Here is a 279,754-nt window from a genome sequence, read left to right as displayed (position 1 = left end):
CTTGTTTGTGTGTATGTGACTGTGTTTATCTATTCTTTTGATGTTGGATAGTTGGGTTGTTTCCACCTTTTGGCTATTGTGAATAAGGCTGTAAGGAACACGTATCTGAGTGTGTCTGCTTCAAGTCTCTTGGGTAGATACCTAGGAGTAAAATCGCTGGGTCATATGGTCTTTATTCTTCTTCCCCGCCACTGTGTGGATGACCAGGCTGATAGGAAGGGATGCACCTACTGCAGTGATGGGGCATGGCCTGAGGTCTCCCAGGAGCTCACTTTTCAGCTTCTAAGCACACTAGCGGGTGGGATGCAGGCAGGGCATGCTGCTTGGCCGGGTGTCCTCAATGCCTGGTTTATAAATGCTTCCTAATTACCTCTTCCTTTCCTCTCTCCTTCCCAACAGACCGTGAAAATCAGTCTATGCTAATCACGTAAGTGTCTCTCTGTCTATATACATATAATTAGGGTGGTGTCTCATGCTGTAATTAAGCCTTCTTGTAATTAATTGGCAGTGCTTGGTGGAAGCCCTGCAGGCAGCAAGCGGTCTTTGCAAGACCAGCAAATGATGGTGGGGAGCTCCAGGTCCCCAAGCTCTGCCACCTGCCTGCTGTCCAGGTGGGGGGTGGTGGGGATGTGGCTGTGGGCAGCCCGTGCCTTTCTGCCTCACATCTCCACCTTGTTTCCACCTGCAGTGGAGAATCTGGTGCTGGCAAGACGGAGAATACGAAGAAGGTCATCCAGTACTTTGCCAACATTGGAGGAACTGGCAAACAGTCCTCCGATGGGAAGGTACAGGCGGCTGGGTACACCTGGGTCTGCAGCCCACTCCCTCACATCCCTCCCCAGCCCTCTCCTGTATTCAGGCTCGCCCAGCAGAGCTTGCTTGATCCACTCTCTGAGTTAGGCCCACTTCACAGATGGTGAAATAGAGGCTTAGAGTCGTGGCTCCAGTGGGGTCACACGGGGAGAAGGTGGCCAGGCAGACGTTGCTTTTCTCCCAGGCTGCATCTGCCCCTAGAAGGGCTGCCCACAAGCTACTTCTGCTGATGCAACTTTCCTGGCCTCGGGCAACAAGCATGAGCCGGGGCCTGATGCACCCAGAAAGGGACCGGAGAAAACGGGGGCTTCTGGGGAAGACCAGAGAGGCCCAGGGAGAGGCTCAGGGTCAGCCCACAGCAAAGGGAGGTGACAAAGACTGAGGAGTGAGGCTGAGGCTGGGCACAGGGCCTCTTGCAGGGGAATGAAACTGTTTTGGAAATAGAGGTTATAGTTGAACAACAGTGGAATATGGTCCATGACATGGACCTGAACACACAGAAATAATGAAAATGTCAAGCACATACATACACATACATATCGAGGGCAGATATATATGAGACCTGGTGGGGTAGTGGTTATGCCTTGAGCTGCTAACCAGGAGATTAGCTGTTCAAAACCACCTGTCGCTCTATGGGGGAAAGATGAGGCTTTCTACTCCTGTAAAGAGTTGCTCTCTCAGGAACCTACAGGGGCAGTTCGACCCTTTCCTATAGGGTTGCCATGAGACAGATTGACTCAGTGGCAGTGAGTTTGGTGTTTGATGATAGATAGATAGATAGATAGATAGATAGATAGATAGATAGATAGATAGATAGATAGATAGATATTTAAGGATCCTTGGTGGGTTACCCATTGGGCTGCTAAGTGCAAGGTCAGTGGTGCAAACCCACCAGCCGCTCCTCAGGAGAAAGATGAGGCTGTGTGCTCTTGTAAAGGTTTTGCAGCCTCAGAACCCCCCAAGGGCCATTCTACTCTGTCCTATAGGTTGCTATGAGTCAGTAGCAGCTCTATGGTAGTGAATGATACATGTTTTTACACACATGTAGAGTTGTGTGTATGTGTGGTGAAAACATACATAATAAACCCTCTCCAATTCCACAGCTCGCCCCCAACACCCACCCACACAGACACACACACACACACACACACAATTCAATGATGTGGGTGCAATTCTTCATGTTGGCAACCCAGACCCTCCTCCTTTCTTTCTTAGTGTTGGACATATTTTATCCCAATAATATGTTAAAAGCTGATCTTCATCAGTTTGCCCCACTCAGTCTCATGATTCATAGAAAAGGTAAGGTTGAGGGTCTGTCAGTGTCCCCAGATCCCCCAATGCTGGGGAGCCCCAGAAGGACAGACATAGCTAGGCAACAGCTGCCCTCCCCAGATGCCCATCCCCACAGGCCCTTCTCCTGCTAGGCTCCCTGGTGGAGGGGCCACGTTTGACTGCTCACCCCACTTTTTATTTCTTTCTGGGTCAGGGGTCCCTGGAGGATCAAATCATCCAGGCCAACCCTGTGCTGGAGGCCTTTGGGAACGCCAAGACCACCAGGAACAACAACTCTTCCCGCTTCGTAAGTGTGAGCCGCCAAGGCAGCTGGACCTACCACCCCTCTATCCCGGTTCTGGGACAGGAACCCGAAGCTGATCCAGATCCAAATCCAAACACTCAGAGATGAAGAGCAAAGTCCTGGTGTCTCCTCCCAGAGAGCTCTAAAGAGGACCAGTCAGGGTCTCGAGGGCCTGTATGGCAGCATTTACACAGAGGGGTGTTAGCTTAGAGAGCCAGCGAGGAAGGGGATGGTGGGGTGGAGCTGTCCAACAGGAGGTAGCAAGGAGAGTCAGAGATCTACAATCTCAAGAAGCCTGGGCCACTTTGAGGAGCAGGGGCAGAGACAGTGCTGAAACGGGAGTCCCAGAGGGGACTCTGTTCTGCCCCAGTCTCCTGCCAGACACCCCATGGGTAGAGCGCAGCCAGTTGACAAGGGGGTCTGGAGGATGGTGGAAAGGAGACACAGGTGGACAGTGGGGAACCGAGCTGAAGGTACACAGGTCCAGGCCCAGGTGAGAGAAAGACATGAGCCAGCTGCGGTCCAGTCAATCACATGTGTGCTAGAGTTGAACTGCTGACCAGAAGGCTCTCAGAACTATATTGCCAGGCCTTTCTCTTGAGGCAGTTCTGGGTGGATTTGAACCACCAACCTTTTGGTCAGCAGCCTATCACATTAACTATTTCCCCATACCCAGGGCCACTGGGTGGACACGTTGTTGTGTTGTATGTCATCGCAGGGACAAAGTAGAGTGGCCCAATCGTGTTTCCAGGTCATTTCTCTTGCTTAGCAGGTGGTAGGTTTGAACCAGGAAGTTAGAATTTGGAGTAGGGAAGAGATATTGTGGGGATTCTGGCAGATCAGCCAAGCTGGGGTGGCATTTGTGGGGGGGCACCACATCCAACAGTCTCCAAGAGCAGTTGGTGGTTTTGAACTGCATTGGGCTATCAACTACAAGGTCAGCAGTTCGAGCCACCAGCTGCTCCTTGGAAGAAAGATGAGGCTTTCTATGTACATAAAGAGTGGCAGTCTCTCAGAGAGACACAGGGGCAGTTCTCCTAAGTCCTGAGAGTGGCTGAGTCAGAAGTGGCTTGATGGCAGTCAGTGAGTTTTTAAAATTTTTTAGATTTGAATCACCAACCTTGCCCTCAGCAGCTAAGTGCTTAACCATGGCACTGAGGTTCTTGTTTCCAAGGGAGAGAAATGGAACATTTCTTTCTAAGGAGATCCCACCCAACCCTAGTTTGGCTGGTCTTCCAGAATCCCAATGCCTCATCGCTACTCCAGATTCCAAAGGGTCCCAGCCACCTGCTGAGCATGCTTCTCCCCTGAGAATGCCCCCAATCTACAGGCGACTTCACCGACTCTAGGTTTAGTTCTGAGGCCTGTCTGCCACTGTGTCAGGGAAATTCATGGTTCACCCACAGCTATAGCTAGCCCAGATCTATCCCCCATCACCTCCTCAGAATCCATGAACAAATCACAGCCAAAGCTGGCCACAGAGCGCTTGCTCTAAAGTGACCCTAGACCCTGCTCACACCCCTCTTCTGCGCCCAGGGCAAGTTCATCCGGATCCACTTTGGGACGACTGGCAAGCTGGCTGGAGCTGACATAGAGAGCTGTAAGTCAGGGTGCTTGGGGAGAAGTCATCTAGGTAGGGCCGGCGATATCATGCAGGTGCATCAGCCATATGAAAATGCAGGTTCCCTTTTTCAAAGGGCATTAAGCATGTCAGGGCCAGTTATTGTGATGTTTGATAAGTTTTTTGAGTTGTTGAAAATGTAGCCCCCACCCAATTCACAATAAGAGTCACCATGGTATCCAGGAGCCATGGGAGGGGGATTAAACCAAACCCAGGGCCCCCTGTGCACATGCCTGCTCCCCACCACCTCCCTCTCCCAGGGTGGAAGGAAGGGGGCCTCCATGACTGGCGATGCCCTGCACTTGGGTGGGGTGGGGGCTGGGTGGAGCTACATTCAGGGGTGTCTCTGTTTGTTCCCTCTCAGACCTCTTAGAGAAATCCCGGGTCATCTCACAGCAGTCAGCTGAGCGGGGCTACCACATCTTCTACCAGATTCTCTCGAACAAGAAGCCGGAGCTCATCGGTAACCACGTGTGCGCCCGCCCTGCCCCTTGGCTCGCTGGTCCCCGAAGAGGAGGAGGGTCTCTGGGAACCACGAGGGCGATATGCACCGGTTGGGGAAGCTTTCTCTTGTGGGGCAGAACACATTGGACTGTGGGAGGGGATTAGAGGCGCCTGTGGCTCATGAGGGGATGTGTGTGTAGCAGTGGCAGGCCCATGGTCCCTGGGCCTGATGCTCAGGGGGCAGCTGGGGCCAGTCCACCACCACAGGGAGCTCTGCCAGTGCTCTGCTAGGTGCTGACAGGTGGATGTTGACTCACAGCTGTCAGGACCGAGTAGCACTGCCTCCCAGGTGACCTCGGCTGTGTTGTATGAAAGCTGCTTACTAGGTCTTTCTCCACAGGGTCACTGTGTAAGCCCCAACCACCAACCTCTGGCACTTAACCATCTGCACCACCAGGACTACCGTTCTTGCCTGTGAAGTAGTACCAGGCTCTCCTCTGAGTAGACACAGTGCACACGGGGTGCCCAGATCGACCAGCCATGTGCACACGGCCGCTTGACTGGGTGTCCTTGTGCAGGGTCCACTATGCTCCAGCATCCATGGCAGACCTGCCCGAGATGGGAAACAGGAAAGGGAAGAAAGACTCCGTCTTGCCCACATACCTCCTAACCCAGCCCAAGACTGGGCCCTGGGATCCTGGATCCCTGGGCCTCCTTTGGTTGGACACAGGGTGCTGGCTAATTCAGGAGTAACCTTCTGAAATGGGGGAACTTCACGTACAAATTCAGGTTTCTTGCTTCTGTGTTTCGGAGTAGCAGAAATCTGGTTACTCTGGGTGTGGCCTCCTCCGTGGTACTGACCAGGGCAGCTTTCTCATTAGTCAGGCATATGAACGCTCCTGGTCACCACACTCCCCGCCAAGCCCTGTGGCCTCTCTGAAACCACAACACGGTGGCTGCCGCCTCTCATCTTCCTTCTTGACTCTGGGTGACTTCTCTCCATTGGTTGTTGCTGTCAGTTGCCCTCTAGTAAATCCTGACCCATGGTGGCCCAGGTGTGCACCAAACTGATGTACAGGGCACAGACTGCCTGGTCTGCCTTCCGAGAGGCCGAGGGAGATGTCTGTGGTGGGGGGCGTTGTTAGGTGTCATTAAGTCAGCTCCTACTCCCAGCAGCCCCATGTAACAGCAACGGCCCAGCACCAGTCCCCTGATCCTTATATTGGAGCCCATTGTTGCTGCCAAAGAGTCCATTCATCTTATAGAGGCCCTTCCTCTTTCTCACTGCCACTCTACAAAGCCCGAGAACCTTCTCCAGGGTCTGTCCTGACAACATGTCCGATGTGTTTGAGACAGTCTCAGAGGCCATCCTTGCCCTAAGGAGCACTGGGGCTGCCCTTCTTCCAAGACCAATTTGTTTTTTATTTTGGCAGTCCATGGTACTTTCAAGATTCTTCTCCAGCACCATAATTCACGTGCATGGATTTTTCTTCTGTCTTCCTTATTCAGTGTCCACCTTTCACAAGCCTATGAGGTGATTGAAAGTACCATAGCTTGCGTCAGGCGCACCTCAGTCCTCAAAGTAACATCCTTGCTTTTCAATGCAATCCTTTGGTTGATCTCGACTGCTGCTTCCATGAGTATTGCTTGTGGATCCGAGCCAGACAAAATCCTTGACGATTTCCATCTTTTTTGCATTTATCATGGGCGGTGAGTCTTATCAGGGAGATGAGGGGAGGATATGTCTTGTGCCCATGACTCTTTCAAAAGTGAAAAAACAAGAAAGGCCCACAAAGCCACCCATCTCAAGAGCTGTCGGCATGAGCGTGCTTCCTTGCGCACAGGGACGACATTCCTGTGGGAGCCAAGTGTGAGTGGCTGTCTTGCCTTTCATGGGAGAGGAGAATTCATGCATTCCAGAAATATCCTACTGGGTGCCTATCGGATGCCAGCTACTGGGCCAAGTGACAGAGAGCACCGCCCAGTTCTTGGGGTCTTCTTGCCCCTCTTGTTCCTTGTGTGACCACGTCTGAGTCCCACTGCTACTCCAAGTTCCATTTCTGGTTGCCTTTGCCCCTGTAACCCCATGCGCCCCACCCTCATGCCTGGCACCAGAGTCACTTAGAAATGCTGGTAACAAGGAAGGAGTGGCAGCCCGCCTACACCCAGGTTGCTATGCTGTTCATCTTCTCTTGGCAGAGAGTCTACTGCTGGTCTCCAACCCCAAGGAGTACAACTGGGTGAGCCAGGGCGTCACCGTGGTGGACAACATGGACGATGGGGAGGAGCTGCAGATCACAGACGTAAGTGGTGGGGTTGGGGGGAAGTAGTGGCCAGTGACAGAAAGGTGGTGGCCCTGAGCCACAGCCACCAGCTTTGGCGCCCCCTCAGAGCATCCTGGATTCTTCCTCAGAGCTCTCTGGGGCTGTTGTGGTGGTTAGGTGCCGCAGAGCTGGTTCTGGTTCATAGCAACCCCAAGTACGAGAGAATGAAGTACTGACCCAGCACCATGATCATGTTCACTGCTGTTTGAGCCCATGGCTACAGCCACTGCGCAAATCCAGCTCGCTGAAGGTCTTCCTCTTTTTCTGCTGGCCTTCCGCTTCACCAAGAATGATGCCTTTTCCCAGAGCCTGGTCCTGCCTGATGATGTGTCCAAAGGATGGTTGAGCTGCTGTTTATCCCAAGCCCATTGTCACGAGCAGGGTCTCCACACGATGCTTCCTCCTCCCACCCCAGTTAGAAGTGGCCCTCCAGTCTCCTCAGCATCCAGGGCCACCCTGTCCCTCCTCTGACAACACAGAGCCCTTCAGACCTAGATCTACTCTCCTAGGCTGTTGCCTCCTCTTAGACAACAGACTTGATTGCTGAATCCTCTGTGATTCCCTCCAGCCCCGTTCATAAAGCCTTAGTAACACCGGTCGAAACTTGACACACCATTTTTATTTGACCCCTGTCCTTTTCATTGCCCTCAAGTCAGGTCGGACTCATGGGGCCCCTACAGGACAGAGTAGAACTGCCTCTGTGGGTTTCTGAGGCTGCAACTCTTTCCAAGAACGCAAAGCCTCATCTTTCTCCCGCGGAGCAGCCGGTGGGTTCGCACCACCAACCTTGTGGTTAGCAGCCCAACACCACTGTGCCTTGTGACCACCCTCTTCTGCAGAATATTTTCGTAAATAGCATGGATATTTTGCGGAGCATCTGGGTTGGACTCCGTGGAGGGAAGCAAGCCTCCCCTGCTCAGGGTGGGGTTGGGGGGGGGGGGGAGGTGACATCCGGAGTCCATGCCCCGAGTGGCAGCCATGACCTCTGCTCTGTGGACCAGCAGCCAGGAGTCTTTCATTGTCCCTGTCTGCCTCATTGCCTCCAAGGTCGCCTTTGATGTGCTGGGGTTCACTGCTGAAGAGAAGATTGGCGTCTATAAGCTGACTGGGGGCATCATGCACTTCGGGAACATGAAGTTCAAGCAGAAGCCCCGAGAGGAGCAGGCAGAAGTGGACACCACTGAGGGTAGGTCTGGCTGCTCAGAGGTGAGGCAGCCGCATGCAGGGCTGCCCTGGGCTCCGGTGTCTGTGCACATCCCAGGGAAGTGTCGTGTGTTCTCAGGCTGACGGGGAGCTGTACACCAAGGGCGCTACGTGGCTGTGCAGACAGCAGAACTCACTGAGATGGTGATGATGCAGACATGATTTTGGTTTCTGAATTAGTCTCTAAGGGCGGCCATGACAAAACGCCACAAAATGGGTGGCTTTAAAAAACAGATGTCTGCAGTGGTTACACGTTAGGCTGCAATCTGAAAGGTCAGCAGTTCAAAACCACTAGGTACTCCGTGGGAGAAAGACTGGGTTCCTGTAAAGAGTTATAATCTCAGAAACCCACAGGAGCAGGTCTACCCTGTCCTGTCCTGTAGGGTCGCTGTGAGTTGGCATCAAATTTCACCCCCTTTGTTTGCTCTCTTGTAAAACACCATTCAGTAGGGATCAGAGTTAGGGCCCATCCTACTCCAGTATAATAATCTCCTCTGACTTAACTCATAAAAGAAAAACCTTATTCCCAAACAAGGTCACACTCTCCGGCACAGGCGTTAGGACCTCACAGTATGTTTTGGGAGGGACATACCTCCATCCATACAGTTTCTACACCCTGACCTTGAGCGAGCGTGGAAGACACCTCAGACCCCCATTTCCTTGTTGGCAAAAATGGGGTGTCCTCCAGCCTCATCACCCCTTAGTTACAACAGATGGGGTGGGTCCCTCTTGGGGGGGGTGATGCCATCTCCCTGTCCCTCATCTGCGCCTCCCCCTCCCTGCTCAGTGGCCGACAAAGTCGCCCATCTCATGGGCCTCAATTCCGGGGAGCTCCAGAAGGGCATCACCCGGCCCCGGGTCAAAGTGGGCAACGAGTTTGTGCAGAAGGGCCAGAACATGGAGCAGTGCAACAACTCCATCGGGGCCCTGGGCAAGGCCGTCTATGACAAGATGTTCAAGTGGCTGGTGGTCAGGATCAACAAGACCCTGGACACCAAGATGCAGAGACAGTTCTTCATCGGGGTGCTGGACATCGCCGGCTTCGAGATCTTCGAGGTGAGCCCGTTCTCAGCCGTGGTCTCTGCCTCTGGGAGGCCGTTCTTCCTTTGAAAACTGATTTTCAGTACAGCTTTCCTGTTTCTCACTTCACACCGGTGGCAGGCTGACCACAGCTGGTCTCTAGGTCTCTGACTTTGGGAGTCCAGAAGACCCGGCTTCCTTGCTGAGGGCAGCAGCTTAGGAATGATGGTGGGAACCAGTGGTGTTGCTGGAGCCAGGCTAGAGCGCCAGCTCACAGGAGCTGGTTGTCAGAATTTCAGGAAGGTGGTTAGACAGGGGTGTGGTATTGATAGCTTGCAGTTAGCCGAGGTGTGAGTATTTACACCGTGGAAATTGGCACACACGACACATATGAATGTTGAGGGTGTCTTCGTTTGTTTTAGAGAAAACTGGTTTGCCCATAAAAAATAAGTCTCAGATCTCTTCATAAGACTGGTGGTGGGTCAGGAAGAGTTTACCTTTGTAATTTGCCACCTGATCGAGAGAAAAATGCGACTTTCTACTTTTGTAAAGATTTATAGTCTGGACACCGGCAGGGGGACATCTTGGAGATGAGCCCTGGAGGGTCGCTGTGAATTGGAATCGACTCAAGGGCAGTGAGTCGGAAGTTTGGACTTTAGCAAAAGTCTTGAATTAAGAGGTCAGGAGCCTGGTTCTGGACTCAGATTGGTTATCAATGAGCTTGTAGTCTCAGTAAAGTGGCTGCCCTTCTCAGAACCTCAGTTGACACAACTGTCAAATAAACAGTCTGGAAGAGAGGCTTTTTAAAGGTTCATTCAGCTCCACTGAGCTGTTCAGCCACAACTTCCAGTAGCCACGGGCAGATGTTTCCAAAAAGCCTCTTTTCTTTCGGGCTCTCCACGATGGAGCTCGCATTGAAGACAATCGGATTGGTTTCTTTCTCAGGTAGAAGGAGCTTCGGAGGAAGTTCCCAGACTATCACCCCTTGGGCCCTGGGCAGGGGTGAGGGAGGGGCAGAAGAAGAGCACCCTAAAGCCCACAGCCCCAGGTAGTGGAATAGACAGCCAGGCTTGGTGTCCCAGCTCAGCTCCTTCCAGGCTGAGTGCCTCTGTTTCCCTGTCTGTAAGTGGTGACAATCACCACTTTTGCCCGGACAGGCTTCCAAGGGGATCCGGAGACATGTGCAGCACAGGGCCAGGCACACAGCACGTGCCCCACACCGGCCACCAAGGTGGTTACAGCCACACTCCCCTCTCACTCACTGACCTCCGAGACCTCAGCTTGGAGGATCATTGGGGGAATGTTTCCTCTGAGTTTAAGAACAAAACGAAAACGGCTTCTCATACATCTTGACCAACGAGGACGAGAAAAACTAGAGGCAGAGTGACATTGCCACACAGTGACGATGACAGACAGAAGTCAGACCGCGGGGCAGGTTCTCACGGCACCTATCACATCCTCATGGTCCTAGGCAATGGTTCCTCCCACAAGGACTTCTGCTAGCCACCTGGTGCTGAGTCCCAGCGACCCCACGTCCCTATGGTGTGCGTAAGGGGAGGGTCCAGAGAATGGCCTCTCCCAGGTCAGATTCAGGGAGTACACTGAGGAGTGGGTAGGGAGGCACATGGCACAGGAGGGCCTTCCCTGGCAGCGCCCTTCTCCTAAGAGCCCCCGAGTCTGTGCTGACTGGCCTCCTCTGGCTTCCCGCCACAGTTCAACAGCTTCGAGCAGCTGTGCATCAACTTCACCAATGAGAAGTTGCAGCAGTTCTTCAACCACCACATGTTCGTGCTGGAGCAGGAGGAGTACAAGAGGGAGGGCATCGATTGGGTCTTCATCGACTTTGGCCTGGACCTGCAGGCCTGCATCGACCTCCTGGAAAAGGTAACCTGCTTCTCCAGGGGGAGTGGGAGGAGCCCTGACCTGGACACACCTAGGGGCAGATTGCACTGGGGCCTTGGGGGCCAGCGGCACCTGGCTTCCAGACAGTGAGTAGCGTGGCTGGCAAGCTCCTGTGGTCTTGCCTCTCGCGTCCCTTCTGTAAAATGGGGACAAGCACCGCTGCAGCAGCCATTGCTATCTGAGCTGGACCACATCACATGCGTCCTCATTGGGACGGGGGAGGGGGGCACTTTATTGAACAGGCATGCCCTGCTCTTGATTGTGCTTTGCTTCTCCGTGGCCCAGTGGGGATCGAACCCACCAGCCGCTCTACAGGAGAAAGATGAAGCTCTCTGCATCCGTAAAGATTCACCATCTCAGAAGCCCCCAGAGGCAGCTCTACTCTGTCCCACGGGGTCACTGTGAGATGGAATCTGCTTGGTGGCAGTGGGTTGGTTTTGGTTTTATTTTCTTCACGTGATCACACTTTCCAGAGATTACACTTTTCACAATCGGATGTCCGTGGCTACCCTGCGTGGGGCAAGCCTCTCAGCACGGTGGGCACAGCAGTGTGTACTCACCCTCTGTCTCTGTGTCCCATCACCCCTTCTCGTGCTGACCCTGCACACGCCCTAGGCCATAGTAGCATGTAAGACCCCAGTACATGCGGAAACATAGCCTTTATAGGCCCGGGGGAACCAAAAACATCCAAGTGGCTCACTTCCCAGTGACATGGAGCCTTACTGCAGTGGCTGGGATCTCAGGGCAGCCTGTATCCATTTCACAGTTGGGGGATCCAGAGGCACAGAGAAGGGAAGCCACTTGTCCATGCTCACACAGCCTGTGAGTGACAAACCCAGGTCATCCAATGGTTTTGCTTATATGCATGCCTTGTGGGACGCTTCAGCAGACGGCCGAGTTCGAGGCTCTCTGCCCGATTTGATGTAAAAGGAGACCACCAGTGGGAGAGCTGAGAAAACATGAACAAAACCTGTTTGTAGTGTTGTGGCCATGTTCATTTCCTGGCAGTCCTTGGTGTGTGGTGGCTAGGAGCCCCCAAACCAAACTCAGTACCACTGAGTCGAGGCTGACACCTAATGACCCTGTAGGACAGGGTAGAACCGCCCCTGTCACTTTTCACGGGTGGCTGGTGGTTCCAAATGCTGGCCTGATGATGAACAGCCTAGCTCTACCCCCCCCCCCCGCCCCACCCAGGGCTCCTGTTGGCTAGGAGAGTGGCTAACATTTGGAGAAGCTGGTGAGGGCATGTGGGAATTCTCGGTGCTATTTGTGTAACATTTTTGCCAGCCTGAAACTATCTCAAGAGGGAAAATTAACAACGAAAAGAAAGGAAGGGTGTACCTTATCTCCAAGAGACGGCCTTGGGCCAGTCACAGGAGAATGGGTCATGGAGGCAGAATAGGGCCACCATTTGGGGACACTGAGGGTCCTCCCCTTGTCCCTGGGAACACAGTCTCCCAATCCAGCCACGTGCACAATGCCTCAGTGCATGCACGAGCGTATACACACACACACACACACACACACACACACACACACACAAGTTAGCAAGGAGCCCTGGCCTAGTGGTTATGTGTTGGGCTGCTATCTGCAAGGTCAGCAGTTTTAAAACCACTAACGGCTCCTCAGAAGAAAAAGGGGGGCTTTCTACTCCCATAAAGCACGGTAGTCTTAGAAACCCACAGGGGTGGTTCTGCCTTGCCCTGTCGGGTCTCCATGGGTCGTCCTTGAGTTTTTTGGTTCAGTTAGTGGAGCCTAAAATCTCCTTATGGGCCTCTGTGGTTAAGCTCAACCTTCTCCCAGAAGTCTCCCTTTTCAGATTCAGCTCCTCCATGAGTGGGGGTATCTGAGTCCCTAACTTCATTGACCAACTCCCCTGTTTGTTCTAAGAAGAGGCCTGACTCCCCTGTGGGGTTGGGAGCCAGACTGTCTTCAAGCAGCTCCACTTTTCATCTGGGATTAGCCCGAGGCAAGCTCTTGGGCTCCTCAGGCCTCAGCTTCCCTTTGGGTACTGATAGAGCTGGGAGTGGGGGGCACTTGACAAAGCCTAACTCCTCCTAAGTCCAGGGGGCTGTGACGCTTGCAGCAGAGCCAGGCACCACTCTCGGAGGTCTGGGCCAGGCAGTGGGTGTGCTGCTCCCCTGCAGCCAATGCAGCACCCCGAGGTCTCTTTGGGGTCCTGCACCTCCTCTGACATCACCCTTCCTTCCCTCCTAGCCCATGGGCATCTTCTCCATCTTGGAGGAACAGTGTGTCTTCCCCAAAGCCACGGATGCCACATTCAAGGCGGCCTTGTATGACAACCACCTGGGCAAGTCCAACAACTTCCTCAAACCCAAAGGCGGCAAGGGCAAGGGGCCCGAGGCCCACTTCGAGCTCGTCCACTATGCAGGCACCGTAAGTACCAACCTCCATGGCTCTCTGTGGCCCCGACTGCTGTCTATCCACTGCTGCCACCGAGACTCATCCTGACATGTCTTTGTAGAAGCTTCTTGCTTCCAAGTTAGCACTGTGACCGTACCACTGGGGCACAGCCAAGGAAGCTATTGGAGAGCAGTTGGTGGTCTGTGCTTCAGGGCCACGTCTCCCCACTGACAGTTGAACCCCAGCCCTGGCCAGAAGTGACACCCCTGGCATAAAAGGGGGAACAAGTGTATGAGCCCATTCATTATTCCCTGATGGAAGCATGCAACTCTCTGACAGCTTGTGGCCTCCAGACCCACAAGGTGACATCCGTGGAATGACTTTTTTTCACTCATGAAAGATTTAATGTTTCAGGAAGAGGGAAATTCAGTACAACAAAGACTCAGGCTCTAATGAAATGACGGATAAGGGAGGTGCCTGGCTTCCTTGGAATTTCAACAGTGGCGTGCACACGTACATCCCTGTTTCCACGGCATGTGTTTAGTTGTCTGTGGGTTTAGCTTCAGGACGCAATAGCCTAGGGTCAGAGCTGAGGAAAGCTACTGGGGCATCTGGGCACCAGGGCAAGACTGTGATATTCTCAGCCATAGCAATACCAGTTACTCACAGAACAGATCTTACTGATACCCTGAGCAAACGACAAGTCTAATTGCAGTTTCACACCACCACCCGCCCCGCCCCTCCCCTCCCGACCCTGAAATGAAATGAGCTCTGTGTTTGTAGCAGTGGAATAGTGCAGATAAGATGGGGGACCCCATTCCCAAGAAGGCCCTAAACCAGGGTTAGGGGACCTTATTTCTGCCAAGGGCCATTTGGAGATTTATATCGTTATTTGTCATGGGCTATACTGATCAAACCTATAGTTGACTGACCCCTAATGTGACAGTTGGAGCTGCTTCTCTTTGGTGAGGTGTGTGGTGTTAGCTGGTATCGGTGATTTTGAGGGCCAGATGCACCCCCCCTCCCACTCTAAAATAAGGTACAGGGATGTGACATGTCTGCTTAGGAGATGGGATGCTCAGAGGTGTCAGCGACCGACTCGCTGCCTCCGTTCTTAGTGCCGAGAGAGAAGGGCCTGACTGGCTCCTCCCTTCTTGTCCCTCCACATGACAAAATGAGCAACAGGAATGTGTGGCTACCCAGTTAGTTACCTGGGCATAGGTAGATCCCAGTTCTGGATGGGCAGTGGCCTACAGTGTTGTGAGCAGAGGGGTGGGCTCCTTGCCTGGACAGAAGATACCCCTCAAGGAATCCCTTATGTATCTCAGGCGTCCACAGGCTGGACACCTACAGCAAGAGCAGCACCTGGGAGGCCTGCACACTTTCACAGAGGAAGATCTAAGGGTCAACAGGGTCCAGAAAATGCAGACAGGTCGCAGGCCATGAGAGAGGAGCCTACTTGATAAGCCACGCCCAGAGATGAGGTAGACCGGGCAGGGCAGACAAAAGTGCAGACCAGAAGAGCCATGTGCAGGGTCGGCACAGCCTGTCGACAGAGAATGGGGTTCAGGGATATCCTAGGACACCTGGAAATTCATCATGATAAGAATTGAAACTGTAGAAAGGAAATGTTTTGAAAATGATGATGGCAACATATGCACTAATGTGATTGATACCATTGAAGTATGGATTGTTGTAAGAGCTGCAAGAGCCCCCAATAAAATGATTTTCTAAAATTAATTTTTTTATAAAAGAATGCTTCTGCAAAACAGTGATTTTTAAATAACAGAATTAAAGTAAATAAATATATACATAAAAAGAAAAAAATAATTGAAACCACAGGAGATGGGGCTCAAGTCCAAGGAGGCCAGAGCAGAGTAGAGCTGCAGAGACGGGCAGAGCTGTGGGACTGGAAAGGGGAAGTCAGGTCCCGACGTTCACCCCCTTGTGTCTGCTCCCCTCCAGGTGGGCTACAACATTACAGGCTGGCTGGAGAAGAACAAAGACCCCCTGAATGAAACCGTGGTGGGTTTGTTCCAGAAATCGACCTTGGGGCTCCTGGGCCTTCTCTTCAAAGAGGAAGAGGCACCAGGTATGCCTGCCCCTGGTGTGTCCAGTCTGCCTCTGCCCGTGCTCATGAGCGGCCCAAACGGAAAGAAAGACAACCCAACCTTGCTCATCCTTGAGAGCAGAGTGGGCATTTGCCCCTACAGACCACTTCTCCAGAGCTTCTGCCTCAATAGTCAACTCCTCTCCTTTCTACTCAATGTCAACAGGCACCTGGGACTAGTGGGCTTCCATGGAAAATGTTGGGGGAAAGTAACTAACCTGCAGAAGTCTAGCAGCAGAAATGTAATTGATGTGCACATGCATGTGCATATACATGCCCTGCCTAGTTCCAGAAGGAATTAAGATAACTTGAACTGACATCCACAAAGTCGTCTTCAACAAGGACGCTAGGAGTGCCAGGAAGAAATAAATGTCTAGTTGTGAGAGGAGAGAGGGGACTGGGCTTTTAGCAGCAAGGCCACAGGCTAGTGGAGGAGCTAGACGAGGTGGGCCATGGAGGATACTGTCATAGAGGGGTCTCGATACATCCCGGGAGCTTCCAATAGCAGAATTGGTCACTGGGTCCATATCACCTCTAGATGGAGGAAAAGTGACACCAAAAATTACTTTTCTGCTCTGGGATCTGTGTCTGATCCCTGCCTCCTGCCCACAGGAGCTGGCTCTGAGTGGGAGACTCTCCATGGGGATACAGCTCAGTGGGCATTGCTAGTACACCAGCTGCCATTGAATCAGTGTGTGTGTGTGTGTGTGTGTGTGTGTGTGTGTGTGTGTGTGTTTGTGTGTGTGGTGTGGACAACTGTGCTCCATAGGTTGTTGATGAATGATTTTGGGGGAAGTGGAGCGCCGTGCCTTCCTTCCAAAGTGCCTGTGGGTGGACACGAGCCACCAGCCTTCCAGTGAGCAGCCGAGCACACTAACCATTGGCGTCACTGTATGGCTCCTTGGCTGGGGGCCACTGTCCCCACCAACACGCCCGCTCTCCAGCTGCTCTTGGCTCTTCTTCCACAGACAGTGGGAGTGGCTCATCCCTGAGGGACAGCCTTGAGACAGGCTAGATCACAAAACACCGCACTCTTCCTGAGGAGCTAAGCACCCCCTTAGGAGCCCTGGTGGTATAATGGTTACTTGTTGGGCTGCTAACTGCAAGGTCAGAAGTTTGAAACTACCAGCCTCTCCTCGGGAGAAAGATGGGGCTTTCTGCTCCTATAGAATTACAGTCTCAGAAACTCACAGGGAACAGTTCTGCCCTGTCCCATAGGGTTGCTTCGAGTCAGCATCGACTTGATGGCAGTGAAAGAAGCACCCCCTTTGACAATGATGTCACAGTCAACCTATTCGCCCACCCCCTGGGCAGACCTCATTTTCCCTGCATGAGGGTCTTACCTCATCTGGTCCCCAGAAAGACCTCTTTAGAACAAGAGAGCACCGGTCCTTTGGCACAGAGCTCACTGGGGCTACCTTCCCTGCCCTTGTCTTCCTCAGCTGGCACTAAGAAGCAAAAGAGAGGGTCCTCCTTCATGACGGTCTCCAACTTCTACAGGGTGAGTCAGACAGTCCAGGAGGCCACCAGGACTCCAGGGCTCTCAACGGTTCCGCTTGATTGGGTGGGGCCTGGCCGGGTAGTGTAGTGGGTTACCCTGAGGGAGAAAGATAAGGCTGTCTGTTTCTGTAAAGATTGACAGCCTTGGGGACCCATTGGGACAGCTCTACTCTGTCCTGGAGGATCCCTAGGGGTTGGAACTAAGTTGACAGCATGAGAATGATGGGTCCCACCTGACCACATTGTTTTTCACACTGGAACCCAGAGGGCGAAGAAACTTGCCTCGTGTAGCATATCAAGAAATCAATGCCTAAGATTTAGGGTCCCGGGTTGACTGGCAGGTCTTGGGGACTTGTCAAAACCTGCAGAGATTTGAACCTTACTGGAAAAGTGTCGCAAAAACTGCAGCCAATGGGGAGGTGACAAGAAGAGAGTTGTCAGTTCTTTCCCAGAGTGGGGCTGGCCCAAGCAGGCCCACAGAGCAGGATGGACCCTCCGTTAGGAAGACCCACTGGAGAGGTCAACACTGGGTGGGATTCACCCACACAGGCACTGTGGTCCCTTGTGGTAATGAGGTGCCACAGTGAGCCAGCCCTGAGCCCCACTTCTGATAAACCATGTGGCCTGGGGGAGGTGATTGGACATTGAGAGAAGGCTACTCAATAGAACATCCTGTGAAAATATTCTATTGTGTGTCATCCAATATGGCAGCTGTGCCCTTGAAAAGTGGCATATGTCCTTGAAGGCCACACCGAACTGAATTTTCGATGCCAGTTAACTCATCACAGGTTAAATAAATGGCCTCTTCTACGCGTGGACGCTCACACGGCACCCACACGGAGCTCCACTCACTTCTCCTTCATCCTGTTCCTCCCTCCTCTCCCTACCTCCAGGAGCAGCTGAACAAGCTGATGACCACTCTCCACAGCACCTCCCCCCACTTTGTCCGCTGTATTGTCCCCAATGAGTTCAAGCAATCAGGTGTGTACAAGGCAGGGGCGGGTCCCCCGGCCAGTGCGAAGTCCAGAGATGAGGGGGACAAAGTGGGGCCCTGTGAGACACCCAAAAATAGTGCTCTGCTTGCTTTGTCAAGCCGAGGGGTGCCTGCCCAGCCTGAAGCCCCCACTCCGAAGGTCCTTTGGGTTTAGATTGAATCGGGTCAGATCTGGGGCCCCATTGGAGGAGTCTGGTGTAGATGACATGGCTGGTTGGTTCAGTCCTGGAAGTGAGTCCTGTACCCTCACTTTTGGCAGGCGTGGTGGATGCCCACCTGATCATGCACCAGCTGGCTTGTAACGGTGTCCTGGAGGGCATCCGTATCTGCAGGAAGGGCTTCCCCAACAGGCTGCAGTACCCCGAGTTCAAACAGAGGTGAGTGTGGCCTTCCTGGGGCTTAGAGGACCCTTTTCCATCTTCTAGGGGACCGACGAGGTGATAGAAGGGGCCCTGGGGGTGCCATGGTTAAAGTGCTTGGCTGTCAACCCAACGACCAGCCTGATCCAAAGCCACTAGGCTCCAGGAGAGAAAAATATGGTGGTCTGTTTCCATAAGATTCCAGTCTAGGAAACCCTATGGGGCAATTCTATTCTGCCCTACTGGGTTGCTAAAAGTTGGAATCCACTTGTGGGCAGTAGGTGTGGGTTTGGGACGGGATTAGTTGATAAGTAGAGTCCAACTGTGGCAGACACTAAGGGCCTCCTCTCAGGACCACCCCACGACACTCCTTTACCTACTACTTACTGCCACGGGGTCAATTCAGCCTCACAGACCCTCTATATGGGGTTTCCAGGGCTGAACATCTTAACAGAAGCAGATAAGTTCAACTTTCTCTCTTGAAGCAGAGGCTGGTTGTGAACCACTGACCTTGCAGTTAGCAGTACAAGGACACCGATTAGTACACAGTAACCCAACTTTCCACAGTCAGAGCCTCTATTTCTTTGCCTGAGGACTTTCTTTGGCTGCTGGAGCCTGCTTTGCTCCCAACCTAACAGGCTCTAAACCAAACCAAACTCAGTGCCATCGAGTCATTAGTGACCCCCTGTGGGTTTCTGAGACTCTATTGATGGCAGTAGAAAGCTCAGTCTTCCTTCCGAAGAGCTGTGGGTGGCTTCAAACTGCTGACCATGCGGATCACAGTCCAACTTGTAACCACTGAGCCACCAGGGCTCCTACCTAGCAACCGTGCAGTGTCCAAAATGAATCCCTCCCCAGGGGTAGCCCTCAACCAATGACAGAGGAGAGTGGGCGTATAAATACTGCACCTTCCCTCCATGCTGATGGGCCTGTGCTGGTAAAACAGCAGGCTCTCTAGGTTTGGGGAAGTTTTGTCTGGTTTTCCTTTGTTTTCCCAACTTTTATTAACTTTTGTTGTGGTGGAGAATATACTTAGCGAGTCATGCACCCAATCAGTGGCATTAATTACAATGAGTTAGGCAATCATACTCACCCCCCTTTTCTGAGTTACCCCTCCCTCATTAACATAAAATCACTGCCCTCCCCCTAGGGTTCCTATTGAATCCTTCAAGTGGCTGTTGGCAATTTGACCCAAGATAGATCTTAAAAGAGTATAAGGGCCAGGGCAGATCATTTTTACTAGCTCAGCTAAAAGATTGCTTCCCTTTTAAAAGACTTTGGGGTTTGTTTGCTTTTTAAGATGACCTCAGGGCAGAAGTTTCATGGGTTCCTCTACTGCCCGCAACCCCCACGGCTCCTGAAAGTCTAAAGTCTGTGAAGATTTCAAATCCTGTTCTGCATTTTCTTCTTTTTGATCAGGCTTCTTCTGTGGAAGCTTTGATCAAGATGTTCACTGATAGTAGCTGGTACCATGCGGTTCTTCTGCTCTCAGGGCAAAGGAGGCAGTGGTTCTTGGAGGCTGTTAGCCACACGGTCCATCTCTTCCTGTTCTGCCTCTCCTTCTCCCACTGGTGCTCCAGAAACCAATGTATGCCATAGATGGCTGTTTGCAAGCTTTCTGGGTTGTCCCAGGCTCCACTCAATGGAATAGGAGGTAGAACAGAAGCACTAAACATGTTATTAGATCAGTTCAGTGGGATGTCCCATGAAACCATGACCTGAAATCTCCAGAACAAGGAACCCAATTCCATGAGCTATTTGGTTATCCGTACCGGCCTCAGGAGCCGCTCCTGTTTTCGTGTGTGCCGTTGCTGCAAATGCCTGTCTCATAGGCCGACTCATGTGGTGAATGGGCTTCAAGTGCTGCTGGCTTGGCTGTGGTGTTCTCTTCAGGCCACCTCTCTCTCTCTCCAGGTACCAAGTGCTGAATCCCAACGTGATCCCCCAGGGCTTCGTGGACAACAAGAAAGCCTCAGAGCTGCTGCTTGGGTCCATCGACCTGGACGTGAATGAATACAAAATCGGACATACCAAGGTAGGGTCTTTCAGTGAGTGCCCTCTCCTTGCACCCTCCCAGCCTGGGCCTGGAAAGGTGGCTTCAGGTCGTGACTCTCAGTCAACCCATGACCAGCTGCCAGTCTTGGGCCAGTCTCGCTACTGTTCTGAGTCTTGGATCCCACCTCTGAGAAATTGGAGATCATGTCAAGTGCTTTGGGTTTGGGGTGATGAGCTGTGGGACACGTGGGAGAACCAGTTGAGTGTTCCTCAGTACCATTGTTTTTGGTTTTCACGGCCATACAGCTAGCTCACAGCGAGCCCGTGCACAGCAGAACCAGATGTTGCCAGCCCTGAGCCATTTCTGGGATAATCTGTGAATATGGTCGTTGGGATCCATAGGGCTCTCGCTGACTGGTTGTCAGAAGTAGATCACCAGACCTTCCTTCCTGCCCATCACAGTCTAGAGGCTCCATTGAAACCGATTCAGCATTATCTCGGTCGGCAAGCTTCCACAAGGGACAGGTGGGGGCTGCACAGGAGGTGCATTAATTGGGAATTGAACCCAGTTTTCCTGCCTGGAAGACGAGGACTCTTCCACTGAGCCACCACTGCCCTTAGTGTTGTGTGAGTCCTGAATGTCTCAAAAAGCCCTTTGGAATGGAGGGTCTGATCCAGCACGGCAGGCACTATGGAGAGAAGCTAATCAGATGAAGTCACCCTCAGCCCAGCCCAGCCACACAGCTGGGCCATGAGTCAGAGTTGACTTGCACAGAGGGTCGGCCCAGCTGCTCTCTGCTCCTGGCCCCACCGAGTCCCATTGACACGGTGAGGGCAGTGGTACAGGTGCCCACCCACAGCTGTACCCCAGTGTTACAGCCAGGCAGACACAGGGGCTTTGTAGGCCTTGCCCTTATGTAGCCATGAGCAAGTCTCTTGGCCCTCTGAGCCTCGTGTATGAGCCAGATAGACACAGTCTCCACGGCCCATTTCAGGTGATCCTCATGAAAGCCCCCAGCCCATGAGCACAGCCAGCTCATCTGGCTCCTCAGCAAGCATTTACTGCATATCTGCCACCCACCAGGTTTCTAGGCTTGGGATCCAACAGTGGCCAGGAATCCCCAGGCCCCTGGAGCTTGCTCCATGCTATTCCACATGGCCTCCCTCAACATGCTGCCTGTGGCTGAGGGGACACTTCAGGCTTCACAAGGGAGTCATAGAGACCTTGAGCTGGAAATAACCTCAGAGACCAGCTGGCCCCTCCTGACCCACCCATCTTTTGACTTATGAGCAATGTAGGGGAGTCCAGAGAGAGAGCGGCAACACACCCAGTTTCATGGAGTGAAGCAGGACACAACTTAGGACCAGTACATCTGGCATCAGCCCAAGGTGCTCAGACAGGGCCAGGCTGACCTGGCAGCAGGAGCAGGACAGCGAACAGGCTGGTTCTGCCAGTGAGTAGTGTCCCTACCCCTCCACTGGCTCAGGTGGTCTCCTCACCCATCACATGTCCCCTCGAGCTCCTCAAACACCAAAGCTATCCCCAGTGAATTTGAGCCCCCAAGAACCCATTAAATCAAAGCTGTATTTATCACCGAGGACTTCTATAGCCAAGTGCCAAGGACTTGCAGGCTTATAAAACCACTGCTGTGGACTTGATCCCGGCTCACAGCAACCCGTGGAACACATGACGGCTGGTTTTCCAGAAGCAGATCCCAGGCCTTTCTTCTGAGGTGCCTCTGGGTGGATTTGAACAGCCAACCTCTCAGCTGGTAGTCAAGTGATTAATGACTGCCACCACCCACGGTGCAGCCTTGGAAACCCACTGGGGCAGTTCTACCCTGTCCTAGAGCGTCCCGTAAGTCAGAAGGGACTGTGGCAGTAAAGGTCCCCTTTAATTCCTATAGCAACCCTCTGGGTGAGGGGCCAGCAGCCCACTTCACAGCTGAGAAGCCGAGGCTCAGGATACTGCCCTGCTAGTCAGGGCAGAGCCAGGACTTTCCACTGGGGGCTCCCACGTGCTCAGGAGGAAGCCTCCCTGAAACATCTACTGCAGACACATCTGAACCTTCAAGGACCCTTCTGGCCCACCGGTTGTTTCATTTGTAGCTAGCTCCTCCCTGCCCCCGGCCCCCATGGCTAGTCTGGGGTGAGAGCTGGGCTTTCTTAGCTGGTGGTGTCTCACCCACGCCCCCCCACACACCAGGTGTTCTTCCGAGCGGGTATCCTGGCCAAGCTTGAGGATATGCGAGATGACCGCCTGGCCAAGATCATGACGATGCTGCAGTGTCGGCTCCGAGGCTTCCTCATGAGGATCGAGTTCAAGAAGATGCTGGAGAGAAGGTAGCCCTCGCTCAGGCCCCCAGGGGAGGGCCACTGGAGCCACCCCACCCCCAACACACACACGTCAGCTCCATATGCTACCTGGTAAGAGGGGATGAGAGGTGGCCAGCAATGTCTTCACTAGGACACTGTTCAAGGAGCAACCCATAATAACCGCTTGTCCTTACAGAAGGAGACCTGGTTAAGGAGCTCGGCTGCTAACTAAAAGGTCGGCAGTTTGAAGCCACCAGCCACTCCCTGGGAGAAAGACGGCACGTGACCGGGCAGGGTTTCCTTCTGGTGTGCATAGGGACCCCACGGGTCAGAACCGACTCGATGACACCTAACAACAGCAGCCTTAGCAACCCACAGTGGGCAGCTCTACTCTGTCCGACAGGGTCACCGTGGCTCAGGACCACTGGGTGGCAGCGGTTTACTTTGTTGTTTGTTTGTTTGTTTGTTTCTTTGTCAACTCCAGTGGCTTTCATAGCCACCTCCCTCCTTGAGAGTTAGAATGGCACTATGAGAGGAGAACGGAAGGTTGAAGCCCCTATTTTACAGAGGAGTAGACTGAGGTCAGAGGGGTCGAGGGACTGGGCCAGGTTCTTGCAGGAGACCTGGTTTCGAATCAGCCTGTGCCCCAGATAAGCAGCCACTCGCTGAGCCAAGTAGAGGCCGTGTGTTCCTGTGACGCTGACTTCTAAACAGAGATGGTTGATGTTGAGGGGCGGAGTTAAGGCGATTCTCCATGTGACAGAGCAGAGCTGCCTCAGAGGCAAGGTTTTATAAGCTGTCATCTACACAGCGGTGAACCGCAAGGTCGTTCTCCCACAGAGCAGCTGGTGGATCAGAGCTGCCGAGAGCTTTCATTTAGCATCTGAGCACTTCACTGTTGCACCACCAGGAATCCTGGTGACTAGGATCCAAAAATTCTCACTCCAAATACCTGCCACATGCCCAGGATGGCAGTGAAGAAGGAGCTCGGTCCTTCCCAGCCGGGGGTCTCCTTCCTGGAGCTTGTTAGTACCACCATCCCTCCATACTCCTCCTGAAGCAGCCGCTCCCCACAGCCCTGGTGATGACTGATCCCTGAGTGTGAGTGTCTTTCAGAACCACTGAGCCCAGATGTGTCACACAGTGTGATCAGACACTATTTCCCCTGGGCATCTGGTGTATGTCACACTCCAGGATGCTTTTCTAGGTTCACCAGGTCACAGCATGCAGGTATCAGGAGAAACCTCAGGCTTCTTCATGGCTGAGTAATAGTCCCTTGTGAGGATGGACCACTTGCTGCCCCTCTGTTCACCCCCGTGGGGCCGTCGGGTTGTGTCTGCCTTGTGGCTGTTGTAAGCACTGCTGTGATGACTGACCTCTGATGGACACTGCCCTGAGTTGATCTGTTCCAGTCTGTGGGGTGTCCAGCGAGCAGTGGGATTGCTGGGTCAATGCCTTCCTTCGTCGTAATCCACGCAACCCTGGGTTCTTTTCACAGAATTGGCCTGAAGGTTATCCAGCGCAATGTCCGCAAGTTCCTGCAGCTGCGTTTCTGGGGCTGGTGGAAGCTCTACAACAAGGTGAGGGCCGGGTGGCCCGGCCAGCTTGACTGGCTGCCGCTGCCTGAGAGTGGCGAGGCAGGGGCTTACTCCTGGGCGGAGGCATCCCTTGAGGGTAGGAGCCCACAAGAGTCACTAGGAGTCATCAGAAAATGATGCTTTAGAGACAAGATATAGGAGTCTAGCCTCCACCCAGACAGGCTAATTCCTCCTTAAAGCCAGCCAGGCGGTGTTTTCCCCACCTTCGATCTCATCCCTCAACATCAAATGCACTTAAGATGGAAAAAGCTCCCCATCCCACCCCACCCCATGGCCCCTTGCACCTGGCACAATGGGGGATTTCACCTCCTCTACTGAGTCATCAAGGTGCAGAGCCCTTAGAAACTGGGGATCAGCCCTTTGCTGTCCAGGTGCTGAGACAGTGATGAGGTCAGTGTGAGTCAGAGGTGGCGGGGTGGCCTAGCACTGGAAGCCAGGAGTCACTTAGTGCACGCAGGTCAGACTAGGCCTGGCCTGGCCTCCTGCTCTGGGGCCATCATTAACAGGACAAGGCTCCTGGGTGGTGAAATAATTTACACATGACTACAAACCTAAAGGTTGACAGTTCAAACCCACCCAGTAGTGTCCTCCTGGGAAATGAATCCATTGACTTAATAACCATCAAGAGCCTGTCTTGCCCGCCGCCTCTGCTGGGGGATCCACGGGGGCCCAGCAGTGGCAAGAGGGAGACCTCAGAGGGACCAGTGGTCCAGCAGGACAAAGAGATGAGGACGATGGGCCTAATTCTTCTGAGACTCGGAGGCAAGTGAGAGGTACCAGACGCACTCAGTGGGCCAGAGAGACACTGCTCTGAAGATGCCTCAGAGGTGGGGCAGCAGGAGCCCAGGGCAGAGGTAGGACGTGGCCTTGAGCCAGGGCAGAAGCCATGGACTCATAGTCTAAAGAGAGAAAAAGAAGAGGAAGGGAGGGGAAGGGAGGAGCGGATCCGTAAGGTAAGAAGGGAGGCAATCAAAGGCAGAAGTAGAGCCAGGCAGCCTGGTGGGCACACACTGACGGCAGCAGATGGAAGCCTTGGGCACCTAGATGCTGAGGACAACTACCCTCTCCAGGAGCACCCTGAGAATTGGTCCTGAGTAAGAGTGGCCTTCTCCATGGTACATAGGGATGGATGCTCTCTGGGAAAACTTGACCAGTTGGCACTTGTGTCCAGGATTCCAGTCACCGCCACTCCCCTATCCCCTAACACACACACACACACCAGCTGCAACCCCACCTCCTGGTTCCTGGACAGGAAGCCCCGCTCCTAATCCAGTGAGGGTCTTGCCTGTCGCCTAGGTCAAGCCGCTCCTGAATGTAGCTCGGCAAGAGGAGGAGATGAAGGCCAAGGAGGAAGAACTGAGGAATGCCATGTCCAAGACGCAGGACCTGATGAACAGGGTCAAGGAGCTGGAGGAGAAAACGGCCACTCTCAGCCAGGAAAAGAACGACCTCACCATCCAGCTGCAGGCTGTACGTGGGCTGGGAAGCTGGGGGAGCACAGAAGCGGGGTGAGGGGGAGGGAGGGAGAGGTAAGCTCTTCTGAGAACCCTGTCTGCCCCAACCACGGGGAAATTCCCCAGCCTTCTCTTCCCATTCATTGCAACATCACCCATGACCCAACTTCCAGAAAGTCTCCACCAAATTCTTATTTCCCCACAGCAGCCAGAGATAACCAGAGCTGCCGGCGGGAATGGCAAGGGGGAGACAAAGGGAGGCAGTGGCAGGAGCGCCCTCTGAAGTCAGAGCCTTGCTCTGCAAAGGCCTCCCTGAAACCAAACCACACTCACTGCTGTGGGGTCAATTCTGACTCGTGGCAACCCTATTGGAAAGGTGGGCTTCTGAGACTGTAGCTCTTGACAGGAGTAGAAAGCCTCATCTTTCTCCCGCAGAGCTGCTGGTGGTTGTGAACGGCTGAACTTGCAGTTAGCAGCCCAAACATGTAACCACTAGTCCACCGGGACTCCTTGTAGGAGAGGAAGAACATAGGAAATTGATTGAGGAGGGGCTCTTGCATGGGCTCACTAAATGCCCCCACGGCTACATCCCACGATGGAAACTTGTGGTTTGGACTATAACTTTCTTCTTCCTTCTCTGATTTGGGCCTCACGACCATCCCATAAACACGCACTCTCCGTGTGTCTCACCGGCAGGAAGACACTCAGCTTGCAGACCCTCGGACTCGGTCACTAGCTCATCAGCAGAAAGCTCCCAACTCCAGTCCCTAGCCAGTCCTTTCTGCTTGCCCAACTGTCTCCTGAAGGTGGTGAGGGCATCCAACTCTCCAACTGTCCTTCCACTTTCCCCAAAGCTGCCCCGAACTTCCCTTCTCAGTAGCCTCCCAACACCTCTGAGGCAGATGTTGCTGGAGCCAGTATCTCCACTTCGTACTCGGGGAGGCGGATGCTGAGCCAGACACAACAGAAACCAAAGTGCTGTACTCCCCTGCCAAGCCACCTTCCTTTCCCGCCTGGCAATGGCCGTGGTCCCCTCATTTTGCAGACAAATCACAGGTTTTCAGTAAAGTTGGCACTTGTCCAGGGACCATGCCAGCAGTGCTTTTCTACCTCACCAACCCCGTTTCGGAGACACCCCACTGGAGAGAGTGTCCGCTGTCCCAGTGACTTTCCACACGAACACTGCTCCCAGTTACGCTGACTGAACACCTTCCTGCCTTGCTGCGCAGGTTGATGGAAGGAGGAGACTGGATGCTAATGGTGCCTTCACACAAAAGTGCTATACCATGCAAGGTGTCACGGGGGCGGGTGTAACACCCTGCAAAGGCGGACTCAGCAGGGACCAGCAGATGGAGTGGTTCATCCAGGGCCAGCAGGTGGGGTGGCAGAGCCCAAACTGACCCAGCTGCCCTGCCTGAGCACCCTGACTTCTGCATCACAGCCTCCAAAACCTTACTACACACTGGCTGCCTTGGAAATGGCCCATTCAGATGCAGAAAGGCTCTGCTTTCCAACCTTTCTGCCTCCCAGGGATGCTGCACTGTCTAGTCACCAGCTCTGAGCAGCTCTGAGACTTTCTGGACTCCACAAAGAGCTCAGAGACCATCCGGCCACACGGGGCCCATCTGCTCGGGGTCCATAAGACCAGGCTTGTCTGACATCTTGGTGGTAGTTGGGGACCGTTGTAGGAGCCTGGTGCAGGAGTTTGCTCACCCTGCCCTTACCCCCTCCTCTCGCTCCCTGACTCTGATGGTGCTGTCTAGTAAGCTTCAGACTGTTAACCACAGGTTGGCAGTTCAAACTCACCAGTCGCTCTGTGGGAGAAAGATGAGGCTATCTGGCCCCATAAAGATTTACAGCCTCAGAAACCCTATATATAGGATATCTATGGGTCGGAACGGACTCACTGGCCATGGGTTTGGGTTGGGTTGAAGGCCCCTGACCTCGGCTCGATCTCCACCAGGAACAAGAGAACCTGATGGATGCAGAGGAGCGCCTGACGCAGATGATGAAGACCAAGATGGAGCTGGAGGGCCAGATCGCCGACATGCGGGAGCGGCTGGAGGAGGAGGAGGGCACTGCGGCCTCGCTGAGCGCCACGAAGCGCAGGATAGAGGGGGAGCTGAGCGACCTGAAGCGGGACCTGGAGGGCCTGGAGACCACACTGGCCAAGACGGAGAAGGAGAAGCAGGTGAGGCCCGCCACGGTCCCCAGCACAGACCCTGAAGACAGCCGCAACTCCTGAAGCCAGTAGAGCGCACTGCCCAGGGGAGAGCCAGGAGCGGCTCTTTCCCGCAAAGGCTTGCAGTGCAATTAAGAGTGCAGTTCCTGGTCGCACCAACCACACCTCAGAGCTCAAGAGCCACACACAGCCAGCACACATAGGCCTTTTCCATAGGGGCAGAGTTAAGGGAACAAAAAGGTGATCCCATCATGAGGACGCCCAGACACTGGCCCCTGGCAAACAGGACTGGTCTCAGGCCTTGCCGGATCTCCCCGTGCTCCAGATTGCCACCCCCCTCTACTGCCAACTCCTGTGCCCACCTCCAGCTGTGCTGTCTGGGCCAGTCTGTGTCCACCCTTCCTCTCTGGGGCCCCTCATAGAATGGTATTCCCTGTAGCACCCTAACTATCATCCTATCTTTCCCAATGCCCTGTGGCACCCCCAGGGGGAGCTGTGGCTCCTAGCACTTTCCGACTAACTTTTGGCGCCATGGGTGGTGAGGATGCTCCACAGACAAAGGTCAACTCTGCCCAAATTTGGGCTTCCCTGGCTTTGAGATGTAGGTTCTGGTCCAAAATTCTGGGTGGGACTGAGTGTCCAGCATCACTACTGCTGCTCATCTGAGGGCCAGGCTCTGAGGAGCAGGGGCCAGCACTGGTGGTCCTTGCCGTTCCCCTCTGCCCCTAAGACCTGACTCAGTTGCTCTGCAGTGCGCTCTAGGTACTGAGCAGGGGCCTACCCTCATCCCCTCCCCACGGGACTGCTTCCAGCTGGAACCCCTCCCACCTCCCTCCTCTACCCTGGTTTCTAGGCTCTGGACCACAAGGTCCGCACGCTGACCGCTGACCTCTCCCTCCGAGAAGACTCCATCGCCAAACTCCAGAAGGAGAAGCGGGCTCTGGAGGAGCTACACCAGGTACAGGGAGACTGGGGACCTGGTTTGAAGCCCAGCTCTGCTAATCCTTAGCTAGGGGACTCCAAGGATGCCAGCAACTGTCCCTAAATCCCAATCCCCTGTCTGTGAAGGCTGCGTGGCCACCTGTGGCTGCCTTTATTACTGGCTTGTGATAAGCAGGGCAACCATGCAAATCCCCACCCCCCATACTAGGGCTGTTTTGAGAGTGGAACCGACCGCTAATGAGGATGCCAACAGCGTGGTCCCGTGCAGTATTGTCACTAGAGTTGGTGTCATCCAGTGGGGTCTCTCATGATGTCACACCCCACCCCCACCAACTGCCTCCCACATCAGGCCATACAGAATCCATAGTTAATCACAGAGCACTATGTAATTTGTTTGAGTGTAACATTTCTTAGGCTCTAATGAAGCCAAACCACATTGTCCTGTGAGATCTGTAGACACTGGATGGAAGACACAGTGTGATTAGGAGCTGAGCAAGCCTTTTTAGACTTTTCTTTCTCCTTTTTTTCTTAAATGCTTTTACTGACATATAATCCACATATCATACACTTCCATAGTTCAGTCCTATTAAAAAGAGTTGTACAATCCGCACTACAATCAGCCCTGAAGCATTTCCTTCCTTCTTGTAATCATTGCTGTTAGCTTCCATTGTCTTCCACCCTTCCCTCCCATCCCCCCTCATATGCCCCCCCCCCAATTAACCTAGTTACTATCGCTATAGATTCACCTACACAGGATTTCATCTACTGGAAAACATTACATTTTTTAAAAGCCAAAAACAAAACACAACACAACAAGGACAAGAACAAAATAAACCAGAGAAAAACCTCGATCAGATTTTTCTTTCTTCCTCAAAGACGTTATTGATGTAGGCCCACAAATACTGATTACCAGGGCAAGGGTGTTAAGACACCAGAGCATCTAAGAAAACCAGCGACTGCAAAAACTCGGCAGCACAGGTGTGTGTGTGCTCCTCACCCTTGCTGACGAAGCCCCGTGATGGGAAGCATCACTGTCATGGAGGGCTGAGGACAGCTCTGCCCCCAGCACAGTGGAAGTCCCAAAACTCCACACAGATTCTAATAGCCTTCAGAGAGGCCCTGGTGGCACGCTGGTTAAAGCATTTAGCTGCCAACCCCCGAAAGGGCACCCACCAGCCCTGCTGAAGAAAGGTGTGGTAATGGGCTTCATAAAGTTTGACAGCCTTGGCTGGATTTTAAATCAAGTCATTCTGTCTGTATTATTATTACTATTTACCCAAACCACAATAAAAAGTGTAAAAAAGAAAAGATTTGCAGCCTTGGAAGCCCACAGGGGCAGTTCTACTCTGTCTCAGGATCACCATGAGTTGGAATCGACTCAATGGCCACAGGTTCTGTTTAACCTTGTAGGTATTTTGAGACATGTCAGCTGGGTTTACGAAAAATGAGTTTGTTGTGATCCCAAGCAGGGATATATTTACACAAAACAACAAATTTCAGTCTTGGGGACTCACGGGGAAGTTCTACCCTGTCCTATAGGGTCTCTATGTGTCAGCATCCACCTGATGGCAGTAAAATAAATAAATGAAAATAAGATCTGTCCCGGCCGAAACAGCACAAAGATGTTATAGACCATCATTTTGGTGTCACCCCCACCCCCTGAAAGTATTACCTGGTGGGGGCCCTCCACCTAATGATGTCCCTGGTCCCTAGCAAACAGGGAGGTAGGTTCAGAGTTCCAAGGATAAAGTGGGGTGAGGATGTAGGAGTACTTTGTAAGCACTAAAGTCCCAGAGACCTTGATGCATCACGGCAACAATAGATCACAAGATCCTGAGGTCATGGGGAGACTCCCACACCCACACTTTCTGGGGTCTATTGTTATGTTATGAGTTCAGTCTCCTGATAGGAGAGCAAACTTGCCCCTGAGGGCCACCTGCTGATGGCAAGTGCTCCAAGCCACCTAGCTCCCTTGAGCACCCAAGTAGAAGCAGAAGTCCCCTTAGTGGAAATCTCTTTCCCTCCCCATGTCCTGGGACCACAGAGGACCAGGTCTGTTCCGGTCCAATTCCCCATGGGCCACACGCACACCTCTTTCTTTACAGAAAACCCTGGACGACCTTCAAGCTGAGGAGGACAAGGTGAACCACCTGACCAAGAGCAATAGCAAGCTCAACACCCAGATCCACGAGGTGAGGTCCAGGTGCTGGGGCCGCTTCCCACCACTCCCACTGCTCTGGGAGCAAGGGGACCCCAGGTCTTAGTCCTCAGACAGGGTGTGGGCATCAGACTGGCCCAGCCCCCAGGGCAGCCAACCTTTTGGGTGCCCTGACCAAGGAGCTATACTGTGTCCGCTCCGTAGTGCAGCAGGCCTCACATTCTCCTCTGTCGACGTCTCTCCACAGCTGGAAGACAACTGGGAGCAGGAAAAGAAGATCCGGGCAGAGGTGGAGAAGGCGCGACGGAAAGCCGAGAGCGACCTGAAAATGACCATCGATAACCTCAACGAGATGGAGCGGTCCAAGCTGGACCTGGAGGAGGTGGTGAAAAAGTATGTCTGTGTGGTCGTCGCTTTTTGTTTCCTGGGGAGTCGGTCTCTGGGTGGTGCAGATGGTTATCATGTGCTTGGCTATTGGCCAAAAGGTTTGAGTCTACCCAGAGGTGCCTCGGCAGAAGGCCCTGGGGATCTATTTCCAACATCTCTGCCATTGAAAGCCCAGGTGAGCGGTTCTCCTGTGATGTGCGTGGAATCACTATGAGTCAGGATAGGCTTGACAGCAGCCGGCTGTTGCTGAGTGCTCTCAGCATAGGGATAGGAGGAGTGGGCACCTTCCTGTCTGCAGAGAAATCCCAGCCTCACACCGTGCACTTCAGGTGCTGGCTTGGAGACTAGTAGAGCCGCCCTGGGAGCCCTAAGGATGAGGCAATGAGTCTGTTCCAGAGGCAAGTAGCTTCCTGGAACCAGGAGCTCAACAAGGATGAAGCATTTGTCAGTATCACTCTGGTCCCAGCAACTCCACTCCTAGGTATATCTCCTTGAGAATTAAAAGCAAGAAGCTGGTGGAGTACCCCTGTTCATTATAACTTACTGCCATCGAGTCAACTCTGACTGATAACAGCTCCATGTGGAGCTCCATGTGGAGCCGCTGGAATCGAGTCTTTGGTGAAATGCTTCTGGGGGGAGCTGTCCCCCATGATGTCAAAGCATCCCTGGAATTCTAAGACCAAGTGTGCAAGCTGAGTGGAGTGGCAATTTCCATCCATTTCTTCACTGACATGTCTCAAGAGCCCAGAACAAACTCGGGCCCGTGCGTGAATGAGTTTAGGGGGTGAATGAATGCATGCGTGCATGAATTTATGAAAAGGTGGGGTGCAAATTCCAGGGTCTGACTCCTCTGTCGGAGGTGAGGCGTGAGGAGTGGGCTCAGCAGGTGCATACCCCTTCAGAGGCAATCCGGGCTCCCCACCCTCCAGCTTACTGGCTGAACCTCAGAGGTCTGCTCAGGAGACCAAACTTTCTCTTGCAGGAGAGACTTGGAAATCAACTCTGTCAACTCCAAGTATGAGGACGAGCAGTCTCTGAATTCCACCCTGCAGCGGAAGCTCAAGGAGCATCAGGTGTGCCCCCCCCCCCCCAGGAGAGTGCAAGAAGCCCAAGCCCGCCTCTGGAATTCTGTGCCCTGAGCCTTTTGCCTAGGGGGCACAGGGGGTGCAGTGGTTAAGGACCCAGCTGTTTTAAGTGGTTAAAGGTCAGCAGTTTCAATAAACCCACCAGTCGCTCTGCAGGAGAAAGAGGTGGCAGTCTGCTTCCATAAAGATGTTATCCCTGGATACCTTATAGGGCCATTCTACTGGGTCCTACCGAGTCACTGGGAATCTGCATGGACTCTGTTGTGCATATCAAGGGAGCCAAATCTAAAGTCCCTGCCATGGCCCCAAGGCCTCCACAGTCCAGGTCCTGAACCTCACCTCCTGCCCTGCCCCACCCTGTCTTTGTTGGGCTCCTCTCTGCCATATGTCCTCTGTGTCACTTCTCTCTGGGACTATAGTGGCCTTCGTAGGCTTAGCCCACATTCCTCCTCTCCATGCCGGAAGGCTAAGTGGGCAGCTTCCTAATGCCTCTCCCTCTGTCTGCCTGTGTCTGCTAGGCCCGCATTGAGGAGCTGGAGGAGGAGCTGGAAGCTGAGCGGGCAATGAGAGCCAAGGTAACACTTCATCCCTCACAGTCCAAGCAGCCATTGCCAGGGAGACCCCACACAAAGGCCGACCCTGCCACTCAGGGCACCTGCAGGGAGAAGGGCAGTAGAGGGCTTCTTCATGAAAGGGTCACTTTGGTTCTTGAGCACCTACTATGTGCTGCTGGGCATGCCCATTAAGACATAAGACAGAGATGCTGCAGATGGAGCCAGCCAAGGGAGAAGAGCTGGTGTCTCGGGGGTGGGGGGGGGGATGAGATCGAGCTGGACATTCCAGCTGTAGGAGAGAAAGCAGCCCATACCTGCACAGGTACAGAGGAGTCAGAGCAGGAAAAGCAAAGAGAGGTGGATCTGGAGGGCTGGGTGGAATCCTAGAGTGGGTGGAAGCCAGTGGACGCTAGAGGGAGACAGTTCACACTGGTGCAGGGATGTGATTCCAGCTTCAGCCCCAACTGCGCCCGGTACTTAGGAGGGCATTAACACCCACCCAGGACTGGGAGAAAGAGGGTCAGTGGGTGGGCAGGCAGGCAGACATGGGCCACCGAAGCACAGGGAGCACTGCCCCCGTCGAGACAATGCAGGAAGCATTGACTAGAGAAAGGGTTCCCAGACAACATAATGAGCGTGATGTTCCCTTCCAACCACATGCCAGGTGGAGAAGCAACGCAGTGACTTGTCCCGGGACCTAGAAGACCTCAGCGACCGCCTGGAGGAGGCTGGTGGAGCCACGTCTGCTCAGGTATCCCTCCTGAGGGGCTAGGACCCCCAACTGGCCTGTGGAGTGAGGCCTGACCATATGCAGGCACCTAAGCCCAGGTCTTCACTGTGGTTCCGCTTTGTTCTGAGCTCAGTGGGGTTCATAGATCCCAAGGCCGTGGGTGCACTGCTGAGTCCACCCCTGTCCCTGTGCCATGCCCAGATCGAGCAGAACCGCAAGCGGGAGGCAGAGCTGCTGAAGCTGCGGCGGGAGCTAGAGGAGGCGGCCCTGCAGAGCGAGGCCACGGCCTCCACACTGCGCAAAAAGCACACGGACTCCATGGCCGAGCTGACGGAGCACGTGGAGAGCCTGCAGAGGGTCAAGTCCAAACTCGAGAAGGACAAGCAGGTGATGAAGGCTGAGATCGATGACCTCAACGCCAGCGTGGAGACCATGCAGAAGTCTAAGGTGCGGGGCCCTTGGGAGGCTGTTCTAGATGGGGTGGGGGGAGCCTGGATGACTCGTAGCCCTCTCTCCCACTGGATGTATACCCTGACTGCACCTCAGTTCCCTCACCTGTAAAATGGGAGTGATGCCTTCTTCACAGCACCTTTCTGGGAGCTGGAACAGCCCCTGGTGCATAAGTAACATGGAATGAACGTTAGCTCTCATGCCTCTTAGGATGTGACTAGGAACATGTCCTCAAGGGGCTTGAGGCCACTATCAGAGATGCCTCGATTGCCACAGCTCAGCAGCCTGGAGGCCACGCACACTGGAGGAGCAGAATGGGGGCCAGGAGCCAGGCTCATGGAGAGCCAGGAGGGCCCGGCCCCCTGGTGCCCATATTGGGTTCTTTTTCCCCCTCTGAGCAGATGAACGCTGAGGCCCATGTCCGGAAGCTGGAGGACAGCTTGTCGGAAGCCAATGCCAAAGTGGCCGAGCTGGAGAGAAACCAAGCAGAAGTCAACGCCATCAGGACCCGTCTTCAAGGTGCACTTGCCCCACCCCCCTTGTCTGTGCCCCGTGCCCCTCCCTCCTCGCCAACTGCAGACCCTTGAGGTAGAAAGCAGGGAAAAGAGTTAGGGTCCCCCCCACACAGACCCTACTGCAGCCCTCCTGAGGAAGAGTGTGGGGAAAGGAGTTAGGGTCCCACAAGGAAAACCCTGAGCTCTCGTCACCAACACCACCCCCCCCCCCCGAGTGCCTGAGGAGTGGTTACGTGGTGCTAACAAGTTCACACACTCAGCTGCTAACCGAGAGGCTGGAGGTTCAAGGCAACCAGAGAAAAGAAAGAACGAACTGACAGCCTCCCTATGAAAAATCAGTCACTGGAATCGCTGTGGAGCACAGTTCTCGGACAGACGTGGGTCATCATGAATCAGAGTCCACTCGGTGGCCACTGGTTACAACTGGTTGCGTTTGTGACATGATGTGTTCCCATGGTAATGTGGGGCCCTCTTCAGTGCAACTCCATGTCAAGTCCCTCCACCGTCCTGTGAGGTCAGCAGGAGGGTCATTCGTGATGGAAAAACACAGCCTTCTGGCATTTGAAAACGTAACTTGTATACCGCTACACAGTGAGCACATGTCCGAGACTGATGTGTCAGAGAATTAGTAACAACAACGATGACGACGACTCCACTCCCATCGGGTCAATGCTGAATCACGGGTAGACAAGGTAGAACTGCTTCCTTTGCATTTCCTAGGCTGTCAACCTTTATAGCAGCAGAAAACCTCATCTTTCTCCCACAGGATGGCTGGTGGGTTCGAACTGCTGACCTTGCGGTTCACAGCCCGACACATAACCCACTATTCCACCTGGGGTCCTGGTTAATTAGCAAAGCTGCCTGCAAATAATATTGTAAGGGGAGGAGATTTACATGGTTGTTGGGGTATAAAGGCTAAATTGTAATGACTGTTGAGTTAGACGTAGAGCCAGTTCATGTCCCAAAGTAGCTTTTGGTTTTTGATGTTTTGTTTTGTTTTTCCTACTGAATAAGCCCTTTGCTTCTCTGGGACAAAAATACTTTATTGTTTATCAGTCAGTACACAAGCTGAGGAGCCTGGTGGCCTAATGGGTTATGAGTTGAGCTCCTAACCACAAAGTGGGTGTTTTAAACCCACCAGCTGCCCCACAGGAGAAAGATGAGGCTTTCTGCTCACCTAGAATTTACAGCCTTGGAAACTCACAGGGGCAGTTCTACTCTGTTCTATAGGGTGGCTCCATGGCAGTAACCGTGTGTAGTTTTTCAATGTTCAAGCCAACATCTAACTTCATCAAGGCTGAACCCCGGATGGGTAAACAGTCCTACAAAGGCTTGTTCCTCTATAGAATTAAATATGCCTCAGATGGGCCTGGTGGCGCTGTCAGGTTAGCGCTGGGAAGCTAACCCCAAGGTTGGTGGTCACCCCCACCTTCCCCCCGTCTGAAAGAAAGACACAGCTATCTGCTCCCATACAGATTTGCAGACTGAGAAACCTTGTACAGGGTCCCTGTGAGTTGGAATCGACTTGATGGCAGCAGGAGCAGATGAGCCTCTCAGGCCAGGTTCCAGTGGACACTGAGAGAACTTACAGTCAGCCACGTTTGAGCACTCGTACAAATCAGCACTCCAAGATCGAAATGCTCGCTACCTTGATGGAGGCGTAGGCTGTATCTACCCACTGCTGTCCAGTTGAGTCCACAGGCAGACCCACTACCATCCAGTGGTTTTTGACATGGTGACCCACTAAGACAGAGTCACCTCTCTCCCACAGGGTGGCTGGTGGGTTCACACGCACAGGGCTTCCAAGGCAGTCATCTCTAGAGAAACGGCTGCCACAGCTTTCTCCCATGGAGCAGCTGGCAGCTTGAGTCACCAACCTTTCGGTTAGTAGCCCAATGTACCACCCACTGTGACTACCACACTACGGATTGTAGCTGATCGAGCATAATAGTGCCAATTATGATCTCTGAACTTCACTATGTCAATTGTAACACAAGGAAACACATTCGCTCAAATATTTAAAAAAATCAATACCCCCAATTGGTGGATTAGAGCAGTGGGGCCCAGTGAGAGAAAGAGACTTGCCCAAGGCTACAAAACTAATGGCTCACAGCCTAGGGCTGGAAACTCTTCATCTTCCTCTTTGCTAGGGAATCTCCTCCCAGCCTCTGGCTCTAACATTTCACAAAGGATGTCAGGACTAGCACATACTCTCCCAGCCCCACTGTTTTCTCCAAACACCTCTGATGAACTTCCTAATGGTGATGGGTAGGGGATCGGACAGGGGAGTCCTTCACAATCTGCAAGCCACCTGGATGTGGGCGACCTGCCCTTGCTTCCCTCCTGGGCTCACTCCATGTGGATGGCCAGTTTGGTGCCTCTCTGTGCTTCCCAGCTGGCCAATTCAGTTGACCCAGCCGCCATTTGGAGGGACTGAGGGTCTGGATGGGGAGCCAACATTTCTTCCACTTCCTTCCCGCCAGCTGAAAACAGTGAAGTAAGCCGGGAATATGAGGAATCCCAGAGCCGTCTTAACCAGACCCTGAGGATAAAGACATCCCTAACATCCCAAGTGGACGATTACAAGCGGCAGTTGGACGAAGAGTCGAAGGTGGGTTTGGGGCAGTGGTTCTCAACCTTGCTAATGCCACGACCCTTTAATACAGTTCCTCATGCTATGCTGACCCCCCCCCCAACCATAAAATTATTTTCGTAGCTACTTCATAACTGTCATCTTGCTACTGTTATGAATTAGGCGACCCCTGTGAAAGAGTAGTTCAACCCCCCAAAGGGGTCGCGACCCACAGGTTGAGAACCGCTGGTTTAGGGAAGCTGGGAGAGACTGAGCTGCATCCTTTAAGAATGTTATAAGGTGAAGGGGGGACGTGGAAATCACTTATAGATAACAAGTCAAACCTCAGCAACAGAGTCTTAGGACGCTGTGTGTACGACCATGAGATTATGTGTACTGTAGACAGCACAGGAGCCCTGGTGACAGAGTGGTTTAGAGTTGGGCTGCGATTCCCCAAGGTCAGCAGTTTGAAACCACCAGCCGCTCTGCAGAAGAAAAATCCTCTTCACCCTGGCTCACCATTGATTAGGTGTTATGTCTATCCAAACAATGACCCTCCGGGTCAACGGCCATGGAAAAGCCTCTCCCCCAGGGCTCTGACGGGCTCCTCCTCACAGTCTCGCAGTGCTGCCATGGTGAGTCTCGCCAACACCAAGCATGACCTGGACCTGCTGAAGGAGCAGCTGGAGGAGGAGCAGGGCGGGAAGTCGGAGCTGCAACGCCTAGTGTCCAAGCTCAACACGGAGGTGACCACCTGGAGGACCAAATACGAGACCGATGCCATCCAGAGGACTGAGGAGCTGGAGGAGACCAAGTGAGCATGGCATAGTGTGGAGCAGGGTGGGAGGGCAGGCAGGTGGTGGTGGGCATCTAAACACTACCCGGTCACTGCTGAGGCCAGGCCAGAAGAAGCAGGATCGAGTCTTCCTAGCACCCATCCCTGTGTGATGTTCCTGCTTTCTGTATGTCTCCCTGGCTGGAAGAAATGTTTGATGAGGGCAGGGCTTTAATTGGTTTTATTCACTGCATTACTTGGCACAGAAAAGGATCAACAATACCTGCTGAGTGAATGGATGGATGGATGGATGGATGGATGGATGGATGGATGGATGGATGGATGGATGGTGTTTATTTTCTTCTACACATTCTCCATTTTGTCTGAGTCTGTTCCAAAATGACCCCAGAGCACCGCCACCATGCTCGGTGGTAGGGAGGCAGTGACTCCAGGCTCCATGTTCTCCTGACCGTCCCTCCGTCCCTCTTCTTCAGGAGGAAGCTAGCTGCCAGGCTCCAGGAGGCAGAAGAAGCAGCTGAAGCCGCCCAAGCCAGGGCTGCCTCCCTTGAGAAAAATAAGCAGCGACTCCAGGCAGAAGTAGAAGACCTCACCATCGACTTAGAGAAGGTCAGGACCCAACAGCTCGTAGGCCTTGTGTGTACCAGGGCTAGAGGAGAGACTGCCACCTCTGGGGTGCACAGGATGGGTATCCACCAGCCTGCAGGCATGGGCTCCTGGAGAAACATGTTCAAGAATGGTTCTGAGCGCTTAAAGCTCAGCCCCCACAGGCATATGCTCCCCAGTCTTGGTCTGGAGAGTGTTGGTAGTCACAGGAGTTCCTGGGAGGGGGAGGAAAGGAAGGGGGCTTGCAGGAGAGCCAGGCAGGGGATGCGAGCGAAACAGAAACAACAACTATAGAGACCCTCTCCGCTCTGCTCAGGCCAATGCTGCAGCTGCCGCTCTGGACAAGAAGCAGAGGGTCTTTGACAAGATGCTGGCCGAGTGGCAGCAGAAGTGCGAGGAGCTGCAGGTGGAGGTGGACAGCTCACAGAAGGAGTGCCGCATGTACATGACTGAGAGCTTCAAGATCAAGACCGCCTATGAGGAGTCCCTAGAGCACCTAGAGTCGGTGAAGAAGGAAAACAAGACCCTGCAGGGTGAGTCTGGGGAAAGAAGGATTCATCTAGAGCAGGGATTCCCAAAGTGGGCCATATTGTCCCCTGGGGGGTGAGGGCTGCTCAAACAATCCAGCAAAAGCAGATACCTACACTTTATCATGGATGATGGACCAAAGGACAAAGGCTTTTTTTTCATTGCCAGTGGGTGCTGAGTAATAAATACACATTACCTGGAAACAGGGGAGTAGGCCAAATAAGTTTGGGAACCTATGATGTAGAGGTCCAGTTTGCTATGGGCAAAGCAAAGCAATTGCATCTCTCGGATAACCCTGGTTGTAGCCTGAGATTGATACCTGCTCTGAGAGTTGGCAAGGGTCTGGGAGTTCCTCTGGGTGAGCAACAGAGTAGTGGAGGAAGGAGACCAGAAGGTTCTTTGTCTTCCCAATAGTGTTCTTGTGTGCTTGGGTTTTTGTTTGTTTGTTTGTTTGTTTGTTTATTGTTGTCTTTTCATTGAGATCAGCATGGGTTTTTTGTTTTTTAATTTTCTACGGTCATTTGGATGAATTTGTAGAGAAAATTGGTTGTCTGATCAACAAGCCCCACAATGAACAATGCTTTTCCTGCTTCTTCCCTGTGTTTCTTGTTTACATTCATTCATCTTTCCTACCCATCTCTGCCTTCTGAGCTTGACTCCTAGGAAAAATGCTGATCCTTTGAGCTCATGTGGGTGGTTCCTCTGAGGAGTGGAGGCCTCCCTGGTGTTGTTTACGGTTCCCCTTCTATCACTTGGCTGAAAGCTTAGGCATGGGACTGAGTTCCGTTCCAAGCTTCAAGGGTGACTAAGGGTCATAGTCTCAGAAGTTCTACCAGCCTCTATCTGACCAATTATCTTGTTTCTGTTTTGATGATTTTTATTTATTTTAATAAATCATTTTATCGGGGGCTCTGACATACAACAATCCATACATCCATTATATCAAGTGGACATGTACCAATATTGCCATCAACAATTTCAAAACATTATCTTTCTTCTTGAGATTTTGAGTTTTAGTCCACATTTTCCCCCAACTCTATCTAGAACCTCCAACTATGATCCCTCGCAGAATGGTCACCGGTGTTTCTGGGCACCATCTAGTTCTTCTGGTCTCCAGGTTGTGGAGGTAGGGCTTCATGTGGTCCCATTACTTCTTCAGACGACTTGTTTCCTGGTGTCTTGGATTTCCTTCACTCTTCTTTCTTCCATGTCGGGGAGACCAATAGATGCACCTTCATTGTGCGGTTGGTTTTGAGGCCCAGGACTCTCTGAAAAAAGGAAGGCCTTAGAGTTTAGAAAAGTGCTAGGCACAGGCCCTACAGCTGCTTAGTGCTTCTTCCCTCTTCTCTAGCCTGACCCTTTATCTATAAAAAGAGGAGCTTGAATCCAATGTTCTCCAAGGTCTACACCTTGGAAGTCTCCAAGTCTGTGGTTTAGAGTTAAGAGATATAAGACTGGGAGGGTCTTAGCCCTGCTGAGGTACATCTGGGCCACGTGCCTGGAAAAGTGGTAGCCCTTGTGTGCCTTATTAACCAAAATGTTTCTTCCTCAGAGGAGATAAAGGACCTAATTGATCAGCTGGGTGAGGGAGGACGAAGTGTGCATGAGTTGCAGAAGTTGAAGAAAAAACTGGAGATTGAGAAGGAAGAGCTCCAGGTGGCCCTGGAGGAAGCAGAGTCTTCCCTGGAGGTAATCACACAGCTGTCATCTTCCGGCTTGGACCCATGGGCAGGGACCATGAACCTCCTTGGCCAGAAAGACTGATGTTTCTATTCTTGACAGGTTGAAGAGAGTAAAGTGATCCGAATTCAACTGGAACTGGCTCAGGTGAAAGCCGACATCGACCGGAGAATCCATGAGAAAGAGGAAGAATTTGAAGCTACAAGGTCTGGTGGCTGATGGGATAGGGGGCTGACTTTCAAATAGCTTGATGGAGGAGAGTCAGGAAACCTGGGCGCCTATCATCTACTGATCATGTGACCTTGGCAATTTAGGCAAGTCTCTCCGAACCTCAGTGTTCACATCTGTAAAATGGGAATAATTATAGCCCGTACACTGATGTGGCACTCTATGGTCCACAAACACTTTGAGGTTCAGTATTTCAGTGAGTTGTCACAGAACCCCATGACAAAGGGGAAAGATGGCCACTTCCTCAAGGCTTCGCCAGAAGGGGATGAACATTCCGTGAGATTGCAGAGAGGAAACCACATGGTAGCCAGCAAGGCAATATGGATAGATTACCACTGATGTCAACCAACTCTTAGAAAACATCCCACACAGCACGGACAAGAGTTGGTTTGTTGCTGTGCTAACTAGGGCTGGATTTAGAGATTTATTTTTAATTCCCTGACCAGTGATGCTGGTTTGCATGTTGCCGGGGAATTTTGGACTCGTTCCTAGGTTTAGTGTACAGAAGTGTGATTTGTTGTGATTCTGAGCAGACCGACACATTGGAGACTATCCATACTGGCGCACTGCCTAACCTGCCTGCTGGCAGCAGATGACCCTCCTGAAATCCTGTCGAATCTTCATTTTACAACGTTCCCCTCAAACCGTTCTTCTAAGAGGGCTATTGGCAGAGCCTCTGAGAGGGCCAGCTTGGTGACTCTGGAGACAAGAGCCAACCCTGGCCTCCAGTCTACATTTCTAGCTACACCAATATGTGGGGTAGGGAGGCAGTTTCTTTGTTCTGTAACAGCTTTATCGAGATATAAATATATTACAATATGCAACTCGTGTATTTTACAAGGACAATTCAGCTGGGTTTTGTACATGCAACTATGTACCATAATCAGTATTGGAACATTCTCATCACCCCCAAGAGTAGTCTCTTCTCCCCATTTCTTCTGTCTCCCCCAGCCCTGGCAATCACTAATTTACTTCTATCTCTATGGATCTGTGCATTCTGGGCATCTCATTGAAACAGAATCATGTGTTGCTGTTGTTCTGACTCACACCAACCCTGTGTACAACAGCAAATCACTGCCCAGTCCTGTGCCATCCTCACAGCGGTTGTTAGAGTTGAGCCCATGGTTGCAGCCACTGTGTCCATCCACGGGGGGAGGGATAGGCTGGCCTCTGGGACTCCACATCATGTCTTCGAGGTTCATCCACCGTGTTCTTGCTCTTCGTGATTGAGTCACGTTCCATCCTGTGGCTATGGCACGTTTGCAGTATCAATTCACCACTTGATGTGCATGTGGGTCGTTTCCACTGTGGAGCTAGTATGGATAGGGCTGCCAGGCGCATTCATGTACAAGTTTTTGTGTGGACCTGTTTTCATTTCTCTTGGCTATAGTCCTAGGAGTGGAATTTCTTCATCATTTGGTAATTCTTTGTTCAACTTTTTGAGAAGCTGCTAGACTGTTTCCCGAAGTGTTTGCGCCATTACATTCTCGCCAGCTGCATGGGAAGCTTCCAACTTTGCCACCTCCAGTCTCCCCACCTCTTCTCCAACACTTTTTATCTACTTTTTTTTAAAAAAAACATTAGCTGTCCTAGTGGGTGTGATGTTCCTGATGGTTAATGATGCTAACCATCTCAAACATGCCTGGGAGCTGTCTTTGAAGACTTGTCTGTTCAAGTCCTTTGCCCATTGCTTGCATCAAATTCTTTATCTTATTTTTTTTACTGTTTAGTTATAAGAGGTGGATTTTTTTAATGTGTTCTGGATGCTAGACCCTTCTCCAATTAATGATTTGGAAATATTTTCTCTCATTCTTTGAGCTGTATCTTTGTTTTCTTCATGGTGTCCTTTGAGGCACAAAAGTTTCACATTTTGGTGAAATCCAATTTTTTTTCTTTGATTGTTTGTAATGTGAGGTGTTATATCTAATAGTTGGGCAAACCATTGCCTCACCCAATGTCACAAAGATTTATTAGTAGACCAGAACTATGAAGGCTTATTTGTGTGCTCCCAACTCTATTATACGGATCTGTATGCCTGTTCTTATGCTCATACGCACTGTCTCAGTGACTGTGGTTTGAGTGAACTTTGGAATTGGGACATGCTAGTCCTTTAATCTTGCCTTTTAAAAAATGTTTGTTTGGGAAATTCTAATTTCTTGTATTATGAATCGGGGGCTCAGCTTGTCAGTGTCTGTGATGAGGTTCACTGGGTTTTTGATGGGGAATGTGTATCATTTGTAGATCAACTGGAGGAATGTTGCCATCATAGTCATGTTGAGTTTTCCAGTTCATGAGCATGGGATATCTTTCCATTCATTCAAATCTTCTTTCATTTCTTTCAACATCGATGTGCCTGTATTCATTTTCCAAGTGAAGGTGAAGCACAGGCTTATTCATTTTTGTGGTTGTCATGATATCATTTCCTGAACACATCTCAAGGCACTACCAGCCCATCAATGTGCCTGCATGTGGCTGGTGGGCCTTCAGAGTTGAGCTGAGGGGAACACAGGACTGGGGATTTTTGGAAGGACAGAAACTTTACTGTGCAAAATATTGATTTGCCACAATTCAGCAAGTGTTAGTTGAACACCTAAATTATCTCTGCTGGTCCTTCTCTATAAAGGGAGGTTAACAGCAGCACATAGAACGGTTTTGTTGAGATGTTTTATTATATTGATTCAATGAAGTATCATATAATGATATGAAAATCATATATAATTATCCTATATTTAACACTTTCCATTCATAGCTGTTATTTTGAAGAGAGGGTTGAGTCAAAGCCCCCATTATACACGTACCATGGAGAACACAGGGGCCTAAGCCCCAGGCTTTGAATCCTGGCTCTAGTGTGGGTGCCATGGGTAATCTTTGGCACATGTTGTAGCACCTGGAGCCTCTGCTTCCTTGTAGGACTGGTCTTCATGCTAGATGAACTGGCATCACATACAAGGCATGGGAAACATTCAAAAAGTGTGACCTGCCCTGCATGACCTGCATGCGATTTCCCCACCCCACTCCTTGAAGGGCTTCCTTTCTGTTTGTTTCATTTCATAACGTGGTGGCTGTGTCCACACTGAGGCCCTAGGAGGCCCCTACATAGGGAGCTTCATCACAAACGGTATGGCAGGCCCAGCTATCATGTCTTCTCTGCCCCGACTTATAGGAAGAACCACCAGCGGGCCATCGAGTCCTTGCAGGCCAGCCTGGAGGCAGAGGCCAAGGGCCGGGCAGAAGCGCTCCGGCTCAAGAAGAAGATGGAAACAGACCTGAATGAGATGGAAATCCAGCTGGACCATGCCAACAAGAACAACAGCGAGCTGGTGAAGACGCTGAAAAGGCTGCAGCAGCAGATCAAGGTAAACCACCTGCGGGGAGGAGGCACTAATCAGAGAGCAAGCAGTCCAGAGCCTGCAGGCCGGTGCGCAGGGGCTGGTTTCATAAGTGTCTTCAATACTGAGACCCGTGGAAAGGGAAGAGAACTCAAGCTCCAGGTGCTGAGTCCCAGGGGGAAGGGGAGCACCCAGCATGAGTCCTTCCCCTGCTCACCTGGAAGGAGGAAGAAAAGGAGAAACAGGAAGCTAGGCCTGTCACGATTTTTTTAACCATTTAAAAATTATTTTAAATTTAAAATATTGGGCTGCTAACTGCAAGGTTAGCAGTTCAAAACCACCAGCTACTTCAAGGGAAAAAGATGAAGCTTTCTTGGAAACTCACAGGGGCACAGCTATAGATGGGTCACTATGAGTTGCAGCGAAGAGTTGAGTGAATGTATTTTAAATTATTTGAGACATCTGAAATAGAGAATGTAGCTAACACCCTTGTAGCCACTACTCACCCTAAGAAAAAGACACACATGCAGCTGAAGTGTCCTTTATGGCCCCCACGGTGCTGCACTGCATGTTAAGCCTAGCTAGAGCCACACAGTCGGCATACGGTCACAGGCAGCCAGGCCTACCCAGACAGTGCTGTTGGTGCTCGGGGTCCTAGAGTGCACAGAATAGATGAGCATGCCTGCAGCTAGACAGTAAGCCACAACGAGATGGAACTGTAGCGTTAAAGCTGGTGAGCCGTGCTCGAGAGAAGTAAGAGGGCCGGGGAAGGGTGCCGGTGAGTGATTGTCAGGATGAGGGTCCCACCAGAAATGCCAGGTCCTATGTCATTCTCATGGTGACCACCTTGCACAAGTCCTCTGGACTCCAGGGCCCTGGCCTCGCAAGGCCAGAGCAGTCTGTGAGGCCTTCCGCCAAGGTCCCTGCAGAGCCTGGCCTGCCAAGGTCAGTGTACCCTGGGGCCTGGCCCACCCGGCGATCTGCTCAACCTCCTGCCTCCCTGCCCCCAGGACCTGCAGGTCCAGATGGACGAGGATGCCCGGCAGCACGAGGAGCTGAGGGAGCAGTACAACCTTCAGGAGCGGCGCCTGAGCCTGCTGCAGACGGAGCTGGAGGAGGTGCGCTCAAGCCTGGAGGGCAGCGAGAGGTCCCGCAAGCTGCTGGAGCAGGAGGTGGTGGAGCTCACGGAGCGGCACAACGAGGTCAACATTCAGGTAGGATGCCCACGCACAGGGTCGGGGCGGGCACAGCCTCAGGACTGACTCACCTGCAGGGATTTTCCCTTGTTCATTTTGTTTTGTCTTGTTTTCATTTCAACTTTATTTTCCTTAATTTCATTCCATTTTGTTTAACCTTACTTTAATTCTATTCATGTTAAATTATATTCATTAAAAATTTATCCATTTTGTTTTCATTTTATTTATGATCTTTCATTATATTTATTTTGTTTTTCTTGAGATTATTTGTTTTAATGTTATTCATTTTTAAAATGATTTTCTTTTCCTCATTTCATTTCAATTTATGTTGTTTCAATTTTATTTCTTGTTTCCATTTTGTTGTTTTGTTTTAATTCTATTCATTTTAATTTTTTTCCTATTCATTTTTAAATTGCATTCATTCTTTTATTCACTCCTGTCTTAATTTTATTTCTTTATTTTATTTTATTCATTTTGTTTTCAACCTATTCATTTTGTCCAGATTTTTATTTGTTTTGTTTTAACTGTATTAATTTTCTCTTTTTAACTGCATTTCTTTGGTTTTCATTGTATTTATTTTGTTGTTGTTGAGAATATACACAACAAAGCACATACCAACTGTTTCAGTATGTGCCACTCAGTGACAAGAAGGACATTCTTCGAGCCATGCAACTGTTCTCATCTATCTTTCCTGAGTTGTTCCTCCCCCATGAACATAATCTCCTGCCCCCTGAGCCTCCTACCTGATCTTTCAGGTTACTGTTGTCAACTGTGTTCCATATTGATAGTTCTTAAAGGAGCATAATGCTCAAGACAGACTTTTTTTTTTAAACTAGTTAAGCTAAACTGTTTCTTGGATTTCAGATGACTGCAGGAGATAATTTTGGTTTAAGGCCTAAAGATGATCTCAAGGTTCATCCAGCCTCCATGGCTTCGGAAAGTCTGGATTCCATAAGAGTTGGAAATTCTGCTCCCCCCACAAAGTATCAGGCCCTTCCCTGGTGATTCTGATCCAGGGAGGCTATGGTAGAGGTCCAGAAATCGGAATTTTTATACAGCCCACTGGGGAGTCTGAGGAGTTGGCCAATTGTGGGACCCAGGGTAGCTGCTAAAACAACTTTAGAACTGGACAGGAAAGGGACGATTTCATACTCTGACACTGGTTTCACAAAGGACAACCTGTGGCCCAGACAGTGGAGCGGCTGATCCATGGACAACATCTGGGACCTATTGTCTGCCGTCAACAATGACATTTGGATTTTTTTTACCACTTCTGTGCAGTCCCCCACCAGCCTGATTTCCAAAACCCTTTCTTACTTAGTGACTTATGGTATGTGAGAGATGGGGATTACAAACCCATGTTATAGATAAGAAAAACCAGAGCCCAGAGAGTATGGGATTGATCTGAGTAGGTGGAAGTGCCAGAGCTTGAACCTAGGATTCTCCAGCCCTGACCACCCACCTCAGGCCTAAACGGTGTTATTCCTGGGCCACTCCTGGTACCAGTCTGCTCTAACCCCAGAGAGAGATGCAGGCGAGAGAGCCTCACCCCAAGCAGAGGGCCTGGGGCCAGTCACACTGAAATGTGTCTGAGAGAGAGGCTCACAGAGCTGCCCGTTTCCTCCTCCAGAACCAAAGCCTCCTTGTGGTCAAGCGCAAGCTGGAGTCCGACGTCCAGCGCATCTCCAACGAGCACGAGGAGCTCATCAGTGAGTTCCGCTCCACCGACGAGAGGGCCAAGAAAGCCATGACAGATGTGAGTGTGGGCCTCTGTTCCTGGGGGCAAGGGGCTGGCCACACCGGGCTCAGGATGCCACCTTCTCACAGTGGCCTGCTGGATGGGATGAGGGTCCTTGCTCTGGGAGACCCCAAAGGCTTTTCTGAGAAACCAAACACGAGCAAGACCGGACTGGTGACGAGTTCTATGCCATCAAGAAGAGATTAGCATGTGAGACGGGATGGCATCAAAGGCACCATTTAGCTGGACCCCTGGGTAGCTTCCTGACAAGGATAAGCCTTCAGTTCACCCTGAGGGAGGGTCTAGTGAATGAGGGATGGAAGGAGGATGGAAGTCAGGGCCTAAAAGTTCAGACAGCAAAGATGAGCCAGTGAGTGCTCTCACACCAACCTCCCTTTGGGTCCTCACATCAGCGTGGGGTGGTCCAAACCAAAATCCCTTTGTAATGACCCTTAGTGATATTCACCCCCACTTTCAGTGCCAGGCTCCTCCCACTGATTGCAATTCTTCAAGGTCAGGAACTTGGTTGGCCTCATGTAGAGCTGCATCCTGTGAGGGGAGACATGTGCCTGGCACACAGCAGCCTGGCATACTCAGAGGGTAGGGATGACCCACGTAAGACTGCACAGGGGCTGGATGAGAACAGGGGTCTTTCAACTCTAGGTCCTGGGCTTTTCCCACCCTCTAGGCGGTGTCCCTCAGGGGCATGGCAGCAGAAAGCTGGCCTGCAGTGGAGGAGCTGGTGGGAGGCCATGGAACTGGGAGGTCAGGTTGTGAGGTGCATAGCAGCATGGGGCAGTCACCCCTATAAGACCCCAGCAGGGTCAACTGAGGACTACCCGAGTCAATTGCGTGTTTTCCCTAAAACTAGGGAGGCAGGGCCCCTCCCCCCTCACTGACCCTGGGTTAGGATTCGTTTGCTTCAAATATCAGAAATGGAGTCCCTCACCATTCTGGAGGGAAGGAGTTCCAATTCATCAAGCCAGCCAGGCCATGTGGGAGAAAGCCGAGGCTATCTGCTCCCGTAAAGATTTAGTCTTGGAAACCCAAAGGGACAGCTTGTTCTACTCCGTCCTATAAGGTCACTGTGAGTCGGCATCGACTCGAGGGCAGTGGGTGAGTTTGACTCGAGGGCAGTGGGTGAGTTTGAGAGCAAGGCCCTGCTCCAGCTGAAGGTTCTAGGGGAGGGTCCTGTCTTCTCTCTTCCAGCTTCTGGTGGCCTAGGGCTCTTTGGCTTGTGGCAGTACCACTCCCATCAGTGCCTCTCTCTTCACGTGGCCATCTTGCCCGTGTGCCTGCCTCTCTCCCCCCTGTGTGTGTCTCCCTCTGGAGGCCCCGGTCATGTGGGAGTAGGGCTTGCCCTACTCCAGTCTGTCCTCACACTAATTCCATCTTCAGAGCCTCTATTTCAAAACAAGGCCCCAATCACAGGTCCAGGAGGTCAGGGCTGGGACAGATGGGTACAGAGGGAAACCCAGATCAACCCATCACAGAAAACAGACTGCAACTTGAACCTCTTCCTCCCACAGGCCGCGCGCATGGCGGAGGAGCTCCGGCAAGAGCAGGACCACTGCATGCACCTGGAGAAGATTAAGAAGAACTACGAGGCCAACATCAAGGACTTGCAGGCCAAGATGGAGGAGGCCGAGCAGCTGGCCCTGAAAGGCGGCAAGCGCACCATCATGAAGCTGGAGTCCAGGGTGAGGGCGGGGCTGAGAGAGGAGACAGGGAAAGACTCCGGGAGAAAGTGACTAACTGACGAGGGTCTGTACAAGGCAGGGCCTGTCCAGGGCTCTGCTCACTCACTCCCTGGCAAGAAGTGGACCCTTTTGCCACTTCACCCTCCTCCAAGGTCACTGTGCTTGCAAGTTCAAAAGCACCAGCTTGCTCAGCTGTGCCCCCCCCCCTTCCTCCTTCAGATTAAAGAGTTGGAGACAGAGCTGGACGGCGAGCAGAAACAGCACATGGAGACGGTGAAGACACTGCGCAAGAATGAGCGCCGCCTCAAGGAGCTGGTCTTCCAGACAGAAGAAGACCACAAGACCAACCAGCGCATGCAGGAGCTGGTGGAGAAGCTGCAGAGCAAGCTCAAGATCTACAAGCGGCAGATCGACGAGGCGGTGAGTGCCCGCCACATGGGATTGGGCCCCTGCATTGTGCTTCCCAGGCCAGCTGCTAACGGCATGGGATCAACTGCAGGAAGAGAAGCCAAGTGTTGGCTAAGCTATGGCTCCTGGGAGTGTGGCACCCATGGCACTCTGTCGGTGCTGTGTGCATGTGGAATGTGGGACTACACACTCCACACTGGCAACGAGCACATGCAGAGAACACGCTCTCCCCTGAGAACTCCCACATGAACTGAAGTCACACCCCCGGGGTCTGTGCTAAACCTTGGAGGAGGTCTTTGCTGCCCCTGTCTTGGTTCACTGACTCTCCTGGTCCATTGCCCAGCCAACTCCTCCTCCTTGGTTGTACCATTTACCAAGGACGGTCGCTGCTGTGGCCCTGACAACTCTGGGGCAGGTAAGTCGATATTATTAAGCCATTTCACGGATGAGAAAGCCAAGTGGGGAGCCGATATGCTAAGGTAGTGATGTCAAAGTTAGATTGTTAATCATTGGCGGTTTCAAGTCTCAAGCCTACCTCCGAAGGCCCACCTACGACTCCCCAGGACATAAATAGTTGACTCTGTCATTTGCTGCTGGTTCTGAGGCCATCATATTGAATCCATAGTCTACTTAAGCACCCAACACCCATCCCAAAGGGCTCCATAAAGGTCAGGCTCACTGTAAAATATTGCTCTAGCCAAAATTACACAACAATAACAACTTATTCTCATTCTCTGAAGTGGTTCTGGTCTCTTAAGTCACCTTGAACACTGAGCCAGGAGATACTATACCACTGCTCCTAGAGGAAACACAAGATATGGTTCCTACAAACCTCTGGTCACAACGTTTTCATCCACCCATCAAGTGTTTGGTGTGTGTTTTGTTTAAAGACATCTTATATCATGCAAGAGACTTTTAAAAGTTTATAAGAAACTTCCATTATTTTTTCATTCCATCTTTCTACAAGCTTTTTGAAGCCTCTTCTGTTGATTTGCTAATACCGAACCCACGGCCAACAATTCTAAAATGCAAGGCTGAATGCGGCTTAGATAACACATGGATTTTCTCCATAAAGTAAATTACAGCTTTTCTTGGACTTAGGAATGATAGACAGCACTTCGGCATAATACTTGGGTCACTTTAAGCAGTAAAGTCGCCCACAGGAGCACACAAATGTGAAAAGTGTGACACTAACTAGACACAAGAAGGACACTTGTTTACAGCGTGAAAACTCAAATGGGAAGACAATGTCTCCACTGGGAATGCACATGTCCAGAGCATAAATTTCACCACCCTGCACACGCCCACAAATGATGCAGAGGCACCAGATATTGATTTCAGGGTTATCGTACATTTCAGCTAGTAAGTGAATCTATAAATATAAAATTCATAAATAACAGAAGTAGACTTAATTTGAGGGGATGGGACATGTGTAGTAGGGGTTAGAAGAAACACTGACTCCTAGCCTTCCATATAAGACACCACCAGGCCTAACCACAAAGCGAAGGTGGGCACAGCAGCAGAAACCCAGTTCATGGAGAAATATCGGTGTCAAGGCCCCAAAGAATCAGTTAAAAGTCTTGAAAACAGGTGTTCGTGGGGAGAGGGAAGAGGCCACCTCCTCCCCCAAGTCTTCTGTGTTTTATTTTATTTTGTGTTTTGAATGTCATTGCTTGCTTAGGGATCCAGATGCTGCTCGGTCCTGTGCCATCCTCATAAGCAGGGCTCTGCTTGAGCCTATCCTTACATTGAGAATCTTTCTCTTGCTCCCTGTCCCTCCACTTCACCAAACATGATGTTCTTTGCCAGGGACTCGTCCCTCCTGGTCCCAAAGTCCATGAGACAGAGTCTCATCACCTCACTTCTAAGGAAACATTCTGGATGCACTTCTTCCAGTACCGATTGGTTCGTCCTACTTTTGGGGGGGTGTGGAGGGTGGGATACAGACTTTAATTTTTCAGAGGTGTTTGAGTTTACAGATAAAGTGTGCAGCAAGTACAAACAGTTGCCACAGATCGCTGTCTCCTCCCTAGTCACGGGTCCTCCGACGGCCTGTGTTTAGCAGCAAGCCTGGTTGGACTCTGTACGAAGTTCGTGTATAACCTACTTCCCGCCATTCCCTTCTCACAGGAGGAGCAAGCCAACCAGACCCTGGCACGGTACCGGAAGACAGTGCACGAGCTGGATGATGCCGAGGAGCGTGCAGGCATGGCAGAGACAGCTCTGAACAAGCTGCGCACCAGACACCGTGTGGCCGGCAAAGGCATCACCTCTGTGGAGATCATCCAGGTGTCCAAGACTGGCTCCTCCAAGACCCTCTCTGAGGAGTGAGCCCCCCCGTCCTCCACCACAGCTGGTAGGTGGGAGCTCTGCTCTTGTGGCCCTCTCTCCAAGCTTGCCTTCCCTGCACTTGCTTTGTTCCTTTCGGATTCTCTGGCCTGCCCCATGCCCTGCCCTCCTGCAGAGGGAATCCCAGTCCTTCCCTCGTTGATTCAGGGCAACACACCACACCCTCTGTGGATTCAGAGTCCTTAGGAGTGATTCTGTCCACCCACACCCTGGGAGATGGTGGCCGTCATATTCTCCCAACCTACTAGGAGCTCTCTGAAAGCAGGTCCTGTGTCTGACATTGCTTGACACCCCCACGCTCAAGTCGGTCTGGCAGAGAGGTGGCCAGAACATGCTCGGTTTCATTGGAGAACCCCAGGGACATGGGGGAGGTTCTAAGGAGTGCATGTACTCGCTTCCATGCCCTTCACAATATCGTGATTCATTGAGGATTCCATTAACCCCATTGGATGTAGGTTTCTAACATTGTTCATTGCCAAGAATTGGCTCTGACTCATGGCAAGCTTATGTATAACAGAACAGAATGTTCCCTGGTGCTGCTCCAGCTTCCTGATTGCTGGTGTGTTTGGAAGTCACCATGTCCGTCTATTTCATTGAGGATTTCTCTTGCTTCTGCTGGTCCTCTGCTTTCACCCAGAGTGATGTGTTTCTCTAGCAATTGGTTTTTCCTGATAACACATCCAAAGTCTTGCCATCCGAGCTCCTAAGGAGCATTTTGGCTGTATTTCTTTGAAGGCTGATCATAATAATAGCAGGCATAGTGGTTATGCATTGGGCTGCTAACTGCAAGGTCAGCAGTTCAAAACCACTTTCTCCTCGGGAGAAAGAAAGGACTAGAAAGTCCCTTAAAGAGTTACAGTCTCAGAAGCTCACAGGGGCAGGTCTCCCTGTTCCTCTAGGGTTGGCATCGACTCGATGGCGGTGAGTTTGGTATCTTTTGATTCTATCATCCAAATGCATCATCAGTATTTTACTAAAGCATGGATGAAAGAATAGATTGGAAATGATGAAGAAGAAAGGAAGTGGATTCTTCCCCAGGCAGAGGTGAGAAGGGATTTCCAGTCACATGCAAAAGTGCAGAGGCAGGAGGCACACAGGGTCCAGCGTGGGTGCAGCACGGGGCCTCTGAATGAAGCAGGATAGCAGGCGAAGCTGCAGAGAGGCAAGATGCTCCGCTAGGTGCATGAGTCCCATCCTTCTCCTAAAGAAATCCTGTTAAAATCGATCCATGGGTATGATGGGCTCTGTTTTTCTCTCTTGGGAAGATGCTCTCATTACAAGAGCCAAGTGAGCTTCTTTGACCCTCATGAGGTGCAACAGGTGGACTCCTGGCGAGCACCGCCTCCCAGCAGGTCACTCTCTGGTCTGTGTACATGTCAGCCTACTTGGGCATGTCAAGCCCAAACAAGGGGCCTCAAAACCCTCACAGCGGCACGCAGGTAGAGCCAGGTATGACTTACCGATGTTCATTATGAAGACCAAGTCTGTGTGGAAGCGGCACAGGCATCCTGGGGAGCAAAGATGTTAGGAAACCTCAGTTCTTGAGTGGTTGCACAACTGGAAGCGTGCAGTCACCGCCACTGGACTGCACACGCAGAAATGGTTGTATTGGCATACAATCTGTTGTGTGTAGCTTCGCCACAATAAACATTTAAGAATGAAAGAAAAGAAATCTCCGCTCCCGTGCCACGTGGATTCCCTTGTTTTCTTTCCCTCACTGTCTCCCTCCTTCCCAGGCGAGCTCGGTCTCGGCAGCAGCCCATTGACAAGAAGAGATGGAGATGGAAAACCGGCCGGTTGCGAGAATGCTGGCTCTGCCAAGGCAAGTGCGAGACAGTGAGAGACAAGCACCACAAGAAGGAAGACAGCTCGGAGCCGAGATGAGTTTGGGGGTGTAATCGCCCAGCTGGAAATTCACAGGGCTTTACAAGGGGGCTGCACGCTGTGAGTGCCCTTGGAAGGCAGTGGCAATGGGTCTGTTGAAGCTGAGATCCTACATGTTCATGTCAAGGACGGAATATGTAATGTGTGTGACCTGGCTGTGTCCCCACCCCACCCCACCCCACCCCGCGCCTACACCCCTATGGACAGCCATAATGTCCTGTCCCTGGGGAAGGAAAATAAAAGTAACATGAAAAAAACAGAGCTGACCTGAGATTGAGTTTGTTTTTCGCTACACAGTTACATTTTCCTGAGATTTCCAAATCCAAAAACGATTTTAATCAGGGCAACACACCCGTGTTCCTTTGTATCCTTGTGTGGGCCCTTATTCACAGTGCACGTTTTTATTGAAACTATGAGAACAGCATGGCCTTGGTGAGGTTCTTTCCCATGTTCAAAAGCATCTGTGTTGGTTTCCTTGTCTGCTGTAACAAAATATGGAGCATCGCCGTCTCCTGTTTCTGGACGCTGGGTTCGCAGGGCCATGTTCTCTCTGAAGTGTCTAGAGCAGTGTTTCCCAAAGTGGGTGATACTGCCCCCTGGGGGTTCACTGGAACACTCCAAAATTCAACTCACTGCCATTGAGTCGATTCTGACGCACAGAGACCAGAGGACAGGGTAGAACTGCCCCTGTGGGTTTCCAAGACAGAAACTCTTTATGGGCTTAGAAAGCCTCATCTGTTTCCCACGGAGCTGCTGGCAGTTTCAAACTACTGGCCTTGGGGTTAGCAGCTCCACTTGTAACCACTACACCTCCAGCACTCCTGGAATGGGCCAGGAGGGCTGCAAAGGCAGACACCTACACTTCATCCTGGGTTGTGGGCACAAGCCCTGATGGCATCATAATGGTTGCACGCCAGGCTGATAACCTCAAAGCCAACATTTTGAAACTATCAGTTGCGATGAGGGAGAAAGACGAGGCTTTCTACTCCTGTAAAGAGTTGCAGTCTTGGAAACCCACAGGGACAGTTCCACCCTGTCCAATGAGTCAGAAATGACTTGAGGGCAGTGAGTTGAGATGGGCTTCACACGGAACTTTTTAATTGTCAGGGAGTCCTTTTCTCTAAAAAGGAGGGGGACGGCCAAGTAAGTCTGGGAACCTGTGCTCTAGGGCAGCGGTTCTCAACCTTCCTGATGCTGCGATCCTTTCATACAGTTCCTCGTGTTGTGGTGACCTCCAATAGTAACATTATTTTTGTTGCTATTTCATAACTATAATTTTGCTACTGTTATGAATTAGGTGACCCCTGTGAAAGGGTTATTTGACAACCCCCAAGGGGTCGCGACCCACAGGTTGAGAACTGCTATTCTAGGGGAGGCTCTCTCTTGTCACTCCTGTCTTCTGTCCTAGGCATTCCTTGGGATTCTTTGCTTTGTCAATAACATCTTCTCTTCCCCTGTATGTCTCTCTGTGCTTCTTCTCTCTTGTAAGGGCACTACTCAGACAGGATTAGCATCCACCCTTCTCCTGCAAGACCTCAGGATAACTTAACTGCTATCCATCTTCCAAAGTCCTGTTTCCAAAGAAAGGCACATTCACAGGGACCAGGTCTCTTTGGAGGGCACCAATTAATCCATAACAAGGTCTCTCAGAGAAGTGAAGGAAAATGACCAAATCACAGACTTTTCGGTCAGAAGGGATGCTAACACGCATGGCCCACCTGCTCTACCTCAGTGTCTCCCAGAATACTCAGACCTGAGCACACACCAGGCCGCGATGCATGTTTGTTCATGGGTGTAACCGAGACTCTGACAGAGCCAGGCCTGAAATGAGCACACAATAAAGGTGTGTAGTGCGCAGGAATATGCTACCCCCCGAGGTGACCCTTCCTGGCTGGGACGAGTGCTTCCATAAACTCAGCTGAGTCCAGCCCCCTCGTGGTAAGGGCCCGCTGGCCCGGGTTTTGATACCCAGGGCTCAGGAAAACTCCTTCATGAAAGACCATTGTCACGGTCCCTCCATGGAGATCTCTTCTCCAGGATGAATATTCCTGGGGTCCTCAACCCTCATTAGTGTGACGGCGTTTCCACTGCCACCTTTGAAGCGCTCTCCAACCCTGCTCCTCTCCTCATTTTCCTGTGCTGAGCAGTGTCTGGGTGGGTGGGAATAAATAGTGCAGTCAGTGGGGATGCCTTGCCAGCTCACAAGCCTCCAAGCTCCTTCCCTGGCTCTCTTAACATGGCCTGACTCCCCTGGCCCTTTGAAAACACCCTGGTGGGATACTGGTTATGCCTTAGGCTGCTGACCTTCAGGCCAGCTGTTCGAATCTGCCAATTATTCCACAGGAGAAAGATGAGGCTGTCTGCTCCCAGGAAGATTTACAGCCTCAGAAACATAGGATTGCTAGGAGTCAGAATCCACTCATGGGCTGTGGGACCTTTCCCAACACAGTGGCTGACAGCGATGGTTGGGCGAGGGATACTAATCTCTCTCTGTTGGATCCTTTTCCATCTTCCCATGGGGCTACAGCACCCTGGTGAGGGCCCTCACCTCAGCCCTGGCTCTGGAGGCAGCTCCCAAGGAAAGCCCGTTTTGTTCCTGCTGTGCCACTGGACCAAATGTAGAAACACTGACCCCTGGTGGCAGGATCTGCAACTGCTGCGGGTGTGAATTTCCCAAATCACACTCTTGAATGACGTTAGAATTTTAGGTCTGGATAGCTCATTTAGAGGACATCTAAGACTGACTCCCAGCCTGTCTGGAATCCCCCCGACCCCCATAAAACTATTGAACAAATGGTAATCCAACATCTACTCAAACCCTTCCAGGGATGAGAACCTTTAAAATAGATCTATTTTATATTGCTCAGCAATAGATCGCCAGGCCTTTCTTCTGAGGCACCTCAGCACACTCCAACCTGCAACCTTTTGCTTAACCGTGGAGCAGGTTGGCAGTTGGCAGTTGTACCACCTAGGCACTCTGAAGAGAACCTTACTACTGGAAAAGGGCAGCCCTTTCCAGGTTTGATGCCACCTCACACTGAACCAGAGTAGGCCCCCCAGTACTTCCCTCCTCTTTTGGGTCTAGCCTTCGCTTCTGTAATTTATTTCTTTATTATTATTTTTTTGTGTGTGTGTGTGTGTGTGTGTATGTGTACTACTAACTAAGGGCCAGGCAGTGTTTATTTGGTTGAACAGAGGGTCCTTGTGAATTGAACTTGGTAATTTTGGCTTGAGAGTTTTTTCAATCTATAGTCAAGTTTTAATAAGCTTTGCTTCACTCCTGATGTAGCATTCATCTTCATATAGTCTAGATTATCTGATTATTTGCTCAGAGTAAAGATCACATAAATATTGTAAAAGGAGACAATATTGATGTACAATTTTCCTCCTTATGAATTACTCAGTGTTCCCTTGTTCTGATAAAACAGCTAGCTCTCGGGCCACATGCAGTTCCACATGAGTACAATGGAGTGTTTGGAATTCCGATTCTTTTCAATGCTATCCATAGCTTGTGTTACCCACACAGTGGAATAACTTTGCATAGTCAATAGACCACAAGTGAACACCTGCCTGGTATTCTCTGCTTTCATCCAAGATCTATGTGATACAGCAGTGCTATCCCTTGGGCCACGCCCTCTCCTTTGGCTTGAATTTCTGGAAGCTCCCTATTCATATACTGCTGCAACCAAAAACTTACATACATGTGATATTAATTATATTGTTTGAGAATTTCTGTATTCTGTGGGGGGCCTTTATTTTGAATGGTGCTTCTGTAATTTAAAGACAGCAAATCTAATCACAACAGCCTGCAACCAGGCAGATATGGGTCCCCCTTCCCCAGCAGGGCAACTTCACGTACCCAACCTTCTGTTTCCCAGGCAATTAGATGAGGAATCATAACGGCATCTGCCTCCCAGGTATGGGAAGCTGAAACTCAATAGCTGCCACAGAGACTGTTGAGCATGACAGTAAGATCCTGGCGTTTCTGTGAGCAGTTTGTGGGACATCAACTCTCAGGCCTCCCTCCAGAGCTTGGCTGGGCCTGACCAGCCAACAATAGGCCTCGCCAAGGAAATGTGAGGGGCTTTGCACTGAGCCTGAAGACCTCATGCTGGGAGGACTTCAGAGCAGCCCTGAGCTTTCCCAGGGGCAGACGGGCTCAATGACTGGCCTACAGAATCCAGTTTAGGGCAGAACCAGAGATTCCTTGTCAGGGGAAGCCAGCCCCTAACACATCATTACGGGTCTGGTAGGCGCAACTGTACAGCGATAATAAACAAAGATCATAGTAAAGTTACAGAGAGCATGAGAGATAGAAGTATTGAAATAAATGGAGTCAGACACGATTCATGGTAGCAGGTTCACCTCAGCCCCGCTTGATGGTCCACGTGGAGGGAGAGAGTTTAAGGCTAGCCCAGGCATTTTATCTTCTCTAGGGACATGCAAGCCCCCTAATTACAGGTGAGGATATACGTCACAGGAAGGGGCTGTGCTATAGGTAATGCAGTAATGGGAGGGGGTGGTCTAGGGGCATACACTCAATAGGGAGAGGAGGGATTGGGGGGTATACCTGTGACAAGATGGGCGGATCCTAGGTTTAGGATGACAGCTTAACCTTGACCTGTTCTCTGGATCTCCATAGGAACCATTGTCAGTAGGGTGTAAACCCCACCTACAGGAACCAAATAGATGACTGCAGGCATCCATTATCTTTAACAGCAGGGAGTGGGGTCACTGCAGTCTGGCAACTGATCGCCCTCAGGGAGGATGCCTGTGAGCATCTGACCTCCCCCCACACCTTATAGCATGGGGGGGGAGAGATGAGGTTTCTTTCTTTTTTGTTTTTAATCATTGTATTGGGGGCTCTTACAGCTCTTATCACTCATCACAATCCATACATACACCCATGCGTAAAGCACTTTTTTTTTATTTTGGGGGTGTTTTAATGATTTTGACTCAAGATCTAGAATCTCAGCTTCTGGAAGAACCACTTGTGTTTGCCTGTCTTGTACCTCTCCTCAAATTTGACCTTGGCCTCCCAACGGGCCTTGCGTGTAAGAGCAGGGTCTCTTCCTTGTTGACGATAGTTTTGTCCAAGGGGATGTCCACGGAGCACCTCGTGGGCATGAGATAATTATAATTGTACAACTTCACAAAAGACTTGATCTCTGACCTCTTGGCAATTTTCGTCTTGCCCATGGCAGCTGTCACTTTGCGGGGACATCAGTGGATTCCAGCCACCAGGGCGTGGCTGTAGGGGCGGTCAGAGGTACGACTGTCAATGTTTTCCATGATGACGGCTTTGCGTCCCGAATAGCCTCCTGCCAGGACCAGCACCACCTTCCCGGGTTTCATGAACTTGCCCATTTCAACAACAGGCTCTCAGGCCAACAGAAAGGAAGTGTCAAGCACATTTATATATTTGTTGCCATCATCATTTTCAAAACATTTTCTCTCTACTTGAGCCCTTGGTAACAGCACCTCATTTTTACCCCCTAAGATGAGGTTTCTGACAACGCACTTACTTTTTAAAAAAATCATTTTATTGGGGGCTCATAGAATTCTTATCACAATCCATACATAAATCCATTGGGTCAAGCACATCTGTACATTTGTTGCCATCATCATTCCCAAAACTTTTGCCTTCTACTTGAACCCTTAATATCGGCTCCTTATTTTCCCCCTTCCCTTCCCACTTCCCCCTCCCTCATGAACCCTTCATAATTCATAAATTATTATTAATTTGTCATATGTTACACTATCCAACATCTCCCCCCCACCCATTTCTCTGCTGTCCATCCTCCAGGGAGGCGGCTATACTTAGATTCTTGTAATCGATTCCCCCTTTCCACCCCACATTCCCTCTACCCTCCAGGCATCGCTACTCTCACCACTGATCCTGAAGGGGTCATCTGTCTTGAATTCCGTTTCCAATGTATATCTTCTGGTCTAGCCAGATTTGTAAGGTAGAATGGGGATCATGATAGTGGAGGGGAGGAAGCATTTAAGAACTAGAGGAAAGTTATATGTTTCATTGTTGCTACCCTACACCCTGACTGGTTCATCTCCTCCCCACATCCTTCAGTAAGGGTGTGTCCAGTTGTCTACCAATAGGCTTTCAGTCTCCACTCTGCATTCACCCTCATTTACAATGATGATTTTTTTGTTCTTTGATGCTTGATACCTGATCCCCTCAACAACTTATGGTCACACATATTGGTGGGCTTCTTCCATGTGGGCTTTGTTGCTTCTGAGCTAGATGCTAGATGGCCACTTGTTTATCTTCAAGCCTTTAAGACCCCACACACTATATCTTTTGATAGCCGGGTCCCAACAGCTTTCTTCACCACATTTACTTATGCACCCATTTGTCTTCAGCGATCGTGCCGGGAAGGTGTGCATCATGGAATGCCAATTCAACAGAACAACATGTTCTTGCATTGAGTAAGTATTTGAGTGGAGGCCCAATGTCCATCTGCTGCCTTAATACTAAATCTATAAATATATGCACGTAGATCTATTTCCCCACCATCCTATATAAATATATTTACATATGTACATACCTGTATTTAGACCTCTATAAATACCCTTTGTCACCTAGTTCTTTCCTCCATTTCCTTTTACGTTCCTCTAGTCCCACTATCATGCTCAACCTTCATTTGGGTTTCAGTAATTTCTCTCGGTTACACTGCTCTTGCTGAATCTCTACCAGGCCTCTCACACCCTCCTTGCCACTAAATTTGGATCACTTGTTGCTCCCCTGTCCCTGGGTTGGTCAACACCACCTCCTTACCCCCGCCTCCCCCTCTCCCAAGTCCCCCCAGAACCATTGGTCCCGTTGTTTTCTCCCCCAGACTATTCATCCAGTCTATCTTATCTAGATAGATCTGTATAGATAATAATATGCACCAAAACTCAAGGCATACCAAGACAGGCAACAAATGAGAACACAGTGATGACGACAAAAAAAGAAAAGAAAAACAATGACCCATAAAAGAATGAATTAATTAAAAGAAAAAAATTTTTAAAAGAAAGAAAAACCTCTAAATAGATCAAGGTCTGATTTTTGAACTCAAGGAGTACCCTCCAGTTAGATCCAATGGGGTGCCACACTCTGGCCCCAGAGTCTATCATTTGCACTCCCTTGGGAGCTCCCTGCTCTGCTCCCACAGTTTCTCTGCCGCACGCCTTTAGTAATTTGCCTCAGTGTCATGGGGTCAGTCCAGATCAGTCCTGACACTGAGTCTGCAGTGTTGTCCCCCTTAGGGCCCTGGGCCAGCAAGAGATAGCATGTCTCATAGTGGGGTCAGCCATATGGTCTACTCTGTGCATTGGCTATTCAGAGCAAGGATATTGTCCCCCAGGCCTGGTGGGCCACGATGTGCTCCACTCTCTCTTCCTCCCCATTCATTTGCTCCCGTGTCAAAGCACTTACTTATAAGAAATTGGTCACAACCAAGACACTGGCATCATATTCTGCAGAACAAATATGCTGAAGATGATGTACAAGGTTTTGCTAAGTGTTTTGAGCCAGCTTTGTAAGGCTACTAAATTTTGCCTCATCATTATTCGCTCTTTCGTCCACAGGTGACAGTGCTGGGTCTTGTAGGGAACTCAGCAGATATATGCAACATCCACTTAATGATAAGAGAAAACTAAAAAGATCGTAAGTAATCACCAGGCCAACATCCAAGAGAAAAGAGAAGGTAATTTGTGTGTCAATGCTTCTCTGTGGTTTGGCAGTTATGATGGAACTTGGCAGTTATGCAATGGAATAGTATACAGCATGCAAAATGCAAGATCACAGGCTGTTGGGGGCAAAGTGTTGTGGATCCAGTGTTGGTGGTGGTATCATAGGGCTCTGGCAGGTCCCACTGTGGCTCACCAGCAGAAAGGTGAAGACAGAGAGAGGGTAGGTTCCCAGGACCCTCCTTCTGAGAAGGCCACGCCCACAAGGAGCCACCATCAGGTTGTCATCTGATTGACAGGTAAACTCCACCCCTACACTTTTTTATGTTCAAGTTGACATAAAATTATGTAACTCTCACATAGTATTTCCTCATTTTTGTGTTTTGAAATCACATAATCACTTCCAGGATGAGATCATTTCACTGGTAAGATCTGCTATGAGCAGCCAATCAGTTGAAGGGGGCTTTCCTCTGAGGAATGGCCTACGTATGATATATAGAGGTGTTCTGGCAAAGCTCCCCGGATCTATGCATCCTACATCTGGGTCATCATCATCTGACCTCCGTATCTTGGGACTTGACCTGCTATATGGCCTGACAGACTTGGAATTTGTTGGTGCAACAATGAACGCAAGAGTGACATTTGTGACAATGGTGAAGGCCTGGGCAGTTTTTGTTCTGTTGTACACAGTAGGGTCACTGTGAATCAGAACCAATTCAACAGTACCTAATATCAACAACATAGCCTGTGAGCCAGCAAGTCATGGTTCATCAGCCACCACATTATGCAAGTCAGGAGAAGTCTCTAGTCTGATATCTGACTCATAAATTTGGGACTTGTCAACCACTGAGCCACTACGTATATACCAACACATATTCATACACCTTACAGGTTTTGTTTCTCCAGAGAACCCAGACTAAAACAGGACCACTTTTCTCTGTTCATTTGCTGATTACAGGGCAGGTGGCTGAGAAGCTGAACAGTATTTCTCACCACCTCTTGGGGCTTCAGAGATGACAGTTGAAGTTCAGGGGCCTCTGAGTGTTAGGGTCCGTGATAGTTAAGTTTCTTGTGTCAACAGGGCTCCCATAGGAACATGTGGGTGGAGTTTCATCCATCAATCAGGTCACAGCTTGATTGGAGGGTGACTGAGATAAATGACTCTTTGAGGCCAAACCCTCCCTCTCTCTAACTGCTGTCACCTGCCTGTTGACAAGCCACATGGAGCCACGCTGAGACCTATGAGAGCCCTGGAGATGCTTCCACTGCGCTGGATCCACAAGACTTTACATCCTCTGTCCTGTCAGCGTCCTGCATTTTGCGTCATTGCCTGTGCTGCATGAAGCATATGAAGCTTCCATAGGAGGTTCAGAAAATGCCAAATATGCAATGTTTACAATAGAACCAAAATACCTGACAAGGATTATTGTGTTGGTGAATGTTGGTATGTATAATTTCATCACGCACATGAAAAAACAAACAAACAAAACGAAGACTATTGCCATTGGGTCAATTCTGACTCATAGCAACCCTGTCTAAGGCATTCAAAAATATAAATGTTTACGGGCATGGAACAATAATCCAATCTCCCATATCAGGTTTCTGAAAGGGTTTACTACATCTGCTGAATCTCCCATTCCAGTGTTTTGACAGCTAATTTATCTCATTCTGGTTATGGTTCCAAGCACCCACATTCTGCAAATCCCAGTCTGTCCCTGTTGTGCTTCAGCAGCCACAACTGAGTTGCTGCTTCCTATGGTAAAGATGTTCCCACTATGACTGAACCAAGAAATGGGTATCATCCTTGGTGAACCACAACATAGACTAAGCACCATGGGAATATTGGCTGCTGACCTTGCTAGCAGCATGGCATTACCTAAGGGCAACACCAGCACTTAATATAGAGCCCTGGATGAATGAACTGAGTCCTGCCTCAAAGCTGCCTGCACTCTGGGACTGAGGACTGGGGTACCTGGGTGGCACATGAAGCAGAGAGTGGCCACCCTGGAGTTGTGGAAGGTCATTAGATCTTGAGGGGAACCCCAGCATGGTGGGTGTCCAAGGAAAGGGGACCCAGAATCACCATATATTTGGTTCCTCAATGCCCCCTCACAGAGATATGACGGGTTTTGAACTGTTGGGCAGGATCTACACTTAAAAGAATTGATTCAAGAAGTTTCCTCCTAGCAGGAATCCCCATGCTTAGGGTAAGCAGAGCTCAAATGAATGGGAGATCAAACTGTGTAGGGCAACAAATCATGGGATGCAGCTCACACTGGAACTGAATAGACTCCTCATGCCGACAGTGTCCAGAGGGCTGTGTCACTGGGAAAATTGATGATGTTATTGGTATAATCGACTTATGAGAGAGTACCCCCCAAAAATAATCAAAAATGGAAAAAAGCTCTGCTGGACAATAAAACAAAACAGAAAAAGGTATGCATTTTTCATGCTAGGTGAGTATTAAGCAACTCGCTCTCAGTTAGTGTGCCAGTGGCGTTGTCTGGGAAGGTTCTTTCTGGTCACAATGGATTTTTTCATAAAAGTAGTTTTGCTCGAACCTCATTTTTTGTGATGTCCGATTTAAGAGAACAGCGTATGGCTATGAAAGGTTGTTTCCTGCTCAGGAAAAATGCCACAGAAACTGTGATGTTGAACACGGCTTACAAGGACAGCTCTATGGGAACAACTCAAGTGTACAAGTGGTTTTCTCATTTCAAAAAAGGTGAAATGTCGATTGATAACAACCTCATTCTTGACTCCCATCAATTTCCCGAATGGACAAACATACTGTACTTTGAAAGAACAGCTCCGAAGTGATCCAGAATTTTTTCCAGGGTCACTAATGGGGATGAGACATGGTGCTATTCTTACAACCCTGAAAGCAAACATCAATCAAGCCACCAGTGGAAGATGTCATCATCAGCTCACCCCAAAAAAAAAAGCTCAAGTGAAATAAAAGATCAAAGCATGCTCTGGTCTAGCTGGATTTGTAAGGTAGAATTGGGATCATGATAGTCGTTGGGGGAGGGGGAGCATTAAAGAACTAGAGGAAAGTTGTATGTTTCATCATTGCTACACTGCACCATGACTGGCTCATCTCCTCCCTGAGACCCTTTAGTAAAGGGATGTCCAGTTGCCTACAGATGGGCTTTGGGTCCCCAATCTGCATTCCCCGTCATTCACAATGATAATTGTTTTTTTGTTCTTTGATGCTTGATGCCTGATCCCTTTGACACCTCATGATCACACGGGCTGGTGGGTTTCTTCCATGTGGGCTTTGTTGCTTCTGAGCTAGATGGCCGCTTGTTTACCTTCAAGCCTTTAAGACTCCAGGTGCTATATCTTTTGATAGCCGGGCACCATCAGCTTTCTTCACCACGTTGCTTATGTACCCATTTGTCTTCAGCAATCATATTGGGAAGGTGAGCACAATAGGAACTGGAAACCCAGGGAATCCAGGACAGATGATCCCTTCAGGAACAGTGGTAAGAATGGCCATACCGGGAGGGTGGGGGGAAGGTGGGGTAGAAAGGGGGAACAAATTATAAGGATCTACAGATAACCTTCTCCCTGGGGGACGGACAACATAGACGTGGGGGAAGGGAGACTTCAGACAGTGTAAGATATGACAAAATAATAAAAATTTATAAATTATCAAGGGTTCACGAGGGAGGGGGGAGCAGGGAGGGAAGGGAAAAATGAGAAGCTGATACCAAGGACTCAAGTAGAAAGCAAATATTTTGAGAATGATGAAGGAAATAAATGTACAAATGTGCTTGACACACAATGGATGGATGTATAGATTGTGATAAGAGCCCCCAATAAAATGATTTTTTTTTAAGATCAAGGCAATGCTCATTTGTTTTTTTGATGTGAGGGGGATAGTGCATTTGCAGTTCATTCCACCCACTCAGACTGTTAATCAAGCTGTCTATTTAAAGGTTCTGGAAGGATTGCGTAACAATATGCTACAAAAAAAGGACTGATTTGTGGCAGATGAAGGACTGGTTTTGTCACCATGACATCCATATCAATGATGGCAGTTTTGGCAAAACACCGCATGTCTCTCTTGCCCCATGCACCGGACTCACCTGACCTTGCTCTGGGCGACTTCTTTTTGTTTCAGTGAATGCAGAGGGACATGAAAGGACAGCGATTTGATGACATAGAAGAAGTGAAGAAAAAATGAGAGAGGTGCTGTCATCCATCTAAACAGATGAGTTTGAAAAATGCTTCGAAAAATGGAGTCACAGATTTGACAAATGTATTAAGTGTAATGTAGAGTATTTTGAAGGTGGTAAGATTGTTTTGCAAAAAAAAAATTAAATACATAATTGGGGGGTTGGGAAATGCTGGGTTTGGGGTGGTACCCCCTCATATGCCCCAAGGGAATAATTAACAATGTTTTACTTTTTTGTTTCTATGGGTTTTTGTTTCCCTGCCTTTAGGTTGTTTGTTTTTGTTTGTGTGCGTGTGTTTTGTGTTTTTGTTTAATTGTTGCTGATTGGTTTGTTGCAGTTGTTGTAATTGGTCTATGGTTTTGATGTTGTCATAATACAACTGCCAGAGTAAACTTAAGTCATGTATATCCCATGGACAAGCAGATGGATTCTGGGCACCCACTTAACTCTAGCCCCACTCCAAGAACAATTCTGATAACTGGCCCTACTGATACTCACCTTTATGAAATGCTCACTGAAGATAAAGGTGCTACAGCCAAATGTGACTAAGGAAAAAGTTGGTGATGCCCCCTATCAATTGGAATAGTGTCTGGGGTCTTAAAGACTTGTATTCAAACAAGCAGTCATCTAAACAAGGAGTCAACTAAGTCCACGTTGGAAGAAGCACACCAGCTTGTGTGATCCAAAAGCAACAGTAACAAAATTGAAATATGACAAAGGGAAAAGTATCAGAGTCTAAATGGCAAGCACACAATTTGTAGAAAATTATAGAGGACAGTGGGAGCCCAAACCAATCTTCAGAGAATCTAGTCAGATTAAGTTGCTGGCAGGTCCCCTCTAGCAAGAGGCTAGGGTCTCAAACATCCTTACCGTCAGATAGAGATCATTGTAATCTTGATTGTGCTGGATTGAACTTGACACTTGGTCAATTGACATCCCTCATGACCCAACCTGATTTTGTTCTAGGTGCAAGTAACTCTTGCTTGTTACATGACAAAAATCTTCTTCCCTGGTGATTTAATATTGATGGTGGCCCTTTCTTCCTTACTCTATTTATATTTTATCTTTAAATTATTACTATTCTATCCTTACCACTTGATTTTGTTTTTCAGTGTTTATGTTGGGTTTTCTAGTTTGTGAAGCACACAGAGTGAATGTATAGAGATAATTAATGATACAAGGGTTTATAGAGGATGTAGGGGTGGTGAGTGAGGGGATTTCAAGAGAAAACAATGAATTCAGGAGGAAACACTAGAACTGATTGTGATTACACAACTCATTTTAAAAGTGATTTAAACAAGGGAAAATGTTCTAAAATTGATTGCAGTAATGACTGTACAATTATTCTTGATATGATTGAACTATTAAATTGAATATGTGGATTATGTCCCAATAAAATTTGTTTTTGTATTTTTGAAGAGAGAGAAAGAAATGGATATCATCTATGCCACCTAGCTAGTGCAAGCTGGCTCCAGCACCTCACTCATTTAGATCTTATAAATGAAGCCATAAGAAATAATCAATCTAAAAGAAGACAAGAAAGCAAAGAAAAAGAATAAAACACAGAATAGGCAGAACAAACCAGAAGCAGCTAATGAGATGTTAGAGTTAAACCCAAAGATAGCAGTAATTGCTTTAAATAGAATGGTCTTGATATTCTGGCTGAAACACAAATATATATTTTATTTATAAAAATAAAATATAATCATATGTTATTGACAAACAACACATACATAAAAACATAAAGTTACAGAAAAGTTGGAAGCAAAAGGAAAAGAAAAATAGGCAAACGCTAACTGAGAGAGGCTGGTGTAGCTCTATTAATATCAGAGAAATAAATATTAAGTCCAAAAGCATTATAAATATCCATGTGTTGCTGTGGGTTCTTAACCATAAAGTCAGCAGTACAAACCCACAAGCTGGCCAATGAAAGAAGATGAAGCTGTCTGCTCACATAAAGATTTACAGTCTCAGAAGAATTCTTTGGGGGTCGCTATGAGTCAGAATCAAAGTGATAGAAGTGGGGAGATATATGATTGGCTGCTAACCAGAATTAGTTAACGGTTTGAACACACCAGGGGCTCCATGAGAGAAATTCTGGCAGTCTGCGTCTGTAAAGATTGATGGCTTTGGAAATCTCATGGGCGTTTCTACTCTGTTCTATAAAGCCACTATACAAAGGACTTCAGAAGGTTTTTTTAAAGTTCACAGAAATGTTTCATCATATTTTCATTACATTTTTCCATGAGAGTTTTGACGCCCACCCGACACTGCACACATGCACCATGTAGCCTCAAAATGCATAAAGGAAAAATGATAAAACTAAAGAAGCATCAGATAAATCCATTTGGGAGATATTAACACATTTTAATAATAACTTCAAGAATTTGCAATAATGTGCTAATTCAAGCTAAAATAAATCAGTAATTAACTAGAAAGTGTGCAGTCTAGCTAGAAATTAATCACAAACAAAATGTAATTTTAAAATCTCCCATGTTTGGGCATTTTGAAATATACTCAATAAATAACTAATCCATTTAAAAAAATATATGCACACACAGCATGTTAATTAGTAGGGCTGAACATGATAGTGGAACAAGAGGAAAGTAAAAGGAAATAGAGGAAAGAACTAGGAAGCAAAGGGCATTTATAAAGGTCTAAATTCAGGTATGTACATATGTAAATATATTTATATGTGATGATGGGGAACTAGATCCATATGCATATATTTATAGGCCTAGTATTCAGGCAGCAGATGGACATTGGGCCTCCAATCAAGTACTTACTCAATGCAAGAACACTTTGTTCTATTAACCTGGCATTCTATGATGCTCACCTTCCTGACATGATCTCTGAAGACAAATGGGTGCATAAGCAATGTGGTGAAGAAAGCTAACAGTGCCTGGCTATCAAAAGATATAGTGTCTTGGATCTCAAAGGCTTGAAGATAAACAAGCAGTCATCTAGCTGAGAAGCGACAAAGTCCACATGGAAGAAGCACACCAGCCTGTGTGATCACGAGGTTTTGATAGGATCAGGTTTCAGGCATCAAAGAACAAACAAATCACATCATTGTGAATGTGGGGGAATGCGGAGTGGAGACCCAAAGCCCATCTGTTGGCAACTGGACATCCCCTTACAGAAGGGTCGCAGTGAGGAGACAAGCCAGTCAGGTGTAGTATAGCACCGATGAAACAGAACTTTGCTCTAGTTCTTTAATTCTTCCTCTCCTCCCCTCCCCCACTATCATGATCCCAATTCTACCTTACAAATCCAGCTAGACCAGAGGATGTACACTGGTACAGATCAGAGCTGGAAACACAGGGAAGCCAGGACAGATAAACCCCTCAGGACCAATAATGAGAGATACCAGGACAGGAAGGGAAAGGTGGGGGACAAGGGGGAACTGATTGCAATGATCTACATAGAACCCTCTCCCTGGGGAATGGACAACAGAAAAGTGAGTGAAGGGAGACATCAGTCAGTGTAAGACATGAAAAAATAATAATCATTTATAAATTATCAAGGATTCATGAGGGAGGGAGGGGAAAAATGAGGAGCTGATACCAAGGGCTCAAGTAGAAAGCAAATGTTTTGAGAATGACGACAGTAACAAATATGAAAGAGCGTGGATGTAGTGGAGACCCAAAACCCACCTGTAAGATAATTGGACATTCGGGGAGGGCCAAAAGGAAGTGGTGATAAATCCAGGGTGTGGTAGAGCACTGATGAAACACACAACTAACCTCTAGTTCTTTAATATTTCCTCCCCCTACCATTATGGTTTCAGTTCTACCTCATTAACCTTGTTAGATTGCATCTGCTCATCGGTAAAATTAAGACCATTTGATGCATGAAAGCCAACAACATAGGTCACCCCCCAGAAAAAGTAACGGGAATTACAGTTTCCTGAGGGTATGGGAAGAGAGGTGGGGGAGTGGGGGGCAGCTGAATGTAATGATGACTGTAGAGCTGCACTTGAGGGGAGCAGACAACAGAATTGAAGGTGAATGGATATATTAGATAGTGTAAGATATGGCAAAAATACATACATAAACAAACAAACAAATAAAACAATAACAAGGTTCCAGGTGGGGAGGAGCGGAGGTCAAGAAGAAGGAGAACGTTTTAAAACTGATTGTGGTAACCAGGGTACAGTACTGCTTGATGCAATGGAACTATGGAATGTTACGATGTCTGTATAACCCCCGATAAAAGGATTAAACATTTAAAAGTAAAAATTTTAAAAATAAAAATGATTTATAGCCAGGGAAACGCAAAGGGTGGTTCTACCCTGCCCTCTGGGGTCGACAGGAGTCAGATTCAAATGGATGACCAGGAGGATTAAAACCCCACTGCCACTGAGTGCAGGCCTACTCACAGCGAGCCTACTACAGAGGCTTTCTAAGACTGCACATCTTTGGGGGACCAGATAGCCTCATCTTGCTCTTGTAGAGCAGCTAGTGGGTTTGAGCTGCTGACCTTATAGGGATTAGATCAACACCTAACCCACAGACAGCACCAGGGGAGCTTATGACTCAACAATTCCACTCATAGGTCTCAAAAATCTGAAAAGCAGTCAACAGACACCTCCCCAGCAATGTTCATTGCAGCTCTTTCCACAATAGCCAAAGGTGGGAGCAACCTAAATGTGCATCACAGATGGATGGCTTAAACACAAAACAAAACCAGACGGATGGCTAAACAAAACGGGTTTGCACGTAAGACAGAACACTGCTCAGCCATACAGAGAAATGAAGTCCACACGATGGACCTAGAAAACATGCGCAGTGAAATAAGTGAATCACAAAAGGATAAATAGTGAGTGACCCCACTTCCAGCAATACCTGTAACGGGCAAATGTGAACAGCAGTTGCTAGAAGGAGGAAGGAGGGCAGACAGGAGAGTCATTATTTGGAAGCAGTGAGTGTGGTGATATCCGTGGCCAGGACTACTGACGGGGGATGCACTACATGATCAATAGAATCGATGTCAGGGAACTGTGCATGAGAAATATGTTGAACTGGCACATTTGTATCATCTGTATTTTTTACCATTATTTAAAAAAACAACTTGAGAAGTACAACTAAATCAGTGCCTAGAGCAGCGGTTCTCAACCTGTGGGTTGAGACCCCTTTGGGGGTCAAACTGCCCTTTCACAGGGGTTGCCCGATTCATAACAGTAGCAAAATAACAGTTGTGAAGTAGCAGCAACCAAAAAAATTTTATGGTTGGGTGGGTCACCACCACATGAGGAACAATTGTATGAAAGGGTCGTGGCATCAGGAAGGTTGAGAACCACTGGCCTAGAGGGTAATTTGTCTAAATGCTTATTTTACAAATGGAAAAAAAAAAACGGGCTGAAAATGAGGAATGTGAGTAGCTGTATCAGGAAGACAGAGAGGAGAGGAAAGGGCCGCAAAATAAACCGAAGGAAAGGAGGACAAATAAAGTAACAAAGATCAGAAGTGAACGAAATAGAAAAGAAAGATGTGCGAGAAGATCCCAAAGGTGAAGTTTATAGTTTATAGAAGATACCAAAGGTACAGTTTATAGAAATGTTGCTGCTGCTGGTAGGTGCCACCAGGTTCCAACAGAAGGAGCCACTGCCCAGCCCTGTGCTCACCTCACAGTCGTCATTGGCACCCACTGCTGCAGCCACTGTGCCCATCTGTCGCCTGGATGGTCTCCCTCCTTCTCACTGCCCTCCCACAATCAAAGAAATGATGAAAAAAATCAAGAAGCCTCTGAGGAGAATAAGAAGTTTTAAATTTGTTTTTCAAAGGACCGAGAAGGCACAAATATCTCATGTATGTATTTTTAAAAAGGGGACATCCTACAGATGCTGCAATCCTTGAAAAGACGGCAATATACTTAAACAGATATATGCCAACACGTTTGAAAATTGAGATGAAATGGGACAAGTCCCCAGAACAACATGATTAATGAAAGCAAACACAGAAGAAATAGAACATGTAAATGGTCTCACGCTGTTGAGGAAATTGAAACATTAATTTAGAACTTTCTCAGAAAGGAAGCTCCAGAGCCAGATGGCTTCACCAAGCATTTAGGGAAAGAAAACTAATAATCAGACGTAGACAAGCAATTCGTGAGATTAAAGAGGGGCTACTCCCGAACTCATTTCAAAACCTTGAAACTACAATCCAACACCTAGGAGAATAGAGCAATACAACTTTGAACATAAATGTAGCAAATCCTAAACAAAATATTAGCAAACCGGTTCCCGGATTTTCCGTCATGACCATGTGCTTGTTCCAGAAAAGCAAGGCTGACTTAGCATGATGAAATCACTCTGTCATCCATCGCATGGACAGAATCAAGAAGACACATCATAGAGTCATCTGAATTAATGCGTAAAACAGACTTGAAGCAAGTTAGCATTCGTTCGTGGTTATTTTTTAAAGTTAACAAACTAACGAGCTTTCTTCATACGATAAGAGACATAGTAAAACACACCTACTTAGCGTTGTCCTTAGGGATGAAAGTTGAGAGCTGTGAGGCTAGGAGCAAGACAGGATGTTCACCGTCACCAGCCATGTGTGGCACCATACTGAAGGTCCTAGTTGGTGCACTAAAGCAAAAGATAAAAAAGTCTTAAGTCAAATATCAAGGGCTGGCAACAAGTCAATGAATTTATCAATCACAATCAATATGGCTGTGTCCACAGAAACCCAACAGAGTGGGCAGGTTAAGCATTGAAATTAACAAGTAAATTTAGCAATTCAAAAATCAAGGGTGTCTCTTTAAAACAGATAGTCCTGGTGCCCAGATCTCAGATTCTAACACGATTCCCCAATTAAAGGAAGCAGAGTGCCTTGGAGCAAAGGCTGATTCTAGGTCTGAGATGGTTTGGTGGCAGAGTTTTTGCCTTCCAAGTGAAATACCCAGGTTCCATTCCCACGAATGCACTGTGGGCTGGGCCACCAGCACCTGTCGTTGGTAGAGTTTGTGTCTGCTTTGATGCTGACTGTGTTTGCACTTGGCGGTTGTTTTTGCTAGTTGTTATGGCGTCTGTTCCAGCTCATAGCAGCCCATGTACAACAGAGCGAAACACCACCTGGTCCTGCACCATCCTCACCATCGTGCTTACGTTTGAGCCAGCGGTGGGATTCAAACAATGTAATAACCAGTTCACTGTCCTAGTAACTGTTTTAATTACAAAACTATACATATTGCAAAGTAGTTGATTACATCATACAGTTAATACTTAAATAAGAATAAAAGGGGTACACAAAACTAGATGGTAAGAGTTTTAAAATATGAAGGAAAAATATTAAATAATACCTGACCAAAAATACAACTGTTATTTAAGGTATTTCCATATTGTTTCTTGATCGGCGTCATCACTTGCAGTAGTCTTTGCTTTTATTGAGTACATTGACAGAGTGATTTGTCCTTAATCGTATTTTCATTGTAAAAGGATCCCATTCCTTCAGAGCAGCGGACCTCAGCCTGTAGGTTGTTTAGGGGTCAAACGACCCTTTCACAGGGGTCGCCTGATTCATAACAGTAGCAAAATGACAGTTATGAAATAACAATGAAAATAATTTTATGACTGGGGGTCACCACTACATGAGGAACTGGATTAAAGGGTCCCGACATTAGGAAGGCTGGGAACCACTGCTTTAGAGGCAGGCCAAATAGACAATCATTGTGTATGATGTATTAGACACAGGCGACTTTTCTGAACATATTACGTTCATCTTTAAAAACCTTCCTCCTTCTGCTGAAATTGCAACAATGTTCTGACAATATTTTTAGCCCTTTGAACACTTTGGGGAATTGCGTAATTCACCCACGATCTCTTGTGGGAATTTGGGGGATAACAGAGCTGAAACAAGTGACAGTGCGTCAACCTCTGGTTGTTTGGCCTTTTTCTTTCTGTTCTATGTTTGTTCTACAAGGGAATAAAAATGTAGTATTTCATCAAAAGCAAACAAGTTTTATGAAATGGATACATAAATATTACATGCATAATTCCATCTAATTATTTTTATACCTATGGATGGAATGAACATTGCTATGGGCATTTAGAATATGCTGTTGCACTGATAAATGTTAAAAAAAAGAGTACAGAATGTAAATTTGTGATTTCCAGTGGCCCACCTTAGAGAGAACCCTGATTACAAGTGACATTTTAACAACCAGTTTGTGCCAAACTCAACAAAAATTAGGTATTAATTCTGCCAAACTGGTGGAAACCGGCTGAAACCTAACACTGGTTTGAGCCCATTAGCCTCCTACCCTAGGGAAGAAAGGCCTGAGGCCACAGCCCAGAAAACTCTATGAGGTAGTTTTACTCTGTATCACTTGGGGTCGCCATGACTCAGAATCAACTCAAAGACAACAGGTTAGTTGGTAGGGTTTCTTTGGGTTTGGGAGGGAGGTGATTTTACCAGGCTGACTAAACAGGTTTCTGTGGAATCTATAGACTGAAACAGACTAGGAAGACAGGTCTGTTCATGAACTTTCAAAATCTTTAATAAGAAGAAGTTTGAACAGTGGTTGTCTGTGGGTGGCGAGAGGAGACTGACTGAAAGAGGAGCCCGTGAGCTTTCTGGGGCAATGGAAATATTCTGTTTCACTTAGGGTGGTGATTACGTAGAATGCCTACATTTATCAGGGCTCATTGTGCACGTCCCTGGAAGAAAGCTGTGGCCGTGGCCGCCTGTTTCAGGAAGGATTTTCCAGTCTTGGAAACTTGATGGGCACAATTCTTTGTTCCGTTGAGCCACTGTTGCTCAGCATCGACTTATGGCAACCTAGTAGGTTTGGTTTTTTTACTGTGCAATTAAGATCTGTACATTTTGCTGTATGTAAATTTGACCTCATTGTTTGAAAAATAGGGGAAATTGATGAAAGGATAGTGAGACTGGTACCATATTCTGAAGTCTACAATCAATGTTGCTGAATCGCACATATAGAAATTGTTGAGATGGTGTATGTTTTTTTTTGTTTTTTTTTTCTTCTGGTGTATGTTTTGCCATGTATGTTTTCATCACAACTAAAAACAAAAGAATCTGTAAGCACTCTTTCTATACTGTATCCTTCCAACAGCTCCAAGTGGTGGGGACTCAACCTTATTTTACAGATCGGTGTCAAAGGTTGACGTCTCCAAAGTCAAACAGCTGGCAAGCTGCAGAGTCAGACGGCTCGACCTCCAAAATAAACGGATTCTCCTAACTAACCACTACCACATCCTGACTTTTTAATTGAAAATAATCTGACGTCAAATAATAAGGAAAATGGGTTAGAAATTTAAAATATGAGCAGTGGCCCTGGCCCCCAGGCCACTTGTAGACTAGAGCCTACAGACTTCACTTATTAAATTAGGAAGCAGTACATGGAATCTGGAAGTGTGCTAAAGAACCCCGATAGTATCGTAGATTATGCATTGGGCTGCTAACCACAAGATCAGCAGTTTGAACCCGCCTGCTGCTCAGTGGGAGAACGATAAGACTCTCTGGTCCTGTAAAGACTGACAACCTCAGCAACCCTAAGGATAGTTCTACTCTCACCTACAGGGTCACTGTGAGTCAGATTTGACTTCATGGCAGAGAGTTTGGTTTGGTTTAGTTAGTGTGCTTGCTTGTATGGTTAAGATAGTGTTTGTAACAGTATGCTTTTTATAGACCATTTTAGACTACTTTTTGCCCCTAGAAAGCGCCCTGGTGGGACATGGCACAACAGCAACAAATGTACAAATGTGCTTGACACACTGGATGGATGTATGGATTGTGATAAGAGTTGTATGAGCCCCCAATAAAATGATAAAAAAAAGAAGAAAGAAATTGGAATGGAGGCAGATTGAATTCATTGTTGTTGAATTGGAGGCTCAGGGAAGAGCCAGTCTTCTTATCCTCCAAACCCACATTCCAGTTACTAAATCAAAGCTCTTCTGAATAGAAGGACATCTTTAGGCTTCTGCAAGCCTGTCATCTTTCTAGTCTGACCCCACCTTTCAATTCCCACCTGGGGGTCATCTGTGCCCTTTGGAACCCCAGCTGGTTCTTTCATTCATTCACACGTTTACTCAACAAATATTAACCAGTTTCTTCCAAGTTCAAGGCACTGTACATTTCCTCATATTCAAAAGTATGTGTGAACTCGTCTTGTTTACATTCTTTAAGGACATAGGGATCTTACTCTAGCTTCTGCACATAATACACAGAGCTTTGAATCAGTTCTCCCCAGTTCAGTTATGGTTTAGGAAGCCCTGAATTTATAAATATGGGTATACCAAAGCAGTTATGAGAACAGCGATAATTACCAGTTGATGCCCTGCTTAATCTCCTACTTAGAAAAAAAGGAAACAAGAGTAGCATGTATGTTGCATAGCAACCAAGTCTCTTGCATTGCAAAGTGAGAAATAACTGTGCCTGCTCAAAGATAGCCATGACTGAGCTATTTTGAATGTGTGATGAACTCCACAGTCTAGCAATAATCCACTCTCATGCATCAGGACCCTGTATGGGCTTCCTTGGCTTCTTCTAAGTCTCCTATTCAGGGCTTTGACCCGTAATTTTTTCAGTTCTGATTATCACTCAACTTCACTCAATATTTAAGATTCTGGGTCTGTTCTGATTTTGCTTTGGCTGCCATGAACTAGTTCAAACTGGTTCAAAGTCCTGGAAATACTTGACAATTGGCATTTAATTATTAAATATTTGATGGCTTGAATCCTGACAGAAATTCAGTTTGATCATACTCTAATTTCACTTCAACCAACAAAGCAAACAAAATCATTCCATGGTAGTGTGCAACTCCTTCACCCCCCTACCCCTCACCCTCCACCCACTCGCCATTACCTTTTGCCTCTCCTAGAACTAACTTTTTTTTAAGGCAAAGGCTTCACTTTGGATACTAAATCAGTTTTATTGCACATTGTTGTTTTGTTGTTGTTAACCGCAGTCAAGTAAGCCACTGAGCCATGGCAAATCCGTGCACAATTGGATTTGACAGATACGATCCATAGTGTTTTCATTACCTGACTTTTGGAAATAAATGACCAACTAGACTAGTGGTTCTCAACTTGTGGGTTGCGACCCCTTTAGAGGCTGAATGACCCTTTCACAGGGATCACCCAATTCATAACAGTAGCTAAATGACAGTGATGAAGTAGCAACAAAGATAATTTTATGGTTGGGGGTCACCACAGCATGAGGAACTGTATTAAAGTGTCGCAGCATTAGGAAGGTTGAGAACCACAGGACTAGAACTTTCTTCCTAGTCCATCCTAGCCTGCCAGTTCTGTTAAATTTTTTATAGCAGAAGTGGGGAATATCTGACCCAAGGGCCATAAAAGGCCTACAAAATCATCAGTACTGGCTAACATCATATGCCATCACATTAGAGGTGACTTAATTATGTCTGTTCAAATACAGCAGGCTAAATTTTTAGTTGATAATTTTGTATGGCCCATGAATCAGGTTATACATATCCAAATGACGCTTAGCAGGAAAAAAGTTCCCCGCGCCTCTTTTACAGCATCATAGCGAACACATAAGCCCCCACTGAGAGGTGGATGGTAGCTGCCCTTAAGGTACATTGGTTAGAAAGTGAACCCGGGTTTCCGGCATAGATGGGAAGGATTCTACCGCTGAACCATAGAGAAGCTAATAGTAAGAATAACTTTCTCCTTGGGACTCTAACAGCCCTTAAGCCCATGTGACGACAAAATGAGTAAAGTTCTGGACTGGCATCAAAAGCCAGCTCTGCCACTGATGGATGAAAAAACCTTTCTCAAGCCTTAAAATGCCCTGGTCCTGTTTCCTCAGTTACTTAATAAGGTGGCTTAATGTACAGGGCTCTTTTCAGTCTGGAATGACTCATAAAACATGACATGAAAGCATCAAATAGTTAGCTTTGCTTAGGCTAAAATGCTGATTTAGAAGGTAGAACCACAGGTTAACATTAAATGTGTCTCACTGTCCTTTTGGTGGACTAAGTTCTTTTCTGGTCACTTATCATGTGGCATCTGGTATTGCTCACTTGCATGTGATTTTACTCCTCTCCAGGTTGTCACTCAACTCACTGCCATCAAGTCGATTCTGGCTCATAGTGACTCTATAGGCCAAGGCAGAACCGCCCCAGTGGATTTCTGAGACACTTTAATGTAGTAAAAAAACCCTTATTTTCTTACCACAGAATGGCTAGTGATTTCAAACGTCTGACCTCAAAGTTAGCAGCCCAGTGCCTAACCACTAGGCAACCAGGGCTCCTCTCTCCAGATTATTGCAAGGGGAAGAGGAGAGGGAAGCAAAACTCATTGCCGTCAAGTTGATTCCAGCTCATGTGTTTAGGGAAGTAGATGACCAGATCTTTCTGCCAAGGCACTACTGAGTGGGATCAAATCACCAACCTTTGCATACGTCGTTGACGCAACCCATTTGCAACACCCAAGGATCTCCCAAAGACTACAAGCTTCTTAAAAGAAGGAACTCCTTTGTATAGGAAGTTCAATCTACATCTTACTGTTGGTATTTTGACTCTGGGTACCAACTCTACCAACAGCACCTTGGTGGTGTAACAGTTAAGCATTTGGTTACTAACCAAAGGACTGGCAATGTGAACCTGCTCCTCAGCCCTGAGGAAGAAAAATTTGGGGTTCTGTTCTTGTAAAGATTACAGACTAACAGACCCTCTGGAGTAGCTGGACTCTCACATGGGGTTGCTATCGTCAACATTTACACATAACAACCAACTCTATTAAGTCCTTGGTGGTGCAAACAGTTTGTGCTTGGCTAGTAAACATTGGCAGCTTGAGTCCACCCAACAGCATTGAAGAAAAAAGACAGTGATATGCTCCTGAAAAGATTATCAGCCAAGAAAACCCTTAGGATTGAGGTTCTACTGAGGAGAATGGAGTCACCGTGAGAGAAGACTCAACAGCAAAAGATTTGTTTTTACCAACTCTACCTAAGTTGGGGGTTGCCTGGTGCAACTTACAAGCCACGCGGAAGCCTTGCTTTCCATGGGCACTGACCTTCCTTTGTCAGCGTGCTGTGTATTGGTGAGGTGATTAATTTTATGATCTTTCCGTTTCCTCCCTCTCTGTCCTAGTTCCCCTGCCATCAAAGACTTACTCATCATGGATAAAGTAAAACCAATTCTTTCCAGTTCAATAATGCTTCATGAATACTTGAATTCACCTCAAACAGAGTGTGACTCTGAAATGTTGGGTTCAAAGTCAAGCAGTTGGGTTCAAGCACAGAACCCATCCCCTCAAACCCATTGCCGTCAAGTGGATTCCAACTCATAGCAACCCTAGAGGACAGAGTAGAATTGCCCCAGTTTCCAAGGCTGTAAATCCTTACGGACTTGACAGGAATGCATCATTCTCCCTAGAAGTAGTTAGTGGATTTGAACTGCTATTTCTTATTTAGCAATCCAATATTTAGTCCACTGAGCCACCAGGGCTCCCTAGTAGCAATACACCAAAAAACTCAATGCCGTCATTGATTGCCACCAACTCATAACAGCTCTATAGAACAGAGTGGAATTGCCCCTGTGAGTTTCCATGGCTGCAATTCTCTATGGGGGAAGAAAGTCTCATCTTTCTCCTATAGAGCTGTTGGTAGGTTTGAACTACTGACCTTGAGGTTAGCAGCCCAACGCATAACCCACTACATCACCTGGGCTTCTTGGTGGGAATAAGGGTGTCATGTTAGTAGGGTCCCTGATGATGAAAGGTTTGTGCTCAACTAGTAAAGGGAGTGGAAATTCACCCAGCAGTGCCACGGAAGGAAGGTCTGACCACTAGCTTCTGCAAAGATAGAAGCCACGAAAACCCTACGGAGTAGTTCTACTGTCACACATGGGCTCTCTCAGGAGGGAGTCGACAGCAGGTGTTGGTTTTCGGTAAGACACCTGCTGTGGAGCCCAGCGCGGGGGGTGGGGGGGGGGTGGGGGGGGGGTTGCTGTGCCAGCATTTGAATGGGTTCAGAAGCAGCCTAGTTGGAAGTAGGGTTTAGGGCATTTTTTTAGAAAGGCCATGACACGGTAAACATACTGATGTCACGTACTCTTTTAGGGTTGCTAATTAACTGTTTTAGGCACCCTTGGGTGAGAAGTGGTTCTGAACGAAGGTCGACCTGGTTCCAGAAGGTCTCCGAAGCTCTCCTCAGAGGGGGCATGGAGGAGCGGAGGCCGGCGGTCCGGGCCGAGGGCACCGCACTGTGCCCCGGGGTTGGCACAAGGGCAAGGTCGCCAGTCTCCAACTGGTGCTCTCTGAAGTGACAAAAAGGCGTAATTCCTCGTCAGGTCCGAAAAGCTCGAGATCCTCCAATGCTTAGGAATCCGCCTCTGACGAAAGCGCGTGTGAAACCCGACGACCTGACATGCTGACGAGGTTTTGTGAGCAAAGTCCTGACAAGCTTCTGCAATATTCGAGGCACCGCGACAAAGGAAGGGCTCCCGCGCACCCGGCCGCCACACCCAGCCAGCGCCCGGGACCGCGCGCCCGGGCTATGCGCATGCGTGCGCGCAGACCACCCGCGCGGCCGCACTGCGCAGGCGCCGTGGTCACTTCCGGGACCTGTCAGCCTCTCCCTCCTGATCTTCCGTCGCCGCCCGCGCCCGCCGGAGCCTGTTCGCGTCGACTGACCAGAGTCCGCGAATTCTCCGCTCCGAGCCGGCCCGGTCCGCCCGATCCCAGGTAAGGGATCCCAGGCAAGCTGCTGGCTCCGGCCGGTTCCACTGCGCGGGCCCCACGCCCTGCGATGGCCCGCGGGGACGGCGAAGCGGGGGCGTAGGCCGCGGGGCCCTGAGGCTGAGGGGCAGGCCGAGCCCCCCGGGGCCTCCTTCCTGATGGGGGTGGGGATCTTCGTTCCCCAGGGTCGCCCGAAGCCTTTGGGGGTCCCCACGCGAATAGATCGCTTCTCGATTTCCGAGCTCCAGGCCGCCTCCAGTGCAAGTGTGAACAGCTTCTCCTGCGCCCCCATACCCTTATGTGCATCTCTATGCCGGGCATTTATCGTTGTAAAATCGGCAGAAATGCGGTAATCTGTCACAAACCGAGACCCAAAGTCACTGCTGTCCAGTCGATTCCGACTCACAGCGACCTGATGGGCCAGAGGAGTAGACCTGAACGCCCCCCATGGGGTTTCCGAAGCTGACCACATCTTTCCCTTGCTGAGCGGGGGCTGGTGGAGTCAAACCGCTGACCTCTTGATTAGCAGGCCAGCGCTTTAACCACTGCTCTAGTAGGGCCCCCAGGGCCCCCCCTCTGCAAAGTGGGCACTGGGACCATTCATTTTCTCTAGGTCTAAAATGCATCACTGCACACAGTTGGCACCCATGACACCTGTCCAGGGCCACCCTCAGTCTGTCAGTAGTTGGGGGACCTACCTAAACTTTAGAAAGGTCTACCCACCCCCTTCTTTGAACATTTTCCTCTTCAATGCCCCCTTCCCTAATGTCACAATTGCACACTCCTTTTGCAAACTTGCTGTCAACCCAAAAGTTGATAGTTCTGATCCACCAAGCACTACCCTGGAAGAAAGACGTGATTGCTAAAGATTACAGCCAAGAAAAACCCTATGCAGTCGTTCAGCTCTATAACATGAATCGGAATCCACCCTGAGGTTTAGTAGTGTCATCCTTTTTTGGGGGGGAGGGGAGGGTGTTCTGCATTTGTCTGTCACATGAGGTTGCTGTGAATCCCACTTGCTTAGGGAAATCTTTTATGTAGCAGTTTGCACATTCCAACCATTAGTGGATTGCTGCCTTCTAAACCTCTTTGTTTATTGGCTGCCCACTGCCCCTCGGAAGATTGCTCTGTGTGTGTGTGTGTGTGTTTCCTCTTCTGCAAAAGGAAGAGGATTACAATGGCTAATTCCTGGAGTTTTTGCTGAGGATCAAATGAGTTTATTTGCATAAACTGTTTGGAGTCACTCCTGGCTCATAACAGGTGCTCAGTAACTATTAGCTATTATGCTCCAGAGAGACCCATGCCTTCCTCACCCTGCTCACCCTCAGACTTAAGGACCAGAAAGGTACCAAGTTTTATTTTTTTATTTCTGGCCCAACGTGGCACCTGCACCTTTGAATGTGAATGTGATTCGTCTTTGTTAGCTGGCATGGAGAAGGCCTGACGCCCAGGGACCCAGAGTACAGCCAAACAAAACGCCGACCAATCAGGCACCACCCCTGTGATCCACTGCTGATCTAACTATTGTGATCTGTAAGGTTGTCACTGGCTGATTTTCAGAAGTAGATCACCAGGCCTTTTTTTTTTTTGGCCGTCTTAGACTGGAGGCTGTTGAAACCTGTTGAGCACAATATTCTCACTGCCAGCGAGTTGATTCTGACTCATAGCCACCCTTATAGGACAGGATGGAACTGACTTGTAGTCACCTTATAGGACAATGTGGAACTGCTCCTGTCCATTTCTGAGACTGGAAATCTTGACAGAAGTAGAAAGCCTCATTTTTCTCCGAGGAGCAGATGGTGGGGTAGAGCATCTGACGACTTCAAGTTGCAGCTCAACAAGTAAACCACCCTGCCACCAGGGCTCCTCACTCTGATGGCTTGGGATTGAAAGCCATCTGTTCACACTGTGGCTTTGAAACATGAAAGCAGGGCTGGTCTCTCTTTATTTTAATGCATTGCCTAAGCTTCCAAAGTTATCTTGGTTCTTCCCTCTGTAATTCTTTCTAGCCTTTAGGTTGCAGGTGACGGTTATTAGTTGCTGTTGAGTTGATTCCAACCCATGGTGACCCAGCATGTGCAGAGTTGACCTGCTCCCTAGGGGCTGTGACTTTTCTGGGTATGTTCTAACCACCAACCTTTTGGCATGTGCAGGTCAGCACTTAAACGTTTGCCAATCTGCTCCTGTAAAGATTAGAGCCTAGAAAACAGTATGGGTCGGTTGGGTTCTGTCAGTTGGAGTCTCTCTCGGTTGAAATGGTCTCTGTGACAAAGCAAAGGATAGTGGTCAGGCAGATGTTTTTATCCCCATCAAGGAGTGGAGTTGAAGGAGCCCTGGTGGCGTGTAATTGGCTGCACACTGAGCTGCTAACTGCTGTCAGTGGCTCAAACCCACCCCCTGCTCCCCAGGAGGAGGTGAGGCTGTCTGGGCCCATAAAGATCTGCAGCTGTGTCAAATGCAGTGCCTGCACCCCACCCCCCTGCCCCCATGGCTGCCACAGGGACACTAACTCATGGGCCCTGTTCCTCTCTGATGAGCCTCAGAGATAAATTTTGTTCCAAACATTAAGAGAGCGATTTACTGCTCCGGAAACCCAATGGGGGTAGTTCAACTCTGACCTATAGGGTCATTATGAGTCAGAATTAGCCTGGTGGCACTAGTTTGGGTTTTTGGAAGAAGTGGAGTTAACTATTTGGTGGCCTCCAACTACAAAGGAGTTGTGGTAGTTCATCTATGGCTCACAATAGCAGGCGAGGCCACCTGGGATGGGGTGGGTGGCACTATTTGGACCCAGTTATCTAATGGCGTGCGGAAACATTGGTGCTGCATCCAGATGTTTAAAATGGCCTGCCGGTGAGGCGGTGCCCGAAGTGAGAACCTGGCCCCAGCAACACCGGGGAGGGTGGGGTGACCTGTAGGAGGGTTGGGCTGTGAGAGCAATTAGAACAGCAGGTGAGTCAGCCTTAAAGACGGATCCTAAACCAAGAACGAGACTCCATAGTCTGAGTACTTTGAATGCAGCTCCCGGAAGAGGAAGACTAAGAATGTCAAGCTGCTCCAGAAGTTTCCGGGTTCAGAGGGTACTAACTCCTGCGTGCTCTCGAGGTGGTGGGTCTAGCAAAGAGAAGAAACTGACTTACTGAGCATCTGTTTGAGGACTAGGCTCTCTACGACTTGCTTTCACGTCTGTGGGCTCATTTAACCATCCTATAGGGTTGCTATGAGTCGAAACTGACTCAATGGCTGTTAGTTCTTTACCAACAGCCATGTGCAGTTAGTGCAGGCTCCGTCCTAGATACTGAGTCACTTGCTCAGGGTCTCAAAGCAAGAGTTTTCATTTTTGACAAATGTAGGATGCACACCCAGGTCCCCTGGGTTCCAGAGCCCAAGCGAGGCAGACATCTGAAACGTTTGTGTGCTACCAGTGGGGATCAAAGCTTGTTTTGTCTTCCTCTGTGCTGGCCCAGCAACAGGTCATCAGTAAGCAACTGCTCTGCCTCAACGCCAGCACTGTTTTGCCTTCCTCAGTTTTTTCTCTATCCCCTTAAAGCAAAGGTTTTCAGAGTTCATGTCAACATTAACCACATTTTGCATGTTATCAGAATAGAGTCTCTCTTGGTGTCAATGTCAAGCTCCTTGCGGACTATTAAGGATCCCTGGTGCCGTAGTGGAGTAGAGGACTACACGTTTCGCTGCTAACATTAAGGTCAGCAGTTCAGAACCACCAGCTGCTCTGGAGATAGATGAGTGAGGCTTTCTACTCCCCTAAAGAGTTATAGTCTCAGTAGTGTAAGATATGAAGAGAATAATAATTTACAATTTATCATGGGTCCATGAGGGTGGTAGAGTGGGGGAAGGAGGGAAAAAAGGGTTGCTAATACCAAGGGCTTAAGAAGAAAGAAAAAGTTTTGAAAATGATAATGGCAGCATATGTAAAAATATGTTTGATACAATTGATGTATGAATTGTTATAAGAGCTGTAAGAGCCCCCAATAAAATGATTTGCAAATAAAAATTTTAAAAAGCAATCTTAGAGCTACTAATATCAAGTATAAATTGAGTCAGAGTATGCGTATGTGCTTGTGATATGCATACATTTACCCATGTAAATATGTGTATGAGATGTATAAAATATGTATTGTTTTGCTACTCAGTCCACTAAAGTTAATTTTTTTTAATTTCAAAATAAAAAGAATTCTTTTAAAAAAAAAAAGAGTTACAGTTTCAGAAACCCACAGGGACAGTCTACTCTCTCCTAGAGGGTCCTCATGAGTTAGGATTGACTCCGAAGTGGATTTGATAGGGTTTTTTAAGTTGAGTGGCACTGTTGGATAAACTTTAGGCTGCTAACCACAAGTTGGGCAGTTCAAAACGATCAGCCACTCCCGTGGAGAAAGATGAGGCTGTCTGCGTCTGTGAAGATTTACCACCTTGGAAACCCTGTGTAAGGGCCCTGTGAGAGTTGGAATGGACTGGCTGGCAGTGGCTTTGGTGTTTGGGGTAGATCCAAAGGACAGCATTTGCCCAGGGTGTCAGCGCCAGGCAGAGAGGAAGTGGGAGGAGCACTGGTCTCTTGTCAGGATGCCCGTCAATGTCACGAAACAAAATACGTGCAGATTATGGAATTGAAGACCGATTTGCTCTGTAAAACTTTGACCCAAATCCTAATAAATATTTTAAAAATCAGAGGATGATTGAGACTGGTGTTCTTATGGATTTGCTAAGTTGGGTGGCTACGAGCTCTCTACTGGGTAGGTTATAAATTTGACAAACATGTCGTGGGTTACAGATTTAAAATAGCCACATGATTATAAAGGAAGTACATACTCTAGTGCATATCCAAATACGGAACTTGAAGGATGTAACAAAATTAGAGTTGCAGATTGAGAAGCAATTCTGCCCTAGCATGGATGCATTTAAAACTCAGTTGATGAATGAGAAAGCATTGATGTAAAACTTCTTTTTCCACTAGACAAGAACAATGTGCTTTCATTGTGTATAAATCTTCACAGTGCCTCGTTAACTTGCAGACTGGTTTGATTCTACTTGACAGATTAACTGTCTACAGGCTCTAAAATGTGGCTTGTGAACCAGATGGGTTTTAATTAAGGTGATCTTTGTGACACCCCAAGTTGTTTGGAGTGTCGTCATGGTGATAGGGACGGTCTAGGCAGTTTTGACTTTTAAGGACCCTGTGTGTGACAGAGCAGAACTGCCCGCAGCTTTCATTGGCTGTCATCTCTGTAGAATCAGATTGCGGGTCTTTCTCTCCAGGAGCCAAGCCCGTTGTGACCAAGCAGCGAGGGTAAGCCCCTGATGGCAGACACAGAGAACCGTGCAGGGAGCGTTTAGAAGTTCTAGTTTTCAAAAGCCAGTTCAACAGTCTGATTTTTCTTTTCAATGCTATCTCCAATTAGAGGCTTTCTCTTTTATGAGTTGCGATTTGCTTTCCACAATTTGTAAAAGGGAAAAGGGACTGACCTAACCGTCTGACCGCCCAGAACGTGCCACACGGACATTTCTGTGCCAGCGCAGCACGCCAGCTGTTGGATTGCAGGGCGTGCTTGTCTCCGTTGACCTCAGGGCTCCCTTACAATTGGCCAGCCGTCTGCTTTCCCAGCCAACCCTGCAGTGTTCCCGCCTCGCCTTTGGAGCGCCCCTTCCACTCCGGTCCTGGGTGCGGCAGAGCCCCTGTCTCGCATTTCAGTCCCTGTCCTAGGTTACGTTGAAAGAGCATTGGAACTGCACAGTGTAGTGCCTCTTGGCAACGATCACCTAAGGCAGCAGCTCCCAACCTCTGGGTCACGACCCCTTTGGGGGTCAAACGACCCTTTCACAGGGGTCGCCCGATTCATCACAGTAGCGAAATGGCAGTTGTGAAGTAGCAATGACAATACTACTATGGGAGGAGGGGCTCACCACCACATGAGCTGTATTAAAGGGTCGTGGCGTTAGGAAGGTTGAGAACCATTCTAAGATTGGGAGGGCTGCAGGAGGGGCAGCCTGAAAACTTCCCTCCTCATTTCAGCGAATAGAAGTCCTGCTGGTGTAGTGGGTTGGTTTCTCATTGGGCTGCTAACCACAAGGTCAGCAGTTCAAAGCCACCAGATGAAGCTTTCTACTCTCAAAGCATTATAACCTCAGGAACCCACAGGGGACGTTCTCCCCTGTCCTACAGGGTGACTAGGAGTCGGAACCAACGTGATCACTGCAGTGAGATTTCAGAGACTAGAAGCCAAGTGCTCACGGCCAACCAAAGGGTTGGGGTTCAAACGCACCTGCACTTCGGACCTGCAGGAGAAAAGACCTGGCTGCCTGTTCCCATAAAGATGACGGCTCCGGAAAGCCTCCTCTCAGTCAACGTGGGGTTGCTGGACTCCGTAACTGCATTTCAGATGACGGTCATTTCCTCAGTGGATGCCGAGCTGGCATCTGCAAAACTAAGAACTTGATCTGCTTTGGAATCTGCTTGTGTGTTTCAGATGCCTGCTTTTTCCACTTAGTTAACAATAAAAAAGCTTGAAGCATAGTTCCCTAAACTTATTTGGCCTACCATCGTCTTCTCAAGAAAAAAAAAATTTGTCACATACACACTGTCCCTCCAATGAAAAACTTTTGTCCCATTAGCCCATCATCCAGGATCAAGGAAGTGTAAGTATCGGCTTTGGCAACCCCCTTGGATCAGTCCATTGCCCTCCAGGGGGCACTATTGCCCACTTTGGGAAACACTGGTTTAAAGCATAGTAACCAACACCTGCGTACGCCCCCTGGTTCACTACTTATTAATGCTTTGCCACATTTGCTTCTTAAGGTTGAATATTTGTCCTGAATGACCGACATTCGCGGAAGTCCTCACAAGGCTTTGAAATACATCATCTCTGTCTCCTAGGAAGGAAGACACTCTTCGCCCTAGCTACAATGCATTAGCCTATCTAAGAAAATGAGAATAATTTCAGATTATCTATAATGTGTAATCCAAACTCCTATTTCCTCTATTGTGTAAAAAAGATGTCTTTTTTTTTAAAACGCTTTGAGAGTAGAAAGGGTTGGTTGTCCGTCATTTGAAATACTTTGTCTGTTGTTCATTGCAGCGCTCTGCCCTTTGAGAACACTGAGAGTAATGTCCCTGCATCAGTTCTTACTAGAGCCAATCACCTGTCATGCCTGGAACAGGGATCGAACCCGTAAGTAGACATCTATTTTGTTCTTTTTTTTTTTTTTGGCATCATGGGATACTTCGCAGTTAGGCTCTTTCAGGAATCACAGATTTCAGGGTCATGTCGTCAAAAGTCCATAAAGTCAACCGGCACAGATTCAAGAGGGAGCTCAGTCAGTCCTTGACAGGCAGGTTGAGGAACTGAGACCCAGAGTGATGAAAAGACCTTTCCATTGGTTCCACACCAAGTGAATGTCAGGCCCTGCTAGCCCCCACCTCTCCTGGCTCCTTGTCCAGTCCTTGTCTATAGCCCCACTTGGAGGACAGCTGGGGCAGAGGCAGCTCTCCCTGCCCGTTGGCCCCTATCCTAAGGAGCGCAGTTGTGCCCGCTTTTATGTCAAGTAGTCAGAATACGCAGACCTGGAGACCAGCTGTGACCCGATGGAGTATCCTGCAGTCTTCCCAGTACTTTGTGTGTGTCCCTTATATTTCCATATGAGATTTGGAATCAGCTGGTTGGTTTCTGCAAAGAAGCCAGCTGGGATTTTGAGAGAGATGTGTTGCATCTGTAATTGTTGTTGGTTGTTTTTATAAAGCCATTCTGATGGGTTCCGTTTTATTTTTAAATATACCTTGAATATGTGAACAAATTACAGTTGTTTGTTAAAAGACCCCACTGCCATTGAGTCGATTCCAACTCGTAATGACCTTATCGGAGAGAGTGGGGCTGCTCGAAAGGATTTCTAAGGCAGTAAATCTTTCAGAAAGCAGACTGCCTCATCTTTCTCCCATGAGCAGCTGCTGGGTTGGAATCACTGACCTTTCAGTTAGCAGCTTAACACATAACCTGCTATACTGCCAAGGAGCCCTTGGCAGTAAAAAGCTAGACCGGAACCTCTCTGCTGGGTGTGGGAACATGTTTCCTGGCTAACTGAGAATCGAGAGCTCCTGATTGGCTGAGTTGCTGATACCTTTTTTTCTCTACTTTTGCATCTAAAACTAGGTCTTTGGGATCCAGGTCCGTCTCATAGAAGTACAAGTTATCATAGTCCTCTTTTAATGTACTCTGTAATTTCAATGTATGAAGGCAAATGTTTTGTTAATATTACAATTTGGAATTTATAATGTTCTCCAGGTTAGATTTGAATTTTGCGTTTGAAAATCTTAGATGCATCTGTGTGTTAGGAAAATTTACCTATGCAGATAACTGAATTCTTCACATTTTTAATTGGTCATGGAGAGCTTGCTCTTAAAAGCAGGATTTTGTTATATGATCTATATTGCCTTACTGTGAAAGAGAACTTGGATATGTATTTTATCAACAGAATCAAGTTTTCCTGATAAAAGGTGGTGAGGCCCAGATTAGAGTCTATGAGCTCTTTCAACATTTTAGAAAGTCTATCCAAAATTCAATATTTACCTCCACTAATAATATTGCAGAGATGAATAAAAAATGTCTTTTAAAAATAGATCTTTAAACGAAAGGGGAAGTGGGGAATCCTTTGCCTGCAAGCTAAGTCTGTCTGATCTTTTTTCAGATTAAAGCTGTCTCCATAGGGTTTTCAAAGGCTGGCTTTCTAAAAGTCCATTACCAGGCCTTTCTTCCAAGGTGCCTCAGAATGGACTCTCATATATGGGTTAAAATGATAGCAGCTAAGTATAGTAACATTATGTATTTCTTTTGTTAAACTTTTAATTGACAGTTGTGTGTGTCTCTAGAAAAACCCATTTTAAATCATTTTGCTAGCCTACAAACCGTTTTTAAATGTGGGTTTCTGGTAAGGATAAAAATAATCAAAGGAATTCTTCCAGGGTGAACGTTAGGACCCACTTTGCGAGGACTGTTTTCTTACATCATCTTCCCACGCCAGCAGTCAGCTCTCTCCTCTTTGAGGACAGTTTCAGGATCGAATGTTAACGGTTATGTTGGCTTCTTCCTCCAGAGATCGCCCTCAGCCCCAATAATCATGAAGTTCACATCTACAAGAAGAATGGGAGCCAGTGGGTGAAAGCTCATGAGCTCAAGGAGCACAATGGGCACATCACAGGTAAAGGACGACGCCTGGGAACGCCAGCTCCTCTTTCTAAACGGAACCCTCTTGTTGCAGTACTGGAGCCAGTCAAGTAAATCTGCGGTGGTCCCTTTTGCCCTGCCACCCTGACTGAGTCTTCTCCAGAAGGTTTGAGCAGCTCCCACCGTCAGGAGCTCCATTTTTCACACTGATATCTTACCCGTGAGGACTAAAGCACTAGGAGAGGAGATGCAATGTGAATCCACAAACGAGACAGCATGACAGCTGGGTGGAAGTGCCAGGCAAGAGAACACAGTATGTCCCTCAGGGAAGACATTTCAAAATACAGAAGGACAACCAGTAACTTAACACACACCCATGTTCCTGTCACCCGAAATTAATAGCTCCTCGGCTTTTTTCCTCTATACTAGGAAACATAAGACACCAAAGATGGTAGCAAATGAGGATGAAGCTCCCCTCCCACCACCTAGTCTTCCCCCTTCCTCCCCAGTTGGCAGATCTGGTGTAGCATTATCCTGGTTCATTTGTAAGTTTTTCCATCTGTGCCTTGGCTGTGCAACAGTTAAGCATTCAGCAGCTAGCCAAAGGATCGGTAGTTCCTACCCAGCCAGCTAGATCTTGACGATCTATTTCCGGAAAGATTCCAGCCTAGTGAGGCAGTTAGTTCTCCTCTGTCCCCTGGGGTTGCTGTGAGTTGAAGTTCACCAGACGCCACCTGATACCAACATGTGTTTGTAAACAATCCTGAGGACTATTGACTTCTGTTCTTAAGTGCTACATACATGTCGCCACATTATGCATCTTCCGCCTGCCCTGCCTCCACTGGAGAACATTGGTGTGATTTCTAGCTTGATAATCACAGCGGGGGCCGAGTTATGCATCCCTGTACAGCTCTCTCTGTGCTAATGTGGACATGTTTGTGTGGCACTGGCCAGGAAGTGCGGGTGTGCCCAGCCGCAGCCGGCCCGCTCCCTTCGTCACTCCACTTCCCCTCGTCCCTCTTACTTGATAAGGCCAGGCGGGTTGATTTTTGCCTGTGTGACCAGTGCAGGCTGAGCTTACTGTCCACGTGGGGTCAGCCAGGTGGATATTCTCCCGAGGCTTCCCTGTTCACCCCCTTGTGACCACTGTTCACTTCAGCTCCTGTCTTCTCCTGGTTGGTGTCCAGAGGAGGAGTCGAGCTTAAGGCACAAAGGCAGAGTCCTGGACGTGATAGCTCCTGCTGTTGATGAAACCTACCGGTGACCAGGTGGAGAGAGTTGGCAGGCAGAGCAGTGCCACATTTTATTCCGCAAGTGTCGGGTGAAGAGGGCAGAGTACCGTAAACGTGGACACCTTTTTATAGTGGTTTCCTGAATCTGGTGAACCAGATTCCAAGAGTTTAATGCTTGGTCAGAGTAGTACTTCTAGTGTTTTTAAAAACCCATACTCACTCTTTGATCCGCTCAGACAGGACTTTTGTCCTTTGTTCTAACTGCTGTAGTTCCCTTCTCATCCTCTTTTCTAGCCAGATTGACTCAGCCACTTGCTCTGAACAATTTGGCCGAACACCCCTGTAGCTCCCGAAACACCTGTTGTCACTGCTGTCTTGGGTTTCCCCGCCTCTTAGAGTGGCATTTGCATGTGGTAGGCAGCAAAGGGAATAATTGTTCAAATGATTATAGGCTAGTTGCTGATGTTTTGGACTCTACGCCTGCCTCTCAACCCCTCAAATTCTCCCTCACTTTAAAAGATGGCCTCCCCCTAAAGCAGAGAATAACTGAAAGCGCGTTGGCCTTCTGTGCCCCAATAGGTGCCATCTTGGCAGCCCCCAGCAAACACTCGCCACTGACCCTGCTTGTTTCACCCACAGAGTGTGTGTGATCCCAGGGTGTACTGGAGCCGAGTCTGCTACTGGGCCAGCCCTAGGGACACAGTGGCTGTTAATGGGCCTCTTGTCTTCCCATGCCCTCACTTCCACCAGGCTGGGGCTGTTCCCCTTAAGGGCCTTTGCCCGTGTGCTTTATGGCCGAAGCACACGACTGCTCCTGTTTTGAATGGGAATTTGACATTGGGAAATACCATTGAATGAGGAACGGCCAAGATGAAAGACCAAAGAAATCACCAAAAATGTCAAATTCTTAGATCTTTGTTTCCCCCCGACTTGCATTCTCTATTGGAGTCCCAGGCCCTTTATGCTGGGTCTTTTTGCTTGACTGCTCACACCGCAGTTTTTCACGTCTGGGAAAGGAAAACTTGTTCTTGAAGAATCTAAATATAACTCAGTCATGGCAGGAGACCAAGGATCAGACATATTTCCTCAGACAAGGTAGTGACTACAGGAGCGGGAAAATGACCACACACAGCTTTCTAGAACAGTCCTTACTACCAAGAGAAGGAGGATGACAAACACCAAAGTGACGGCATAGTATCGTGTCCTGGGTTGTTTGGGGTTTTAGTTGATTGCTTTGTGTTGAGCATTTGGTTGGGGAACATCTTACACCTCCCACCATGTCCAGATTCCACTGCATAGAGGCACGACAGTGGCCTGTCGGTGGTGGCGGCTGGGACTGGAGAAGGAGGTACCAAGCCCACTGGGCCCACTGGGCGGGTCATGGTGCTGGCGCTGATACCACATCTCCCCTGCAGGCATCGACTGGGCACCCAAGAGCGACCGCATTGTTACCTGCGGGGCAGACCGCAATGCCTACGTCTGGAGTCAGAAGGACGGTGTCTGGAAGCCCACCCTGGTGATCCTGAGGATCAACCGGGCAGCCACGTTCGTGAAGTGGTCCCCTCTAGAGAACAAGTTCGCTGTGGGGAGCGGAGCACGCCTCATTTCGGTCTGTTACTTCGAGTCTGAAAATGACTGGTGAGCCACATTGGAATGTGCTTTTCCCTCTCAATGCTATAGAATTACTGTTTGCGCTGCTGTGTCTGGGGTCAGGCCCACGGTGAGACTTCCTGAGGCGCTCGCTGTGTGAAAACCTAACTGAACACTAGTTCATCTCCCCCCCCCCCGGGGGGGGTTGGATCACCTCCTCTCCCCCTAACTGTGCACCCTGCCCTCCCAGTGCACTCTGAGCCGGGACTTAGGTCACACTCGTTGATTCAAGTTCCAGCCAATTTCTGCTTTGATCTGCTAACCCGTTTGCTCTGTAAGCTGGCATTCTAGAATGCGCCAGCTGTTCAGTGGGAGAAGTAAGGGTCTGCTGCTGTAAAGATGTACAGTCTTGGAAACCCTATGCAGGGGCTCTGAGTCGGAATCAACTGGCTGGCAGTGAGCTTGGTGGAGGATGTGAGGTCAGGTGGTCCCCAGCTCCAAAACATGGGTGAAAGTGCAACTGAGAGAGAATGGAAACTTCCCAATAACATTGGAAGCCCCCGTGTATTTCAGTTAAAACCAGCCAGGCTTATGCAGATTTGCTTTTTAAACATTTATTAGTAACGTGTCCAACATACAAGGTTGTGGCACTGCTTTGCCGATGTCATCGTTTTTATTTATGAAATACTGTTAAGAAGAGGCAGCATAATGAAAGCTTTATACATGAGGTGTTCCACTTGACACTAGACCTGGTTTAGGACAGTCATCCGAGTAGAATCTGGTCCCAAGTCAGGGCCGCCCGTGCTTTCAAACAGCCTCTCCGAGCCGGAAAGTCCGCCATCCAGGCTGTTGATTATGGTGTTTGCTGTTCTTTTCATTGCCTCTGTTGCACTGGGACATTTCAGAAAATTGTCCTCTTTTAAGAATGGTTTCTAAGATAACGATTTCTATTAAAAAAATCATCTCACCTCCAACAACAGGCATTTGCTTCATCTGAGGTCTCTGAACTCGAGTCTCTGGACTCAAGTCTCTGGACTTGACTGGTTTTTAAAAAAGCAGTTTGGGGTCAGTGTTGGAATTCGTTAACACAAACAATGACTGTTTAGAGACATAAAAAATCCGCCTCTTGGTGGCGCTAGAGACTTCACTAGAGGCGAATTCCCACCAAGAGACGCTCCTTTCTCAGCTATGATTCCGCGCGGGGGGGGGGGGGGGGGGGGGGGCGGTTGTGGCATTGCGAGACTATTGAAGTCTGAACAATTTCAACAACTAAAGGTAACCCAAATGAACTCACCAGTCACTAAATACACTAAAAATTCAAGCCACTTCAAGCCTCGGTTTTTCATCTAAGGCTAAAGCTGCATGTAATCCAAAACTCCGTGGGCAGTGCTAGAATCTGTACAAAGTTCCGAGACGAAGTCTCGCCAGCCTCTCTTCTAAGTAGCATTCCAGCTGTACTTTTCCCAAGGCAAACTTGTTCCTTCTTCGGACATTGCACAGTCCATTCGTCAAAGGCACCTGTTCTTCTAGACTCATTCGTTGTCCAGCTGAGGAGCCCCCAGGAGCTGAGAAGTCGAGAACCCACCAGTGGGATGCGACGGTGGAACTCAGAGAGGGTGACTGGCTGGGCCTGTCTTTGAGCAGTATACTTCTCACGGGGACCATCAGTGCAGGTCGTCTGGGGACTGTCGCCTGATGTGCAGCTGTATGCAGACGGCTTCTCTCCTCTCCTAGGTGGGTGAGCAAGCATATTAAGAAGCCGATCCGCTCCACGGTCCTCAGCCTGGACTGGCATCCTAACAACGTTCTGCTGGCAGCAGGCTCCTGCGACTTCAAGTGCAGGTGGGAGCTGCGGGGATACTGGGCTAGACAGGGACGCAAAGTGGAAATGACTAAGAAAGTAGCTGGACCAGGGGGGAGGAGGGGGCCATCACGGAGCTGTGGGGCCCGGGGAGTGTTCCTTAGGTGGACTGGTAATTCAGAGTGGAGGGTTGGTCTGCATGTGTGTGTGCTCGCCCACGTTCTGGCCCCCGCCCTCTTTCTCCTTTCTTCCCACGTGACAGAATTACTTCTCTCCGACAGTCCCAGGCTGCAGACACTTCAGAGATCAGAGTGAAATAGAGATCAGCAGAGCAGGCTAAGCCCAGTGCTGCTGCTGCTTTGTCCTGAAAGCTCTAGTTGTGGTTGATGGAGTCTCCGCTCCCACAACACCCTCTACTTCTGAGGCTGGGTTTTAATTCACTTCAATAGCCACACAGAACTCAAAGGCAATGCTGACAACAATGGGACTTACTCAGGAATTTTTTTTTTTACATTTTATTAGGGGCTCGTACAACTCTTATCACAATCCATACATATACATACATCAATTGTATAAAGCTCATCCGTACATTCTTTTCCCTATTCATTTTCAAAGCATTTGCTCTCCACTTAAGCCCTTTGCATCAGGTCCTCTCCCCCCCCCCCCCTCCCTTACTCAGGAATTTAACAGGCTACAATTCTGGCAAGAAATACTCAGGATACAGTTCAGTTGGGACAGGCAGGCCTCTCTGGTCCTTAGCCTCCTGGCCTGGACCCGCCCTGCTCAGGCAGTTTTGCAAAGCTATGAGGGGGCTGCTGATACCACTCAGCTAGAAGCTTCAGCCTGAAGGCACCCGGTTCTGGCTCTGTGGGTCAGCAAACCCAGCTTCCCAAATTAAGTGGCCAGAGACACCCCCTCTACAAACCTGCCTCCCACCCTGAAGCACTTGGCTTGATTTGCTCTGTGGGCTGTGAAGTCTACTGCTCTGGCTCCTGGTTCTCCTATTGCCACTCCTGTGGTATCAAATTTGCCTCCTGGGTCCAAGAGCTTCTGTATTCTTGCATCGCCTGGCCCAAAGGACAGGCTCTGCTCAGACTCTTCCCTTCCTGGCCATGAGATGCCCCCTCCCTGCTTCTGACATGCCTTCTTTCAGACTCAGCCATGTGCCCAGTCTCTCACTGCTGAATCCTGTGGTTCAGTCAGTATCTTCTCCCACCTTCTTACCCAGATCCCTCGGGAAAGTGAAGGGCGTGGTGGGGGGGTGACGAAGCCTCGGCGAGCCGTGTTAAGTAATTCCCCACTTTGCAGTGACACGGAGGAAATGCAGGCACTCAGCTCCAGGCTTCCGAGAGCTGGTCCTGGTCAGGCACATAGGCCTTCATTCCCTCCACCGAAAGGGAAGCAGGGATGGGGTACTGGGCATTGAGTTTGTGGTGTCGTGGGGGGTTGGCGCCTCGCTCCCTTCAGTGGGTTATGTGAAGAATTTCCAGTAAACCTGCCTAGGCCTAGGAATAACCAGGGAGTTTTGGGGTTGTTTTTTGTTTAACAAAGCAAGGTGTGAGAGTGTGGCCATAGGGATGGGGTGCAGTAGAGTTAAGGGTTCTTGGGAAACAATTGGTTCTCCTCCTCAAAGCCAGACTCACTGTGGGAAGAAGTCAGTGGTAATTCTGCTCAACTCTGGTAGAAAAATTACATTGTAACAGTTCAGACAGAGGCGCTTCTCTGTGTGCGCCTTTGGGAGACGGAACTAGGTGGTGCTAAACCTTAGCACCTGAGATATGAATTGTCTGCAAATCTAGCTGTGGAAATAAGTTACAGCTCTTTGGTTTACGATTGATTTCAACAAGTAAACTTGTGTTTGGCTCCTAATCCTATGGGCGTAGGTGCTCAAGCTTGCCCCCACCGCCCCCTTGAGACCACCAGCTCTCGTAGCCAGAGAGGAACGTCCACTGCCATGCTGGTTGAAAGCACCAGGCACCAGCTTCACATCATCTTGTGTCCACCCCCTGGGGCCGGGACTACCCCAGCATCCCCACTGTTACCTGAGGGGAAAATACCTTTGAGTCCAGAAGTTTCTGAAGAAGAGCAGTGGGACAGTAGAGGTAGCCAGTGGGGTCTTGGGGAGAGACTTCTCCTTCCCTCCTCTGGGTCAGACCACACACAGATCCCTGTTAGAGAGGGTCTTGGGCCCCCAGCACCAGATGGGGAAGGCCCCCATCTTCTCTCAGACAGTCCATGCTGCTCCACTGGACTTGGTCGAGGCCTGGGGAGACCCGGCCCTGCACCCAAGGTCCCGTGCCTGCATGGCTTTCTCTCTCTGGTCCTCCCTCTGCTACTGGTCATTGTGTATGCAGATGGCCTCCTCCGTCCAACCCTCTGACTGCCCCTGTGGCTTCCTGGAGTCCTGTTGAGGATAATGGTGAAGTAGACAGGAACGACTGCTGTGATGTTTAGCAGCAAGTCTGATAGGGGCAAGATGTCCCCTGAATGAGCACTCCTTGAAGGAAGGCCTTTTGTGTTCTCCACCTCAAGAGCAATCGCCTACAGCAGTCCCTGGCACCCAGGGGGACTTTGTGAATCTGTTATTGAACTTGAACTGCCAGTAGGCAGTTCCTCGAGCCGTTCCATGTGTGTATCTGAGCTTGGTCCCCATGCTATGGGGGAGACCCGGTCATCCACTGTTAATGTGCCTGTTATCAATGACGTTTCTCTCCCCCTCTCTTTCCCTCTGTCTCTCTCTGCCCTCTAAACCATAGGGTGTTCTCTGCCTACATTAAAGAAGTGGATGAAAAGCCAGCCAGTACGCCATGGGGCAGCAAGATGCCTTTTGGTCAGTTGATGTCAGAGTTTGGGGGCAGCGGCTCTGGTGGCTGGGTGCACGGGGTCAGCTTTTCCGCCAGTGGGAGCCGCCTGGCCTGGGTCAGCCACGACAGCACCGTGTCCGTGGCTGATGCCTCCAAGAGCGTGCAGTGAGTATCTACATCTTACTTGGAGAGAGCGGGAGGAGGGGGGTAAGGGGGAGGATCCACCTTCCCTGCGAAGGATGGGAGGATTCGAGCAAAAGCCCCAGACCAGATGTCCATCTGGGGGACTTTGAAGGGGTTAGGTCTTTCTTCCAGAAGCACTTGGCTGAGCAAGCACCGATCCCTTGAAGGAACACGCTGGAGGTGCTGCTGATAAAGGGCCCTTGGCAGGTGTCAGGGAAAGCTAGCCCCTAACACTTCATTACGGGTCCGGTAGGCACAATTGTACAGCGATAATAAGTAAAGATCATAGTAAAGTTACAGAGAGCATGAGAGATAGAAGTGAAGTATTGAAATAAATGGGAGTCAGACATGTTTCATGGTAGCATGCTCACCTCAACCCCACTTGATGGTCCACGAGGAGGGAGAGAGAGATCTTTAATGAAAGCCCAGGCTTTTATCTTCTCTGGGGACATGCAAGCCCCCTGATTACAGGTGAGGACATACGTCACAGGAAGGGGCTGTACTATAGGTAATACAGTAAACAGAAGGGGTGGTCTAGGGATATACACGCAATAGGAAGAGGGATTGGGGTTATACATGTGACATGATGGGCGGACCCTAGATTCAAGATGGCAGCCTAACCTTGATCATCCTTGGGAGGGTTAAACCTCTCAGGGGTCTCCTACAAGGAAACAGACAACTACTATCCTTATCAGAAGAGAGTGGGCCCTATTTGTTGTGGGATAAACAGTGGTGACTACTTGCTCTAGATGGCTGATAGCTCTCAGGGAGAATAACCCCTGACCTACTTCTGATGACCTCCAAGTACAGTCATTCCCCAGCAGCTGTCTGGCATATATTTGGGGGAGACAGTTTGGGAGAAATCCTTCTGTATCCCACAGGCAGGGACCAATGAGGCAGCCCCATTGCAGCTCCATTGGCTCCGACTTCCCGCAGCGCTGGCACTCCCTGCATTGCAACAGCTCACTGCCCAGGGGGGTGCTGCCCGGCCTTGTAGGGAGACCGCTCCTGCCTCCCTCCCTCCTCAGCCAGCGGGAGTCATACTGGCACAGTTCTGTGGTGCAGGAGAGGGAAGAGGGGAATCTCTGGTTTTTTCCCAGTGACACCTTCTCCATCGAGAGCAGAGGGTGACTCACCACCCCAGGTTTCCTGCCCTGTGGGCCTGTGGACAACCAGTCACACCTGTGACTCCACCTCCCTCAGCTGCAAGGTGGCAGCGGAACAGGGCGTAGCAGGGATGATACCTTTTTTTTTTTTCCCAAACTAGATTGTGAATTCCCCACGCACACACCGCACCCCCCTCGTGCCCCAGTTGTATTAGGTACTTGCTATTAGTGGTGTATTCCAGAAGATTTCATTGCACATATTTTAAAAATAATAAACCGTCTCTTTGGGGTTTACGGAGCTCTAACTCTTTCTCCCATGGAGCAAGCTGCTGCATTCGCGTGCTGACCTGGACCCCAGGGCTGTGCCTGAGACACCCCACTGCCTTCATTGAGACACAGCAAGGGGACGCCATCCCTTATGCCTTTTGTCAGTCTTACTTTCTGTGGTAATTTGAAGGCACAGCTTGATATTTATAGTTTATCATACATATACTAGGAGTCCTGGTGGCAAGTGGTTATGTGTTGGGCTGCAATCTGCAAGGTCAGTAGTTCTAAACCACCAGCCTCTCCATGGGGGAAAGATGGGGCTTTATCCTCCTGTAAAGAGGTTCCATCTCCAAAACTGACAGGGGCAGTTCTGTCCTAGCCTTTGGGGTCGTTGGGAGTCAGCATTGACTCGATGGCAATGAGTTTGGCATTTGAGTTTTATAAACATGGTAAGTTCTTAAAAAGCCATGTCTGTCATTGTATTAATGAGTTGGCTTTTCCAAGACTCGCAGTGAGATTGTCCGTGTCCTCCTCACCCTCAAGCATACATACTGGTACAGTGACAGCCGGACCACCCACAGGCTGGCCTTTGATGACATGCTTGTCTTCTAGCCTAATGCCATCTTTATTAGGGAGCGGATTCAAACCACCAGCTTTTGGGTTGGCCCCCCAATGCTTAAACTACCATGCCACCAGATCGCTTTATTTCTGGGGATGCTTGTATTAAAAGGCAAAGATAACAAAAACTAATAAAAAAGCGAGGCATTTCATTTACATCGAAACCGACTCATGGCGGAAGCATCAGAACAAAACCTCGCTGAAGTCGGGGGCTGCTCGTAGCGACAAGGGGCCTCAGAAAGTCCATGGGAACCCAGAACGAAAAGGCCATGGAATTTTGCAGCAGACTTCTGAACCCCCCGCATGTCCGTGTGGGTGCATGTTCTATACGTATCCCCCCACCCATTTGAATCAGGGCCATCTTTGGGTAAGCTAGGGCATAAAGATGCATTGAAGGTGAAGGGCTGAGAGAGAAGGGCAAGAACTAGGGCCCTTTATGGGGAGTGGGTGGGTGCTGGGTGGTGGCGTGAGGGCCTGGGTTTTCTGATGATTACCTCTGGGCGGTCCATACTTGAGACTGCGGAAAGTACAGCTCACAGGGCATCTTGTAAACGCAAGTGCTCCTTTCTCCCGCAGGGCCCCTGCAGAAGAAGAGTGGGGCTTTTGTCAGCTTTTGTAACACTGAGAAGCCGTGTGGCCCGTTCCAGCCTCCATTTAATAAGTGTTCTTATGTTCAGGGTTTCGACTCTGAAGACTGAGTTCCTGCCTCTCCTGAGTGTGTCTTTTGTCTCGGAGAATAGCGTCGTGGCTGCTGTGAGTGCCTCCCTCCCTTTCTCCCTGCCACACACTGTAGAACTTTCCAGAACGGGAACAGTGCGCAGCCTGTGGCACCAGCACAAAGTGGAACTGCCTTTTAGGAGCAAAAGAATAGGCTTTTGAGTAGGAGATGCCTGCTGGGGAGACCCCGAAGGGTTGGTGGGCGGGTGGTGAGCGTGCCGAGGGCTGACTGGGCTCTTTCTTGTTCCAGGGTCATGACTGCTGCCCCATGCTCTTTAACTACGATGACCGTGGCTGCTTGACCTTCGTCTCCAAACTGGACATTCCGAAACAGAGCATCCAGCGCAACATGTCGGCCATGGAGCGCTTCCGCAACATGGACAAGAGGGCCACCACTGAGGACCGCCACACGGCCCTGGAGACACTGCACCAGAACAGCATCACGTAGGTGCCAGGGCCATAGCCTCCCAGAGAGGACAGTCGGGTCAGCAAGATGGCCTCCTTCCCCTCACCATTCCCAGACTGGCCAGATGTCCCTCCAGGAGAGAGAAGAGTGAGGAGCCAGCGTCTTCACACGACAGCTCTCATCCTCAGGGAGTGGTGCTGAGTCCCCCACCGCCTGTCCGTCTGCCTTCAGGGTGGGGAGGGCACAGTGCCCCCAGAGGAGGCCGACTGTGAGGGAGTGAGGGCAGGGCAGCCTCGTCCTAGTGTTCACTGTCTCTGCAGCATCTTCTCCCTCCACCGTGGATGGGCGACAGGGAGTGCAGTGTTCTCCTAGCTGTCACTTCTGTGGATTTCAGTCACAGACCTGTAAGGTGGTTGTTTATAGAGCAACAACGCCGTAGCTTCATTATGACAAAACTAGGGCGTCTCCTGCCTGACATTTCACAAAGCTCACGTGAGGACATAAAACCACGAAACTGGCCTTTTGTAATCCTGAGGAGCGCGATCGGTCGTGGGTTAGAGTCAAGGGTCATACGATGTTTTCATTTTGGCAAGACCTTGTGTGGTGAGAGATTTTTGTTGGTGGTGGCAGTGGGAAGGATCATGGAAGTCTTAGACTTTCTCTTTGAGAGAATTATGATTAAATGTAGCTCTTTCTCTTCCGGGCGTTCAGCGGGAAGAGCAGTTGCATGTACACTGGGTTTTTAGCGTCTGTGCTCCAGTGAAGCAGCCCGTGAGGCCTGGCCTTCCTCACTCTTCGGGTCCCCGGTGTTCAGTGACTTTCAAAAGCCCCTCTTGAGAGTCTTCTGTGGGCTTCTCTGCAGAAGTATGCTCAGTAGGAAACAACACCAATTGAGTCTCAAAGATGTCTATAAAGGCAGAAGTCAATAAGGCAAGGAGAACTGCATTTCCACACAGAAAAGGAGGCCTTCTGATCTGCGAGGCTCAGCGAGTGCTTCTCGGGCTGGACAGTGACCATTTGAGGCCGCGTTGGCTCTGGTGCAGCCGTCTCAGCTTGGCTGCTGGGTGCACACCACCACAGACCACATGGAAATTGAACAAGCATGGCTGCGTCCCAGTAGTTTTATAGATGTGGATGTTCAAATCTCATGTACTTTTCATGTATTGTGAAATAGTATCCCCTTCCCCTTCAACCATTTAAAGATTTTAAAATCATTCCTCACCCATGGCTGTACAAAAATGGGTGCTGTATAACAGGATCTTAAAATGGGCCACAGACTTGATTGGGCCCCCAAACGCACGAATACATGAGCACCATAGGCAGCCGAGGCTGGCGCAACTCAGAACCACAGTGGGGTAGCAGTGCACGGCCACAGGGGTGACCGGGATCGGGAAACCTGGTGTGGCCGAGGTCATGGGCAGTTGTGTGGCAGTTCCACTGCCGGTGCCTGCCCACCCAGACTCCGACAGAGCCTGGGTCCTCACCGTCGTGGGAGGGCAGCACGAACCACCTCAGTGCCCGTCCGACAGGGACGGAATAGATGCAGAAACAGAACACTTCAGCCAGAGGCAGAAGTCTTGACACATGTAAGAATATGAGTGAAGCTGGAGGGCCTTAGGATGCCCATCACAAAAGGACAAGTATTTTATGACCTCATTTATATAAAAAGATAAGAGACAGAACTGTCTGTTAGTGGTTACCAAGGGCGGGGGTGGGGGAGGGGCTAGCAGTGATAGAACTGTTAATTAACACAGCTGTTACTATAATTGCTTAAAGAAGTTTTATACCTGTAAGAACTTGAATTGGCAAAAATGGGGTGATACGTTTGCAATGACAAAAACCAAAAAGTCAGAAGCTGCTGTGACTGATTATCTACAACTCAACACCTCATGGGGTTTGGTTTCTTGACTTGGGCTGTAGGCTTCTGATGTCATGGGACATCTGTGTCACTGGCCTGGTACTGTTCGTACTTTAGCCCTACCTCCTAGTTCCTTGCACAGTGCCTGGGGTTCTGTTCTCCTGGGGCGACAGAGGAAGGGGCAGGACAGCCGGAACCGGAGGCGGCTATGGAATGTGTGGCTAACCACCTCCTTTGCCAGGAGACCAGAAGAACTGGATGGGCCTGCCTCCCATTACATTTTGTTCAGAAATTCCATAGAATCCTGAGGAAAGGGAGGAAATGCTGACCAGAACTTCAAATTCTCCTGGAATCCAAACTTCTTGGAGCCCGGAAGCTGGGATAAGTCCCTGAAACTATTGCCTTGAGGGCATGTTACACTTTCAACCAAAATTGTCCCCCAAAGTCTTAACAATCCAGCAGTAGTTTTTAGCTTAATTGGTACAGATTGTCTGCCTGGAGCATTATTCTCTTTTAATTGACAAGAACAACTTGAAAATCACAATGGTGGTGTTAGTGGGGGAGGAAGCTCAGGAAGGGAGGCTGAGGAGGTTGCCCTACTGGAGCGAAGTCACCCATGTCATTGCTATATGTGGAGACAGTGGTTTAAACTGGACTGTGTTCTGCTGTGTCTGCTCTCAGCGGCCACCACAAAATAAAAATAAATAGAGTTATAAAGGGCCAAGAAACGCATTCAGGCCGTTTTGTCATCCCAGCCCTAGAGGGTTAAGTTGTAGACATCTCAGGAGAGAGAGAAATCCTGTCTGAGCCCAGGAAGCGGTCTGGTTGGTCTGGTTGAAAGTTGTTTGTTCGAGTAACTGGGAGGCCCAGCTCCTCGGCAGAGACTGGCCAGAGGCCTGAGGCAGTGTGTCTCCCTGCAACTGCCTGAGCGAGGAACTGATTGCAAGCACCAGGCTGTCTCCTGCCCGTGTGTCCCGGCCTTCTCTGGGCTGATGTGGGAGGTTGTTTGGCGCCCATGGGATTTCGGCCATGCTTCCTCATTCCTCCAGATTAGGAAATTGTTTCCATTCCAGCCATGCTGTCCTCCTCCTCGTTCCTTCAACCTCAGGCAAGCCATGGGGCCCGGACTGTCCTGCTCCTCCAGGCCACTCATATGAAGAGACGGATAATAGTTTCCCTGAGCCACCATGACACTGTCAATCAGGAGCAACCCATTCACCTGCCCACCTCCTGATCTCTCCTGTCTGCTTCCCCGCAGCCAGGTGTCTATCTATGAGGTGGACAAGCAAGACTGCCGTAAATTCTGCACTACTGGCATCGATGGAGCCATGACCATCTGGGACTTCAAGGTATTTCCTACCCTGTGGAACAAATCTCAGTTGTGAGCACGCGTCCTGTGAGACAGCTGTCTCCTTTCTCCGGCACTGGGATTACCAGGTGGTTCTCTGTACACCTGGAGGCAGCGCATTTTCTCAGGGAGGAGGAGTGCATGCATACTTTTTGGTGCCCGCCACCTGTGAGGAAAGAACAGAGTGATGAGGGAGGGAGTGGAGGAAGGAGCCCTGGTGGCGTCCTGGGTTAGGAGCTGGTCAGTGAGGGATAAGGAGCCGGAGCGTGAGTGTCAGTTACCAGAATGCAGCCTGCCAGACTTCTCCAGAAGAGAGAGCCGAAAGGCACGGTGGGGAAGCCCCGTAGAAAGCAACAGAATCTCCAGAGCAAGAGCGAGAGAGCAAGGACTCCGGCGCTAACACACTCTCCTCCTGGGTGGTGACTGAAAAAGCTGGGTTTGGGAGAGCACCGCGTATCCTCCTCCTGATTGGCAAGTGTGAAAGAGGCCGGGTGAGGTAAACACAGACACACAAGGGTGTGGGCTCCTGGGAAGATGTGGGGGTGGAGAGAATCATACAAAGGAGACATTCAGAATGGCCAGGTGCTGTTCCACTCTCAGCTAGGCCCATCAGTCAGCTGTTTGAAACCACCAGCCACTCTGGGAGAAAGATGAGCCTTTCTGCTCTTGTGAAAAATTATGCTCTCAGAAAGCCCTGTGGGCTGGTTCTGTTCTGCCCGAGGGCCACGATGGGTTGAGTGCAGTGCCTGATGGGTACCTAGCATAGCAGTGGCGCCAGGAGACCGAGGTGAAGGAGAAGAAGCCAGGGCCTTATCTGGTAGAAAAGAGCTCTATAGCTGGTGCAGGGTGTGTGGGGAGGGGGGAGCATGGGCGCAGCGGGTGTGGGGGGTTGGGTGAAGCCCCAGAAGAGAAGAGCCTTTTGTTTTCACATGGAGGAAGTTAGGATACCTTAAGGTTATCTAGAGAAATACAGCTGGTAAGATAAGATAAGGTGTGTGTCTGTGTGTGTGGGGATATGTGTTTTTTAAGAACTGCTTCACATGATTATGGTGGCTGGCAAGTTCAAAATCCACAGGTCAGGTAATCAAGTAAGAGTCCTGCTCAGTCTGCAGAGCATGGCAGGATCCCTGGGGACTGGGTGATGGACGAGGAGCCCACAGGTCTGGGGCAGCAGGGCCTGAGTCCAGGACAGCCTGTCACGGGGGCGGTGTCGGGTTATGTGAGTCCTCAGCCAAGCAGCACTAGGAGTGAGGTGGGGTGGGGTGGGGTGTGTATTGTCCAGTGCTGACTTAAGAAGGCCCACAGGTTAGCATTCCTCAGCAATGATCTATGTCTGTTTCCTCTTTTAAGACCTTAGAGTCTTCCATCCAAGGCCTCCGGATAATGTGAAGCTGAGCACACCCTCAGGATTGATCTAGCAGGACCAGCCTTGACCTTCAGCCTCCTCGCCCCGTCTCAGAAACACTGAAAACATGAAAATACTGTGTGCAGGATTGTGCTTGAATCTAACTGGTGGAACTGGTGCGTGTGTGTTTGTTCACAGCAGCAGTGGTTTTTGTTGTGTTTTTGGCTGCTTCCACTCCTGACCAAAGCTGCTTCTCTTCATAGCATTTATATGGGAAAGTCGTTACTTAGGGGAGGGGGTAAGGTGTGCAGAGCGTCTGCTAGAGTATGAAATTAATAAACCTGAATGTGAATGTGGTGTTGTTTCTTTACACTGGTTCCATTTTGAATAGGAAGATACAGTCAGTGGTCATAAAGAGCCCAGATGGCACCGTGGGTAAGCGCTGGGCGACTGACTGACCACAAGATTGGCCTTGCAGACCCGCCAACTACTCTACGGGAGGATGGGCTGCTGTCTGCTCCCGGAAGGATTCGGTTCTCCACCCTGCAGGGCAGCTGGGGCCCTAATCCACCCTAGCAGCGGGTCTGCTTTGGGTTTGGTTGTAAACTTCACCGTCGTTGGGGAACCAAACTGCATTTCTGCTTTAGAGAAAGCCAAACTGTTCCTCAGCTTAGATTCTCACAGTGACAAGCTCAGCTGCTCACTGCAAAGTTGGAGGTTCAAGGCCACCCGAGGCACCTTAGAAGAAAGGCCCGGCGCCCTCCATCACAGCTCAGCCATCGAAAGCCCTGTGAGCAGAGTGCTCTGATGTGCAAGGGATCTTGTGAGCCAGAATCCCAGGCAGTGGTTCTAGTACAGTCTTTTGCCAAAGGAGCCATTCATTGAACATTGTCAGTTAGGCTGCTTCTGCCAAGCCGGCAAACGCTGCAGAGGGAGCCAAGGTGCACGCAGGGATGGGGGAGACGGTGTCATGTAGGTCTTACAGTATGCAGACCAGACACACCCAGAGAGGGAACTGACAAGTCAGTCCGGCCTGGCTCTCACCTCGCCTGCTGGGTGAGTGGAGGCAGTGGGCTCAGGAGCAGGGCGAGTCATTGGAATTGAAGGGAGTGACCATCTGCTGACAGTAATTGGTGGGGTTTGGTACAGACCTGGATTCCTTGACTGAAGTGACATGGAGAGGTAGCCACCTGGTGTCAGAAGCTTGGGCCACCTTGCACGTGGCCTTGGGAAGCGGCTTGGGTGCCCCTCTTGGTTCCTGTGCACAGTTCTCTCAGGGGGTCCATTCAGGGTCAAGCACATGGCCCTGTTTTAACCATGAGATAAATGGCTACAAAACATTCTTGGGGAAATGCCATTATCGATTCCATTTTACTGAGACTTAGTGCTCCCAAGAAATTGTCCTCCCTGGTTCCGGCTCCCTTATAGCCTCGGGAGCTGGACCTGGACCTCTGCCCTGTAAGCAGGAGAGTATGATGCCTGTGCTGGGAGGATCGTTGGCAACCTGGAGACATCACACCCAACACAGCAGCTCAAACCCACCAGCAGCCGCATGGGAGATGAAGCAGTCTACTCCCATAAAGATATACACCCTGGGGCCCCTGTGGAGCAGCTCTACTCCATCCTACAGGCTTGCTAGAACCAATTTGATAGCAGTGGGTTCTGGTGGGGCTGGCACAGTGGTTAAGTAATCAGCTGCCAACCCAAGGTGGGCTGTTCAAATCCACCAGGCACTCCATGGGAGAGAACCCCGTCTCCGTACAGATTACCCGCAACCCTTGAGACAAAGCAGAACTGCTCCTGAGGCTTTCCAAGATTATCATCTTCAAGGAAGCAGGCGGCCATGTCTTAAAAAGCTAACAGCTCCTGTAGGGTCTCCACGAGACAGACTTGACAGTGAGGGATCACCTGTCTCCAGTCCACTATGCTAGGAGGTCATTGTCAGGTGTGGGTGGAATTGCTGGCAACCAGAGAGAGTTGGCAAGCTCCCAGCGAACGAGGGAGGGAGTATAGCGCAGGCCCATGTGACACGGTGTCTAGGAAGAGGCAGGAAGCTCTCCAAGCTGTTCTGGGAACTCCATATGGCACCCCTCCACGCCCGAGCCCCCATCCACTCACAAGCTATAAGACGGTCCCTGGGGGAGCCATTTCAGTAATGCCTCCAGCCTCTGGCCATCTTCCATCCACCCCTCTCCCCACCATGTCTGCCGGCCTGGGAGGTGGGGCAGTTTGTTAAGAGTAAGCCTCAATCCACAGTTGGAGAAACAGGCACTGGGAGTGGCAGGACTTGCCTGAGTGAAACGGCAGAATCAGGAATGGATTCTGATGACTGACACCATTTGTTCACACGGTGATTCGTTCACTCACCACTCCAGGATGTGGGCTGCGTGCCCCCAGACTCTGTTCCAGGCACCTGGGAGAGTGGCTGCCAATAAGACCAACAGGGCTTTGCTGGCCCGGCACTTAGGAGCCCTCCTGTCATCAGACCAGGCTTTCTCTATTCCGTTTTCCCAGTTAGGAAAAGGGGTGCCCCCCAAGCTGATGGGTAACAAAAACTCCAGCCAGCTTGAAAAGAAAGCGGATGTGTGGTTTGAGGGTCTAAGTCCTGAAATAGCAGGCTGGGCTTGAGGCTGGCCAGTTGCAGGCTGCCCATGGCTATGGTCATCTCTTCTCAGACATTGTCCACTCCCAATCCAGCTTTCTCTGTGGGCCAGCTGTCCTGGGGCTGCTGTGCCATTCAAAACAAACATTGTCATCAAGTCAATTCCAACTTGTAGTGACCCTTTTAGGACAGGGTAGAACTGGCCCTGTGGGTTTCTTCTTTTTTTTTTATTAAACATTTGATTAGGGGCTCATACAACTCTTATCTCAATCCATACATATACATACATCAATTGTATAAAGCACATCCGTACATTCTTTGCCCTAATCATTTTTCTTCTTTTCTTTTTTTACATTTTATTAGGGGCCCTGTGGGTTTCTAGGACTGACTCTTTTGGGAAGTAGAAAGCTTCATCTGTTTCCCTCAGAGCAGCTGGTGGTTTTGAACTACTGACCTTGTGGTTAGTAGCCCAAGGCATAACCCCTTAGGACGCCAGGGCTCCACTCTGCTCCACAGGAGGGTTCAGGTTCACACCACGTGGGTCTCCATCATCCCTCATAAGGGTTGATTGAGTCACCTTAGGTCACAAATCCAGGAACAGATGCTGATGGGGTTGGTTGGGTCAGCCTGTAGGGTCTGTTTCCTAGGGATGAGTAGACCGGAAGCCAGAGAAAGGAGGGCAGTGTAATGCTGAGTGGTTCCTGCTGGGGGCAGGAGCACTACTACCGGCCATGAAACCCAGTTTATTTGAAACTTTCCAGGCTGCAAGAACAGCGAGATGGGGATCCCAGGTAGCTCCTCTGGGTCTCTTTGGGTTCCAGAGGACTCCCCAAAACTCCAACCAAACTTCATTGCCACCAGTCAATTCGGACTATAGCGACCACTGACGCTACAAAATCTGTTGAGGATTAATTACTCTGCGCCTGCGCAGCTGCACCCATTAAGGAGTCGTCTGAGGGCAGTGCAGCAGTGTTTTCGCCAAAGCCGTCTCCACCTGTCCAGCCTCCTGGCCACTATTGAGAAGGGGGTCGTGATGACCCGAAATTCAGAATCCTGAAAGGACATGCTGTCTCCCACGTCCCCCACCCCACCCCCGGACCCAAAGTTAAAGGTCGGCAGGTAGTTAGCTCTGAGCGCGGAGCCTGTTACAAGAGCGCGCGCCCCACCTGGGGCCAGCACACCGATGTGTGGCGAGGACTCCGGCAGAGGAGGCGGCCAGGCTGTGCTGACCGCGCCAGCAGGGGCCTCCTTGCACCAGGGTCGGAGCAGAAAAGGGCTGTCCCTTCTGGAAGCACAGGTTTCGAGCGGCGCACAGAGCCCGCCGTGCCCACCGTCCGGGCTCGGAGGCCGCAGCTCTGGGGGGCTAGGCTAGGGGTACGTGCACTCCGCCACCCCCCAGATTCCGGACCAGCTGCTGCCCAGGGACGATTGCGGACGGTCCCCTGCGCCTCAGGACCCGGACGCCCCAAGACGGGGTGGGCCCCAGGTGCCCGCGCCCGAGGGGTGGGCGGGTCCAGGGGAGAGCCCCGCCCTGGACCCCGCCCCCTCCCACAAGGAAGTGGCCGCGGCGGCTTGCGGGGGCCCAGACCGGCTCGGCGCGTCGACTGCCCAGAGTCCGCGGCCAGGGGACCCGCAGGTGAGGGTTCGGAGCTAGGGGAGGCCGGGGCGCGCCACTGGAGGACTGAGACTAGAGGCAGGGCAAGGATCGCCCTCAAAAGACTGGGGCGGGCTGCCTGGAGATCTAGAGGCTCCGGCCGGAGGAGACACCCTAGGAACGCCCAGAGGTGACTGGATGCAGGGTGTCCCCAGAGAGGGGCACGGGGACCCCTGGAGAGCAGGGGAACCCCTAGGCAGGAGGGGCAGGACCAGGAGCCCCCAGGAGGCAGGGATGTTGCCCGGGGGTGAAGGGGCTTTGGGACCAGGGAGAGGTGCTCTGGATTTACGGGGCGGAGGGACTCTCGAAGGGAGGAGCGAGGGGACCTGGGAGGGAGGGGGCGCAGAGGTAGGGGGATGCCATCTGAAGGTTCGGGTGGAGAAGTGAGACTCCTGGAGCACCCCGAGGTGACCAGTCGGAGGGCTCTGGAGAAGGGAGACACAGGGTTGGGCAGGGGCGCACAAGGCTCCTGGGACCCCTGGCTGGGCCAGCCGCGGAAGGGGGGCCCTTTTACTTGGGGCGGCCGGCCCACGCCCAACCACTTCCCCTCCATCTCGAGCCTTCCGGGTCGCTCGCCGGGAAATGAGCTGGCGCCCCCGCCCCGCCCGTGGCCCCCAGCCACCTCCGCCCCCGTCCTGGAGGGCTCCCCAAGGGTCCCGCGACTGGCGCTTCTGAACGAACGGTCCCTCCCTTCCCTGGGCTAGAGCAGGCTCCAGGAACAAGCTTCGGGCTGGGTGCTGAGCTGGCCCCAGGCTCCGCCTGCCTCCCAGGCGGGCGGTCTAAGAGCAGCGCCCACCTAAAGGGACCTCCTGAGAGGGCTGGCTTCTTCCAGCAAGAAACCTGGCCTCCCTAGGCCTCAACTTGCCATATCTGGGAAATGGGCATAATCAAGTTGTGAGGCTCTAATGGAACCGTGTATGAGGCACTCAGGGCCAGGGCTAGGCTCTGGAAGGAATGTGCCGGTGCAGGATTGAGGCCTGCCCTCTGGCCTCTGCTAGTTGGCCTCAGGCATAACTGTGAGTCACTGCCTGTCTGGGCCTCAGTTTCCTCTGTACAAAGTGAAAGCTTGTTGTTTTTATTTTTACATCTTTTCTTCGCAGGCCAGCTTTAGGGGGTAAAAGAGAGAACAGGTGTAGAAATTTGAAGAAATTGAACACCCTTGTCAAATGTGGGGTGTGTGTGGGAGGGCCCCCAACCTAAAAACTAAACTCCCTGCCATGGAGCCAGTTCTGACTCATGCAGACCCTACAGGCAGGGGGGGTTGCTGGGATGAGGATGGAAAGCCTGGATGTTTGGGGGATGGGTTTGAGTGCTGGCTTCCCAGTCAGTAGCAGTGTGTCCCCACTGTACTACCCGGCTCTTCAGAAAGCTCAACAGCCTCCCAACCCATGAATATCACAGTTCACTCTTTTTCATAGTCAGCCTCTGGATTTTTCCACCCAGTCCCCATGAGAAAGAGCACTGTTATGGACATGTTTGTTTTAAAAACAAAATTTTTTTTTAAAAAGCTCGGCTGTTGTTTTTTTTTATCCGAGCACCACAATGGATTGGCATGTCCAAAGTGTTAAGCTTTGGTTCTCCCACCTCTGCCCTGTTGGCATGGTTGTTGAATTGAGGGCTCCCCGCAGGCTCTTTAGAACCGAGTGAGCATTTCCCCACAACCCTGCCAGCACTGAGTTTTGGGCGTTTGGCTATGTCGGGACTGCTGTAACTGGGCCTGGCTTGGAGAAGGGCTTCCAGTGTGCTGGCTTGGGGAGGAGCACTTGGCTGGTCTGTGGTGTGGGTGACAGGGCCCCTCCACACCCAGCAACTCCTACACACAACAGGAAGTTGAGTAACTGCTTCGCAAAAAAAGTTTAAAACGGTTTGCTGGCAGCTCCCTGCAAACTCTGAGCCGGGTGGGGATTTCCCCAGTGCCAGGAGATCCTGGGTCCTAGCTCCAGGCTGCTTGCTCCTGCTTGCTGCCGCTTCAGATAGCCGGAAAAATCAAAGATGTCTAGCCTAGCCTGTGCCATGGTCAACCCGGCCTGTCCTGGATACAGACGTGGGGGGTGGGGGGGAGAAGCCTTAGCCAAGTGCAGCCAAACAGCCATCAGAGCATCAGAATTTGAATCTAAAAAGGAAGCCGCCCTGGTGGTACAGGGGGTCACATGTTGGGCTGCCGACTGCAAAGTCAGCCTTTTTGAAACCACCAGCCACCCCTTGGGGGAAAGATGAGGCTTTCCACCCCCATAAACAGTAACATTTTTGAAACCCATGGGGAGTTCTACCCTGGCCTCTGTTGGAATCAACTGGATGGCAGTGAGGTTTTCGAGTCTAAGGAGGAAAAGGCGGCGGTCTTCTGGCTGGTGCAGTCTCGGCCTGACTTGCTTTAGAGGGGAGCTGAATCTCGGAGGGGACCCACCAGCCTAGAGGGTTCCGAGGTTTTCCAACCCTGGGTTTGATCCTCATCATTTCTAAGGAGGTGGGGAGGGGCAGTGGGGATTGGAAGACAAACTCCCAATAGACATTTACAGAATCCTCTAGAACATCCCCAAGGCAATCATGACTCATGCAGCCTGAGTGGTCTTGGGTACAGTGGCATGAGCCAGGTCCCCTTCCAACCACCTGCAGGGAACTCTGAAGAAGCACAACCACCTACACCTCCCACTCGAGCCCTGGCTGCTCCCCAGCCCATTCCTAATGTGCCAGACTCAGGAGAAGGACTGCCAACCACCCCCATCCCACCTCCCCCCAAACACTACTCCAAACTGTAGTGACCTTAGACCCTTATTGGACTGGGCTGCACAAACTGGCCTCACGTCTCTCTGAGCCACTGGACGGATTCAATCCTCAAACCTTTCAGCTAGCAGAGGAGTGCTTAACCCCTGAGGTGCTGCCGGGGCTACAGAAAGCTCCTGACCCCAAGCTCGTAAGCTCGTCTGCGCTAGCCAGTGCAAGGTGTGGGGAGGAGCTTGTAGAGGGCCAGGTCCTCACTCCTCCAGCCCCACTGGGGCTCAGGGTGATGGGGCCAGAGTGCTGGCCGTGAACTTCTAGTCCCAAGACTGCCCCAGGACCCTGGCTCTCTCATCCTCAACAGTCAAATAGGTCCCTACTGCCAACCTGCTAGGCGGGCAGCAGTGACAAGTAAAAACCTGACGGGGTTGTCTTCACACTTGGGCAAAGCCATCCCAAGTGGCTCTTAATTGGTCCTGGGGTAACTAGACCCCAGCCCTGTTGGTAGTCCTAAAAAGGCTGCTTCCTCATTTGTAATGTCTGGGGGGTGGGGCATCATCACTGAGGCCTGCTGGTTTCAGTTACTTTGAGGAAGTTAAAAAAAAGGAGACATGCGTCTTACTCTTACCTGCCCGCCCCCAGCCCTCTCTACCCCTTTTAAGGAGTGTTAGTGGCTTAGGAAGCATTTCTGTCTCAGTTCATGCTAAAGTGTGATTGACTGATAGAGCTAAGTCTCAACCTCTCCCTCTCCTGTCATACCAGCCCGCCCTCCCCCACCTGACAGCCTTCCATCTGGGCAGTCAGTGGTCAGGGCTTCCCAAGTCTCCTCCATGCCATTCCCCTGGGCAGACCCAGCCACTCTGTCTTCCCAGCCCACCACTCAAGAGCCTTATGTGACAGACTTGTGTGCCCCCATGGCTGGTCACTCACCAAAACCCCGCAGGGGCAGACGTGCCCTGGGAGACACCTAGTATGTCTGACAGTTGGGACTTGGGAAGTAGAGGACCTCTTCCTTCAGGACAACCTGGGGGTGAGCACGGTGGTCCCGGTTGGGCGCCAGAGGACCCAGGCTTGGGCTTGGGAATGGGCTTCCAATCGCTTCTCGGCCTTTTGGCTAAGATCAAGGGAATAGGCTTCCGGCTCCTCCCTGGCCCCTCATGACCTGGGATGGACAAACACAGCTCGGTCCTCAGGTGGGAGTGACACATCCCACTCCAGTGATGGCCTCCCACCCAAGTGGCACATCGCTGGCACAGCCTGGGTACACCAAAGTGCTCAGGGGAAACCCCGGGCTGCTGATGGGGCCGGGTGAGGCAGCACTTCCGGAGTTTTGGTGGTACACAGACAGGCCTTTTAAGGACAGAGGCTCAGGGAGGAAGCTGTGGTGAGGACAGCGTACACGCCTGTAAGGGTGACATGTACTTGGGGGCGAGCAGTCGACTTGGGGTCGCTTTTCCTTTCTTAGCAAAGGCAGGCCCTGTTCTAAGCTCTGGGGAAGCAAGCGTGGCCCTGCCCCTGTACCTGCACAGGTGCCTGGTATGTGTGCATGCGTGCCTGCATGTGTGTGTGTGACTCCCAAGACTTCCTGCTGGAGGTGATCTGGGTCCAGGGTGAGCAGGGGCCCACCAGCCAGGGTGATGCTGGTCTTAAAATCAAGCCCTGCATGGTTTGGGTGGTGACCTGGAACTCTGGCTCACGGCCCTCCATACCTTCTCCAGGCTTGAGCTCAGTAGGTGGAGATCCTGGTGGGGGAGGGGAGGGATCCCAGGGCTCCTTCAGCATCTGTTGAGGGGGACCATGGTGGCAGCCAACTGCTCCGTGTTCAGGGCTCTGACTTGCTCCAGTCCAGTGCTCCCCTCAGCTGATGGCTGTGTGACTGAGCAAGGTGGCTGACTGGAGGGCTTGTCTCCAGGCCCAGGGCTGGTGGGAAAGCAGTGACACTTGTAACAAACCGGGCTCCTCGCTGCTCCTGAGAACCAAGGGCTGACATGAGGGTGTCTCTCACAGGGTTGGTCATCCGCAAGAGGACTTTCCTCAGCTCTCGCAGCTTCAAGCAGCCCCCGGCAGGCGTGCAGAGGCAACAGAAAATGCCCAGCCCCTTGGCCCCCCTCCCTCTATGTCGCTCCTCTTTTACAAGGATGACCCTCATATCCAGGCCCTCTGTGCTCCAGTCTGGCCTTAAATTCTACTCGCTGCCAATAGTGCCCCCATTGGGTATTTCTGAGACCGTAACTCTTTACTGGAGCAGTAACGCCTCATCTTTCTCCTTCAGAGCAGATCATGGGTTTGAACTGCTGACCTTGCTGTTAGCAACCCAACGAGTAACCTATTACACCCCAAGGCTCCTTCAGTTCAATACCATTAAAAAAATGACTTCAAGATCCTCGTTCACGCTCGTCAAGTACCAGGGGTCCCAACCTCAGTACCCCAATTCAGTCCTTACCAAGATGCTTATGATAGGGCTTCACCATTGTGGCCCATGCAAGAAACATGAGGTGGTCTGCTTTTTCTTTGTTTTCATACTTGGCGATTTCCTCTGCTGAGTGTTAATGGCAGTAAAGGAACCTGCTCATTATTTATTGAACACACAATGTAGACCGTACCTGTAGGTGGTGGGGATACAGACTCAAACAAAACTGAAATTCACAGCCACGGAGTCAACCCCAACTCATAGCGACCCTACAGGGCAGAGACTTGTCCCTCTGGGTTTTTGAGACTGTAATTCTTTATGGGAGCTTTTAGAAAGCCTCATCTTCCTCTGGAGGAGCAGCTTGTGGTTTCGAACTGCGGACCTTGTGATTGGCAGTCCAAGACGTCACTCACTCCTCGCGAGAGGAACTAGACAGGTCCAAAACGTCTGTGGCCTCCGACATTCGGTCAGCAGGAGAAGACGAGAACAGGGGAATTCCTGAATCCATTCTCATCCGGGTACACCTCACTGCTGTTGTTCACTGTTTTATTTAAATCATGCGTTATGTGAGGATTTACATTTAGATCATCCATGTTGTAGTAAACAGTTTTAAGGGACTTAGCAAACTCCCCCATAATTTACCCTCCTCTCCCCACCTGTGCTCTCGTCTCCCTGCTGTGGATGAAGCATTCCCCCTTCACGCAGGTTCACACCGTAGGCTCTCTGGCCACCTGCACCAAGCTCACTTATCTCACAGCACTCTCTGCCTCCCCTTTCAGCCCTTCTCGTGACATTGCAAACGTCTGCAGAATGCTCTCATTCATGTCAGACAACATCCCAGCGCCCAAACACCCAACTCGCTGCCATTGAGTCAGTTCTGGCTCCTAGCGACCCTGAAGGACAAGGCAGAACTGCCCCTATGGGTTTCTGAATCTGTAACTCTCCACAGTAGTAGGAAGTTTCTACTACTACTTTCTTCTATGGTGCGGCTGGTGGTTTCAAACTGCTGACCTTGAGGTTAGCGGCCCAACATGTAACCACTATGCCCCCCAAACCCAAACTCACTAATGAGTTGATGCCAACTCATAGCGGCCCTGTAGGGCAGGATAGAACTACCCCTGTGAGTTTCCAAGACTGGAGCTCTTTACGGGAGTAGAAAGCCCTCTTTCCCCGAGTGATGGGTGGGTTCTAACTGCTGACCTTGAAGTTAGCAGCCCAACTCGTAACCACTGTGCCACCAAGGCTGCTCTTGTGTGCACCAGGAAACCAAGGTGTGTGCCTGGCTCACTTCATGACCATCTTCTGCTTCACTCCGTTGGTCTGAGACCGAGGGAGCCTACAATCCCTCTGAGGTCTACCCGCATAGTGAGACCCGCAAAAGCCAGGCACTGTCTCAGGTGGAAACCTGTCTGAGGAAGATATTTTCCACAAGAACAAACGATGGGGAAGTGGTGAGACTGCACCCTGTCAGTGACAAAAATGAGACCCTGAAAATCAAGGCCGTCTCCTCCCGTCGGGTGCCAGCCAGTACTGGTTTTCCTGTGTGTCTGGTAGCAGATCAGAGGGAGCAGGAAGGGAGTCAGCTGCAGTCTCAAATTGAGTGGTCAGGAAAGGCCTCCTAGAGGTGGTGGCATTTGGACGCCAGCAGTGATGCATCGTTGGGCTCCGCACCAGAACAGTGAGGGTGGCACGGGACCAGGCAGTGCTTCATTCTCCTGCATGCAGGGTCGCCGCTAGGAGTCACTATGACCCCAGGGAGGCCCAGAGCCAGGAGGCATCTGGGGACGTGGGCTGAGGCTGGGGGAAGGGCCAGAGAGGGCTGAGGCAGGAGGCTGGTGTAGCTGGGGAAGGGACTCGCATGCACAGGCTGTGGCCTAGTCCGGATGGCACAGTGGGTCCAGTGTTGGGATGCTGGTAGCCCCAAGGTTGGCGGCCTGAGCCTCTAGGCCGCTCCTGGGGGGAAAGATGGGGTCTGTGAAGGTGTATAGTTTCAGAAGCCCTTTGGGCCGTCCTGTGAGTTGGGATTGGCTTGGTGGCAAGGGGCTTGGGGTGGGTCCTTCCATGACCACTTCCACTCAGGCCCGAGGCAGCTGCAGCACGTTGGCCGCAAGGCAGCAAGTAGGTTTTCAGGATGTCTGTTCATCTGTGCCCTCAGACACAGCCCCTGAACAGCCATCCCCTCCGCACTGCACCTCAGCATATAGAGTGGGCAGGGGAGATGGGCTCTGGGGCTGGATGGTGCCTCTGTAGGTGGTTTATTGGCATTGGTTCATCTCCTGCAGGGGGGTTGGTTTCCACCTGTGGTGAGTGACAGGACTGCTGGGCTAGGGTCCTAGCCACATTCATCTCACCCCACTCAATCGTGTCTTCACCTGCAGCTCCTGTACCCCCGTGCCTGCCCCCCCATCTCCCCAGGGCACCCCCTATTCCTGAGACATCCTGTGGAGCAGGGTGGGTGACCTGGACCCCCTCTCTCGGCACAGGGGGAGAGCCATGGCTTACCACAGCTTCCTGGTGGAGCCCATCAGCTGCCATGCCTGGAACAAGGACCGCTCCCGTGAGTGTCTGCTGGCGTGTGTGTGTGTGTGTGTGTGTGTCTGTGTGTGTCCTAGAAGACCACCTCTGGGCCACTGCCTGTGAGTGGTGGGTGGGTCTGCAGGGCCCCATGAGGGCTGGCTGGCCCTCTCCTGCACCTTGGGTCCAGCTTGGGAGCCTCTGGCCTGTGTTGTGTATGAAAGGTGGAAGGACACCCCGGGGCCCCGGGCCTGGAGGAACAGGAGCAGCAGGTGCAGTGGCTCGGAGGTGTGAATGGGATGGGGTGCAGGTGGACATGTGGAGGTGTGAACATGGCAGTGGGGGTATAAGTGTGGCTGTGTGTGTGTGTGTGTGTGTGAAGGTGCAGTGTGAGTGCAGCGGTGTGCACTCTGCCCCATATGCACCCCTGACTGATGGGGGGTAGTCAGGACACCGACATAAACCTGCAGTGCTACACTGTGAACTCCAGAGCCCGCAGGGCAAGGGGAGGTCACGGGAGCTGCTGACGTAAAAAGGCCAGAGGCCCGTGGAGGTGGTGACATTTGCAGAGATAGAAAGGCAGCCGGGGGAGGGACACTGAGCTGGGTGGGCTTGGGGTGGCACTGGCTGAAGTTGGGGGCAAGGGAGGGAAAGGTAGGGTGGGGCACGGAAGGGCTCCTGTGCAGCACGGAAGAACACCGTGGTTCAGGATGAGGTGCTGTCTTGGGGTGGGCATCCAGGCAGAGTGGGGTGTGAACTTGGGGGCCTGGTCCTGAGCCCTCCCCCTACAGAGATCGCCATCTGCCCCAACAACCACGAGGTGCACATCTACGAGAAGAGCGGGACCAAGTGGACCAAGGTGCACGAGCTCAAGGAGCACAACGGGCAGGTGACAGGTGGGTCTGAGGGCCCCTGGGGAGGGGCGGACAGAAACCCAGGACTGAGCTGGGCCACTGCACACTCACTGCAGTAGGGTGCGTGGTTTGGGTTGCAAGTCACATCTCTGTGATTCACACTGGCTTCAGTCATCCAGGGCGTGCGTGGGCTCCAGGTGCCTGGGAATCTGAGGTTGATGGGCTTCGAGGTAGCTTGATCCAGCAGCAGGACACCTCAGGGACGCCTGTTCGACACTGTCTCCTGGCTCTGCCCTCCAGCACTTTGCCATGCACCAGAGAGTGGGTAGTACAAGCCCTCTACTCCCGGGAGGAGGAGGTGACAGTCTGCCTCTGCAGATTTAGTCTCAGAAACTCACAGGGGCAGTTCTCTGTCCTACAGTCTGGCTCTCGAGCCAGCACTGACTCGACAGCAGAGGATCTGGTTTGGTATCCACATAGCCCAAGCTCACCCCTGTACTTGCTGTGCAGATTGGGGTCTCTCTGTTCCCCAACCCCTCCACGTGGCTGCCAGGGAGCTGCCACTGGCTGGGTGGCTTCAGACTGGCATGCCCCTCACTCCCGCTGCAGGCATCGACTGGGCCCCTGAGAGTAACCGCATCGTGACCTGCGGCACAGACCGAAACGCCTACGTGTGGACGCTGAAGGGGCGCGTGTGGAAGCCCACGCTGGTCATCTTGCGCATCAACCGGGCTGCTCGCTGTGTGCGCTGGGCACCCCTGGAAAACAAGTTTGCTGTTGGCAGTGGCTCCCGAGTCATCTCCATCTGCTACTTCGAGCAGGAGAATGACTGGTGGGTACCGGGCCAGGAGGGTGTGGGGCCAGCCAAGCCTAGGACTGCAGACCAAGTGGGTAGGAGCCAGAGTGACCCAGGAATCCTGGTCACATGCTCCGAAGGGGCTCTGTCTACACTGAGCCTCATGAGTTGAGGGGACTTCTGCAGGTCCAGAGGGTCCTTCCACCATGGCCGTCAGGCCCCACACTTGTGGACCTCACAGCCATGTGCACTGAGGCCAAGGCAAAGTCACTGCCCAAGGCTCGGCCTGACTCCAGGGCCCCTCTCCTCCATGTCCCTAAGGTCAGAGTGAGACCTGTGTTCAAATCCAGCATAGCCAGTTTCGTAGCTGTGTGACCTAGTCAGTGGTCATTTGTGCCCACTTGCCTTGAGGCTTAAAAGGAGCCAAACAGTAAATCTGTTGCCTTGGGGTCGACATGTGTCAGAGAACTACATCCCAGGGTTTCCCATGGCTGATCTGCCCCAGGTAGAATGCCAGGCCTTTCTAGCAAGGCACCCTGGCATGGACATGAACCAGTTAACACCAGCCAGGGATTCCAAGGGAGACAAAAGGGTAGTTCCCACCCACAAGGGGGACCCAGCACAGGCTAGGGAGTGGGCCATGGGTGGTCTGCGGGGCCCTGGGCATTGAGGATACCCACCTGTGTATGTCCCCACCCCACCCCTGTATCCAGGTGGGTGTGCAAACACATCAAGAAGCCCATCCGCTCCACCGTCCTCAGCCTGGACTGGCACCCCAACAATGTGCTCCTGGCTGCCGGCTCCTGCGACTTTAAGTGCCGGTGAGGCTTGTGGCATGCTGACACCACCACAGGGGCGGCAGGGCGGAGGGTGGGGGGGAACCGTCTTGGGAGCCCCAAATCCTGCCTTCCACACCAGCTCGGTAGGAGCGAGAGAGCAGGGCCTCTGGCTCTGGCCCTGTGTTTGAGAGAGGGACCATCTTCGAGTCTTGTCTCCAGCCCACGGGGCAGTCTTAGCAGGACGAACTCGTGTTGCAGAAATGTCCCTTCTCAGGCCCTCCTCTCTTGCCTTGTTTGAAGCTATCTCGTATTTTATACTCAAGGGTGAATGGCTATTCGTCAATGTGGAGCCTCCAGTTGCCAGCTGTTAGTCACCTGGGCACCTATTGAGTCCCTTTCAACCACCAAATACATCCCAAGGACTGTCAGGCTCCTAGCAGCCGGCAGATGGGGGACACCTCTGGGTACTTGGATCTCCACCTGGGCAACAGGCTAGCATCAGGTACCAGCAGCCCCCTCAGAGACCCTGAGCACAGAAAAGGGCCCTCTGAAGTTGGCTGGTGGGTGCTGTGCCTGATGGAGGATTGCTCTGGAAGGCAAGGGTCAGCATTACAGCCCTGACGCCCCCAGGGGACCATGCAGGCTGCCAGTGGCCAGCCCTCAAGTGAGACCCCAGGACTGAGCTGGGAGACACTCCACACTGCCCCCTTGCACAGAGGGGGCTGTGACTCCCAGTGCAGTGCTCTGTGCTGCCTCACCAGACTCAGCCGCCTCTCTCCACAGGATTTTCTCCGCCTACATTAAGGAGGTGGAGGAGCGGCCGGCACCCACCCCGTGGGGCTCCAAGATGCCCTTTGGGGAGCTGATGTTTGAGTCCAGCAGCAGCTGTGGCTGGGTGCATGGCGTCTGCTTCTCAGCAAGTGGGAGCCGAGTGGCCTGGGTCAGCCACGACAGCACCGTGTGCCTGGCCAATGCCGACAAGAAGATGGCGTGAGTGGAGGCCTCTCAGGTGGGCAGGGGAGGGACCATCAAGCCGGAGTGGTAGACTAAGGGATGTCTCTTTCCCCACAGCGTCGCTACCCTGGCCTCTGAAACACTGCCTCTGCTGGCCGTCACCTTCATCACAGAGAACAGTCTGGTGGCAGCGGTAAGGGGACAGTGGGGCCCATGGTCAGTGAAGGGAGCTGGACGGATATGCATGAAGCTCCTCACCTGTTCATCCTCTGCTGGCCCTTTCCTGCCAGTCACCCACTGACATCGCCACCCCACCCTATCCATCCACGCAGTTCTTTGAGAACCCATGCTGACTCCTGCCACGGTAAAAGCAGCCCACTTTCCAGCTCGCCCTCTGTGGCCAGGGCTGCAGGCAGCCTTATCGCCCACATTGCTGCTTACCCACTACTGGCCTGAACGGATGCGTCCAGGCATGTGAACTCAGAGGGAGGAGGAGAAGGGTGTAGTTGTACCCGTGCCCAGAAAGGGGGCCTGGAAATTTGGGGTGATCATCACTGGCAACTCCCATCCCTCCCTCCTGCTCACAGAGCTACTCAGTCCGTTTTCACCTGTCAGCAAACACTGGGGGTGTCCCTTTGCCGAAGGAGTGCCCACCTGAGGATGTTCTAGAACAGGTGGAGATAGGTAGGGAGGGCTTGAAGGCGCCTGGGCCCACAGGGGAATCCCGGATAGTCCACACCCTTTTTCAACCAGACTCTGACTCTTCTTCATCCATCGGTACCCCTCATCTGCCCCCTGGGGGCTGGAACCCCTCTGCCTGTCTGAGCCCTAATGGCACCTGTCCTGCCACAGGGCCACGACTGCTTCCCGGTGCTGTTCACCTACGACAGTGCAGCAGGGACTCTGAGCTTCGGTGGACGGCTGGACGTGCCCAAGCAGAGCTCCCAGCGTGGCCTAACGGCCCGAGAGCGCTTCCAGAACCTGGACAAGAAGGCCAGCACAGAGGGTGGTGCCGTCTCAGGTGCTGGGATCGATTCAGTGCACAAGAACAGTGTCAGGTGAGTCAGGGGGAGGGGGGCCTCATCCCAACATTGGCCCACCCACTGCCCTTGGTCTCTAGAGTGCCAGGTGGGAGTGGGGCAGTCAGTCTCTGCGTGGGGCCCCGGTGCGGGCTGGAGGGGCTCTGCATGGGGCAGGGGTGCCCTTGAAGTGAGAGGAGAAAGAAGCGAGGCTCACCCAGCCCAGAGCCTCCACAAAGCCAACCCACTCCCATCATTTATTTGGTTCTGACCCTATAAAGCAGCAGTTCTCAACCTGTGGGTTAAACGACCCTTTCACAGGGGTCGCCTGATTCATAACAGTAGCAAAATAAAAGTGATGAAGTAGCAACGAAAATAATGTTATGGTTGGAGGGGTTGTCACCACATGAGCAACTGTGTGAAAGGGTCGCGGCATTAGGAAGGTTGAGAACCACTGCTATAAGGGTTGCCTGAAACCAAATCTTCCCAGGAACAGCCAGCCTCCTCATCTTCCCATTGAACCACTGACCTTCAAGCTAGGAGCCCACTACTCCCTCACCAGCACCAGGCGGCCTGGGCTTGTTCAGGCTGAGCTCTAGATAGCTGGCTGGAGTTCCGGGCCCTTGTGAGAGCTGGCCCTGCACAGTCCAGGACACAGCCTCCGCCCTTCCTGGAGTGCTGCTGCACCCTCCTGCGCCCTTCAGGACCTGCAGGTGGGCCACCTTCCAGGCCTGGAGGCTGACCCTGGGGGCAGATGGGCAGGGATAAGCAAGCCTGCATCCTCTCTGCAGCCAAATCTCAGTGCTCAGCGGGGGGAAGGCCCAGTGCGCACAATTCTGTACAACTGGCATGGATGGTGGAATGAGCATCTGGGACGTCAAGGTGAGGTCCTCCCTGGCTGGCTGCCTTTGCCCCTCCTGGCAGGGGATGGGGGTGGTGGTGGAGCGTCATGGATGTGGGTCCCCGAAACGTACCCTGCCCATCTACTTCCAGAGCCTAGCCTCTGCCCTGAAGGACCTCAAGATCAAATGACCCGAGGAGGCGCAGGCTGGGCAGGAGGCCCCTCGCTTCGCTGAAGTCCCTAGGGTGCTCCCTCAGGAGCTGGGTGGGGGTGGGGTGCTTTTGTCTGTTGAAGAAATATGCTTTCTGTTGTAAAGAATGCCCCCACACCACTATGCTGGCAGTGAACTGCTTAACGCCCAGGTAATAAAGGCAGCTGCAGCCCTGTCCGTCTGTCAGTCCATCTGTTGTTCCCACAGTACAGGCAGCTTAGCCTTGCTCACTGCCAAAAAGAAGCATCAAACCCAATGGGAAACCTCATTTCTAGGGGCTGCGGTGGCAGCTCTGACTCCATCAGCTTTGGGGGTGCTTCCTCCAGCACTCCCCGGAAGGACCCTACTCAGGCCCCACAGGGAGAGCGGCTGTGAAACTGGACTGGTCATGGGCCCTCTGGACTCAGGTCCCCACTTGGTAAAGGCCAGCAGAGGCCAGTACTTGCAGACACTCCCAGCACCTTTCCTGCATCCCTGGACCAAAGCTAGGTATGTGCCTAGACGCTCAAGAAGGGGACCCTGTGTGAGAGCGGCTGCAGCCCCTGCAGGGCCCAACAACAAACGTGGCGAGAGTTAAGATAATGCCAAGTTTAATCGGCCAGATACACAAGTTGGATTTTCGGAGCTTGTCTCATCTGGGTGACACACAGTAAACAAATTCCTTGAAATGATGGAGGGGTCAGGTTAAAAGTGGATCCTGGTCGGTGGGCAAGGGGCAAGGCAGGGCAGGGGAAAGGCCTGTTGGAACACTGGCCAGGGAGGAGCCAGGACCCTCAGGCCTCAGAGGACAGCCCCTTCCTGTGAGCAAGCACCAGGCGGCAGTCTGGGGTTGACTGTCTCAAACTGGTAGGAGTGCCCTACGCACAGCCGCCTCCCATGCAATCTACCCAGGAATAAAAACTCCTCGGACCCCACCTCGCCGTGACCCCCTCCCCCAGGCTCTGAACTCCCCAAACAGCAAAAACATTCCAATGGCTACATAGCAATGCTTCCCTGCATCTTTGTCACGAAGATAGCAGCCGATCCCGCCCAGCCCCCCCACCATCCCCCTAAACGATTTCTGTGCCAAGATGAAGAAGAGGCCCCGTCCACTGGGGACTCCTAGCCGTGAGGGGCTGCAGTGGTGGCGCCGGGGCACAGGGCAGGGCGCACAACGAGGTCCTGGCTGCGGGCTGGCCCCGGATCTCCTCTCCCCACAGCCACCTTTACTTGTTGAGGGACAGCGACTGCATTCGTTTTCCCGACAAAGTCGCGTCGTCTTTCGCTGCGGGGGGAGGGGGGGGAGGAGAGGAGAGGAGAGTTAACAGCAGCCTCTCAGAACCACGGCACCGCCTGCAGTGGATCAAGTCCACCCTGACATTCAAAGGCCCTGTAGGACGGAGTAAACCGCCCTATAAGGGGTTCCAAAGCTGGCTCCAATCTTGATGAGAGCAGATGACTACATCTGTCTGCCAAGGAAAGGCAGGCAGCTAAGCACTTAAACACTGCACCACCAGGACCCCCTTAGTCTGCTAAGTTTGCCAACAGCCGCCTCAGCGGGCACAAGGAACAAGAACACAGATCTCCCAACTGTGGCTTTGTCCACATGCCCCCTCCGCCCTAGCCACTGGACAAAAAGCATTTCTTCTTTGCCCCTCCTTGGCACAACCCCATCGTCCCAACCTCTCCCTGGGGCTCTATCCTCTGAAGCGCACCACATGTGACATCCTCTCCTGCTGGGGCCAGTGAGGCCACACTAATGGAGGTCCAACACCTCCAGGTGGACAGCAACAGAGCTGTTTCTGGGGCTCAGTGTCCTGCCACCCCGGCGATAGGAGGAGGCAGGCAAGCAGGAGCTCCCAGGGTTCCCAGCTCTAAGTGTGGAAAGGATGCCCTGTCCCCTCCCCTGGCCCACAGGGAAAGCGTACCCCCTGGACATGGGGAAGTCAAACATCTGTCTAAGGTAACAAGCCACCAGAGAAGGAGTAAAACAACACGAGACCTACCTTTCCGCTCTTCCTCCTTTTTCCGGGCCGCCTCCTCACGCTGCTTCCGGATGATGGCCAGCCGGGCCAGGTCGGCCTTGGCCTGCTCCGTCTTCCCTGCCATGTGCATCTTCATGTAACGCTCTTTTGCTTTCTGCTTCTCAATCTCTTCTCTGGGGGTTGGGGAGATGGACAATGTTGTGGGGAACAGCTTTGCCATGTCTCGGGGTGGGGCATAGGAGCCAGGGAAAAGGTCAAGGACTCAAGCTTAGTGCCAATGTATGGAGGGGCCCTGGCTCCTGTGCTGCCCCCCCAACAAGCAGTGGCAAGCCCAGCCCTGCTAGCCGTCATGCCTAAGAGGAGGGGTTCTGAGGGGCACATGGTGTGTGCAGAGGATATGGAGCTGGACCCTGTGACGGCTTTCAGAGCCCCAGCCTATTTGAGGACAGGCTCTGGCTAGTGGGACACCACTCAGTCTTCCTGACTAGGACCAAGACAGTGAGCTGTATCCAGGGTGATTCCAAAAAGATGAAGGCCACAGGGAAGGAGGGAGGAGTAAGCAGCCCCAGGCCACACACAAGGCGAAAAATAAGACACCCAATTGCAGCTCAAGGGACCTGTCCCAGCAGCAGTTCTGCAGGAGAAAGATTAAGCAGTCTTCGAGACCCTTTATCAGCTGGAGCAGCTCAGACAGCCCAAAGGCTGCCTCTTGACAGGGGCAGGGAGTGAGGGGGAATAGGGGACAGACAAAAGCTGGACTTGGCCAGGGTGATTCTGTTGGTGATCAAACCACTGGCCACTGGGGTGAGAGAAGTGGAATCCTGGGTGAGGATGACCTACGGGGTATAAGGCTAGAAGGCCCACTACCTAGACTCGGAGATGCCAAGGCTGTGGGGAAGGGGGCAGGAGGAAGCTAGCCACACAATGCCTCTAGGGACTTATTAGGCAGAACAAGAAACCAGGCTCTTGAGTCTGGCTGGGAGAAGAGACCCCTGTCACCAAAGCATGGGAGGGGCAAATGTCATCTTGAGAGTGCCATAGATAAGACAGCACCCACCTGCCCAGAAGACTCACTAATGGGGTGGGGGGTGTCCAGAGTTGGGTACCACTGAGCCAGGCCCCCAGAGCTCCACACCCAGCTGCCTGAAGGTACAAAGGACCACTCCTCACTGGGGAGGACAATAAGACGCCCTCAGGGTAGTGATGTGTCCCCGGCAGCGGCCAACTAAATCCTTCTGTGTGGGGAAGGCCAGCACCAGTCTAGGCTGAGTTTCAGCCCAAGAGGGAAGCTACCAGAAGGTCTGTAGACAGCTCTCCAGACAACCCTGGGTACCACAGCAGCCCAGCTGGGATGTGGGGTAAATCCTAGCAGTCCGCAAAGAAAGAAGGGGAAGCTGGCTGCTCTTCTCAGGGACCCACACCGACAATCACCCAAGGGCCCAGGTCAAGAGGTCAGGACACTGCATGTTGGGGAACAGACCTCGGGCAGCGCTCAATTCTCGGCCTCAGCCTCACATAAGCAGTGGCTAGACATCAGCCCTGCCTTCACATGGACTCAAGAGGTCTCACAGAGCCCTGTCCCTGTGGCCACAAAGTGCAGGGGGCTGCTAGTCAAGACCAATCATCCCAGGCTGCGGCAGGCTGCTTAGGAAGGGAGCAGCTGGGCCAAGAGCAATGCTCAGGCTCACGTTCTGCTGGGGAAGGAAGCTCCTCAGAGTAGTGGGGATGGGACAAGCAGGCCCCACAACAAGGTCCTGGGCAGAGGGCCGAACCCCCAAGTTACCGTTCTCTCCTAGAAAGCTCCTTGGGCCCATCCAGATCCAGCTGCGTGACTTTCTTGGTTGTCTGTGCCACCCGGTTGGGGTTCTCGATGTCGATGAGCCCTTCGACGCCTTTCCGCTTTTGCTAGGACGGGGGCGAGATGCTGCCGTTGGAGGTTAGGTCTTGCAGAGGCCCTCCCCCAGGCTACTCCCCAGCCCCACTTCCGCTCCCTGCCTGTGGGCCAGCACTCAGGAGGTACTGGGACTCCAAGTGCACACTGTATGAGGGGGACCTAGGATCCGAGTCAGAGGGTAGAGGTGGTTCAGAAATGCCTAGCCTGCCTAAGGGGAACCCAAGTCAGGTTCACAAGCTCAGACTAGGGCACCCCCCCACCCCCACCCAAACCCTGTGCCTGCTTCTGCCTGCAGCCAAGCACACTCTGGATGCCAGGGCAGGCCAGGCCAAGGGTGTGTGCCCTCACGGCCCATCCCAACCCCACCCACGTTGGCTGATGGGAGCAGAGGAAGTGGCTAGAGCAGTGGTTCTCAACTATCTTCCTAATGCCACGACCCTTTAATACACAGTTCCTCGTGCGGTGACCCCCAAACCATAAAATTATTTTCTTTGCTACTTCATCACTGTCATTTTGCTACTGTTACAAATTGGGCGACTCCTGTGAAAGGGTCCTTTGACCCACAGGATGAGAACATCTGGGCTAGAGGGAGCCGTCCAATCTCATAGCCTACGTGGGTTTCCAGAGATTCAAGAACCTGAAGGTAGTATCGCCCACCTCCTCAGGGGAGTTCAGGAGAGAGCAAGACCACACTTTCTTGAGGTTAGCACGCTTGTTCAAAGTGTAGGGTCCATCCAAGGAGACACTCCCACACAGGCCTGTGAACATGACCACTCTACACTCAGCGGGGCACCCAGCTCTGTGCTCCCACCTCTATGGCAACCAGTCAGTGCTACAAACCTGGCCCTGTCCACCCCCCTCCCAATTCCTCTTCTACTAAACCCCACACCTTTCCCAGGAAACCCCAACAAGCCTACCCCTAAAATATGGCTTGGACCTGTCCGCTCACCTCCACTGCCACGGCCGTCTCCCTTGTGGCAGCCACTAAAGCCCTGTCTGCTCAGGCCAGTACACCCTGCCTGCCACTCGTCACAGAGAAGCCTAAATGACGACCTTTTTTCAAATCACTGGTCAATTGTGACTTTAAAACAGATGAAAATGTAGAGGGGCAGGGAAACCTGGTCATGAAACAGAAGAACAAGAACTCACACACCCTGTGACACGTGGACCCTACTGTCCCACCAAGAACTCATGTTTTATGTGGGTGCCCCCTTGCACATAGGTTCCCTGTGTACTCTGATGCCCATTTTTCACAGAACAAGTCTGTAACCACTGCTGACCAGCTTGTGTAGAAACTGCTGAACAGGAACCTACACAGCTGTATAAACCTTCACTGGAAACAAAGTATTATTTAAGCAAACATTACATGAAAACCAGGCTCTCCCTCTCCCTTCACCTGCGGGAATGGCCTCACCCACCTCTTTTCCTGTACTGCATTACTCTCCTCTTCACCCACTAGGGCACAGGCCTGCCCACTCTCCCAAGCCCCGCTGTCCCCTTCCTTGCCTTTCAGGTCAAAGCTTAAACGGCACCTCCTCGCCCCACGCCACCAGCGTTTCTCCAAGCACATCACAGCCCAGCTCCCGCAGAACACTACGGAAAGTTTACTGGCCATTTGTTAGGAGCAAGGACCTTGTCATGCCTGGTGAAACCACATCCTTAGAGACATCCATGGACAAAGTCTTGGTACCTGGTAGTCATCATCGTCATCCTCACTCTCGTCCGAGTCCAGAGATTTCTTCTCTTTTTTGGGGTCACCAGCAGCTCCATCTCCACTCTCTTCTTGTTCCTCTTCTTCCTGTTTCAGAAATGCACAACCTGCAGAATCAAAAATGCAAAACAAACCGGCGAGACTGTGACCCCTCCCCGACTGTCACACTTAGACTGTGGAAGGCTGGGATCAGATTAGGGCTGAGGTGGCTCATCCCCAGGCTCAGCGTCCAGCACTGGACACAGCCAGCCGGTCCACGACCAAGGATGGCAGAACTCAACCTCCTCCTGTGCCCTGCCCATTCCCATCCTGGAATCTAGGTGCCAAGTTGCACCAGCTTCCTTGATGAGCCCTCCTTCCCACCCCCACCTGCCCTCATGTACACCTGTGACGGGCCCTTTCCCTCCACCTTCCTTGCCTCCCCCAGAAGCCTCCCCTCTCTCCTTCTCCTTAAGGCCCTCCCAACCACCAAGCAGATGTGGCCTCTTCTTTCTCTGGGTGTCTGGGGCATAAGCATTCTGCCACACAGCTGGCCCTTACCCAGGCAGTCATGGACCCCGACCACACAAATAATGGGTATCAGCCCACTCAGCAAGAAAGTGGAGTACCCCCGGGCACAGGATGGAACTATGTCCCCCAACTCAGGACCCACGGAGCAAAGTGAGGAGATTAACTTTGAGCTGAAAATGTGCTGGCGGAATGGGGTTCACTTATTAGCCAGGTTTGCCTAACCGCAGAGCTGAGTACCTCCAGGCAGGAGGCTCACTGGCCGAGTAGGGTGACTCCGGGCCCTTCGCAGTGGAGCTGAAGAGCGTTGCAACATTTGCCTATGCAGGGCAGACACCGGCTGAGCCAAGCGACAGGCTAAGGGCCAGGAAGGGGCCTGCCTGTGGGCACTGCTGAGAAGCTGTCTTGGCCACAGAACTGTATCCTGGGTGATTCCTGACCTTGAATTGTACTCTTACTTCCCTAACTGACGTCATAATCCTAAGTACACTGTGACTTTTGTGTGGCCATGGCAACAAACTACGGAACTCAGAGAAATCGAGTGTCTGGTCTTGGAAATGCAAAAAGGGTCATGGGGGAAGAAGGCATGTCTGACCTTCCTCTCAGAGGAATTAGCCTTGAGCTGCTGGCCTTGACTCTCATGCCTCCTTAGGAAGCTAGTGGTCAGACACCTCTATCATGCCATTTCTGTGCATCCTGTGCCCTGAAAATGGTTGGAACAGAGTATTAGGAATACCTACATTAGCCCAGTGACATGCTTCTTTGTAATTAATACAATCAGAGGATAGCTCCTGACCTGCTGCTAGAGGTTCTGGGTTCCCTGACCCAAAGATGGATGGTCCTTGCCTGGCCTTCTGGGAGCCAGAGGTAGAGCCACCCTGGGCCATTGGTGGGGTACGGACAGTCATGGACTCACCCTGGCCTTCTGCTTCTCGGCCTGGAGCTGAGCGTCGATCTCCTCAGGGCTTGTGTACTGCCTTGCCCGGCCTTTATGGCCACCTTTTCTCCCTGCAGAAGAATCAGCAGTTTAGGAGGGGGCAGCTCCTATGACCTCCAGAAGACAGTGGTCTATGGGGGTCACTCTCCTTACCTCCCCTTCCCAATACTACCCCCATGTACAAAAGGATACAACACAAAGGACGACAGCCCTGACGTACGACCAAAGTGTCTGTGTCGCACAGACCCACAAATAGGGCCTGAAGGGAGAACACGGGTGTGTCAGTCTGGGTTAACTAGAGAAACAATTCACACACTCATATGTGTATAAAAGAACTTTATATAAAAAAGTAATTGTATATTAAGAAAACCCCAGTTCAGTCCAAGTCCCTAAGTCCGATATTAGTCCATGTGTCTGACACCAGTCAACAAATTCTTCTTGAGATTCACGCAGCACATGCAATGGCACTGAGTGCAGGAAGATCACAGGCCAGTGGGTGGGAGGTCATGTGGATCCAGTGGCAGTGGAAGCCTCTCAGTGCTAGTTGAGTCTCTACGTGGCTCCTCTAGCTCCAAGGCTTGGGTTGCCATCAACTTATCTCCCTGTGGCTTGTGGACAGAAATGTCTTGCAGGGAGATGAAGCAGAGAGAATCTGTGTCAGTCTGGCCTCTAGCAAGCTATTTATCTTTGTTGCACCTCCAAATGAAGTCGTCAAACTGCAATCTGATTGACAGGCTGAACTCCACCCCTTCACTCTTAATAGTCTCAAATTGACACCAGATTATCTAACTACCACAGACCACCCCTTGCCAACCTGACACTTTCCCACAACTCTTTAGCTATATATATATATATATATATATATATATATATAACGTTCAAACAAGCATAATACAATCACATCTATATCTAACAGGATAAAACTAAAATGCATATAATTTTTAAAATGTGCCACCCTTATTTAAACATCACATTCTGTAAGTGAACAAAAGCATTCTATGCTTATGTAAATACCTATAACATATTCCTATGAAGATATTCCCTCACTTATAAAAGTTTGTAAGCCAGCCACTTCATGCCTCCATCTATTCCATCTTGGGTATCCAATTTCTATACTGCCCATTTATATTAACCCAGAGTTCTCAGGAGACAATCATATTCTCTGATTTGAAGAATCTTCATCCCAGGAGGAACCTTGTGAAGTCGGCATCCCTAAGCAAAGTCGAATCTGGATAGGCAATCCATAAAGTCAGCAGCAACATGCACCAGTTCAGACTCAAGGATCTTCTCTTTATCTGGCCGTGTTCTGGTCAACTCAATGTGGGCTGCCTCACATAGCCTCCATAGGATGCCCACAGGCTGCCCTGCCTTTAGACCATGGTGCCCATCACAAATTCTCAACAACTCTAGCCCTCTTGGGCTAGGTCATGAACTTCGGACTAATCAACCCACTCTCTTCTCTAGTCCCTGTGAACCAGGTCCATGGGTGTCAGTGGCCAGACTCAACCCGTCTCTTTATTGCTGTTTCTCTCATTTACACTCAACAAGTGAAGTGGATCCACATGGTCACCTAGCAACATTTCAGCCTGACCACATGCACCCTTTAACACTCAGTCCTGAAAATGATTGGTTTCTTCATGGCTCCACAATTTTCCAGTCTCAAGTACAAATCACTAGTTCAAAATTCAGAAATCCAAAGAGCTCCTCCCACACACCCCTCAATCTGTTAACAGCCCCCAAGGCAAGACTCTTCACCTTGGAACGTGTTAGGCACTCAAGACTTTGGGTGGGGCTTATGCTTTTCAGAGGCTTCTTTGCAGGCGTGTCCTAAACCCATTTAAAGTTCCAATTTTAATGTCTGAAGACAAGTGGGCTTATAAGCTCTCTATTTTCATATTTCCCAATAATCACTTTTATCAATCACTACATCAACAATAAGCAGAAGAAATCAGTATAAACAAAGTAGAAGCAGATCCTAAACTCAATTCTTAAGGCAGTTAAGTACAATCCTTATCTACCTATCTTAATCATTATCTATTCTACTGATACAAAATATGGGCTCAGGCCTCTGACTACATTTTCTGTTAGCCATTTTGACTAAGCAGCATGGTCTCAGAGAAAATGTTCAAGGGACGATTTCATGCTTTGGGCCCAAAATATACATTAGTCACACTCATTTTCACCATTTCAAACGGGAATAACCAAAGATAACAACCAAAGAAAATAATCAAAATTTTAACTTCCTATATTCTTTCCAGAAAACAACCCAGTAAACTGCATTGCCATATCTGACCTCTGGCTACCCAAAGAAAAACTACCATGAGGTAGAAATCACACAAGTATCTACTCTCCATCTTCACAATTTGTTTCTCTAGTACCCCAGTCCCAAGATACCATAGAGTGTTAGACGGAGTTAATTAGAGAAACAAATTCATGGGCACTCACATATGTACAAGAGAGAGCTTTATACAAAAGAGTATGGTAATTGTATATTAAGAAAACATGCCATCCCAGTCTAGTTCAAGTCCCTAAGTACAATTATTAGCCCATGTATCTAACACTGGTCTATAAATTCCTCTTCAGACGCACGCAGCACATGCAATGGCACTGAGTGCAGGAAGATCACAGGCCAGTGGGTGGAAAGTCTTGTGTATCCAGTGGTGGTGGAAGTATCTTAAAGCTGGCGTGGGGTCTCCACAAGGTTCCTCCAGCTCCACGACTCTGGCTGCCAATAACACAGCTCCATGTGGCTTGCCAACAGGAATGTCTTGCAGGGAGATGAAGCGCAAAGTCTGTGTCAGTCTGCCTTTCAACAAGCTATTTATCTCTGTTGTGTCTCCCAGTAATGGGGAGGGAGTGGAGTGGAGCACAGCGCTGGTCAGCAAAATCCTAAGAGAATGGGTGCTGATGCAGTCAATACTAGTGCCATGCTTTCTCTGTCCAGGTCATGGGCACATTCTGAATCCAACACAGGGTGCAGGAACCACTGATGCCCCTGCCTGCCTTACAGGTCAGAGACTGAGATCAAGGCAGAGGGGCATAAAGCCCTGCTCTGCTCTGCTACTTACTAGCTTTGCAGTCTCAGGCAAAGTTCTTAACCTCTCAGCTCTCAGCTTCCCACTTGGACCTCTCCCTCTCAGGGCTGTCATGCCAACAGACTAGTTAATTTGGGTATAGTTGATGGTACAGTGCCTGGCATTGGATAAGCACCATGAAGATTAAGCATCATTTTTAATGATTGTTTTTCTAATGAATGGGGTAGGGGTGGGTACATCACTGGCCCCATAACTGATCCGCTGTAGGTGTCATGAAATGTAACACAGGCAATTCTACTTTGTTCTATAGTTCTGCTATGAGTTGTAATCAACCGGAAGGCAGTGAGAGGTGGAATTCCTGGCCGGGGCCATGTGCGGCAAGCACCCATTTATCCATGGAGGCTTGCCCGCTGCTACGATGCTCAACAGGTTTTAGTGGTGCTTCCAGATTAAGGCAGACTAGACAGGAAGGGCTGACGAGCTGCTTCAAAAATCAGCCAGTGAAAGCCCTACAGATCATAGTGGTTTGATCCTGGACATTGCACAAGACCAGGTAGTTTCCTTCTACTGTGTGTGGGGTCACCAGGTCCCAGGGGATGATGAGATGGCAGCCAGAACTACCTCTAACCAGAGGTTCCCGAACTTATTTTGCCTACCGACTCCTCTTCTGAAAATAATTACCCAGTGCCCCTTAGCAATAAAAAACTTTTACACTATAGTCCATTATCCAGGGTGAGAGTATAGGCAGTATCTGTTTCTGCAGCACTTCCTTCCCCAGCAGTCCAGCGCCCCCCAGCGGTGGTATCACTCATTTTGGGAAATACTGGTCTAAACATTAAAAAACTGACTGGAAGCTATAGCCTAACCTACTTGAGTAGGGCGGTATGCTCTTTTTGGGCCCCAAAGGATGCTGGAGGAACCGTGACCTCACACCCTCACAGGCTCTCTTCTGGACACTGAGGCACTGCTGATTCCAGGGAGTTCCTCCCCAGAGCAGAACCAAATACCAAACCAGTCACTGCCACTAGGTCGATTTTTGATTTATAGGACAGAGTAGAACAGCACCCGTAGATGTCTGAAACCTCTTTTGACAAGTAGAAAACCTCATCTTTCTCCAGCAGAGTAGCTGGTAGTTTGGAACTGCTGACCTTGCAGTTAGCAGCCCAACTCATAATTCACTACATTACTAGGGCTCCTGTTCCCAGTGCCAAAATCTGTAATTAGATGGCCTTGGCTGCTGGAGCCTCCAGGGACAGTAGTGGAGACACTGGCTTCTCCTGCCTTTGAGAGCAGCTGCAGAGCCCTAATTGGACTACTGCAGACCACAGCACCCATTTTTAATGACTACCTGGCCTCCCAGGGGCGTGTCAGTCTATGCTAGTGGAAGTCCTATTGTGAGAGCGCAAATTCAGAGCCTAGAACACCAAAACCCTCACTGCCCCTCTTCACGGTCCCTGGCAATTAGAACTCTTCAAAGCTGGTTCCTGTGGGCTCCCCTCTTGCTGCCAGGTTGTGTGATGAGGATCATCCCCAGCGGTTCTGCAAGCTTTCTACAAACGCTGCCCTGTTAGCACAATGGAAACGATCAGCCCGAGGTGTTTGGTGAATTGTAGGCTTCTTTATAACGTTTTTGAGGGTCACTATGAACCCAAAGGCTGGTGATTCAAACCTAGCCAATGACTCTAGGGCTGGCCATCTACCCAAAAAACGCTTCCGGGGGCAGTTCTACTCCTTCATATAGGGTCACCATGACAATATCTAAGAAAACACAAAGCTTTTTACAAGCCAAAAGACCAAAGCATCCATCTAGCCAGGGATTCCTATTATAATGTTTGCAATGGCACTTCCCAGTCTCTGCCCAAATTACCCATTAAATAGTAATCTGGGTTCAATGGGGAGCTGGAGCCGTAAGCCTCCATGTCCCTGGGAGCAGTGCCAGAGACCCATCTGGATGTGTGAGAAAGGCCCAGGTAGATGTTCCTGGACCGAGCATGCCCAGAGCCTTTTCACCAAGCTGACACCTGAGCTGCCACGAAACAGCAAACATCTGCTCCCCACCAGCAGCCAGCTGGGCACCCACGATCATTTGCAGACACCCACCCACTTTGAACGCAGCCTAATCATGAACCCAGTGTTTCTGAGGAAGAAAACGAGCTGCATTCAAGACCACCTTCCCTCCGCACCCCGCCAAGTGGGCCAGTAACCCCGCTGGGATTCGAACACGGGCTGAGTCTCAGGGGACAGAGGAGCGTACACAACAGATGCCCCACGGCTCCGTTCCAAACATAGGCAGTGAGGGGCCACGTTGGTACCCTGGCGATGGCCAGATGTGCTGTGGGGGATCCCCCTACTGCCCAGAAGGGCTCAGCGACTGGTCCAAGACACACGTGGAGTTGGCCGGGCCCAAGAGCATCCCGCAAAAGCGCATACGGTTGCGGCTCGGCCCACGTTTTACGAGCGAGGCAGGAGGGCGATCACAGACGCGGTGACTCAGTCCTCCCCGAGCCTCGAGGTGGGAGGAAACCTGAGAGTCGTCTCGTCCCGTCCCGTCCCGTCCCCCCTACACCTCCCCGACTTGGAGAAACGCGCTCCGGATCCTTCCACGTCGGGGAGAACATGCGCCGATGAGTTCTCTCCCACCCGCGAAGTGGCTCCGTGCCACTGCGGCTCTCGGTATCACCACCGGGACAATTGGGCGTCGAGGCCCCGCCCTGGCCTTCAGCCGGCACAAACGCCCGCCCTCTGCGCCACCCTCCGAGGTGCCAGAGGGCTGAGGGGACAACAGGAGTGGGGCCCGGGCGGCTCCCCCGAGGTCCTCAGACCACGCGCGCCCGCCCCTCACCTCCTTTAGGCATCGCGGCTCCGGCGGCTGCTGCGGCGGCGCCTCGAACTGACACCGGAACCGGAAATTCCTCCGGCTCGACTCTTCCGCCCGGCCAAGCGCTCTCGGCGCGCCGCCGCCGCCGCCGCCGCGGCGAGGAACGGGGTCCTCAGAGAGGCCCTCAGCTAGAGACTGCCCCGCGTGTCGCCTGAATCAGGAGCGCTCGTGCGCTGTCGGGCCCACAGTGCCTTCAGTCACTTTTCCAGGGACAATACGTGTCCTTGCTTAAAGGACATACCCTTCCTAGAATGGAGGGCTTAGGATAACAGTGGTTACGGAATTCTCCGCAGGCAGCTCTGTGGGCACCCAGAATGACGCAACTTCCGCTCAGTTAGGGGAGGGGTTCCGCGAGGACCTCACCTGAAAAGGTCCGTGAGAAGTCAGTGGAGTAGCGTAGTCGTCAGTAGAGAAGTGTGTCGTTAGTAGAGCAGTCAGTAGGACAGCGGCGGTCGAAGAAAACGGAGTTTTTGGTAAGTGTCTTGTTGCTGTGGTAACGGTTTGGGTCAGCGGTTGGAGGGCTTTACTGTCTCTAGGGGCGGTTTGCATGGGGATGAGGTCGGGCCGTTGCGACGCGAAACCGGAGGGTGAGCCTGGGAGAAGACCACGCCTTTGTTTATTTCGCTAAGGGGGATGGCCTGTTTATTTCGCTGAGGGAGATGGCCGATCTTGACTTTTTCGAGTAGGGTTTTCAAGATACCTTCCGTTTTGTCTACATTTTGCTTGTTCTAAGCCTGCTTCCGATGCCATCCTCTTGAGTCTTCCCTAGAGTCCCGGTTGTGACGTCCTCACGCTCTTCCTGAGCGCCTTCCTCCTGCCCCCCCGCCCGCGAGCACCCCTACGGGACTAGGCTGCCCGCCACCTCTCCCTTTTTGACCTGGTTACATCGCACCTGTTGCCACCCGCGGGAGGTCTCTACCGACTCCCAGCCTGGGCCAGGACCCCCGAGAAATAGGATAAAGGACCTTTTTCAGTGGCTGTATCTTTTCTGTAACCTCAGTGTGCCGCTATGTGACCCTGACTACCCCCGTGTTTAAGGCTTCATCTGTAAACTCCATCACCTTTCCGAAGGAAGTGGGTAAATTAGGGGGTGATGAATCTGTTATGCTTAAAGATGAAAGATAATTGGCCAACATTTTCTTTACCTGCAGGGAAATGCAATGTGATTTGAAAAGCACTTTGCTATTAAGATTTGGGCTGCCTCATTGCAAAGGCTGGTCATTACATGTCTTTGGGTGGCATGTTTGTTAGGTCTAAAAAGAACTACAGCAGTCAGCTGATGTGCCCTCTTTTTACAGATGAGGAAACTGAGGACCAGAGAGGGAAAGTAACCTTCCCAGAGTCATCCAGTGAGCTGGATTAGAACCCAAGATCTTAACAGAGAATCCAGAGGTCTTCCAATCACACCATTGGCCAGCAGGTTCTAAGGTGCTTTAGTTTTAATATTCATCCTCCTAGCGCCCCTAGTCCTAGTCCTTCGCATACTGCATTGTGATTACCCTTTGAACTGGCTGTGTCACCTGCTAGATTGTCACCTCAGGGACAGAAGCCCTGTCGATGTCGTCTAACACAGGGCCAGGTTAGTCGTTGGTATTAAGGTTAACAGCAAACATTAAGTATTCTCTGTACACCAGACATTTTACATAAAATTATTATTTTAGTCTCTACAGTGACTTCAAAATGTTAAGTTCATTTATTGCCATTTTACAGATGTGGAAACTGAGATTTAGGGGATTTTAGGCCACAGCAATGGGAAAATAGCTGAGCCAAGATTTAAACATCAAGGTTTGAGATAATGGGCCCTTTCTGTAGCCACTGCCTCACACTCCCCTTGGTAGCTGGTAAAAGATTCAGGGAATGTGAAGTTCAGGAGCCAATTCCTTTCTTTTTTATAGCCCTAGATCTGTGTCCATTTGAATTAAAAATGCCTAAAGTCAAAAGAAGCCGGAAAGCCCCTCCAGATGGCTGGGAATTGATTGAACCAACACTGGATGAATTGGATCAAAAGATGAGGGAAGGTGAGCATGGGTGCTCCTGTGGGGGTTGGCAGGATCCAGGCAAAAATGCACGTCGAAATTGGAAAAGGTGGCGTATCCTTGTGGCTCCTACATGGACACATCCATTCATTTATTAAAAAGCAAATAAATCCATTGTTGATTCTGACTCGTGTGATATGTTGAGTAGACCTGTCCTTGGCTTTTACCAATGGAATCTCAGTCGGTCGCTAGACCTTCCTTCTGAGCATGTAGGAGCCACTAACCTTTAGCTTAGTGCATAAGGTTTGTCACTAACCTTTAGCTTAGTGCATAAGGTTTGTGCCACGTGGGACCTCTTATTAACCCCGAGCAGTGCTGTGAATACCCGGACTAGAGAGACCACTAACCAAGAGAGCCTCAGAAAGGTGGTGGGGGTGTCAGTTTAGGTTTTGCGCACTGACTTCCCTGTGGCCGGTCGTTAGTGTTGCAGGCTGCCTTGGGAGACCTCATCCACAGCGTCTGCAGCATTCCTGAGGTACTTTTGAAAGTTTCCTTTTAAACGTTTGTTGCTAACTGATTTGTAATGACAAAGCCACATCTCCAGCAGCATTAGATTAGACTCTCCTACCCACCCCCTTTTTTTCTCTGACTTCAATACCCAACACTTAAAGTAGTCAAGGTCGTTTTGAGAACTAGGGGTGCTGGAGTAGCAGAGATTTTTTCCAGCCCTTGAAAATAAAAGCTCTTCCTTCTCTAAGGGATGATTTTTTGTTTTTTTTGGAGACAGTGGGGAGAACCTTACTTTGGATGTGTTTCATACTTTATTTCCAGTATGTCCTACTCAGCACGTCTGTTGAATTGCCTGAGGTAGGTGTGCACTGATACCTGGTTACATACAACCCTTCTTTGCAGATCTAAATTTAGATCTACCTTTTTTTGTGTTTCAGAAAGGACTTTTTGGCTGGAAAATGAAACTAGAGGTACCCTTAAATGCTACAGGCCAGGGATTATCTTGTAAAAGTCCATTGCTGTAGGAATAGCTATGGGAGAGAGGCCAAGGGGGTTTATGGAAGTTTTTAGTATGATTCTTTTCATCTGTTCACTTAGCTAAAGGCATTTTTAATTTAAAAAGATGACTTGCAAATCACTTGCCTAAATTCTTTGCTAACATAGTTTTATGAGCTGCAAATCACATACTTTAAAATTCACCTGTTGTAAGTGCCCGGTTGAGTCCTCTTTTAGTCTGCTCACAGTTGTGCAGGCACAACCACAGTCAGTCTTCAAACGTGGTCAACCCCGAGAAGCCACTTCCCTACCAACAGCCACTCCACATGCATGCCTGCTGTGATCATCCTGGTTGGATTTGTCATTTGACGCAGAATGCAGCCTTTGGGGGCGATTTTCTTTGTATAGCCTTAGTATTCCAAGGCTGCTCCATCTTGTCAAGCAACTCACTGCCTTCCAGCCACTCTGACTCATAGGGACACTATAGGACAGAGTAGAATTTCCCGTGTGCATCCGATGTTGTATTTACAATAGAAAGCCTTTTTGTCCAGGAGTGGCTGATGGGTTTGAACAGCTAACCTTGTGGTTAACAGCCAGCCTAACACAACTCCTTGGGGTACAATTGCCAGTAACTATTCTGCAATTTGCAGAATAAGCAGCTGTACCGTTTCAGAGTTCCAGTGTGTCTACATCCTATCAGCCTCTGTCAATATCCATATGATTACAGTTGGCCTACTTGCTCACTCTCCCCAAGCCAAACAGCTGACCTGCCCTTTCTCCCCAGCGGAAACCGAGCCCCACGAGGGAAAGAGGAAAGTGGAGTCCCTGTGGCCCATCTTCAGGATCCACCACCAGAAAACCCGCTACATCTTTGACCTTTTTTATAAGAGGAAAGCCATAAGCAGAGGTAAGGGGTTCACTTCTGACCTTTCCAGCTGGTTTTCAGTGGCACGTAGTCAGGGCCCTTGCTCTCCCCCCCCCCCCTGCCCCCCAGCAGCATGGCTTTTCTGAGCACTGACATGAGGGAGGGGTGGGCCCGGCAGTGGCGGTTTCTCAGGAAGGGACGGCTCTGTGACACTAGCTGTCTCGCCTTGCTGACAGAGCTCTACGAGTACTGCATCAAAGAGGGCTACGCCGACAAAAACCTGATCGCAAAGTGGAAGAAGCAGGGCTACGAGAACCTGTGCTGCCTGCGCTGCATCCAGACCCGGGACACCAACTTCGGGACCAACTGTATCTGCCGAGTCCCCAAAAGCAAACTTGAAGTGGTGAGCCACCACCCACCCACCCCATTGATTGGTGTGGCCTTAGCTCTGTGCAACCTCGAGTCACTGGAGCTAAGATAGCCCCGTCAGGCCCCTCAGGCAGGGCTTTGGGTATCAAGTTCAGCTCCACCCTGAGGTACATAACGGAGCCTCCCCCAAAGGCTGTTTTCTCACCTGTAGGCAGGAGGATGATGCCACCCCAGAGAACTGGAGGGTGACTCAGTCCTTCTATCTCATCTCTCACCCAGCCCCAGCAGACCCTCCCCTTCATGACCCTTGGGGACATATCAGAGCTTTTTATTCCAAAACTTGAGTGTGGTGCTGGGCAGGCAGGCTACAGGCCCCTTTGAGACAGAGCTGCACTCAGCTTTGCTGTAGGAGTTTATTTTGTTGGTTTTTATTTGGGCAAGGAGCTGATTAGAGCCCCCAAATGGTTTATAACTTCAAGGGAATGGGGCCCTGAATAGCATCTCTGTTGCAGGGCCGGATCATCGAGTGCACGCATTGCGGCTGCCGAGGCTGCTCTGGCTGAACCCTCCAGTCAGACTCCTCTCCATCCTGGACTTTGGACTTTACCGGCTTGGCCTCCTCCATCATGCCCCCTTCCTGGGAGCGTTTCCACCCAGATCCACCGGAGCAGGGGCTCCAGGGGCAGGGCCTCGGGTTCATCTTCTGTGATTTGTAAACCATAAAACCATCCAGCCTCAGGCCTATGTTCATGCCTCCTTTCAGAGTCTAGGCTCTGTCTTCACTCTGTCTGAGTCAGCCTCTGTCCCTGGGCCTTGGTCTCCTGTGGGTTTGGTCCTGAACTTCTCCCAAGGGTGGGGAGTTTCCTTGGCTGGCATCACTTTCAGCCACTGCTTGTAATAAGCTCGGAAGCCATCAATCTTTTCCAAGTAGGTGTTTTTCCCTTTATACTGTGATTGGAAAAGCACTGCTGTTAGTCACTGTGAGTTCCCTCAGCAAACCCCACATGACTCCCCACCATGGCTGGCTCAGGCAGCGACAGCCAGCATGGGCCTGGGCAAGTGGCGTGCCAAGAAAAAGCAGCAGTAGTAATCGCCCTTCTACCCACACGGGCCCCTGTCTTTCCCTGGTGTCAGCCCAGAGGCAGTGGTCTCCACAAAGATGGCTATGGCTGAGACTGGGAGAGGAGTGTACCAGAAAGAGGTGGCTTCAGGACAAAAGCTTATCCCCAGAGAGAATGACTACTCAAGCGATCAAGAGAAGGCAGAGTTACCGACCCCGCATCACAGACTGAGGAGACTTGCTCATTGGAAGAGACTTTGCAACCCGTGACCTACAGAAGACACTCCCACCAAGTCAGAGCCAACTCGGTGACCCCACAGGCCAAGGTAGACCTGACCAGGTGGGGTTGCCAGGACTAATTCTTCATGGAGAGCACCTAATCTTTCTCCTGCCCCAGCAGCTAGTGGTGCCCACCACCACTCAGCAGCCCAGCACATTCCTGCCACCTCACCAGGGCTCCTTGAAAGAGCAAAGATGGATTCCAAGGCATCGGTCATCAAGGTCAACCCCCCCGTCTTTCACACACGTCCAGTTACACTGCCGGCCTGCCTCAGTAATGCCAGGAAACTTTCAGCGTGGCCATTCTTTCCTGTCCTCGTCCCACCCCACGGGTCTCTGCGTGTGTGGGCTCAAATCCTCCAGGAATTGGCCCTGGACACGGGGTGCTCTGTTAGGGCACTCAAGTCAACCCAAGCAAAACACGGACCACCTGGTCCCCTCAGCAGCCATTAAGGGACCCATCTGTCATTCAGGCACTATGCAGCCTGGACTGGCCACCAGGCAGCACTGGGGATCCAGGTCTCGCTAACAGTGGTAGACAGACTGCTCCACGGATGTACATGCTTGTCATGTGTTGGTGAGGCAGCTGAAGACAATGCTGTAGGTAGTGCAGGAGGGAGAGTTTTCTGATTGGGCAGGGGCCTCTCAGAACTTTGGGTTGACAGGGAGGCCCACTGCGAGAAGCACAAAACCCAACGTCCTAAGGAGCTGGTAGCACAGGGCAGAAGTGCCCCATGGAGGTTCTGCGGGTCAGCACACAGCCTGCCCCACCCCTCCCACTGCACCTGCACCACCTGGGGCCTCGGTGGGAAACAGGAGCCTGCCCAAGGCAGGGGATTGGCCACAGATGGAGGGAGCTACAGGGACAGGCAGCCTGCAGGCCCAGCTAGAGGCTTTGCTTCTCAAGAGAAGCCGCAGGTTGCTTTCCCAGTGAACTACCAGCCCGGGAAGAGCCTGATGGGTAGGGGTCGTCATGGTGGCCGCACTTCCCCGAGTGGCGCACATACCCGGTCAAAGGTGGGTGGGTACTGCGCGGCAAACTCGAGCTGCCGGATGACCACCTCGTTCACTGGGACGCTGTTCTGCCGCATGTTCTTCAGGAGGGCAATGAGGTAGGCGTAGTCCAGCCTCTTGAGGGCTGCGTTGATGAGAGCGCTGTAGATGTGGGTGCTGGGAGTCAGCTGGCACTTCTGTCAGGTCACAGGGACAGATGGAGACATGGCAGCCCACTGAGGCATGGCCACAGACCAGCAACCACGTGTTGGACCCCCACCTCCCAAAGAACACCTGCCCCACTTTGAGCCCACCCCACCTGGACCCAGCAAGCCTATAGGAATACAGCGTCCTCAGGCTGTGGGTTTGCTGGTGATGACATCACCGGCAGGGGCTGGGGGCGAGCAGCATAGGAGAGCAACCAGCACTGGGGAACAGGCAGGGGGTGGCCACAATGCAGAGGCCCAAAGACTTGGGCTGAACCCCACCTGTACCCCTGTACAGCACAAGCCTAGTCGCTCACCTGCATGTCGGCCAGCAGCTGCAAGCCATCCTCCGGCCTGCGGCATGCGATGGCCAGGTTACAGAAGGTCTGCTGGTTGGGGATGAGACCTCGCTTTGCCAGCACCGGCAGCAGTGCCTATGGAACCAGACAGTGTCCCTGTCACCACGGTGAGGTGAGAGCCTTCTCGGTGAAACCCCGGCAGCCCAGCTCTGCTCCCAGGTGTCCACCTGGCCCTGTGTGGGCCTCTTCTGCTTGCCCTTCCCATCCCCCGCCTGCCCTGTCCACAGCCTTTCCTCTCCCACAGTGCACTGCCCTGCCGGATGTCAGACCCCATTCCACCAACATGCACCAAGGACCAGGGCTGCAAACTCGAGGTTCACAGGAGGGTGGAGAATATCCTGGGGCCTGTCAGTCGAGGGGAACTGGGGGCTGAGGTCCCTGGAGCTGTGCCTTGGTCTCCCCACCCACACCCCAGCAATGGCCTCTCTGATGGGAAAAGCCACTGAGGGTGACAAATAGGTCATCCTCCAGCAGAGTGAAATTCAGGGGTGGAAAAGACACCTACAGTCAATGCTGACTTGTAGCGACCCTCTAGGACAGAGTAGAACAGCCCTGTCGAGACCGTAACTTTATAGGAGTAGAAAGCCCATCTTTCTCCCTTAGAGCCGCTCACTGGTGGTTTCGAACTGCTGACCTTGTGGATCACAGTCCCATAACCATGACATCAGTCATCTTAGGGATAACTGAAGGGGACCCTCTCAGTTACCAGCCACCACAGGGACACTTCTCAGACACCCACCCCCGCACACCCAAACACCCCACCAAACCCTTCCACCTTGTGGCCATGTATGCCACCTCCCCGAGAGGCAGGGTGTCGCTGGTTCATGAGGACATTCCCTACTGCAGCAGTTCCCAGCTGAGCCCTCACCTTCGCCCCCTCCAAGTCACCCAGCTTGCTCTTCTTCCTCATCAGCGTGTTGAAGAACGTCACATCTGCCTCCACCTGGTGTGCATCCAGGGTGGCCAGCAGCGAGGACTCGGCAGGGCTGCCAGGCGCCACCACCTCGGCCAGTAGTGTCAAGGTCTTGATGTCAGGCTGCAGCCCGTGCTCTGCCATCTTTCCCAGGAAGCCCTCCATGCCCCCCATCAAGGCCAACCTGTCCGCTGGGGTGGCCACCGTCCCCAGAGAGACCAACGCCGGAGGCACTGCTGCTGGAGACAGAAGGTTGACCTCCAGGCCTGAGGGAGGGGGCTGCAGGGCCACAGGGCTGAAGGCCTCTGTGTAGTCAGGCCCCTCCACGGTGTCCACCTCACACTGGGCCTTGCCCAGGGCCCTGGCATCCTGATGCTTTGGAGAACTCTCCAGCACTGGAGGAGGTTCTAGAAAAAGCTGCCTCTCCAGAGCCTCCACATGCAGCCTGGTGGACACACCACCTCCCTTCCCAGCTTGGGCGGCCCTCCTCGCTCGAGGCTGCCGACCAACTGGGGACTGGAGCAGAGCGGCCTCCTCTGGGGGCCTCAGGAGCAGCTCGGAGGCCACTGCTGAGTCTCCCAAGCAACAGTCCCGAGCGGCTCCCAGCATCAGGTTGTAGCCATGCCGGCTCGGCTGGATGCCCAGATTCAGCATCTGCCGCCACACCTGCTCAGGGAGAGAAAAGGCTCAGTGTTCAGAACCCCACCCCCCACCCCCAAGCCTCCAGCAGAGGTGGCTCCGAAAGCCAGCCTTGGGGCCAGTCATATGAGAGGGTGCTAAAAGATTCAGGCAAGTGGTTAACAAGCCCCAAGCTCTGGGTGGTTAAAGCTCATTGGGGCATCGAAAGCTCACTGGGAGACTTCACAGGGGCCGGTGTCCCCCCTCTCATTCCCTGAATGCACCGCAAAATGCTCCTCACACTTTCATCTCCCACCCCATCTTGAGCACTCGGACTTCAGCCCCACTACCCACCCTGTGTGTGTGGAATGAGAGACAGGGTTTTCCTAGGGCTTTGCCCCACTCTCCCTCGAGGGTGGCTTGGACAGGTAATGGCAGTGTGAGCGCAGGCTTCGGGCTAGGTAGGCCGCAGTGAACCCACAACCCCTCACACTGGCTGTGGCCCTGGGCCTGTCAGGCACTCAGTGCATTCAGCATCACCAGCCCAGTATGCTCAGCGCTCAGACCTTGAGGACCCAGTCACGGCTACTTCTCCCACCAGGGCTCTAAGGGGAGGAGAGCCATCAGCACAGGGTCACTGGGAAGGGCGGCAGAGAGGCACCCACACAGCACACAGTGGGGGCTCAGACAACACTGAGATCATCACAGGTCACCCTGTGAGGACGGGGACAGCACTGGGAGGGACTGACCTGCAGGGCATAACGGAAGCCTGTCTTTTTGTCCTGGATGCAGGCCATGAGCAGGAAGTTGAAGGTCTCCGCTGTGACCACATGACCTTTGTGGACGATTTCCTGGGGGACAGAATAAGAGCTACTTAGGGACCCAGGGCTGACACTTCAGGGAGGAACAGATGGATTCAGTGTTGGACAGCTGGGAACTACGGGGCCCTCCTCCCCCGCTCCACAGAGCCTCTCCCCCACCTGGTAGGTACTCTCAGCCCCTCCAGCCTTACCATGGGCCAGCCTCCCACGTCTTAGTTCCACCCGGGCAGTGTGGGTCCGCTTGCACTTGCCCGGAGTCCCCTCCTCAGTGGCACTGCCAGGTGCCAGGGCAGGGCATGACATACGCTCATACATCCCAGGCCTGCCAGCCAGGCCTCTTCAGGGCTGACGCACTGTAGGGTGGTCTGGGGGCCCAGGGGGCCCACCTTGAGCACATCGAGGCACATCCGGAGGTCGGAGCAAAAGGCAGCCGCCTTTAGCAGGGCGTGGTAGGTCTTCAGGTTGAGCTGGACGGTCCTGGCCCGCAGCTGCTGCCGGAGCTTCAGGGCACTCTGCAGGGCAGAGTCCTTCCAGGGCGACTCAGCACAGACGTTGAACAAGGCTGTGTATGTGGCGTCCGACGGCTCCAGGTCCCGCTTTTTCATCTGTGCAGGTGGTGAGTGGAGAGGCAGCTCTGGGACCAGCCCAAAGCGGGCGAGAAGCCAGAGGGCAGCAGGGGCAGTTGGGACTGGGGGAGAAGGCTGAGGCGGCCTCTCCACACCCGACTCAACCAGAAGGACTGTGAAAATGGACCCCTCAACTGCCCGACACTTAGCAGATGGCTCTGGATGAGAGACTCACGGTGGAGTGGAAGGAAGGGACAGGCTCAAGTCTCTGAGGGGGCTGAGGGAGGCTTTGGCCTGGTGGGGATGTCTGGTGGGGAGGAGACATCAAACCCCAAGTCTAACTATTACCGAAGGGTGGCAGGTACGCTCTCTCCTTGGGGTCACAATGGAAATGACAAGCACGACACTGAAAGGCCGCTTTTAATGGAAACAACACCCCCGAGAAACAGTGCTGAGATGGCTAGACACCAGCTCCTGAACACAGAGGCTTGCTTCCGGCACACTGAGGAGGGGAGGGGAGGAGTGGGGTGGGGACTGGGCAGGGGAGACAGAGGAGCCTACCCGCCCACTGGCACTCACGTCATTGTAGAGGCGGAAGGCCTTCTTCAGGTAACCCGCCCGCCCGCAGCCCCCGATCAGCACTGTGTAGTTACACTCCAGCGGCTGCAGCCGCTCCTCCTGGAGCATCTGCCTCTCAAACAGGTCCAGGGCCTCGGCCAGCTGGGAGTGGGGGAGAGCAGGGTCAGGGAGGGGTCCAGGAGAAGGGGGATCAGGGTGGGGGAATACTCTCCCAGCCCAAGAGCCAGGTCCCCACTCTGGGTCTCTGCCTCTCTTCCTTGGGTTTGCAGCACCGAAGTCTCTTGGTGACCAGAAGGGAAAGAAGGGGCGACCCCAACTCCCCCACCTCTCTGCCAGGACACCATCCCATTTGCCCTATCACGTGGAGGCCTCCCTGGAGGCAAAGACCAGGTTGCTTCCATCTGTGTCTCGAGGGGTGATGAGGGCCCAGCATTCAGAAATCTGTCACCTGTAAACTTGGCACCACCCTGGCCCCTGTGGGCCTTCCTGTTTCCTCCTGTGGGCCCTGTCCTTTCGGGAGTCCCTGGGGCCTGGCAGGATGGGAGGCCAGGTTCTGGTCAGCTTACCAGGCGTTCCACTCACCCAGTGCTCCTGAAGGCCCCTGGGGGTGCTAGACAGCATTGCTGGGTGAGCAGGTTACTCAGGCTTTTACCCCTCTAGAGGCAGAGCTGGTTACACTTTGGGCTGCTAACCACAAGGTCAGTAGTTCAAAATCACCAGCTGCTTTCAGAAAGATGAGGCTTTCTACTCTTTTTATTTCATTACCAACATCTTCTTTAATAAAATGTGGGAGAGGCTTTCTACTCTTTGCAATTTTCTGAGAGTTACAGTCTGAGAAACCCACAGGGGCAGTTGTGAATTATGGGCGACTCTATAGATATGAGTTTGAGGGTTTGTTTTTGGGGTTTTTTGGGGGGGAGTCCCTGGCCAGCCTTTGTCCTGTCCCCTTCACAGACCACCACCACCACCCAGGACCAGGGGGAGCAGATGCCAAGCCAAGCAGACCCAGAGATACTCACCTTGCCCTCTTTGACCAGCTGTTTGCACTGGAAGAAGTACCAGTGAGGGGTGTGTCTTTGGCCTTGCCAAGGCTTGGGCTCCAGCTCCCCTTTGGCACCGTATGCCACATTTTGCTCCTGAAGCCGCAGCTCATACAGCTGGGCAGTGGATTTACGGAACATTATCCGAGAGGAGTACTTGCTGGAGAGGCTTCCAAAGTCCTCCTCTGCCGCCTCCCTGTTATCCGCCAGAGTCATGGGGCCAGGCTGGCTCGGTTCAGAACTAACGCCACCTGCATTCTTCTGGTTTTTTGGGCCCAGGGGCAGCTGCGACTGGGAGCTGCTGAAGGTTGCTGGCACCAGCTGGGTCTGACTCAAAGCCAGCAGCCGAGCAGGACCCTCTCTGCCTGCTGCCCGCCTAGCGCTGTGGAGGCCCAGGTGCTGGAGGATGGGCCGGCCGAGGGAGCAGGAGTGGGGGAAGAGCCGGGATAGTCTCACCAGGTCCATCTCTGGCCTTCCTCTCACGCCAGGCCTGGAGTAGGTGATAAAAAGGATAGTCCGTTTAGAGTTGAAGTCCCAGAAAACACAGCGAAGACAGCCACCCATGGCCCTGGGTATCCCCTTGCCTGTCAGGTGGAACCAACAGTGTTCCCCACACACCACCGCTGAAGCCGTTATTACCACCACCCTTGGCTGTTGCTTGGATTCCGACCCACGGGCATCTGAGCACAAGGGTTTTGAATGGCATGGTTTTAGGAGGTAAAGCCCCAGGCTTTTCTTCCAAGGCACCTCTGAGTGGGCTTGTAGCTCCAGCCTTCCAGTAGCAGCCTGGCACCTGAACTGTTCCTACACCAGGGAATGCCCCCTCATTTTGTCACTCATCTCTGTTTGGCCATTAGGGGCGCTGTTCTCCTAGGACAGAATCAGGGGTCCACCATGAGGTGGAATCAAATAGATGGAAACTGGTTTCTGGTCAACATGGAATTTCTAAGTGGTGCCAGTGCTGATGTCAGGCCGAGCTGACTCTCTGATGGCTCCATAACCTGCCCTTCTGGTGCCCAGATTTCTTCACCTTATCCACTCCAGGACAGAACGCCAAGTATTAAATGAGCTGTTTTCAGCACCACGCCTGGCATGTAATGGGTGTTCCAATAAACATCGGAGTTATCATTCATGATTCCGGCTTACTGCACAGAGAAGGGCCTAAGCCGTTTCTGTACAATTTGCATATAAATGGTCCGCAGCTCTGTACCCTCTGAACATAGTGACAGCCTTTTAGCTAGAGGCTGAGTGCTTGAATCACTGTGCCATCGAGGTCCCTTGTGGCCACCAGCAAACAGCAGCAGCGCAGTGCCGTCAGGCGGATTCTGCCTCACAGCAACATTTGGGGCAGAGCAGAACTGCTCCATAGGGTTTTAGGGACTATCCAACCACCAAGAACCAACCTCACTGCCACTGAGTCGATGCCGACCCTCTGGGACCGTATAGCGACCCTGTAGGGCAGGGTGGAACTAATCCATGAGAGCTTCAGAGACCGCAACACTTTACGGGAGTAGAAAGCTCTTTCCCTGAGGAGTGGCTGGTAGATTCGAGCTTCTGACCTAGCAGCTGGCAGCCAAATGCATAACCACTATGCAGGTGGCCTTAATTCAGCCCCTGATGAGACCTAGGGCCCCCTCCAAGGCATGTTTACACGAGTTATTTAAAATTTACACTCAAACTGTTTTTATAACAAAGTTATGAGTCCTGATACTCTGCTATTCAGACTTCCCACGTGGCCCCAGACCACGTGTTCCCTAGGTGCCTAGGAGTCCCTGTGGAATCATAGGTGGTACAGGTGGCAGAACTGCCCCCAGGGTTTCTAGGTTGCTAAGTCAGAAATCAAGTCAATGGCAACAGTTTTGTTTTTAAACACGTAGTCTTTACAGGGGGAGAGCCCTGGTGGTGTATGCACTGGGCTGTGATCCACAAGGTTTGTAGTTCAAAACCACCAGCTGCTCCTTGGGAGAAAGGTGGGGTGGGCTTTCTATTCCCATAAAGAGTTACTGTCTCAGAAACCCACAGGGACAGTTCTACCCCATACTATACGATCGCTGAGTCCGCATCAACTCGAGGGCAGTGAGTCTTTACAGAAGCAGATTGTCAGGCCCTGCTCCCAGGGAGCTGTTAGGTGGATTCGAACCACTAGTCTTTTAGTTGGCAGCTGAGCACTTCACTAGTTGCGCCAGCAGGGCTGCTGATAACCAAGTCTAATTTTATCATGAGATCATCTCATGTGGGGAATGGCTGTGACTCTAGGCATCTTTGGGCAACCTTAAGGAAATGTGTGTATAGCAAATTTTGAAAATAACCAGTGTTGAAGAGTTATGTCTAAAGAAGGCATAGCAAAGACAAGTGTTGTGATTAGCAGCTACCATGAAATGGGCTATACAATTACTGTTTGCTTCTTTAAGGGGAAAAGAACCCAATACAGTAGAAACCCGGTACTCGACAGAATCAAATCTCGACTTGAAATGTCGAGAAATCCTGCATTGCCGCTCGAACCAAACATCGGAATCTGACCCGAAGCATGTGATTTTTGTAAACAAAAGGCAGTGTTTTTGGTCACTCGGTGTTAGTTGGCGTTGCTAGTATGCATTGTTTAAACCTTTTACGAGTAAAAGGTACTTTTTTTTTACTCGTAAAACAAAGTATTAAAAAAAAAACCTTTTACAGCTGTGTTTGAAGCATTTTCCTATAATTTTCTTGGTTTCTGTGGCTTTTTGGTACTGTCTTTAGATAAAAACATGAGTTGTAAGAGTTTTTTGAAAAGCATCATCATGATAGGAACAGATTTAACTATGCTATCAATATTGTTGATAATTTAGCAAACCCTTTTAGAAAAGTTAAGTAAACACCAACAGCATACCACATTAGACAAATTTTTTTTTTCCAGAGAAAGTCAGCCAGGTCCTAGTGAAAAAAAGCAAAGGGAAAAAAATTCCTGCTACCTACCAGTTGTCCCCTTTCCAAACAATGACTCTATCTCTCTCTCTCTCCATACCTCCTCTCCACATCAGAGTCCACAGATCCAGATCCTCATCCATCTCAAGGCAGGGGCCAGACTGGAGTTGTTAAAAACTTTTTTAAATTTTTTAAAATTTAAATTATATTATTTCCCTCTAAACTTATTGACTTTGAAATATCTGTGCAATGTTTTGTCTAAAAAGGCAAGGTTAGGGTAAAAACTTGGTGGTCGAAAATGGATTGATCCGTTTACAGTCATTTTGTATGGAAAAATGTATTTGGAATTTGCCTGCATTGCATCTCGTAGCTCCTTCTAGAGGGATTGGCATCGAGGGCCATGGTTCTACTGTATGCCTTGCTAGTGTAGAGCAGGAAGCCCTGCTGGCAGAGGGGTGCAACCCGGGCTGCTGAGCAGAGTCAGGAGTTGGTGAATTCCCTAGGAGAATGACTAGGCTTTCTGCCCCATAGAGTTACAGCCTTGGAAACGCAAAGGGCAGTTCTACTCTGTCCGTAGTTTCACTATGCCTGGGTACTAGCGTGATGGCAGTAAGGCTGGTATTGAAAAAGGGGCTTCCAAAAGTTCCTGGGAAAACCCCATTATCTTCCAATTCCATTGTCCACATTTTCTTTTTAAATATGATTTATTTTATTGTGAATACACAAACAACCCCGCCCCTCCAACGCTTCTATATATACATTTCAGTAATTGATTGCATTTCCCATTTGTTGGTCCGGATTAGTTTAAACTCACTGCCCAACCCTGAAGTTCGTATCCATTCTTTGCAGTTAATTGCTGTCAGTTTAAACTCTTAAAAGAGCAGAGTGCTCCATGGAAAATTTTTTTGGTACTAGTTATGCTACATTATTGCTTGGTGTTTAAGAAGACTTCTGGGGCTATTTCCGGGGGTAGGGTTTTTAAACAGCCTCAGGGCAATCATCCTACCTCCATGGTGACAGAACATAAGCTTCTTGGTCAATGCATCATTAATGCCAGGTCCCAAGGTAGTTGCAAAGTAGTTAAGAGTGTAACTAAGGGGCCGCAGTGACGCTGTGGATTACAAGTCGGGCTCCCAAACCGTCAGGTCAGCAGTTCAAACCCACCAGTCTCTCCGTGAGAGAAAGATGAGGCTGTCTGCTCTGGTAATGACTTAGGAAACCCGATACGGGGTTGCTACCGGCTGTAGGTGTGGTTAACAGTAACTTAGCTCAAGGTTATCACCGTGTGGTGGAGGCCTGTGGCTTGCTGCCTGTCATATAGACATTAATGGGGTTCCTACAAGTTCGGCGACCCCAGGTTAATAATTCCTGTAGTGGGGTCACATGGCTGCGTCTTCCCTCGGAGGGGCCTGCGGACCCCGGACACACACTGGAAACTGGGTCCACACACAACCCCTCTCCACACAGGCCTTTGGGGCCTCAGGCTCCTCACTGGGCGACCCGCGTCGCTGCTGGCCCGCCTCGGCTCCGTCCTAGGTCACTCCGCGCTAAGTTTGCCCGTCACCACGCGTGTTTTCGCGTCCTCCGCTACTCACCTAACTCCTAGGCGTCCGCCGGATGTCGCGCAGGCGCAAAACGCGCCGCGGCCTCCGCGCGTGATTTTAGTCACCTAGAGAGAGTCGCTCGGCTGTCGACTACCCCGCCTACCATGGCGGCTCGTGTTCCACGCTGGATTGGTCCGGTCTGGACGTGCGAGGCGCCGGCGCGGACGGCCGCGCTCCCGGCATGCCCCGGGCGGCGGCGGCGGCGGCGGTGGCGGCGGAGAAGCGTGTGCTGCGAGGCCGCGGCGGGTAGGGGTGTGAGCGGCCGGAGAGCTGAGTGGGAGCCGGGCCGGCGGGCCGCCGCCACCATGCAGGAAATCATCGCCAGCGTGGACCACATCAAGTTCGACTTGGAGATCGCCGTGGAGCAGCAGCTCGGGGCGCAGCCTCTGCCCTTCCCCGGCATGGACAGTGAGCGAGGGGCCAGGGCCGACGGGCGGGACCTTCTCGAACCTAGGACCCTTCCGCCCGGATCTTGAGGTCCCTCCGACTTCTTCCCCTCGTCCCAGGGTTTCCCACCCGCTTGTACGCCCAGCTTTCTTAAGGCATCTCCTCCCCTCGTGCCGGGACCTCACCTTCCCGAGGTCCCTTTCCCCCCGCCATCCCTAGACCCGTACCACCCGTTCTCCCCCACTTGAACCCCAGAGCTCACCTCCGGGCCTCCTTAACTCCGGGAGCTGCCCTAAAGCAGTCTACGGCAGGACGGAGCTCTGTTCAACTTTCAAATCGTTCTTGAATGAAAACAGGTTCTCCTGGCTTGGAAATGCTCCCCCAACTACAGGAAAATTCTGGGAGACACCCCCCTCTCTCTCTAGGACCTCCACCTCCAGTTAGCCACACTGTCATCTCATCAAAACATGGAGCCTTTGGAGGAGAATTACCGAAGGAAGAGCCACCTCCCTCCCCCTAGATCACCCACCCCAGTCTCTCAAATCACCTACACTCACTCCCCAGGGTCCAGCTCTATTTCTGGGGCAGCCTCTCACCTTTTCTCTGGGTCCCAGCTCCGGGATCCTTCGTTCCTCCTGAACTGTGGTAAGGACCCTTCAGGGTGGCACATCTGAGCCACCTTCTTTCTCCGGAGCCCTTTTGGCAGTCCCTGGCTCTTTCCAGGGATTCTTCCTGAACTCAAGTGGCATAGTAGGATAGCTTGGAATTCCAAAGACAGGACAGTTGCCTAGTCTTGTCGTTGGAATCTAGCACTGTAATGTTGAAGCTTGGAGGGCACCTAGAGGCTATTGAGTTAAATCCACAGGGGAAAACTGGTTGGGGGAGGGGACTTGCGACTATCACTCAGTGCATGACAGTCAAGGGTGGGGGAGGGGTGCCAGGCGCCATCTCTACATATTTTTCTGCGTCACTATGCCCCATTACTGCCTGGGGACTGGCCCCAGGGACATCCCTGTAGCCTCACTCGCCTCAGGTGGCCACTCAGAGGTCATTTTCTGAGTCAGAGGTCCTCTGTCATAAGGTGATGATCCTTCTCTGTCAGAGTGCCTCTGCCAGAAGACACAGCCGTCTTTTGGATGGGTGCAGAAACCACCACTGTGAACCCAGACTGGCACCCTCCTCGATGGCACAGGATTCTGTCGTATTTGTACATCCACATCCGCCCCTTTTCCTGTCTTGATGACACCAGCTCGGGGCCCTTGGACTCCTCTGCCTGGAGGGGTACCTACCCTTCTCTGGCCTCACCACAGACCTGTGAGGGCTGGTACAGCAGTCAGGGGGGCTCCCACAGACCCATTCCAGGGATCCTGCCCAGCTCAGGGACTCCAGCCTGGTGCACCCCCACCTGTGTTAGTACCCACAGCCTGTGCGAGTAGGAGCCCTGGGAGCAGAGGTTCGAGCCCACCAGCTTCTCTGCAGGCAGAAGAGAGCTATTTCTATCAATAGGATGGCCCCGGGAAGAGCTAGCAGTCCCTAAAACTCACAGACAGTTCTATAAGTACCCTGTCTTATGGAGTCAACTTCTTGGCAGTGAGTCCTATTGTCAAAATCACCTTGGTGGCAGCCAGTTCAACTATAAACCTCCATGTGAATGGGTTCCTGTGTAAAGCTCTCACTGAGCCCCCAGGAGACCACAGCCTCTACCACAGCGCATGCCTACTCTTCACACCTGCTCCGGGAAAAGCTGTGAGCGCTGCTGTGATGCACGATGTCTTCTCCCATCTGCCTGAGGCCCCTCCCGGGAAGTATTTTCCAGCTTGCAAGAACAAAGCAGCTTTACCAACCCTCAAAAGACGGGAGGCTCAGAAATGTTCTTCAGGGATGGGTTTTTAACACCAGCCCCTTCCCAGAGGCTCCCCTCAAAACCCAGCTCCACACTGTGCAGTTGGTTGCAAGATCGGCCTGTTCTGGAAAAGCCAAGGACGCTGCTGCCAGTTCGCCAGGGGAGGCTGGATTGGAGGGGTCTCAACAGTTTTTCAAATGCCTCCAGAGAGAGAAAACCAGACTCGTCACATTGATCTTGACTGTGTCAGCGGCCCCCAACCACGCTTAGTGACCTGTGCTCCACAGGTGGCTGCATTTTCTAAGTCAGTCTCCAGTCCTTTCTTCCAGCATGTCTCTGGGTGAACTTGAACCACCAGCCTGAGGGCAAGCAGCTGAGAGCTCTGACCACTGGCATCACCCAGGATGCTCCTGATGGGTGTGGGGCGCCTCAGGACTTTGCTCCGTCCTCACCTGAACCAGCCACGTGCATGAGGCCAGTAGGAGCTGCATGTAGTCCTGTTGCCCATTAACGGGGTTTGCTTCCATGCTGTCACTGTCCCTCTCCCTCTGGAATACCATCCCAGGGGCATCCGCCTCTTCTGGAACCTTCCCCTCCTCCCAGCCCCCATCACCGGCTTGCACTTCTGGTGAGACTGGTCCCTCCCTCCCAGGGCCTTTGCCCTCCTGGAAGTTCCCAGTGAGGAGTGGGGGAGTCAGTTAACTTCTGTGATCTTGTTCTCTATCCTTCCCCCCCACCTACTGGTAACTCCTTGAGCTGCCCTGAGGTCATCTCTCCGTGGTGGGCACCCAGAGAATGAGTGGTCCTGGTGGACATGACTGCACTGACCGCTCATTTTTGCGACTCCTCTCTTTCCTGTGCCCTGAACCATTCCCCACTTCAAAGCCTGGAAGGTTCCCTCCTGCCCTGTTCAAACCTGATGTTCCTCGTCTTCTGTCCTTTCCACAGAGTCAGGGGCAGCTGTCTGCGAGTTCTTTTTGAAAGCTGCCTGCAGCAAAGGTAAGAGCTCCTGGGGGCCGCCCCAGGCAGACCCCCTCCACCCCCACTCAGACTCGCCAGCCAGCCAGGCTCGCAGCACCATCGCTCTCTGTCTCTGCCTGCTGGCCATGTACTACGACCCTGAGGGTGGGGTTCGGATACGCTGAGAATGCGACGAAGAGTCCTGGGCCAGTGGCAAGGCTACCCTCTCATCTCACTGTCCCTGGGACCAAGGGCAGGCTTGTCCTGAACGAACCATGTCCCCAGCCCGGAGGCTTTGTTTGGGTCCCCACCTTGGTGAGTGGTTTAGTCTGAGTTTGAACCCTGGGCTTTCTGTTTCCAGGATTGACACAGAACCTCCGTCCTTTGTGCTCTCCTGTCAAACACCGCCCCAGCCCCAGTGATCTGTTTAATGGGGTCTCAGCCATACTCCCCAGGCCCAGCTGCAGCAGGAGCCCGGGCTCAGAAAACCCGTTGAGGGAGGTGTCTCTGGGTGGGGACTGAACACAACACAGGTCGGTCTGGGCAGTCTTCCTGCTGTAGCATTTTTACTCAGGAGACCACTTTGAGCCTGACAGTGTAGCAGAGCATAAGATTTTCAGCACTCCTTCCCTATCGTGCAGAACCACGCCCTCCTTCATGGAACACAACACATAACGATGGAATCAAAGGCAGAAGTATGGGCACAGCATCAGAGTGAGGGAGCTGTCCGGACGGATAGTTGGGGAGAAATGGGACCACTGACACCTAGGCCCGCCAAGTAGATGAACCAAGTTGGTCTCAGGCTGTCTGGTCTGAGCAGCAGTCCCCTGTATAAAAAGGTGACCGGTCAGAGCAGAGTCACAGAGCAGAGATGTGGGGCTGGGACCAGGAGTCCAGCCAGAGGCTACTCTGACCAGACAGCCTGAGGCCAAACCTGTCTCAGGGTCAGTTAGTCCAATCACCCCTGGTCACGTGTGGCTATTCAGATACAAGTGAACTGCCATTAACTAGAGTTGAAAGTATGGGTCCTGGGTCGGACCAAGCAGGTAGCACGTTCTCAGAGCCTCCGGTGGTGGGTAGGAGCTCTCAAAGATTGAGAATACTCCACTTCAGGGAGTTCTCTTGGGCTGGGCTGCCTTGAGATCTTCCTCAAAATACCTCCGTCACATTTTCCCCAAACCTATTGAAATGAAAGGCATGACACCAGCGATCTGCAGGCGTGGCACTTAGGGGCTGGGCTGCTGACTACAAGGTCAGCAATTGGAAACCAGAGTGCTGGGGGTGGGGGGAGAAGGGTGGGGCTTTCTACTCCCATAAAGAGCGGCCGTCTTGGAAACTCACAGGGCCATTTTAACAGTTTCCTAAGGTGGCTATGAGTCACCACCGGCTCAATGACAGTAACTGGGTCTTTTCTGCTTGGGTGACATACCGATTAAGCGTTTGACTGCTAACCAGAAAAGCCGTTTGAGCCCACCAGCCGCATCTCAGGAGACAGACATGGCAGTCCGCTTCTGGACAAGCCGCAGGGGCAGGTGTTTTCTACCCTACAGAGGCCGTAGGAGTTGGAATCGATTCACCTGTGGGTTTGTTTTGTGTTTGTGCGTTTTTACGATGGAAACCGAGAAGGTTTGCCTGTGAACAAGTCGAGGTCTTGCGGCCTTTGACCAGTGGCCCCTGCTCCTCCAGCAGGGGCTCCTGGGGTGAAGCTGCCCTCGCTGACGCTGCCTCCTTCGCAGGGGGCATGTGCCCGTTCCGCCACATCAGCGGCGAGAAGACGGTGGTCTGCAAGCACTGGCTGCGGGGCCTGTGCAAGAAGGGCGACCAGTGTGAGTTCCTGCACGAGTACGACATGACCAAGATGCCCGAGTGCTACTTCTACTCCAAGTTCGGTGAGGATGCGCTCCTGGCGGCCCCTTCTCTGGGACTGCTACCTGGAGTCCCTGGTGCTGCCCTCACAGAGGTGCCACGAGTGGGCATATCGTCTGGTCATTGTAAAAGCTGGATCCAACGCATGTAGACTCCGTCTGCGGGCCTCTGGGGACAGCTAGCTGTCTTCACAGGGAGACGAGTCTCACCTGTTGTCCCGTTTCCCATGTGCAGCCCCGTCTCTTCTCAGGAGGGAATGGGTCTAGGGTCAGGCTACAGCGCCGCGCCCTCGGTAACAGACCAAGAGAAGGTCCTTCTGTGACTGGAGGTCTGTGGTTAGGATTACTACCCGTTTCAGGAACAGTTTGATCTATCACTTTAAGTGGTAGCCCCAGAGTCTTGAATGGCCCTGAGAATAGCCAGTCCGGGGGACAGGGACGGGCAGGGAGGGCAGCGGGGCTAGCCAAGAGTATTATGCTTTCTGGTGGGACAGAGCCCCTGGGCCTCTGCTCTGGGGACTTCGCAGGCCCCTGAAGGAGTTTCAGGTGGCCAGCATGTGCTTCAAGTCTGGTGAGGTCCCAGACCTGGTGGGCCCGTGGGTGTCTAACACAGAAGTGAGTTCCAGGCTCAGCGGGACCTGTGGGCGTTTACACTCAGGAATGAGGAGCGGCAGGTTTTAATTATTTCCTCATTCCCACCCACCCCACCCCCCAGTGATTGGACCTCAGCTATGTACTAATTTTGGCCTATTGTGTAAGAGCAGCATGTGCTGAAAGGGAAGTTGAGGTACAGATAGAAATAGGGCCCAGCTTCCCAGCAGTAGCCATGGACCTAGCAGCTGCTCCTTGCAGCTGACAATGTTTCATGGCTCTGAGACATCCATCCCCCTGCCCGTTGGCCCCCATGCTGGTCAGTGTTGAGGGCAACACTGCAGGGAGGAAGAGGGCAGACCAGGCCTGGGCTCAGGGAGCTTCTAAGAAGCTCCTCACAGCCAGGCCAGCGGATGGATTAGAAAAACGAACACGCAGAGGAGAGGGACCAGGGCAGGGGAGGGCCACAGTGGCGGTGAGGTGACAGGTGTGGTGCTCCTGTGAGTAATGGTCAGGGTCTTCTCCCTGGAAGCCCTGTTGAAGCAGCTGAGAAACCAGTGTGACTGGGGTGCAAGTCAGGGCTGGTGGACCTCCCTACAGAGGGGGCACTAGATCTGTGTTGTAGTGGGCCATCAGCTGTGAGCACGTAATTCAGTGTACAGTTTGTGTGGGAGTACGGGTGAGGGGTAGCCAGGCCCATGGTTTCTGTAGTTGGGAGAAAGATGGTAGCAGCCAGCTAGGCCAACCACTCCTGAGGGTGTAATTTCCAGAATCTCACCTTCTGCCCTAGTGGAGAGCCAGCCAGGGTAGAGCTATGGTGTCCCCTGTCGTCTGGTGTCTCTCCATGTAGGACCCCCAAAGGAAGGAGGGCCAAGGAGTTCATGGGGAGCAGCTTGCGCCAGGCTGTGATTGGGCGTGCGTGTGTATGTGTGTACATGTGTCAGGGTGCACCTGTGATGAGGGCTGGGAAGGCCCTAGTGCAGCTCAGGGAGTGACCCCAACACAGCCCCAGCCAGGGCCTTGGGAGGCCCAGCTAGGCCAGGACCCCTGCCAGTGGACTGACGCTGTCTGCATCATCTTCCTGCAGGGGAGTGCAGTAACAAGGAATGCCCCTTCCTGCACATTGACCCAGAGTCCAAGATCAAGGACTGCCCGTGGTACGACCGCGGCTTCTGCAAGCATGGTATGTCTGTGGGCTGGGCCCAGCAAAGCCCCTTCTCTGCCCCTGTGACCTTGAGATTAGCAGGTGTGGGTATGTCCCCCGCAGGTATCGCTCACCTGCCAGTCTGTGGCCACAGAAGATAGGGCATTCTGGGACTGGGGGGGGCGTGACCACCACCCCTGGGCCCTGCCACTGTCCCATGACACTGACACCCACTGGCTGGCTGCAGCTTGGGCAGATGGCAGGAGGGTGCCCATGGTTGGGCGGCCTGTGACCAGGCACTGGGCTCTACAGGTCCCCTGTGCAGACACCGACACACGCGGAGAGTCATCTGTGTGAATTACCTCGTGGGATTCTGCCCGGAGGGCCCCTCCTGTAAATTCATGCAGTGAGTAGCTGGTGTACTGGGCTTCCCACCCGCCCTTGGTGCCCTCCCTGGGTTTTGGGTCACAGCAGGCTGGCCTCATTCAGGCTTTATTGGGCTTTAGCTCCCCCCACACCGCCCCCGGGAATCTGGTGAAACCCTGGGTGTCAATTAAAAACAGGACAGGGGTTATTCTGGTGTTGTCCCTACAATGCTCATGTGACACGAGCCCTGGCCAGGGCGCGGGGGGCAGAGGAGGGATGCACCCTGACTTCAAATGCTGGTCTGTGGCTCTTTGCAGCCTGGGGGCCAGCTCAGCGTTCCTTCCCACACCCACCTGCCACCTTGTCTGTGAGGGACCAACCTCCATAATCAATAGGGTCCTAAAAGGAGTGGTTATGTAATGAAAAGGAAAGAACAGGAAAGGTGCCTGCAAGGCTCACCTCTTCCATGGAGTCTGACCAGATAGAGCGCTCATGTATTCTCCAACAGATTTATGTGATCATCAGACATGCAGACCACATCACACACATGTGACAGGAAGGGCATGTGCTAGAGCACCGGTTCTCAACCTCTGGGTCGAGCGACCCCTTTCAGAGGGTCCCCCGATTCATAACAGTAGCAAAATGAATGTTATGAAGTAGCAACGAAATTAATGTTATGGTTGGGGGGGGTCACTACAACATGAGGAACTGTATGAAAGGGTCGTGGCATTAGGAAGGTTGAGGACCACTGTGCTGGAGGCATACAAGGAACAGGAAAGGAAGGGGCTAGAGGCACATATGTAACACGGTGGGCTTGTCCTACAGCTAAGGTGGCAACTTGACCTTGGTCGTCCTGAGCATTCCCCAGGGAAGCAGTCAGTGATCCTTCTCAGAAGGAAGTGGGCTGGCTATACTTAGGGTGGGGTGAACAATAGGGTCTGAGAACTCTCTCTGACAGACAGTCTTCAAGCTTATAGTAAGCAGCCATGAGCTTGGGAGAACTATCTTAAGAAAAAAATTTAAATTGACAAAAAGAGGCATCTTAAGACTGGCATTACAGGGCACAGTGTGAGGAGTCACTTCTAGTTAGAACGTGAGTGGGATTCATCTCTCACTCACCAATGTGAAGGTCTGCCTCCCAGACGCTTAGTTCTGAGGGTCGGGAATTTGTCTGCAGACCCTCCCACCCTCCCTTCCCACTTCTCCGTTCACACTTGTCCTCTGAGCTGGGGCGATCTGCCCCTTCTGCTGGTTGTGGAGTCTGTGCTGCGCCCAGTGGCCATCAAAGGTCATCCTCCTTGAGCCAGTTAGTGGGTCAGAACTATTCTCCCAACCAGCTCCTGTGCACATACCCCTGTGGCCAGCTTGTGGGCCCCCTTATTTCTGAACACGCAGGCTTCACAGATCGAAGTGGAGCCCAGATCTATTGGTTCGCTGTCTCCCGCCTACCCACTTGGCGCTGTGCTCGGGCAGGGTTGGCCCAGAACTGTGGACCACCTGTGCGGAGCCTCTTCTTACGGCCTTCTCTCTCCTCCCACCTGCCTCTCAAAACAGCCCTCGCTTTGAACTGCCCATGGGAGCCACTGAGCAGCCCCCGCTGCCACAGCAGACTCAGCCCCCAACCAAGGTACCGTGCCTGCCTCATCGCCCCCATTAGTTTGGGCCAGCAGACCCACCTCCTAAGGGAAGCGGGAGGGGGCACAGGAGTCTGTCAGCTAGGACCAACTTCCCACTGGATCTCTCTGCCCTTGTGGTCTGGAAAGGCCTAGAACTCAGCACCTGCAACGACAGACTGGAAGCTGAGACAGCCCAACACACACGGTTGGGGGTGTCTCTCAAGACCACCACTAGGCAAGAGTAGACCTGAGGTGATCGCTGTCTGCCCTAGGCCGTTGTTGCTCTTGTGGGGTGCTGGGGAAGGAGGGCTACAGAGATAACTGGCCCCAGTTTCCCAGCCAAGGGCTCCTGTCAAGCCCTGACCTGTTCCCACCAGAGATTGAAATGCCTAGGCTAACAGGCACCTCTCGCCCCCTCCCCAGCAAGGGCAATGGAGACTGGGGCTGGGGGTGCGCACAGGAAGGGCTAGGTGGGGTCTGAGGAACCCCATTCACCTATCTTGCTCTGGACCCTGGGTGTTAGAGGCTAAGGGGCAGGGGGGCTATTGCTACAACTTAAAGGAGGTGGTAGCGGAAATCCAACAACCCAGAGCTGGTGCAGGGGCAGCAGTGACGACCCTGAAGGTTTCCAGCTGGGGAGCCCTGTGTTTTGGGGTGGAGCCAGGAGCCCCCCTTGGTTGGGAGGTGGCCCTGCTGCCGAGGTCCTACCCTAAACGTGCCCAGCCCCCACGGAGGGCCTTCAGCCCCGAGCCAGAGGGTCAGGCTCCAACTGTTTTTCTGTGACTGTCGCTCGCCGTGTAGGCTGCGAAACATCTGGCTGAACCAAGCGTTCATCCTGACCTGAAGCTAGAACCAGAGAGACAAACGTAAGGCCTGCCCACGCCGCGCCGCGCCCCACCCAGAGACCTCTCTTGTCTCCCTGGTGTTTTCTTTTCCACTTTTCTGTTCTGTTTTTGTGTGTCTGCATGGCGTTTTTCGGGCAGCAGCTCCGGCCACCACAGATGCTACTTGTCGGCCGGCTCTCCAGAGCGAGGCACCATGGGAGCCTTCCTTCCTGCCGGCCAGGCGGGGGCAATCGGCCGCCTTTCTCCCCACCCCATCGGTAGTCTGCGTGCACGCGTGTTCCGCAGTAAAACCGTGTTGTGTGACTCTTTCCAGCAAAGTAACAATCCGCCATTACAAAGGTCGTCCTCCTTGATCCAGTTAACGAGTCAGAACTCTTCTCCCAACCAGCAGAGAGCCCCACAGGTCATCGGGGTCATGCAGAGTCAGAACAGCAGTGCAGGCAACCGGGGACCCCGGCCGCTGGAGCAGGTCACCTGTTACAAGGTGAGTGTGGGCCCCAAAACACACCATCATCGGTGCTTTTGTGGGCTGTGAGGTAAAAGGGTCTGGCAGCCTCCCCACGCCCTGGCAACCATGGACCAGGACAGCAAGGCAAGCGCCCAAAGCACCCTGCAGGCTGAGTGGGTTGTTTGCTAGAAAATGAGGAAGTGATCCTGGGCAGAAAATCCTGAGTATTGGCTGTCCCAGGTACAGGCCGAAGGCTGGGCCCAGGTGGGGGGCATCAGGCAAGCATTGCCCCACATGGAGGGGGTGCCTGGTCAGGAGGAGTGGTAAGGTGGAAAACTCCATAAGCTTGGGCCTGCCTGCCTTTCCACCACAAGGGGTTTGAGGAGCTAGATTCAGATTGCTAATCTAAAGTGGACCTGAGGATAGGATTCCCCAAGGGGGAGAATGAGTTTATATATATTTATATATAATACATATATAATAACATCACAAAGTACAGTAGATAAGCATAGTAAGGACTGAGTCCGCTGAAACTGCCAACAGCCAGGACTTCAGATTCTGGAATTGTCCGGTCAAAATGACAAATTAATGCGTGTCTTTGGACACACTTCAGATGAGAGCTGTAATTAAGGTGGGGGGGGTGCCCCCTTCAAGCCCTCCTCTCCTAAAACAGCCATTTTGTGTTCGGACTGGGTATAGTACCTACCCTGGCAGATCCCTAAAGAGGGTCCCACAGAAAGCTGCTCTTTGGAACCTTCATCGCTGTGTATACACGTACTACATGCGTCACCATTAAGCAGGGCTGAAAGCAAGGCACATAATGGATGGCGTTGGAGTGGAACCTGACCTGAGGGCAGTAGACCCCCGCCTTTCCTGCGAGGGGAACCAGATGTCTAGATCCAGGTCCCTGAGGTCCTTCCTAAGGGGTCATCGTCAGGAAGCCAGTTGTCCACCCACACGGGACACTGACACACAGATGTCTGCGGACAGAGACGGGGGCTAAGAGCATCGGGCAGGCAGGAGCCTCTTGCTGCAGGACATGTCTCCTGAGGCCTCTTGACCCTCACTTAGCAATCCCCTCTAGAATGACAAGGGAGGGGGAGAGGAACTAAGGACCTGGATGAGGCAGACGGCTCTGGTTTGGCAAGGCAATTTTACTAGCCCACACACTATTCATCCATTGCCCAGTACCCTCTGACCTATCCCGGGGTGTCCTAGGTGGAGGGTGGGAAAACGTGAGCTAGAGGGGAACAGGTGCAGCAGGCCCTGGGCCACTGCCATGAGTTCCAGTTGGGTGAGGCCAGTCCCTTCTGGTGCTGTCCCTCCCAGGAGCCCAATGGTACAGAGGTAAGTCATCCCCCTGCCTTGCCCAGGGGCCCAGGCTACCTACAGGTGGCACAAGTGGGTGGGGGGCAAGCTCCCAGGTGGTGGGGATGGATCTCTGTAGGGCCTGTCTGCCCCACACCACCCCCACCCCGCCTGCTGCTTTGGGTGCCACCTAATGGAGCCATTTGAGACCCTGTTGTTTTTGTCTCCTTACTGTCCCCAGTGTGGTGAGAAAGGACACTACGCCAACAGATGCACCAAAGGCCATTTGGCCTTTCTCAGTGGACAGTGACAGCAGCTGGAGCCACCTCAGAGGGGCCTGAGGGGCCTGTCCTCGGGGCTGTGCTGGCAGCTGGGTGCTGGTGGTGGGCAGCCCTGGTGAGACTTGAATAGGCACAGCAAGCTGGTCCTAGGAAGGGCTGCGGCCATTCGTTCACCTATCATTTCGCTGTAATCTTTCTTTTTTTTTTATAAAAAAAAAAAAGGGACGTGGGCTCTTTTGGTGACCCTGAGCCAGCCCATTTGTCTAGGCGCTGCAGCCTCTGAGCTGGAGTGAAGCCAGTGTGAGGAAAGGCTTGTGCTGTTCCGTGTGGATGGTGGCACTCCTTTGGGGTCTCATTAAGCACCAGTTCTTGGTGCCCCAGGGGCCAGGCTAGCCTCCCAGACCTGCTGAACTCGAAGCTGTGCCTGCCAATGTGATAAAGGATGTGGTGGCCCAGGGCAGAGCAATGGAAAGGTACAGGGCTCTCCCCTGGGCAATTCTCCTGGGACACCTACAGGACCACCTTGACCCGAGGACCCAGAACATCTGCGTGCCACCTCAGGCAGCTGGCGGGTCGAGGCCACTCTGCCCAGGGACTCAAAAATGTGAAGCCGTCAGCTGCAACCTGTTGGCCCAGTGGGCCTTTCAAAGTCCAAGGTCGATTTTTATAAGCTTGATTAAAGCTTTGTTTTCTAAGTCGTGTGTGTTTGTTTAAGGCTGTGACCAGGATAGATTCTCATCCTCTCCCTGGTGATGCTGGTACTGGGCATGAAGTTGGGGCTTTTGAGGGGCCACCAGGCAGGTCTTCTGCAGGTGTTTGGAATGTTGGATGACCTTAATTTAGAGACCACACAGGCCTGTTGAGGAATGGTGTGGCCTTTGTCATGTGCCTTTCATTGAAGATCTTTGATTGGGAGGTAGGGCTGTCTATAAGTTTCACACAGTCATCTGAGCTTCTTGCAACTGAAGCTTGCCTGTTGGTTACATTTTAGGCTGCTAACCAAAAGGTCAGCACTTCGAAACTATTCCTGTGAAGAATTAGTCTGAGAAATACCCCGCCCAGCGAGTTTTAGTGTTGAACTCGGGAGTTTGTGGCCATGGTGGGTGTGCACTGGGCTGCTCCACTGAGAGACTGGCATTCCACTCCTGTGGGCAGCTGCAGTCTCAAACCACGGGAGCAGTGTGCTCTGCCCTGAGGGTCACTGAGTCAGAGCTGAGTTTGCGAATGCTTGTCTGTGCTCCCTGCTAAGGACCCACATCCTCTGGTTCCTACCTGTCCACTCCTGGCAGAGTGGGGGGGACCAGTTGCTGAATGGCACACAGCTTCCAGTTGGCTGGACCCCACGGTGTACTAGGAAAGTGAAAACTCAGAGCCCCGAGCAGCAGTCTCCCCGACACGCCCCTGCAGTGCAGGGAAACCAGCCAAACAGCACACAGGCCTGCACCTTTTATTGGGCACATTATCAAGGGCTCTTGCCGGGTGGGTGGGAGGGGGTGGTGGCCAGGCAAGTGGCCAGACCAGGAAAGCAGGCCGCCCTCACGGTGGCATTCTCAGTGGTACTTCCGTAATCGCTCGTGTTCTGAAGGGAGAAGAAAAGTTCAGTGAAAGATGCAAGTATGAGGGGCAGAAGGAAAAGCAGATTAGCTGGGGAGGCGACCCCAAACCTAAGCCAATAGCCTGGAAACCGGCAGGCAGGCATCTCCAAGCTGCCCCGACCCCCAGCTGTGTTGCCCCAGGGCCTTCCAGGACCCTCCCCAAGTATAGGCTCCACCTCAGCTCCTCCCTTCTGAACTCCCAATAATGTCTTATACACAGCACTGTGTTGTGATGGGTGCCGCAGTCCTGTCAGGTGGGAGCACAGGCTGAGTGAGTGGATGGTGCTGCTGCCCGCCCCGCCCCCCCCCTGCACTGCCACCACCACCAGGACACTGAAAGACACTTACTGAGCTCCTTGTAGGATAGGCAGTAGCTGAAAACCACATAGGCCGCCAACACCATGGACAGGCCTGCGACGCTCCCCTTCCTCACGTTGACATACTTGCTATAATACCGATCGTAACCTGCAACCAGAAGAGGCTGTCACTGCCTGGTACACACAACCAGGCCAAGGCGGGTAGCAAAAAATGAAGGCCCAGAGCCCCTGGTCCTGCACTCAGGCTGATTCTGAAAGTTGCAGGACCTGTACCAGACTCTGGCTTTGACCTTGGACTCGAGGCCTTGATCCCCTCCAATTCTGATCAAGACCATCCTACAAAAAAAGTCCCTGAGGGTTTCTCTATGTACTGGGAGCCTCAGCCCACGCTGAAAATCCACCCTCCTCCAAGGGACACACTCCCCACCCCACCCCTCCCCTCCCCTCCCCACCCCTCCCTGGCGTGAAGAGCTGAAGGTAAAGGTAAGCACAGAAAGCTATGGTTTAGAAGAGGGAGGGGGGTGTTAAAAGGACTTGAGGCAAAGGGCTTAAGTGGAGAGCAAATGCTTTGAAAATGATGAGGGCAAAGAATGTACAGATGTGCTTTACACAATTGATGTATGTATGGATTGTGATGAGTTGTATGAGTCCCTAATAAAAGTTTAAAAAAAAAAAAGGGAGGGATGCCAGGACAGTGCAGGGCACTGTGAGCAGATGGACCAGCCACAGGACAGCACGGAACACTACATTAGTGCTCTTAGTGGCCACTGATAGGCAAGAAACAGGTGGAGGGCGCACAACCCTGAAAATCACTGCAGATCCGAAGATGATGCCGTTTCCAATCCTAACCAAGGAAGGGGGCAATGTGCTGGCCTCCGTTCTTCAAACTCCCTTCCCTCTTAAGGTTTTAAGAGAGAAAAGGCTCAGACATATTTTTTAAAGAGGTGGTAGTGGCATTGACTCAAAGCAACAAAAACCAGGCCTTAGCTGAAATCTCTCAGGTGAGCCTTGGACAGGGCCAAACAATCATTACAGGCTGACTAGCTCTCCAAGGAAGGAGCTGAACGCCGCCTTCTCCAGGTTCTGGCTTATGACCACTTTAGAGACCGAAGGTCGGCTTCCACCTGCAGGCTCTGACCTCTCCGAAAGGCGCCGAAAATGCCCGTCGGGGTGAAGTCCCGCATCAGCACCCAGCTGGGCAGCTCTGAGATCCTGACATCCAGGAGGCGCTTCTCCTTCAGGGGCACTGAAACACAAGACAGAGTGATGGAAACACTCGGAGCACCAAAACGCACCCCTGCCCCCTTGAACTTGTTATTGTGAACCATGGGAAGGTTTACAGAGTAGATCATCAACTTCACACCAGCAGTTCAAACACACACACACACACACACACACACACACATATTCCAGCCATTCAATGGAGGCATCGACTCCATAAACCACAAATGTTCCTCCAAATCCATGGTTTCATGCTTTATTCATGAACCAGATGTTTCCATGATGGCCTGCAGGAAATCATGTAAAAGGCGAGCCCCAGGCAATGAGGGAGGGAAGTACTGAAGCAAAGGGCAGAGATTACTTCAAATGTGGCATCTGTATAGGAGGCAGCTTCAAAATAGTCTTGAAAAGCAGAACCACAAGATAATGGAATTTTCCCATGAACTTACAATGCCTTTATTTAATTTATCAGGAGGGAAGTAAACTCAGAGATGTCAGGCAACTAGGCTGAGGTCACGCAGTACACAGACAGCTAAGGCAGGACTCAGCTCCCCTGAAGGACAGAGCAGACTGCCCCTGTGGTTTCCAAGGCTGAAAATCAAATCATGATGGGAGTAGAAAACCTTATCCTTATCTTTCTCCTGGTGGATTCAAACTGCTGACCTTGTGGTTAGCAGTCCAATGAGAAATGCACTATCTCCACCCTGCCCCCCCCCCCCACAATTAGCCTCAGTCAAAGATAAAGATTAATCACGTACTTGTATTTTTGAAATGCCTGGGTATTTTTTCTCATGATCAGTTTAAGCATTCTTTCTAGTGCTGTGTTCCTGATCAATGCACCCGACACTTAGCCACCCCTGTGTATCAGTGGAGGCTCGCCTGCTGCTATGATTCTGAACATATTTCAGTAGAGCTTCCGAATCACTAGGACGTCATGAAAACCCCATGAAATTACTGAATATAAACTGATTATCTCACCTGTAAACCTTCACCCAGTTCACAACAAAAAATTAACAATAACAAACCGTATTGATCATAATGATAAACAACCATAGGAAGAACCAGACTAAATCACACCAAGATTTCCTCTCTGTTTGGGGGTCCAAAAAAAGGCTATACCACCTTTGGGACCAGCCTCAAGAGTCCATCAAGAGGACTTCCACAGGTCTCCCGGTCCTGAGACCCTCACCCACGGCCAAGGCTTTCAGGCCTACTGTACAACCAGAAATCAGGGTCTCAACTTCCTTCCTATTGGCTGTCAACATGCCAAGACAGGTGAAGGCACAGAGAGATGACTAACACACATGGCTTCAGGGATCCATCCAGGCCTGAGCCTTCCGTCCGGCCTCATCCAACAAATACAAGGCTTCAAAAAGCTCGTGGAAAAATGAAAAGATAATGGAAGTTTTCCATGAACTTTTTGAAGGTCTTCATAGTGGGGGAGCTGCTGACTGCTAACGGAAGGGCAGACGGTATTCAAATCCACCAGAGGCTCCACAGAAGACGCACACTCTGCTCCCATACAGGCGAATGCTTAGGAAAAACGCTATGGAGCAGTTTGACTCTGTCACACGAGGTCACCGCAAGTAGCAATCCACGGGGCCGGCGTTTTACAGCAAGGGTATGTACGCAAATGCTCCCTTTTCGCATGCCTTCTCTCAACAGTCAAACAGCCTATTGTACCGAGCGAGCGGAAAAACAGCTTCTCATCCTGGTCTGAACCCTGCGTCACGTCACGTCTCAAGCCCGAGATGAAGACTGTGGAGTCTGAAGACAGAGACACACACACACACACACACACACACACACACACACACAGTGATCAAAACTGCAGGGTGATTGCTGGTGGTTCAAAGTACCATCAACATTCCTCCTGCCACAGACTACAGGATGAAGCTACAGCATGCGTGGATCAATAGCTACCACATGGTTTCCCTTACCCAGAAAGTAAAAGTACACACCCAGTGAGGGTCGAGGTGTACACACGAGTCCCTGAAAAGCCAGCCTGTGGAGAAAGCCTCAGACTACCACGCGGCCCCGAAGACTCACTCCCGTTGAGTTGATTCAGACCCTCAGCAACCCTACTGCAGAGTAAAACTGGCCCTGTGGGTTTCTGAGGCTGCCCGTCTCAGCGGGCGGGGGCAGCCTCCTCATTCTGCCTCCAAGCTGCTGCTGGCCTTGTGGTTACCAGCACAAGTATTCACGATGCCGCCGGGGCTCCTTCCCGGGGCTCCCATCTATTCATCCAGCACCGTCCACTCCCGGGAGGTGACCCGTCCAAGGTCACGCCGCCCCTTTAAGCCCTCTCAACACAAGCAACACATACGCACCGGGCCTTACTGGTGGGGGGGCACAACCTCGATGATTAGCTACTTTGGATCGTGGTGGTGCTGAGGGGTAAGCACTGGGCTGCTAACTACAAGGTCGGTGGTTTAAATCCACCAGTCAGTTGCCACGAGAAAGATGAAGCTGTCTCTGTTCCCATACAGATTTGCGTTCTCAGAAACTGTAATGCGTCAGAAACGACTAGATGGCAGTGGGATTGGTAACAATGTGACCTTTCGCTTTGGATAGGGCAGCAGCTTGCCCGCAGGGTGCCACTGCAAAGCGCGCGGCGGGAAAGCCAGAAGCTCTTCCTTCGGGGCGAGGAGAGCTAGGCCGAGGCGGCGCGTTTCCAGGCCTGCAGCTCTCCGCGCAGCTGCCCTCCGCTCGGCGGGCGGCCGGCCCGGGGCCCCAGGCTAAGGCCGGCCGCACCTCGGGGGACCGCGAACAGGACCCTGCGCGAAAGGGAGGCGGCTCGCAGCTCCTTCCATTCCGTCCCCTCCCAGTACGCACGCGGATCTCGCACCCTGTCCCCAGCCTCCTACACGGTGGCCAAATAAGTGCCCCCGGCCGAGGACTCACCGGGAGACGCCATCTTTCAGTCCTGGGTGTCCGCTGCGCTGGGCCGCGCGGGCGCCGCTGGGTAGGGAGCAAGAGCGCCTGCGCGCTGGGGAGCAGAGGCTCATGGGAAGCAGGTCACAACTGGAACGAGGCTGGGTGGGTCAGAGCGCCATGGAGTGAAGGGCGAACCTCTGAAGGGCAAAGTGTAAGGTGACCAGACGTCCCGCTTTGGGCGGGACAGTCTAGATTTTTAACAATTTGTCCTACGTCCTGCAGTGTTTTAAAAAAGTCCCGATTTTTGGAAAGGATGTACGACAAGCTAGGGAACGGCAGGAGAACGGGAAGGGAATATACGGTTTTCGGCTGCCATGTGGCTATTTCGCGAGGATATGAGTTTTATATTATTTTTGTTAATTTTATAATGTTAAAATTTAATAATAACAAATAATTATCGAGAACTGCTTATCAAAGTTCGTATTGTTGATCAGTTGTTAGATTTCGACCACCATTGTTTGGACTTAATGAACAATAGCATTTTTTGGCATTGGAAACGACGAAAACATTTTGTAACTGTCTCTCAGACGATACACATCATACTGTGTGCTAGTGCTAGTTAAACAAATGATGTCAACAAATCAGCTATTCAGATTATTTCTTGAATTTAGCAGACAGTACTCGTATTATTTATATTTTATAGTGGCACCAAAAAGTCTAGCGCAAGCCTTGAAAGTGACACTTATGACTTACGTTATGGCAAATTCAGAGAAAAAAATAATACAAGTTAGTATTGCTATTATTTAGAAAGAAATATAGGATTAAAATTTAAATAATTTTTAAAATATAGTTACTTTATAACAATCAAATTAATTTAATTTATAAACTAACGATAAAATATGTTCTTGTAATTATGTACCTACTTGCTGTGTTTTTAAACAATATGTATATAGTAATTTATAATGTAATTAAAAATTTTTTTTAGCTTTTAACATAATGAGTAAGAAAAGAGGATGCAAATTCAACGATGATCTAAGAAGTGAATTTCCTTTTATTAAAAAAACCAAAGCGACTACGTGGTAAAATGTGAGAAATGTAATGGTGAATTTTCTATTTCGTACGACTGGAAGAATAATATTTCAAAGCACTTGGAGACACAGAAACATAAAAGATATTTAAATACTGCTGTATCTTCCTCCAAAATACAGGAATTTTTTCAAAAAACAACTTATGGAAGTGAAAAGAAATTAGCATTAGCCAAAGAACTTATGTCTTTTCATGCTATTAATCACAATCATTCCTTCAGATCTATGGACTGTACATCACAAGTTGTCAAAAAGTTAATCAACAAAAAATTTGCCTGTACTAGAACAAAATCCAAGGCAATTGTGTGTAATGTGCTTTCCCCATATGCATTTTCAGAATAAAACAAAAATCTAGAAAAAAATAAGTTTATATCCATATATTCTGATGTATCTAATCATAAGGATATAAAGTTATTTCCAACCATTATTAGATTATTTGATTTGGAAACTGGAATAAAAATTAGAATCTTAGATTTCATTTCTGTGCTCGGCAAAACTTCTGAAATAATTTTCAGTTCTATTACTAATATTTTGGAAAAAACAATTTAAAACATAAAATGATTGCATATTGTGCAGACAACACAAACGCAAATTTTGTAGGAAAAGCAAGGAGGTACAAATAATATTTTTTTATAAATTAAACAAAAACTTTAATCAAAACATTATTGGTGTTGGTTGTGCAGTGCACATAATACATAACGCCATTCAAACAGCTGATTTGTTGCCCTAGATGTGGAAAATATTGTTATTAAAATATATTTTTATTTTTATATATACACTGTATGCATTGGAATGCTTAAAGAAGCTTGTGAAACTGTGAAGTCAAATATCAGAAAATACTTGGATACAGTAAAATGTGCTGGTTAGCTCTTTTGTCAGCTGTCGAAATAATTTTGGAAATATACGGTCCTTTGAGATCCTATTTTCTATCACAGGGTAAATGTCCTAGAATTTTAGAAGAGTTTTTTGAAAAAGAGTCTTCAAAAATTTGGCTAGAGTTTGTACACAATCAAGCAGCTCTTTTCCAAAATGAGTCAAAGCTACAGTTATGAAGTAGCAATGAAGATAATTTTATGGATGGGGGTCACCACAACATGAAGAACTGTATTAAAGGGTCGTGACATTAGGAAAATTGAGAACCACTGGGCTAAAGAATTCTGTACAAGTACCAAAGTGGAAAGGGGTAGACTGTGATAATTAGGTTTATTTTGCCAACTAGGCCAATAGGAACGTGTGGGCAGAGTTTAATCAGGTCGCAGCTTGATTGGAGGACGACTGAAATAAATATAGACAGCCCATCTCCCTCTTGCTCCCTGGTGATTGGACCAGTACACTATTGCTGGTTCTCTGACTCAACCTGTGTACTACACTACCTGTGGGCCAAGCCAACCCATGGATCATGTTGCTAGAGCTTGAGGCTCCTTTGAGACCTGCTTCGCGCCATGCTGCTGGTGCGTACATTGCTAGAGTCTGAGGTTGGTGAACCTGTAGCCATACTTGAGCTCAAGATCCCATTGGGGCCTGCTTCGCTAAGCTCCAGAACTACTACTGACTATTGCTGACTCACCCTGCTGTCTCTTGCCTGCAGGAAGAATCTGCCTGCCTTGCCTGAGGGAAGACTCCACTGTATTCTTCCTTGTTCTTGAACCTGGCAGCCCACTTGAGTTGAAGGACTTCTAGTATATTTCTAATATATTAACTCTTCCATGAAATTGACTTGAACTGCACCCTCTGAACTGCTAGGTAAACTAATTAGTGGTTATATTCCCCCCCCCCTCTCTGTCTCTCTCTCTTTCTATCTATCAATCTATCTATCTATCTATCTATCTATCTATCTATCTATCTATCTATCCTGGTTTTGTTTCTCTAGAGAATCCTGCCTAACACAGCTATCATCCTATACTCTTTCATAATTGAAAAAAAAGTCACCAAATTCTAATTAGAAACTGATAAAAGAATCTACAAAAAGTCTACAGGCCCCATAGTGTTAGAAAGTGAGAGACTTAAGTCTTTCCTCCTAAGGTGGAAACCAAGATAATGCTGCTCCCCTCTTTAGCCAGTACAGCAGAGCAAGGAAGCAGCATGAAAGACACGCCACTTGGAATAGAAGCAATAGCCGTTCAGATTCAGAGACCACAGGTCACATACTGAGGAGAGACAGGGAATTCTACAAGAAAGGTACTAAAACTCATAAGTGAATTTGGCAAGTTCATGTGAATCAGGTGTGATCATTCGGTTTTGTGTCCACTTGGCTGGGTCAGGGTTCTCAGTGGTTTGGCAGTTGAGGCCTCGTCATCCCCCATGATGTGACTTAACACAATGCCATCAACTCCTTAATGGGATCTGCTATGAGCAGCCAAGTCGTTGTGAGATTAGGGTACAGCCCCTTACCCAGGTTATTGCTGATGCAGAGGTGTGGTCTACTACTTACATAAGTGGATGCTGTGAGAAAGCTTGCTTGCTTGCTTTCTGGGCCTGGGTCCTGCAGCTGGCTCATCGACGTCTGGTTCTTTGTATTTGATCCAATGGTCTACTATATTGCTCGCCCACGCTGGAAGTCTTTAGTGGCCTGCTATCTGACCTGCTGACCTTGAATTCATTCAACACTGCAGTCACCATCAGCCCTCAAAGCTACATGAATTTGAAACCTACCCAGACTTGGACTTAATAGCATCTACACTTGTATGAATAATTTTCTTGATAAAGATTTCTTCCATATGTATGTATAGTTATACATAATATATATTAGGATCACCGAGTATGTCTCTCTATAGAACCCAGTCTAACACACAAGGCTATACTGTTCAAGAATTAGTGAGATGTTATTTAGTAGTAGTAAACAACTAGAAAATAAAATTTTAAGTGCATGCAATTTACAATAACATAAAATAGTCTAGCAAATAAAAATTGCAAAGGAAAGCAAAGCCTACCTATGAATCTGTCATACTTCTGATTTACTAAAGCTTCATGTGCTACATAAATCTGGAGCCTGTATTTTACATGAAACTGAATCTGCAAAAGAAAACAAAATCATTCTACACTTAAAAATCGATATGTGAAACAAACACTGCTTTTGTAAAGCTTTCAGTGAAAGAGAAAATGTATGCCTTATATTACTGGATGAGATCTTTCTTTTTGACCTCGGAAAGAAAAGGAAAAAAACAAAAAACTTTTCTTTAAGGTGAACTTTTCTGAGCTTTATAAAACTCTATGTTATTGCTTAAAAACACACTTCTCCAGTGCAATAGAGTAATCATTTTTACATGGTAAATATTTTTGTAACCTTGGGAGCCCGATTTTAATAACACTAGATTAAGAACAAAAACAGTAGTATAATTCACCAGCATGTGGAAAAGCAATAATAACGTCCATTGCTTTTCTTCAAATGGGGACATTGGTGGTTCAATTTCCCACTTCCGTGTAGAAAACCTGGTCTGGGTTCAGTTCTGTCAGTGCCGCTCTGTGCAGACACCACCCTTAGGTCAACAGAGTGTCGGAGGAAACCAGCCTCCAACAACTGAAGGGCCAGAAGGTGCATGTGCACAGCGGTAATCTATAAAGATGACAGTAGAGTCATAGAGGGTAAGAAAGGTAGGAAAAAGAATAAAGAAGTCAGATACATTTTATGGTAGCATGCTCACCTCAGCTCCTCTTGATGGACTACGTGGAACTGGGAGAAGTCAAAGAGTCTTTACTATCTTGGGATATTTATAGGTAGCCTTAAGACATGCATATTCAGTAGTTACATGCATTACAAAAGGCGGGTGGTATCTACATTAAGGTCCCTGAGCTCACAGGTGAGGACCCTAATACCTGCATTGGGGGAAGGTACATGGGAAGTTGGGTGTCACTGTGGGAAGAGAGAACAAAAGGATCATGTCTGCTTCCATAGGGAGATGTACCGGTAATCGACTATGTACTCACTTTAAGGCAGCACAGGAGAATCTGTGGAAATGATTTTAAAAGCAGGACAATGTACTTGGACTTTACCTCTAACTTACCAAAGTGGAGGTTTTCGTACTGTGGAATACCAGCTTTCCAGATTCCTTCTGTTGTGAGTTAGGGAATAGAGTCCCATCACATTTCCCTCAGGGTTCGTTTCCCACAACAGAACATCCAGATCACAAGAGACCAGGAAGAAAGATCTGATGATCGATTTCTGAAAGCCAACCAATAAGAATCCTATGGGTCACAATGGTCCCGCCCACAACACATTGCGGACAAGGGACAGGGCCCGGCAGTGACTTGTTCCATTGTGCATGAGGTCACCATGACTCAGGAGCAACTGGACGGAGTGAACAGCAACGGCCACGTCGTAATGGTCAGTGTGGTGAGCTATAATATTCAGACATTTAATAAGTGGAAAAACACTGCTTCCAAGCTGATTTTAACTCCAGTGACCTTATAAGGAGACAAAGTAGAACTGCTCCCCAGGGTTTCCGAGGTTGTAAAGCGCTACAGCACACGGCCACAGCCTCCTCCCATGGTGTAGGTGGTGGGTTCAAATCCCTGGCCTTCAGTTAGCAGTGCAGTGTGGTTCGCTGTGCCACCAGGGATCCTTCTGCATGCAGTGCAGTGAACATTGTCTCATCAGGTTCATTTGGTCAGCTTATGACTGGATGCCAACTCTGTGCCAGGCTCTGCTCTGGGCCTAAGCCTGGACACATCCGTGGATGAAGCAAAGGCCCCGCTCGGGGCAGAGCTTCCCTTCAAGTGTACATGGCAGACTCCCTCCTTTCTTTCCAGAAATTATACAATCTACACTGTGGTTTCATAGCAACTCTACAGGCCAGAGCAAAACTGCACCTGGGGTTCCCAAAGCTGGAACTCTGTATGGGAGGGAGTAGACAGTCTCAGCTATCACCCATAGAGCAGCTGGTGGTTTCGAACTGCTGACCTTGCAGTTAGCAACCCAATGTATGACCACTACGCTACGTTGGTTTGGCTTTTTATAACGGGATCAACCAGCATATAAAAACCATAGTGGGTTTCCTTCCCTTCCCCACACTTTCCATGTAAAATTTTCCCAAGAAGCAATAGTTCCATGTGCTGAGATATTTTTCACAAATATGTTCAGAGCGAGTAACTCTGTCCTGATGTCCTAGAGATGGCTACATCCTATGACATGGACGATGACGGCACCACTCTCTCTCTTTGGTGACATGAGACAGAGAGCTGGACTCATTAAAAAGGGAAGGACTCTTGCTGTTGGTGTTATTATATGCAACACACAGCGACCCTGTAGGACAGAGCAGGACTGCCCCAGGGGGTTTCCGGACTGTCATCTCGACAGCAGTGGACCAACATTGCTTTCTCCCACAGACTTTCTGCATAGCAGCCCAGCACTTAATCGCTGTACCACCAGGCTCCCTTTCCCTAGCTAACCAACCCTCTTTACACTGTGGAGACCCGGGATGGTGCAAAGGATGATTGCACTCCACTGCCCTTATAAGTTGGTGGTTCGGGCCCACCCTGAGGCACCTAGAAAGTGGTTCTGGAGAACCAACCGTTGAAACTCTCTGACCAAGCCCTGAGGATGATATTACTGCTCAGAACAGCCAGTGCATGGAGAGGATCTAAGGGCCGGCACCAGAGGAGACACGACGTCCCTCACTGACCCATAGCACTACAGGGGACAACACTGGAGACACCGTTGTCCCCCATGAGGGAATTGTGCCTGATCTGTCCCCACCACACCAACACAAAATACTAAAGGTGTACAACAGAACAGCAAGGGGAGCAAAGCATGGAAGTCCCAAGGAAATGCCAAAAACAGACTTTGGGGCCAATGTGGGACACCCCATCAGACTCAACCAGAAAACACTTCTAAAGGTCAACAAACAGACCTAGGACTATTTATAGGCTTTTCTTATTTTAAATCATTGCTTTTGTTGTTGTTTTGTTTTCTTTTGTTGCTTTGTTTTATTCTGTCTCTTTTGTGTGTATATTATTGTCTCTGCGTGTCTATCTAAATTAAATAGGTGGGATAAATAATCCAGGGTGAAAACAACATACTGACGGTTCTGGGTTCTGGGGAGACACAGGTGAGGGGAAGGTGGGGGAAAGGAAGTGGGTGTTAACAAGCCCAGGGACAACGAAACAACAAATGATTTAAAACTGAAGGCAAGGAGGTTGTAAGAGGCCTAGTAGGGCTCGATCAAGGGCAACGTAACCGAGAGGATACTGAAACCTGAATGAAGGCTGAGCATGATGGTGGGACAAGAGGAAAGTAAAAGGAAATAGAGGAAAGAGCTAGGAGGCAAAGGGCATTTACAGAGATCTAAATACAGGCATGTACATATGTAAATATATATATATGACAATTGGAAAATAGATCCATGTACATATATTTATAAGTTTAGTATTAAGGTAGCACATGGACATTGGACCTCTACTCAAGTACTCCCTCAATTCAAGAACACTTTGTTCTATTAACCTGGCATTCCTTGATACTCACCTTCCCGATGCAATCGCTGAAGACAAAATGGGTGCATAAGCAATGTGGTGAAGAAAGCTGAGGGTGCCCGGCTATCAAAAGATACAGTGTCTAGAGTCTTAAAGGTTTGAAGATAAACAAGCAGCCATTTAGTTGAGAAGCAACTAAGCCCACATGGAAGAAGCACACCAGCCTGTGCGATCATGTGATCATGAGGATCAGGTATGTGGTAATCACCTAATCTGGTGTTAATTTAAGGATTAAGAGTGTAGGGGTGGAGTCTAGGCTGTCAATCTGGAGATACCAATGAGACTTCTGTGTGGGCATGGCCTTCTCCTGAGAATTCTGAGAAATCTGGTACTTCCTCCTTGGAGGTGGAAGACACCTCTCTCTCTCTCTCTCTCTCTCTCTCTCTCTCTCTCTGCTACTCTCTGGGAGACATTGCAGAAGACAAGCCACAAGGACGTAACCAGACCTCGGAAGCCGGAGAAGCCACAGAAAGACCCCTGCCAGTACTGAGATGCTTACAACACCACTGGACCCAAAGATTTTCTACCCACTGGCTTGTGATCATCCTGCACTTGGCTTCATTGCATGTGCTTCGTGAGTCTGAAGAGGATTTTATAGACTGGTATAAGACATATGGGCTAATATCAGACTCATGGCCTTGGACTGGACTGGGTTGGGATGTTTTCTCAATGTTCAATTCGTCTGTATATAAACCTCTCCCTTATACACATATGCATGTTTATGAATTTGTGTTTCTAGTCTACCCACACTAACACAAGGTATCAGGCATCAAAGACCCAGAACAAAAAATCAAATCATTGTGAATGAAGGCGAGTGTGGAGTGGAGACCCAAAGCCCATCTGTAGGCAATTAGACATCTCCTTACAGAAGGGTCATGGGGAGGAGATGAGCCAGTCAGGGTGCAGTATAGCACCAATGAAACAGACAACTTTCCTCTGGTTCTTTAATATCCCCCTCCCGCCCCCCCGCCACTATCAGGACCTCAATTCTACCCTACAAATCCGGTTAGACCAGAGCATGTACACTGATACAGATAAGAGCTGGAAACACAGGGAATCCAGGACAGATAAACCCCTCAGGATCAATATTGAGAGTAGCGATATCAGGAGGGTAAGGGGAAGGTGAGGGGGAGAAAGAGGGAACTGATCACAATGATCTACCTATAACCCCCTCCCTGGGAGACGGAACAGAAAAGTGGGTGAAAGGAGACATTGGTCAGTGAGAAAATAATAATTTATAAATTATCAAGGATTCATGAGGGAGAGTGGGGGAGGGAAGGGGAAAAATGAGTTGCTGATTCCAAGGGCTCAAGTAGAAAGAAAATGTTTTGAGAATGATGATGGCAACAAATGTACAAATGTGCTTGACACAATGGATGGATGGATGGATTGTGATAAGAGATGTACAAGTCCCCAAAAAGATGATATATTTTATTTTATTTTTGTAAGCCCTGCCTATTGAATAAACAGCCATAGCTATAGAGTGAAAAAAGAAAGAAACTCTCTGGAGCACAGTTCCACTCTGAGACACAGTGGGCAGTCAGGAGCCACGGTCAACTCCACAGCAAGTTTTTATTTAAGGTACTTTCTTTGATTTTCCCTCCTAATTTTGGAACAACTTATTGCATACCAGCTTTGTTTCTAAGGAGCCCTGTGGTGTAGTGGGTAGCAACTTGGATGGCTAACGTCAAAGTCATCAGTTCAAAACTACCAGCCGCTCCCTGGGAGAAAGATGAGGCTTTCTGCTTCCATAAAGACTGACAACCCATAGGGGCGGTTCTACTCTGCCCTAAAGTGGCGCTGCGAGTAGACATTGACTCATTGGCAGTGAGTTTGGTTTGGTGTTTAAGTTTAGTGCTAGTATTTTGGTTAGGAGCCCTGGTGCCGGAGTCATGATGCATTGAGCTGCCAACTACAAGGTGAACAGATCAAAACCACCAGCCACTCCTTGGGAGAAAAAAACAACAATGGTGCTTTCCATTCCTGTAAAGCAGTGGTTCTCAACCTTCCTAATGTCACAACCCTTTAGCACAGTTCCTCATATTGTGGTGACCCGCCCCCAACCATAACATTATTTTCTTTTTTTTTTTTACATTTTATTAGGGGCTCATACAACTCTTATCACAATCCATACATGTACATACATCAATTGTATAAAGCACATCTGTACATTCTTTGCCCTAATCATTTTCAAAGCATTTGCTCTCCACTTAAGCCCTTTGCATCAGGTCCTCTTTTTTTCCCCCTCCCTCCCCGCTCCCCCCCATAACATTATTTTCATTGCTACTTCATAACTGTAATGTTGCTACTCTAATGAATCGGGTGACCCCTGTGAAAGGGTTGTTCGACCCCCACAGGGGTTGAGAATCGCTGCTGTAAAAAGTGACACACTGAGAAATTCACACGAGGGCCGTTTTACCCTGTCCTATAGGGTCACTGTGAGTCGGCATCAGCTCAATGGCAGTGAGTTTAGAGTGTGGAGGTTTTGGTTTCAGTGCTAAGAGAGAGCAGTGACAGGAGGGTAGGGTGGGGGTGCGGGGGCACCAGGTGCCTGCCCTCCAGGAGCTCATGTTCTAGTTTGGAAAGATGTACAGCCAGCCCACAGCCTTTTACAAAAAGAATCAAAATGACCAACGCGGAGCTAAGTGCTGGGAGCAGAGCCCGCCAGGAAGGGGGACGGGGAGCAAGGGGCTCTGGCTCTGGCAGGATGGGAGGAGGGCTACTTCTTCCGCTCCTTGTCCTTCTTCAGGTTGCTGGCCTGCTGGGCCTGCTGGGCCTGCTGGGATTCAAAGTCTGCTTTCATCTTGTAGAACTCGATGATTTCTTCTTCCAGTTGTCTCCTCTCTTCGTCCAGCTTCTTTGTCTTCTCTTGCTGGATTCGCTTCAGATGCTCAAATTCATCCTGCAGCTGGGACACAAATGCAGGACGTCCCTGTTACCAAGAGCCAGATTGACTGAGGCACAAGGTCGCCACCAACCAGCCAGGGGACAGCCATTTGTATTACAAGCTCAAGGCACACCCGCCACCACGCCGGGTTCTCAACCGAGCTCAACTCACTGCCATCCAGGCGATGCCAACTCCTGCGACCCCATAGGACAGGGTAGAACTGCTCTTGTAGGTTTGCAAGACTTTAACCGTTTATGGGAGTGGCTGGTGGTTTGGAACTTCGGGCCTTTCGGATTGCAGCCCAACACATGACCCGTACGCCATCCTAGTAACACCCATCAAAACATTATGATTATTGCATGATTAAGCTAAAGATGTTTCCTTGCACCTGGAATCTCCCCACACATTGTTTGAGGCCCCGTCATACTAGGCAGACATTTCTCTAGCTGACGTTAGACAGAAACCATAGCTCACTGCTCTGACTGATGTACTGATCAGACCTAGGCAGGAACGCATTCGTCATCGGGGACGTCCTGTCTGCGGTTGTGACCAGTGGCACAGGGCGGTGTCACATCCCCAGGTATGTATCTGTCATTTCCCCCCGGTTAGCAGTCAGACGCCTGAGCCTCAACAGTACAGCTCGGTGTTAGCAACCATCTTAAAGGTCCCTGTGGCGTTCAGCTGCAGAATTCCCAAGTGATTGTATTTGTAAACAAGTTCCCAGACAAAAATGCTTGAATCCAACATAGCAGAGCCCAGAGATCTACACAGAGCACGACCTGAAGACTATTGACGAGCAGGGAGGATGGAGCGCGCCACGGGGAGGTTTGATGAGCTGTCGAAGTTGTTGAATGCCAAAATGACAATCTGATATGCAAGCCCTTAATTCACAATACTTTTTTTTTAATGCACAGCTCTTTAAAATATATTTTTAAAAATATATTTAATGGAATCGTATGGTATGAGAATTAGCCACTCACTGCCCCGGAGCCCAATCTGACTCCCACCAACCCTGTGAGACAGGGTGGAACTGCTCCTGTGGGTCCACAAGACTGCCGTTCTACAGGCATAGAGAGCCTCGCTGTTCTCCCGATAGGACGAGAATTAGGCTGTTTTAAAACTGAAACCGGAGTGCTCACTTCAGCAGCACATACACTAAAATTGGAACGGTACTGAGAAGATTAGCATGGCCCCCGCGCAAGGATGATGCATAAATATGTGAAGCATCCCATATTTAAAAAATAATAATCATAAGATAATTATAAAGGTTTTTTAAAGTACTAAATAAATCTGTGTAATGTAAGAGGGGCAGCAAGAAAAGGAAGGCCCTGGGCCAGGTGGATGGACACCGGGGCTGCAACCTTGGCCTCAACTGTGAGAACAACAGTGAGGCTGGCCCCCGACAGGCGGTGTTCTGTGCTGCGGTGGCCGGGGTCACTCAGAGTCAGAAGCTACTCACCCAATAACACCTAATGATTAGCAGCAACAACAAGATACGTTCAGCACAGGATAAAAGTACTAATTATTGTGAACGACATCCAAATGGTTAGGATAGTGATCGTCTATTAATTTAATGTCATGGTTTTAAATGGCTATCTAATCTTTTGTGCGGAGCCCTGGTGGCATCATGGGTGATGCCTTGGGACTGCTAGCCACAGGGTCCTCCGTTGGAAACCACCAGCTGCCCCCCGGGAACGTCACGCCTGCGGGAGCTGTGCCTTCCTGTCTTAATGTCCTGCCATCGATGCCTTGGCTGTGGCTGGGTGCCCACCAGGCAATGCTGACTCGTGGCACCTCCCTGTGCTTCTTCAGCTGTCATCTTCACAGGACAAAGAGCCAGGTCTTTCCCCTGCCTCAAAAAACAAAGCAACAACAACCACCTTGTTGCCATCACGTGGTGTCTGTGACTCATAGAGACCCTATAAGATGAAGTAGAACTGTCCCTTGGGTTTCCGAGACCGAAACTCTTTTGTTTCGATTTTTTTGTTTTGGACTGTAACTCTTTACGGGCGTAGAAGGCCTTGTTTTTCTCTCATGGAGAGGCTGGTGATTTTGAACTGCTGGCCTTGTGGTTAACAACCCCACACGTAACCAGCGCACCTCCATGGCTCTTCTGCCTAGCACGACCTAAGTGCTGTCGCTCAAAAGATGGATTCATAAAGGTGAAGGGTGTTTCCTCAGGTAAGGCCAGCATGGCTCTCCCTGGAAGTGAAGAGCTTGAGTTTGCTATGAAATTTAACTTTCTGTGGCAGCACAGAGAAGCCCTGGTGGCAGAGCGGGCTATGAGTGGGGCTGTTAACGGGAAGGTCAGCGGTTTGAAACCACCAGCCCCTCTGAGGGGGAAAGATGCTTTCTGCTCCTGTAAAGATTTAGAGCCTCAGAAACCACCGGGGGGGGGTGGTTGTCCCAGGGGGGTTTGTCCCATTGGGTTACTTCGAGTCGAATCCACTTGATGGCAGCGAGTTTGGGTTTTTGGTTTGGATGGCGGCTCAATGGTTAAAGTGCTTGACTGCTAGCCAAAATGTCCACGGTTCGAACCCACCAGCGGTTCCAGGTGAGAAAGGCCCTGGCTACCTACTCCTGTCAAGCTGATGCCATGGCCAACAGGGGCAGCTCTACTCTGTCCTGCAAGGTCACCGTGAGTCACGACAGACCGGGTAGAATAACAGCAAAAATAGATTAGACTCCATATGATCGTAAAAATTATAAAGGTGTTTTACAAAATTCCCTGCCAGGCGCTAAACAGCCATATCTGCAAGCACTGTCCACCGCTTGTCAGTTTGTTGTACCGCGCTGGCTTGTGCACTGCTGTGATGCCGGAAGCGATGTCGCTGGTACTTCAAAGAGCAGCAGGGGCACCCAAAGTGGACACATTTCAGCAGAGCTCCCAGACTAAGGACAGACAGTGGAGAAGGACTCAGCTCCCCGCTGTAGAGGTGGAAGGAGGCACCGACCACCTCATGCGTGGCTTCGTGACTTTGTCAGAGGCTGAAAGCCTGATGGGCGGAAGCGGCACATTGTCGGAGGCGATGGTACCAGAGGATGGACCTCTCGGGTCAGAAGACATCCAGAGGGACAACTGTGAGAATGGCCCAGGACCGGGCAGTGTTCCGTTCTGTTGTGCACGAGGTCACTGTGGGTCGAACAGACTTGATGACACTTACCAACAACAACAACGAGTGCTCGAGAAAAAAAAATGCTATAATATCTTTTTTTTTGCTATAATATTTCTAAAGGCTGTATTCAAAACTACATTGAACTACACATTAAATGGCTACATTCTGAAGGACAGCACGTAGCCTATAGAAGTGGCTCAACTAAACTGTTCAAGTTACTAAACTCCCCAGATGCATGTCACTGCAGTTAGTGGCCATGGAGTCTGCAGTGACTCGTGGCGGCGCTCCAATCTCACTCAGGAGGCGCAGACGCTCTCTGGATAGGCCATGAGGAAGACCAATCTCTAGAGAAGGATGTCTCCTTTGGGGAGGAAAGAAAGGGGCCACGGAAAATGGAGGTTAACAGGACACCCAGAGGGAAGCCAATGACATCAGGGCAGCAGTGTTAACAAACCTCTTTCTCGGCTTCTTTAAATTCAGCTTCTTTCTCCTTGATCCGCTGCACAAACCTCTGTTTTAGCCGCTCCTCCTCCCTCTGGCACTGCTCGGAGAACTCCTGTCTTTTGGCTCCGTAGACCTCTTGAAAGCTGAAACGGTATCCCATGACTCTCGTGTTAAACTGCTAAAAGTCATGCACAAATATTGAGTAGAGAGGAGCTGGTACCAAGGGCTCAAACAGTCAATGTTAGAAAATGATGGCGACAGATGTACAAAGATGCTTGATACAATGGATGTATGGGATGTTATATGAGCTGTAAGAACCCCCAATAAAATGATCTTTAAAAAAAGTTAAAACCCCAAACTCCCTGGCACTGCATCGATTCCAACTGGCAGCGACCCGACAGGACAGAGCAGAACTGCCCCTGTGAGTTGCTGAGCATGTAACTCTTTAGGAGTGGAAAGCCTCCTCTTTCTCCCAAGACGTGTCTGGTGGTTTCAAACTGCTGGTCATGTGGTTAGCAGCCCAACACATCACTGATGGTTTTGATCTACCAGGATTCCTGTATTGTATATTAGGTCATATAAGGACATTCACTAATATTCACTCATGTATAGCAACAAAACATTAAAAAAATGTTTCTTTTAAACAGCTGCCATTGAATTGTAACTCTTAGTAACTTCCCTTAGGGCCTGGAGGCTGGAAATCTTTACAGGAGCAGAGCAGCGGGTGGTTAGCAGTCTAACACTTTCCCAACACCACCACCTGGGCCCCTAACAAAACACATAGAACTTTTCAGAGAGTAAGGTGCGCTATGATGTAATGGAAATAAAAACTGTCATTCCGAAAAAAAGGAAAAGTAAAGAAGGTGCTATATTTAAAAATAATAGCATCCGTGCTGTTGTTAGGAGTCCTGGTGGCGTAGTAGGTTACATGTAGGGCTGCCAACCACAAGGCCAAGAGTTCAAAACCACCAACCACTGCGAGAGAGAAAGATGAGGCTTTCTACTCCTGCAAAGATTGACAGTCTCAAAAACCCACAGGGCAAGTTCTGTCTTAGCAGGTTGCTAGGAGTTGGAATTGACTTGCTAGCAGTGAGTTATTTGTCGTCTTCTTCTGTGGCTGTTGGGAGCAGTCCATCAGTATTGGCCCAAAGCCAACCTACGTGACAAAGTAGAACTTTCACTCAGGGAATTTAGGCGATAATCTTTTAAAAACCGGTTTCCTTGGCACATACTTCACATTCATACAATATTCAACCATATTCAAAAGACTCGTGCAATCGTCACCACAGTCAATTTCAGAACATTTTCTTCTCGTACTGATTATTGTCAGCTCCCATTTCCCATCTTTAGGACGCCCCTGGGCAGTTACCGATCCGGTTACTGTCTCCACAGACCGACCTATGCTAGATGCCAAATAGAGAACAGCATGCAAAAGACAAACAGGAAGCGAGCAACAAACAAACAGAAAACCTAAGAACAATGACTAGGCAAAACAAAGAAAACCCTCGAAGGGAAAGCAGAGAAAACTATAGGGAGGAGGTCAAGTGATAAGGTTATTGCATTTTAGTCTAACTACATCAGCCACCACTGACTTTCCAATGCTCTCGGATAACAAAGCCGCCCTCATCTCCAGATGAGGTTTGGAGCGATTCACCAGAGGCTTGATCCATGCGGGGACCTGCATATGGATTTTGGGTTTCCATTGTCAATCTTAGCCTTCTGCAAACCCAGTGTTCACCATTCAAGCTCCGATACCATTCCTTCCTTTGATTGTGGATTTTATCTGGCTATAATCTTTAAGGAAGCTGGTCACCAGGTCTTTCTACCATGAAGTCGCTGAGTGGGTTCCAAGTGGTGGCCTTTCCATTAGCAACCTCGGGCTTCAGTCTAACACCACCAGACGTGTCCAAACCCAAGTCCAAAACCAAACTCACTGACACGGAGCTGCTGTCGACTGAGTGACCATACAGGGCAGAGTAGAACTGTCCCTGTGAGTTTTTGAGACTGCAATGGTAAATGGGAGTAGAAAGCCGAGGAGTGACTGGTAGTTTTGAACTGCCGACCTTGCAGATCACAGCTCAACAAGTGACCACTACACCACCAGGGCTCCGGGTCTATGTAGAACACATAAGAAAGTGTGGGGAGAGTGGCACGTTAGAGGTAGAATTCCCCCTTGCCAGTGGGAGACCTGGTTTATGGCCTGTCCATGAGGGCTTGCCTGTTGTGGTGACACGGGACAGGTTTCAGCGCAGAGCTTGCAGACTCAGATGGGAGAAAGCCTGGTGATCTAGTTCCCAAAACATCAGCCAGCGAAAACCCTATGGGTTGCACTGCCAGAGCCACAGCGGCCATGGGAAGGATGCAGGACCAGGCAATGTTTGGGGCTGTCGGATGTGGGGTCACCGTGACATTGAACTGCACCAACCCTAATAGCATACAGAGAGGACTCGAATTCTGAAACCCCTCCTGAGTGTGTTTCACATAAATACAAAATAAAGTCTTTCTCCCCTCTCAGATAAACATTTCGGCATACATGGAAATAAGCCCTGGTAGTGTAGTGGGTTCTGTGCTTGATCCGCTAACCACGGGGTCAGCAGTTTGAAATCAGCAGCTGATCAGAGGGAAAGAGATGAGTCTTTCTACCGGTAACACATGACTCTGTCCTGGAGGGTGGCCGTGAACAGAACCGACCAGATGGCAGTGAGTCAAGTATCATCATGTTAAGAGCCCTGGTGATGTTGTCAGGGAAACACACGTAGGGGCTGCTCACCACAAGGTCAGTGGTTCAAACGCACAGATGAGGCTATCTGATAGAGTCATAAACTTATTTGGCCCACCCCCCTCCCCGCCAAAATTACTCAATGCCCACCTGGCCATTAACAACTCTTGTACTATAGCCCATCATCCAGGATAGAGGGTAGATTTCTGCTTTCGTAGCCCCTCTGGATCAGTCCACTGACCTCCCCCATTCGGGGAAACATGAGCCCTCTCCCCCAGCATGCATCTGCAGCCCTACTTAGGGTCACTATGAGCGACAATCAACTGGGTGACGGGGGTCATCATTGAATTAAGTGCTTCTAGTGGCACGTTGGGTAAGGACTGAACTGCCCATCAGAAGGTGCGTGGTTTGACCCCACCAGCCCCCACGGCCATGAAGATTTACAGCCTCGGAAACCATCCAGGTCAAGTTCAAGCAGTGGCAGTCAGTTGAAATCTACTTACAGCAATGGATTTGTGTGATGCAATGAATTCCTATAGGTGGCGCTTTTCACCCATTTGGGGAAACTGCTTGAGAGATTTCCTTCCAAACCTGTGGAATTTTCTTTGCCCTACAAAGGTTTCTTTGTTGCTCGAAAGGTTGGTTACTTTTGTTCAGGTTCATTGCCACGTCATGGGGAAGCTGTACACAACCTGGCTTTAATACATTTGGTCTGCTCCTAGGCTGTGATCGGTATGCATGTTTGTGGACTGATCGATTGACTATAAATTGGGCGACTACAGTCTATTATGCAAATAAACTATGTGTGGCCTACTGAGAGGGGATTGGTCAGTTTGAGCCTGTCAGCCAGGGGCCATACCTTGAACTTGAAGAGGAGTTATTTATATATGCAACCAACCTCATAGAAGTTTTTGAGGCACAAAGAAGCCAGAAGAGAAGCAGCAGGAAGCATAAGTAAGAGATGAGGGAGAAGCAGAAAAGAGTTCTAATGCAGACCCAGGGCTGTAACCCTGAAGCCAGGAGAGGGCCAGCAGGGGTCCAGTAGCAGAGCCAATGGCAATGGGCCCAAATTCACCACCGAGTCAATTCTGACTCAGAGTGACCTGTAGGACAGAGAAGAACTGCCCCTGTGAGTTTCCAAGACTTTAACTCTTTATGGGAGCAGAAAGCCCTGTGTTTCTCCCACGGAGCAGCAGGTGGTTTTGAACTCCTGACCTGCAGGTAACAGCCCACTGCATAACCACTATGCCACCAGGGCTCCTGCAATGGGTCTAGAATGAGCCCAGCAGCAGAGTCAGTAGAGACAGGCCCAAAGGACAAAGAGGGCCCTGTCCTCTGGTGGTCAGGGGGAGGCTGCACAGAGGCCTTTGCTGTGGACTACTGGTCCCGCAGAAGAGTAGAGAGCTGTGGGAGGAATGGTGTCCAAATTGGTTGGGAATAAAGGTTGGAGAATGAGGGTCTGACTGACCTCCATCTCATGTTGGAACTTGGTGCTGTTCCTGGCCACTGTCCCCCTGAAGTTAGACAGGTCTGACACTAGGATGACACTGTGTACTCTGACATTGCTTTGCCATGTCATTTGGTTGTTCCTGCGAAGTGTCTGTACTCACAGTGGAAGAGGTGTCCCATACATGGAAAGCCCAGGATGGCTGGGCCATGGGAAGCCTACAGTTTGGCTCTTTGCCAAAGGATTCTCCCTTTGGCTGTGGGAGGCTCCAAGTTACCCACCTGAGGGGTTGGTTGTTGGGACCCACGTCCGTGAAGCCCATTTTCGTCAGCCTGTGGCACCGGTACCGCTGGTAGTGCTGGGTGTGGGTGTGCTCCTTCAGGTCCTCCATGTTGGTGCACAGGAGCATGTTGCGCAGCTTCACAAAGTCGCAGTGGCTTTCATTGTCCACTAGGCGGGCAGCAAAGGAAAGCAACATCGTGAGTCCCTGGCCCTCGGAAAGGACTCTTGAATGAATGCATTTCACAAAAGCCGACATTTTGAACCCTGGAAAAGCTGAGTGACCACTCTGACCAATAGCTGCCTTCCTTTGAACCAGTGCTTCTCAACCTTCCTGATGCCGCGACCCTTTCACACAGGTCCTCGTGTGGTGCTAACCCCCAACCATAACACGATTCTCGTTGCTACTTCATCACTGTCATTTTGCTACTGTCATGAATCATCATGTAAATATCCGATAGGCAGGATGTATTTTCATTGTTACAAATTGAACATCATTAAAGCATCGTGATGAATCACGAAAACAGTATATAATTATCTATTGTTAAATATTTCTTTCTAATGACAAATCAAGGAAATTTTGTCTGGAAGCATGGTGTAGCATGGGTAACAGGTTTCACGCTGGGTACTCATAGGTGGGTGTATCTACATGTGGACGGACCCGCCTAGAGACAGATAGAGGAACAGTGTCTCGGTTCCTAAGACCATCGGAAATATGTGTTTCCGATGGTCTTAGGCAATCCCTGTGAAAGGGTCATTCGACCCCCAAAGGGGTCGTAACCCACAGGTTGAGAACCGCTGCTTTGAACCATGCAACAATGGTTGTATTATACCTACTGGTTAGAAGCAGGTTTACTCAAACCTGAAGAAAACCTGTCCCTGTGGGGTCAATTCCAGCTTATAGTGACCCTCGAGGACAATGGACTAAGGCCTAACCCTTGTGCACATGGCACAGGACCAAGCAATGTCCCAGCCTGTTGAACAGAGGACCGCCTCCACAGCCCGTGACAACAACGGTGGGCAGGGGAGAGCTGCCCGCAGGACCTCCAGGCTGCAAACAGTGACAGGAGCTGACCGCCACATCTCTGAACCACTGACCTCTCCGTAGCAAAGAGCTTCGTCCCTGTGGCCCTAGGGTGCTTTGAGTTTCTTCAAGGGCCAGGAAACGTGCTTCCGATGTGCGAGTCAAGGAATAAGTAGCAAACAGCGAAGCAATTAATTAGATTCAATTAGATTAAGCGAGAGGTTTCCCAAGAGGCGGCTTTCCACTCCTGTACAGATTCACAGTCTCGGAACCCACAGGACACCTCTGTCCTAGCGCGTCACCATGCGTCGGAGCTGACTGGATTGGCAGCGACAGAGAACTATTGCTTTTCAACAGTAATTTTCATTTTACGAAAAGAGATATTGCCCACAGTTGTAGCAAAGTCTGTCATGGGATTTCATTAAAGCCCATTTTGCGAATCCCCAGCCCTTTACAGCTGTGCATCCTCTATGATCAGATTACACAACATAAGCTTGTGTGCCTGCAGCAAGCACTGGGCAAATAACCTGGTCTGTTTCACACGACCATGTAGTTTGCGATGTCTGGAAGGCACAATCTACGGTAACACAGTATATGATATCGCTATGGTTCCTAAAATGATCCTAAGGCTTTAGCATTCCAAGTGTTTAATGTTTTTCAATGCATTCTTTTTTTTTAAAAAAACACTGCAATCCGGAAATTTTAATCTAGGTAACGAGGATATGTTCCTCATTGACTAACATCACAAGCATGTGAACCAGAAAATGCCTGCCTGTAGCAATAGCCCAGCTGGATCCACAAGATAAACATCAGTGACGCCTTCCCAACCAGAAACGAAACTCGCTGCCATAGTCGATTCCAACTCAGTGACCCCACAAGACAGAGTGGAACGGCCCCATAGGATTCGCAGGAGCAGACAGCCTCAGAGCGGTGGGTGGGCGTAAGCCACTCACCTCACAATTAGAAGCGCTTGAACCACTGTGACACCAGGGGCCTTTTAATCATCAAATCTGGCTCACAGCTCCTAGCCCTCCTACAGGACACCGTAGAACGTCTCCTGTGAGCTTCCAAGACTGTAATTCTTTATGGGAGTAGAAAGCCTCATCTTGCTCCCAGCAGAGCGGCTGGTGGGTTTGAACTGCTGGCCTTGTGGTTAGCAGCCCAATATGTAATCCACTGTGTCACCAGGGCTCCACAGTTACCCTCAGCCAAAGGTGAAGATCAATCATATATTGTTTTAGAAATGCTTCGTCATTCATTTTACTCATGGTCTCTTTAAAAGTCCTTTCCACGTTAGGCAATGCTTCATGTTTGTGTGCCCGGGCAATGCATCCGAAGTGCAGCCACCCATGTGGGTATTGATGGAAGCTGGCTTGCTGTGATGCTGCTGTGGGTCTCAGCAGAGCTTCCAGACCACAGCAGACTAAGAAGAAAGCTCTGGTGGGCAGAGAGCGTAGGCAGAGAGAGATCGCGTAGGCACCTGCTGTGGGTAGACCAGGAGGCTTTGCCTGGCCTCTGTGGGCTTTGACCTCAAGCATTTGGCCAACTCTTGTGAGAATGAATCTAAGCTGTCCATCGGCAGTTCTGGTCGGTGCTAGGTGCCATCAGGCCAGCATCTTACTCACGCAACCCCGTGCACAATGGGACAAAACTGCCATCCTGTTGAGGACCCCACTGCTCGGATCTGTGGGGTCTTCATCAGACGTGGATCGCAGGGCCTTTCTTCCTAGTCAGCTGGGTCCTGGAAACTGCCGCAGTGTGTTCAGCATCCGGCAGCACATGAGCCTCCGCATGGAAGGTGAGAGAGAGCTACCACTGAACACCCACTCCTCCCAGCACCCCTTAGTGAGTTAAGACGCTCTCTGGAGTGGACTTGGTGGCGTCTAGGATGTGGTCACTGCCATCGTTGTCCATCCAGCTCACGTTCACCATATTTACCTTGTAACACTCCCCACGGGTACTGGCGGCCTCTGGCTGTCCTTTTTCCAACTCTCACTTCGTCCATGCTTCCCACCACGGCAAAGGGCAGACTTTCCTGGAAAGACACCAAGACATCACTCGCCTTCCCTGCCACCACTGTGGCTCACTCCCAACATCAGACTCCCGCTATCAACTGATCATAAAGGGGCGTTCTCCCTGCCCCACCATTTGAGGGCTGGCTTGGCGGTGACTGCTGCTGATCTGGGGGGTCCCTGGTGGTGTCCTGGGTGAAGCACTGGACTGCCAACTGCAAGGTCAGCACTTCAAACCCCCAGCTGCTCAGAGGGAGGTTTTTTCCTTGTACTCTAAAGAGTTACAGTGTCTGAAACCCACAGGGGCAGTTCTCCGTCCTCGGGTTGCTGTGAGTCAGAATCCACTTCATGGAAGCGAGTTTTGAGTGACAACTGAGGATTTCCCTAAGCTAGGGGAGGGGGATGCATAAGCTCTGAGAAATCACCAATATCAGTTAACATCACATGCCTCATCAAAGAGAGGTAGTTCCTCCCTGCCCCGGTGTGGATTTTGGCTGATGGCAACCCTGTCACACGAAGCATAAAGTCTCATCTTTCTCCTGAGGAATGGCTGGTGGCTTCTACAGCTAGCCTTTCGGTCAGCAGCCCACTGACCACTACACCACCAGAGTTCTTTAGCCACTACGTTAGGGGCAAGTTATTTAAATGTTTGACCAGCAGGGACTGAGAATGACGTGATACAGGACCAGATAGATGGTCCTTAGAAGAACACAGCTTCCCCACCTTTGCAGTAGCAGGCCCCTATTTAAAATTTTTTTTAATTCTATTTTCTGGGGGGCCTTATAGTTCTTATCACAATCCATACATCCATCCATTGTGTCAAACACATCTGTACATAGGTTGTCATCATCTTTTTCAAAACATTTTCTTTCTACTTGAGCCCCTGGCATCAACTCCTCATTTTCCCCCTCTCCCCCCATGTCCCCTTGTTAATTTATATATATTTTTTCATGTCTTACACCAATCGCTGTCTTATTTCACCCACTTTTCTGCTGTCTGTCCCCTATATGCTCCCCTTATTGGTCCTGAGGGGTTTATCTGTTCTGTATTCCCTGCGTTGCAAGCTCTTATCTGTACCAGTGTACATGCTCTGTTCTAGCCGGGTTTCTAAGATAGAATTGGGGTCATGGCAGTGGCGGGGGGTGGGGGGAACGTACTAAAGAACTAGAGGGAAGCTGTGTGTTTCATCTGCAGCCTGAGCAGGCCCCTTCGACAGTGGAAATTATCCACCGAGCAGCACTCAAAGCAGTGTTTCCAGTGGACGACACTGCCCTCTAGGGGCCCCAGAAAGATGGGGCAATGGTTGTAGCTGGGATGCAGTTGGGCTTGTTGAACAGGAATAAGAGGGCCAGGGGAGCATTAAACCATTCATCCGCGTTTCAACTGTTTTCTGAGAAGGGCGTGTAGCTTAATACGTCTGGGCGTCTCTGCCCTGAAATAGAGCAAGGCCTCTCCTGCCACGGGGAGCACAGAGCGAAGGGGTTAGCTCACAACATACCTGCCCAGGGATGTTCACAGCCCCTCTATTTGCAATGTCCACCCCTACCCCCGACCAACCTGAAACGACCCATAGGTCCTTTAGCAGGTGATTGGTTAAACAAACTGGGGGACATCCAGGAGGCGGGATTCTCTTTAGCAGTTAACAGAAAGGAACCCGGGGGAATCCCATAGCAACTCGAATAGTTCTCCAGTGCATTCTGCCGAGTGAAAACAAGGACGACACCAACTCCCAGAAGGTCGTCTTCCGTATAATTCCATTGAGCTGCCATTCTCCAAATGACAAAATTAAAGACACGGATAGATCGGTGGGTACCAGGGGTCAAGAGGGGCTGATGGGTGGGAGGACCCGTGGTTATCAACAGGTAACAGGAGGGATCCTGTGGTGGTAGGGAGAGGCCAGGCCAATGTCAACATGACATTATGCCGTGTCGATGGTCATGGTAGCATGCTATCGCACTGCAAGCTGCTCCAGGCGGGTGACACTGGGTCAGGACAGAGGACTGTTCTGTACCATTTGTACATTACCTCCATTATCTCAAAGGTATCTCCCTGCTCCCTGCTGCCCGATCGACCCCTTAGGACAGCGTAGATTTGCCCCCACAGGGTTTCCAGGCGGTGATCTGTAGGGAAGCAGACTGCCTCATCGTTCTCCCACAGAGTGGCGGGTGGGTTCAAACTACAGACCTTTCCAGTTAGCCGCTGAGCGCCCATTGTAAAGAGCTGCTTTACGAAAAGGTTGTAGGATTCTAATGTCTTCCACCTGGGAGCCCTGGTGGAATAGTGGGTGACGGGTTGGGCTGCTAACCACCAGCTCAGCAGTTGAAACCCCGGGGGCTGCTCCTCAGGAGAAAAATGAGGCTTTCTTCCACTCCCCAAGAAGTCCACTTACAAGCCTGAGTTAGGATGACTGTGAGCCAGGATCAACCTGAGGGCAGCGGGGTTTGTGAGCTGGTGTCCTCCGCGGGAACCTACCGCGTCTCCCTTGTTTAAAGTAAAGAAATAAAGAGATAGATGTCTAAGGCAGTGGACCATGTTCCCACTTGGAATGTGCCTAAGGTTTCCACTTGTGCCATTTTGTTTGAGGCACAGGAAAGCAGAACAAAGATAAGTTTAGGAAGTCCTTCACAGCAGCCTTATTTTTTTTCCTTTTTAAATCAGGAAATAGACACATTGCTCTCCACCCTGGATTTTAACAAACACATTCCTTCATTGATACCTGTGTGTGGTGACGCCAACCCACTGCCACGGGGCCACACATCGTATTTCCGTCTCTCCCTGCCCACAGTTCTCCTGTGCAGCAGGGTCTGCCGACACTTACTTGCAGTGAGTTCACCGACGCACTGGCTTCATCATTGGCCGGGATCTGGTAGATCTGGATGCCATTGCCAGCCAATTCGCTCATGATCTTACTCTTAAACTTCTGTAAATCCGTTTTTGAAACTGTATCTGCTTTGGCGATCAGTGGTACAATGTTCACCTACGAAGGAAGACAGATAGCTTCGCATCAGGGAGAATTGGTTGTTCATCTGGGAGTTGTCAAAGTCAACAACCCCACAACCTCTGGAACTAGACAGCCACTGCCTCGCATTCATTCCCATACCTTCTTCGCCAAGCCCTCCCCCCAAGGGTGCTCTTTGTTGTTGCTGTTTTCATTGTGACTTGAGTAGTGGACTCACATTTCAGACCATCAGCTCGGCGTTCAATAGTTCAACCCCCTTCTCTGATCTCTCCCTCGTGGGGTCCTCCATTCTCCTTTCCACCCAAGTCAACGCCTGCCGACTCTCTAGTCTGGTGTTCCCCCTTCCCTCCGTACCCTCTCTGCCTTGGTAAACCCCACAGTCTGTTCCCTTTGGCATGAAAGTCTTGGTCTTTATGCCGACAGTAGTGGTCTCATACAACATTTGTTTTGTTGTAATTAAATAACTTTGTCTCATATCCTTTGGATGTGTTGTCAGGAGAGAGCAGTCCCTGGAGAAGGACATCCTGCTTGGTAAAGTAGGGGGACAGCGGAAAAGAGGAAGGCCTTAAGGAGATGGATGGACACAGTGGCTGCAGCCTTGGACTCAAGCACAGGGACAATTGAGTGTGGTCCAGGACCGGGCAGTGTTTCATTCTCTTGTGCAGAGGGTTGCTATGGGTCGGAACCAACACAACGGCACCTAACAACAGCAAGAACTTCACTCAGCACAATAATGTCCAGGTCCATCCATAGCATGAGGAGCTTTGTGGCTTCCGTGTTGTTTTTTCACCTATACATAGTATTCCCTTGTGCATATGTACCAAAGCTTCTTCACCCATTTCTCTACTGGTGGGTGTCTGGGCTGCTTCTAACTTCTTGCGATAGATAGTAACCGTGCTGTTATGGACACTGGAGTACATGTGTCTGTCGGTGCTGTGTCTTCTGCATCTTCAGGGTATGCACCCAGCAGCAGTATTGCTGGGTTGTATGGGATTTCTACTCCCAGGTGTTTGAGGTAGTGCCACACCGCTTTCCACGTGGGCTCTACATAGTTACAGTCCCACCAGCGGGGGATCAGGGTTCTGCTCTCGCCACACCTTCTTCAGCATTGGTTGTTTTCTGTCTCGTTTTGTTTGTCTGCTGTAATTGAGCCATCCTTGTTGATGTCAGGTGATATTTTATCCTTGCTCTGATTTACATCTTCTGGTTGGCTAATGATCGTGAGCATTTTTTCATGTTTGTTAGCCATGTGGGTATCATTTTGGTGAGTCGGTGCTCACTGAAGAGGAGTTGTTCTTATCAGACTTTGGGTGTAGAAAGGGCCACCCAGCTCAGAAGCAACAAAGCCCACATGGAAGAAGCACACCAGTTTGTGTGATCAGGAGGTGTCGATGGGATCAAGTGCATCTAAGACCCAGAATAAAACCATACTCAAGGTGAATAAGGGGGTGGCATGGAGTGAAGACCCAGTGCCCATCTGTAGACAATTGGACATCCCCTCACAGAGGAGTCACAGGGAAGAGATGAGCCAGGCAGGGTGCAGTATAACACGGATGAAACACACAACTTTCCTTTAGTTCTTTGGCACTTCCTTCCCCCCACTATCATGACCTTAATTCTACCTTACAAATCAGATTAGGCCAGAACATGCACACTGGTACATATAAGAGCCCACAACACAGGAAATTCAGGACAGACAAACCCCTCAGGACCAACAATGAGAGCAGAGATACCAGGAGGATTAAGGGAGGCTGGGGGGCGGGGGGAGAAAGGGGAAATCGATCACAAGGATAAATATATTACTCCCTCCTAGGGGGACAAATAATGGAAAAGTGGGTGAGGTAAGATATGAAAATAATAATCTAAAACTTATCAAGGGTTTGTGAGGTAGGGCAGATGGGGGAGGGAGGGAGAAGAAATGGGAGCTGATATCTGGGGCTCAAGTGGGAAGAGAATGCTTTGAAAATGATGATGGTGGCATATGTGCAAATGTGCTTGACACGCTGGATGAATGTATGGATTTTGATAAGAGATGTAAGAGCCCCCAATAAAATATGGGAAAAAAAACAACAACTGGGAGCTCAAAGGGTAGAAGGAGCAGCCTGTCCTCAATACCGTAGGACTGATTGGGTTTTGCCTTCTACCTCTCATTCACGCATACCACCTTATGTCAGTAATTCTCCCCTAATCAGTGCCTCATCTTCACAGAGTCGGCTCCACGGGATTTTCTTGTGTTACTTAACACCACCCTCCAAAGAACATAGAACTCTCTCTGCAGGCAACCAAAGCAGTCTAGTTCATGCTTGCACAGGCTAATTTAAAAAATAATAATACTGTGTTTAGACATGTCTGCAATCAGTAGATAGCTGTTGACACCTTCTCTCAGGGTGCCTTAAAAAATCCAATCGAAGAGTTGGCTTCCAAGGGGATCTGCTAGGCCGGTTAAATTCAAGACAGAGAGGTCAGCTCAGAAGGTGATGACAACTCTTTGGGGCATTCCAACGGCATAATCTCAGAGGAGCGTTTCCTGAAGAAACGGCCTTAGTGAGGAAAAGCTCATGAGATTTGCTCGGAGGCAACTTTTATGCATCACGACAATGGACCTGCTTTGAGGGGAGCCGGGGCAGTCCTGTATGAATTTCACTGGGTGAAAACATCATGTTAAATGAAGTAAGTCAGATGATGCTATTTATATGAAATATTCAGAAAAAGCAAATTTATGGGGGCAGAGATCACACAAATGGTTGTCTATTGCTGAGGAGAAGAGTGGAAATTAACTTCCAACCTGAGGAAATTTGGGGGATGAAAGACACAGTCTGAAAATGTGTTTGTGTGACGGTAGCACCGTTCTGTTCCTTCTACTGGAAACTTTTCGTTGTAAAGTTGAGATGGATGAATTTGTGCTGTGCAAACGATGCCTCAGAGGAGCTACCTTTAGACAGTTGCTGAATGAATTGGTAAAGACGAATTTGTCATTATTTTCTAATGATAAGATAGTTTAGCTAAGTTTTAAATATTAATCACAGTAACCATTATTTTTAAAAGTAACATTATTTAAACATTTGTGCTCCAGATCTTGTGCAGAGGGCATTACTTCCTTTAATCTTTTTAGCAAATCAATGGAATCGGTATCTGTTTCATTTTGCAGTGAACAAGCTGAAGGTGCATTGGTAAAGAAGATGCCATGTACACACAGCCAGGATTTAGCAGCGCTGGGACTCGGGCCAGTGTGCGCAGGACCTGAGCTCTGACAGCTGTCCAAAAGAATGACAAATTACTAATAAAAGTGAAGGAAAACAGGGTGGAAAAAGGAACTTCACTGGGAATCCTTACCACACCCACTCAACAACCTTGACCTTTAGGGTTCTTTTTGTGACCTAAATGAAAAAGAGCACTTCAAAATAACATGATTTGAGTCCTTGGGGTGCCAATGCTGCCACTGTGATGTACACAGAACTGTGCAGAATTCTTCAGGGAAGGGTGGGAAAGATGGACACATCACCTTTGGAATCCTATAGCTCTGGATGGAGGGTGTTATTTCTGTTTCCTAAAGCTTTTGATCATTTTCTAGCTATACTATTTTATACTTCAGTATTCTCAACAACAGCAAAAACCTTAAAAGGGGATTTGGATTAAGGAATTAAAAAAACTGCAGAGACCCAAAGCCCATCTATGGACAGTGGGGCAGAGGGGTTGAGTCAATCAGGGTGCAGTAGAGTACTGATGGGTCACGCAATCTACCTGTTGCCTGGAGGCCTCCTCAGGCCCCCTCCATCCCCGCTATCACAACCTCAGCCCCCCTCCATCCCCGCTATCACAACCTCAGCCCCCCTCCATCCCCGCTATCACAACCTCAGCCCCCCTCCCATCCCTGCTATCACAACCTCAGTGCCTCCTCCCAATCTAGACGGGAGCATGTCCATAGGTATAGGTAAGAGGTCATACTCACAACACATGGAGCCCAGGAGCAGGAATTGGAATTGAGATACCAATAGGGGAGGGGGAAGCGGGGGGAGGGAGGGGGTGCAACAATCGTAATAAATGGCACATAACCACACACCCCCATCCAGGGGGAAGAACAACAGAAACCAGAGGAGAAAGGGAGACAATGGTTGGAGTGAGATATGAAAATAAATAATCTACAATCTATCAAGGGGCCATGAGGGTTGGGGTGAGAGAGGAAGGAGAGAAAAAAGGAGGAGCTGATCCCAAGGGTTCAATGGAAAGTAAATGTCTAGAAAAGAATGATGGAATATATGTAGGAATATATCGGATACAATTGATGTATGGTTTGTAACAAGAGTTGTAAGAACCCCTAATACAATTATTTTTTTAAAAAGCAAACAACAACAAAAATCCCCAAAAGGCAGGAGAATTCTTCTAGTTTTAAAATGACATAAAACCAGAACTTAATGTGTAAACTTTGATTGGATTTTAAAAGCAATCCAAGATTATATTTGGGGAAATTGTAAAACTTACATAATAGTAAATGAAATGAAAGAATTTTTAAAATGTAAATAAATAATCATCACAGCTTTCAAATAAAGATGGAAGATTGTTCTGAAAAAGAAAATCAATAAAACTAGCTTATACCAAGGAATCAAGTAGAAAACGTTTTGGAAATGATGATGGCAACATATGTACAAATATGCTTGATAAAACTGATGGATGGAATGTTATAAGAGCTGTAAGAGCTCCCAATAAATATGATTTTTAAAAGGAGAAATTAAAAAAACTAAAACCATGCAGGTATGTGTCCCTGATCCCTGGGACGGCTTCTTCACTTCAACTACAAACAAGTCCTTCAGCCACTGGGGGCCTTCTGAGATGAACTACAAAGTTTCTTGTTTGAAGAATACATTGTCAAAGGCAGGGCTTCTTTGATAAAGAGAACACAACTTCAGAACATTGGTCCTCCCTTCTGCTGATAACAGGCAGGCGTGCAGGCAGCGAGTTTGTGGGATGGCTCCCAACCACAGCGGTCGCACCAATATCACGAGAGAGTCACCCCGTGAATGTTCTTGGTTTCCCAGTGCAGTTACGTTTACACTCTCCTGCGTCCGTTACGCGCGTGTTTGCATGATGAAGTTGGAAACCTCATAAGAGCAAGGTCGACGGTTCAAACTCATCAGCTGCCCCGAGGGAAAAACGAGGAGGCTGTCTGCGCTTGTAAAGATGGCCAGCCCGGACACCCTCTACGGGGTCACTATGGGTCAGAATCGACAGGGAGTTTGGGGTCATAAATCAGGACTTTTCATCTAATCAGATGAAACTAATGAAATCAGGCTGTCTGATTAGAAACGTAATCCTATGCGCTATCCGCGTGTCAGCTTCATGGAGACGGCATCGCCCACGAGCAGGCAAGCAGCCACTGCTTCCTACATAGAAACAGTCACGGAAGCACGGTGCCTCCCAGAGACACCTTGGGACATACAGAGGTGGCTTCCCTGCTCACAGGCCGCTTGACCCCCATGGATGGCGAAAGCTTCCTGTTTCGCACCAGCACTGACACCAGGCAAAATGCACAGGGATTATCTTAGTACAAGACGCCAGTGTTTACTGCTAAAGAAAGGGCCGAATTACCCGAATGGAGTTAATTTGGGATTACCAGATACCACAGAACCGCCTCCCGCTCATGGCGACCGTACGGTCAGGTTTTCTTTCAGTGGCTGATTTTTCATATGTCGCCGCCATGCCTTTCTTTTGAGGCACCGGGTGGATTCAAAGCTCCAGTCTTTGAGTTAGCAGCTGCTGTTAACCAGCACTATCTCTCCACCCAGCCGACAGCCCGCGTGAACATGTGTCTACATGAGCAGGCCACAAAAAGTGTGTGCAAAAAGTCAACTAGCTCCCCATTCAACTTTGCCACGAACCTTTTGACGTTCCCTCACACGTATACACGTATATGTATATGTGTCAGTACAGTTCATGATTAAGAGATTCAAAATTCTAGTATAGGGCTTCTTATTAAAATGAAAATACATTTTATAAGGTATATGACTAAGTATCAGACCTTGACATTCTCCTTTTTACATAACAAAATTAAGCAGTGAATTCAATGTGAGAAATTGGAGCGAACAACAGTGCTCTAAGTTACCGTTTTATCATGGAAAAAAAACTAATTAGAATTTTGTCTTGTTTTGTTTTTTTTAACCAAAGGATACTATTTTAAATTAAATCCCTCTAGAAAGCAAGCTAAAGTTAAAATTTACTAAATACCTTATAGATGAGCAGGGGGGGGGGAAATTAAGCACGAGATATACATCTATTAAAGAATAACAGCTATGTGTCTGAAGAGATTTTCAAGGTACATTATTATCTCATAATAAGTGTGAAAGCTTGAAAAGTTAAGGGCTGTAGCCAGACACACCTTATTGTCAATCATCTTCATGGTTATCAGATCCAGTGACTTCAGAGAATGCCCCGTGGGGGCAATGAAGTAGAGACACACGTGGACTCGGGAATCGTGGAGCTTGTTTAAAGAACGCCTGATCTTCAGCTCTTCTTGGAGATAGGCCTCAAACTGAGTATCTACGTAGTCGATGATCGGTCGGTAGCTGAAATGGAGGAAGAAGCTCAGGCATGAAGACAAAGTACACTGCGACACTTCCTGTAATTGCCGAGTGCAGCATCTTGGAAGGATAGCATCAGATGATGCACATGTGCCAATTGCAAAATAAGGAGAGACGGTTACTTAGGGAAAAATGAAAACTTGGAGAGATTACAACGTACCCCAGGAGTCAAGAAGGCAAATTCTTTGAAATCAGACAATCTGGTTTCATTAAGCCAAGAACACACTCACCTGGCTTCCTTGTTTATTTGGTCGCCATAGCCGACTGTTTTCACAACTGTTAATTTCAAGTGAACATTACTTTCGTGGAGATCATACATCTGAACCTTAAGTCCAACACTGGGGTGGAAATGTGAGGATTTCTGTTCTTTAAAATTAGTATTAAACAATGTGTCGATCAGAGTTGATTTTCCAATTCCGGTGTCCCCTATGATGAACAGAGACACGTCATCATGAAGACATAGGCTGGGTGAGAAGAAATAACAATCTAACCCCTCAAAACAAAACAAAAGCCTGCCAGTGAGTACATTCTGACTCATAGTGACCTGTAGGATAGAGTAGCAATGGTCCCCCAGGGTGGCTTCAATGGCCCCAAATACTACCAAGAGTAAGATGTCCTTTAAAGTCTGCATGCTACCACTAGAACAAGCAGCCATATGAGACTCTCAGAGCAGCATTTGGTCGGTAGAAAGCTCAGAAGACAGGAAGGGATAGGGAAGGACTGGTGGAAACCATAAGCACAAGGAGGGAGGGGAGCGGGAGACAGCTGTGGCATTGTGGGGACTGCAATCAGTGTCACGAAACAAAATGTGCATGGAGTGTAGCATGGACAGCCAGTGATTTCCTGTAAGCTCCCACCCAAAGCACCATTCAAAAAGAATATTTTAAAGTAGACATGCTAGGACTGGCTCATTCGGTCATTAGAATAATAAAGATGGGAAAATCTATACATAAGCTGTATCAGTTTTTTAAAAACACTGAAAGAAAGAAAAAACTATTCAAGTAATATGGCAAAAAAAGGTCAAAATGAAACAAACATGCAGCCCTGATCTTCAAATTGGGAGCTTCAGTATCTCGTTGCTTAAGATCAGCAGAGGACAAACACCAATAATGTGGATGAAGGGAGACAGCGGGCAGTGTAAGATATGAAAATAATAATAATTTATAGCTTATCAGGCCTGGGTCCATGAGGGTGGGAGGGAAGGGGAGGTAGGGGGGAAAAGGAACTGATACTAAATACTCAAATAGAAAGAAAATATTTTGAAAATGATGAAGACAACATAGGTACACATGTGCTTGATACAGTTGATGGATGGTCTGTTAAACAAGAGCTGTAAGAGCCCCGATAAAATGATTTATTGATTTTTTAAAAAGATCAATTGAAATCGGTCTGGAGGCAGATGAAGCAATCGTTCAGATAAGGAGTCTGAAACCTACCCACACAGAGAATATTAAAAGAGAACCCTTGCTGAATAGATCGATGCACCAACTGGCGGGGGAAGCATTCAAAGCCAAAACTGTCAAGTAGCGGCAAGCAGCGGATGTTCTCCTCTTTTTTCTAAAAGGAAAACAAACAATAGCTTTTCATTAGAATAGGAAATGAAGACATTTCAAAGGACAATGATGATGATTTAACAAAGTAACTGAAAAGAGAAGTCTGCATCAGTCCTCACAGGAACATCGCTTATTCTCTTTATTAGTGTCAAAGTTCAAAAAGAATCGCTAAGGAAACACCAGAAGGCAGTGCCAGTGCGCTGTGACTGTTGCTAGGTACAGTTGCTGGTTCCAAGTCTCAGTGACTCTCTGTTACGTCAGAGCGGAGCGCTGCACAGCCCCGCCTCCTGCACAAGCGCCGCTTTCTTTAGACACAGGATTGAAGCCACAGCATCAAACCATCTCCTTGAGGAAGTCTTCTTTGACTCCGAGCCTCTACTTCACAAAGCATGGTGTCCTTTTCCAAGGACTATTCTCTCCTGATAACATGGCCAAAGCACTTGGGGCAGAGTCGCGCCAGCCTGGCTTCTAAGAGGTGCTCTGGCTGTCCATCTTCCGAGACAGCTCTGTCCATAGTATATTTAAGGTTCTTTGCCATAATTCACCATAATTCAGGAACACAATTCTTGTTCTTTACTCTTTTTTTTTTTACAGGTAGCTCTCACAAGATTTATTCCCCAGCAACCCCCACCCCCAGTTCACAGTGGAGGGCTAAGGAGATTCCGAGAAGGACCCCGGGTACAAGACACACCTTCCAAGGATGTTACACTCCTTCCTTACCTCCCTCTTTCCCATAGCTTCCAGACCTGACTACACACATGCAGACTTACCAAGTCCCACTCCTTTCCCATGCCTCTTTTTGTGTTCCATGTCAGAGCTCACCTGTAAGACACCTGGGCTCTGAGAGGTGGCCCAAACCTGAGGACCTTAAAGCAGGGGACTGCCCTTACCCCTCCCTAACACAAGTGTAAGCAACTATGCATCAGGCATCTAGCTCTTCTCCCTTCTCCCTGCCACCCCACCCCACCCCACCCCCAGCTTCTGTACCTTTCCAACAAGAAAGAGCAAGCATGTTAGCACACCCCCACTTGCAGCACATGAAAACGGGCTCTGCCCAACATCCCTCACCCAGGTCTGGGGACGCTGGGGAGTGGTCCCTGAGGATTGGCAAAGGGCTGATTTGCAGAGGGGAGAGGGGAGGAGTTTGGTTTCAGCTCTGAATGGGGAGGCAGAGGGGCGGTGGGCAGGCACGGACCCAGCATCAATGGCCATTTCAGGGTCGGTCTCACATGATTTCACAGGTGCCCCTCACTGGGATCTCTGCCGATTAGGGACCCCTTTTTGCAAACTGGGCTCCTCCATCCAGGCAGTGCTACCCAGACAGGGAGGCGCTGAAAGGAAAAATGGTGGAGGAGCTGACTAGGAAGAAGAGCTGGTAGGAGAGCTGGCAGCCCCTGGCATGAATGCCACTGGGCCGTTGTTTGTGAAGTGCTACTTTGTCAGCCCCCATGGAGTTGTTACTTCTCCAGAGGAGGAGCAGGGCAGAGAGGGGCACAGAAACGAATCTGCTATTGCTTGGCGTGTTGCTTGGGTGGATGGTCAGATGGAGCCAGGGGTTCACAGCACCAAAGACATGCAGGCCGCTCCAGAGGCTGGAGAAGCCCTCCCTGACCCTTGAGGCCTGCTGGCTCCAGCTCAGGGCTGTAGAAGAGGCCTAGCCCCACATCAGGTTCACATTTCAGAAGTTTCACAAGCATCATTCTGGAGGATTGCAGGTCAGGTCTCTAGAAATGGGGGTGGGAAGGCAGGCCTGTGCATAACCCGAGGACAAGCTTGCTTGGAGAAAGTCCCAACCAAACATGGTTTACTGACAGATGGAGACCCTCCTGGCCGTTGCCTGACTTGGGAGACTTTAGGGAGGTGACGCACAGAGGGAGAGATGGCTCTTGGCTCAGTGAGGACCCGAGCACCCATGTTGGGATGGAAACAGCATCTCCCTTCAAAGGGACCAACGCCCCTGGCTACTTTGTTGCCCTGGCAGAGAGGCCTCCCTGGGGGAGCGCTGCGGCTCCTGTCAGTGGCAGAGTTCGCAGGAGCCCAGCGGGCAGCAGGGCAGGGGGTCCTCTCTAAGCAGACTTCAGAGCATCGGTTGCCCAGCACACACAGGATATTCCAGGGGTAGCATCTGAGTGCTTCCCTTGCCCCTTCACCTACAATGGGATGGAGTGGGGTGAGGGAAAAGTAAACCACAGTGTTCCCCTCCCCTAAAAGAGTCCCTGCCTCAGTGGCTCCTGGAACTGGCAGGGTCCAGCTGATTCAGCTGTGACTGGTCAAGAAGTTCAAAGTCATCTCCCTCAGCATCTGTGTCCAGGTCTAAACTGGGGGCCCAGACGAAGCCTCTTGTGGCTCTTGTGGCTCTTCGGGGAGCAGGGTTGGAGGGACCTGGCTGTGAGGCCCCAGATAGGGCCAGCTGGATCATGCCCTGGGAGACCAGGCTGGCAAGGTTGCTGGTGAGGTTGGACCCTTCAGGCAGGGCCCCAAGCAGGAGTGCTGGCAGCACGGCCTCATCCTGGCTGGCAGGTGGGGCCTGGAGCTCCTCGGCCCCCGCCGGGGAGCGGTGCCTTAAACTGGGCAGCCCAATGCTGGTGTCGTCGTCGTCATCCAGGCCCGCAGGGTCCACATTAATGGAAGGGAAGTCTGGAAGGTCTCGGGCGAAGGACTCCTCTGGGTCACTGTGGCCGTCCAGGTCTTCAGAGCCTTCTGTGAGAGGCGTTTGGCCCCTGGAGAGATTGAAGGTGCCGTTGTTGGTACCGGAGACCTCTGCGTCGGAGTGCTCAGAGTCTGTGATGGCCAGCTCCCTGGCAACAGCAGAGTCATCGAGCTGAGGACAGAAGGCAGCGAGCTCTTCCTCCTCACTGTCACTGTGCTTGTCCAGGGCGCGTTCTGGGTGCAGGGCTCTGTGGCGCAGCTGTCTCTCTCGCTGCCTGGACAGCATGTAGCCGCGCACACTGAAATCCAGCCGCTGCAGAGCTGGCTTCAGCCGCAGGGAGGCTCGGTCCCACAGGCGGTGATACACAGCCAGGGGCCACATTATGACGGCAACTTTCCTGGGTTTTGCTTTTTGAAAAGCAAAAGATTCCTTATGAAAACGGTCCCACTAACCCAGACTCCAGCCAGGTGGTGGCAGAGCTCGGGCACGCTGAGCAGCTGAGGGTGCACAAAGCCCCAGCTTTCGTTGTCTAAGGCGCCGGGTCTTGGCACTTTCATTTCAGGCCAGATCTTGCTCCTCCACTGATCTGTGCACACGACGACCATCGAGCTGAACGCAAGCAAAAACACAGGGCGCAGGGGCGCCAGCGCAAAACACCAGAACGCTGCGTTCAGCCCCACGCACCACAGGGCGCTGCAAGCCGGCCGCTCCCACACCAAGGCTGCCTGCACCCGGCTCAGCAGCGGCTCGTAGGGCCCCAGCACCTGCACCAGGGCCCGCTGCGCCGCCTCCACCTGCTGCTCCCGCTCCCCGGAGCCTGACACGGGGCGGCGGCGCCCACCCCCTCATGCTCCGCCATCTCCCCCCTACTGCCACAACATCCGGGGCCCTGGCCTGGAGTCACAATCCTTGTTCTTTACTCTTTGTCTAGCTTTTGCAGTCCTATGGAGTGGTCAAAAATGCCATGGCTTGGATCAGACACACATTAATCCTCCAGGTGATGCCGGGCAGTAGATTTACTACAAAGGAATATGTCGTTTGGTTGCTTGACTGCTGCTTCTATGGACATTGATCGAGGATCCAAGTGACATAAAATACATTACTCTAAAATAGTAAATTATATTTCCATAGGAAAAAGGGGAATCCTGAGGAAACACAATCTATGTTAATGTATGTGAGGCAGCCAAGGGCAATTCTACACGCGTGAGCGAATAAAAACTTTGTGACTTCAGGTCTGTTACGTGCCCTCTGAGAACTTGTGTGAAATCAAATTGTTAAGGGAGTCTGTTTCTAATAACACCACCTTCGAAGCAGGACCCCGGTGGCATGTCCACTAGCTCAAATCCACCAGCCACTCCGAGGGAGGAAAATGAGGCTTTCTATTCCTGGAGCGAGGTGCAGTCTTGGGAAAATATGATCCTGTCAGCTCCCACAAAGATGACAGCCTTGGAAACCAGTATCATGTCCCTGCGTTGGAATGGATGCGAGGTGCAGTCTTGGGAAAATATGATCCTGTCAGCTCCCACAAAGATGACAGCCTTGGAAACCAGTATCATGTCCCTGCGTTGGAATGGATGTGACGGCAGTGGGTCCGAATTTTAAGTCCAGAAAGCACAGCACAAAGTTATTTTGTAAAAGAGTTAGTATCCTTTTATCCAAAAGAAGGGGGGGGGGAGGCGGGGCGTAAATGAAAGTATTCGCTCCCTTTAGAGCAGGTAATAATTTCAAAGCGAGACGATGCAAAGAAAGAGCAGAGACAGTAACAGAATAGCTACGAAAAGTAACTACTGGACTTAGAAAGCTGACAGACTAGGAGATCTTTGTAACCCTTTGAAAAATACATTCCCTTGGAAGCAGGGCAGTTTTTAAAAATGTGTAACATATGGGAACCCATTACAAGGATCTTCATATACCCTCCTCCTTGGGGGGCAGACAACAGGAAAGTGGGTGAAGGGAGACTCAGACACTGTAAGATATGACAAAATAATAATTTAGAAATTATCAAGGGTTCATGAGAGAGGGGGGAGCAGGGAGGGAGGGGGGAAATGGGAGCTGATCTCAGGGGCTCAAGTGGGAAGAGAATGCTTTGAAAATGATGGTGGCCTATGTGCAAATGTGCTTGACACATTGGAGGAATGTACGGCTTGCGGTAAGAGATGGAAGAAGGCACCCTGGTGGTGCTGTAAGATAGGTGTTGAGCTGCGAACCACCAGGTCGGTGGTTCAAACCACAGGAGAGATGTAAGAGCCCCCAATAAAAGTATTTTAAAATGTAACTACTGATATTCATCAAATTGCCAATTCTTATACAATCATATAGAAATAAATATCACTAAATGTGTATATATATATATATATATATCACACACGAATTATCACAATCCATGCATCCATCCTGTGTCAAGCACATTTATACATTTGTTGGCATCATCATTCTCAAAACATTGTCTTTTTATTTCTCTTTTAAAACTTTTTATTGTGGCTTGAGTGAGAGTTTGTAGAGAAAATTGTTTTTCCACCAGCAATTCATACACATTTTATCTTGTGGCATTGTCTGCAATCCCCACAATGTAGCAGCGCTCTTCCAGCTTCCTGTGCCTACTAGCTCCATTTGTCCCTCTTTCCCATGGCTTCCTGCCTTCTGAGCTCCATCCATAGGCAAACAGTGCCCTTGGATGGCCTATGATCGATTTTTCCAAGGAGCGCATACCTCCCTGGGGTTCATGTTCATCTTATAGGTCTGTCTAGTGTTGGGCTGGAAGTTGAGCCATGGGGGTGGAGGCTCTGTAGGGGTTATAGTAATGGATCTTTTGGAAGATCGCCAGGTCTTTTTACCATGGTGTCATTGATTCAAGTCCAGAACCTCTGAAGTGTGGTGAAGAAAGCAGATACTGCCCGGCTGTCAATCGGAATAGTGTCTGGGATCTTAAAGGTTTGTATTCAAACAAGCAGCCATCTAAGCAAAGAGTCAACTGAGCCCACATGGAAGAACCACCCCAGCTTGTGTGATCCAGAGATGACAATGACCAAACTGGAATACGATGAGGGGAAAAGCAGCACAGCAAAAAATTATGAACACCCAATTTGTGGAGGGCTGTTGGAGGAGAGGGGCGGTGGGAGCCCAAAACCCACCTGCAGAGTATCTGGTCAGACTGAGCCACTGGCAGATCTGATCAGCCTTAATATCAGGCAGAGGCCATTGTAGTCTTGATCCTGCTCGATCAAACTCAACACTCGGCCTGTTGACCACCCTACAGACGTGACCTGAATTTGTTCTGGGTGCAAGTATCGCTTACTGGTTCTTCCCTGGCCTTTTAAAACACTGTTGGGGGTCTTTTCCTCCTTACACATTATTAGTGTTTCCGTCTGTATACGATTGTTTTTATCTTACCACCTTAGCGTGATTTTGTGTCTTAGTGTTTTCTTTGCATCTCCCAGCTGCGAAGCACAGCAGGCGTGGACACACAATGGTAATAACGTATACAAGGGGATATAGGGAATACGGGGCTGAGGAAGGGGGATAGAGAGGGAAAAGGGATTTCGGGTTAACTAATGAAGATGGCAGGAGGGGGGTAGCACAAGAACGGATTGTGTTTGCACAAATCATCTGAAAGGCGATTTAACCATGGGGGAGTGCTCTAAAATTGATGTGGAGGGTGAGTGTACAAGTCTCCTTGATGTGATTGAATGGTTGAACTATTGAATCATATAATATGTAAATTACTAGCCAATCAAACTGTTAGCAGTAGAGCACATTAACTGTTGATATTAACCATTGACTCAACCCAAAGAAGAGTTAACGTTATATGAGTGAGAAAATGAGTGACCAGACAATAATGGCCCCTGAGTTTATATATATATATATGAAAATGGAAGCTTTGGAAGGTAAACAAGATCAGCATTTCAGAAGAAAAGAGCAGGCAGCTGACAACACATGCAAACTGTCATGTGGGAAAGAGGTTTTATTTATTTATTTATAATTAAAAGATCATTTTATTGGGGACTCTTACAACTCTTGTTACACTCCATCCATCAATTGCATCAGGCGTGTTTGTACATATGTTGCCTTCATTCTTTTTTAGACATTTACTTTCTATTGAGACCTTGCAATCAACTCCTCTTTTCCCCTCCCCACTCATAACCCCTTGATAGATTATAAATTATTATTATTTTCATTTCTTACACCGAACACTGTCTACCTTCCCTCGTGTTTTCTGTTGTTCTTCCCCATGGAGAGGGGTGCATGGTTATGTGTCAATCATTGTGGTCAGTTCCCCTTTCTCTTCCCCTTCCCCCTACCCTTCTGGTATTGCTATTCCCACTTCTGTTCCTGGATTCTGTGTGTCGCGAGCCCCTATCTCTTATCAATACCTGTGTACATGCTCCGATCTAGTCTGAATTGAGAAGCAGCACTGTGGTCGTAATGAATGGGGGTGAGGAACGAGATTGACTTTATTTTACAAAAGCTTAAGAGAATGACAAAAGGCAACATGTTCCAAAAAGCAAATTTTACACAATTTACCAGAAGGTCTATTAACAGTATCAAAAAATTAAATGGGGAAAAAATTACATGGGTTTGCTTAAGGGGCCTTGCTTTCCAACACACAGGAGCGAGGGGGCGGAAATAGGCATTCTCACACATTGGTGGTGGGTGAATTAGTATGATATCTTTACAGGGCAATCAAGTAATTACTAGCACAGTTTATGATGCATATACTTTCTGACCCAACAATTCTGTTTCTAGGTAGGTGGCCCAGTAGCTACATGGAAGGTAAGATGCTCAATGTGGCCGAGTATGACAGTAAACACACCAAACTCACTGCCATCAGGGCGATTCCAACTCACAGCAGCCCTTCACGATGGAGGAGAACTGCCGGGCCGGGGGGTGGGGTGGCGGGGTTCCCAAGGCTGTCACTCTTTACAGGAGCAGACAGCCTCATCTTTCTCCCATGGAGTGGCTGGTGGCTTTGAACTGTTAACGTTGTCATTAGCAGCCCAACATGTAACCAATATACCACCCAGGCTCCTACAAATGAGTAAGGAACATCCAGAAATACCTAGCTGTTCAGAGGAGGCAGGTTATTGAAGGACACTACATTCGCATGCAGGAATTACACCTCAACACGAAGACGAAATAAACCCATCTACATGGCCCAGTAAGCAACATCATGATAAACAGAGAAAAGACTGAGGTTGTTAAGAAATTCATTTTACTTGGACCCACAAAACCACGTGCGGGGAAACATCCTGCACCGTGTGGACCAGACCACTGTGAGCCATAGAAGGTTCTCTTTGGCAAATTTTCTGGAAGTAGAGCATCCGGCTTTTTTTCCTAGTCTGTTTTAGTCTGGGATGCTCCCCAGACACCTGTTCATCAACACAGCAACATGCAACTCTCTACTGACAAGTGATGACTTGTATACTCAGGTGCACTGGCAAGAACGCAAAGCTGGGTCTTCTATATAAACTAAAGCACACACACACACACACACCTCACTGCTGAGTGAGTCAATTCCGACTCTTTATGACGCTATAGGACAGAGTAGAACAGCCCCTGTTGGTTTCTGAGACTGTCACTCTTTCTGGGGGGACAGAACCATGGACTACCAAAAGAACAAACAAATCTGTCCTTGAACAGAAAAGAAGAAGAAGAAAAAATCTGTCCTCGAAGAAGGACATCCAGAATGCTCTGTAGAGGCAAGGATGGGAAGGTTTTCATGTCAGGTACTTTGGACATGGGCTCAGGAGAGTCCAGTCCCTGGAGAAGGACGTCATGCTTGCTAAAGTGGAGGGGGACACAAAAGAGGAAAGCCCTCGACAAGCCGATGGACAGTGGCTGCCACAATGGACTCGAACATAAGAACAATGGTGAGGATGGTGCTAGACCAGGTGGTGCTTCATTCTGACTCGACGGCACCTAACAAGAGCAATTCTTTATGAAAGTGGAAAGTCTCATCTCTCTCTCACAGAGCAGCTGGTGGATTTGAACCCCTGACCTTGTGTTAACAGCCCTATTTGTAATCCACTACATCACCAGGGCTTCCCTATACAGAGTAAGAAATCTCCCACAAAATCACCAATGCCTCTTTTTTTTTTTTTAAAGACTAGTCAAGTGCAGCAGTGAGGGGGGTAGACAAATAGGTCGACCAGTAATTGACTGTAAGCAATCATTGTGAGATCTCACTACCTTCGGCCCAGCCAATGCCTCATTTTTAGCTATGCTTTATCTGAATGCAAATTACCATATGCAGTCCCCAAATTGAGGCTCATCCTAACATGAAGCTGAGAAGCATCTGGTCTATTCAGTAAAATAACCCACGATACCACACAACACCTTAAAGTCATTTCCTCTTAACGGATGTGGGCGGTTCTGGAGTTTTAATTTGTTTATCTTGAGTGCTAAGTAGTCTTTTGTATAATCAGCAAGGCCTACAGGCACCAGAAACTCTTAACAAGTATTTAACTCGATGTTAATATTTAACTCTAATCAGTGTAAAAATTTCAAAGGAGCAATCATAAGCCTCTAGCATGTCCGTCTATACCAGTTTCCTGAGTTGGTATTTTGAAATCATATGATCTCATTGAAATGGAAAATGCAGAGTGGTGTTGAAGCACATACTCACAGATGGTACAACTCTTCTTGACATAATTGAACTACTGAATTGTACACTCTGTGGATTATGGGCCAACAAAGACGTGTTTAAAAAAAAAAGGTACACTCACTGTTTGTTCATCATCTCGTCTTTGGGGGGGCACAGCCATCAGTTTTTCCACCACGTCCAACCAAAGGGGCTGATGACAGAGAAATAAACACCTTTTAAAACTGACCAGACCCATTTCTATATAAAACGGTACATTCCTAAAAATGTAAGTTAGATGAATAAGGGATTCTAAAACAGACATTATTCCAAGTTTTATCTGTTAGCCCACACTATTGAGTTAGGTTTAAAATGGTAAATGCCTAGCTAACCAGGTGTCTACGTAATAAATAATAATATTTGCCTTACCGTGTTCAGGAACACTCTTAAACATAAACACATTAACAACAAAAATCTTCAGAAAATTAAACTCCCTTTTGAAATCAAGAGAACATTCTTCTTTCGAGGGAATTTTGCTTTTAAAAGAACTGAGAGAACTAGGGAGGCTCCACTCCCAGAAAGGTTTACGGGGAAGGCAAGGTGGTTAGGATGTAGTATTGTAGAAGCATTGCGAAGCAGAATGGAAAAAAAAAAATCACAAGTCCCTCAGACTCTGAACTCAAATAAAGGTAAATCTCGTTTACAGAGCATCTGCCTATCGGAGACTTTGCATTGCTCAGGGGAGGATTGTCCTCTAGCTCCTCTCATCCCCACAGGATCATTGCCCGGGAACCGGGGAAAAATTCAGACCCAGGAAGAAGAAATCAACTTACTTGCCCACCGTTTCAGCTCGGCAGCAGACTAAATCTGGTCGGACGCCTCTGGTGCTGTTCTTTCTCCTGTCCCCGTTTGTGGACCAGATAAGTATTCCCTGGACTTGCAACAGTTCGGGACAGAGGAGGAGGAAAGATACAGGAGAACACATTGTGCTGATTTCGCAGCAGAAGGGCCTGAGAAGGTCACACTACCCTACTTTGGAGTACAAGGGAAAGATACTGAGAAGATGGGGCATGTTTTCAAAAGCGAAGTATATAGATCTAGAAATGAGAAAAGCAAAGAGGATCAAAGCGCAGCTCTGTGCCATGCTTTCTTCGCTTGATCTGTCCTGAACGCTCTTCCACTTCAGTAGAGGCGCCCTCTCCCCGATCAACAGTCGCTGTGAATAGGAATGGACTCAATGGCAATGAGTTGGGAATTGTGTGAAGTGTTCTCCAATGCAGAAGGTGCCCCCCTTTTCTTCTTCTATAAATCAGTTTATTGGGGGCTTGTACAACTCTCATCATAATCCATACATCCATCCATTGTGTCGGGTACATTTGTACATTTGTTGCCATCATGTGAGACACAAAAAGACTGTTCCCCAGCTGGACTCCCCCAAATATATATGTGAGACCTAGGACACTTGCAACTAATGGTAAATTATTTTCAAGTTATCTCCCTGAAGACACCAGCCATCCAGAGCAAGCAGACACCATTGTTTTTCCCACAATAGGTGGGGCTCACTCCATGCTGTTAGGGATAGTGGACTGCTTCCCCTAAAAGCTTAGGCTAAATAAAGTCTCCACCTCAAGGGCAATCAAGGTTAGGTCCCCATCATGAATCTAGGATCCACCCATCTTGTCACATGTGTACCCCCAATCCCTCCCCTTCCTACTTGTATATACCCTTAGATCTCCCCCTCTTATTACTGCATTGCCTATAGTACAACCCCTTCCTGTGACATATGTCTTTACCTGTAATTAGGGGGCTTGCAAACCCTTAAAAAGATATATAGCCTGGGTTAGTAATACATAGCTCTCTCCTGTTCTCTCTCCTGCCCTGTACCACCACGAGGAGCTGAGGTGAGCATACGACTATGAAATGTGTCTGACTTCTTTATTTTACTCTTTCACCTATCGCTCTTACTCTCTATGACTTTATTATAATCTTTGTATATCTTAACATACAATTGCACTTACTGAACCCATGATTAGTTGGAGGGGGGAGCTGGCAACCCCCACACCATCATCATTCTCAAAACATTTTTTCTACTTAAGCCCTTGATATCAGCTCCTCATTTTCCCCCTCCCTCTACGCCCACACCCTCATGAACTCTTGATAAATTATAAATTATTATTTTGTCATGTATTACACTGTCCGACATCTCTTCACCCACTTTTCTGTTGTCCGTCCCCCAGGGAGGGGAGTATATGTAGATCCTTGTGATCAGTTCCCTCTTTCTACCCCACCTTCCCCTTTCCCTCCTGATATTGCTACTCTCATTATTGGTCCTGAGGGGTTTATCTCTCCTGGATTCCCTGTGTTTCCAGTTCTATCTGTACCAGTGTACATCCTCTGGCCTAGCCAGACTTGCAAGGTAGAATTGGGATGATAGTGGGGGGAGGAGAATTTAAGAACTAGAGGAAAGTTGTATGTTTCATCGTTGTTACACTGCAACCTCACTGGCTTGTCCCCTCCCTGAGACCCTTCTGTAAGGGGATGTCCAGTTGCCTACAGATGGACTTTGGGTCCCCACTCCACACTCCCCCTCATTCATGATATGATTTTTTTGTTCTTTGATGCCTGATACCTGATCCCACCAACACCTCATGATCACGCAGGCTGGTGTGCTTCTTCCATGTGGGCTTTGTTGCTTCTGAGCTAGATGGCCTCTTGTTTACCTTCAAGCCTTTAAGACCCCAAATGCTAGCTATATCTTTTGATAGCCGGGCACCATCAGCTTTCTTGACCACATTTGCTCATGCACCCGCTTTGTCTACAGAAACATGCGCTTTTCTATGGTCTGATTGATTCTCGTCTAGTCGATAGGAAGCCTCCATATGTATTTGGAATGATCCCTGGTGGTGCAGTGGTTAAAGCTCAAGTGCTATCCAGATGGTAGGCTGAACCCAGCAGCTGTTCCTTTAGAGCAGAGGTGGGGGACCTATATCTGCCCAGGGTCGTTGATATATTTATAACATCATTCGTAGGCCATCACAGTCCAACATTGAATCAACTCACCCCTAATGTGTTGGCTGGAGCTGCTTCTCTTTGGGGAGGTGTGTGAAGTTAGCTGGTATTGATGATGTCTCACTCAGCCTGGACATTCCCCACCTCTGCTCTAGAGAAATGTGTGCTTCTACAGAGATAATACTTTGGAAACCATCTGGGGAAGTTCTACTTTGTCTTAGAAGAGTTTCTGACCATCAGGATTGACTGGACAGCAGTGGTTTGGGTTTTGGTACATTTATTTGGAGTCCTTGGATGATGAAAACCATTAGAAGTTCTAAAGTTGTCAGCTACTAGTGCAAAGGTTAGAGGTTCAGGTCCACTCAGAGACAACTGGTAAGGAAAATCTAGCAATCTACTTCCAGAATCCGACACACATGAAGTCTCCAATCAGAGTCAACTGCTTTGGGGTTATTTTTTTAAGTGCCTTGTGCTAAAATTTATTCAGATAATTATTAGAAATTCAAATTTAAGTAGGCTTGCTTCATCCTATCTAGAACCAAACTGAGCTCACCTCACTGAGTGATTCTGACTTACAGCGGCCCCTAGGGCAAAGTAGAAGGACGCCTTTTGGAGCCTGTGGATCAGACAGCCTCATCTTTCTCCCGAGGAGTGGCCGGGAGGTCCAAATGGGTGACTTTTTGGTTGACAGCCCAATGTATAAACCACGATGTCAGCAGAGCTGCTTACGTGTGATGCAATACAGCAAATTTGGAAAACATGCTTGATGGTCTGTGTTCTTTTTCTATATTCATTGCCCAGGATTTAAGGAAAATCTCTGAAGTTGTAGGGCTCTTAGGGAGAGGACTACAAACATGGACTCCAACATGGTGGTGGTTGTACTGGAAACCATTGACACAGGTCTTGAGTCTGGACCTAAACCCACTGCCACTCTGCATGTGGAGTAGAACTGTCCCCTCAGGTTTCCAAGGCTGTATGTCTGTACAGAAACACTACCCCTTCTTCCTCTCTTGGATCCACTGGTGGGTTCAAACCACTGACCTTCGGAGGCAGCTAGCATAACCATGTCCAACCGAAATACAGCTTAATAGCATCGTGCCAGTGGTCACAGCAGTTTCCTTGAGGTCATATGATAAACAAACAAACAAACAAACTCACTGCTATGGAGTCAATGACTCATAGTGACCCTAAAGGACAGGGTAGCACTGCTCCTGTGAGTTTCTGAAACTATAACTCTTTATGGCAGTAGAAAGCCTCATCTTCCTCCCAAGGCATGGCTGGTGGTTTTGAACTGTGACCTTGTGGCTAGCAGCCCATGGAGTAACCATTACATCACCAGGGCTCCCTCTTAAGACACAGTAGATAGTACAGACATTTGATACTCATGAACAACCTGAGATATGCAAATATCACACCTTGCTTGTTAAAGCAAAGAGGACTTAAAGCACTTCCTGCTGAAGATCAAAGATCACCATATGGATTACATCCTAACAAAGAAAGCAAAAATCCTTAAACCTGGACCAAGAAGCAGCATCATGATAAATGGAGAAAAGATTGAAGCTCTCAAGGATATCATTTTTCATGTCCTCAGTCAACGCCCATGGAAGCAGCAGTGAAGAAATAAAAAAACGCATTGTATTGGCCAAACCTGTTTGCAAAAGATTTCTTTCCCAAAAAAACCAAACTCACTGTCATTGAGTCAATTCCAACTTAAAGAGTGTGCCACCCTATAGGACAGGGTCGAGCTGCCCCTCTGGCTTCTGAGACTGTAACTTGTTTCCGGAGTAGAAAGCTTCATCTTACTTGCAGTTAGGAGCGCAGTGAGTATCCACTACATCCCCGGGGCACCAAAGATCTCTTTACAGTGTTGAGAAGCAAAGCTGTCACTTTGCAGACCAAGGTGCACCCACTCTGATGTAAGCCATCCAGCCCCTTATATGCATTCAAAAGATGTACATTGAATAAGGAAGGACAGGAAAATGGATGCCTTTGAATGATGGTGTTGACAAAGTGTTGAAAATACCGCGGGCTGCCAGGGCTCTGACAGTGCTGTCCCGTGAGCATTGGCCAGCTAACCTCCAGGCTGGTTGTTCACACCTTACCAGCCCACCCTCAGTAGACAGATGAGGCTATCGTGTTCGGTAAAGATTTACAGCCTGGGCAACCCGACCTACAGTCGTTACGTGTCGGAATCCACTGGAGGGCAGTGGGTGATGGACGGCGAGAACAAACACCTACAGCCACAATGTTTCCTAGAATCGAGCTTGAAGAGACTTGTCCCTGGTCCTTTTGATCCGTTACCGGGAGAGACCAGTCCTTGAAAAGGGACACCATGCTTAGGACAACCGAGGGGGCATGAACGCGAGGAAGACGCTCCGCCAATGATGGGCACAGTGGCCGCGACCGTGGTGGTGACGATGGCGCAGGGCTGGACGGTGTCGTTCCCTTGTGCATGGGAACCAGGCTGGGTTGCCGACGCCCGTGCCGGGAGAGGAGGCGCTGAGGGCTGCGGTGCAGGCCGCTCCATGGGCGGCCGGGGCACCGCAGGTGGGAAGGCGACGCAGGCGACGGCGGCGTGGGGGGAGGCGGCCTAGGCCCCCGTGGCGCATGCGTACGTACGTGTGTGCGTGCGTGCGTTCCGAGGCGCGGAGACCGCGCCGTCGCCATGACGACGAGGCTGGTCCAGTACGGGGGGGAGGGCCCCAGGTGCCCGCCCCGCGCCGCGCTCTGGCCCCGCGGCGACCGCAGCTTCCGGGGGCGGGGCCGCGCGCCCTTCGTCTGCGGAGACCGGTGAGTGCGGGCCCGGGGCCGCGGGGAGACGGGGGCGGCCTCGCCCCTCCCACCGCAGACGCGTCTCCAGGGCCCGCGCCTTCCGCCTCCCGCCTCCCGCGCCCGGAAGCGCGGCGGCGGGGACCCCGGGCGGGCGGGGAGGGCACGGCGGCGGCGCGGCCCGCGCGGTGGGTCGCCGGGAGCGTGGAGACGGCCGAGCGTTGGTTGCTCTGCTCTCTTCACCGCAATCATGATGACTATGCATTCCCCCACCTGCCCTGGAAACGGCACCAAAAGAGACGGAAAAAGAAGAACAATCTAGGAAATTAGTGTATGGTGCGGATGATGTCATTTGGGGAAAAGTTGCCTGATCGTAAGGAAATAAAAAAATCACCCTACTTGTCTAAAGATACTTGCAAGTGATGGTTATCTGGGCACTCGGCTTTCCTTTTTTTTTTTTTTTTTTTTGTGAAAATTCTAATGTGAGCCCCAGTTTATGTCTTAGTCTGTGGCCTTTTAAAAAAAAATCACTTTACTAGGGGCTCGTACAACTCATCACAACCCATCCATCTATCCCTTGTGTCAAGCACATTTGTACATATGTTGCCCTCATCATTCTCAAGACATTTGCTTTTCTACTTGAACCCTTGATAACAGCTCCTCATTTTTCCCCTCCCTCCCTGCTCCCCCTCCTTTTTCCCTCATGAGCCCTTGATAATTTATAAAGTATTATTATTTTGTCATATCTTACACTGTCCGACATCTCCCTTCACCCACTTTTCTGTTGTCCATCCCCCAGGGAGGAGGTTATATGTAGATCCTTGTAATTGGTACCCCCTTTCTACCCTCTACCCTACCTTCCCTCCACCTGATTCTATCTTCTTTTTGTGTATATGGGGGGTGGGGGGAGTGACAGTGCCGCTTGTAATTGTGAAAAATGAATGGCCCTTGTGGTGGTGTGTGCCCACCCATTAATCACTCACGCCCTTGAGCCAATTCTGACTCACCGTGGCCCTATATGACAGGATCGAACTGCCCCTGTAGGTTTCTGAGACCATAACTCTTTTGGGGGATTTAGCCTCATCTTTGTCCTGAGGAGCAGCTGATGGCTTCAAACTGTCGACCTTTTGGTTCACAACCCAAAGCATAACCACTGTGCCACCACAACTCTGTCTGTGATAGGGTAGAAGTGCCCCAAGTTTCCTAGGACGAAATCTTTACTGGAGCAGATTGACACCTTTTTTCTCCCAAGAGGCGCTGGTGGATGTGAACGACTGGTCCTCTCGTTAGCAGCCCAGTGATTAGCTCTTGTGTCAAGGATAAGTAGATATATTGTGCTAATGCCGTAGATTATTATGCCACTACTTAATTGAATAAGAAAGGTTTGTATTTACAGATGAGAAAAACTCTAAGAGATGTAGCGAGTAAAAAATGTTTTCAAACAATATAATCTGGTTAAGTAGCCATGTGATTTAGGTTATGTTAAATAGGCATGTGATTTATGACATATGGCCATAAATGCATAGAAAAGGAACTGAAGGATATATATCCATCAACTGGCAGTGAGCTATGTCCAGGGAGAGAAGTGAGAGTGGGAGAGGAACTAAAAGGAACTCAAATTTTAGTCTCTTTTGTATAGTCATGTGTTTGTGTATAACATATTAGGAAGTTGTATATAAGTTTTGTAAAGAAAAAAAGGAGCAGAGTTATTTCCCTATCTCACATGCACCTGCATACATTTGGGAACTATAAAGAAAAATGAATTCACAACGCAGAAACATTTTTAATTAGCTCTTTAAAAGTAGCAAAAAGAAAAGAAAATTTATAAATGTGAATATATTTTTAGAATGCACCTGAGTTTCTGGTTATTGCCCTGTATAACTCTTACAAATCAATAAGAAGACTATACAGTAGAAAGATGGACCAGTGACATGAAATGCAATTTCAGAAAGAAACAAGATGAAAGCTAAAAATAGGAAAAGATGTTATCTTTACATATAATCTTTGCAATGCAGATTAAAGCAGCAATGAGGAACTTTTCCTATCTCTAACACTAGTAGACATTTAAAAAGAAGAATGCCCAACATTGGCTAATTGTCATTCTCTCATATTGTTGATGAATATGCAAATTAATAATAGCCTTCCAGAAGAGCATTTTGCCTTCCCTTTGACCCAGAAAATCCACTTATAAGAATTTATTCTAGGCAGACGCCGCCGCCTGAATCTGTAGTCTTGTCTGGTCCTGCTGTGCCCAGCCATGGTCAACCCTACTGTGCTTTTCGACATAGCTGCCGATGGCGAGCCCCTCGGCCGCGTCTCTTTCGAGCTGTTTGCAGACAAAGTTCCAAAGACAGCAGAAAACTTCCGCGCTCTGAGCACTGGGGAGAAAGGTTTTGGTTACAAAGGTTCCTGCTTCCACAGAATCATTCCAGGGTTTATGTGCCAGGGTGGTGACCTCACATGCCATGATGGCACTGGTGGGCAAGTCCATCTATGGAGAGAAATTTGAAGATGAGAACTTCATCCTGAAACACACAGGCCCTGGCATCCTGTCTATGGCAAATGGTGGACCCAATACGAACAGTTCCCAGTTCTTTATCTGCACCGCTAAGACTGAATGGTTGGATGGCAAGCACGTGGTCTTTGGTAAGGTGAAAGAAGGCATGAACATTGTGGAAGCCATGGAGCGCTGTGGTTCCAAGAATGGCAAGACCAGCAAGAAGATCACCATTGCTGACTGTGGACAACTCTAATTAAATGTGATCAGAATTTTCTGTTTCATCTTAAGCACCAGGCCATTCCTTGTGTAGCTTGGGAAATCTCCCTTCTATTCCCCATGTGCTTGCAGTATCGGTTAATCTTGTGCTCTCGCTCCAGTTCTTCGAGTTTCCTACTTTCCTTAATCTCCCTGAGTCAAGCTGGAAAGCAGAGTTAAGTTTATGATTATGAAATAAAAGATAAACAATTAAAAAAAAGATTTTATTCTATGGGGTGGGGAGGGAAGGGAAAAAAATGAGCTGATACCAAGGGCTCAAATAGAAAGCAAATGTTTTGAGAATGATGATGGCAACAAATGTGCTTGGCACAATGGATGTATGTATGGATTGTGATAAGAGTTGTATGAGCCCCCACTAAGTGATTTTAAAAAAATTATTCTAAAGAAATAGCCGGACAAGCATGTCTGTATAGCTATTGGCTATTGTCTAGAACAACAGACAAACAAATTTAAATGTCTATTAATAATGAACTCAAAAAATAAATTGGGCTTATTGCATACAGTGGAACCCCATATAAAATTTTCTTTTTTAGTTTCCTGTCATGACATGATATCAATATTATTATCCAGTAAAAATAGGTTTCTAAAACTTTTATACATATAGTAATGCAGATGTCTATGCTATGTATGTGCATAGAAAAATTCTGAAACACGATACCTCAAGAAAAGTAATTTGGGTTATATCGGCGTGTGACAGGCAGTTATCCTTTTGTACATGAATGAACATGTTTGTGTTAGTGTGTGTGTCAGAACATAAAATGGAGGTGTTCCAGGGTGGGGAGGAGGTGTATGGACAAGAGCCACGCTGGCTGCAGTATGAAGAAAATAATAGACAAAAATCAAGAAGGCCTCCTGAGGGGTATGGCAAGCAGTCAAATTGGGCGAAGGTAGTGTTCTAAACCACAGCACTGGAACTAAGAGCAACTAGGACGTCGTGAGCTAGATTCAAACCTAGTTGGTTGACTTCAGAGTCTGGGTTTTGATCTACTTTATTAAAAATCTATGAAAAGAGGAGAGAGAGAGAGAGAGGAGAGGAGGGGGGAGGAGGGGAAGAGGGGTGGGAGGAGAGGAGAGGGAGAGAGTTTTTGCTCGAGAAGACTGGAACATCTATGTTGGATGCCTGGTAGAGTAGTGTGGTACATATGTGAGTGTGCTGCTCAGAAAAGATGATGATAGTGAACTAACACAGTCCCCTAGTGGCCAAAAGCTGGAGCAGTCTGCACAATAAAATAAGTAACGTAGTGTTGGATTTTGATTTTTAGAATAAAATATATATTCGTAGGGCCATATAGATATAAATAATGTAATAAATAAGGTATAGGAACAACTTTTCAAGGCAGAAAATTTAATGAATAAAGTAGGGAAAAAGAAAATTACCATTAGCGCAGCATAGCCCACATTAATACTTGGTATAGACAAGATTCATCAGTGGATGCTAAAATTGGGGACTAAAATGTGAAGAGAAACAGGATACTTGAGAAATAGTCTCAAAGTCCTGCCCCTTACTCCCAAGACACTCATGAATTATAAAGGGAAAGTTAGTTAACTTTACAGTGGAGAAACCCCATAGTACCGCTTTAATCTGGTGATAAAAGTTAATACCATTACTAAAAAGTCATAACATTATAAGTCCCATCAAAATATGACGCGTGAGAAAGAAAGAGGATCACTTCTGTGGTATTCTTGCTGGACAATGCAAAGTGTCATTCTTATCAATAGAAAACATTAGACAAACCAATTTGAGGTACATTTTCCAAAATAACCTTTCCAGGATGCCATGGTTGTACAAGACAAAGAAGAATTAAGGAGCTGTTACAGATGGGAGGAGACTAAGGAAAAACAGCACATGCACTGTGGGCGCAAGATGGGCTCTCAAACCCGAGAACTCGCAGGAGAATGGTGACATTGAAACTGTTTGAGTTACTAGTATTGTACAATGCTAATTTCCTCTGTGTGTGTGTGTGTGTTCTAACTGCATCATGGTTATCCAAGATGTGAACGCAGGGCAGGCTGAGTGAGTGATGTTTAGGAGCCCTACAACTTTTTACATTTTTCCTGTAAGTCTGAAATTGGGTCAAAATACAAAGTTACAAAAGCTAAACCCAAGAACAAATACCAGAACCCGTTGATGTAACTGGTAATTGTTGAGGACCTACAAAGCACACTACCTGTCTGCCACTTTGTCACATAGTAGTGGCTTATATGTTGCCTGATGCTGCAGCCTATGCCACCAGTAACCATGGGACCAGCCAGGTAACCATGGCATCTGATTTCAATGAAGCCCATAGACTAGGAAGAAAGGTCAGTGGCAGCCCTGTGGGTCACAGCAGAATGTTGTCTGAGATAGGGCTGCAAGATGAGTCCCTCCTAGGCTGGAAGGCATTTAGAACACACTGTGGCTATGATAATGGACTGCGGCAGAGGGTGCCAAACCTGGCAGCATTTCATTCTCCTCTCTGGGGTCACCATCAATTGCAGCCAACTGGACAAAACCTAACAACCACCACTGCTTTCTTGGTGCCAGGCGCTGGGCCAAGCTTTGAAATAGAAGAGCATCCAAGATAGGTGAGGTTCCCGCCTTCCTGGAGCCACACAGTATTAGGGGGAAAGATGGATGGCTGAACAAATGACAGTGAAAGAGGGACCTCAGCCTACCTGTGGTGTCAGAGTCTTCCCTGATTTACAGTGACACGTGAAGGGTGAGTAAGTGCTATGGGGACAGAGGGAGGGAGGGGTCACAAGTGCCACATTAAGAACCAGAAAGCAGGACAGTGTGGGTAGAGGAGCAGGAAGGTCATGGAATTCTTTTTTTTTTTAAGTTTTACAATTTCCCTATGCACCTTCTTTTTTAAACTGTGGTGAAAGTATAACACACGAACTGAGCAATTTCTACATGACATTCCTACATTGATTATATTTACATTGTGGGATCTTACAGGATCCCTGCCAAAGACAGACTAGACTACCACAGCGAAGTTGGGGTGTGAAGGAGTGATGTCTGTAGGGAAAAAAGTCAATGACCACCTTCGGGAGCACCCAGGTCTCAGCCCCATGCGGCCGAGGCAGGGATGTGAGAGTGTCCCGCTGAAGCAAGAATCACTCTTGTGGCTCTCCACTGGGTCCTGAGGCCCTTGTCAGAGATGGGGCACATTAACAGCCAGGAGTGACAATTGCCTGAAAGGCACTGGGCACTCAGCTTTCGGTGACTGACAGGATCCTGAAGCTTCGAGGAGTGTAAGGGGCATCGCCTGATGGGTGCTGGAACAAAGCTTTGGCGACCTCACCTAAGAACGGCGAAGAAGAGTAATTGAATCCCAGTGGAGGACTGGATCTAGGTACACAAAAAGGAGAATATACAAAAATATGAGATCAGATTCTCCCTTGTATAATAATAGTAGGCTCCTCTTGAAGTAAAAAGTGGCAGGTTTTTTGAGTTTGGGGTGAATTTCTACCATTAGAATCAAGAGGTAGACTTGAACCTCAACTTCAGCTCCCCTCTGTGGCTCTTATCCCACTCATTCGCCTGGAGACTTGCCTAGATCCTGCCTCAGCCCCATTAAATCTGAGCCTCTGGATGTGGGGCCGGGTGCAAGTGCGGCCACCTTTGAGAAGCCCCCTAGTGTGTAGCAGGGCTGAGCACATTGAGCTGATGCTAGAGAAGAGCCACAGGACTGTAACACTGCGTTATTCAGCGCTTGCCCTTGTATCGTACAGGACCATCCTCTGCACTGTCTCAGCTCGGGATTTACTCATTTCCTGCATCCGGTGTGCATGAGATGCTTCTCTTCCCCCCAGTATGCCTGCTCAGAATGCTGGACTTTCCCAGGAGGAGAAAAAAATGGATGCGGGAATCCAGAAAGTCAGGTCCCAGGTAAGTCCGCTTCCTCTCCTCTGACATGCTATTCTCGTTCTCAGAATGTGATTACTCTGCGATTTTAATCCTCAGAAGTGCTGAGCCCCCCAAACCCAAACCATGGCCTTGACACCCATTTGCTTTTGTCCAGGAAACGGGCGGCAGCTGGTGTTCTCTGCAGGACATTCCCCCATTTGCCTCCTCTGCCCCTTCGCAGCTCTTTCACTTTCCAACCTTCTCGCCAGATCACGGACTCGTGTCTGTGCTAAGTGTTGGATGGGAAGCCAGCAGCAGCAGACTCCCTTTTAATGAGGCTTCACTTCCACAGCTCTCAAAATTCAAGCAATGCTCCATCCCTTCTGTTGGCATAAGAATGTGGCATCGCTGTGAATGCCGGGAGCTAAAGAAATTATTAAATGTGCCTGGAGACACCTGCAGTCACAGGTCAGTGCTTATGAAGAATGTGCTCTGTTGCTTTTAAGACCTGGTTAAACCCCTTATACTTGTTACTGTAATTCCATGAATGGATTAAATATTACATAAACTGATGAGATAGGAAAATTGGCCAAAGGCTTTGACAAGACTTGACAAGCGTCGATCCTTTAAAAACACTGCTCTCGTGCTTGCTTCGGCGGCACATATACTAAAATTGGAACGATACAGAGAAGATTAGCATGGCCCCTGCGCAAGGATGACACGCAAATTCGTGAAGCATTCCATATTTTTATCAAGAAAGTGAAAAAATAAATAAATAAATAAAAAATAAAAACACTGCTCTCAAATTATGTGTGAAGAAAAGCTGTGTAACAGAAGGAGACATCCCACAAATCTCAGCAGATCCCCCCCATTACTTGACTTCCCAACTGTAAATATGTTCTTTTTTCTACCTTTGTCAAACAAAATCCGATGTATGATGGGTATGGTGTATGCAGAAAAGGCACATGAGAACTCATTCAAATCAATTTCAGCAGAAATGTTTGGCCCCACATCAAAAAGTTAATGTATTTAATGTGTACATTTATGTGTTTAAAATTTAATTATTTCAGGTATGCATATATTATCTTTTATGGATCTTCACTAGTCTCAATTGTCTCAAACATATGTGCTTCTTCTTTTTAAAACTTTGTAAGATAACCATTATCCTCAGGTGGCAATTAAGCTCATTGGAAAGGATTTTTTTAAAGACTTTATCCTACCCCATGGCTCAATTTTCAGGCAAACAATAGACAGATCTACAAAGGGGTGCTTAGACACAGGTCTATAAGTGAGATGAGAACATACCTTAGAATAACAAACGATTTTGAAACGTGATTTATATGAGATGTTGAATGCAAAACTAGTGATCATCTCTGCAAACCTTCACTCAGTTCATAATAACAAGTAAGAAGTCCACATCACACCGTTAATTCTCCAGAAAACATCATATTGAATGCCGCTATTGATGTGAAAACTAACACACACAACAGGGGCTCACAGGAAGAAGAAATTCAGTTCAGGCCAGAGAGATGAGGAAGACATCATGAAGGAGACAGAAGACTCATGGCTTATGCTGCTGTGGGGTAGAATCTGGAGAGCTGATGTATTAGTCTGGGTCCTTTAGAGAAACAAAGCCACAGAAACTCATATGTATAAGAGAGTTTTAAATAAAGGGTAAGTCCGCATCAAGAAAACATCCCAACCCAGTGCTGCCCAAGCCCACAAGTCCAACATTAACTCATATGTCCAACACCAATTCACAAAGTCCTCCCCCATCTCACAACACACACACTATGATGCCGACTGCAGGAGGAAAGCTGAGTCAGTGAATGTGTAAGCATCTCAGTGCTGGCAGGGGTCTCCACATGGCTGCTCCAGCACCCAGGGCTGCATTGGGGTAGGTGCATGCGACTTCTCCTTGGGGATGTCTTGCAGGAAGTAAGCCTTGTCAGCTGAAGCAGGGAACTGGCTAAGGCAGCTGCACCCTGGTCCGACCATCAGAGAGCAAGAGACCCAAGAACTCGAAAGGTGAGACTCATGGAGCCATTTATCCCTCCACCCTTAAATTAACCCCACATGTGTTTATTGGCCAGGTTGGCACAATAAACTAAGTACCTCAGTTGGGAAGGCAGGGAAACCTTACAGACAGGAAGTACAATATGAACAAGAGCAGGGCTAGGGCCAATAAACCAACAGCCACCATTGATCCAAACACCCAGCCACAAATGGAGGATTTGGAACAAAGTGCTTCAGAATCCTGTAGCTGTGAAGAGTCTATTCGTTCAGGTTTCTCTATTGTAAGGCTCCCGCACACAGGCATGGAAAGCCACCAAGAGCCAAGGTGGTGTAGCTGTTTATCACCATTCTACCCAGAGGCAGTTGTTTTCATTTTCTGGCCCCTATTCTATTTAAGAGGGGAGATCATTTATTCATTCCTTCAAGTATATTTTGAGCAGCCAATAGGAACCAGATTACAACCTTGAAAATCCTGTGGGGCAACTCTACTCTGTCCTGTAGGGGCGCTGTGAGTTGGAATCAACACTCTGGCAATGGGTTTGGTTTTTGACTTAATGGACAGTTTTAGTACAATTTAGGAGAAAGGTGGGGCTTTCTACTCCCATAAAGAATTACAGTCTAGCCCCAATCCCAGCTACGTGGACAACTGCCCCTCCGCCCAGAAGAATGTACTTTAGAGGACAGCAGCTCAGGAAGAGGGGCATGTCTGATCAGAGCACACAGGAGCAAATGAATGGGGAGGAAGAGAGAGTGGAGCACATCCTGGCCCACCAACCCTGGAGGATGATATCCCCGCTCAGAACAGCCACTGCAGAGTGGGCCATATGGCTGATCCCAATATGAGACAAGATGTCCCTCACTGACCGATGGTCCTACGGGGGACAACACTGGAGATTCAGTGTTGGGATTGGCCCTGTCTGCCCCCCTCCCCCCCACACACACACGCCTAGGCAAAACACTAAGGGCATGTGGCAGAGCAGGGAGCCCCCAAGGGAGTGCAAAGGATAGACTTTGGGGTCACAGCGTGGCACCCCATTGGACTTGACTGGAGGACACACTTAGAGGTCAACAAACAGACCTTGATCTATTTACAGGTTTTTCTGGTTTTCCTTTTTAAAATTTTTCCTTTCTATTTTTATTTTTAAAATTAATTAATTGTTATTAATTTTCTTTGGTCATTGGTTTTCTTTGTTGTTCTCATAATTATGTTCTCTTTTGTCACTTTGTTTTGCTATGCCTTGTTTTTTTGTGCATAATATTATCTCTGAAGGTCTATGTAGATAAAATAGGCTGGATGAACAGTCTGGAGGAGAAAACAATGGACTAATGGTTCCGGGGGAACATGGGAGAGGGGGAGGCGGGGGTAAGGAGGTGGTGTTGCCCAACCCAGGGACAAGGGAACACCATGTGATCCAAATCAGTGGCAAGGAGGGTGTGAGAGGTCTGGTTTGGGCAATATAACTGAGAGAAATTACTGAAACCCAAATGAAGGCTTAGAATGACAGTGGAACAAAAGGAAAGTAAAAGGAAATAGAGGTAAGAATTAGGAGGCAAAGGGCATTTATCGAGGTCTAAATAAAGGCATGTATATATGTAAATATATTTATATAGGATGATGGGGAAATAGATCTAGTTGCATATATTTATAGGTTTAGTTTTAAGGCAACTGATGGACATTGGACCTCTACTCAAGTACTTACTCAATGCAAGAACACGTTGTTCTATTGAATTGGCATTCCATCATGCACACCTTCCCGACATGATCGCTGAAGACAAATGTGTGCATAATCAAATGTGGTGAAGAAAGCTGATGGGGCCCAGCTATCAAAATATATAGCATCTAGGGTTTTAAAGGCTTGAAGATAAGCAAGCGGCCATCTAGCTCAGAAGCAACTAAGCTCACATTGAAAAAGCACACCAGCCTGTGTGACCATGAGGTGTTGAAGGGATCAGGTATCAGGCATCAAAGAACAAAAAATCATATCATTGTAAATGATTTGGAGTGCAGAGTGGAGACCCAAAGACCATCTGTAGGTAACGGGACACCTCCAGCCAGTCAGCGTGCAGTGTAGCAACAATGAAACATACAACTTTCCTCTAATTCTTAAATGCTTCTCCTCCCCCCACCCCCTACTATCATGATCCCAATTCTACCTTACAAATCTGGCTAGACCAGAGGATGCATACTAGCACAGATAGGAACCAGAAACATAGGGAATCCAGGACAGATGATCCCTTCAGGACCACTGATCATACTGGGAAGGTAGGGTAGAAAGGGAGAACCCATTATAAGGATCTACATATAACCTCCTCCTTGGGGGACAGACAACAGAAAAGTGGGTGAAGGGACACATCGGACAGTGTAAGACATGACAAAATAATAATTTATAAATTACCAAGGATTCACGAGGGAGAGGGGAGCGGGGAGGGAGGGGAAAGAAATGAGCTGATACCAAGGACTTCAGTGGAGAGCAAGTATTTTGAGAATGATGAGGGCAACGAATGTACAAATGTGCTTGACACAATTGATGTATGTATGGATTGTGTTGAGTTGTATGAGCCCCCAATAAAATGATTTTTAAAAAAAAGAATTACAGTCTCAGAATCACTCAATGGCAGCGAGTTTGGCTAAGTAGTAGCACAATTGGTAACATCTGAATGAGACCTGGAGTTGTTAAGGTCCCCAGGTGACACAAACGGTCTGCTCTCGTGCACTAACCTGATGCTGGCTGTTAGAATCCACTCAGCAGCACGGTGGGGCAAGGTCTGAGCATCTGCCCTGCGGAGCACAGCCAAGAAAGCCCCACGAAGCGGCTCAGCTCTCTCTCACGCAGGGTTGCTGTGAGTTGGGATTGGCCGGATAGATAGCTGTAGATTTGTTTTCCTGGTCTCATGAGGAAGTAAAAGCCACTTCCCAAGCTCTTCTGAATATAATTGATACCAGAACACTTTCTCATTTAAAAGACCCACCAGAGCAGGGATGTTACCTTGAGCATGCCTGACCCAAGTCATGGTTTCTCAGTCACCTCACAGGCATGTGCATGCTGGGCATTGAATATGGAAGACCGAAGCAAAATGGATGTGTGGTATTGGCAAAGAACAGTAAAAGTACTGCAAAGTGCCCAAATAGCAAACAGATCTGTTTTGGAAGAAGTACAGTCAGATGCTCCTTCAAGGCAAACATGGAGAGACTTTGTCTCAAGTGCCTTGGCCGTGTTATCAGGAGAAAGCAGTCCCTGTAGAAGGGCAGCGGCAAAGAGGAAGGCCCTCAACGAGGTGGATTGACGCAGTGGCTGCAACCATGAGCTCAGCCATGAGGGCAGTTGTGGAGCGAGCACAGGGTCAGGCCGTGTTCATCTGTCCAGTTGGACAAAGGTCAGACCCTGCTGGACAACACCTAACAGCGGCACAACCAGCTGACCCAAAGAAGGACGTTTCTTTTTACCGAGCCAGACACACATCATCTGTTGTCTGTTCCTCACCTGTTTGCCCTGGCCACCCCTTTTTTGGTTTCTTGACCTCCAGAACACTGTCTTCTTTTCTGGCCAAACCTTATATTTTTACAAGATCCAACTCAGGGTCACTATGAGTTAAAACCAACTTGATGGTACCTCAACAATGTCTGGTTAGCTACATTCCCCGTCTCAACACGTCGTGATCTGTGATACTCCCGAGCTTTTGTAGCAGAAACTTCCCACTTTCAAGGTTTAATCAGATGAATACAGAAAATGTGAAAAGCTGAAAGGCAAGGAATGTTTTGGACACATTTTAATGATAGCTATTTTAAAAGGTAGTAGAAAAGAAAGATTTTTAAAAAGTAAAAATGAAAGACAATAGAGAGGTACCTGATTTGTTTCAAACTTTTGACCTGGTTTCCTCCTGGCACAATAGCTGAGCATCCTGGTCTCTGCCCGGAGCTGCATCTATTCCCTTACCCCCGAGCGCCCCTGCCAGGTGGTTGTCTGGCTGATCCAGGATGCATTTACTGTTACAGGGGTCCGTGACATTCCAGGACGTCGCTGTGGACTTCACTCGGGAGGAGTGGGAGCAGCTGGACCCTCCTCAGAAGAGCCTGTACCGAGACGTGACGCTGGAAAACTACAGGAACCTAGCTGCCCTAGGTGGGGCCACTGTCCCTGCAAGAGCCAGCTGAATGGCCCATTCCCTCGCGTGCTGAAAGCGTCCAGGGCTGCTCGAGTGTAGCTCGGGCCAGAACGCTGCCGACACTCCGTTTTGTAAAGATGGCGGTTTTTTACACGTGGAAGGTTTGTGGTCACTCTGCCCCGAGCAAGCCTGCCGGAGTCATTCTTCTAACAACACACGCTCATTTTGCATCTGCACGGAGACTCACGTCCAGTGACAGTCACTTTAATACAGAGGCCTGAAACCAAACCGGCACTATCACCATGATCTGTCTGTAATCAGTAATCAGGGGACAGAGCCCGTGGTTTCCTGTGCTGTATCCCAAAGCTTGAAATGAGGCGCTTTTTATTTTGGTGTGGGGGGTGGGTGTCTAAGGTGTCCAGATAGTTACTATGTGGGCTGCTAAATGGAAGGTTGGAAGTTCGAGTTCACCTAAAACAGGATTTCCCAAAGGTGATACCACTCCCTGGGGAGCCGTGGAACAAAGCAGTGGGTCTGCAAAAGCAGATACCTATACTCGATAATGGATTGTGAACGATACTATACAAGCCTTTAATTGGTGGGATTGGAGCACTGAGTAATTTTTTTTCCTGAGAAAGGGGGCAATAGGCCAGATAAGTTTGGGAACTTACGGCTTACAGGAAGGGTACAAAATCGGTCATTGAAAACACTGTGGGCACTGACCCACTCCGACACACATGGTTGCTATGCGTTGGAATTGGTGTCATGGCTGCTGGGAGCTCTCTCAGCTTTTTTCAGAAGCCTCCTGTTCTCAAACTCCAAGGTCTTAACCACTGAGAAGTTGGTCCCTGAGTGGCACAAATGGCATGCTTGCAGCTAACTGAAAGCTCGGTGGTTTGAATCCCCCCCTCGCCCCCCCCCCCCCACGGAAGCCCTGGAGGAAGCCTGGTGCTCTGTTCCCATAAGATGGTCGCCAAGGAGTTCCTGAGGAGCACACTTAGCATTAAGCACAAGGTCACCCATGGGTCCGAGTTGCCTTGATGGCAACGGGTTTAGTTGTTACGTTTAAGGTGGGAGTGTTCCCAGTATCAACAACTAAGACTTTCTCTTTTCCAATGAACAGGGCATCAACTTGATAAGCCCAAGGTGATCACTCAACTGGAACAAGAGGAACGGTGGGGGATGGAAAGTAAGAACCCTCTAGATGCCCATCAAGGTGAGAAATGAGCATGTGCACCTCGTCAGGTCACTGAAAGTCGTCACTTTTGAGATACTCAACTGCGTTCCCAAAAGCTTCCTCTAGAATTTAGGGAATACTTAAGCCTTCTTAAAAAAAGTAAATTCACGTTTTTGGTTCTGTCGTAGAAATAGCTGATTTTTCTCTGAGCGAATGACAACTATGTATGTTAATCATCTGAAAAATTACATAATACATAGTTATACAATTTAAAAATTATACAGTCATCTGAAAAATTGCACAATACAAAAATTTTACAATCATCTGAAAAATGACACAATACGAAGGCCTTTGGTTTGAAGACCCAGAGATACTTTGATATTGCAAATCTCCACATGCCATTTTGTTTACAGAAAAATCCCTCATCCTCTCTCATATCTGTCTTTTATACTGTATGAAAATGTTCACACAAAACATCTGCCAGTACAACCTCCACATTTACAATTCAATGACATTAATCATATTCTCACATAGTGCTACCTTTATTGCTGTTCTCATCCAAAATATTCCACCATCACTAACAGAAACTCAGTGCCTTCCCCACCGCCCATCCTGGTAATAATTAGTAACCTTTGGTTTTTGCATATCTTCTTATTTCATGTAGTGAAGTCCTACAGTACTTGTCCTTTTGTGACTGATGTATTTCATTCGGCATAATGTTTTCTTGCACAGAGTTGGATTTCTGTTTATGACTGCATAATGTTCCATCACATGACTGATTCACATTTTGTTTACATTTCATTTTTGGATGGGTATTTGCCATTGTGAAAGGTGCTGCCATGAACCCTGGTGTACAGTTTCCACTCGCATCTCTGCCCTTCACTTCTTCTGGGTCAGGCTTGTAATGGCTAGGTCAAAAGGTAACCTCTGTTCAACTTTCCGAGGAGCTGCCAAGCTGTTTTACACAGTGGCTGCCCCATTTTACATCCCCACCAGCAGTATTCTAATTTCTACGTACCCTCACCAACACTTGTTGCTTTTGGTATTTTTCTATCATTGCCATCCTAATGGAAGTGAGGTGACAGACTCACTGTGGTATTGTTTTGCATCTCCCTAATGAGAACCTGGTGGTGCAGTGGTTTAAGAGCTTGGCAGCTAACCAAAAGGTGAGCAGTCAAAGCTTACTAGCCACTCTGCAGGATGAGGGTGAAGCTACCTGCTCCCAGAAAGATTTGCAGTGTCAGACACCATGAAGAGTTGGAACATTCCATGTTGGAATTGACTCAGCAGTAATGGATGATGTGGTGATGCATGATGTTGAGCATCTCTTGACTGCTTGTTGATCATTTCCAACTTGATGAGCCACCTGTTCAAGTCCTTGGTCCATTTTTTTATTGAGTTGTATTTTGTTTTACTGTGGAACTTACATATATATATTTGGCTATTATGCCCTCATCTAATACATGATTCTAGAAAATGTTTTCCCAATCACTTTGTAGGTTTTGTTTTCACCTTGTTGATAAAATCCTTAGATGTACATAGTATGTAATTTTATATTAGTAGAAGTTACATGTATCTATCTTGTCTTTTGCTGCCCAGGCTTTTATATTACATATAATAATCTTTCACTGAATACTAGATCCTACAGCCTATGACTATACGATGTGTTTTGGACATGACTTTAGCATTGACATTTAAAGTGACTTTTTGTGTAGGTGTGAGGCACGCCCCCTCCTCTTGAGGGCACCAATAGTCACATCTGCTCACATCAAGGAGCCTAGATTACATAAGAAAACCAAGCCAATTGCTGTCAAGTTCATTCCAACTCATGGTGACCCTCTGTAGGATTTCTGAGGCTCTGTAAACATTTACAGGAGCAGACAGCCTCATCTTTCTCCCAAGAAGCAACTGGTGAGTTTGAACTACTGATCTTGTAGTTAGCAGTCTAGCAGTTGCTAACCCAACAGCTTGTCTTGCTTCTTAGAGCTCCCTTGAATCCATGCCATCGAGTGGGTTCCAACCCATAACAACCTTATGCACAACAGAAGGAAACACTACCAAGCCCTGGACCATCCTCACAATGGTTCCTATGCCTGAGTCCTTTGTTGCAACCACGGTGTCCATCCATCTCCTTAAGGGCCTTGCTCTCTTATCGTCAATGCTCAGTCCATAATGTAGACCCTGGGGTATAGGGGAGCCACTGTGATGGAAGAGCTGAGTGTGCATTAGGCTATCCCTAGTGAGTGGGTCTCTCCTGTACAGCAGAGTCACTCCTGGTAGTTGATGGCAGACATGCCAACCACCAGCTGGAGTTTAACCTCAAGAAGGTAGATATGAGAAGGAAGGAAAATAGGCATGAGCATGTTGGCCCAGCTGCCATATTTCTGGAGAGTGAATGTCCTGATTTCCACTTCCAGGCAAGTAGTAGTTTTATCATTTTAAATAAAAGATTAAAAGTAGGAAGAATTTTGTTAAATCATTTTATTGGGAACTCTTGCAGATATTATAACAATCTATAATTCAGTTAGATCAAGCATAATTGTAGATTGGTGGCACTGTCAGCTTCAACACATGTTCTTTCTTCTTGAGCTCCTTGATATCAGTTCCCCCGTATCCCCTCCATCTTCCATCCTACCCCACAGGAATCCCTATTACGATATTACACTCATTTTGTCTTCAGAGATCGTGTTGGGAAAGTGAGTATCATACAGTGCCACATTATTAGAACAAGCCATTCTTCTACTGAGGTAAGATTTAATAGAGCTCCAAAGATCCATCTGCTTCCTTGCTATATACATACACAAATACACTTATCTTTATATATTTATGTAATTACATATATACATATGTATATTTATACCTATATATAGTTATCACTTTGGTAGAAGTATTTTTTAAATAAACAAATAGCAGGCTTTATAGTAGAATAATCCATAGATTAGGTTAAAAGAACCTGGTCTCTGAACTGTTAACTTCTCAAAAGAGAGTGTTTTTTAATCTCTGCCACCTCTAAACTCAGACCTTTCTCTAATATCCCTTATTCATCTCCTTTCAACAGTGAGTGTTCCTGGATGAGCTATTGCTTTTATGATCATAACATATTTTACAGCTTTTCCCTGGTCACTGCTCCTTTTATTCCTGTTGTAGTTTTTGCCTTTGTTTTGAGTTGTCTTTGGAAACTGCCACTTCTACAGATGCCACATCTGCTTGACTGTCAGTTTTATGTGGTAGCTCATTATGCATTCATTTCTTTTTCAAAGCATAGGAATTATTTGCACGTTCTGATTTTTGTTTTCAGATGGGGAGCATAGACCTGCATCAAACCAGAATGTTACTGATGAAAAGCAGACCCATAACATAATGGAGAGACTAACAGGAGACAGATTCTGGCTCTCGATCTTGGGAGGACTCTGGGATTTTGATTACTATCTAGAGCTGGATCAAGGAAACCAGCAGAGACATCTGGAACAGCCATCTTTCACCCACAGAAAGCTCACTCAGGAGAGAAGCCTTGAATGTAATAAACTTGGGGGAAACTATAACCTGAATTCAAACTGTAGTATGCATCAACAAATCCCTTCTGAAACCCAAGTAAATAGGATTAAACCTAATCCCAATGTGATATACTATCAGGGAAATTATGTCAGGGAGAATCCCTGTGAATATAGGAAATGTGAGAAAACCTTCCATCACCATCTTCCAACTAGTCATAGTTTCACTGCAGAAAAGCCCAGGGAATGTGGGAAGGCCCTCCATTGCAACTCATCTCTAACTCCACCTCAAATAACCCTGGCAGGAGAGAAGCCCTATAAGTGTGATGACTGTGGGAAGAGGTTCGGCCAGAGGATACATCTGATCCAACATCAGAGAATCCACACAGGTGAAAAACCCTTTATCTGCAATGAATGTGGGAAAGCTTTCCGACAACATTCATCATTTACGCAACATCTGAATTCACACAGGAGAGAAGCCCTATCAGTGCAATCAGTGTGGTAAAGCCTTCAGCCGCATCACATCCCTTACTGAGCATCATAGACTTCACACTGGAGAGAAACCTTATGAATATAGTTTTTGTGGGAAAGCCTTCAGTCAGAAGACACACCTTAATCAGCATGAAAGGACTCACACAGGAGAGAAGCCCTATCAGTGCAATGAGTGTGGGAAAGCCTTCAGCCAGAGTGCACACCTTAATCAGCACAGGAAAATCCATTTTCTGGAGAAATTAGGTGCATACAATAAATGTGAGAAAGCCGTAAGCCACCTTCTTCCCTTTTTCAGCAGCACCTGACTCCTGGTGGGACAGTCATATGAGTCTATTAAATGCCGGACATTTTTCAGTCAGGCCTTTTCTTCCCATTCATGATCATATTCATGAAGAGAAAGCTTGTAAATGAGCCCATCAAAGCCAAATAAACTTAGACATTAAACTATTAATATGTTATAGCCCCTGAAGTGTGAGGTCCAGCTTCAAGACCCAAAGAGTCCTGAGGAACAGCTGCTTGTGCAGTTGAGGGAAACCAGACAAAGTGTGCAGGGTGCTCACCTTTCCAGAAGTCAGGAACAAGAAAGAGACCTATTGTATTCTCCAACAGACTTACATAGTCTTATCCCTAAGACTATGTATGCAGGACCTGTCAATCACACATGTAACAAGGTGGAAAGTGTCTTAACCCAGATGTCCCTCAGCTCGTTTTGGGGGATCAACCCAAGACCAGTACTGAGGGCAGGCAGAGGGGAGTCAACGACCCTCTAAGCGAGCAGAACAATAGGACTTGTTTGTTCTTAGAGACAGCTTTTGGCGGCAGAGAGAGCAGCCATGTGCTTCTAACGGGCATCTTTAAAGTAGCACTATGATGGGGGTATAACGGGGTGATTTTTAGTATGGAGAATGTGGCTGGGAGTCATCTCTATCTCACAACTGTGAAGGCCACTAGAGTTGGCCTTCAAGACTCTTAATTATGAGCATGGAGAATTTGGCTGCGTCCTCAGTTTCCCACACCAAAGAGTTAAAAATGATAAAGATAATTTGCAAGCAAGATGATGTTAGAAATAATTTTCCAAAACTTAAAGCTAATTTGTCTGTAATTAATCACCTTTAGCGTTATGATATAAAGCTTTTAAACTGTGTAAATGTTGATTTATCAAGGCCATGCTGTTATATAACTAGTCATAGAAATTTGAAATAAACATGAATAAGCAGTGTTACTCAAATGTCAATCAGTTTTCTGCCTTTACCCCTTTGATGATGTTAGTTATTAATGTTTTTCCTTAAAGGAACTTGGGATTTTTAGCCTTTTCCTAAAAATTATTATTTACTGAAATCATTTGTTTCATATGCTAATTATATCTGTTCTAATATATGTACAGTTGTAAATTAAATATTCATCATTGTAACACTTAAGATATTGTGTATCATCATTTGAGAAACAATGTGATAGGCTGTGGTGATATTTTTTATTATTCAGAGAGTTTGCATTATTTCCATCCAGTGAGTCCTGAGATCCCGTGAGCAGTCTTAGAGGAGTTTTAGGGTCATAATGATGAATTTTTGAAACATTTATTCAGAGAAATCGACTCTTCTATCCTGTTATCCTTTAGATTTAAATTTCCCTGTCGCAAGCGTAGATTTTTTTTTAAAGCTAAGTGGTTATTTATGCTAAAGATATAAACAGAAATAAGTTCATTTAACAATGACCAGAGGCTAAGAGCCCCCAAGCCTCCCGCCCCATTGTGAGTGGTGAGCAGGGAGCAAAGAGAAGGAGAGGTGAGGGAGAGCCCAGCAGTGGGCCGTGGCACCATATTGAATAAGGCCCCGGAAAGCCTGTACACAATTACGAAGTGCTCTCTGGACCGAATAATTCATGATTTGAAATTCATGATTTGAAATGTATTCTACACCTTATTCTAAAAGGAACATAAAGTGGCTTAGTTTCTATGACTACCGCTGTGTTTGACCAAAACCAGATTTTCATACTATAAACTGTCGTAGGCCATAGAGAGCTGTGTGAGGGGTCTGCTTCCGCTCCTTGGCGTCCATTCTGCTCTTCATCTTGAAGGCACCGCTGAAGTAGCTAGGCAGCTGAGGTGGGAGTGCAGTCCCCTGCTCCCTCACCTGCACTGAAACACAGCACCAGCTTGGAAAAACGTCCTTCTCTTTTTCCCCTGAGAGAGGATAAGATTTCATAGGCTTTGAGTCAAAGCTGAAGTGGTTTCAAGACTTAAGAATCCAAACACTGAGATTCAGAAAAGTCATAAAGTGAGTTCATGTAACCCCAGAAGTGAGCCTCTTCTGTTTATGTCCCCCCAACAGTAGATGAGAATTAGTCCATAAACCCTAAGCTGCTCTAGTCAGGGAACATTTCTCATGGCCTTTTGCATTCAAGAATCGGTAGCCTGGGGGTGGGGGGTGTATTTTCAAGGCAGATTAGTGCTGGAAATTTCAACAACCGAAGGGGGGAAAAAAGTCCCATTGAACATAAATTTGACAGTAAAACCGAGGATGGGCACTGTATGAAGGGACAGAGGTGAGTCCAGGGGACTCCTCAGACAGCAGAGGTAGAATGTTTCATTACAATTGATGAAGCTTTTGGCCAAAGTTTACCTTTGCAACAAAACACCTCAACATACCACAAAAAATACTAAGGCCTCCAACACAAGGTAGTGTACCCCAACAGAGGGCTGAAATAAGACTACATTGGGACTTTCCAAAGGACATCAGCAGAACTTGGCCTGGGCCGGAAAAGAAGCGGACTGGACTTAGACCCCAGCTGGACAAGAGTGTTGTACTAATTCTTGCTATAAAGACTGGATGTTTGGATGAGATTTCTAAATCAATCCCGTAGGGTCAGAAACAAGTATGTCAGTTGCCCAGTAAACTATGCCATTGTGTGGGCTCAGTCGGCCTTAAGGCTGCCCTTGGCGCTCTTCAAAATCCCAGATCAAGGAATTAGACCCTAAACGTGGTGGTGGTTAGGTGCCGTCAAGTTGGTTCCAACTCAGAGACCTACTATGTACAACAGCTGGGAACTACCTAACCATGTTCATGACACCAAAATACTGTGGGAGGTGGGAGGAGTAACATTGGTTCTAAACCTTTCCACAGCTTATTTCTTTGTGAGAAGGCCAAAACATTACCCTTTCACATGTATTAATTAGTTGATTTGATCCTCAAGCCAGTTATTGCTGCCCTTTTACAAAAGGAGGGACATAAACAGACATCACAGTAAGTGGATTATTATCCAAAGTTTCTCAAGACCAAAATGTCACTAGAACACGAGCTGTCTTTGTCTTACTCTGAGTTCAGTGTCTGTGGACAGTGAGCAGTCTTTGTAACACTTAAAGAGCATTTCACAAATACGTGAATGTTACTGAAATGATAAACTCCTGTTCAGCACCAAAACCTATGTGTCTCTTTCCTCAGCATCTCAGAGTTTGCGAAGATTGTTATTTTGATAAATTCGGTTATGTCCAAAGAATTTCCACCATGGAGTGGAATTTTATATATATATACCCTGCGATCGAGTCTATTGTGACTCGTAGCAACCCTTTAGGACAGAGTAGAACTTCCCTGTGGGTTTCCAAGACTAAATCTTTATGGGAATTGGAAGCCTCCTATTTCTCTACAGAGCAACTGATGGTTTTGAACTGCCGACCTTGAAGTTAGCAGCGCAACTCATAATTCATTACACCACCAGGCTCCCTTATATTTGGTTAGTGTTTAACTTATTGATTTAAGCCACTAACTGACATTTTTTTTTTTGGTTTTTGTTTTTTTCTAACTGACATTTTTAAAGCAGCAACATCCTGCTATTTACAGTTACCCAACCAAGGCCCTCTACGGCATGTGAAAGGACCACTGATCATTCACTGTGTCCCCTCTTTGGGTTTTTTTTTTTTCCGTCACCATTAGCTTTGCATCCTAAAAACATCTTATGGCTACAGAACCTGAAATTTTCTTTTTTTTAATTACGTACTTTTGTTGGGGGCTCTTACAACTCTTATTACAATCCATACATTCATCCATTGTGTCAAGTACATTTGCATGTATGCTTCCATCATCATTTTCAAAGCATTTTCTTTCTACTTGAGCCCTTGACATCAGCTCCTCATTTTCCCTCCTCCCTCTCCTGCCTACCCTCCCTCATGTGTCCTGTCCTGCGGGACATTCACCGTGGATCCTGGAGGAGAGAGTGGGAATTGGGGGGGTACAAGAGGCACGGAGAATGAGGACAAGACAATATCCTGATCAAGTCCTGTTTTAATGAACAGAGTCACAGCTTATAACGGCCAGCCAAGGGGCGGAGCCTCAGCCACACATGCAGATTAGGCTACCTTGGCAACAGGCCAATCAGGGAGTTCAGGGGAGCGCACCCTGCCCGTGAGTCAGTAAGGGCTTACAGTCTTCAATTAGGTACACAGAGGAGTGGCATGTACACGCAAATCAAGCATAGGGGAGGACGATCTTTTGCCCAATCAAGGGGATGCAGGACAGGGGTGCTTATCTAAAGAGCATCACCCCTTGTTTGCTCAAGCTTTACAGCTGCAGTGCTCTGTCACGTAGGCTGGGGTAGAAGAATGCCCAGAGCTCAGGCTAATAAATTCCAAGTAATGGCCGGGCCTCATGGCTCCGGACACTCATGAACCCTTGATAATTTATAGATTATTATTTTCATATCTTATGACGTCCTCTGTTGCCCTTCACCCACTTTTCCATTGTTCATCCCCCTGGGAAGGGGTTATATGTTGATCCCTGTGATTGATTCCCATGTCTCTCCCCACCTTCCCTTAGTCCTCCTGATATCTCTATTTTCATTGCCCTGAGGGGTTTATCTGTCCTGCTCTTATCTGCAGCAGTGTGCATGTTCTGATCAAATCCGATTTGTAAGGTAAAATTTGGATCATAATAGTGGGGGTGGGTGGGAGGAAGCATTAACGAACTAAAGGAAAGTTGTACATTTCATCGGTGCTATACTGAACTCTGACTGGCTCGTCTCTTCCTTGTGACCCTTCTATAAGGGGGATGTCCAATTGTCTACAGATGGGTTTTGGGTCTCCACTCCATGCCCCTCTCCTATTTATATTGGGTATGATTTTGGAACCTGAAAATTTTTGAAAAATCATTTTATTGGAGTCTCATACAACTCTTATCACAATCCATCCATCCATCCATCCATCCATTGTATGTCAAACACATTTGTACATTTGTTGCTCCTCATCATTCTCAAAACATTTACTTTCTACCTAAGCCTTGGTATCAGCTCCTCATTTCCCCCCACCCTCTCTGCTTCCCTCTCCCTCATGAACCCTTGATAATTTATAAATTATTATTATTTTGTCATGTCTTACACTGTCCGATGTCTCCCTTCACTCACTTCCCTGTTGTTCGTCCCCCAGGGATGAGGTTATATGTAGATCCTTATAATCGTTTCCCCCTTTCTACCCCACCTTCCCTCCATCCTCTGGTATCACCACTTTCACCACTGGTCTTGAAGGGATCGTCTGTCCTGGATTCCCTGTGTTTCCAGAAACCTGAAATTTTTAAAGTGTTTTCAAATAGTCCTCTGTGATGTTGAAAATTCCTTGGTCCTCCCTTAATTCAATAATTTACATCACCAGAAGAAAAAGCTTTAGATAAAGCTGGATCTGAAATTCTGTTGTGTGTGTGTGTGGGGGGGGCGTTGCAGACATGATAACTTCATTTTCTCAAATAGCTTCACTATCTACACCTATTATTAGTTTTTTGTTTTTTTAACTAGAATATTGCCTATGTATGTTGATATTGCCTGTGTGTGTTCATATTTCCTATGTCTGTTGTGATTTGTCGTTAAGCATGAGTGGTACAGTAGACAACTTGCACCACTGAATTCGAGCATTCGTTGGAAGAAGTCTCTTTTGAATCGTTGCAATTTTAAAAGGAAGTTCATTTTGGAACAGTCTCGGGGAAAATCACAAATCATTTTCTTTTTATCGTCTACGAGTTTGTGCTTTTTGTGCTCCACTTAGTTGTTGCTGTTTCACTTTCCCTGGCTATAAACTTGTGTCTTTTTAAGTTTGGTGGTACTGTAACAAATAAATTTGAATAGCAAAAAATAAAGAAAATTAGTCAAACAGAATTTCCATTTGACTGTGGACATTACAACGAACATATCTATGTCGGGGGCAGTAGAACAGTACAACCACTGTGGAAAGCAAGGCCGTGCTTCCTGAAACAATTGACAGCAATACACACATGACCCAGCACCGACAGCGATGACAGTGCTGTTCTCCACAGAAAGAACAAAGCGCAGCAGTGTGTGCACACCAAGGTCATTACTAATCACAACAGTAAGGAGATGGAAACCTGAATGCCCATCCGTGGGAGACTGGAGAAATGCGCTTTGGTATGTAGAATGGACCACCGCCCGTCGTTAACAGCGACGAAACTGTGATGCCCCTCATGACACAGATGGATTTGGAGGACATTATGCAGAGTGAGGTTATTCTAAAAGAAAATAAAACCCTCACTGCTATCGAGTCGACACAACTCATAGTGACCTGATAGGACAAGGTAGAACTGTCCCAGTGAGTTTCTGAGACTAACTCTCCTTACGGCAGTAGAAAGCCCTGTCTTTCTTCCCAGGAGTGGTTGGTAGGTTTGAGCCGCTGACCTTGCAGATCATAGCCCCATGCATAAGCACCATGCCAGGGCTCCTCGGGGTGAAGTTAGCCCATTGCAAAAAAATATTATATAAGAGCACTTTTGTGGGAGAAATTTTTCAAGAAAAATGTGGGTTCTCACACCAAAAGAAACAGTCGCTGTTATCAGGAGTGAGAAGGGAAGGGAGGGAGGGAGAGTAATAGGTTAGCATTTTCCAAATGGGTGATACTGCTCCTGCAGAGGCTCTGGAACAATCCAGGGCGTCTGCGAAAGCAGATGTCTGCACTATATCCTGGATTCTGGGCTGTGGCACTAAAGTTTTTCATCTTCAGGGTCCTGCTGAGTAACTTTTTTTCTGAAAAGGAGGCGGTAGGCCAAAAACCTTTGGGGACCTATTGGCTAGAGGATAGGTAGGCATGAGCTTGGGCAGAGGGGATGACAATAACCTCCAAGAGGGAGATGGGGCAGTGGGGGTCGGGGAGAAATAGGGCAAACCAAGGGAACAGCTGATAAGTTGGTGAAGTTGCTGAGTGCAAAAATGATGATGTGATATCTGAACCTCCACCTAATTCACTATGAAAGGCATCTTTAAAAGCAGCAAATTAAAAAGGTTGATTTGGAACATTGTCATGTTGTGTGCCAAGTCTGGAATAGGCAAAAGATCTAGTCCTTACAAGGCCATTGGAAATAATGTCACTTGCTGGCTGTACGATGCTCATAGTCTTATCCTTCCCCGAGCTCCACAAAGGTTTTGTTGTCTCAATAATACTTAAAAGTCAGCAGGCTCCCTCTCTGAGCTTTGATGCTGCATCTTCACAGCTCATTGGCCGTGGGCCGATCCTCGGCAAGATGAGAATGGTTGTAGAGGACATGATACAAGTACAAGGGTCTGCTCAACCTGAAGACGTGTTTCGGTGAGCTCTGCACAAAACAAGACCAGGTACATCCTGAGTCACATGATGATAGTGCCGCTGGCTTGTTCCTCTGTGTTCAACGAGGGAGAACAGAATGTGAGGTAACTGGCTTGGTCCAAAATGATCAGGCAAACATTGGTGTTGTGTGCAAAATGTACTAAATGTCCATTTTATTAGTCTGTGGAATGGTTCAGCTCCCACATTTGGAAAGAGATCCACAATCGATGTGAGAATAGTACTCTTCCTCTACCAGCGAGTTTGTTTTTCAAGTCACGGTAATATCAATTTCTTAAAAGAAAGTCAATCCGAAGGGAAATGGAAAGCCAAATGCACTTATGTAATTTTATCATTTCAATACTCACCTATTTTCTGAAAGGCTCCTTCCATCCCTTTACATGGAGATACTATGTATATGGTCTGGGTAACATACCAATGCAATGATCTGATGCACAGCCTTTGCTGCTTTCTTAAAAGATGAATTTAGATGCACGCTCACTGGAGCAAAATAGAAACATGTTTTTCATGCTATATAGTGAACGTTGTGTTCTCCTAATGCGCCTAATACCTCATTTGTCAGCATGTGGAGAGTAATACCAGGAGCCAGGTGATGGGGTGGGTTACACATTAAGCTGCTAACTTAAACAAGTAGTTTAAGGCCAGTAGTTCATTATACACCAGCCACCCCTCAGGAAAAAGATGAGGCTCCCTGATCCTGAAACATTTGCAACCTCAAGAACTCAAAGATGAACTCAAAAAGTTCATCTTTATCCCACAGGGTCACCACGAACGGGAATCAGCTCAGTGGCAGTGTGTTTATAGAGGAGCATCGAGCACCGTGCCCTGTGCAACAGACAGTAACAGATGAAACTCCCTCGATACGGAGGCAGACTAGCAAAAGAAACTCCATTTTTGTTAGCTGCTGAATGACCTGCCTCCTTCCCCGTCCCAGCTCAGAAAGTCCCACCAGTGATTGGTTTTAGAATGCATTCTCGTGTCCTGGAGGTCAGAACATTGTCATTAGTAATATTGTTCCTTTTGCTGTTGTAACCAGGAACCAGGTTGTTATCATCAATGCTGTCCCCTGTCATGCTCACTTAACTATAAAGAATAGTCTTAACCCACATCAATACCTCAATTAAAACCTCCCATATTAGATAAATATTCATCGTTGTAGGACGAGTCGGGCACTGGCTAAGTTTGTTGTTGTGTGTCATTGAGTCAGCTCTGACTCATAGCCACATGTCCTTCTCCAGGGACTGGCTTCTCCTCCACTGTGACCCATGTTAATATTATATTAAATGTATGCTGGACCCACCCCCAGGTATGCCAAATCTATTTTAAAGTTTGCATCAATATTGTTGTCCAAGCTTACCTTCGACATAACTTTGTACATAAATGTTATCTAGTTAAAAAGCAACTTGACTGAGCTCATTGTGATGGCTGATTCACTCTACATCCCTCGCTTTTGTATGTCATCTGGGACCAGAGTTCCCACGTGTTGTTTACCGGGACCTGTGCAAGAGCATACCCTCTCTCGCGCTTGGATCCTGGCAAAGGGCGTCACCGGCTCTCCTGGCTGGAGTTGCTGGATCAGCAGACATGAGTGAACAAGAAGGTTCGCTCTCAAAGTGGATCAGAGAACTATTACCTATTCATATAATCTGTCCTTGCCCAATAACACTCACGTTGAATCATGTTGCAGATTGGGTAAGTGTAACAAGAGCTAGACTTGACTGCCCACCCACCTCTTGTTAATTAGGAAGAAACAATGTACTCCCTAGAGTCTGGCTGAGGTAAGGAGTTATAATTACACAGAAGGGGAGTGGTAGGGACCTCACAACTTAAACTACCCTGACCCTGGCACGAATTGAACTTGATTTCTAGCCACATTCTCAAACAGGGGAGCTGGTCTCAAGTTCACTTAATGCCCTTTGGGTTCTCTTCCACTGCGATAGGATGGGTGCATCCTGTCTGCTTGGCATCGATGGGTCTTTGCTTTGGACAACTGGTGCCTCTCTTTTGCTGATGGATATTGTGTTTACCTCACTGGGCTTTCTGGGCAATACAGCCCTGTGCAACTAATACATGACACCACACTTTTTAATATTAGACCTGCCCTGTCTTTTAAACAAGGGAGCCCTGTTGGTGTAATGGATATTATGTACTGGGCTGCTAACCACAAGGTCTCCAGTTTGAAACCACCAGCTGCTGACTGCATGAAAAAGGTGAGGCTTTCTACTCCCTGAAAGAGTTACCATCTCAAAACCCGCAGAAGCTGGTTTACTTTGTCCTCTGGGCTCCCTATGAGTCGAAAGACTCGATGACAGTGAGAGAGAGCGTGAGTGAGACTGAGTCTTTTGAGGTTATTGGCTGCAAGTTATCTCCTAGTGAGCAGACAGGCTCCTCACTCTGTGGCAGGGTCAGTAACTACTGAATCCGAGACCTACCTTGGAAACCCTCAGCAGCAGTTCTACCCTGTCTTCTAGGGTCGCCATGAGGCGGACTCACTGAGTGTGGGTGTGTAGTTGTTTGTTTAATCTTTTAAACAGACTTCAGATTTCATCGCATCCAAATATTTAATTAAAATTACAGATTTAAAACTTCAGACCCTATTAAATGCTTTAAGCACTTTGAGAAACAGAAAAGACCGATCCGGAATATCGCCATAATTATACCTAATGCAGGGAGGAAGATTTTTCACCTTAATCCTTGTATGAACACATTAGGATTTTTCAAACTCCCAGGGTTTGGGTTGATCCACTATGTACCCTTCTAAGGAGTCAGCAAGAAAAAGAGCAACAATAAGGATGAATTTCAAACACATTGCGAAGAGGAAAGCCCTCTAGCCCAAGCACATGCGGCGGAAAGAAAAGGCCAAGAGGGCTTTGGAGCACTAAGGTCCGCGGCTTCTTTAAGGGGCGGGGCCCTGCCTTTACTCCGCCCAGACTGAGTGAGCCACGCCCAATAAGAAACACGGTCGCGAGAGGGTGGGGCGTACGTGCTGCGTGATGTTGGCGTGATGTCATCATGCTGCGACCGAGCCTTCTCCGTACGGAGCCGCGGGACTCAAGGACTCGGGAGATTAGTGGGCACTCCGGGCCGCAGTTGTTGCAGGTGGGTCCGCGGCTCCGCCTCGTGAGAACCCTCGGAGCGGCTCCAGTCTCTCGGAACCTCGGAGTTTTCCGTCCCAAACTGATTCCGTCGTGAGGACCCCTGGCCGCCACGCCGAGGGCTTGCGCGCCAGGCAGTCCAAGCTGGGAGTAGTCTGCCCAGCGCAAATGAAAGAGACTCGGGGCCCCAGAGAAAGGCTCCTGTCGACTACACCCTCAAAGCACCTTCCAGGTGTTACCCCCGTTTTATAGGGAGCGGGGAAAACCAACCGAAGCTTTGTCCTAGTGGCATAGTGGTTCTGCGTTGGGCCACTAGCCACTAGGTCGGCAGTTTGAAGACACCTGCCGCTCTGCACCAGCCATTCCGCGGGAGCAGTTCTACTCTGCCCTTTAGGGTCCCTGTGAGTCAGAATTGATGATGGGTGAGTGAGTGACAGTGCATTGAGTGAGTTATGAGAAGCACTTTGTTCAATGCTGAAATTTGCTTTTCAGGTGGTCAGAGCTCATAATGTCAATCGTTCGTTCATCCGTCCACGCCAAGTGGATCGTGGGAAAGGTGATTGGGACGGCAATGCAAAAAACTGCAAAAGTGAGAGTGACCAGGCTGGTTCTGGATCCCTATTTATTAAAGGTGAGGAGCAGCCCTGGGTGCAGGCAGCACCGACAGAACGCCAGCATGTGCCAAGGCAGCTCCGCAGAAAAATACCTCCCTGTCACAATGAGAGCAGTCCTGGTGGCCCTGTGGGTTAGGCCTTGGACTGCCAACTGCACCTCCTACCGGGTCAGTACGACTCCGTGGTGAAGGATTCTAGTATTGCTAATGAAGCTTTCACGGAGCCCTGGTGGGATAATGGTTAATCTTTGGACTGCTAACCGCAGAGTCAGTAGTTCAAAACCACTAAATGCTTTTTGAGAAAAAAAAAACAGGGTTTCTACTCCCTTTAAAAGTTACAGTCAGGAGAAAAAAGAGTTTCAGTCTTGGTAACTCACAGAGGCAGTTCTACCCTAAGGGTCACTGTGAGTCGACTTTGGCGCAATCGCAGTGTGTAGATGAAACTACCGTTGTGAGGGTGGCACAGGAATGGGCGGGGCTTCCTTCTGTTGTATGTGGGGTTGATCTCAGTCCAAGCTGACTCAAGGACACCTAACAACAGCACAGTGAAACATTGAACATCTGCTTTGTGCCTTGGGGTTGGGCTGGTTTGTAGGTATTATTAGGTGTGTTCATTATGATCTCCTCAGGGGACATGGTTCCTTTCAAATCTGATGACTGCTGGACTGTACAGTGAAACTTGGGAAAGCTGGAGCTTGATGGCTTTGCCTCATTTCCCCTGGATCTTGCAAAATGTTCACCTTTGACTTGGTGCAGTCTTGCACTTTCACATCACTTGTTTAAAGTGGAAAATAACTTGTTTTCCTTCTTTATTTAAGGTTTCCACCTTCCAGCTTTTCCTGGTTTTACTGCCTATGCAAAGTACAGTTTGAGCAGACAGTAAAGCATTCTTTCCTTTCAGAGAGCTAGAGGAGAGTCGTAGCATTTTATCCACGGGACCAGCTGAGTTGGGGTTTTACCACGACAGCAAGAGAGTTAGCCGAGTTGAGTGCCCAGCTTAGCCCTTCGTAGGCACCCTTGTATAATGAGTGATGGCTACAGACAGAGCTGCATTCTGAAGTGTCAGGTGGGTGGTGTTTACAAGTTGGAATGCCATCCTACAAGCACAGGGAAAGCCAACCTAGAGACGGAGGGGTGGGGTTGGAGGTAAGGAACTCAGCAAGGAGCCTATTGCACAAGGTGTATGGTGAACCTGACTCACAGTCCAGGTGGAGAGACAATAGATTTCAGAGAAAGGAACTCAGGTGACTGACTTATTAGATGTACAAACCATGGCTCTGCGTTCCAGGTCGCCTTCTGGGGTAGATAGAAGTGCTGCTTGTTGTCGAAGCCCAAACAAAAAAGCAAAAGGGGAGGTATGATCGCTGGCCTCGGAATCAGGAGATCTAAGTTTGAATTCTGACACTGCACGTTCTGAAACCTTCCTGAGTCTATTTGCTTCATCTATAAAATGGCATACTTGTATGTCCACTAGGTTAGAGGACTAGGGCAGCGGTTCTCAACCTGCGGGTCATGACCCCTTTGGGGGTCGAAAGACTTTCACAGGGATCGCCTAAGACCATCAGAAAACACATAAATATTTCACATTATATAGTTACATGTTGTTTTGTGGTTAATCACTATGCTTTGTTTCATTACGTTCAGTTTGTAACAATGAATATACATCCTGCATATTAGATATTTACATTATGATTCATAGTTATGAATTTTATGAAGTGCAGTTGGAAGTTGCAACAAAAATAATTTTATGGTTGGGGGTCTCCACAGCATGAGGAACTGCATTAAAGGGTCACAGCATTAGGAAGGTTGAGAACCACTGGACTAGAGGATGCCAGTGATCACTTATGACTTGTATGAAATTGGACCCCTGATGCGAGTCCTAGCCTAAGTGCCATGCCCCTCCTAAGTCTCCTTCCTGCTGGGTCCGGCCTGACCCGATGGCAGGCGGGAGCCTCTGACGCCCTCCTCTCCCTCTCCCACCACAGTATTACAACAAGCGGAAGACGTACTTTGCCCACGATGCCCTTCAGCAGTGCACAGTGGGGGATGTCGTGCTGCTCAGAGCCTTACCTGAGCCACGCTCGAAGCACGTCAAGCACGAACTCGCGGAGATCGTTTTCAAGGTCGGAAAGGTCATCGATCCCGTGACAGGGAAACCCTGTGTAGGAACCACGTACCTGGAGAGTCCCATCCATTCTGAGGAGCCCACTCACCTGACGGAACGGCTAGAAGGACTCAGCGTCTCCTCAGCGCAGTAAAGGCTGCGAAATGTGAAGGCACAGAGGAGAGGCTGCGACCGCTCGCAGTGCCGCCATAGACTGTCTGGCTCCTCTTCCTGGTGTTTGTGAAATAGCTCAAAGCAGCGGAAGGAGATGCTGGTTTACTTTCTCCTAAAAGTGTATTCTCTTCTCAGGGACCAGACTCTCCTGGTAAAGTACATGTCCCTGGCCTCGTTCTGTAAGCTCCTGGTTTTAAAAGCTGCATCGTTTTTTGTTGTTTTTGTTTTTGTTTGTTTTTTTCATTTTAAGAACCACCTTGGTCTTGCCCAAGAACTTTTCTTTGGAGAGAAGAAAAACTTTTGACATCATGAGGCCACGTTAAACACTTATTTTTGCTGATATTAAAAACATCCGCCACCCCGTAATTTCCTCCATGGAAATAAGTCATCATGCTTGTGGTCAGACTGTATCAGCTGAAGCTGATCAAAATTATTAAAATGTCAAATGTGGCAACATTTTAAAAATCCTGTGTCACTTTTCTTATGTCTCAGGTGCCAGCGGGGCTAGTGGACCACAGCCAGTGGCAGTGGCCATCAAGTCGGCTCTGACGTGGGGCAGTAGAACTGGACTCCACGGAGTTTTCTTTTAGTTTTTGAAGGTTTCGTTGTGGCTTCAGTGAAAGCTTACACAGCGAGTTGGTGTCGCCTTCAGCAATCTATACACGAATCACTTTTTAACACTGATTGCAGTCCCCTGGATGTGTCAGCATTCTCCCCACTTCCATCTTGGGCTCCCCGTTTCCATGCACCCAGCTTCCCTGCCCCTCCCCTTGCATTTCAAATTTAACTTGTGGGCAAACGACTGCCCTTTGGGTCTCGGAGAGGAGAATTTTCTGAGGATTACATTCCTCCCAGATGTTATTGTTCACATTGTAGGCTTGCCCACCCATAAGATTTTCACTGATTGAGTCTTTGGATTGCCAGGTCTTCTGAGGTGCCTTTGGGTTTGACCTTGAACTCTCAGTTTCTGGTTTCTAAAAAGAAACTTAGTGCCATTGTGGTTACTTTTTGGGCAGCTGATCACAAAGTCGACAGTTCAAAACCACCAGTCGCTCCACAGGAGAAAGGCAAGGTTTTTTTTAGTCACATAAAGAGTTAACAGTCTCAGAAACCCACACGGGCAGATCTACTCTGTCTTCTAGTGTCAGCATCAACTCGATGGCAGTGAGTTGGGTTTGGGGTTTGGAGTTTCTAAAGAGAGACTGGATCCTCTCAGCCTGAGCTGACATGTATACAGCTACTCACTGCCTGCCCCCTCAGGACTCACTGTTAATGGGTGGGGTGCCTTGCCATCATGAGGGTCCGATCTAGAAGTGGTGAGAGGGTGTTAGGGCTCACTCCACACGGGCAGGTAGAGAGGGGGGCATTCCAGGCAGAACGGGAGTGTGAAGAGATACGCAGGGAAGAAACGCTGGGGTGAAATGACATTGTAGTTGCTTTGTGGGTCCTTTAAAGAGAAAGGGGGGCTGGTTTTCAGTAACGGTAGCACCCATCCATGTGGAGAAGGGACTCAAAAGGGCAAGTTTAGAGGTAGGTGACCAGAGACCTGCCAAGGGCTGTGACTCCCAGACCTGAGTGACATGGGCTGGGGAGACGGACAGATGCTGTTCCAAAGAGCTCAGGGGAGACTCGAGGGTGAGTGAGCAAAAAAAGGAAGTGGCTGTTAAGGCTGCCGGCTGCACCGTCCCTGTCATGTATTTAAATGCTGTCCACATGCAGCTCGGGAAGCCCAGATCTGTCACCTCCATATGGATGGACCCCTCAGTCCATAAGCCCTGTCGGCTCAACTGGCAAGGCTGGTTGGCAGAGGCCTCCAAGCTGCTCAGTACTGAGGACTTTCTCTCCTTGGCTTCTGCAGCTTGCAACTGGCAGACCACTCAACTGTCTCCTGGAGATGCTTCCTTCTCCGCTGCAGCCTGCTCCTTTGGCTGGCCATCCTGCCTCAGCTGCAATTTTTAATACCTTTCCCCATCCTCCAGAACACCTCCTTGGCATGCTGCTGTCAGGGAATGTCTTACTGGCTTCCCAAGACAGGGGGCTAGAGCCCCAGGGCTAGCTTAGCTTCTCCAGGAATGTTTCCTGGTCTGTCCTCCCTCCCATATTGCCCCTATTGTGTGTTCTCTCTTAGCGTCTTATGCACCTCCCCATCTCAACAGTGACGCACGCTGATCCTTCAGCAGTTCACATCACGTCCCTGTTGGGTGCCCAGAAGAGCAGGAATGACACCAGAAAGAACTTGAGTATGTTTCCACCCAAAACGTTCTTGTGCTGTTTATTGTTCGAAGGGGTCATATATTTGCCACAAGTCCTGGTGACACAGTGGTTAAGTGCTTGGCTGCCAACAAAAATGGTTTCCAGTCAGCTGTACAAAGCCACCTGCTGCTCTGCGCGAGAAAGGTGCCGCATTCTGCTTCCATAAAAATCACAGCCTTGGCACTCTTCCAGGGGCTGTTCCACCCTGCCCTGAAGTCACTGTGCATTGGCTTGGAATAGGTTTGGAATTTGGTTGTGAGGCTTTTTGCAGGGTATATAACTTGAGCATGGTGCAAACGGTCAGTGCCCTTGGCTGCTGATTGCAAGGCTGGAAAGCTTTCCCCTGGAGGTGCCTGAGCAGAAAAGGCATGGCGATCTACTTTCAAAAGCAGCAACCACTGGAAACCCTCCCGGTCTACCCTGACACGCACAGGTTGGGCACGCTGGGCACCTGGTTTTGATAAAATTCCCAAGGTGTTGCAGACCCACCTTACATGGAAACTCCCCTACCACCACCCCAGGAGTTGCTGGGTTTCCCGGGGCGACTCCGCGGCGCTCCCCAGGACTCCCGCGCGCGTCTCCGCGCAGCGCCGCCCGGGCGCGCCCCCTGGCGGCGGCGCCCCGCAGCAGCGCCCGCCCCGCCCCGCCCCGCCCGGGCTGAGCTGTCGGCCGGCCGGGGGAGGGGTCGCGGCGGCGGCTCCGGCGGCGGCGTCACGGCGGCGCCCGGGCGGTGGGAGCCGAGCGCCCGAGCAAGATGGCGACGCGAGTGCTGCGCGCCCGCGGAGCGGCCTCGGCCGGGGGCCTGCTGCGGCGGGCCGGGCCCTGCGGCCTCCTGCCCGGGCTCCGGTGAGCGGCGCCGCCCGTCCGGGGGCAGCGGGGGACGGGTCGCGGCGGGGGCGGGGCGGGGGCTGGGCCGCGCCGCCGCGCTGCACGGCTCCGGCTGGGGCGCCGCGGGGCGCCGGGCGGGCTCAAGGTCACGGCGCGGACGCCGCCGCTGCCCCACCCTCGCCAGGAAGGCAGGGAAGGCCTCGGGCCACGGCCGCCCAGGGACAGCCGGCCTGCGGACCGGGCCCGAGCGGCGGCGCGCGGGAGGCCCTGCCCGGGGGTCGTCCGGGCCAAGGGCGGCGGGGCGGCGGGCGGACTCAGCCCGGCCCGCACCTGCTCGGCTGGGTTTCCCGAGCGGGCCGAGCCTGCTGGTTCCGCGCGGGAGGTCAAGCGTACACTTTCGCGGCTGGCCACCGCGGAGCCCACCTGCGGTCTCCGTACGGTCTCCCCACTTTCAAGAACCAAAGCCCGGCGACCCACTTATCCCTTGGCTTTGCTTTCTCCCGTTACTTTGCCGAAGGAATCCTGGTGCCGCCGGGGCTCAACACTCCAGCTGCTAACCGGTTTGAACCCAAAATACTTGGTAATCTGCCCAATGGGGCCGGTCCACGCCGTCGTGTAGGGTCGTTGTGAGTGGAAGGCTCAACTGCAGTGGGTTTCACTGTCAGGTACATAACGAGTCTCCGGAAGGAGCCCTAAGAACTCTGGTGGGGTAGTGGTTACACGTAGGGCCTGCTAACCTCAAGGTCAGCAGTTTGAAACCACCAGCCACTCTGCAAAGACAGATGGGCCTCAGATGCACAGGGGACGCCCTACTTTGCCGCCATGAGTCAGAATCGACGAGATGACAGCGAGGTTGGCTGCTTGGTGTAGACGGGAGCCCTAGAGGCTCTGTGGGTCAGGTGTTGGGCCCCACTGTCTCGGAACCTGTTGGAGTCCACCTGATGGCAGTCGGTGGAAAGTATAATCATTTGCTGTCAAATCCCTCCTGCCCCGTGGTGTAATTCTGGTGCACGACTAGAACTTTGCTCCTAGGGCTGGATTTTCTTTCACAAGTCAGTCTCTAGGCCTTTCTTTGGAGTCGTGTGTGTGTGTGTGTGTGTGTGTGTGTGTGTTCACATGTAGGACGGGCCTTCTCAGCAACACCTGCATTTTATTAAAGATGCTCTGAGTGCATTAACCCTATCACCCTGGGACTCCTCCTGCCTTCCAAACCCAAAAGAGAGAGAGAGAAACAGTTGCTGTCAGGTGGATTCTGACTCTGTGACACCAGCTGTACAACCGTGCTGCGCTGCGGGTTTCTTCAGTGGCCGACTTGGGAGAGTAAATCTCCAATAAGTGAGTGTGGGCCGTGGTTTTTGAATGTGAACGAGGGGCTTGGTCTCCCGGCAGCCTTAAGTGTCAGAGTTCTGGGGACTCGACCGATACCCAGTGAGTGTGCTCATGCTGTTGAGTGTTGAGTATGCTGCATACAGGGCACCTGGGCCCTGTGGCACCAAGGAAGGTCTTGGTGGTGCAAACGGCTAAGTGCCTGGGATGAACTGAAAGCTTGGTGCCTCAAACCCACCACGAGGCGAAGAGGCCTGGTGATCTGTTTCTGGAAGGTCAGAGCCACCAACCCCTGTGGTGTACAGCTAATCTCCCACAGGACATAGGGTCACCACAAGTTGGAATGAGCTTCACAGTTACTGGTTTGGTTTTCTAGCGCAGAATTGAGCAAAACAGCCATGGTCACAGCCTCCCAGGAGGAAGAGACCCGGTTGGGAGGGTAAGTTGGCTCTGACTCATAGTGACTGACCCCTGTGTACACCAGAATGGACCACACAATGTCATAGACAACATCATCTAGAAACTGGCAGGAAGCTGAGACTTGAGGAGACAGCATGGGTGGAAGGCTTGGGTAGAGGGGTCACCTGGAAACTGAAGCCGAGCTTGGGGGCAAAGGGAAGGCTGGCCAGGAGCAATGTCCAGCCCCCAAAACCAAGCTCACTGCCATTGAGTCAATTCAAGCTCTTGGTCACCCTACCAGAGCCCTGATGGTGGTGGTTATTCATTGGGCCGTGATCCACACGGTCAGCAATTAGAAACCAGCAGCAGCTCCAAGGGCTTTCTACTCCCGTCAACAGTTGCAGTTTCTGAAACCCACAGGGGGCCACTGTGAGTCAGCATGGGCTGGATGGGAGTGAGTGAACGGTCATCCCTACAGGACGTTTTAGAACCGCCCCTGTGGTTTTTTAAGACTGTACCTCTTTAAGGGAGTAAAAAGCATCATCTTTCTCCCAAGGAGCACCTGTTGTGTCAACCCGTGAACCTTCCAGTGAGCAGCCCAGTTCATAACCACTGGGCCGCCAGAACAATACAGTCTATCCAGACGAGCAAGCCCATTGCCACTCAAGGTGACCCCATGGGGAGGAGAGAATGCCCTGTAGCGGTTCCCGGGCTTTATGGAAACGGATCACCCCCAAGGCCTTTCTCGCACCCTCTGGGGTTTCGGACTGCCAGTGGTTGGGCCCAGACCTGATTGCCCTCAGAAGGCAATTCATTAAGAGTCTGGGTGGGGTGCGTGGGTATCACCATACCACTCTCCTTTGGGCAGAAGGCTTACATTCTGTTTCTGAACCACTGGGATGAATTGGGTTGCTGGGGAGAGGGCGTGAAGAAAGAAAAGGCCAGGCCACCAGGCCTGGGGCAGGCCACCCTTGACAGGAGGGAGGTCACAAGTAGGTGACCGTGCCTGGAGGGTGGGGTAGGGGGACATTTCATGGAGGGAGCAGCAGCTGTATCAGAATAGGTGACAGGAGCAGGCAGGGTGTGCCAGCCGGGCAGCGGTGACCTTGCAGGAGCTGTCTGGGGAAGAGGAAGTGGTTGTTGGAGACACAGGTCTGTCTGCACTTGGCCAGCTGCTCCTGGAGGCACAGTGGTTGTCCATAGGTGCGCAGAAGAGGGGTGCATACTATTTTTCCTGCAGGGCTTTCCACCTTCTGCTCCCCAATAGAGACCACCTTCCATGCAGGGTCCAGGCCGGAAACTAGAAGTTCTTCCCCCAGCCTGCGTCTCCTCTTCCTCCTCCTCATCACAGCAGCTGCTGGGTCTGGCTGCTCTACCTGCGTGGGTCTGGATTCTGGCTTCTGCCCAGCCCTAGTGCCCACACTCATTCCTGTGGGGGAAGGACAGCCCCCGGCAACTAATCGCGGGTTCCTTAGGCGCAATTGTATGGTTGAGATAGATAAAGATTATAATAAAGTCATAGGGAATAATAGGAGAGGGTAAAATAATGGAGTCGGACACATTTCATGGTGGTGTGCTCACCTCAGCTCCTCTTGGTGGTACAGGGCAGGAGAGAGCACGGGAGAGGGGTTGGAGCCAAGTGGGGGAGGAGAAGAAGGACAAGGGGAGAGGGCACAGGGCAGCGAGGATGATGGAAAAGCATCGGAGGAGAGGGACCGGAAACCAAGGGAGAGAGCCTTACCAAGGCTTATATATCTTTGGGTGTTGTGCAAGCCCCCTAATTACAGGTAAAGACATACATCACAGAAAGGGGTTGTATTATAGGTAATGTCACAGAAAGGGGTTGTATTATAGGTAATGTAATGGGAGAGGGACAATATAGGGATATACACACAATAGGAAGGGGAGGGATTGGGGGTATACATGTGACAAGATGGGCGGATCCTAGATTGAGGATGGGAGGATGGCAGCCTAATTTTGGAGGTCACTGGGCAGGTTTGACAACTTCTCTGGCTCTCCATGGAAACAGTTACTATCCTTATCAGTAGGGTGTGACCCCCCACCTACTGTGGACCTGACTGATGGCTGACTGCCTTCAGGGAGAGTATCTCTAAGCATCTTACCTCCCTCCCACCATGTGCTGGCAAATAGCCTCTAATGTTTGGCATATCTTTGGGGAGACAAAGCTGGGGAAAAGTCTTTTGTATCCCACAATTCCCATCATGAGAGGGACAGGAATTCTGGTCTCCTTGAAGCCTAGGAATTCTGAGCAGGTCCCTTTTCTCATAGCCTGTAGCCTGTGTCCCTCCCCCTTCCCCAAACCAAATGCATTTGTCATTGGGTCATGCCCTCCTCTTGCCACCCCTGCATGCTGTAGAGAACTGCTCCATAGAGTTGCATGGCTCTCAGTCTGAGAGCCCTGGTAGTGTAGTGGTCACCACAAGGTCAGCAGTTCGAACCCATCAGCCTCTCAGAGGAAAAGATGGTGCTTTCTGCTCCCGTAAAGAGTTATACTCTCAGAAACCCACCGGGCGGATCTGCTCTGTCCTGTAGGGTCCTTTGAGTTGGAATCGACTCCATGGCAATGAGTTTGGTGACTTTGTTTTGTTTTCAATCTACGAAAACAGGTCACCAGGCCTCTCTTCTGCTGTGCTGCTCAGTGGGTTTGAACCGTCAACCTTCTGTTTTCACCACCCTGAGACCTTCCCTCTCCCCAAGAAAGCATATCAGGCACTGGGGGCATTTTCCTGTGGAGTGGATCCCAGAGCTTAGGGAACGTTCCGTGAGGGTGGTGTTGTGGTGTCATTGTTCTTAGGGGGTTGTGTGCCGATGAAGTATTTAGGGGTGAAGTATCAGGTTGCACGCCCTACTTCCACATGGTTTGGCAGAAATTAAAAAGCAAAGACGCATACGTAAAGAAAATGGAAAAGATGGTTTCGAAAAAAGGAGTAGATAGGGAGGGTGTTGGGATCTTCCTGATGCTGTTCTTTCAACGTCTCTCGGGGAAGTTTTTCAAAACTAAAAGTCAGGGCACAAACCTCTAAGGAGCAGTGTGGCACTCCAACCTTCTTAGATCTTCCTGAGGCCAGGCGGCAGCGAGGAGAGGTGGGTAATGCCCTCCGGGCACCCCCACTGCTGCCCCTGTGCCACCTCCAAGAATGCTGAGCCTTGTCCTATACCTGCTGGAGGTGGAGGTGGGTAGGTGGCAGCAAGCCAGTTCTGACTTACAGCGACCGCCCACACAGCAGCACGCAACGCCGCGTGGTCCTTCCCCATCCTCACCATCAAGCGTGATGTTTGAGCCCATGGCTGCAGCCACTGTGGTCATTCGTCTTGTCGAGGGCCTTCCTCGTTCTCGCTGCCCCTCTGCTTTAGCAAGTGTGATGTCCTTCTCCGAGGACTGGTCCCTCGGGACAGCATGTCCAGAGTACAGGGGACGACGTCTTGCCGTCTTCTGGCCTGAGGAGCACTGTGGCTGTGCCTCTTCCAAAACGGCTCTGTCCGTGGTCCGGGCAGTCCTCGGGACTCCCCATGCTGGAGCCAGCGCCGTCACGCTGCTCGCCGGAGTCAGTTCTCCTCCCCTCCCAAGGATTGACATTTTGCTTCTTGGCAGCCCACAGGCCATGGGCTGCTCTCCTCCAAGGATGCAGCCCAAGAAGTCCTTGTTCTGAGAGAGGGTCCATGCCTCCTCCGGAGACTGCATCCAGTCCTTTGCTTCAAACCATCCCTGTGGCCACCGCCTTGGGTCTCCATCGGTGTGCCCATCTCACGCTGGGCAGCAATCATGCTTGTCTGTCTGCTCCGAGTTCCGGGCCGAGTCTCTTCACTTTTGCTGCCCATTGGCACAGGCCATCAGCGTTGGATGGCGAACTGATGAGCCCACGGCTCCACTGCCGCCTCGGTTCACACTCAGGGCATTGAACCAATTTCCCTTCCGTAGTCCACTCCAAGGAAAGTGGACCACCATCTCCCACACCTAACCAGACCCACTCCCATCGGAAGCGGAACCGGCTCTTGAATGCCTTGCTTCCCCTCCACCCTCACTGCCATCACCTCAATCCAGGACCCCCTGAGGTCCACCTGCTACAGATACTCTCTTGGGGGCGCTGGTTTGCCTGGAACCTCTATTCACATCAGCCAGAGGGGAGCCCAAGGACGAATTACCATGGAATTTTCCATTTCACCCTCCAGCTTTGGTCTGCCAATACCTCTTTCCAAGGCACTCTCCTTTGGGACTCATATCACGCCATGGAAAGTGTCTACACACCCACACAGAAACTCAGAGTGCTGGTGGTGTGGTATGCAACAATTAAGCGCACTCCACTGCGAGCCTGAGTATAATTTTGTGTACACACACACACACACACACACACACACACACATACACACACAGATGCCTGCTCCCTGGATGTTAGCCTAGGAAACCCCTGGGGCAGTTGTGCTCTGTCACCTGGGGTCACCACCCTCAGGGCAGCACCCTACATAGCACTTGTACTTGTACAGCCTAACTTTCTTGGAGCACTTTGGGAAGGACAGGTTGGAAGCCCACCAGTGGCTGTTGCGTGGCCCAGGTGGGGATTAGTTATCTGCAATATAACTGCCGTGCTCTAAGTATTTGGGGACATTTTCACTCTACACCTTTCTTTTGTTATTTATGGTTGTTATTCCCACACCCTTATAGCGCATTTGAGCAACAACAAAAAAACCCCAAACCGTTTCTGGTTAGTGACCTTAGCTAAGATAAAGGAAGCACAAATGATGAAACGTGCTGGTAGCGTGTGGGAAACGCTGGGGTCGGGGTGCTGATTGAGCAGGCTGATGAGCAGAATGGAGGTCACTAAAGGGTGCAGGTGAAGACTGGTACAGGGGCCCATGTCTTGTGACCACAGAAATGCCCCTTGAAACAAACATTACAATCTTCCCATTCTACATATCACTCCCTTGACCTGCTTACGGTGTGGCTTCAAGGGACTACCTGAGCAGGTGGCCCAAGCCACTGTGTGTTTCCAACCCAGCATGAATTGGAAAATGTCTGAATCCTTCATTGAGATCGATATCAACAAGTTTCATTTGGAGCTTTGCCGTCTTCCGGGTGAGTTTATTTATTGTAATCACAGCGTTGGATCGAAAACAGAAGCAAACACCATCTGATGCTGCTTTTTGCTAAAGGACTCATGGGTTTCAGAGTGAACAGCTTCTGGATTTTTAAGAAGTTCATTTTCACAAAGGATGTTCAGTGGGCTTGTGGATTAGCAAGGAGCTGCTAAGAACAGCCCATCACAGCAGGGTCTAGATTCAAGGGCATCGGCTGCCCTGGTGGTAGAAGGATGAGGCTGTCAGCTCCTGTTAAGGTTTACAGTCTCCTCTACTGAAGACCATTCCCTGCATTCCAGAGAACACTGACTGTTCCCTGAAAGGGTGGACACTGCTGGGAAGGCCCCAAGAGGAAACCCGTGGGAGGACTTCAAGCCCTTCCATCAGAACTCAGTCTCCTTGGAACGAAAAAGAAGAGCCTTCTTTTTGTCACCTGTTGGGAATGGACAGGAACTGGCCATGATGATGTGTCGTAATGTACAGAACACGATGGGGTGTTCAACGGGGCTCCGTGTCTCGCTTCCCCATCAACACTGTCATTCAGGAGGATGGCTCTCCTGTAGAAATACGTACTTTCTTAAGCATGTGTCCAGAGGGTTGGGTTGAGGACAGGTGTTGCACGCCCCTCATCTCAAGCCCAAAAAGAAGAGTTAATATTTGAAGGAACTGACATTGAACTTGTATCAAATTCAGCCGCTTCCGTTTTAAGCCACCACAGTTAAAAACAAGGATATTGGAACATGTTCTGATTTTATCTGTATCTCTGAAAAGGAACCTTCCGCAGGCTGATGAGTGAGCTCTGAGAGGTGGCCACCTACAGGCTGGATGATTCCTCGGACCTGTCTGTGATGCTCTGAGGAAATACAATGTATCTAATGGGGAAGAAGAAAAAAAAAAAAGATGTACAGTCTCAGCAGCAGTTCTATAGGCTCACTGTCCTTTAGGATTACTGTCAGAATTGACTCAATGGCAGTGGGTTTTTCCTGACAGTGATTTTAAAAACTTTCTCATTTGCCATATATATGTCAGGTGCTACTCAAAGTGTGTTCTTGAATCCCAAGATCATGGAGGTGAAACACTCACTTTAAAAATGTACAGTCAGGGCAAGACATGACACAATAATAATTTATAAATTTTCAAGGGTTCATGAGAGAGAGCGGAGCGGGGAGGGAGGGGAAAAATGAGGAGCTGATGCCAGGGACTTAGGTGGAGAGCAAATGTTTTGAGAATGATGAGGGCAATGAATGTACAAATGTGCTTTACACAGTTGATGTATGTATGGTCTGTGATAAGAGTTGTATGAGCCCATAATAAATTTTTTTAAAGCTGTAAGAGTCCCCAGTAAAATGGTTTTAAAAAATGTACAGAGACAAAAATCAGTTAGTAAAGGACTTTCGGTTTGGGGGGGCTCTGTGGCTCTTCCTCATAATTCTCCATGCTTTCCTGAGGGACTCCAACTAGTAACATTTTCGTCATTCTGAGATCAGCAGTTTGAAACCACCCGCAACTCGGTGGGAGGACACCGAGGCTTTCTGCTTCTGTAAAGAGTCACCGTCTCAGAAACCAACAGGGGCAGCCCAACTCCATCCTTCCAGGATCGCTGTGAGCTGGAATTTGCATCTCAGGAGACTTTTCTGGTCCCTTGATTAGATTCAGAAATTCACTTCCTCCTGCCTGTTCCCTGTGATGCCCGTGTCCTTAAGCAAGTCCGCTAAGCAGATTGTAAGCCTTCTGTGCGAATCTCCAGTCGTGCTTACACTAAGATTCCCATGGAAAGCACCCCCGGGCCACATGCACCCTTTGTTGGGAGGCCCAGGGGGAAGCAGAGACTCGGCTCCCGAACACCAGCTGTTGGCCTTTTGGAACCGCAGCACCTGACGTGCCTGGTCTAACAGGTACAAAAAAGATCAGCTTCCCGTGTGGATGGGCGGAAGCTCCCTTGAGAAGATCCTGAGGATCCTGTGGTGACCCTGGCCAGAGAGGTTGACCACCAGGGAGAGAAGGAGTCATGCCAACCACGCAGGCAGGGCCTCCACTGTGCAGACAGGAGGAGCACAGCTGAGAGGTAAAGGAACTGCGGTCGGTGACTGTCAAGCCACCCAGAACTGTGATGAGGGAGAACCAAGGGTCCATCTCACAGCCCATCATCCAATTGAAACAAAGACGCAGGGGGACACGCCCTGCCATGGGGTTGTGGTTGTGTGGGGTTGGGTCTCAGCCCCCCCGTGCTAACTCATAAAGTCTTGGTTTCTTTTCTTCTTTTTAATCATTTTACTGGGGGCTCTTACAGCTCTTACCACCATCCAGCTACCCATCCATCCACGGTGTCAAACGCTTTTGTACATTTGTTGCCATCATCATTCTCAAAACATTGTCTTTCTACTTGAGCCCTTGGGATCAGCTCCTCCCTCCCCCCCACCCCCACCCCTCCCTCAAGTCTTGTTTTCAACTACAATAGTTGCCTTCCCCCATGAAGAGGTTTCTAAGCATGTGCCATTAGATACTTTAGTTAATGGTTAGCCACTTAACTGATACAGTGCTGGAGTCAAGAAAGGGGATACAGTTAAGCCTGTGGGAGCCCGAGGGCAACTGCTTTTCTGCCTCTTGCCTTCCACATGCTGCTGCAACCGTCACTACCCTTCTGGTTTTAGTGAGAAGACGTCCCATTTAACACAGCACGCATGCAGGCCTTAGAATGGGCGCAGATAGCTAAGTTCTGCCCACTCCTCATCGAATGTCACAAGGTTTTCTTGGGGTGGATCTCCCCTCTCCCCGCACCGTGGAGCTGGGATATCCATTAACAGACTTGTCATCAAAGTGAGCGAACATCCACTGCTCGCACTGATACGTGCTGCCCTATTGCCCTGTGGGCAGTTTCTCACTGTGATCCAGTGGCCCTGGGACATCGCCTGCTTTGTGTCCATGTGACCACACTATGCAAGTTCGGCTGGTGGGGCCCCCTGATTTTGACCGGGCTCTCCTTGCACCTGCCCCCTGGTCCAGTTCTCCATCCCACCTTTGAGGCTCTGGGTTCTAGGAGGGACATCGTGAGACCTCAGCCTCCGCTGCCATCTGGGGTGGCCTCTAAAATTATTATTTTTTTAAATATGCATAGTATATTTTTATTTTGTTTTATTGTCAAAGTAACTTTGTCTGCAAAATTCTTCCACTGCTAAACTGCTCAGGAAGGTTAAATAATTTATCCACTTATATTATTTCCTTATATCACAACTTAGACATGTTATGATTCTTTCATGCATTTCCAACCTAAATTTGAGCTGTAGAATTTTATGTCCATCCACTCACTCCAACAATTGTGTGAGGCCTAATAACCAAATCCATTTTATCAAGTAAATTCTGAATTGAAGACCCTTTAGCAGTGGTTCTTAACCTGTGGATCACGACTCCTTTGGGGGTCGAACGACCCTTTCACAGGGGTCGCTCGATTCATAACAGCAAAATTACAGTTATGAAGTAATTATGAAAATAATTTTATGGTTGGGGGGTCACCACAACATGAGCTGTGTTAAAGGGTCACAGCATTAGGAAGGTTGAGAACCACTGCCCTATATATAGGTCAGAGTAAAATTTCCCCATTTATAGATTTTCCTAGAATATAATCTTTTTTTGTTGTGTATTTTAAAAAAAATCATTTTGTTGGGGGCTCATACAAGTCTTATCACAATCCATCCATCCATCCATTGTGTCAAGCACATTTGTACATTTGTTGCCATCATCATTCTCAAAACATTTGCTTTCTCTAAAATGATTTTTTTAGGCAAAGACTTCATTCCGTTCTCCCCTCTTCTACCCCCTGGGTCACCAGTCACTTTGGAGGAAGGAAAGGCACAGAGTTGCCGAGAGAAACATGGCCTGCTAGGGGTGCCGTGTCAGCCACTTATCTCCATTTCACTCTGCTGATGAACCCTGGGGGCAAAGTGGGTTATACATTGAACCACTGACCTCAAGGTCAGCAGTTCAAAACCCCCAGCTGATCCTAGGGAAAAAAGGTGAGGCCTTCCACTTTGTGAAGATTGCCAGTCTCAGAAGTCCACAGGGGCTAATTGTTAAACTCATGTCTTCAACAGTTGCAGGGAGTAAAGCATGCACCTGTAGCTACAGTAGTTAACTGTTAGCAGTGAACACAACACAGCCCACGAGTCAGGAGACACAGTAAAACCTGTGAGAGGCTGAATCCAATAGGAGCGCCTGGCTTTTCTGACTCCTGGAAGTTGTTCTGTTCCGCCATCCAGTGGGGCCAGAATTGACTCGATGGCACACTCGATGGCAGTGGGCCTTGGTTTGCTGAGCAAATGGAACAGAATGGCTGTCAGGTGAGGTAGCACTGATGGCCGGTTCTAGACTAGTGCCTGCCCTTGGGGTCCCATGCCCCTCTGTGGCCTGATGACTTACTTGGTGCACACAGTGGCCTGAGCAACATTCCCGAAACACCCCAAAGTCCACGCACCTGGCTGTGGACTCAAACAGTTGTGTTTGTTCTTTGCCAGGGGCCTGATGTCTTCCGGGAGCAGGCCTCGAGAAGACAGCTGGCTGAAGTCCCTGTTCGTCCGCAAGGTTGACCCCCGGAAGGATGCGCACTCCAACCTCCTGGCCAAGAGGGAGACCAGCAGCCTGTACAAGCTGCAGTGTGAGTGACAGGCCAGACCCCCCACCACCACCACCCGCTGGTGCTTTGTCCCTTTGCTCAGATGTTTATCGTTGGATTTTCTTTTGTTTCAGTTCACAATGTTAAACCGGATTGCCTAGAAGCATACAACAAAATTTGGTGTGTATACCAAGCTTTCCTTGCCCCGGGGAAAGAATAATAATGAGTTTAGTACTTGCTTCTGGCTAGCCTTTGCCTTTGCCGGAAGTGAGCTCTGTAAGTGCTCTCGCGCTGCATGGGATTGACTGCCCAGGGCTGTTGGCGATTAGCTCTCACCTGGCTGCGCTTGCACCCTTCGGAAGTTGAATGGCCCTCTTGAGATCAGGTGGAGCCTTGTGAGATCATAGCCCATCTGCCCACTTAGTGGTCTCTGCAGACCTGGCTGATGAGCAGCGCCTAAGTCACTCCCCCTCCGGTCATCCCCAAGGGTTAGGAATTAGAATCCGTACCCCTGGGGCCTCCCTTGGTTCCAGCTTTACTCCTAAGGGAAGAGGCCAGGCAGAAGTCCCGAGTGTACTGGGACACAGCGGCCATTTTGTTCCACGTCTTCCATCCTCCAAGGTCCAGGGCACTTCAGCCAGCCCTCTTCTGACACGAAGCACCAGAGGCTCTTGTGAGCTGTGTCGACTTGGACCCTGAAGGGAGAATGTGACTCATCACTTCTTGCTTACCGCTGCAGCCCAAACCCACTTGCCACAAGTTGATTCCGACTCACAGTGACTCCTGAGGGTTTCTGGGACGGGCGGTCTTTCTGGTCTCATCTTTCTCCCTCAGAACGGCTGGTGGGGTTGAACCACCGACCTTGCCGTTAGCAGACCCATCCCAAGACTGCAGCACCGCAAGGGCTCTTTAAGTTAGTTAGTGAGCATCAGTATTTCCGAGATCCCTGCGAGAAAAGACATGAGAGAGAAACACGCACTGTGTCAGCTGTCAACACCAGCGCCTCTTGAAAACCAGCCCTGTGTAGTGTCATGGCTGGAGGTGACTCATGCCACCCGGCACTGACACCGAACTCCAGGCAGACCTAGCACATCGCTCCTCGTGGAAACAGAGCCCTCTCCTTAAGTGAGGATTATAGTTTCTTATCTCTGCTGACACCCCCCCCACCCTGCCCCCGATCATCTGCCTGCAGTGTGTTTTATCACCTTACCTCCAGGCCTGGATTTCCAGCCACCTGTCTCATGTCTCTACTCGGACATTGCATGATCGCTTCAAACTCCACATAGAGAATCACCTCCCTGCCCCCTCTCTGTCTGTGCCCCTCTCCATGCTTCCCCCCCCCTCCTTAGTTCCTGGGTCAGTAGATCACTAGACCATGTATTCTTCACTTGACATGTAGTTTGTCTCTCTGCGTGCTTCCTTTCCCTCCTCCCTGTCCTTCCAAGTAGCCTCCTCTCCAGCTTCTTGGGTGCCCAGCTGCCCCGCCCTGAAATCCATCTTGCAAAAGCTTCTCTGATCGGCTCTCCTTCCCCATGCTCCTTCTGTGCCCGAAGCTCCCGACAGCTCTCTGATTCTAGCAGAGTTCACTCCTGCCTGCTTTGGGGCCTCTGCAATGGGATTCTGCCCAGCTCTGAATGTAAGTGTTCCCTACCATGCAGCCTCCACTCCGGTTGGCCAGGAACTCCCAGGGCAGGTTTGGAGCTTCTGGTGGAAGGGATTGGGATCAGTTAGGAATCTACCCATAGCTGATACCGAGGAGCCACTTTGTCTCCATTATCAGGGACCTGGCTGCTTTCCAAGTCCACCTGGGTCATCTGGACTGGCTTCCTCCTCCCTGCTCACGTCCTGTGTCGTAAAGGGGCCTCACTGCCCTTTTACTTCCTTTCTTCCTCCTTCAGGCCCATGTTTTCAAATCCAATCTTTCTACAGTGCATTGCAGGAAAAATCCATGAGCTAGTCAGATTCATTGCATGCCGCCAGTTCTCAATTTAAGAAGTAACTGCCACCCTTCAGAAACTCATGTGGGAGTGCCCACCATCTTGCCGCCTACCCGTTGCCAGCCCCTTGATCCTGGTGAATGAGGCCCGTGGGTCGGAGAACTGCGCCTTGCAGGGTTTCCCAGGTGTGGCTTTTCTGAGATGGATGGCCGGGGCTCGCTTTGAAGGCACCTGCAATAGGCTCACCCCTCCAGCCTTTTGATCAGCAGCAGCCAAGTGAGTGACCTACACCCACCCACACCCACCCACCCCCCTGGGACACCATGGCCACCGTGCCGGGTCACAGAGGCATCTGAGTTTTCAGCCAGTTCTCGAGCCATTCAGAGCCTTCTTGGCTGACTCTTCACATACCCCCCACTCCGGGCCACTCTCCGTCATCTCATGGGGGTCCCTGGCTCCCGGGCACTCGGTGAGCAGATCATCTGATGAGGATCTACTTCTGACCTTGGCATTGGAAGCCACTGTCGAGTCCCTGCTGAGCGTTTCACCACGGTCTTCCTCCGGTTTCCTCCTTCTCTGAGTCTGACGCAGCAGCTCCTCCTCTTCCCTCTGCCTCACGGCAGGATGATCTCACACACACCCCTAACAGCTCTGTCTCACTCGTGAGCTCTCAGCACAGCCCGTGGACAAGCCGCAGCATGAGCTGGGTGGTAGGTTCCGTGTTGGGCGATCGGAAGTCTTGAATTCCAGAAATTGGAATTGGGGACCTTGCTGATGCTTCAGGCTGCATCTTTTGGGTCTGATTCGTTGACGGCCTATGGAGCTGCCGGACCTGGACTTGTTCCCAGACCTCCCTGTGTCCCAGCTCTGCCTTCCTCCTCCTTCCTTGAGGCCACTGTACTTGTTCTCTGCGCCTGTGACCTCTGCCTGCTTTGCTGCCTCGGCTCTGCCCCTCTCGGAAGCATTACTAGGCCCTTTTCCATCTTCTTCTGGCCCCATTTCTCTCATCCTTCCATTTACTCAAAATTCACTGCCAAATGAATTCCAACTCTTACCAACCCCATGGGACGGAGTAGAACTGCCTCTGTGGGTTTCTGAGGCAATAATGTTTTACGATAGCCTCATCTTTCTCCCTCAGACCAATGGGTGCGTTTGAACTGACAACCTTTGGGTTAACAGACCACTACACCACCAGGGCTCCTTGAGCAGAACTTTGCTTTTACAAATATCGCCTTTTTTTTTTAAGTACTTCCTTCTTGTTGTTGTTGTTGTTCTGTAGTAGGAAGCCAGAGTTCCTGGAATCCCGAGACCTCTAGCTCCTAATCATTGTAACCACCACTCCGGCTGCTTACAGCCGGCCTAGGTCGTTGGGATAACAGAAATGTACCGTAAGCTTCTGATAAGGGGCATGCCACAGTCGAACAGCATTCTGGCCATGGGTTAGTCCTGCACACTGTTTGATGATAAACCGACTCCACGCTCCGTGGCTGGAGCAGAGTAGGCGGCCTGCTAATATGGAGCGCATGTTGTCAGCCTGGTCAGGTTTTGCTGGTTGTTTAATCGGTGTGCTGTTTCTTCTCTTTAAGTCAAGAGGTGTTGCCAAAGATTCATGAAGACAAGCATTACCCCTGTACTTTGGTGGGGACTTGGAACACGTGGTATGGCGAGCAGGATCAAGCTGGTAGGAAGCCAACGTCTTCAGCATAAACACTTTGCTAACCCTCCATGTAACCCTTTCAAGCCGTAGCTTTCTGACGGAGTGCTGTGACCGTCACCCAAGGTCTCCCCGTCGCGGTGCAACACCCTGGCTATAAAGTAGCTTCACTAATTCATTCAAAAGTGACGTGGGCCACTGCCTGACTCTGCGGGTGACACGTTGCGTGCAACTCATCGTGCAGCCCCTGGCCCCTGATCCTTGCATAGTATGTTGTCATATGTGTTACCTCTTCGAGGTCAGCCTGTCGTGAAACTAACGTGGATTCTCTTTTGAAATGTAATTTCAGTCCACCTCTGGAGGTATGAAGGAGGCTATCCCGCCCTCACAGAGGTGATGAATAAACTCAGAGAAAATCAGGTAATGCCTCTGGACACAGCGCTGGCGTATTCCGGCGAAGGAATTAGCACATTAGTACGGCAGGGCGGCTGTGGGGCCTGGGTTGTTGTTTGTTGCTGTTAGTTGTCATCACGGCTGTCCTGAGTCTGTGCAGTTCTATGTGGCGACCCTCCGTACAGCAGAATGGGACACTGCCCCGTATGGGTAGTCAGTCCTCTGGAGCGAGCTGACTCTCTTCTCCCCTGTTAGTTTTTAATTTCTGCTCTTTGTAGTAACAGTTTCACTCTTTGGACTCTTGAGGTTGCAGGCAGCAACAAAGTAACCAAACAACTGAGGCTGGAAATTCCATCCGAGGCAGCTGCCAGCCAGTTGTCGGCTACACAATTACAGTGAGGGTGGCGGTGTCACTTGTCTTCCCCAGACGGCCACTTGAGAGCCAAGGGGAGGGGCCTGCTGGTCATGAGGCTGGGACAACAGCTGTAAAGTGGGACCATCGCAGGCCAACTGAGACCTGTTGGCTGCCCTGTTTAGGATCGGGAACCCCTGGATTGTGTCAACCATTTTAGTACACTCAGCCACTACCCAAAGGGTTAGCAGTTCAAAGTTCATAGGCCTGGCCGCCTACTTCCCAAAAATCCACCCTGGAAAACCCTATGGGGGTAGGTGAGGGGCCCTATGGAGCATTTATGGGGTCACCATGAGTCAGAATCAAGTCACGAAGGAGTTACTTAGGACAGTCTTCTGTTAATTCCTGTGCAGCCAATGGTAATCTACATGTTACAGAAGTGGGTTTGGATAAAAGTATCGGGAGACTTCATGAGACTAATGTTTTCCCACCCCAAGGAATTTGTGCAATTCCGTAAGGCAAGAGGCAACATGCTCCTCTCGAGGAAAAATCAGCTCCTGTTGGAGTTCAGCTTCTGGAACGAGCCTGCCCCTCGACCAGGACCTAACATATATGAACTCAGGTCTTACCAACTCCGAGTAAGTACCCAAACTCAACGAGCGTCCCCTCTCTTCTGTGAAGAAGCATGAGTACCCACTGAGGCTGACAGCAGAGCCCAGGGGTCCCCTTGGTTCCCTTCTACCTTCCCCGTGGTTCCGTAGAGTTCCTGTGATTTGCAATTGACTTTTGATAGCTTGTTTGAGTTTAGGGATGGTAAACAGGGATTCATATTTTGTAACACTTTCAAGACTCTGTCCTCCTAAGAAAGTCCTAGAAAGAACTCAGCCCCAAGTAGCAGGATTGTTAGATCATTGTCAGTGGGATCTCAGTGGTGTTTTTATTGCAGGAGGGATAAACCGAAATGACATCTTTGTTGATTATTATAACTGGAACCTTCTGTGACTCTCACAATGGAGCGCCCAGTTTCACCATGGCTCGGTACTTCTCAAGGATGATCTCACTGGATTTGCTAGCTAGTAGACCAATGTTGGACTCTTGCGTTACATTTGCTGCCTTCTTATGGAGAGCCCTGGTGGCACAGTGAGTTCCGTGTCAGGCTGCTAGCTGCAAGGTCAATAGTTCAAAAGCAGCGGCCACTCTGAGAGCTCGAAGAGGCATTCGACTCCCTTGAAGAGTGCAACCTCAGGAACCGAGCCCACGGGGCAGTTGGGCCCTGTCCGACAGGATCATTAGGAGTCGGAATGGACCCCAAAGGCCATGGGTTGGGTTGACACTGAGCTGTAGAGTTCCCTCCCTGCATGGGTAGGTGAGAGCCAGGTGAATAATGCTGTTTTGTTTCTCACACCAGTAGAAGTCAGGTTTTGCATCCGTTATTCTCAGTTGATCTTTTTTCACAGTGCTGCATCCGTATTTCACAGTAAAGCTAACAAACCAAAATTTCTATCTTTTTTTTTTTCCAGCCCGGAACCATGATTGAATGGGGCAATTACTGGTGAGTGCATTACAGGATGGTGGGTTTGTCCGCCTTGTTAACAAACTACTTCAGGCCACCGTGTAAGCTTTGCAAGTGAAATCTGGGGGTCCTGCTGCGATCTGACACTCAGCTATGGATCCACACAGATAGCAGAACAGAAAATAACCAGATACAAAACTCAAGAGAAAAGACAGCAAAGTCCTCCTACTGCCTTCAACAGTCATCAGCTTGAGGCCCATCTCATTTCCATTCCCTCCCCACACCCAGACTCTATGGAAACAATTCCCAGACATACCACTTCATACATAAACAATTCAGTGTGCATCCGTAAAAGTAGGGGCTCTTTATCAAAACCACCTTGTCGGGTAAGGCTAGGTCATGTGCTTGGTGGTGAAGATGATTTTTTTTCATTTTGGAAACAATCTTTTCTGAAACATGCTTTCGCCATGTCAACAGAGCACTTTGGTCCAGGGGCTTCACTTCTTTTCCTCTATAGCTTCAGTCACAAAATACAAATGTTTCCACAAATTTCTCTATAAATTCAAAATCCCCAGTATGTTAAGAGTTCTCTACAGAAACAAAACCACGAAGAAATAAACAGCTACTTAGTCCACAGAGCAATGCAGAGGGCTCAGTTCAACTCACTTCCGTGAGACAGTTAATACACTGGCAGTCCTTCAACTCACGGGCTGCTGGGTGCAAGTCAAGGTTGCAGACAGCTGAGTCTTCTGTAGAGCAATACAGGCAGTCTGGCCACAGGCAGCAAACATAGGGCAGGTCACAAACAGCCAGATGACAGAATTTGACAGTCCCCAGCTCAAGTGATGTACACACCAGCAGTGTGGCAAAGCAGGTCTCGAAGGAACCTCAAACTATAGCGACACAGTCCACAAGTGTCCCACAGATAACGTAGCTTGCAAGTTGAGCAGAGAACTAGCGCAGGCAGCCGCACACTGGTTGGATCATTAGAGAGCAAGAGACAGAGAGGCGAGGCTCGCCAACCATTTAACTCTTTGCCCCTCAATTAAACTGCAACCGTACTAATCCCACATGTATTTATTGACCAGGTTGGCACAATAAACCTACCTATCATACCCAGCAAACTTGGAAACTGCAGAGGACCCGCAGTAGCCAAAATAGCCTGTGAAGCAAGAATAAAATCGGAGGACTTAGTGCTCCCAGCCGTGAAACTTACTACACAGCTGGTCATCAAGAAGCTGGGGCTGGCTTAGGGAAACATGCAGGGCAGTGGCCTAGCACCGCACGTCCAGAACCAGCCCTTCAGTGTATGGGCAGATTTTTGACGAAGGTACTAAGGCACTTCAATGGGAAAAAAAGATAGTCCTATGAACCAACAATGCTGAAATAACTAGATATCCTTGCAAAATAGTTCATCTAGATCCCTACCTCATAAAAAAATTACATACATAAAAAAATTATCTTGAAAAAAGCTAACCTACTTTTACAAGAAGTTATAGGAACAAAGCTTTGTGTCTTTAACTTATGCAAAGAGTTCTTAGATACAGCACTTAAAACACACTATTCATATGAGGGAAAAATGATAAGTTGAAATTCTTCAAAGAATACCATTAAATAAATAGACACACTATAAAATGAACTTGTCTATATATATTCTATTAGGAACTCTTGCAACTGAATATGACAGATCATCTAATTTTCAAAGCGGGCAAAGGATTTGAATAGACATTTCACAAAAGAAGACAAATGAATGTCTAGTAAGTACATGAAAAGATGCCCAGCGTAAGGAATTTGCCACTTCACACCTGTTAGGGTGGCTGTCATCTTGTGAGCAGAGGAACTGTGAGGGGCCGGGCAAACTGGAGCCCTCTGTGCTGCTGGTGGACATGTGAAGCGGAAAGTGACTTTGTAACAGTTAGGTAGACTCTCAAAGTGTTAAACTTGGAGTTGCCATATGGCCCAGCAGTGCTACCCAACAGCGTACCCAAGAGAAATGTCATGTGCTCTTGTGCGAAAAATGCACAGTGTTCACAATAAGAGAATCAAGTAACAAGTCTGCGGAGCAGAAAGAGCAAAGAGAAATTAATAGAACCTCAGGGACTATCAAGTATCATCAAGTATGCCAACCTGCGTATGTATCTTAAGAGCCTTAGAAGAAGATAGAAAGGGGCAGATGAAATATTTAAAGAAACAATGGCCAAAGACTTCGCAAATCTGAGAAAAGGGTGAATACCTCTTCTCCTCACTTATTGCCTTGTTGTCCAACTATTTTGCACATTAATAACATACACTGTCTAGTGAATGACAGATTATGAGGTGAAGTAACACCCACCGGTTGTAATGGTTACGGTTATATGTCAACATGGCCCGGCCATGATTGTTACTCAGTATTTTGACATGTATGCAATGATGTGTCATTCTTCACCTGGTGATCTGAAGTGGTCATCCTCCATTGGTACACTATGCCAATTTTCACATGATGACCTGGTCTTGGGGACCTGACCTTGTCAGGAGTGAGTGTGCCCACCTTCAAAAGGTGCATTGCACTCCAAGCAGGGCAAACTCAAAAGATACAAAGATACCAAGAGACATTGTACCCAAAGTGTCCAAAAGCACAGACGGAGAATCTGGAAGCAGCAGGAGAGAAAGAAACCATGCCAGAGCTTCTCACTAAAACTTAACAGCTAGCTCCTTATCAGAAACAGTGGGGTGGCATTGGAAGTGCTAAAAATAAACCCAACCCAACCCAGGCATTCTGTGTCCAGCAAAACTGCCCTCCAGGAATGAAAGGGGAATTTAAAAGCTGCCAGATCAGAGCTAAGGAAGTTCATTACCGATAGACCTGTCCTACGGGAAATGCAGAAGGGAGAAGCCCGTCACACGGACATGAAAGGGTGCTCATAATAATTCAAAAGCAGGAGAAGAAACCAAGGTTATTGATAAACTGCAGAAATAAAGATATATTTCAGTATTTTACTTTATGATCTGAAGGACGAATTCATAAAACAGTATAAATTTATGTTAATGGGTGGTACACAAGTGTAAAAGTATAACTTGTAACAATAATATAAAGGAAGGATAAAGATATAGGGGTAGAGTATATATATAGTGTTGTAATTACATTGATATTATGCTATAGGTTAAGATACCTAATTTACAAGATAACTACCGAGAAAATATAAAGTACACAGAAAAGAACAGAAGAAGGGAGTCAAAACAGTATGCTACGTGAACTCAACTGAATTTTTTTAAAGGGCAGTAAAGATGGGATTGAGGAATGAAGAACATAGAAGACATACAGAAAGCAACTGAACGACAGGAGCAAATCCTTCTTATCAATAATTGAACGTCAATGAGTTAAACTCTCCTCTTTAAAGGCAGAAATCAGCAGACTGGATTTTGGAAACATTATCTATTTGCTGTCCACAGGGACTCACTTTGGATACAAAGACACACAGAGACGGGAAGTGAAAAAAGATACTCCGTGCACATACTAACCAAGAATGGGGAACCTATATTATTGACGGACAAAATAGACTTCAAGTCAGAAACCGTTAGATTGTTTGATAAAGGGTTCCGTCCACTGAGAAGATATAATTTTGAAGGCGCGAGGAGGCTTCAGAAAGTTTGTGGGAAGGTGGAATTACAAGATAGTGGAATCTCCCGTGAAATTTTTGAAGCCCTTTGGTAGGTTCAGCAAGCAACCACGCAAACAACAAATACCCGTTACCATCAAGTTGATTCTGACTCACAGCTCCCCTGTAGGACAGAGCAGGACTGCCGGCTTGGGTTTCCAACTGATGCCTATGTGTGCATAGAAACAGAGAGAAGTTGATATCAAGAAAATGGCTCACATCGTTGTAGAAGCAGGCACGTCCAAGCCCAGGCGTGCTCCATGCGGCTAAGATGTTAAACTGGAGGCGCCCCCTCCTCAAGTAGCTTCAAGGGTTGATGACCCCGAGGGCAGCCAGAAGACCACATGCCCGTGGCTACAGAAGCAAAACAAGTTCAGGGTTAGCAGGTCAGATGATGAACTGCTGATGGCTCCCTGGATCGCAAGCAATATGGCAGGTTCTTGGCTCAAGTCCAAAGAATCGGCATTTCAGGAGCCAGACACGGTTCAGAACTAGCAAAAAAGCAAAGCAAACTTTTCCACATCTTTATATTAGAAGGAGGCCACGCCCCCAAGGAAACACTGTCAGTTGCATGGGGCTGTGACTTAGGTGTCATGTGCCACCGTAACCTTGTACCATCCCACTGTGGAGCCTGTAACTGCGATGGCATTGTAACTGCGATGGCCAGGTCACGGGGGACTAATCGGTGTTAACTGCAAAACCACTGAGAATCCTGCCCCAGCCAGGTTGACAGACACCAAACTTTAGCACAGGCATCATTTGATGAAAGAACTTTCTGCCTAGGATTCTGCACGTCTCCATCTCCCCACCTTGGCCTATAACTAACGATTTAGTTACGCACAGATCACTCATGAGTTGGGTTTTGCTTGGTACTGCGACGTGCTCACCATGGAGTCCAGGAGGAGATACCAGGATGTTCTCCCGCTACTTACATGCTGCTTACCAAGCCTGCCCAGCATTCGATTTATATTTTTGGCATGTAGGTAACTTGGAGAGGGTGGCCTCCACTTGAATACATGCTTCTGATTATTACCAGGCAACGGCAAGTATGTTTTCTTTGCCTACCTTTATGGAAAAAAAATCAGAATGAAATTAATTATCCTGAATATTGATCACTCTCAGTGAAGGATAGCTTCTTTTTGGCCTTCTTCTGAGTTCGTGTGCACCTAAAAGTGATTTGTTTAATTTTCAGTAATTTGCCCAGCCGATTCATAATCTTTGCGGAAATACGGTTCACATAATGCTAAATTAAGTGTTTTGGGGTTTTTTTTAATGCTGTTTTACTAGTGGGTAACCCATGGGGGCCACTGACAAGAGAACCCTCCTCTCCCGCCCCCACTGGCATTGGGCAGCTTGGGCTGAGCTCACGGGAATTAGGGCAGCAGGGTGCAGAGTGATCAGGGGAGACTGCTCCCATTCACATGCATGTTGAAGTGACCCAACTCGTGCCTTGGGCTTTGCTTCCCAGAAGAGAATGAGCTGGCCAGGCCACCAGAGCTTCTTGTCCCTTGTAGACATCAGTCGATCCTCCGGGAGTCTCCGACTCTCATAAATACTGCACAGTGAAATGTCTTCCCAGGTCCTGTCACCTCCTAGATGCTGATGTCACTGAGGCTTCAGTCCAACCTGGGCATTGCTGGTTGAGTCTCCAGGAAGTCCACAGTGTGGAGGCTCTTGACAGGCACTGGCCAGACTTCTCCCTGTGACCTCCTCCTCATGCTGACCCCCCTGCACCTCTCTTTCTCCTCCTGGGCACCTATGTCCCTTGGAGCCTAGAGAACTGCTTTGGTAGAGATGAGCCAGGGGTCCGAGTTTTTAGGGGTTCCGGCACACCCCGCCCCGTCTAACGGGTGGATCCCTCGAAGGCCTGGAGGAAAGCCCTTAAGTGGAAAGCCTGCCAACTCGCTGCGCTGGGACCCTTACAGGGAGCACGTGGAAAATGCGCCGAGTCTGAGCCACTTCATCGTTGCTGTAGCTCATTCGCCCACTGTGCCATTTGGTGCCTGTTTTCCCAGAGCGTCCTCTCATGGTAAGGGAAAAACAAAGGCATAAAGCCCAAGTCTGTTTCAGTTGTCATGTGGATGACACAAGGCCCGGCGTTCTCTCCGTGGCCCTCAAGGCGCGGCCCAGGCAAGGTGCAGCGTGCCGTGTCCCCCTCACACTGCCAGATCACCCACGTTTCCTGGGGCACCTCCATCTCTGACAGCTCTGAGGGTGTACCCCATTGACCTCTGTGTTAACCCCACCCTTCCGGTGGGCCTTGTCTCCTACCGAAACAGTGAATGGCCAGGCCCCTCCCTCACCTCTCAGAGGTGGTTGTAGAGAAGTTGGCTGGCAGCGTGACCTACCCGTCCCCTTAGAGTAGACATCACTGGGCAACCACCGCGCATGCAGCCCTGCTATTCACAATTGCTGAAAACAAGTAATGTCACCACAGGTAGGTCCTGTGCATCCCCCAAGCGTGACCACTGAAAGGGTGATCAGATCCCCTTTTCGGGGCATGGCCTGTCCCGACTGCCAAGGAAGCAGGCCTTTGAAATGGTCACACTCCGTAACAGAGCCCCCTCCTCTCTCCCAGGGCCCGGGCCATCCGCTTCCGGCAGGACAGTAGTGAAGCTGTGGGCGGATTCTTCTCTCAGATCGGGCAGCTCTATATGGTGCACCATCTCTGGGGTAGGTCTCCCCCTCTTCCTCCTTCTCTCTGAGGTGCTGGGCTTGGAGATCCATTGCAGCTGAGCTCCACTCAGTCCCTTGGAATGGATCCAGTCACAGGTGGAGGTTCAGTGTTGGGCTGCCTGGAACTGAAGCGGGTGACTCCACCCCCTGCTGTTGGGCAGTGTCTGTTAGCCACTGATCTGTTCATCACAAGGTCAGCGTTCAAGCCCACCAACCCCCTCTGAGGGAGAAAACTGAATCGTGTACCGTTGCAGCAACCCTTGGTAGAGTGGGTACAAGTTGGGAGGGACTCTGGCAGAGGGCGTGGATTTGGGTGTACTTTGGAGGGTTTCAAGGCCCAGTTCAGATGTCACTGACCCTGCAGGGAGCACCCCCGCTGCCCCTGGGCCACCAGAGGTCTGTGTCACCCTGGTGGTCACCACACCAAACTCACTGCTGTCTCGTCAATGCCAACTCTCAGCACACAGGAGCAGAACGACCCCTGGGAGCGGCTGATGGTCTGGAACCTAACAGCCCTCCAGGGCAGAGTAGAGCTGCCCACTAAGGTTTCCTGAGTGGTCAGCCTTTTGAGAAACAGGCTGCTGCATGGTTCTCCCATGGGGCCAAAGGTGGGTTTGAACAGCTAACCCTTGGGTTAATAGCCAAGTGCTTAACTGCTGCGGTGTAACCAGGTCAACCTGCTCCATGAATAATAAAGCCCAGACTCGCTGCCAGCAAGTCAAATCCCAAGACTGTCCGTCTAAAAGGGAGCAGACAGCCTCGTCTCTCCTCCCGTGGAGCTGGAGGGGGTCAGCAGCCTGACAGGTCAAATGATTGGCCTACCAGAACAATTCTCCTCAGAGGGAGAAGGGGGGGGGGGGCAGACAGTAGGCCTGAAGGAGAGCCCCAGACAACTGGTAGTGACGATGCTGATGGGCTGTGTCCCCCGCTCAGTAGTGGGAAGGCCCTTAGCTCACATGGGGAATCGGCCCAGGGAAAGGCCCCCCATTGAACCAAGAGCGATGTAGTGTCTGCCCGCACCCTCCCTTCCGCCTGGTGCACCTTCCGCTCTCATTCCCATAGGGAAGTGGTGTCGCTTCAACCTTCGGGAGTCCTCTGGCCCTGGAGACCCCACGCCAGGCAGCTCTCCCCAGGTGCCTGCATGGTCTCCTCATGATCCATGGACTCACCAGGCTCTGGCCTCCCCTCTACCCGCTCTGTGTTCTCCACAGAGGGAAGCCAGTGTTGCCTGCCCAAAGTCTGGAGGTGGTTGGTTATGAATTGAAAGGGTTTTTTCACTTGTTTGCTGGAAGCCTTCCTCTCCAGGCCCCGCTAGACTTCTGAGAGCGAGAGGACCGCTCACCTCTCCCACCCGGCCTGGTGCAGTTCGCTCGGTTCTCCATGCCCGTGGCAGTGCCTGTGGGAAAATTCCAGCGCCTACATGGGGTGGTTCTGTGAGTGGAACAACGAGGGGCGCGGTGTTTGGTTCTAAGTCTTTGTGGTTGTTTTCAAGCTTACAAGGATCTGCAGACCCGGGAAGACATACGGAACGCCGCGTGGCATAAGCACGGCTGGGAAGAGCTGGTGTATTACACAGGTAAGCGCCGCGCGGGCAGGCGCAGGCTGTGTGAGCCTCTCCTCGGATGGTCGTTCACGCCCGGCGTTCATCTCTCGTTTATTTTTGAGTTGAATCTTCTCACTTTTGTGTTCTTATTATATTCCCGAACCCCTGAAGTTCACATGTGTTTCTAACACAACGTGCTCTGCTTCCGAGTTGATTCCAATTCATAGCACCCCAAAAGGACAGGGTAGGACTGCCCCTGTGAGTTTCTGAGACTGTCGCTCTTTATGGGAGTAGAAAGTCTGATTTTTTTCTCCCCTGGAGTGGCCAGTGGTTTCGAACCACTGACCTTACAGTTGCAGCCCAGCGGGTAACCATCACACCATCAGAGCTCCCTAAAAGTCCATATTGTCTGTGTGTGTGCATATGTTTTAATAAAGACAATCGGTCCTTTTTCATTCACACATGTTGAGAGGTACAGCTCTTAGGCCTTTGTATATTGTGCATTTTATACCATTCCCTTTTTAAGAAATAGAATTGTATAATTTTGAAAATTTATCACACACATTTGTTAAGTTTCCTCTTTCACATAAAAAGTGCCAGTCCTTCAGAATGCAGCTTCATATTTCAATTTAAAAGATTTTGAAAATGACTTTGATAACGAGACTTACCGCGGTGTATGTGAATATGTACCTATATCCAAAAACCCACTGCCATCCAGTTTAATTAAACAGCGTCTACTGACCCGACCCTGGAGGACGGAGTAGAACTGCTCCTGGGTGTCCAAGGCTATCATCCCCGTGGGAGCAAACTGCCTGATCGCTCTCTCTCTTTCTCTCACTCACTCACTCTCATTCCACTCTCTCAGCTGGTGAGTTCGAACTGCAGACCTTCCAATCTGCAGACAAGGGCACTTACCACTGTGCTACCCTGACCTCTGGAGTATCCAGCGACATCCACAGACAACCATTTGACATTTAAAAGGAAGTCATTGGGCTGAACTCAGTGATGCCAATACCAGTAACGGGCACCGGCCACGTCGCATGTCAAGTGCGGCATCTAGGCCCTAAGCCACTAAGAAAATGAGAGTCGTGTGGTCCACTCTCTCCCAGAGGTGTTTTCCTCTCGAGCGGCAGGGTCACCCCTGCTGTATGCCTGTCCCTTTGCACCTGCCTTGGGTTTCTGTCCACTTGGCTTCCTTCAGAGAAGAGCGCCATTTTTCTCACCACGTGGAACTTTGCCTGATTTTCCACAAGCCAGGCACAGATAGGTCCCGTTCCCCTTTTAACTCGCCCATTGGAGGAAGAACCGCTATGAGTCCTCATCGACTCGATGACAGGGAGTTAGTGTTTTGTAGAGGAGGGTTGGTAGCTCAGGTGCCCCCGGGCTGGCCCTTCTTTGCCCAGCATGCCCTCCCGGTTGTTGGTCTGGTGCTACCATGATCTGCCTCACCAACAAGCCCAGTGATCCTCCTTCTGTTTTCAGTCCCGCTCATTCAGGAGATGGAATCCAGGATCATGATCCCACAGAAGACCTCGCCCCTCCAGTAAAACTCCAGAGTCGGCTTCTCCGTGCCTCCGCGGATGTCTGCGACGAGTGCCTGTCCTAAGTTAATCGTGCGGGATACGCTGCATATCATGTGAAGATGAAACCCCGATGTGTAAACTGCTGTACATAGCTTACGAGGGACCCTCTCCTGCAGGCTCCCATGCTCCCCTCCAAGGAAACCATGGCCCAGGGTGACCCCAGAATTGCCCCCCATTCATCATACCTAGTCACCCCCCACTAGTCATACCTGCTTCATCATACCTAGTCACCCCCACTCCCAGTGTCTGGGGAAAGAGGGCCCAGAGTACAATTTGAAGCCCAAACAGGACTCCTACCATGAAAAGGAAAGGAGGGGGTAAACAAATCAGCCATTTCTTTATTTTTTTAAAAAAGAGTAATAAGTTTTATAATTGCAGATTGTCAACACTTTTTTTTCTTGTATCAGGAAGAAATGCCAATTTCCCCCACCCCCACCCCACCCCACCCCTCCATCTTGCACTAAGAGTTTTTCTGACTCTCAAAAACTAAGAAGAAATCAAGAGTCCACAGAACCAGGAACCCAGTTATTCTGTCTCAGCTATCCTCAGGCAGCATATCAAGTCACTGTTCATTAGGAAGCAGGTGGGGATCGGCAAGACCCAGCGAATCAGGAGCTCGTGTGTCCTCTGGTATATCCCCATGTCCCTCCATGGGGGGGACAGTGACTTGAACCTGTGTGTCCTCTGTGATTTTTGGAGCAAACACCTTGAATAGCACTAACGTTTATTTCTAATATTTTTCTGTAATGAAATGAGTAGGCGGAGGGCTTTTTTTTGTAAGCAGTCATCTGTGACGACACACACACACACACACACACACACAGTTGATTTTAATAAGCTCCAAGCAAGAACTCCCAGGATCAAGGATGCAGGGCGGTGCATGTTGGGATTGAAATTGGCGTCCAGCCACATCACTCGTCTAGCTCTGTTTGATTTTGTTTTTCAATCAGGTGTGCCAACTCTGTGTCTGTAATCATGTGACAGCCTTGTCTGGGAGTGAGGGTGTGGGTGGGATCCTATCTGCCCCTCCACTTACCTCCTGCCCTCCAATTGAAAAATTTATGTGTAAAACAGTGTGAATAAATCTTATATCAAATGTCCAACTTTTACATGTGAATGCTTTTCTGCAGGAACATAGAAACGTTCATAAAATCCTCTTAATTTTCACATCCCTCCCCACCCCAGCCCCACTGCGATCTCTTGTTTACCACCACTTGTACAGCAGAGCCCGCCTTGGTTCCACGGGCGGGTGTGAGCCTAGAGCTGAGGTATGAAGCCCGCCAGCCTCTTAAGGCGCCATGGTAGTATCGCCACGAGGTCCGCAGTTTGAAACCACCAGCCTCTTCAGAGGGACAAGGATGAGGCTGGCTGTCCCTGTAAAGATGAACAGCTTCAGAAACCCATGGGGCCAGTTCTGCTCAGACTCAGGGTCACCGTCAGACGGGGCCCCATGGCAGCCTGTTGGTAGAGGGCTATGGGGAACGTGTGTGCATGTCATGGTCGTGGGGAGGAGACACGCTGCTAACACTAGGAGCCAAACCCAAACCCTTGGCCCTGGGGTAGATTTTGACAGGCTTCTAGCACCCAGGGCCACTGGTGGGTTATTCATTGGCTGCTAACAGAAAGACCAAGGGTTCAAAACTGTCAGCTGCTCCTTGGGAGAAAGATGAGGCGCTGCTCCCATGAAGATTTGCAAGCCTGGACGCCCACAGGGGCAGTCCTCTGCCCGGTGGGGTCAGTGTGCTTCAGGATGGCCTCGACGGCAGTGGGTTTTGATTGCAGCAACCTTCGAGGACCGGGGAGAGCTGCCCCAGGGTTCCCCCAGCTGTCAGCAGTACAGGAGAGACTGCTCTTCAGGAGCAGCTGGGGGGTTCGAACCACCAACCTCTCAGTTAACAAACGCTTATCCACCCACCGTGTCACCGGGTTCCCCTCAGAAGAGCTGGGCACACGTGAGCCCAGGCGCTGCGCCTTGCCCTCTTCAACACGGAGTTCCTCAGGGCTGAAAATGATCTGTTCAGTCCAATGGGCCAATCAACTCATAACAGCCCTATAGGCAGAGTAGAACTGTCCCGGTGAGTTTCCAGGCCTGTCCCGGGAGTAGAAAACCCTGTCTTTCTCCTGAGGAGTTGGCTGGTGCCAGGAGTTGCCTGGCGGTCAACAGCCCAACACATAAACCCAAGACCCCCACCAGGGCTCCTTCATCTTCATGGCCCTGGGATTTCACTTTGCTTCCCAGGAGGCTCTTAGACA

General features: G+C 49.7%; 12 protein-coding genes, 2 non-coding genes and 4 pseudogenes across 18 annotated transcripts in view; 12 read left to right on the top strand and 6 right to left on the bottom strand.

Moving 5' to 3' along the window:
- Positions 1 to 53,786, top strand: part of MYH16 (myosin heavy chain 16) — a 58,573-nt gene extending 4,787 nt beyond the window's left edge. The window contains exons 4-43 of the mRNA XM_075528554.1: positions 400 to 427; positions 689 to 785; positions 2,300 to 2,392; positions 3,926 to 3,989; positions 4,375 to 4,473; positions 6,654 to 6,757; positions 7,826 to 7,964; positions 8,769 to 9,037; positions 10,715 to 10,885; positions 13,121 to 13,300; positions 15,233 to 15,359; positions 16,820 to 16,878; positions 17,771 to 17,858; positions 18,131 to 18,248; positions 20,145 to 20,265; positions 22,432 to 22,568; positions 24,040 to 24,121; positions 25,436 to 25,609; positions 27,557 to 27,784; positions 28,629 to 28,733; positions 30,823 to 30,909; positions 31,123 to 31,268; positions 32,245 to 32,335; positions 32,866 to 32,922; positions 33,566 to 33,652; positions 33,833 to 34,078; positions 34,483 to 34,600; positions 37,080 to 37,207; positions 37,786 to 37,982; positions 38,438 to 38,570; positions 38,884 to 39,100; positions 40,648 to 40,784; positions 40,878 to 40,981; positions 44,167 to 44,359; positions 45,343 to 45,546; positions 47,159 to 47,284; positions 48,796 to 48,966; positions 49,186 to 49,386; positions 51,505 to 51,730; positions 53,460 to 53,786. Of these exons, the coding sequence (XP_075384669.1) occupies positions 400 to 427; positions 689 to 785; positions 2,300 to 2,392; positions 3,926 to 3,989; positions 4,375 to 4,473; positions 6,654 to 6,757; positions 7,826 to 7,964; positions 8,769 to 9,037; positions 10,715 to 10,885; positions 13,121 to 13,300; positions 15,233 to 15,359; positions 16,820 to 16,878; positions 17,771 to 17,858; positions 18,131 to 18,248; positions 20,145 to 20,265; positions 22,432 to 22,568; positions 24,040 to 24,121; positions 25,436 to 25,609; positions 27,557 to 27,784; positions 28,629 to 28,733; positions 30,823 to 30,909; positions 31,123 to 31,268; positions 32,245 to 32,335; positions 32,866 to 32,922; positions 33,566 to 33,652; positions 33,833 to 34,078; positions 34,483 to 34,600; positions 37,080 to 37,207; positions 37,786 to 37,982; positions 38,438 to 38,570; positions 38,884 to 39,100; positions 40,648 to 40,784; positions 40,878 to 40,981; positions 44,167 to 44,359; positions 45,343 to 45,546; positions 47,159 to 47,284; positions 48,796 to 48,966; positions 49,186 to 49,386; positions 51,505 to 51,705 (5,327 nt within the window). The 3' untranslated portion in view covers positions 51,706 to 51,730; positions 53,460 to 53,786. The remainder of the gene's footprint in view (positions 1 to 399; positions 428 to 688; positions 786 to 2,299; positions 2,393 to 3,925; positions 3,990 to 4,374; positions 4,474 to 6,653; positions 6,758 to 7,825; positions 7,965 to 8,768; positions 9,038 to 10,714; positions 10,886 to 13,120; positions 13,301 to 15,232; positions 15,360 to 16,819; positions 16,879 to 17,770; positions 17,859 to 18,130; positions 18,249 to 20,144; positions 20,266 to 22,431; positions 22,569 to 24,039; positions 24,122 to 25,435; positions 25,610 to 27,556; positions 27,785 to 28,628; positions 28,734 to 30,822; positions 30,910 to 31,122; positions 31,269 to 32,244; positions 32,336 to 32,865; positions 32,923 to 33,565; positions 33,653 to 33,832; positions 34,079 to 34,482; positions 34,601 to 37,079; positions 37,208 to 37,785; positions 37,983 to 38,437; positions 38,571 to 38,883; positions 39,101 to 40,647; positions 40,785 to 40,877; positions 40,982 to 44,166; positions 44,360 to 45,342; positions 45,547 to 47,158; positions 47,285 to 48,795; positions 48,967 to 49,185; positions 49,387 to 51,504; positions 51,731 to 53,459) is intronic.
- Positions 53,787 to 58,570: 4,784 nt separating this feature from the next.
- On the bottom strand, positions 58,571 to 58,974 carry LOC142462432 (large ribosomal subunit protein eL27-like; annotated as a pseudogene).
- A 21,046-nt stretch (positions 58,975 to 80,020) lies between these two features.
- Positions 80,021 to 104,948, top strand: ARPC1A (actin related protein 2/3 complex subunit 1A). Its single transcript, XM_075565045.1, has 10 exons — positions 80,021 to 80,157; positions 87,243 to 87,335; positions 89,251 to 89,355; positions 91,969 to 92,191; positions 93,878 to 93,985; positions 96,701 to 96,913; positions 99,600 to 99,675; positions 99,890 to 100,083; positions 103,162 to 103,252; positions 104,602 to 104,948. The coding sequence occupies exons 2-10, from the start codon at positions 87,272 to 87,274 to the stop codon at positions 104,638 to 104,640; spliced, it is 1,113 nt and encodes a 370-aa protein (XP_075421160.1). The 5' UTR covers positions 80,021 to 80,157; positions 87,243 to 87,271; the 3' UTR covers positions 104,641 to 104,948.
- Positions 82,593 to 82,718, top strand: LOC142423627 (small nucleolar RNA SNORA5; annotated as a pseudogene).
- Positions 104,949 to 108,705: 3,757 nt separating the features above from the next.
- Positions 108,706 to 122,120, top strand: ARPC1B (actin related protein 2/3 complex subunit 1B). Of its 2 annotated transcripts, none has more exons than XM_075565035.1 (10): positions 108,706 to 108,834; positions 116,461 to 116,534; positions 117,283 to 117,387; positions 117,955 to 118,177; positions 118,855 to 118,962; positions 119,704 to 119,910; positions 119,992 to 120,067; positions 120,727 to 120,932; positions 121,685 to 121,775; positions 121,887 to 122,120. In XM_075565035.1, exons 2-10 carry the CDS (start codon positions 116,471 to 116,473, stop codon positions 121,923 to 121,925), a joined length of 1,119 nt encoding a protein of 372 aa, XP_075421150.1. In that variant the 5' UTR covers positions 108,706 to 108,834; positions 116,461 to 116,470; the 3' UTR covers positions 121,926 to 122,120. The 2 variants fall into 2 exon arrangements, with proteins under 2 accessions (XP_075421150.1, XP_075421151.1); XM_075565036.1 differs by having other exon boundaries at positions 108,756 to 108,834; positions 116,456 to 116,534.
- A 398-nt stretch (positions 122,121 to 122,518) lies between these two features.
- PDAP1 (PDGFA associated protein 1) lies at positions 122,519 to 134,985 on the bottom strand. The gene is made up of 6 exons (XM_075565041.1): positions 134,836 to 134,985; positions 128,938 to 129,029; positions 127,494 to 127,601; positions 125,693 to 125,814; positions 123,931 to 124,082; positions 122,519 to 123,209 (listed from the first exon to the last, which is right to left on the bottom strand). Exons 1-6 carry the CDS (start codon positions 134,846 to 134,848, stop codon positions 123,151 to 123,153), a joined length of 546 nt encoding a protein of 181 aa, XP_075421156.1. The 5' UTR covers positions 134,849 to 134,985; the 3' UTR covers positions 122,519 to 123,150.
- Positions 134,986 to 135,190: 205 nt separating this feature from the next.
- Positions 135,191 to 139,843, top strand: BUD31 (BUD31 spliceosome associated protein). Of its 2 annotated transcripts, XM_075565042.1 has the most exons (6): positions 135,191 to 135,344; positions 136,170 to 136,299; positions 136,767 to 136,889; positions 138,637 to 138,759; positions 138,954 to 139,120; positions 139,599 to 139,843. In XM_075565042.1, the coding sequence occupies exons 3-6, from the start codon at positions 136,796 to 136,798 to the stop codon at positions 139,647 to 139,649; spliced, it is 435 nt and encodes a 144-aa protein (XP_075421157.1). In that variant the 5' UTR covers positions 135,191 to 135,344; positions 136,170 to 136,299; positions 136,767 to 136,795; the 3' UTR covers positions 139,650 to 139,843. The 2 variants fall into 2 exon arrangements, with proteins under 2 accessions (XP_075421157.1, XP_075421158.1); XM_075565043.1 differs by lacking the exon at positions 136,170 to 136,299 and having other exon boundaries at positions 135,192 to 135,344.
- On the bottom strand, positions 139,464 to 151,161 carry PTCD1 (pentatricopeptide repeat domain 1). Its single transcript, XM_075565034.1, has 9 exons — positions 151,017 to 151,161; positions 146,500 to 147,010; positions 145,481 to 145,621; positions 144,722 to 144,940; positions 144,264 to 144,365; positions 142,852 to 143,562; positions 141,942 to 142,058; positions 141,433 to 141,615; positions 139,464 to 140,034 (listed from the first exon to the last, which is right to left on the bottom strand). Exons 2-9 carry the CDS (start codon positions 146,983 to 146,985, stop codon positions 139,846 to 139,848), a joined length of 2,148 nt encoding a protein of 715 aa, XP_075421149.1. The 5' UTR covers positions 146,986 to 147,010; positions 151,017 to 151,161; the 3' UTR covers positions 139,464 to 139,845.
- A 37-nt stretch (positions 151,162 to 151,198) lies between these two features.
- Positions 151,199 to 163,374, top strand: CPSF4 (cleavage and polyadenylation specific factor 4). 3 transcript variants are annotated; one of them, XM_075565037.1, is made up of 8 exons: positions 151,199 to 151,433; positions 154,204 to 154,254; positions 155,952 to 156,104; positions 157,759 to 157,854; positions 158,128 to 158,221; positions 159,736 to 159,808; positions 160,956 to 161,126; positions 162,640 to 163,374. In XM_075565037.1, the coding sequence occupies exons 1-8, from the start codon at positions 151,331 to 151,333 to the stop codon at positions 162,706 to 162,708; spliced, it is 810 nt and encodes a 269-aa protein (XP_075421152.1). In that variant the 5' UTR covers positions 151,199 to 151,330; the 3' UTR covers positions 162,709 to 163,374. The 3 variants fall into 3 exon arrangements, with proteins under 3 accessions (XP_075421152.1, XP_075421154.1, XP_075421153.1); XM_075565039.1 differs by having other exon boundaries at positions 151,200 to 151,433; positions 161,034 to 161,126; XM_075565038.1 differs by having other exon boundaries at positions 151,200 to 151,433; positions 161,031 to 161,126.
- Positions 163,375 to 164,112: 738 nt separating this feature from the next.
- On the bottom strand, positions 164,113 to 168,790 carry ATP5MF (ATP synthase membrane subunit f). Its single transcript, XM_075565044.1, has 4 exons — positions 168,717 to 168,790; positions 165,730 to 165,837; positions 164,623 to 164,739; positions 164,113 to 164,258 (listed from the first exon to the last, which is right to left on the bottom strand). Exons 1-4 carry the CDS (start codon positions 168,727 to 168,729, stop codon positions 164,230 to 164,232), a joined length of 267 nt encoding a protein of 88 aa, XP_075421159.1. The 5' UTR covers positions 168,730 to 168,790; the 3' UTR covers positions 164,113 to 164,229.
- A 9,719-nt stretch (positions 168,791 to 178,509) lies between these two features.
- Positions 178,510 to 212,125, bottom strand: SEPTIN14 (septin 14). The gene is made up of 10 exons (XM_075528552.1): positions 211,312 to 212,125; positions 210,624 to 210,692; positions 201,135 to 201,255; positions 199,929 to 200,124; positions 199,497 to 199,683; positions 192,986 to 193,144; positions 190,094 to 190,190; positions 187,134 to 187,302; positions 182,697 to 182,829; positions 178,510 to 179,147 (listed from the first exon to the last, which is right to left on the bottom strand). Exons 2-10 carry the CDS (start codon positions 210,660 to 210,662, stop codon positions 178,959 to 178,961), a joined length of 1,290 nt encoding a protein of 429 aa, XP_075384667.1. The 5' UTR covers positions 210,663 to 210,692; positions 211,312 to 212,125; the 3' UTR covers positions 178,510 to 178,958.
- LOC142423548 (U6 spliceosomal RNA) lies at positions 180,258 to 180,364 on the top strand. Its single transcript, XR_012779178.1, has one exon. It is a non-coding gene; the product is annotated as a U6 spliceosomal RNA (small nuclear RNA).
- LOC142422259 (reticulophagy regulator 3 pseudogene) lies at positions 202,823 to 208,281 on the bottom strand (annotated as a pseudogene).
- Positions 212,126 to 218,486: 6,361 nt separating the features above from the next.
- LOC142462803 (peptidyl-prolyl cis-trans isomerase A pseudogene) lies at positions 218,487 to 219,071 on the top strand (annotated as a pseudogene).
- Positions 219,072 to 220,962: 1,891 nt separating this feature from the next.
- On the top strand, positions 220,963 to 235,369 carry ZNF713 (zinc finger protein 713). Its single transcript, XM_075565032.1, is given in 6 exon segments — positions 220,963 to 221,731; positions 222,747 to 222,903; positions 228,872 to 228,998; positions 230,105 to 230,197; positions 233,457 to 234,108; positions 234,110 to 235,369. Coding segments are annotated over 5 exon segments (1,284 nt in total). The 5' UTR covers positions 220,963 to 221,731; positions 222,747 to 222,828; the 3' UTR covers positions 234,447 to 235,369.
- Positions 223,505 to 223,611, top strand: LOC142423518 (U6 spliceosomal RNA). The gene has a single exon (XR_012779149.1). It is a non-coding gene; the product is annotated as a U6 spliceosomal RNA (small nuclear RNA).
- A 9,363-nt stretch (positions 235,370 to 244,732) lies between the features above and the next one.
- Positions 244,733 to 248,174, top strand: MRPS17 (mitochondrial ribosomal protein S17). The gene is made up of 3 exons (XM_075565030.1): positions 244,733 to 244,822; positions 245,311 to 245,449; positions 247,417 to 248,174. The coding sequence occupies exons 2-3, from the start codon at positions 245,327 to 245,329 to the stop codon at positions 247,687 to 247,689; spliced, it is 396 nt and encodes a 131-aa protein (XP_075421145.1). The 5' UTR covers positions 244,733 to 244,822; positions 245,311 to 245,326; the 3' UTR covers positions 247,690 to 248,174.
- A 2,446-nt stretch (positions 248,175 to 250,620) lies between these two features.
- NIPSNAP2 (nipsnap homolog 2) lies at positions 250,621 to 278,604 on the top strand. The gene is made up of 10 exons (XM_075565028.1): positions 250,621 to 250,808; positions 262,118 to 262,257; positions 262,350 to 262,395; positions 265,739 to 265,833; positions 266,156 to 266,226; positions 267,049 to 267,189; positions 268,072 to 268,103; positions 274,278 to 274,372; positions 275,868 to 275,951; positions 277,401 to 278,604. Exons 1-10 carry the CDS (start codon positions 250,717 to 250,719, stop codon positions 277,463 to 277,465), a joined length of 861 nt encoding a protein of 286 aa, XP_075421143.1. The 5' UTR covers positions 250,621 to 250,716; the 3' UTR covers positions 277,466 to 278,604.
- The last annotated feature ends 1,150 nt before the right edge of the window (positions 278,605 to 279,754 follow it).

This window comes from Tenrec ecaudatus, chromosome 12 (genome assembly GCF_050624435.1).
Source record: "Tenrec ecaudatus isolate mTenEca1 chromosome 12, mTenEca1.hap1, whole genome shotgun sequence".
NCBI classification, from domain to species: Eukaryota; Metazoa; Chordata; class Mammalia; order Afrosoricida; family Tenrecidae; genus Tenrec; species Tenrec ecaudatus.
This window is presented reverse-complemented; position numbering and strand designations above follow the sequence as displayed.

Excerpts from the sequence above, each read along its gene's own strand:
- ARPC1A (XM_075565045.1), top strand. The coding sequence starts at position 87,272 with ATGTCCCTGCATCAGTTCTTACTAGAGCCAATCACCTGTCATGCCTGG. Across the intron at positions 96,914-99,599 it reads GATGCCTCCAAGAGCGTGCA|GGTTTCGACTCTGAAGACTG; the intron begins GTGAGTATCTAC and ends TCTTATGTTCAG. Across the intron at positions 103,253-104,601 it reads TGACCATCTGGGACTTCAAG|ACCTTAGAGTCTTCCATCCA; the intron begins GTATTTCCTACC and ends TCCTCTTTTAAG.
- ARPC1B (XM_075565035.1), top strand. The coding sequence starts at position 116,471 with ATGGCTTACCACAGCTTCCTGGTGGAGCCCATCAGCTGCCATGCCTGG. Across the intron at positions 120,933-121,684 it reads GTGCACAAGAACAGTGTCAG|CCAAATCTCAGTGCTCAGCG; the intron begins GTGAGTCAGGGG and ends TCCTCTCTGCAG. Across the intron at positions 121,776-121,886 it reads TGAGCATCTGGGACGTCAAG|AGCCTAGCCTCTGCCCTGAA; the intron begins GTGAGGTCCTCC and ends ATCTACTTCCAG.
- PDAP1 (XM_075565041.1), bottom strand. Across the intron at positions 127,602-128,937 it reads CCGAGAAGCAGAAGGCCAGG|GAAGAAGAGGAACAAGAAGA; the intron begins GTGAGTCCATGA and ends TTTCTGAAACAG. Across the intron at positions 125,815-127,493 it reads ATGACGATGATGACTACCAG|CAAAAGCGGAAAGGCGTCGA; the intron begins GTACCAAGACTT and ends CCCCCGTCCTAG.
- BUD31 (XM_075565042.1), top strand. The coding sequence starts at position 136,796 with ATGCCTAAAGTCAAAAGAAGCCGGAAAGCCCCTCCAGATGGCTGGGAA. Across the intron at positions 136,890-138,636 it reads GGATCAAAAGATGAGGGAAG|CGGAAACCGAGCCCCACGAG; the intron begins GTGAGCATGGGT and ends CTTTCTCCCCAG. Across the intron at positions 139,121-139,598 it reads CCAAAAGCAAACTTGAAGTG|GGCCGGATCATCGAGTGCAC; the intron begins GTGAGCCACCAC and ends TCTCTGTTGCAG.
- PTCD1 (XM_075565034.1), bottom strand. The coding sequence starts at position 146,985 with ATGGACCTGGTGAGACTATCCCGGCTCTTCCCCCACTCCTGCTCCCTC. Across the intron at positions 145,622-146,499 it reads AGCTGGTCAAAGAGGGCAAG|CTGGCCGAGGCCCTGGACCT; the intron begins GTGAGTATCTCT and ends CCCCACTCCCAG. Across the intron at positions 144,366-144,721 it reads TGTGCCTCGATGTGCTCAAG|GAAATCGTCCACAAAGGTCA; the intron begins GTGGGCCCCCTG and ends TCTGTCCCCCAG.
- CPSF4 (XM_075565037.1), top strand. The coding sequence starts at position 151,331 with ATGCAGGAAATCATCGCCAGCGTGGACCACATCAAGTTCGACTTGGAG. Across the intron at positions 159,809-160,955 it reads AGACTCAGCCCCCAACCAAG|CAAAGTAACAATCCGCCATT; the intron begins GTACCGTGCCTG and ends GACTCTTTCCAG. Across the intron at positions 161,127-162,639 it reads AGCAGGTCACCTGTTACAAG|TGTGGTGAGAAAGGACACTA; the intron begins GTGAGTGTGGGC and ends TACTGTCCCCAG.
- ATP5MF (XM_075565044.1), bottom strand. Across the intron at positions 164,740-165,729 it reads TTTCGGCGCCTTTCGGAGAG|GTTACGATCGGTATTATAGC; the intron begins GTCAGAGCCTGC and ends TTCTGGTTGCAG. Across the intron at positions 164,259-164,622 it reads CCTATCCTACAAGGAGCTCA|AACACGAGCGATTACGGAAG; the intron begins GTAAGTGTCTTT and ends TTCTCCCTTCAG.
- SEPTIN14 (XM_075528552.1), bottom strand. The coding sequence starts at position 210,662 with ATGGCTGTGCCCCCCCAAAGACGAGATGATGAACAAACA. Across the intron at positions 201,256-210,623 it reads GACGAGATGATGAACAAACA|AAAAAAGAGGAGAACATCCG; the intron begins GTGAGTGTACCT and ends TTTTCCTTTTAG. Across the intron at positions 187,303-190,093 it reads CCCGTGGGGAGTGTTACAAG|TGGACAATGAAAGCCACTGC; the intron begins GTAAATATGGTG and ends CTGCCCGCCTAG.
- MRPS17 (XM_075565030.1), top strand. The coding sequence starts at position 245,327 with ATGTCAATCGTTCGTTCATCCGTCCACGCCAAGTGGATCGTGGGAAAG. Across the intron at positions 245,450-247,416 it reads TGGATCCCTATTTATTAAAG|TATTACAACAAGCGGAAGAC; the intron begins GTGAGGAGCAGC and ends CTCCCACCACAG.
- NIPSNAP2 (XM_075565028.1), top strand. The coding sequence starts at position 250,717 with ATGGCGACGCGAGTGCTGCGCGCCCGCGGAGCGGCCTCGGCCGGGGGC. Across the intron at positions 250,809-262,117 it reads GGCCTCCTGCCCGGGCTCCG|GGGCCTGATGTCTTCCGGGA; the intron begins GTGAGCGGCGCC and ends GTTCTTTGCCAG. Across the intron at positions 274,373-275,867 it reads TATGGTGCACCATCTCTGGG|CTTACAAGGATCTGCAGACC; the intron begins GTAGGTCTCCCC and ends GTTGTTTTCAAG.